Source organism: Furipterus horrens, unplaced genomic scaffold (assembly GCF_987537825.1).
Source record: "Furipterus horrens unplaced genomic scaffold, mFurHor1.1.pri manual_scaffold_6, whole genome shotgun sequence".
Taxonomy (NCBI): Eukaryota; Metazoa; Chordata; class Mammalia; order Chiroptera; family Furipteridae; genus Furipterus; species Furipterus horrens.
This window is the reverse complement of record NW_028327176.1, coordinates 4572980-4859550: the sequence shown is the minus strand read 5'-3', so window position 1 is coordinate 4859550 and position 286571 is coordinate 4572980. Positions and strand designations below refer to the sequence as shown.

At 52.7% G+C, this 286571-nt stretch overlaps 2 protein-coding genes across 7 annotated transcripts; both read right to left on the bottom strand.

Moving 5' to 3' along the window:
• Positions 1-74793: 74793 nt before the first annotated feature.
• LPIN1 (lipin 1) lies at positions 74794-176824 on the bottom strand. 5 transcript variants are annotated; one of them, XM_090280924.1, is made up of 21 exons: positions 176645-176824; positions 123784-123984; positions 122912-123007; positions 119500-119807; positions 117521-117646; positions 115403-115510; positions 111780-111909; positions 110268-110571; positions 109234-109327; positions 108385-108572; positions 106802-106895; positions 106058-106127; positions 102745-102837; positions 99075-99154; positions 93384-93510; positions 92074-92222; positions 91350-91436; positions 84365-84517; positions 79383-79497; positions 78013-78116; positions 74794-75175 (listed from the first exon to the last, which is right to left on the bottom strand). In XM_090280924.1, exons 1-21 carry the CDS (start codon positions 176723-176725, stop codon positions 75016-75018), a joined length of 2868 nt encoding a protein of 955 aa, XP_090137050.1. In that variant the 5' UTR covers positions 176726-176824; the 3' UTR covers positions 74794-75015. The 5 variants fall into 5 exon arrangements, with proteins under 5 accessions (XP_090137050.1, XP_090137052.1, XP_090137051.1 ...); XM_090280926.1 differs by lacking the exon at positions 176645-176824 and adding an exon at positions 140987-141045; XM_090280925.1 differs by lacking the exon at positions 176645-176824 and adding an exon at positions 140773-140918.
• An 8910-nt stretch (positions 176825-185734) lies between these two features.
• Positions 185735-249437, bottom strand: GREB1 (growth regulating estrogen receptor binding 1). Of its 2 annotated transcripts, none has more exons than XM_090280922.1 (32): positions 249281-249437; positions 243997-244116; positions 241408-241584; positions 234142-234324; positions 232640-232783; positions 231012-231140; positions 227507-227620; positions 226884-227027; positions 224154-224339; positions 222872-223222; positions 221925-222053; positions 221124-221249; positions 220311-220508; positions 219426-219606; positions 217668-217863; positions 216081-216217; positions 213225-213564; positions 211554-211669; positions 209559-209755; positions 207416-207559; positions 205578-206152; positions 203270-203372; positions 200799-200957; positions 199775-199917; positions 196433-196594; positions 193977-194181; positions 193361-193535; positions 191170-191388; positions 190183-190318; positions 187722-187922; positions 187159-187297; positions 185735-186028 (listed from the first exon to the last, which is right to left on the bottom strand). In XM_090280922.1, the coding sequence occupies exons 1-32, from the start codon at positions 249435-249437 to the stop codon at positions 185865-185867; spliced, it is 5850 nt and encodes a 1949-aa protein (XP_090137048.1). In that variant the 3' UTR covers positions 185735-185864. The 2 variants fall into 2 exon arrangements, with proteins under 2 accessions (XP_090137048.1, XP_090137049.1); XM_090280923.1 differs by having other exon boundaries at positions 207416-207523.
• Between the last annotated feature and the right edge of the window lie 37134 nt (positions 249438-286571).

Sequence of the window (286571 nt, the reverse complement as noted above, 5' to 3'; positions counted from 1 at the left end):
TCCTTCTGTGAACCTCCATTCACAGATCTATAAAAGTGGCTCAAAACATTAGACAATAGAGAGCAGGAGTGAGAATTCACAAGGGAATCTATGCAAAATTAACTACCCCGGGACCCGCTATGGAAAAATTCCTTTCTCGATACTTAGTGAGTCCAAGTCTTCTGGCCAGCAGCCCCCAGAAGTCTCCCTCATGCCCCTGCTAAAACACTGACCTCTTTGACTGTCAGCCTGTGGGCTGGGGCCCTCGGGCAGCACATCCTACCAGAGCTGACCAAGTAGGAACGAATTAGCAAGCTAGAGAATTCAATACGATCACTGTTTTAGTTTCTCTCGAACAAAACTTGGCCGATGTTTTCCTCTGCTATTAAACTACTTGATCTCGACTCAGAGATCAGCAGCTCCAGCCACTCTGGACTTCTGTGGTTTGCATGCGTTGGACGAGGATCTGATGCCGGAATCTGGCATTTCCTCGAGGCGGGCCTCTGAAGGCAGGGGTGGGATGGCGTTGGCTGGGGCTGAAGGTTCCTGCCGGCTTCAGGCGTCCTCCCAAAGAAGGTACAGCTCTTGCAAAAAGAGGCTAGCTGGGCAGAACAGATTGGCAGGAGTTTCAGACGGCTTCCTTCTTGCCTCATGATTTGAAACCAAACCAGCATAAACCAACAACATAATCAGAGCATTGAGAGGTCCTCAGAACTGAATCCAATCGATACAATAGCATGGAAGGAATGCTGGAATATCGGCGAGGGGGCGCAGAGTCAACATGACCTCGACATAACACCCAGCGGAGGTCCCCGAGCCCAGTCCCAGGTCACAGAGCTCCAGGGACACAAGCACCGGTCCTTCCATTCTGCTGTGCTCCTTCGCAGCAACGTGTGGGGACTGGCTACCTACCTGCTCTCCGAGGGAGTGTCCCCGTCGCTGAAGTGCAGATCAGAACAGTGCCTCCTTCAACCTGTTAATGTGAAAATCAGAGGAAAGAAAGCCTTGAAGCGCTTAAAACGTTCCTGGCCTTCAGCAGCTCTGCCAAGAAGGTACGTGTCCCTGTTGCTGTTATTTATCAGGAGTAGGATTAGGATTAATGTCACAGAAGGCGTCTCCACAGGTTGATGGACACTCTCATTAAAGACATAACTGTCCCAGGTCTGGGCCGAACCCTGGAGGTGGGGACATTGTTCCTACCCAGAAGCAGACCACAGTCAGCTCAGGGAACCACAACAGGACAGAAGATTCTATTTCGATCCACGGAGCCTGAGGTAGCAGCACAGCACAGAGGTAGCCCCCTACCCTCGCCTGGGGGTGCATCCCTGCCACGCTTTTTTAGCCTGCAGAGAACTGTGGTGGCTGGTGGGGGACACGCAGGAGCCCTGGGTCAAGTGTGAAAGGAGGCGGAGTCTGAATGGCTGTGTGACGGGAGGGGCAGTGATGGTTGTTACTATTGACGTGGATGCCAGTGTCCTCCTGGGGCCACACCCATCCTCTGAAGGGGGAACAAGAACACTAGATTCCCAAAACTAGAACCCAGAGAGGACATGTCCGGCCCTGATGGCTTTCAGAGAAGCATCTTTTGGTTTTTGAATCCAGGTTCTCCACGCACAAGCTATGGGGCTTTGGAAAGGCACCTAGCCCGCCTAAAACTCATTCTCTTGTAGAAGACACCTTAAGAAGCACATATATTATGGCGCTCTGCTCATGGTAGCGTTCAAATTCTTAACTAGCCTTTCCTATCACGCCATGTCTATGAGGACTGCACCAATGGCAACTGGACGGCTCCATAAATATTCCAAAGCGAACACACCTTCGTATCCAGCACCCAAATCGAAAAGTAAAATGTTCCCAGCCCCCAGAACTCTTCCTCATGCCCCTCTACCACACACCTTGGCTTCCCGCTGCATAGCTTAGCCTGGCCTGTTGATGAACTATACATAAACGGATTCACACAGTATGTGGGGCTTTGGGTCTGGCTTCTTTTACTCGGCGTTTACTGCACAAGACGTTATTTTACATAGGTGGCCTTTATGCTCAGTAGATTTCTGTTATTATTTTTCAGGCCAGTTTGTGAGTTGTCACCTTGAAACAACATGGCGATCAGACAAAACTTCCCAATGGCTCAGCCCCTGTGACGGCACCAAACAATGGCTGCAGTTCAGAAAACGCCCAGTTTCAGATTTTGAATCACAAGATGATTCACTCAGATGTCCTAGAGCATAATTCATAAAATGTGCACATTCTTTATAACAAATGAAATAACCCAAGCAGTTTCAGCCCACAGCTCAAATAAAAACAGGCGTGAATCACAATCTTAGGGGACTCCAAGAGAAAAAAATCGATCAGAATAAGAAGAATACACATTGCCCATGCAAATAGGCAAAGAAAGAACAGGAACGTTCTCTCACGTCACGAGCTGAGCGCTTAGCAACGGCCAGGTGGGCAACATGGCAGGAGGGACATAGACGTGGACATTGGACAGAACTGGGATCGGGCCTTTGGTCCGTTGTCCACCAAAGGCGTGACCTTGAACTTCTCTGAGCCTCAATTTCTCCATCTGCAAAACTTAAATAATAGTACCTACCTATTAGACATAGTTTGAAAAGAAAATCCAACTCAATTGTGGAAGACATAAAATAGGTGTTTCAATTATTAAGAAATTAAGAAAACACTGCCGCATATCCCTGTTTCTGAACAAACTTGATGTTTATGTTTTTAAGTAAATGGTACTCTGTGATTTTTGAGAGCAGAATATGAACCTTATTTATTCCCAGTTCCCAAGACTTAGTGTCTGAAATGAGAAATGCATCTTGGCTTGTGTGCTGATCACGAGGTACATATGTGGCTGTGTGTATGTATTGAGAAGGAAGACAGTGATGCTAATATTTATTAGTGCTCCTCTAGGTCAGCCACTATGCTGGCCACTTTGCAGATGGCGAGGGACCTGGATAGTCCTATCATTTAATCTTTATAGCAATTCTAAAAAGCAGAGTTTAACAGACCGGGAACCAAACCACAGCAATAGTAGGTCATATATCCAGTTAGTTTAGGATCAACATTGGGATCAGATCTGCGTACTTACAGACACTGGGTTCCTCCCACTTACAACCATTTCTCAGTATTTCTCACCATCTTCTCTGACCATTTATTAATCCAGTCAGTTACCCATTTATCCATTGAATGGAGTGATCAACAAATACGTATTTATGAAGCACTTCCCTGTCTCTTCTAGGCATTTGGAGTATAGTGATCAAAGACAAGTGAAGTCTCTGCCCTCATGAAGTTTACATCGTAGTTGGAGAGGACAGTAAATAAATAAGTGGGATTCAGATGGTTGATCAACGAAATAGACAAATATAATTCAGGGGCGAGGCGCCTGTCAGGTAAGGCCTTCCTGCAGAGGTGACCTGTAAGATGAGCCGTGAAGAGTGTGCCCTTCACTCGTGCCCACTGACATAGTCCCCTGCCCTTCCTTCCACAACCCTCTCTCGGGTTTTCCTGAAACCGACCCAGAAGGTACCCCCAGCCGTCTCCAGGCCTTCTGTGTGGGGCAGTTTTGAAAGCTGGGTTCACAGATCCGGGGGAACAGACCCCAACCTGCGTCCCTGCCAAAGGCCTGTCGGCACTTGCAAATGGTTTCTGCCCTCGGCTGCCTTCCTATCTGCCCAGGCTGGCCCGTCCCACCAAGGGGCAGGCTACTGGAGGTGGGTGATTAGGAAGACCTTTCTTTCTGAGCATCTCTGACACAGCACTGGCCCCTGTGGTCTTCACCCCTGCGGGAGCTCTTCACCTACATTCGCTTATCTTCCTGCGCTCCCATGTCCAGATGGGGAACAGAACTACCAGCAACAGGGGTCTACGGGACCCCAAGCCCTGCACCTTACATACTCATCTGAAAATGCCTCTAGCTCTGAGACCCTGCCCATGGCCTCCTTATGTTTGGTGGACACGGTCTTGCATGTGGCCGCAAAGACAGCAGTTGTCTTTCCTCTACAGCAGTATTTACTGGAAAAGATGGGGACTTTGGTCCATCACAAATTCATACAGAGACGGCACTGTCACTATGTACCACATCGTGCAAAATCTGGCCGGAGAAAGAGAAATACTGGGCTCAAACACGGAGATGACATGATCTGGCAAAGGAGAAGCAGAAGGTTTGCAGTATAAACCTGCTTCAGCACAGCAATGTGACGTTTGCTCTCTTCTTCAAATGGCAAATCGAAATCTTAACCATGAGCCTGAGCGTGCAACCTCAGCTGAACTTCCACAGGACTCAGCCCTACGGCAGCAGAGCCTGGCTCGCGGATGAAACACGTTACGAAAACCTGCCAAAGGGCATCTTCGGTAAATACTCATCCTTGTAAGGATGCTGAGCTGTCCTGTTCTGGGGTTTTAGACGTGCTCAGAGCATAGGGGTGGGTCACGTCCGTGGGGGGAGAGGACAGATATCCACTGAAAAAGGGAACTTCTGTCCTCTTGAGAAAAAGTGGATCCTTGAGCAAGAAACACAGGCTTAAAAAGTGGGAGGAGGGAGGTTCTTCCTGTCCTCTCTGTACCATAGAGGTCATGCCACCAACCTCCATGGATACTTGGCTGCTTTGCACACTGATATGCATAGGAATCTTGAAGAATTGGAGAAAGCAGAGTGAGAAAGAGAAAATATTCAGAGAGGCCCCTGCCAGGATTTCAGAAGCTGCTAAAGGCTGGATGAAGAGGTGCTGAACAGAACAGTCTGAAGGTCAAGTCTGAGCCCAGAGGGCCGACAAGATTATTCACATGAAAATATCTGTTTAGGGAGAGACGGGAGTTCTCAAAGTTTTTTTTTTTTTTTGCATCCCTCCAAATAGAGGCAGTCACTCTTCCGGGACTGGACGTCACACCGTGCACTGCAATACACAAATCCATAATCATAGTCAGAAACGCTGACCTCCTTACACAGTGAGAGACAGGACGCAGGATATCAGCAAGGCCACAGAACCGAACGCCATCGGCGACACACTGAATCCTGCTGGCATCCACAGAGCAGCCACCTAACAACAGCAGAATCCCTATTCCTTGTAAGTGTGCACAGAACATTCCCCGTGACGGACCCCATTAACCGTCATCAACCAAACCTCAGCAAATTTAAAAGCATTGAAGTCACACAATGTTCTCTGAGTACATGAAATTAAACTAGAAATCAATAACAAAAAGATAACAGAAAAATCTCCAACACTTGACAATTAAACACACACTTATGAGTTAAAGAGAAAGTCTCAGAGAAATGAGAAAATCTTGTTAACAAAGGAAAAATGTGACATATAATATGTGCATTGCAGTTAAAACATTAGACATTAGAAGGAAATTTATACTATTAAATGTCTATTTGAGAAGAAAGTTCTCAAATCAACAACATAGCTTTTGTTGAGGCAGTAGGCTCAGAGATGTTAGGGAACTTTTCCAAGGCCACACGACCAGGCAGAGATGGAGCTGGGATTTGATCTCAGGCCCATCAGTTGCCGAAGCTCTTCTCAGCCATCAGCAGCTCCCCCAATGATGACTCCTGCAGCTGCCCAGGGAGGGGCTCAGTGGGAGGATGGACAGGGTGCAGAGTCTGGACTTCTAATTGGGATCCAGGCTCCACTAGCCAACAGCTTCTCCAGACAGAAGACTGGTGTCCCCAGCCCACGCAGGAGTCAAGGTGTGGTGGGGAGGGGAGTGTGGATGATATCCAAACCCACGCCTTTTTCCGAGGTGCGAGCAGGAGAAGGCACAGGGGCCTCCCCCACTCACAATGCCCCAGCCCTTGAGATATAGCAGGCAGCCCCCTGACAGTGGCTGAGCCAGGGCCTCACCCCTGGAGCTGCATGGGGACAGGAGCAGCATGCTCCAGAAATCCAGCCACACCTTCAGCAAAGCGTCTCCAGAGTCTGAGATTGGAGACCCCTGTTTGCAGATACAAAGAACAAAACCACAGAGACTCGGCCGATGGGGGTCGTGGGGCCAGAGGAAATGGAGCAGAACTGCCGGCTGCCAGAGCAGGACGGAACCTTCCAGGTGAGCTGGGTCAGTGTTTTCAGACCAAGGAGTGTGACTCATTAGTGGGCCATTCGACAAGGTAGGGAACCTGATTGGCATTTTTAAACAATGTGCAATAAAACAGAAAATATCAGAGTAAACACGTGGAATAAAGTATTTTTTCATGAAGCTTTAAAAAAATAACATATTTCTGCCTTAGGAATTTAAAAAAAAAACATAATAAACCTAAGTCAAGAAGAAAGAAGGAAATAGTAAAGATAGCAGAAATCAGTAAAATTGTGAGCAGAAAATAATAGAAAACCAATAAACCTGGTTCTTTGAAAAGACAAATTAACCTAATAAACCTCTAGCAAGTCTCACAAAGAAAAGAAAGGAAGACACAAATTATTAACATCAGGCATAAACCAGAAAACTTTAAGAGACCCTGCCAATGTTAGAAGGATAATAAAACAACACCAAATAAAGAGATAGGAACATAAATTCAACAACTCCTGTGAAATGGACCAACTACTTGAAAATCAGAAATTGCTCAAAACTTACCCAAGATGCAATAGTCATATAATAAACAAATTAATCAAATTTGTAGCTTAAAACACTACATGAAAGAAAAGTTCAGGCCCAGAAGATGTCTCTTGTGTACCTCAGGAATCTTTTAAAGAAGTAGAACACCAATTCTGCACAATATTTTCCAGGAAAAGAAGAGAGACTATTTCACAACTCATTTTTGAGGCCAGCATTATCTGATACCAAAATCAGATAAAGACAGTATTTTAAAAAAGAAAATGGGACTTCCAGCCAAGATGGAGGCCTGGACAGACACGCTGCGCCTCCCTCCACAACTAAGAAGGAATACAACTACCTCAGAACTAGAGACAACCAGAGGTTCCAGAAAGTCTAACTGCATGGAAGTCCAGCAAACAAAGATATAAAGAAGAAATACTCACCCAGACAGGTAGGAGGGGCGGAGCTGGGGTGGAGAAGACGTGGTGTGCTGGCGGCGGCAGCAGCAGCAGTGGCAGCAAGCCAGCAGAAAGCCCAGTCATACAATTTACAAAGTCAGTAGGGACACCTGGGGAGCGCTCCCAGCCCCAGACCAGACCACGAAGCTCATGGTCCCAGCGCCGGGGAAAATCAAGCCTCATTGCTTCTGACTGTGCAAACCAGTGGGGGTTTGCATTGAGGAAGAAACTGCCAGTCTCTCATCAGAGTCCACTTGTTTAAAGGACCCCCATGGTCCTAGAATGTCCACAGACCCACCCACTCTGGAAACGACGGCCAGGGCAGCAGCTAGAGGGGTGTCAGTCCGGTGTGGAAGTGGAAGAGGTGCCTGGAAAAGGGGTGAGGGCTGGGCAGGCAGCATTGTTCCCGCTCAGACCCCTCCCACACACACACTGCCACAACATGGTGAAAAAGGTCACCCCATACTAAGGAATACCTAAGGCTCCGCCCTTTAAAACATAACAGGTGCAACAGCTCTACCTAAGACACAAAGGCAAACAAACACAGGAGCCTGTCAAGATGAGGAGACAGAGAAGTATGGCCCAAAAGAGGGAACAGATCAAGGTTCCAGTGGGAGAACTAAGTGACAAGGAGATAGCCAACATAACAGATGCAGAGTTCCAAACACTGGTGATAAAGATGCTCACAGGCTTGACAGATATGCTTAAGTATAACAAACGCATAAGGAAAGAAGTGAAGGCTATGCTAAGTGAAACGAAGGAAAATCCACACAAAACCAATAGTGAAAGGAAGGAAATTGGGGTTCAAATCAATTATTTGGAACATGAGGAAGAAAAGAACAGTCAACCAGTACAGAATGAGGAAACAAGAATTGAAAATAAATGAGGAGATGCTGAGGAACCTCTGGGACAACTTTAAATGTGCCAACATCCAAATCATAGGAGTGCCAGAAGGAGAAGAGGAAGAGCAAAAAATTGAAAGCTTATGTGAAAAAATAATGAAGGAAAACTTCCCAAATTTAGTGAAGGAAATAGACATAAAAGTCCAGGAAGCACAGAGAGTCCCAAACAATCTAGATCCAAAGAGGACCACACCAAGACAGATCATAATTAAAATGCCAAAGGTGGAAGTAAAGAGGGAATCTTAAAAGCAGCAAGAGGAAAGCAAAGAGTTACCTACAAAGGGGTGCCTATAAGACTCTCAGCTGATTTCTCAAAAGAAACTTTGCAGGCAAGAAGGGACTGGCAAGAAATATTCAGTGTGATGAAAAGCAAGGACCTACAACCAAGATTACTCTATCCAGCAAAGCTATCTTTTAGAATGGAAGGTCAGATAAAGTGCTTCCCAGACAAGGAAAAGCTAAAGGAGTTCATCTTCACCAAGCCATTATTATATGAAATGTCAAAGGGACTTATTTAAGAAAAGAAGATCAAAACTATGAACACTAAAATGACAACAAACTCACAACTATCAACAACAGAATCTAAAAAACAAAAACAAGGTCCACCTAAACAAACCAGAATAGGAACAGAATCATAGGTGGGGGGATCAACTGTAGGCTTATCAGCTGGGAGAGGGCAGGGGAAGAAATGGGGAAATGGTGCAGGGATTAAGAAGCATGATTGGTTGGTACAAAATAGACAGGGGGAATTTAAGAATAATATAGGGAAGGGTGGAGCCAAAGAACTTATATTCACAACCCATGGACATGAACTAAGGGGGATGGAATTGCTGGAGGAAAGGGGGGTACTGGGCAGAGGGGAGCAAAGGGAAAAAATTGGGACAATTGTAACAGCATAATCAATAAAATACACTTAAAAATGAAATAAATAAATAAATAAAAATAAAAAAGAAGATGATTGGCTAATAATTGTTTTAAACAATAATCCTTAACATAATATTAGCAAATCAAATCTTGGAATATATAAAAATAAAAATACAATAACTAACTGGAATTTATCTCTCATAAATGCAATGCTTGTTGCATATTCAAAAACCGAATTGATATAAACAACTATACTAACAGTCTAAAAAAGAAAAAATGACATAATTATATCAGTTACTGCAGAAAAAGCATTTGATAAAACTCAACATCCATACATGAGAGAAACTGTCAGCAAACTAGAAATAGAAGGGCATTTTCTCAACCTAAGAAAGACCACCTACAAGAAACCTAAAGTTAAAATCATACTTAATGCTATAAGCTGAATACTTTCTCCCTAAAATCACAAAGAAGGCAAAGATATCCACTCTTACTACCCCGATTCAACATCATACTGAAAACGCTATCCAGTGCAATGAGACAGGAAAAATAAAAGAAATATATATGGGAAATAAATAAATAAAACTGTGCCTATTTTCAGATAAAATAATTTTCTACATAGACAATCCCAAGTAATCTATGAAGAAGAAGAAAAAGAAGGAGGAGAAAAAGGAAAAAAGGAAGAAGGAGGAGGAGAAAAAGAGAGAAAAGAAATAAGCTACTGATTATGTAACACCAGCAAATGTTTATCCAGGCCCTAAGGCTGGCTGACAGCATCTCAGGGTGGTGGTCCAGATAAGACTGAATCTTGTTCTCTCATGACTTCTTTTAGAAGAGTGGGCCATTCAAACTAGAAAAACCTTAGCAACTGAGTGGTTTTCACCTTATGCTTCAGCAACATGAGAAACCTTTGTTTAAGGGACATCATCTAGAAATTGATTATATAGAAACAGGTAAAAATGTAACTGTGATGTGAGAAGACACGAGTTTCTTAAATAAGAAAGTTGATGACAGATGCCGGCAAGAGCTCAGGTCTCTCTCCTGGTCCACGTTCTTTCCGTCACATCAGCTCTTCACAAGACCGGACAAACCTTCCTGGAGTCATGTCTCGTCTCTCCAACGAGATCATAAGCTCTGAAGGCAAATTTCAAGTGTCCCGTACTTTTTACCCTCCACTGCCTAAGCCAGAGACTGACCCACACACCAAGACTCAACACACGTCTGTCAACAAACTTGGGGGACTTCTCAGTAATGCAAATAAGCACAGAACGAATATATAGCTCATAAAGAAGTTGAATTGAAGAGGGGGAAGGAAGGAATAAGAGAGATCTGCGAGTACAGAGAAGAAGGAATGAACACATTCTCAGTAGAAGGTGATTTTCAGAAAAATCATTTGATAAAAATGATAAGAAACACAAAGACAACTCATGGTACATCCCTGTGCATTACCAAAGTACGTTTGCATGAGACATCTCATTTCTACTCACAACAGCAAAAAAGAAAGTATAATATGATTCTCCCTCCATCTCCAGACAAGCCAATAAAGACGCAGCTGGCCAAGGCCCCCCAGCAGGTGGGAGGACGAGCTCGTACCCACACCCATGTATTTTTTACTTTAAAGTTTGTGTTTTCCAGAAGCTCCTGTTGCCACCAAGCATTCAAGTCTCTACCTGAAACTTGACCTTGAAGATGTGCTGAAGGGACGGTTTTCCAGCTGGCCCCTAAGGAGTCACTAAACTGAGAGAGGGTGGGGATCCAGACTTTCAAATCTGGGGGAGCCATCACCTTGGAAATGGTGGTTTATTTGCCTCTCAAGGCCCCCCCCCCCCGTGGCAAAAAGCAAAGCAATGGTAGCAATAAAATGATACACTTAATACAACAGCAGCCCATGCTTTTTAACAAAACTCATGAAATGAGCACAAAATAATCGTCAGTTATACCCACAAGAAGATATTTTTAGCAAAACAATAGCAGCATATACACACCCAAGTCTCAGGTACGGTTTCAGCATCGGTTTAGAGACATTAAACTCCTTCCTGCCGTGGCTCCGGGATGCTGAGCTCCCCGGCCTCCTTGCAGGTGAATGAGCGACCACCCAGGCTGGCAATGGGAACTCTGAATGGACAGGCAGTCCCGAAGCTGGATGCGGCGCTATATTTACATTTGTTTGGGTACCCGGTTAATTGTGGGGTCCTAACAACCGAACGGGCTGGGAAGTGAAAGGGACAGCAGATAAAACAGAACTGATCATCTCCTGCCCCTTTTCAAGTTCAGATTCGCCTGCGCACGGCAGCTCTGGGAGGTTTTCTCCCGGTTGTATATATCTTGTCGACTCTAAAAGCCTCGCTGCTCCTTGTGGGTAGAGGAAAGGGCTGAGGATCGAAGTGCACAGACGGAAGTCTGACTTGCCCTTGGAAGACCGCGCCGTGCCCTGCCCCCATCCGCAGCCTGCCAGCCAGCCAGAGAGGCCATGCTAACAGGCGTCCCCCTCCTGCCCCAGGATCTGCCTCTGGCCACCCCATCCGGCCACCGCGTCTTGTCACACAGCTAGCCCTCCCCTCCTCTCTAGCTCAGTACCGCAGCGCGGGTCAGGGCTCATGCCTCACCTGGACCCGGGAGGTCACCTACCTGGCTTCCCCATCTCCACCCTCCATCCCCCAGCTCTGAGCCTTCCTCTGAGCTACCAAGGTCCCCATGTAAATCATGAATCAGAGCGAGGCCTGGTCACACCAGCAACCGAAACCAACCCCCAACGCCCCAGGGAACTTCACCCACGAAAATTCAGGACCCTTTGCTCCTCCTCATTGATGCCTGTGTTATAAATAATGAAATGACAAGCACAGTGCAAACAACAGGTTTATGTGTTTGAAGTCAGGCTGTCTAATACTTATTATCTACAGACAATGGACTAGAAAAGTTTATTTTTCTCTGAAAAAAAAAATAATGTCATTATGAAATTGCTGATTTACTTGACAATCGCAGGAAAAGTTTTGCTTCAGCTATGGGGAAATAGAGGATATTTTAAAAGTGAATTGTCCACATAATGGCTTTGTTATTATTTCTTTTTAAAGAGCATGAATTTGAAGACAGAGAGAGAGGTCTGAGTTTCATTCCAATTTCTGATAACTTTCTAGATCTTTGACCTTGGGGAAGTCACTTAATGTTCTGAGCTTCATCTTTTTCCTTTGTGAACTGGGCATACACCTACCCTAGAGGTGCCTTTCCCAAGCACGTAACTACGTAAGGTGAGTTGCACAGTTAGTAGTACATTCAACAAGGGAAGACAGTATCATTTATTATAATGGGGATTGATACTGTCATTGTCATTTTACCTCCTGCCACAAAAGCGTTGCCTGAACCTCACAGTGTAGTATCTGTGCACTATGCCACTATCTGTGGCAGCTGCAAAAATAAAATATAGTTGAATGAAACACCAGCAGAATAAATGAATTTTTAAAATCCCAGTTGTAAAAGAAAATCTCTATGCCCTAGCCTAGCATCCGCATTTCACGTAATTGTGGAAACTCCAAACTTGCTCATGCAAATACAGTGTTTAGATGGCCCGTTGGCCATCAGCGGGATGAGATTGGGTCTGTGTTTCATAATGCTTGGACTCCAGATGAAGACTAGAACTGTTGCACATGAAATTTAATAGAAGTCAGGGTGAACGCTCATCCTTAAGTCCTCCATTTCCCCTCATGTTGGACAAAGAGCAGTTGAAACTCTTCCTAAACTTGCCCTCTTCCACTCCAGTTAATTCGGCAAGCAAGACAGAACTGGCTGTTTACGCGATCGGCCAGGGGTAGAGCGGAGTGTATCAGCATGATCTATGCAAGGAGTCCTGGAGCGTGGGCTGGTGCTCTTAGCCAATGAGGGCACTTCATGATTTTAAATTAATCAGTCCATTCTCCCCCCACACTACGAGAGCCCACCGTGATCGGAGGCAGAAGAACGGCTGCACGTTCAGCTGATCGGCTGCCCCATAAATGTGACCATCGCAATAGAGGTCTGAGCAGTGCCAGATGCTACCCATCCTTGGGACAGCAGGCAGGAGGGCAGAAGCAGGAAACCTAATTACAACCTGTCCAAGCAGCTCATGAGGCCGCCGGGGACGGAGACCTCATGGGTGTCAACGCAATTACAGATCTTCCCACACATGTGAAAATAACAGACTGTGACAGAGACACAATGGTCATGTTGTCATCTCATCTTCACAGTGATTTGACATCCTGGTTATCAACGCAGAATTGAATTAGAGGAAGGAATTGCATAGTAATTTCCCAGCCTGGCTTTCCAATTACTATCAGACACGGCAGTGCAAGCCCCGCGGTCACTCCGGCAGCCCAACAACCCTGCACCCCAACCCAACTCAGGTTCTACCCTCGAAAACTGACAAATCCGGGGTGGTTTCACATGAGCTCCTTCCTTGGCTGCCAACACTCGAGGTGCTGAAAAGAAATGCGGAAGCCGGAAAGAACGGAGTTCTTTCCCAAACACGCCTCAGACCCATCCTCCAGGATGACCTTGGTCTGTCCTATCACCCAATCCCTTAACACCACCCTCTGCTAGCCACGTGGCCTTGGCCAGCTCCTTCTCCAGTCCTGAGTGCTGACCTCTCCATTTCTAATTTGGGATTAGGAAAAGCAGATACACTAGATGAGAATTGCCTGAAAAATTCTTTTAAAATTTATATTCAGTTTCTCTACTGAATTGGAATCCTCAGGGATGAACCCGGGAATGCGTATTTTTAACCAGTTCTCCAGCTGCCGAGGCAATGAGCTCTGTATCAGTTACAGATTAGAAGCCTAGAAAGGACGGAAGGATCTATCAGGGGCCTTTTTAGGTCTGTGGCTTGTCAGGCTGTTCTTCTGGTCATAATAATACGCACGATCACTCACCAGTGACAGCCAACACTAGGTATTTTACACATATGCTATCTCGATCCTTACAATAACCCCTCTGAGAACCAGTTATACATCATCTACTTCCTGCCCCTCAGGTCTCACTTTAAACATCACTTCAGCAGGCCCACAGATGCCAGAGAGTATCCATCTCCTGCCGTACGTCCTAATGACTCTGACTTCTTCCACTCCCCTGATCTCCATAACAGCGCATTGTCTGCGGGTCCATCATCCCTGTGAAGCTGGGGGCCTTTCCTGCCTTGCTCACTGCCGTATCCCTGGACTGATACATAATAGACGCTCAATAAATATTGGCTGAATGAACATATTACAGATGGAGAAACTGATTCCAGAAAAGTTCAGTAACGAACTCAAGGTCATATGAACTTGACCTTAGGGCTGTCTAACTTGAGGTGCTGGGGTGGGTCATTATTTCAAGTTCATTAGAAAATTCCATCAGTTGTATGATTTAAGCCATACGCGTGCACAGGGGCCAATCTCAGCAGCAACAACAGAAAGGTGCGTTTGTTGTGATGGTGGTGTTGTGAAGTTCCACTTTCCCTTTTCATGTTGCTTGTGTAAAATGTACCCATCTCAAATAATTAGGGACTAAGAATTAAATGAACTCACACTTAGAAGCACCCTCACAAGTGCCTAGGATAGAGTAAGCACTCAGTAAACAGGAGATTTCATTTCTTTCCCTATTAAGAACCCCATAGTCAGTTCCATTCTTATTTCTCCACTAGACCTTTTCTCCAGCTTGCCTGACTTTGGTTGTTCTTCTTGGTCAAAAGACAGTTTTAAAAATCTTCACTAGGCAAAAGATGTATGCGAGGTCTGTCCAGAAAAAGTCCAGCCATTGTTAATACAATGAGGACAGTTGACACGACATCCATGTAACCCGGCAGCCAAGGGGAGTGGACTGGGATGCTCATGTGTGAACAATGACACCTTCCCTGTACTAGTCCATAGGGATGGTAGACACCATTGAGTGAGCGTGTGTACTGTGTGGTCTTCACATTCAAAATGACTAAGCGAGCAGAGCAACGAGTCTGCATTAAATTTTGCATTGAGCTTGAACATTCCTCTGCAGAAATTATTCAGATGATTCCGAAGTCTGCAGCTGTGGGCAGCTGGTGATTGGCAGCTTCATCACGACAATGTGCCCGCTCATACATCACGTCTTGCGCAGAGTTTTACGCCCAAACACCAAGTCACCCAGGTGACTCAGCCCCCCTACAGGCCTGATTTGGCGCCCTCTGACTTCTGGCCTTTCCCACAACTAAAATTACCTTTGAAAGGGAAGAGATTTCAGACCATCCATGAGATTCAGGAAAATACAACGGAGCAGCTGATGGCGACGGGGAGACCTGTGTGAGGTCCCAGGTGCCTGTGTACAATGTTTCTTGTATCTTGCATCTTCTTCAGTAAGTCTCCATTTGCCATAGTACATAGCTGGCTACCTTCTGCACGGACCTCAGAGTCACAGAGGAAGAAACACGAATGGCCAATAAACGTACTAAAAGATTCTCAACCTTTAGTAATTAGGGAAATATACATTTAAATCACAGTAAAATTCATTTCACACCTACAAGATTGGCAAACATGTAAAAGTCAGCTGAGAATAAGGGAAATGGGGGCTCTTACTCAGCACTGATCTGCCCTGGCTGGTTTGGCTCAGTGGATTGAGCGTCGGCCTGCGAGCTAAGTGTCGCTGGTTCGATCTTCCAGTCAGGGCACATCAGAGAAGGAAAACTCTGACTCCAAAAAACCTCCGCTGCCTTGCGGCATACCTCTTCAGGGGAAAGGCTAAGGGAGTAAACCCCGACAGAAAATCCGGAGCCGGAGTCCCTAAGGCGGTTTGACGTTGTAGTCAACACCGGCAACTCCTGCGGCGCACCTGAAGCCAAGCTGTATTGACTCCGTCTTTCCCTTGGACCCTTCAGCTGCGAAGAGAGGGGGGGTCTGCTGCATGGGCAACAGCAGACCCTCCATATCACCCTGCCCAGGCTCTGTAGCTTCAGCTTCACTGGAGAGGACACTCCAGCGTCATCGCAAGATGTCGATTCAACACGGGAGGAGACAGATACCGTGTCACTCCCGAGTCGGACTGCACAGCCATTCTCGGCGGTGCAGATAGACTCTTAAGAAGCTACACCATCGTCTCTCGAGACGGACAGCTGCCGACGACGACGACTGTAGGTAGGTAGTTAGATATTAATAGAGGAAGGAGAGCAAAGGGAATTAGTCATTGAGTTTAATAACCTGGGGGGCATGAGCCTGTTGGCTGCACCAGGAAGCCACAGTTCCACACCCCAGGGGACACAGCATTGTTCTACCAAAGGGATTAACCCTCCTCCCGTTCCCCCTCCAGCACAGGACGGCTAGGGGGAGCAGGGGGAGGTACTTGATTTATAAAGGCTGTCCGTCTGGCCTGTCATTCTAGCCTGGGGAAAGAAGGGATTGGTTGGGAGGTGGGCCTATCAAAAGCCTGCAAAAGCTTGGGAAGTTGATTGGCTATTTTGAAAAAGCCCCTGGTCTGTCTCAAACCCATAGAATCCCAGGGAAAACAAAGAAGAAGCTCGCTCACTCTCTCTCTCCCCCATCCAGTAACATACTCGCCCCCATTCATTTGCGGACTCTCTCCTCCAGGAGCACACGACCATGCGGACCTAGCAGCTACCAGGGGGGCCCCAGTCGATGGCACGGGCTCTGAAGGGCTGAGCTTAACATGAAGCAGACACGCAGGACACTGGCTTTTGCTTCGGCCTTGCCGAGGACACAGCTGGACTTTTCCGTGGCGGATGGAGGCAGATGGGACATGGGAAACCCAGGGGCAGATTTCCACCCAGATAAATCATCTCACCACACCGTCTCTTGTGCGGGGGTCCTTGGAACGCTTTCCTCGCAATCCCACGAGAGAGCCTGATTTCCACCCACAGCACTTCCACACGTCACAGCTGGGGAGCCCAGCTGGGTTAGAGCCCGGCTAAGCGGGATTCTAACCCGGGTCGTCTGAGTCCAGCGCGCGCCTCTTTTCCATCACTCGTGTGGCTCGTCATCGCGGTTTGTCATCGGTGGCCAGGCCACACCCAGAGGGCGGAGCAACCTGTCCCAAAACGCTCTGTTTCCAGGACGTTTCACTGACAGATCATGCTGACTAAAGAGGAAGCTCGGGATGATCGTTTCCTCGTGCCGACAGCCACTACGCTGTGGAAACAGCGCATCAGCTACCCACTGCGTCCGCTGCGTTCCCTCCGCGCACACCACTAAGGTTTTCTGTGCCCGGCCCCGTAGTGAAGGAACTGAAAATTATTTACACACTTACATACAAATGGAATCTAGAACACAGCATGCAAATAAATACCACCACGAAGATACCCTGTCTACCCAGTTGAATAATTTTTAATCAAATATTGATGGATTTAATCTGGTTGTGCTTAGCAGCCTTCTCCTGCATGCTTCCTAGCGTCACAGAGCTTCAGGCTGTCATCATGTTTTATAAGTTTTTCCAGGCCTGGACACAGGAGCGGGGGGAGCAGAGTAGCCTGGGGTCCTTCCCAGGAGAGCACACGGCCGCCCAGTCCCCCACCCCATGTCTGTCCCCGCATCACACTTCACTCGCCACCTGTTGCCTGACTCCCATGGGTCACTGGCTCTCAGTCACATCTGTGTTCGCTGCCCACACTCTGTGCTCCACGTGTGGGTCTGAAGAGCTCTGTGTGCGTGCCCTGTCCTGCTTTCCTGCCCTGTCTGGTTTGGGGTGAATCCTGAAGTCTACCAGTCTCTTAAAGAGCCCAATTCTTTTTTGTTCTGGCTGAATATTTCCAGATTCCCACTTCAAACAATGGAACACTAACTTGCTTCAGAACCATGCGCCTTCCAAAACAATGAGAAAAGCTAGGCAACTTTTTTTTTTCCCAAAATTCTATGTGAAGGTATTAGAGGGCCACTAAGGAAGCAAGAATTTTAGGGGCTTAACAGCCTCAAAACAGGGGAGCCAGGAGAGGTGATGCAGCATCAGGCACTCTTGTTTCTGATCCCAAAGCCGGAGGTGACCAGCTAAGAAGCGACACAGGAGGTCGGCAGCCTCTAAGAAAAGGGCCCTGGTAACCCCCGCTTCTGCTTGGCCCCCCAGGAAAGCAACATCCCAGGGACAAGAACAGACAAAACCCAACTACATGATAGTTACCCAAAAAAATGCTTTAAAAATAAGGATATAGAAGATTCAATAGTTTAAAAAAATAAAAGGACAAAATATTTCACACAAACACTAACCAAAAGAAGGATGGATTCCTTTCATGACTGTGAAACAACATAACTTTGTCTTTCAAGGAAAAAAAAAAAAATCTAGAAATCAAGAAAGCCATTTCATCATAATTGAGAGAGTGAATCCACCAGGAAAAAATAAAAATTCAACGTTTGCGATGACCTGTGTCAGGATTCCTACAGATGTGACAGACCACGGCAGAAAATGCAGCAGGGAAGATTTAATAGGCAGATGCGTCAATTGAGTCAAAAGGTGTTAACGACCAAAAGGTCTGACCAGGTGGGACCACGGAGAGGCACTTAGACGCTGAGAGGAAGGCCCTGCCAGGCTGAGGAGGAGCCCCTGTAAGGGCCACAGGGACGGACCCCAACGCGTGGTGACAGATGAACCAGACCCCCTCTCATTTCTGAGATTCACCGAGATGATGCAGACCCTACAGAAACGGTGATCAGAATCATTTTTCCTGACCATTGTCCAAGATCCCGTCATAAAAGATAGACCGTATTTCCCTTTTAATGTTGTCATATTTCCTCTGTAAGATTCCAGAGAAGATCCTCACACAACAGAAGTTCTCAGGGAGCTATTCCTCCCTAAGTTCATTTCCTTTTCCTTTTTGTTACCCCTGGCCACCAAGAACTGCCCCAGGCCTCCCTCATCTCACGCAGGACCGCGGGGAATGTCCCCGCAGTTCCCAGAAGCTGGTCCAAATGGAAGCGCCGGGCAAAGAGCTGGGGCCAGATGAAGCGTGAGCATAACTTAGTCAGAGAGAACACCCAGCCAGCACCGCCCCAGACTGCCGGCAGCTTGGGGACACTGCAGGAGACGCCTGCTCTGCAAGGGGACTCTGCCCGAGCTCACGCGCCAGCTGCTTCCTGGCAGCTGGGCTCGATCTGGCCTCCCTGCCTTTCTAGCAACGCTGCGGTCTCCCCGGGGGGTTCAGTTCGGTGCTTGGTGCTTTTGGGCAATTCTTCTCGGCTTTCACGCAACCAGGGAGAGTCCCCAGGGTTTGTGAAGAGCTTAAAAGGCTGACGGGACCTTCACCACCCAGAACCAGGGTCTTGAGCTCCACTGGGAAGGAGGAAGGGGGCCAGCCACTAGGAAAGGGGGACAAATGGGCTAAGTGGAGACTGTGTTTTGTTTTGTTTTGTTCTCTTTCCACAGGGGTTAACAAAAGACAGAGAAGAAGGTTCTCAGGTCTGTCCACCCCAGCGTACGTGGCTATCACAGCATCTGCGCGGAATGCTTTCCTGCCTCAAACATCACCCTTCACAGCCAGAGCCAACGCCAGAATCATCACAGACCCTCGACTTTGGCCTTGGAAATTATTGGTCTCCAGATTCTCTGTTAAAACCCAAAGAGCCTAACAGTTGGAGACGGTATTTCCCAAAGTGTGTTCCTAAGAATGTTCTCCAGAATCTTAGAAAAAGTCTCATGCTTTAAAAAGAGTTTTTAAAAGGTAAGAGCATATATAAATAATAATAAAGCCCTATTTTAAAACAAGGCTTTCTAGAGATTATAATCTAAGTCTAACTAAAGATACCGTTGAAGGTCAGAGGGAAGGGGGCCAATGAATACTGAAGCTATCAGGGAAGACTTCCTGAAGGAGCTGGGATAGGACTCCGGTTCCCATCCTTCCATGTTACAAGACCTCCAACCTTCTCACGCATTAAAGAGGGCACCGGCGTCTGTTTGATCTTCCTGCACTTTCTACTTACAATACTCGTTTTGCAAACCAGCACAGCAGCAAGGTAACAGTTTCTGCTTCCTAACACAGGCAGCCTTTTGGGTTGCCTTTATTAAGCTTCTCAGTGTCATCCAGGGATTGGCAAAAACGCGGGCAGTATTGAAAATGCATACACCTTTTATGCATAAATGAACTATTTGTTGAATTCACAACCATTTGTTGAGAGTTTTCTACGTGCCAAGCACTGCGCTGTGAGACAGAGCAAAATACAAGTCCCTGACTGTGGAACTCAAGAGAGAAGGAGGAACAGGAGAGAGAAAAGCGGGAAGCCAGAGGCCAAGCCTTCTGAGGTGGAAGCACAAGGCAGCAGTCGGCGGGAGGCAAGGCATTTCGTGTTGGCGGAACTCGATACTTAAGACCTAACCATGCTCACTGGAGTACAACTTTTAATAACTGAAAGCAATATATAAGTCCAATAATTTGAAACCATTAAACAATTTATGCAACATCTATTCAATAAAGAATTTTGCTTCCGTTTTTAAAAATGGGGCTGAAGGGGTTTTTCATAACCAGGAGGAAATGATTGTGTTGTTATGGTCAGTAAAAACTTAGTTACCCTATGCCTAAAAAGTAAGGAAAAAGACTAGAAGACAATAACCTAGGGAGCGACACTGATAGATGTTTAACAACAAACAAAGCCCGGGTTAGTAGCATGTGCTGATTCCCGTGATGTAAATACAGCCACCCTGACTGACGCCAAGCTGCCAATGTGACATCGCTACGTCTTTGAGCGTGGAATGGGGACTGCATGTGCGCAGTTGGCTTTCCCAAGCTGGTACCAGCCGCCATCGGCAAAATCCTCAAGATGGTGCCAGGGGTTTGGATGACGTCATTATCGGCCATGTTAGTTTTTTTTTGTACTTCCCAATTTTTCGGTAACGCAATGATGGGAAAGAACATCACATTTGCAGAGAGCACCGGGGCCCCGGGAAATAGCCTCTGAGTAAGCGTGACCATTAGCTGAGGATCCTGAGCAAAACTGCTGGACTTTCTCTTTGCACAGCAGACTAAGTAAATTCCTGTTATTCCGTTTCACGTGGTGTTCAGGGAATGTCAGAAGCTGGAGAGAGCCAGAGAAGACAGGCCATTCTGTGTCCTGACACCACCCACCCAGCGACCTTGGAGCGAGGCAGGCAAGGAGTAGCCGCCCCCTGAACGGGAAGAAAGACCGTCGGGAAATCAGGCTGCAGGCGCTCGGACCCTGATGAGCTGCCCAACGTACTCCGAGACCAACTCTTTCCCTCTGGTTGTGGGATGCTTTTTCTTAATGAAACTAGAACACAGCCTTAGCCTTTAAGGAGCATGAGGTCACAGACGTACGGCCTCAGGCAAGTGATTTATTCTCTCCAACATTTAGTTTTCTCATCAATAAAATGGGAACATTAGTACACATTGGAAACCACTCACAGGAGAAATGAATGAATGGAAAACGTGAAATGTTTGAGAGCACTTAATAGTAAAAGCTATGAGCTCTTCTCTGTCTCTGCTTGCTTACTCCACGGCCTTAGGAAGAAACAGAAAGGGCCAAAGTCACGTCAACCAAAACACAAAGAATGAAGGACCAACGAGAAGCTTGGGGTCCCCCATGGCCCCCAAACACAGTGGCCTGTTTCCTATCGGCCGTGGCATGCCGCACATTTGCGTTTTTATACGGACCTCGAACAGCTTTGATCTAAATATGCAGCTCCCCTAGAGCAAGGGAAAAAAGAAGGCTTCTGAGAGAGTCCGATTTGTTTTGCATTCAAACCCGCAGAGAAGAAAACACACAGGGTTTCTGCCTGTAATCATCAGAGCGGCTTCCAGACGCCGCCTTCCTGCCAAGAGAGAAAGAGTTTAATTGGAAGAGGTGGCACATTGCTAAGTGCCGTTCCATGCGGCCCACACTCAAAAATATGTACCTTGATTGAATTCGCAGAAACTACACGCCATTGTCAAAAAACGCAAGTGCTAAGCACTCGGGGCAAACAGATACCAGGGCCAAGAGCTTCGGATCCTCCAAAGGGCCGGCCAACCTGGCTGTGGCCTGCGCACTGGGGAGGCTGTACGCATCAGCGCGTCTGGCACCGCCAGGGGCAGGAAACGCGGCTTGCTCCCGAACAGAATGGGACGCAGACAGCCTCTGCCTCTGAGCTGATGCCAGTCCCGAACCATCAGGTGCTGCTCCGAAGCCAGGGCAGCCAGCCTCCCATGCGTGGGCTTTGCTCCTACCCTGACCCAAGTTGGGACAGCAAACTGATTTAATTTTTGAATTTTGGTTTTAAACTTTTTCCTATATATTTAGCAATTTTTTGTTCAACTCAGAGATTCGAAGGAACTGGGTATTTTAAAAAATGATTAAAAACAAACCAGCTGTGGTTAATTTTTATGTGCCAATTTAGCGACATTACGGCGTCCAGTGGCTTAGCCAAGCAGCAGACTGGATGGCGCAGTAGAGGAGCGTTTTAGCTGCGATTCACAGTCAGTGGGTAAAATTGGAGCAAAGCCAGTCACCCTCCCCGATGTGGGTGGGCCTCATCCAATCAGCTGAAGACGGTAGAGCAAAGACTGAGGTTTCTCAAAGGAGAAGACGTTTTGCCTCCAGTCGGCAGCATAGACATTCTGCCTGGTTTCCAGGCTTCAGACCCAAGGGAGCAACATCACCTTTTACTGGGACCCCCATCCAGCTGCTTACCCTACCGATTTGGGACTCTCCAGCCCCACAATCGCATGAATCAACTCCTTAAAAGCTCAATAGTGAAATACATAGATAGATAGATCTGATCTCTCAATATCCATGTCTGTAGAGATATCGGTCCTCTTGGCTCTATTTCTCTGGAGAAGCAGCTGGCACCTGTCTGTCCTCAAAGAGCAAGCAGTCCAGTGGGGATTGAGGACCTGCCCACCAACACAAGAAAGGTCTCAGAACGCAGGTCTGAGCTGCACAGGCGCAGAGAGGCAGCCGCGGCAACGTGGGCTGTCCCCGTGTCTCCCGCGAGCTCCATTTCCATGGCTGCCTCATGTAATAACCGCATGTCTGAGGCCTGACCCGTAGGGCTACAATGCCCCTAGGCTCCTCACAACCATGTCCCCAGGCAGCCAGGAAATGACGGCTGTCACCTTTATCCACACAAGGGAGGATGAGAGGGAAGGGCAGGAAACCTGCCCTAGTGGAAGGATTGGTGGGAATGCCAGACTGTGTGCTGGGACCCATGTTGTCACAAAGCCGCTTGGGGGCTCTGGGCCAGACCTGAGTGACAAGAAGGAAGCCACCTGGGAGGAAACTTGGGAGATGTGCCCAGAGCGATGGTTCTCAGCCTTGAACTAGAGCATCACTCTGGAGTTTGCTAAAAACTGCAGATCCCAGCGCTCCAAGGAAATAAAAGTTGGGTTCAGAAAGCGCAGGATGGGGCTGAGAAAAGGACTGTCAACACGCGTCCAGGTGATTCTGGCACAGACACTGTGTGGCTGCAAATGCAGGCCACTTCAGGGGCAAGGCCAATAGCTAGTTATCACCTGTGAGGAGGGAGCCATCCCGCGTGCCCTGCTCCTTGTCATGGTGGCGTCTCAGGCAGGAGCACCAGACGCAGAGCGGTCATGGGTGGGCAGAGGCAAAGGCCACCTCTGGGCCCCCCAGCTCCCCACTCTGACTCAGCCCAGTTGGGGCGAAGTCCGCTGGGGCCAGGACAGGAGACGGCCCCCCTGTTGGCCCTCGGGGGGGTGTTGGCTTAGTTTGAAACTCTGGGGAAGGGAAAAACTAATTTCAACTGGGGCCATTCGTCAAAGGTTAATTTGAGATGGAATCAGTATTGGGCTGACATTCATTTTTCCTTCTCAATTAGCGGAACTGTGTCTAATACAGAAATTCCCATTAGTCAGCGTGAGGAGCTTGAAAAGAGGAGCTCGATTCCCCCTCCCCCCACATATTCGAGCATAAGGATTGTGAATTACTGGGCGCCATGACCCTCTCGCCAGCCACAAGTGACGGGCTCCCTCTGCTCCTGCTCAGTCTCTCACCCCTTCCTTCATCTCCGTGTTAATGAGCCATCCCCAAGTCTTCCCCTTCCCTTTCCTGACTCCCAGCCCAGCAGACAGGCTTGCAGCCTGCAAGGCTCCAGAAGCACTGCCCAACCATCTTAATTACTCCTTCCTTTCTCCGCAGTGACTGGCCCGGGGCTGCGATGCCACCCGCACTTCCCCATCAGTCACTTTAACTGCTCCGCAGGTGCTCGTAAGTGTCCTCCGCTCCGTTCATCGCTGACGCGCCCGGGGCTTCCTGAATAGCACATACACCCCGCCGCCCTTGGGAAGGAAGAGGCCTAAGCACCCCACTTCATAACCTTTATCTGCAGTGAGAACGCTAAAGGTCGCCAAGGGCAGCGCTGGCGGTCAGACAGACAGGGAGACCGCGGGTTGCTCACGGCGTGGTTTTATGCGGTTCAGCTCTGGGAAAGGGGACGAGAGAGCACTTCGGGCGTTAGGAGGAGCTGGGAGTGGGAGTGGGGGGGGGGGGGACGTGAAACCAGGTCAGCGGCCCCGCAAAGCTCTGCCCTTGGGAGCACGGAGTCACCGTGGGCCACAAACAGGATTGTGCTGGGAAGAAGGGGCTTGGGGCGGTGCAGGGAGAGAATCAGAGGCTGAGTCTAGGGTTAGGGTTCCCCCCCACAGCGAAGCCACACTCTGAGTTAGGTTAGAACACGTTCTCCCTCTCCTCCGCAGCCGGCTCCTCTGTGGCTGCAGAGCCGTGAGCATCTGAAAGGCAATCCTCTGGGGAAACGGAGTGATCTCGCAGCTCCTGGACTCAAATATGCACAGACCCGTGGGCCTTTGTTAGAACCCAGAACTGAATGCTGCCTGTGGTCTGTTGCTGTATTAACGCCCACAGGGAATCCCACCTCCTGGTGTGCAAATTCTGGCACAGTCCCCGCTGGCAGCAGCCGTGTGACTTGCTTTGGCCAATAGGATATCAGCAAACAGAACACAGGCAGAGAGGTGACAAGCTCCTCAGGGCTTGCTGTCTCGGAACACTGCTGCCAGCCTGACAAACCTGGGCCATCCTCCTGAAGAGGACGCGTGGAAAGCAGGGAGATGCCTTGGCTGACAGCCTTTGCCCATGGCCAGAACTGGCAGTGAGGTCACCCTGAACCACGCGGTGCCCGGTGAGCGGCCCCAGACCAAACCAGCCAGCCCAGGCCAAATGGCAGCGAGGAGCAAATAATTATGGTGATTCAAAGCTACTGAATCTGAATGGATGGTTATGCAGTAAGAGATAACTGTTACGTTTCTAACTGAAAAAGCCTGCAACAATTTAGAGAAAATAAAACCCTGTAAAACCCAACAGGTTTTCATGATTGAAAACTCATCCTGAGCCAATAATAAAGACTCTCCACAGCCCAACAGAGTACCTGGCAAACACTCACAGCAAACATAAGTATAATGGAGAAATAGTGGAGGCATTGCTGTTACCGTAGGAGCAAATGTCCGCCATCACTGCTTCTACTCAACAAGGCATTAGAAATTCTGGATAATCCAGGAGGCAAGAAAGAGGAACACCAGGTTTAAGAACTGAAGATGGAGAAAGAGCAGAAAACTCTACCTATTGACAATGGGGCTGTAGAGAGCCAGCGGAACGTGCCTCCCCGAGATGGCCTGTGCTAATCCCCAAAACCTAAGAATGTTACTTTTGATGGAAAAAGGGACTTTGCCCATGGGTTAACTGAAGGATTTTGAGATGGAGAAATTATCCAGAATTATCTAGATGGACCCAGTGTAATCACAGGGCTCCATATGAGAGGGAGGCATGTTCAGAGGGACATGAACAACTTGGACAAATCCGTAAAAAAAAAAACTCAGAAAAGCCCAGCAAAGGATGGACAAGACTTTTACTAAAAAGATTATAAAATACTTCCAAGGACACAAAAGAAGACTTCGTATAAATGGAGATCTATACCCTGCTTATTATGAAGAAGATCATCATAAAGAAGACATTTAGCCCCAGATCAGCTTCTACATTCAATGCACGAATCCCTGCAAGGTGGTGTTTGTTTCTTTGTTTGTTTGTTGTTTTTATGAGACTTGATGAATGGATCCTAAAGTCCAAAGGGAAGCGTGGACAGGAAAGGGTTAACTCAGCAGGCCTGGGTTGTCCAGATCCTGCACGTTCCAAAGAAAGGCTCCTTCCAGGGAAATACACCCGGGAATACTCTGCCTGGTGAGGTTGTGTTTGCCTGCTTGAAGCCATGGGTCATGCTGCCCCACTTTGGGGACAATACGCTTATTCTGCAATTTATGGCCAATGCCTGTTTCTGCTCAGAGGAAGTGAAGGGATAGTTAGGAGGGGTCTGAAACCTGAGACACTGAGGTCAGTCCTGCAGGTTGCTGCCTGTCTCCAGGACTGACCCTGCGCAACAGGATTCAGGGGTGCTTCCCTGGTGGCCGCACTTCACAGGCATTGTCCCGCGTTGTCGCTGGGAGAGAGAGCTACAGGTCCCCTTGCAGCTCCACTGGGAAGCATGTGCCTCATTTCTCCTAGATTTCGTTTGCTGCCCCTTTGCCCTTTGTCGATCTGAATCAGTAGCCTTTGCCGCAATAAACTGTAACTGAGGGACTGACATTCTGAGACCTGCGAGTCCTCCTAGCAAATCCCCAAGCCTGAGGGCGCGCTAAGCACTGAGCAGTGGCTGAGCCTATTGTGAAGAAAATCAGCAAGGCTGGGGAGTGGGTGGCTCCCCTTCCCAGATCAAGGCTTGTTATAAACCTTCAACGATTAAGTTAGGTGGCATCTCAACAGCTGGACAAATGGAATGGGACAGAGACCCCAGACTCAGGCCTGTGTCTAGGAGTTCTTCAGAAGGAAAGCAATGGGGGGAGGAAGGGTCACCCCTCAATAAGCAGTGCTGATGGCAAAAGCAGCGCCCTGGATCACACTACATTTGAAAAAATATGGAGACTACATCTTAATCAGGATGGGGCGGACAGTAAACAATGAATGAGCAAAATAAACAAATGCATGGCAGGTTAAACAGCGATCAGTTCTATGAAGAATAAAGAAAAACAGCAGCGCAGGATTAGAGAGAGAGGTCAGAAATGATTGACTTGGGCAGTTTGCAATTTTAAAGAGGGCAACAGGCTAGCCCTCGCTGAGAAAGGAGTTGTCTCCATCTATTCCAGCCGCGATAATAAAATGCCACAGGCTGAGTAGCTTATAAAGAACAGAAATTTATTTCTCCCAGTTTTGGAGGCTGGAGGTCCATGTTCCAGGCTCCAGCACAGTCACATGTTCATGAGGGCCTCCTTCCTGGTTCCTAGTCTATACCTTCTCACTGCGTCCCCCCTGGCCAAGGAGCTAGAGAGCTCACCGGAGCCTCTTTATAAAGGCACTAATTCCGCTCCTGAGGGGACCACCCTCATGACCTAAGTATCGCCCAAAGGCCCCGCCTCCTGATACCATCCTCTTTGCGGGTTAAGCTGTCAACATATGAATTTGGGGAGACACAAACGTTCAGACCACACAGTGATATTTAAGGAGGTAAAAGCATCAGTCATGGAGATACGTGGAGAAGACACGCTCCGGGTAGAAGAAAGGCCACCGTCCATGAACGAGGAAACCACGGTTCAGCCACTAGCATCGTGGCTGTAAATGGATGAGAACAGATTCAGCCCCCGGTCTCTACCTCCAAAAGCCATGGCTCTCTGGTGGCATCACTTAAATGACCTGTCCTTAAAACCAATGGCAAAGACTTCATGTCTAACAGTCACAATCCTTGGACTTAATTAAGAGTCGTTTTCAGATTTGACTCTCACCGATTTTTCACCCTTATTTTCCACCCACTCCCTCCGAGGCCCTTGCACGGCTGCCCGGGCCCCGGCCACTCCTCTCTCCTCCCACACACCGCGCACATCCAAGCCTCAGTCCACATTTCTTGCACGTCGGTCCTTCATTTTCCAATGCCCAGCCCCAGCTGGTGACCTTGTACTCATTACCCAAGGTCTTTTCCAATGGCATTGCCATCAAGACACTTTTCCCAGCTTCCCAAGGAAAAGGATTAGCTCCCTTCTGGATGTTCCCATAGAAGTTCGTTCCCACTGAAGCTGCATCATGTGGCCAGTGTTTGCCCATCTCTCCCTCCAGACTGTGGGCCCCAGAGCACCCACTCATCTTTTTCCCCAGCACGCTCCATAAGACAGAGGGTCTCAGTGGGTGTTGAAATAAAATGCATGTCAAATGGAAAATTAATGGAAGATTAATAAGGATGAAAACCAAAACATCCTGAAGTAAGTCAATTGTAACGTTCACTGGGAACTATGGTAAAAGATAATAAAACCTAAGGTTTACATTTGGCATAAAATAATGTACCACCCAAAGAGTATGTTCGGGACTTACTGAATATTGTACAAATTTAGGCTAATAATTACAGCCACACTCCATGCGGAGCTTGGTAATTTGCTACATTTTTTGGCAGCGTGTCTCTATGTAAATACATTTTTCTATAAAGATGCTTCATGGAACTGGTGAACTACTAACATGCCTTGAAAGTTAAACCCTGAACATTGGGTGATATCATTGAGTTCCGACTTATATAAGACTTCCGCTTATGATGGAATTCATTCTTCTGCCTCTAGGAATATTTATTTACTTAATAATTCCAAAGACTCCTGCTTCAAATCTATGCCTTCTAAAATCACATTAATTCACACATACTAATTACCAAAAAGAAAGAGAGATTTAAAAATAATTTCCCTTTCGCAGTATTTATACATAAAATGTTTGTTAACCACATGATAAGGGTAATGCTAGTGCAGGAAGAACGTGAAACCTTTAAGCAGTCGCCCATTTCCTTGCTCGGCCGTTGTATGCACTTATAGTTTTGGTAACTTTTGATGGATGAACTCTAAGTCCCTCGCTATATCGCGACCTCACTGTATCGCGGGATTTTTTAAAATATTATATTTAATTATTTATTGTGGATTTTTTGCTATATCGCGGGATTTTGCGGTACTGTATACATATGTTGTTAAAGTTACGTAGGTTTAAGGGTGTGGAATAAATGGAAGGTTCCTACTTCGCGGGGAGCGGGGGTGTCTAGAACGTAATACCCGTGATAAGTGAGGGAATACTGTATGCCACATACAACTGATGATGATATGAAATGATTGATGATGGATGATGATCATGAAGCACGGCTAGAACAACTAAGGAATTCAAGTTCCCATTTTATTGCATTTCAATTAATTAAAAATTAAGTTTAAGTAGCCACGTTTCAATTCACGCCCTTATCGGTCCGTGCAAATAGAGAATATTTCCATCACCTCAGAACATTCTCCTGGGTAGCATGGCTGGTACTGCACTGTTCGATACATACCAATGAAATGAACTGACAATGACCAGTTCATCAAAATATAAACTCTGACACTGAGGCGCATAAGGAGGAAACATGGTCCTGTTTTCACGGAGACAGAGGTATAAATAGTAACATAGAGGGCTGTCTCCCACGCAGGGGTGCACAAAACTACGTGAAATTGCCATCGACTATTTTAGGAGATCGGGAAGTTTCAGCAGGAGACGTGGTATTTAAACCGATACACGTAGGAAAGAAAAATCTGAACAAGGGATGAGGGAGGAGTGGAGACCCTCAAGCCAGGGGAGCAGCCATGGAGAAGGCACAGAAGAGCTTCCTGGAGGAGGCCGACGTCTGGGAGGGAGCACACAGCTTGGCAAGGTTAGCAGATGCACTGTACGTAGAAACAGTTGCTCGGTGGGCAAAGACGACATCCTCGTAAACCATGTGGGAGAGTTTAGAATCGTCTCTGTGACGATGGGGAGTTGCATTCTGTTTTAAGTAGAAAGGCAACATGGCCAGATCTGTGTTCTTAAAAGGTCCTCTGGCCCTAGAGAGGAAACTGGACAGGATGCAGTCAGGTTAGAGATGGGGAGACCCAGGGGAAGGGTGTGGCCGCAAAGCCAAGGAGAGATAAGCAGGCTGAGCCAGAGCACAGAAGGAGAGGCTGGAAAGGGAGCAAGCGATTAAGAGCTGCTTATTTAAGATGAATGGATGTTTATAATATATAATTTAAAAAACAGCAAGTGACAGACGTGTGATCATTCCGACACCCCAAAAGCACACATTGCAAGACGAGGTGTTACTGCAGTTTTATTGTAGACCTTCAGGAGGGTTCAAGCACCCTCCCAGAAAGCTGAGCGTGCAGCCAACCCGACAGAGTCCACCTGCTGACATCAGTCACCTAGCATGCGACCCCAGCGTGAATGTAGAAAGCAGCCGTCACCGGAGAGGGAGACCTGGGGCACAGGCAGCTGGAGCGGAAGAAGGACACGCTGGCCCCTGAGACGGCACAAAGCCCTGGGAAGAGCCCAGGATTCAGAATCACGCAGGCCATGTTCTAGGGTCCGGCTCTGCAACGGGTTGGAGCCGGGCTCTGCACAGAAGTCTCAGAACTCTCGAAGCCCCAAGTCCCTGAGCTGTCACACAGGAGCAGGGCCACCGCCTGCGTAAGTTTTCTTGAACCTGACCAGTGCATGTAAGTGCCTTACATACTTTAATTCCCTTGCCTTTCCCAAAACACACTCGCTGGACTTCACCAGCCCCCAAAGCTCTGGTGGCAAGCGTTCATATTTACTACAGAGCCCGATGTCATTTCTATTCCTACGCCACGTTTTCAGGGCGTTCCCCTGCCCAAGATAAAACGTAAGTCCTCCCCCGGCTTGGCAGGGGCTCCTGTGGACACTGAGGAGCCCAGGCAACGAAGACAGGTAGAACCTGAGCAGTCCCATGTCCACCACTGGGGGTGCCCCTGGGGAGGGTGCAGCCCCCGCTGAGGCTCGGAGCCCAGGAGGTCTCCGGGAAGGAGGGTGTGCGTGGCTGATCTGGAGTGGGTGGCCCCAGGTGACCCAGGCTGAGGAACAGAACGGGTGTCCCTGCAGTCCATCCTCGTTCTCAAGGTCAGGCAGAGGCGCAGTCCATTCCCTAACACAGAGACGACATGCTGGGACACGGGGTCACACTTGACCAGAGTAGGGAGGCGACAGGAGGGAGTAAACAGATAATTGCATGGTTTTTTTTTAATCCACTTGTTTATATTACAGCTTCCTCATCTTCAGGAGGTAGCTCCTACCGGGGTCCCTCTCTCATATCCCCCCCACCCCAGAGAGCCAAACCATGGAGAATACCATCGTTAAGGGTTCATTGCCAAGAACAAATCAGTAGATTTCTTCATTCCTCAAAGTGCAAAGAAAGTCCTTGGATGTATTTGCACTCCTGGTTTCTTGTATGAAGACCACTTCTTCCTCAAGAAACTACCACTCTGCCCCGGCTGGGGTGGCTCAGTGGATTGAGCACCGGCCTGCAAACCAAAGGGTCGCTGGTTTGATTCCCAGTCAGGACACATGCCCGGGTTGCGGGCCAGGTCCCCAGCCAGGCGCATGCAAGAAGCAACCAATTGATGTACCTCTCGCACCCTGATGTTTCTCTCCTTCTCTTTCTCCCTCCCTCCTCCTCTCTCTAAAACATAAAGAAATAAATAAATTTTTTTAAAAAAGAAAAGAACTTGCCACTCTTTTTATCCTGTCTTTTTACCCTTCCCATGGTGCACTCGCCCTTTCCTCACAGGTCTCACTGGGATAGCTTTGTCAGGATAGTCACAAGTCCAAGTCCATTTGACAAATACAAAGCCAGAGTAACCGAGGACAGTCTCTCCATTCCCAGGAAACTTTGAAGAGCGTAACCAAAGCAAAGAGCCTGTTAGAAATGTCTCACTCACACTTATGATCCAAAGGCTCTAAACTGAACTTTCTAAAACTGGGTTCACGCCTGACATACCCTTAACAGGGTCTTCTGGGATTTTGATTAAGAAGCACAAAAATGCCTGTCACTTTCCTTTTTAAGTAATTTCTTCTATGTGGTCCTCTTCCCTGAGCTAATCCTTACGACAGTCCTATGGGGCAGGTTGTTATGGAAATTATAGTCTCTTAAAATTCCTATGTTGAACCTCTTGCTGCCAGTCGGTCAGGATTTGACTGCATTTGAAGACAGGGCTGTTAAAGAGGTGATTAAGTTGCTATGAGGCCTTTAGGGTGGGCCCTGATCCAATCTGACTGGTGTCCCTACACAAAGAGATTAGGACACACAGAGGGACCACCAGGGGTGGACGTGCACAGGGACGGCCAGTCCAAGAGCCAGCAAGAGGACAGCTGTCTGCTGGCCACGGACAGGGGCCTCAGAGGAAACCTGCCCTCCAGCACCTTGACTTTGGACTTTTCTCCTCTAAAACGATGGGCAAATAAACTCCTCTCAGTGAAGCCACCCAGGCTGTGGTATTTTGCTATGGCAGTCCGAGCAAATTCATCCCTAAAAATCAGCCTCTTTCCAATGAGAAAATGGGCCAAGTTTACACAGGGAACACTTGAACACGTAACTTGCTCTGGAAATGCATGCCTTAACATTTCCCTCTATGGTTTACTCTTTTTGCAACACAAGCTGTGGCTTAGGCATATTTATGAAATTATTAATTTTTAATGCGCGTTTACATGAAGATGTAATCTTTGAAGTGAGTGCCAGTCTCATCTGCCATCCCTGAGTGGCCCCCTAATCCCCGCTTTAGATCAGTGCTTGTTTCTAAGCACGATCGGCACCAGCCAGCCCCCGTTTGCTAACCAACATACGGACGCACAGAGAAGTTGGAAAACTTGTATCCACCACTCTCAAGCTACTGCATTCGTAATCACCACATTTTCCAGCTTATCCAGACAGACTCGGGGGGATGTATGAGGAACTGAATAGGACCAGAGCGGGATTAGGGTGGGAAGAACATAAAGAGGGACCAGGCCGAACTACGGAGAAGGAACCACTAAGCAACGATTCTGTGTTTAATATGTAGCTTAGGGGTGAGAAAGAGTTCCCCCAGTATGCTTGGCTGGTTGGTTGGTTGGATGCAATGTAGACAAAAGGCGACCTACTCTAAATGAAGTTGAAATGCCAGAACTTCCTCCATGTACTACAGAGGAGAGCCAAAGAGTGACATGTTAGAGCGGGTCTGTCACGTAAGACCTACTCATCCATTTAAGGAGGGTTCAGGGTTCAGAAGACACCTCTTCACCATGACTGTGAGACGTAAGTCTCTGAAGGGAGCCCCAGCAAATGTAAAGCAATAAAAATTACCTATCTTGCCCTGGGCATGCAGCTTAGTTTGGTTAGAGGGTCATCCCACTATGCCGAGGCTGTGGGTTTGGTCTCTAGTCAGGGCACAAACGAAAAGCTGCCAATGAATGCACCAGTGAGCAGAACAGCAAACTGATGTCTCTCTCTATCCTTTCCTCTCTCTAAAAAGTTGATTAAAATTTTTAATAATAAAAAATAAATTGAGATTACCAGTCTCCCCAGTCGTGTATGCCCGCAAACAAACAAACAAAAACATCATCTTGAATGACCCTTCTCCCTCTAAGACACAGCAGCCCATCAAATAAAGGCTTCTGAGGTGCGCTCTGCCTGGGACAAGGTACCAGGTGTCCTGTGGGGTCATCCTCACCCAGCCGCTCTTCGATGGCAGGTGGTGAAATTCGAGGCAGACGTGAAGTCAGAGAAGGCAGGTGGAGGGAGGGTCTGTGTGCTCTTCTCTGAGACAAACCGTACTATGGAAAGTTATTTTTAATCCGTTCCATATGAATTGTGAAAAATATGAAACATTCAGGGAGTTTATCGTAATCCTTGATGAGATAAATACAGTGCTCATGCAATTAAAAAAAAAAAAGTGGAAAATACGTATTTACTCCAAAAGCTTCATTTTAAAAAAGTTAACATAAGGAAATGATTTCCTAAAGAGCCTTTCCGTCTGAGAGGAACAATGGGCCCAACCATCTGAAGGGTACGGATCAGATTTATCTCTGTGGTTATGTCCCTTAACTAGGACAGACGCAAAGCATGACTTTTCCAAGAAGCAAGATTAAATTCTGCAGAACCCAAGCCTCTGCACGACTATGCTGGGCACCTGAAGCCTTGATCAAATCCAAGTCCTGCAGTCAGTCCCACCTGTGCGGCTTCAAAATGACCGTCTGTGCAGCCCTGGTGAGCCTAGAGTCTCTGAACCATGGTTCTCCTATCACCATAATAACTAACTCCCCTCATAAGTGAGAAAATTGAATGAAATAATAGAGCCTGTTTGGTAAAATGTCTCACTTAGTGACAGATGTGAGTTACTATTGCTTTTGTAGATTGCAGAGAAAACACAAAGGATTTCTAGGGCCTCGCATGAGCTCAGAAATGTGCTAGACACTAAGAAAAAAAAAACAAGAAAAGCTGATCATGTGGACCCCGCCTCCAAAGAGCTTGTAAGAAAGGTTTCAGGCATTTTTTAAAAAGGGGGGCAGGGGGACTCATGTAAGATAACAAATTAGCATTTGGTGGGACAAGTAACAAGTGTCTAGAAGATTCTGGGGAGAGTTATGCGCATGCACGTGGCTAAAGGAAACCTTATGGGAGGAAAAGCTGGTGCCCTCATGAGATAGCAGCAAGGCTGGCAGCTTCACATCTTAGACTTCAATTTGGCATCAATTTGGCAAAGGCAATGGGATATAATTTAAGATCTGGTCTCCACCCCCACACCCTCAGTCACGCAACATTTACCAAATGTGGCCGTGGCCCAGCCAGGCTGAGAAGTCAGGAGAAGACTTGGAGAAAGGCTGGTCTTCAAGCCGACTGGGGCAGAGGCAACTCCTGGGACCCCGGTTTCTCATCTACAAAATAGGCCACCAGTGTCCCTTGTCCTACCCCCACCCTCGCTGGCCCCGCAGGGGAGCACTAGACAAAGGGGGTGGCAGGAGACGAGCAGGAGGAGGCCTCCGCACCTGCTCTGGGTCAGCATGGTATCATGTCCTGTCTCACTCTCTCCCATTTCTTTCTCCCAGGTGGAGCTGAAAGAAGGATTCTCGTTTTATAAGTGAGGGAGCAACCTCAGAGCACTTGAGAGACTAGCCCAGGTTCCCCTACAAAGTAGCAGAAGAAAGATTTGAACCCAAGTCCTCAGACACCTAATGAAACCGAACTCGACAATCTGCACACAGTTTTAGAATGATACATGATTCCAAGGACGTTTCACACTCGAAGCGACCACTGGAGCTGCCCCCCAACACTTCCCAGCCCGTAGGCTTTGCAATGGAATTTTCCAAAGTGGAATCAGGGGAGACGAAGAGTCAGAACCAACAAAGGAAGGACAGCCGGGCCCTCCTCCAGGGAGGACTGGGCTGGAGCCTGGAGTCAGAGACCCGGGAGACCAGGGAGGGGCCCGGAAGCCAACAGGTGAGCCCTGGACCAGCCCCTCGGGGTCCATTTACACTGATTTGGAGGTGCTGTTGCCGTTGGTGTTTACTAGATACCAGGGAAAGAGAGCAAAGGGAACTAGACGTTGAGCTTAATAAATTGGGAAGCATAAGCCCGCTTGCTTCCTCGGCCAGGAAGCGGAAGCCCCCACAGCCCAGGGGATGACAGCACTGTGCTCTGCCGAGAGAGTCAACACCCCTCCCTCCAGTACCAGACTGCCAGGTGAGAGAGAGCAGGGCGAGGCAGACACGTGCGCAATAGAAGTCAGAATGGTGCGGGGGGGGGGGGGGGGGGGGGGTGCCTAACCAAAGAGGCCTGTCAGTCTAGCCTGGGAAAAGAAGGGATTGGTTGGAAGGTGGGCCCATCACAAGCCCACAGACGTCTAGGAGGTTGATTGGTCCTTTAGAAAAAGCACCTGGTCTGGCCCACACCCAAGCTAATATAATCTCTCTCTCTCTCTCCTCCCGCTTCTGTCTGCTCCGCACCTCAGCACCCCGTATTTCCCCCATAGACTACTGCCCGGTTGGAAATACCTCCGCCGTGCAAGCGATCCACCAGACACGACAGAAGGCAGGGGAACCCCCTTAATTGTACATCATCAATAAGCCACACCACAGAGCAGGTCTCAGGAAATCCTTTCCCTTTGGATACCGCAAGATCCCCACTTCCACCAGGAACAGTGTCATCCAGGCAAAAGACACGTCCTACCTGTCCGGGGTTTTCATGCCAAAAGGAATGTCCCAACTGGGGGTGTGTGCAAACTGCAAAAGGCTCCAAGACCCGAAGAATCATCGTTGCTATGACGTCCCAGCAACTCGGGCAGCCCTGCCTGGCTCCTGATTGGTCCACTCCTCCCTGCCCACGCCCCCTCCTCTGTAGCTCCACCCACCTCCCAAGCTCATGGCCCTGCCCCAAGCGCTTCCTCGCGCTCTGTCCCTCATCTCCTGGTCCGGGAGCTGCAGCTGCGAGCCTTGCTGATATTTGCTGCCTTTGGCTGCTGTTTCTTAGACACGCAGCCCAGACACATGGCTCTGACTGGGTCGTGTCTGCTGCTCAGGCCGCTGTGGCAGAGATGGGTCTGTAGCGTGAAGGGGCTAGAAGGGAAGGGAGCCCAGGAACATACACAGGGACCTGTTAGGAGTTGAATTGTGTCCCCACAAAATCCGTCTGTTGGAGGTTCTAATCTCCAGATCCTCCACTGTGACCTTAGTTGACGCAGAGTGGTAATTATTTAAGACGAGGCCATGCTGGAGTAGGGTGAGCCTCTCGTCCAATATGGCAGGAGACAGACGCACGCACACGGAGAATGCCCGTGAACATGAAATCAGATTGAGGGCGATGCTTCGACCAGCCAAGGAACGCCAAGGAGGCCGCGAACAGCAGAAGCCAGTCAAGAAGGTGGAACGGGTTCTCGCTTGCAGAAGGAGCCAAGCCTGCAGACCCTTTGATCTTGACCTTCCAGCCTCCAGAACTGAGGTCATTAACTTCTGTTGGTTAAGCCACTCTGGTTGTGATCCTTTGTTATGGCAGCCTGAGCAAACTCCCACAATCCCCAACCTTTCACCCCTGGGTCTCAGAAGGTTTATGAAAGCAGTGTGGCCTGAGCCGGGTCTTAGAGAACAACTAGAGGATTCCAGATAGATCAGGAAGGGAGTGGAAGTTGTTCTGGGCAGAGACAAGAAGACAGGCGGCACCGCGCAGACTTTCCCAATTAACCACAGCTCGTTTCCGGAGTCTCTGCGACAGAGAACGCGGGACCTGCCTGTTTCCCACGGTAACTGGCAAGACCTACCGTTGCAGAGGACCTTGGAGATGCAGCCCAGCTCTCTGGTTTTAGAAGTAGAGTGATTGAGGGGAAGGGAGGGGGAATACGCCACCCTGGGTCCCTCCGGCGTCAGAGCTCAGCCAGAACGAGAACCTGGACTCCAGAGACCCGCTGGGTGCTGTAAACACCACGCTGACTTCTGTTTACAACGAAACTAACGTGAAATGGGATCTGCGAAAAGCAGGTTTCTCTTTTCGAATGAGGCTCCTTTTTTAATTAAAAAGATATTTGTGCTTGTCTTCTGTTGCTATCTGTACAGAATACTTCGTTTTCCAATGTAATCGGTATAAGGTAACTTGGACTCTATCGGGATTTCCACAGGAGACGCTGCAGATCCGCGTGGCCTAGGGACAACTGTCGTCAGAGAAAAGTGATGCTCGTTCTCTCGGGGCTTCCCACCAGCAGGGCGGTTCGCACCGACTCAAGGACATCTGTCCTGGACCAGATGAGGAATGGCACCCAGTCCTCCCAGTCCTCCCAGTCTGGGCGCCTGGTCACTTGAACACAATGGTTCCTCTGCTCAGAGCACAGCCACCCAGGGCTCGCTCTCCCCTCAGTCTGAACTGCTGGCCAGACCGAAGGAGAAACTTCACTGTACAGTCATTGAGGTGGTCACGGGGGGGTGGGGCTGGGGCTCTAAACCCACTGAGGGTGCGCTGGGCTCCCTTCCCCAGAGGTGGTGAGCCGGGGCCAGGAGGGGTGGGCTCCAGCCAGTCAGGGAGCCTCCCCCCAAACACCAGGAGGAAGGACTGAATTCGCTGTGGCATCCCCATGTGTTTCCCCTCACAGGCTGGGTGACAGGACAAGCCCCAGCCTCTCCTGGCCTCAGTTATACCGTGAAATGCGGCTCAGCCAGCTCGCTTGGATGGAAGCAGACCACCTGTCAGGTGAACTTGAGATCCCTCGCCACTGTAAAACACTGTGCTGACTCAGCAATGCAAATATTAGGGGGCTTGGCTGTGGGCGCCACGGACAGAAAACTTCCTTGATTCCCTCCTGCTTCTCCCCTCTCCTCTGTGACCTCCTTCCTCTCTTTCCTTGCTTCCAAGTTCACCACCGCTCCAGGAAAGTGGGGGTGGGGGACAGAATCAGTGTGCACGACCCTCCTGCTCTGCCTCTGGCCCTGCATCATACCCTCAAAAAAATCCCCGTCTTGGGACACCTGAGGCTTTGTCTACCCGTGACTTTTCCCTGCCTTTCCGGTCACTTCTCTGTCTCTTTACCCTGTAAATGAATAGATTTAACGGTTCTGGGCTCATCCGCCATCAGCTACTTCCAAGCCGGAAGCTTTCTCTACTTCTGTCTCCTCCCTGCCTGAGCACCCCATTTTTCCCCCATAAACTACTGCCCTGTTGGAAATACCTCTGCGTGCAAGCGACCCCCCCAGACGCGACAGAAAGACACACTTGTTTTGTGGATTCATCACAACATGCTTACAAGGGAAAATAAAAATCAGGTCATGTTGCTTTCCTAAGGATGCTGATCTGAATGCAAAATTCAGATGCCACAGAATCACGCTGTTTACTCAGATGGATGCCAAGAGCGGAACTTAACCCTTCTGAATTCAGGATAAATTTCCCGTGGCTGGAAAAGTGGTTTCTTCCCCAGGGTCTGGAATATTCTCAATGTTTTACAAAGTTTAAATGAGCATCTTTGAGTGGGAGAGGTATGAGGGAGGGACTTCAACTCTAAACTTTGAAAGTTGCATTAGCACAAGAGTGTAACATTTCGAGTAGAGAAGAGTCTCTATTCCAAAGTGTTAAGGATGTTAAAAGAATCAGCTTTCCGTTCTGGCCACTCCAGACTTTAAAAATAACCCCCTCGTTAAAAGAATAAACATAAGGCCCTCTTTCTTCTCATGTTCTCCTAAATATCTTTTTTAATTTTTTAAATTGTGGCCAGCAATACTATTTGAACTTAGAATTTGTCATGACCAGAGTTCAAGTAGTTAACAACAGAGGATAGACAGACAGAACCATTCTAATCTCATATTGACAATTAAAGGACAAACCAAAGCAGAATATACAGAAAAATCAAGTCTAAATTAACAAAGGGAGAAACAAATAAAAAATTCACAGCTTTGACTATTTACCTCTAAAAATAGAGTTTTCACAAATAAGAGGTCTGCAGATATCGTCCAAAATTTGAAGAGTTCAAATCATTTCCTTAGCTTCTGTCTCATCGTTTCTAAGAGGAGGGTGATAATTACCTTACAGGGTTATTGAAAGAATGAAATGATGTCAGGTATTTAAGGGTCTGCCTTGGTCCTTGGAACCTAGGAAGCATTTCATCATTCTTTAATGCTTCTCAAAGTCAAGTTCAATAGGCCCTTTACAACTCTCGTTTTTGTTGTCCATCCAATTGGAGGAGCAGAGCTATTTACTGAGGGCCCGTCATGCGTTCATTGCCCTGCAAGGTGCTGTGTACGTGGCGTGTGTGGGCGCGACCACGCGTTACTTGGCCTGAAGTGGTTGAGAGCAACGCTCCTCAATTCCTTCTGTTGCAGCAGAGGCGGATTAAGGTTAGTTGAGGCTCCCGATGCAGAAGACAATATTGGGCCCCTTAAAAAAAAAGAGAGAGACAGGGAAAATAAAAATACACGGTCACCATATTTTATGCAGCGTAGTAATGAAACCAAACTTGGTGTCATTAGGAAAATGTGTAAAGCTGGGGTTTTGCGGGGCCCTTCAGAAGTCGGGGCCCAGGGCACGTGCCCAGGATGCCCCCCACTAAACCTGCCTCTGGGCTGCAGCAGGCTTAGTGTGAATGGCGCACGCAGAAAACGCCACGGTGTCTCCATCCCCGCCTGACTGCAGCACCTGTTTGCGGCTCAGATGCCGATAATGAAGTGAGTCTTATCACCAAAAGGCATTCCCAACACCCCTCGTCTCCACAGAGCAGTGGGGTTCAATGCTGGAAGAAAGGCGGGCAGGGCACAAGGAGGGAGCCATGGCAGCTTTCCCAAGGGATGGCAGCCAGCGCTTCCAGTTGGCTGTTGCAGGAAGCCACCCCTCAGAGTGACAGCAAAAGCGCACATGAAACACAGACCAGGCAGATACGGGTTCCTGCACTAGGAGCCGTCCCTGAGCCACAGTAGCGGTGTGTCACTCACCGATGACAGACAGGGAGGTCAGCCCGCCCACACCAGGCCATGCTGGTCACTCCAGATTCCTCATGAGGAGGTCCCAGTCCCGGGTGTGCAGAGCAATCATCTGAAAAACATGCTTGGCTTCACCCCAGTCTTACCTAGTTTGTCTCCGGAGGTGGTGCCTCCATTTCACAAATACTAACGCCAGTGTCCTGCTTCCTGACCATGACGTCCGGTTCTTCCCCAAGGGTCCTGCCGTCCTGCTCCTTACAGCTGTCTTTGACCTGGAAGCGGCCTTCACGTCCTGGACCCCTCCATTCTCCCACATCCCCCTGGTCTCTCTCCCTTTCTGGCCCAGTCTGAAGTCTGTATTAGTTTGGGGTCTTCAGAGAAACAGGAAGAGAGAGTGGGAGAGAGGGAGAGAGATTTATTATAAGGTGTAAATCGGCAAGCAGGAGGCAAGCTGGAGACTCAAGGCAGAGACAGTGGTTTAGCTCTAGTCCAAGTGCAGGAGACAGCTCCCTCTTACTCGGCCTTTCTGTTCCATTCAGGTCTTCACCTGATTGGACGAAGTCCACCCACCGTGGAGAGGGCCCGCTGCTTTACTCGGCCTCCCAGTACTAATCTCATCCAAAAACACCCCCTTGGGGACCAAAGTCAGAAACTCAGGGTTCACCCCCTCCTTTCTTCCCTCTCCGTCAGTCACCCAGATCCCATCCATCTTGCCAGACTTACACACGATCTCTTGAGTCCATACGTTTTTTCCTCATGCTCCATGATTGCTATTTTATTTAAGGACACTATTTTTTCTTGCCTGGAATTACCTCCTAATTTATCTACCTGCCTCCCTGTGTATTGACCTGCTCTCCCCACTGCAACCAGAGTGATTAATCTACAATGCAAATCTGACTGTTCCCTCCCTGCCTCCAACCCCCCAGTGGCCTCCTGGAGGAGACAGCGTGAGCGCTGGCTTCCCAGACCCCTCGGGACTTTCATGCCCCCCCCCCCACCTCTGCGACTCCGTCTAATGCAAGACCCTGCCCCAGGCTTCACGCACCGTCTGCTCCTTGCTTCTGTGCCTTTGCTCTTGTGGGTTCATAACCTTCCAACCCTCTTCTCACAATCATCATATCCTTCAAGACTCGATTCAGGCATCACCTTCTCAAGAAAACTTTTCTAGACTAAATTAGGGTCCCCTCCTCCGGGCTCCCAGAATGTGCTTGCCAACGCTTGGCACGGTGCCTAATGCATACTAGGCAGTTCCATCGATGTTTGTTGAGTGAATAACTGAATACATAAAGCGTCCATTATCGTCAATAGGTGCACTGATAGAGGGGAGAAAAGAAAGCTATAGAAGCACAATGGAGGTGCCTCACCCTCCTGGGTGTCAGGGATGGCTCTGTGAGAAGGATCAGCAGATCTGACCTTGGCAGGTGGCCTAGAGGAAGGAGGGGGTTTTGTGCTAGGAGCTTCAGTGACATGTCACCTACATCGTCACGCAGGGACCCTACTTGCTTTAATGCTCTGCTGCCACCGTTTTGAAATTCCTCATTTTAGAACAGGAGACCTGCGTTGTCACTTTGCATGGGGTCCACCACATAGGGACCTGGTCGTGCAGAGAAGACTAGCTTGTTCAACAGCACGGGGACAGGGGAGCTTTGGGAAGACCCCATCAGGAGACCTGAATGTAGACCAGCCTGGCTCTGCTCCTCCAAGGCAGACACTTAACCACAGGAACAATGACTGTTCCCTTCCCAGGCATCTTGACCTATTTATACATGCTTAGAATTTAGGAGGGAAACACCAAATCCACATTTCTAAGCTTTTCTCTGCTCAGTACTTAAGCGTGCGTATCAGGGGGCAAATCGAATCCATATGTCTGAGATTCATTTACACTTTGTTCATCAGAAGGGCCTCCTAGCCCCTCCCCTGGAGGCCATCTCATGGCCAAGAAGCCATCTAGGTTTTCTTGGAGCTTTTGAGTTTAAAAGAAAGGGGGTGGGGATGTTGAAAATCTGAATCTGAGTCAAAAAAACTGGATTTAAACCTCAAAAGATCCGATTACACTTTGCAACACTAAATCCCCCAGTTCCAGGGGGCAGTCGGCTCAGCTCAGTCCACTGAGTCACCCCAATATCCCTGTGGCAGGCACGAGCCCCAACAAGGGACATTCCCTCCCGAGGAAAAGCTCGCGGCTGGATTGCACATTAGGAACCGGAAGCCCGGAGGAAATGGTACTGAGAGCAGCTTGAGAGAAAATAAGCCTCTCGCTCGCTGCTGCGTCTGGCATCACAAATCTTGCGGACGGAAAGGGATAACGGGGATCATCGACAATAATAAGTACCATCTGTGCAGCACTTTGCACTTGATAAATCACTTTCACACTCACTTTCTTATCTAATCTCTGTAGCTGTTTTGTAGGAGGTACTGGTAACCATCGCCCTCAGTTCGGTAGCTATGAAAACGAGGCTCAGAGAGGTTATGCGGATTCCCCCAGCTCACACAGCCAACGGCAGCCATGCCGGGGCTCAGACTCCTGCCCCCACACTCCCCCCGGGTGCTTGTCCCCTACCCCATTCACCACTTCTCAGGGTGAAATGCGACCAGCAATAGCCAGACCCGCCCAGTCTTGCCCGAGGCCCTTGTGAGCAGAGAGGAGGTGACAGGGCCAGAACAGCCACCTCCCCGCCTGGCATCCTTTCTGCTTTGCTCAAGCCCTTTTCTCCCTTTATTGGAAGAAGTCAGCAAAAGGAGAAACTTATCTCTTCTTAACCCATTCAAAGAAATGGTTTCACTGTTCCTGACTTTGCAACACCCACGCCTTTGAAGTAATAGAGCGATTCACTGTAACATATGGTTTCTTTCCAGTTCTTCCAACAACCTGGTCAAGTAGCTACTCTGTAGCCCATCTTCCTCACAGAGGAAACTGGGGGTCAGAGAGGATGTGAAATAGCTGACCCTGCCGAGGCTTAAACCCAAGCTTCCTGGTGCCACGCCTAAAAGACCTTCCTCCTAGGCCACATTGAGAGCACGGACTTGGCTCTGATCTCGTGAGGACAACCAGCCGCAGAAAATGGAGCTGACGGAGGAGAGGAGGGAGAGGGGAAAGGTGTCTCTTAAGACCCGCAAAGGGAGAGATCACTATGTGACTTGCCTGGCTGGCCAGGACCATTAAAGCCCACAAGAAAGTCACAGGCTGGGAGGAGGGGCAGGGGCCGGCTTGGAGCAGAACCTGGGGAGGACATGCGTCCATGCATCCAGGAGACACACGGTTTCCTCTTTCAAGCACATGCAAATGAAACTATAAATCAGTACTAATCAGTACCCGTGAGGTAAATTAATTAAAAAGTTATAATTCACAAGAGGCCTACATTTCTTGATAATGTATCACCAAAGCTTATGAATATGAGAATTAATTACTTGGCCCAGATGTTGAGAGAATGCTTAATTCCTTGAGCTCTTGGTTTGAAGCATCCACTTTTTTTTTTAAACAGCCTTGAAATGAAGATAATGTTACTGTGTGTTTACTAAATTATTATCTTAACAAACAGCCACCACTTATTAATTTGTTAATATTTCATGCCTAGCTATGCTAGGTGTTTTATATGCATTATTTTATTTAACCTTTGAAGCAACTATGTAAGACAAACATAATTATCATTTTATGTGTCAAAAAAAAAAAAAGAAGGCTCTGCAATCTGAGAAGCCAAGGTCAAACAAATGAAGTGAAGAACCGAATATGCAAAACTTGTGTCTGCCCACATCTGCCCATGGGATGGCCCTCCTTTCAGATGAACCCTTTGACAGCTCTGGCTTGAAAACTCCGAACGACAGAGAATTTATTCCATTTGTAAACCACTTGTCTTTGCCTGTCTTTTATCCGAAGCTCATGGATACCCTTGAATCTCAAATCTGTAGGCACGCACAGGTCTGTTTATTTCCATTCTGCGTTCATTCCTAACTGGCTTCTCAATCCCACTATAACCAAGATCAAAACCAAATGTGTCTGCCTGGTGGGCAGTACAGAGAGTGAACCGTACTCCAGTCATCATGCGGGCTGGGGGGCGGAACCAGCACACGTCTGTCATTTCGACCCAGACCCGCAGCCTCCCTGTGTACCTGTAGAACCAAGGAAAAGCTGGAGGAATTGGAATTTTAAAAATCTGGATTCTGTATGGTTTTGAGTTCTTACGGTGTTTAAAAATGTTAATACTATACTTTTACATTCTACAATGAACATATTTTTGAAATAGGAAAATGCATTTTAATTCTTAAAATTATGAATGACAATTGGACTGGGTATAAAAGATTTGAGTCCCAATTCTTCTCCCAGATTTTATGAATGTTGCTCCATTGACTGCCTTCATCCAACATGGCCCAGAGAAGTTTGAGGTCTCCTTTTCTCCGCTGTACTTAGTGGGGTTTCTTTGTCTGTTGGTTTGTTTCTGTGTGAAGCTCTCTAATATTCCTTTTTTATCCATGGAATTCAATATTTTCACCAGGACACGTCAAGATGTTTGTAAGATTTTATTAAATATTTCTGAGAAAGTTGACATCGTAAGTTAACAACTTACTTGGGTTTCGGAAAAATGTTATTATGTACAATGTTTAGTATTGTTTCCGACTGGTTCTTTGCATAAGCTTCCCTTTGATCTTCCGTGGCTCTCACGCTTTTCTCCAGCCAAGTTTCACTCATGACTGTGTCCTCTCCCATTTAGTTCTAGACAACTCGGAGTTTCGACGCTGCCGTGATTTGTTTCCTTAGTTATTTCCTAGAGTCTCCATTATCCCAATGACGGTAATACAATTTCAGTCAAAATGCAATGATATATCCTGGGCAACTTCACATCCTAAAGTTTATCTAAAGGAATAAATCTTTAAAACTAAATGAGACGTCATAGGGGGAAGAATGGGTCACAGTGGAAATAAAAAGAGGTGAGCCATGCAATAAAAGACATTAAAATTAATTTAAAAACTACAGTTAATAGAAACAGAAAGGTGGTCTTCCACTGCCAATACAGGCCGGCAAATCAACGGGACACCATAATTGTGTTTATCCTTCAGACGGCACCTCAGCTAGGAAGGGAAGGATTTCACGTGGCAATGGCAATGAACCTCCTTGCTAACCATTTTTTTTTTTGGGGGGGGGGTACCACATTAGAACCCTGACTTATAACTTATAACCTAAGCTCTAGATGAACTGAAGATTTCATTTTTTAATATATAAAAATAGATTAAATTGATGAATATTTACATAATCTTTACATACAAAACTTTCAAAGTAGTTCACCAAAGATAAAAACAAGAAAGCAAAATCTGACAAATTTAACCCCATGACAATCAGTTCTAAAAATAAACACTCAATGCAACAGAAAGCGACACAGATGGGAAATACATCAAAATAAAAGACAAGTGGCCAAAAACTAAAGAAAACCATTTACTCCTCCTATAATCAAAGCATTAAAAATAGAAGGAATTTTAACATGTTCTCAAGTCTTATCTCTGTTTCATAGGCTCTATTTTTATACACTTACGAGATGCAGAAGAAAGACTTGATTGCAGAGCCTTGTAAGACCTGAAGTTGGCCACCTTGTTGCAGACTGGTTGAGGGGACAAACATGACATGGAGGAACAGAACTGTGACCCATAACACAAAACACAGCAGGTAGGACTAGGCTCAGAGAACAGGAAACTCGCCGTGTACAGACGTAGTCAGAGGAGACATTCAGGAAACCTGGACCCTTGATCTGCCCTTGGTCAAAGGGAAAACCAACACAGCGCACTTGGGTATACTCCAAACTCGGCAACCCGCTTCACGTGAGCAAGGTGGCGGTGAATTCCCAAGCGGTAACTGTGCAACAGGAAATTAATTCAGGCTGGACTGCAAGAAAGTGTGCTTGTGCATCACGGTTTACAGTTCAAAAAAGTCTTTTGACACATTATTTGTACATAATCTTTCCACAACCCTACTAAGAAGCAATGAAGAAGTCATTACCCTTTCTTAAGGAGAGGAAACGGAGGCTCAGAGAGGATAATTTTCCTGCAGTGGCACCGCTAGGTATAACTTAGGAGGTACTCGGCCATCTCAGAGGAGAACGCTGCCTTCATCACCACCCCCGTCCCCACGTGGAATGAAAAGAATCGGCCGCGTGCTCCTATGTGTCACAGCTGCACTGGCTTCAAAGAGCAGATTCTCATCCAAATTCCAAGGGGTTGTGCTGGGGAGCAGCAACTGGTGTTGGATGTAAAATGTTAGCAAACAACAATTTTCTTAGAGTCCAGATGCTCTTCTAACCAAGAAAGCGCTTTTGCTACATCTGGATCCTTTTCTAGAAGGAGTGGGGAGACATTGTGAGGGAAGTATACAAGTCGCAGCCACAAGGACATCATAAATCAGATTACACTTACTGGGGCATGCCGCTGGCCATGGCAGAATTTGCTATATTAATATTCTCCCCATTGGACTTCAGTTTCTCCAGGTACAAAACTAGAAGTGAGATGCCCTCTAAATTCCCTTCCAGCTCTGACCCTCGTGGGAACCACAGTTCAGGCAGGAGGTCAGCACACACGAAAAGAAGGATAAAGTGAGAAAGGGGGACTGGGAACCATGTGATGATAATGAGTCGCCAAAGGCATCAGGGACTAGAACTGAGAAGACAGTGCTGGAGACAAGAGTGATGTCTGCAGGGCTGTCTTTGTTGCCTCATCACAGATGAGAAAACTGAGCCTCAGAAAAGCAAATTATTTATAGAATGTCATCCAGCAAGTAAATGGTGGAGCTCAAGCTCAAATCCAGTTGTGTCTGACTCCGAAGCTGGAGCTATCTTCAGAATATTCCATTCTCTTCCTATTTTTTCCTGCTTGCTGCCCTGCCAGTATTGTTCCTGAGCGTAGACTATACCACTTTGGGAAGGAGAGAAGCGGGTGCTGGGGCTTAAGGAGGTGTTTTGTAAACTGTGCTCTCCTGCACGTGGCTATCACAATGGGTATTACTCCAGTGCTACGGCACTCCTTGAGACACATCAGGAACTTGATGGTATGATAAGAATCAGACCAGCTTGGCTGCTGTGGCTCAGTGGATTGAGTGTCAGCCTGCGAGCCAAGTGTCGCTGGTTCGATTCCCAGTCAGGGCACATGACTAGGTTGCACGTCAGGTCCCCAGTAGGGGGCGCGTGAGAGGCAACCACACATTGATATTTCTTTCCATCTCTTTCTCCTTTCCCCTCTCTCTAAAAATAGATAAATAAAATAAAATAAAGTAAACCACAGATCTCATAATAAAAGAAAAAAATTTTTAAGTGCCTATGTGATAATTAAAAAAAAAAAGAATCAGACTGGCTTCTCAGCTCACTGGGGCTCTGGCAGGCGGCTCTAAGACACTGGCCATGCCATCTTAAGCCCTACACACAGAACGTCAGGAAGGCAAGACGCTATCTTTCAGAATGGGACTCGTTGGAGAGACCCGCCCCCGCCCCCCTGCCAGAGCCATATTCCCCGCTCTGGGGGTGCTGATGTGGCTGCCTTCCTCGCAAGGTACGAAGGCCATCGGCACCTTTCCCCACGCTCAGCGCTTTTTCCAGTTCTCTGGCTCTTTCAGCTGAGGCTGCAATGTTGAACGTGTAATTTTGCAAATTAATTCGTTGAAGATCCGTTCTTGTCAGCTAACTTTTCGCGCTGCAATAAGTCAAGGAAGTCACTTGTGAGCAACGGAATTTTCTGCTTTCACGTCTTCTTGAGCCCTTTTCATTAAGACAGTTCTCCAAAACCTCTGTTCAGCACAACTCACCAGTGACATACAGGAATCTCAGAAACGTTCACTTAAAATGAATGGGGAAAGTGATCACCTCATCTTCGCCTTAGATTCTTTTAAAAATCGTCTGGGTGGATCATCTGGGGTGAGGAAGGACATAGAAAATGAGTAAGTTGCCATTCAACGAAAAACAAACTACTTTTCATTTTTTTCTCCTCTCTAGCTTCAAATCAGCGTTTTTTTAAATATCAGCAATAGACTGTCAGGCGCGAGGTAGGTGTCCCTACAGGTGGAAACTAAGGAGGAGCCACAGCTCTTCCCTCCAAGAGTTCACAGTTGAACGGGGCAAGGACTCGCCACTCATCCTGGGGACAGTCTCAGAAGTGCAGGGGACCTGGGAGCAGCTTGGGCTGGGAGGCCTGAGTCCTGCGTTTGGTGGGTTCTGGCCACATCCCTAATTTGCTCCATAAACTTGAATGTCACGTCCCCTCCCTAATTCTCTACTTACTCATCGATTAAAACAACATCCGAAGATCACTTTATTATCTCAAGACCTGCTCACAGAACTCTCATCCATAATTTCCCCACCATCCCTCTAAAATGGGGTAGCAAAGTACAAACAGGGAAGTAACTGACAGGTAATTTGCAAACTTTATTAACCTTTCAGTTTTTTCCCTCTTGTTTACCAAATAATAATAGTGATCTGTCCCCACACCCCCCCCCCCTCCGCCGCCCCTTGATTACCAAGAGTTACACTGTGATCCCTGTCGAGGTCAATTAAAACCTAGACTTGCTGATGCGTCCATTTCCTGCATTTCCCAACAAATGCTTGAGAGAAGTTGAGCAATTGCCCAACTACCCGTGATGTATTTTATATACTAGGGGCATCTCACATGGGCTTTGTATTAAGTGAATAATAGCAACATTGTTGAGTGAATAACAGTTCAGTTAATGCCATTGTTACGAGTAATTTACACTTAGGAAACCAAGAAGGTCATTTGAACTTGTGTGCATTGAAATGTACCATCTCTTGGTTACACAATGTGCTTTTCATTACTTCACACTGTCTTGAAGAATGGAAACAATAAAGCTGATATTTCATAGTGTAGGGTACAGACTAGCAGTTGGCTGTAAGGTTTCCGCTCGCAACTTTGCTTATACAAGGAACACGTTATTCTATTCAACGGGAGAGAAAGCCCACCCAGGGTCTACTGCACAGGTGAGGGATAAAAGACCTGCTCACAACGATTTGCTCCCACAATTGATGGAACCAATCGGTGTATCTCCCAAACAAACACGACAGAACCATCGGTCTGTGAACTCAATTCCTGTTCTGGGAAAACCGTGAGTTAATTCAGTTATGCTTAGTGAGGCAAAATATTGCAGCCATCCGGGAATCTTTTAGGAGTGATGGTTTTGATTTCTTTGTTACTACGTAGTCAGTAGTTAAGTGGGAGACTTGACCTTGAGATCAGCCCAGATCATGGCACGTTAGCAAAGAGCTGTTGAAGCACGGGCACCTCAAGAGGAAGGCAAAATGGACCCCAGGTGCCTGGGAAATCATCAAAATAGGGTCAATGCCAGAATTTCACCTAGTCACCAAGAAAATCTCATCATCTATCCTACCAGCACCCACGGAAAAGCTTTATAAGACTTTACTTGTGGAGGGGAGCAAAGTTTTGTTACCCCAGAATAGGTGTCTTTGGGATATTGGTTATTTTAAGCTGGTGGGGTTTTGTTTGTTTGTTTTTTGAGAAACAGAAGGCTCAGAAAGAACCTTTGACCTTTCCCCTAACTGCCTAAAGAAGTAAATAAAGGACCTGTTCCGGGACGGGAGCTGTCATCACAGGTAACTACAGCTTAATATGAACTAAGCATGGTAGGGAGGTGCATTTGATCAAAGTCCTCGCCATGCCTCACTGGGTAAAGATGGCCCCGCAAACGCTTATTTACCGAACACATGCTTTCCCGTCCCCATGAAAATCGACTCCCTGCCATTTAAGGTTCCAAACACAACCTCCCATTCCCCTAGCTCAGGATGGAATATAAGCCCAAACTGTCCTTGGGTCTCGTATTCTGATGGAACCCATACGTATATACAGAATTAAATCTGATTATTTTCTCCTGTTCGTCTGTCTTACGTCATTTTAATTATGTGACCAGCCAGAAGAAAAAGACAGGGTAAATTCTGTCTCTGCTCTGCATTCATTCAGCAGAACGCCCCTTCATTCATACGTGTGTTCAGACATCATTTACGGAAACTCACCAGCACATTGCCTGAACTGTGCGGGAGGGTTTTCCAGACCAAACCTCATCTCAGCCACATACGCCACCTGCCACGCAGGTGTGTCCTTCCTGTTTTCACCATTGTTTGGATTTTCACCCCTTTCCAGCACCGGGCGTGCTAATGCAGCACAGCACAATGGCAGGAGAAGGCAAGCTCAGGGCGGGTGACACTTTTGCCCGAGTCACCTGCGGCCTTCGTCAATGCTGCTGCTGTAGTGAGAACTCCAGAGACTCGGTGGCTCAGAAACGACAGCAATTTATTTCTCATGGTTCTGGAGGCTGGAAGTTCAAGATCAATATAACCTGAGAGCGTGGGATCTGGTGACAGCTTGCTTCCTCGTTCATAGTCAGCTACCTTCTCACACTGTGTCCTCCTGTGGAAGAGAGCAGGTGCCCTCTGGGGCCATCTTCATAAGGACACTAACCCCATTCATGAGGACGGCACCCTCATGACCCAATTACCTCCCGAAGGCCTCACCCCCCCGATACCATCACACTGAGGATTACGTTTCAACATATGAATTTGGGGGGACCCAAACTTTCAGTATTTCCCACCTGGTTACTAGTCCTAGAGCTGAGGAGGGATGCCAGGTCTGTCTGACTACAAATGCCATGACCCCTCGGTTACACCAAACTACCCCAGACAGTGCAGCCTCCCCAACACTGCAGCAGCGTCCCTCTCCTCGCGGGCTCTAACGAGGTCCCAGGAGACACCTCATGGTCACCGCCAGCCACTCGCACATACCAATGGCCAGGCCTCAGTGAGCACCGACTGCGGTCCAGGCGCCGTTCTCAATGCTTTGGCGGCTGTTTACACATCATCCTAACCTTAACGACCTTTGAGGCAAGTCACTAGTATGACCCTCACCCAACAGATAAGAAAAATAAGTCACAGAGGTGTTAAGTAACTTCCCCAAAGTCACACAGCTAGGAAGGAGCAAAGCTGGGATTCAAACCCACGTGGTCTGGCTTCAGAGTCTATGCTTTAACCCTCCACACGACTCTGCTTCAAGAGTTCCTCCATCCACCTAGGGGGGGTTTTATTGGCATAAGCAACCCTTCACTAAATGCCTCCTGCGTCCTAGCATTGACCAGGGCCTGAGCACACAAGAGTTAATGAGACAAGGCGGTCCTTTCTGTGCTAGAGTTTATAGGATAGCAGGAGAGGCAGATATTAAACAAGGAAAAGCTATGAAGGAAATCACACAGAAGAAGTGATGAGCAGAGGTTGGGGACAAGATCCTTTCCAGACTGAGTGGTCAGAAAATGGCTCCTTGGAGTAGAATAACATAGCAGTACTGGGCTCTGAGGACAGATCAAGTTCAGGTCTGCACCCCACAATATTCAAGCTGTGTGGTCTTGGGCAAGCGGCCTCAGCTCTCTGAGCCTCAGTTTGCTAGTCAACAAAATGGGTTGCTTGCTAATTAATTCACGTAAATGGATATAATGAAATGACTAGAAATGAAATAATTCACGTAGAACATGATTCCTTGGATCTAACTTGATGAGATTCAGCACTTCTGAGAACCAGGCCTGTGGAGAACGATGTGTCCCTCGGCATGAGTTTGCGTCTCAGCGCGGGTCCTTCCCAGCTTTGAGGCTTTGAATGAGTTTCTCCTTTGAGATGCCATAGTCTCATCTAAAAAAGGAAGTGATGGTGATAGTAACTTCCTTGGTCGGTTGCTGTGATCATTAGAGAGAAGGCAGAGAAAGCACCTAGCAGAGTCCTTGCTGCAGAGCAGATGCGTGTTTTCCTTGCCTTTCCTTCTCCTCATTACCTGGTCAGCCAAATCCATGCTGGGGCCCTGGGACCTGGGGAGCAGCTGCCACTGCCACAGCTCAGCAACCCTCACCCAAATCTTCTTGGCCAGGCAGGTGGCTTGCTCGTTAAGTCTCTGAAATAGAACCAATCCAACTGTCGGCTGTGAATCCAGCATTAGGTCAACCACGTGTGCAAAACTAAGCCATCTACCTTTCAGTGTCTACGTGGTCTAAGTCAGCACAAGCTCTGTTCAGCTGCAGTGACAGGGAAAAAAAATCCCAATCACTTAGAGACTCAAAACAACAGTGTTATTTCTCACTTGGGTTCATGTCACCATGACAGACTGGGAGACCCTGCTCTGGGTCATCCTCACTCAGGGACCCAGGCTGGGAGAGCTCCATTCCGCTGCCATGATGGCTGAGACTGGAATGAGCAAAGCAGCAAACCGAGTGTCAGTGCTTAAGGCTTCTGCTCAGGCGGGACACATCACTTCTGCCCATACTTTATTGCCATGATGAGTCACATGGCCACACCTCACTTCAAGGGGTGAGGAGAATGCAATCCAGCTGAGCCTGGAAGAACAAGAAAGGGTCTGTGTGCAGTGACAATGACTCCCACAGAGCTTTATAAAGAGGCCGTGCTTTGAGTCTACAGGTGCTGTCTCTCTTCCCAGAAGGCTCTGCTCCAGGAAGGCTGGGAGGGAACTGCTCCCATTTGTGCCCTGTCTGGGGGACCTTTTCAACATGATCCAGAGTGTCTCAAACATTTCCACTGAGAGAGCCCCACTGGCAAGGGTCGCAGAACTCATAACTCTGTGCTTCTCCTAGAAGTTCATGTAAATTTGCATCCTCCTCTGTCGCCTATCACTGTGTGTTTTGATATTGAATTCAACGCTTGCAGGACGTGTGCCGGGCTTCTCCTGTGCGTCTGCACCACCGCTCACCCAAGCCCATCGTGCTCCTAACAAGTTAAGAAACAGATCCTCAACATTCCAAAAAATTATTCTCATATTTCACAGATTGACAGACTCTCTAAATCATCACTTTCTTACTTAGATCGCTTTTCTTTTTCTGGATAAAAACCATACCCACCAGTTACCGAGAAACTATTTTGTGCCAACCACGTGGTCTGCATGATCTCATCCCACACTCGGAAGAGTTTTCTCTGAGAAAGGCATGGCTCTGGTTTCCACTGACAATAGGATAGAGAGGCTCAGGAAGGCCAGTGACTTGTCAGGGCCACATGTATGTGGCAGAGATGGAAGGTGAACCCAGCTGTGAATGGCTACACATCACCCCATCTCTTTTCACTATAATCATATTCCCTCTTTGCTTCAGCTGAGAAATCAGCCTCAAAGCTCAGTGAATGCAGAAGAGAACCAAGTAGCCCATCATCTTGGCTTGATCTCTTCGGGGGACAAACTTCATCAAGAACCGCTGAGATAGGGTGTGTGGCAAAAGGCTGATAAGGGTGACAGAGACTATCAAGGAGATAGTCAGACCCACCCCCAATGGATTTATGTCTTACAACTGGAAGAAGACCAGCTTGATCCAACATGGCAGCGAATTTCACCTTGCAGTGACCCCTGGCCTCATTACACACTCGTTGTAATACATTAGCACGCTGAACGGCACACTCCCATGCTGCCATGATCAAAAACCAGAAACCCCTTACAAGGCTGCTACATGGCCACCAGGGCTCTTCCCAGACGTCTCCACCCCCACCCCGGAAGGAGCCTTAATGTCCCTGAACAACTTGATATTGAATGCCTTGGCCTCAATAAAAGAAGCAAATCGCACCAGGGAGGGGCTTCTCTGTCTGTGGAGTAGCCACCCGCCAGCCTCACTGCTTCACTAATAAACCCGCTTTCGCGTTAGACTCTGTGCTGCCTTGAAATACGGGGCTGGACAGTGATGGATGGAGAGAGGGCTCATCAGCCCGCTAAGCAAGTCATTGTCATGCACCAGCCACACAGCCACTGGCTCGGAAACTCACACCCTGGCAGGGAGACACCAGCTACCGTGGAGCATGAACCTTTCGAGGGTCTGGTGATGTGTCCAAGCAGGATTATAAGAGACACAAAGAAGAGACGGCACCTGCTTCCGGTCGGGGTGATAGGGCCTACTGCCAATGGTCATAGGAAAAGCAGCAGGTGAAGGCAGTTTCCCTGACGGGCTCACAGGCCTCTGCTGACCAGCCCGGTGTCAGCTAAAGAGCCTCGGAGGCAGGTCACTCAGGCTCACCTGGAGGGGAACACATCACACGGAGGAGCAGCTCCACCCGTCACCTCTGGTTCCAAAGACAGGCAGCCTTTCTGCACACGGTTCTGCCACACGGCAAAGCCACTCCATCTCAGATCTTTAAAGAGATGGACTGGAAATAACATTGTAACCGTAAAAGCAATAGCTGTGATTTAAAAAGAGAGAAAAACGGTTACAACAGATTTTTTTACATCTGGACCTTCACAGAAGAACTCTAAATGGTCTAAGTAAGCATTTCTAAAATGTTTATTCTTGCTGGTAACCAGGAATACAAATTAAAATAAAGTAGCATTTTTTTTTGTCTAATTGATCTTTTTTCTCTTTGGAAGATAGTACTCAGTGCTCTTGCTAATGCCACAGCGCAGGCAGGCGCTTACCCACAGGCCCTTGGAGAGTCGCTTCCAAGAAAGCGATTCAGCGATACGTATCGAAAGCCCCATGAACGTTACCCTCTTTGATCCAGTAATTCACTTCTGGGAATCTGCCCCAGGGCAATCATCATAAATGTGGATAAAGATGTATATTCCGGAATTTTCAATAAAATATTTATATTCCAGAATTTTCAATAAAATATTATGTACAAGGACAAAAAAAATGGAAGCAAATTAAACAGCCAAAAATGAGTAAATAAAAGGCAGGGCAAGGTTAAATAAAATATGAAGGGGAGATATGATAGCATGTTAAAAATATCATATTTTTGAGAATCATTTCATGACATGGGGAAGTGTTCATAATGTCAATAAAAAAAGGCAGGCTCTGATATGATTCTTTCATTTCTTTTAAGAGAAAATATTCCACAAACCTATTCACAGTCAGTCACACGCTCACTTACATGCTCATAACACAGGTGGAAACACATTCAAATGTTAATAGGAATTTTCTCTGAATAGGACATTACAGATCTTTTTTGTTTCTTTAGATTTGTCCATTATTTCCCAAGTTTTCCAAATTAACATAATATATATACATACATATAAATATAGCAGACATATATACATTCTTATAATTTAAAAAGTCTTTCGAAGACAGAATGTGATAGATTTAGAACATTGCCACCAATTCGCCCTCCACGATCCACTCCCTTGGACCATGGCAGACCACACCGAGGCTCAGCTTCATCCCTGGCAGTGGGTGGTCAGCAGTAGTGATGCCAACAGAGGCTTCAAAGGCACCAACACACGGGAGCTTGTCTTAACTCACTGCCCTTGGACCCCAGGGCCACCGTAGTGCGAGAGAGCCTGAGCTGGTCTGTCTAGTCTGTTGGAGGATGAGTGACACGGGACCCAGGTAGCCCCATTGCCCCAACCGCAAGCCAGCGATCCCCTCCAGAAACAGTCTCCTAGCCAACCTGAGCCCAGCCAGCATCCAGCATCGGCAGAAAAGCCACCCGGCTGAGCCCAGCCCAAGCTGCCCACCTACGGAGTCACCGACCCAATACACTGAAGTTTCAGTTCGCTGAGATGTGGGGGCGTTTCTTATGGAACAACAACTAAAGAAACACCGAAAAAAGGTACTCTGGTAATAAAGCGGAAGAGTTCTGGGTTTCTCCAGTGGGTACATTACCTGACCTCTCTGAGACTCTGCTCTGTGGTCACTAAAGTGGGAATAATACCCCATGCTCACAGGGGAGTTGTAAGGACAGGGGGAGGTAAGGTACATGAAAGCAGCTGGCACATAGTAGGGCTAAACATATATAAGATGAATTTGAATTATTATTCATTGTTAGGAGTTAAGAAAAAAGAAGAATTTCAAAACACAAACCACAGATGAATCAGCTTACATCCATTTTCACAGTTTAGGAGTGGGCGAAAAACATTATTTTAGTAGTCCAAGGATTTCATTATTTTGAGCAATGCGTAAAGTCTTGGACTGAAATTGGGGGGCATGAGTTTTATATCCTAACTCTCCCATTGACTTGGAATACGACATAGGATGCTTTTCATACCACAGTTCCTAAATGGTGGTCCTGCAGGGCTTAGCCAATTAGAGCAGAACAAGGAAAAAGCTAGCTTCCACCAGGGTGATTTCAGATCTGAAGTCTGAAGTCCAGTCTCCTTGCCTGGATCTTTCCTACTTGGTCTCAACTTCTCCTGCCACTCACAGCCCAACTAACCCCATACGCTTAGCGCTCCAGCCAAATCAGACAGCTTGGTAGTCTGAAGGCCGAGTGCATGACTGTTATACCTGGCTTATGCCGCTCCTCTGCTTGGAATGTCTTTTCCAATAATCAAACTCCTACTCATCCTTCAAAATCTACCCCAGGAAGACTCCCCTGATCTGCCAGACAAAAGTACTTCTTCCCCTCGTGTTCCCACAGCTATTTACTGTAGGCCAGGTTCTCTAAAAGCAGAGGCTGAGACAGGGATCCCCGGGCACGTGGGTTATTAAGGAAGGGTCCTCAGGAGGACCCTGAAGGAGAGAGAAGCAGGAGCGGGCCATGGGAAAAGCTAAGCACAGATGTGAGCTCAGCTGAACTCTACATGGAGTATAAATGAAAGCACGGGGTCATCCCACCTGGAGGCACGGGATCTGTCTGGTCATATGTTTCCTCATATCAAGCAAACAACGGCTGGTGGCATCCTCAAGGGGAGGGCATCCCCTTCCCATTATCCAGGACAGCACCCATTACTCAGGGCAGCACCCATGACCCAGGACAGCACCCATTACCCAGGGCAGCACCCATTACCCAGGGCAGCACCCATGATCCAAGGCAGCACCCATTACCCAGGGCAGCACCCATGATCCAGGGCAGCACCCACGACCCAGGGCAGTGCCCATTACCCAGGGCGGCACGCACGATCCAGGGCAGCACCCATGATCCAGGGCAGCACCCATTACCCCGAGCAGCACCCACGATCCAGGGCAAGCTTCAAGGGAAGGAACATTCGTGGTCAAGGACAAACTATTGGGTGAAGGGACCTCGAAGGGCCGCGGTGTCGCCTACTGCAGCGCGCCCTGTGCACCGCTCACAGACCAGTGCCTCTCGCAGTAAGTTTACTCATCTAGGTACAGCTTCTTCAGGGTTCCCACCGGTCACAAGTCCTGGGGAGACTTACCAGAGCGGGCCCCAAGGTCACGTGTGAAACTCAGCTCCCTCCTCCACCGCCAGCACTAGCCAGCAGAGGGGTCGGTGGGACTTTCCAGAGGGAGCAGGGGAGCCAGGCCTTCCCCGGAGGAGCCTGAGGCCGGGGACCACGCCCTGAGCAGGTCCCAGCCGGGGGACTTGCCCATTTGCTGTGGAAATCCGGTGCGGGAGTGCGAGAGCCGAGCGCCCTAGGAGTCCGCTCCATGCCAAGCGTGTTCTCCCTGTCCCCATCGGGACACGGCCCCTTTCCTTGTGATGATAGTCATCAGCCCTCCCGAGAGAGAACACCTTGCTGTGCCTGATGATGGCTGATTGGCACGAAGAGCCCCAAACGACCCGCAGCTGCAGCAGCTTTAAGGTGACTGCGCTCTGGCCGGATTCCCCGGGTGGGGAGCACCGAGGCGCGGCCAGACCCCGCCCGGCCACCAGGGGCGATGGCGAGCAGCCGCGCCGCCTTCCCTCTCTCAGCACCTGGAGCACGTGTTCTGGCTGTTCTACGGTCTCCTTCCAGCCACGAGGCTTGTGACTGTCCTCTCCGTCCCCTTGCCCAAGGGCTCCTGGAAGACAAAGTCTGTTTTAATTTATCTCTGTACATCTAGTAAATCACATTGCTCAGTACTCAGTATGGGGGAGGAATAAAGAAGCGTGTTTGGTTGGAGCACACAGCGCGCGCTTCTCTGCATGGTCTGCGTCACGTTCCTCCAACAAAATATCGAGACTGTGTCCTAATACCTGATACAGGGACAAGGGGTCCACGTGTGAAATGGGGGCCACCCCAGGATACCTGCAAAACAAATGGCTACCCAGCTGGGGAGTTCCTTAAAGAGCGGGCAAAGGTTAAACTGCGGCTGGGGAAGGGGAGAGGGGCGCGTGCCACGGGCCGGGGTTCCCAGGTCCCCTGAACTTGGTGACAATCAGGCCCATTTCCCCACCAGGCAAGGCTCCCCTTACGTGGGAATTAGGGCTGAGAGACGGTCACCTGGGGTCACGGCATGTCGGGTGTCTGTCTCCAGGACCCCAGTCTGTTCGAGCTCTGGGGCTGGGGGATGGAACGGGCAGAGGGACGGGCTGTGGAAAGTGCTGGACAAGGACCAGCGCCCTGGCCACAGCCCCGAATATCCTGCCGTGGCCAGAAAGGGCCTGGAAAGGAAGCGGATGCAGAAGAATTGGGAAAGGTCTAAACACCACAGGAGTCTGATGAATAAAGCCAAGAGGCTGCCCAGTGATGCAATTCATGGGAGACAAAAAAAGAAAGAAAAGAAAAAAAGAAATAAGAAAAAAAAATAAAAAGAACCCTCCGATCCTACCCAGGAGCATTCATCATTCAGCGTGACCTTCCAGGAATCTGCTGACAGACACTGGGTGTTCTGTGTGACTTTCTGCCTGGGACCTGGAATGGCTGTGAAGGGGAGGGAGGCGGGGGAGGGGCTGACGTGGGGGGAGGGGGAGGGGGAGGGGCTGGCGTGGGGGGAGGGGGAGGGGGGGTGGACTTGTTCCAGGCGGGGGGTTCTCGGGCCCCATCTGCTGGTGGCTCCGGGAACCACACCCATCGCCTGGTCCAACGAAATCCAACCATGTTTCCGGGAAGGTATGTGCGTGGCGAGAAGAGCAAAAAACATTTCCACCCGGGATGAGCCAGATCGCCCACCGACCTTTCATCTCCTTTGGATGCTGCGTGCCTGTCAGGTGAGAACTGCTATGCTCGTCTCACCGACGGGGAACGCAGGTTCGGGGACATGATTGATTTCACCCAGGGAGAGAACGGATGTGTCTGTTGTCACTGTGGCGCCGTTCCTTTCTGAAGTCCTCGGGGCCTGGAGCGGAAACGCTCGCTGAGTGATCGGCTGGACAAGGCTGGAGCGTCCCCCCTTCTGGCCACGTGTCTGTATGAGCCCGTCTCAAGAGGAAAAGGTAAATGCAGGCGGGAGGAAGGTGCTGCGTTTACAGGTGGTGCTCAGGACACGCCAGTGCGTCTTCTGCCTCCACACCATGCTCCAAGGTGACAGACTACTTCAACGGCTGGGATGGGTCGTGCTCCCCTTTGACCTCTTCTAAGGAGAGCAAGCTGCATGGGCAGGCACCGATGTCAGAGCGACTGGGGCCGGACCACAGTGACAAGGGACGGGCCACCTCCACAGTGACAAGGGACGGGCCACCTCTGAGCGTTTTGAAAAAACCATCTGCTATTGTGACAGCTTCCTGTTCCAGGCGAGGACCCCTTTTTTTACTCAAATGTCTGGTGAGATTCAGGCCCATCAGGTGTCCTCGTGCCGGGCCCTGCCCACCCCTCCATCCATCCCCTGCTAGCCAGCCTCCCAGCCCCCACACATACCCGTACTCTGAACCCATAAACACACCTGCTATCCAAAACCCTCCACACAGGCAAAAACTGCACCAGCCAGGGACCCCAGCCTGGGAGACCTCCCCGTTCCCAGCCACACAGGCATCTGTCACATCCTTGAACCTGTGCAGTACTTTGATTCCCCTGTTTCTCTCTGGCTGGGAGGACGCTCCTGCTCAGGTGAACTCCTATTCAGCCTGCAAGACCCATCTCCAATGTAAACCTGCTCTCCAACCCCATTCACTAGTTAGCTGTTCCCTTCTCTGAATACCAGTGATTTTGTTTGTATTTTACTGCAGCACAGAAAGCTCTGTCTTCACCTGCCCATGCCCTGGATGTAAGTTATATACTCAGCAAACATTCATTAAGTGGGAAGGGAGTGAAGGAGCAGGAGCTTCTCATAAGCCCTCTAAGACAGAGAAAAGGAGTCAAAGCCAACTGGACAGACAGAATAATTAGAAACAGAAACCCATTATAGAATTAGTTTCTTATTTAGCTGCATAGCAAATACTCAGTAAATAAAATTGAACTTCGTATCTTGACTCTAGACTGACTCTTGTGTGTGACTTGGGTCAGGATATTTATTTTCTGGGCCCCAGAGTTTTCTTCTGGAAATTAGAGAACAGCCCCTACTAGCTAGCAGCCCTGTGGAGAGTATGACACAGTGCCCTACATGTGACACCAGCGAGCGTGCCACACGGCAAAACGTCACTTACTTCCGCCGCTCTGTGAGACAGGAGCTTGGGGGAGCAGGAGTCGGGCATAACCTGTCCCTCCCTATGGCACCAGGGAGCTAAGGATCTGTCCAGAATTGATTGTGGGCTCTCATTTGAATCCCAAAGCCATTCTAAGAAACGCCCCACCACGTGATGTTCACCACACCTACCACGTGCTAATCCCTGAGAGAACTGCTTCCTGGCTGGGTCCCAGGCCCCGGGCCAGCTCCAGAGAGCAGGACTGTCCGTGCGGGAATGACAAACCTGCCAACGGGAGCCGGGGGTGCGTCCTGCAGACACAGACCCGCCTTCTCGGGCTGCGGGCACGCGTCCAGGGAGCACGGGGTGCCCAGCTGCAGCTGTGGCCGCTGGCCGGGGCACACTGGCCCATTGTGTCAGGCCCAGCAGGAGACACAGGGGCCCCTCTGAGATGCACAGAGCGGCTCTCATCTTCCTCTCCAGGTGCTGCCTCGGGGAACCTTCTCCGGGCCTTTCAGGGACAGCCTTCCCACGGGTCTCCGTTCCGCTTTCGCATCAGTAAGTCAGAGAGCAGAATCCAAGTAAAGGCAGCCATAGGTGATGCTTTCAGAGGCGTGTAGACAGCCACCGATCTGAGGTCCATTTTTGTCATGCGAGGCCGCGTAATAGGTACGATCTGTCCTCTTCATAGATGAGAACAGAGAATCCTAAGCTATTAGAACCAAAGGAAACTTAACATTCACCTAAACCAGAGGTGCTCCAACTTTAGGTTGTATTAGAACCCCGTCCCCAGGACTCGGAGGTCCAATCGCTGCGCTCCGTGCCCTCAGGGTCTGATTCGTTAGGTCCGGGGTGGGGCCTGGGAACTTGCATTTCTAGTGCATCCCCCAGTGATGCTGACATCAGGTTGCTGACCCAGAGACCACCTCTGGGGAACTAGTGGTCCAGGCTAATCTGTTAACTTAATGGTGGAGGAACAGGGGCCCAGCGAGGGGGCGGGACTTTCCCGAGGTGCCACCAGGAGTAGGGAGGTCTCCTGACACGCAGGGCACTTCTGAGCCCAGCCACCCCGTGACCTTCCAGCTTGTTTCAGCTGCGCGTTTGCCAGGGGATGCTCATGCCCCTCCATGCTGCCACCAGGAAACAATGGCAGAAGTAAGGGGACGGATTGGTTGGTACCCGCCTAACGTGTCTTCGGAATGGTCCCCCGACTTCTCAGTGGAGGAAACAGCGTACAGGCAGCGCAGGGCCAGGGCTGGGGGGCTGGTCTGTCGGGGGACAGGGGGCCGTGACAGATGTGAAGGGCGGGATCCAAGCCTTGGGAGAAGTCCCTCATGCCCTCCCTTTCCCCTGTCCATCCGTCTCTCCATTTACCGCAGAAGCGCGGGTCTCAGGAAGCGGGCCCGGCAGCAGGTCAGAGCTGGGGGACAGAGCCTCACAACCTGGCAGCCGCCCTGGGTTCCTATCCCCGGTCTGTTCCATGTGCAGCCTTTACTCCCCTTCCCTCAAGGGCCGGGGGGAGCTTCAGGGGGCAGGGGGGAGCCCTGTAAAATCACCTTCTCACGGCGGCGTGGTTTACGGTTCAGTTTAGCAGTGAGGATGCGTGAATTTTGTTTTATGATTTTGTATTTCTCAAATGAGGTTTTGTGTAGAAACTACTTTCGGTTTAACCTATGCATCTGATCGTCATACAATAACTGCAAATGCTTAGAATATACTTTCTAGGGGCCAGGTTCCAAATGTTCATAAACATTCACTCATTTAAATCTGGACAACAACCAACAGGGACCAGCCCCACGCAAAAATGAAGCATCTGAGGCACAAAGAGTTTAAGTCACTTGCCCAGGGACACACTGACCGGTCCCCGCGGTCTGGCCCCCGACTCGCGGCATTTCACCGCCTCCCTCCCTCGCTGGCGGTAGCATGTGTGCCTGGTGTAGCAGGCCTTCAGCACAGGTTGAACAGACGAACGCACGAATGAGGCGATTGGGGGGAACAAATCCGCATGCCAGCTGGAAAAAGCCAAGACTGATTAAACGCATCCTCTGTGGCAGATCATTTACATGCATTCGTGTTTTTAGTATGCTGCCCTGCAGTGAAGAAATACCAGCCCCGTCTCACAGAAGCAGAGGCTGAGACCGTGGAAGTCTTTGCAGTGGGAAAATGCAGATTACCAGGCATTTTTCTAGAGCATTCTTCCAAGATATCTGTATCTTCTGCACATCCTTTGTCTATTTCACCACTCGGTACATTGCAGAAAACTGCTAAGAAGGCAAGCAATTCTTGTCCATAAAGATGGTCCTTGGAGAGGCAATTGACTATTGCCCTGTGGACACTGGACCGTTTGTGAATCCATCTGCAAGATCATTTCCGATTCCTGGCATGTATCTGTGTATCCTCTGAATTCTCCACTGAACCTCTTTTTACATGTTACTGGTCTCTTCATTAATTAATGAGTTAAATACAATCCTTGACAGGTATTCATTAAATAGTTCCACAAGAGTCATGATTTTACCTTTACTTTAGTTTTAGCACCAATTAGGATTCAAAGCCAAGTTTGTTGGTTTTAATTAATTACACACGCACGCACACACGCACACACACACACACGTTACTGCATTAAGCTGTCGAAGGCAAACTAAGCTTGGTTGAGATATAAAAGCAACATAACTTTAAATAGATCTTTCCAAATGTGTATTTTTTTGCCCTGGCCAGTGTGGTTCAGTTGGAGCATCATCCCGTGGCTGAAAGGCCGTGGGTTCAGTCCCCGGCCGGCGCACATGCCTGGGTTGCAGGTCTGAGGCCTGGCCCAGCCCCAGTGTGTATGGGAGGCAGCCAGTCTCCCTTCCTCTGTATCGAAAAGCAATGAATGCTGGGGGGAGGGGGCATAAGGGGACTAAGTGGTAATGGGGGAAAAAAACACAATAAAGATTACGTTTTTAAAAATTAAAGCAATGAAAAAAATTACATTTTCAGTATCGTCTATTAAGGACTAAAGGAGCAATGTTTGGCCTGAGTCCTGTGGCGGGTCATCCTCAAGAACAGCCCTGGATTCCCGCTGTGACCTGTGTCCCAGTCCTTTTGCTTCTGGGCTTGTCTGCCTCCACCTCCTCCAGAGCCACGGGACGCCCTGCTCCCAGACGGCGCTGCGGCCCCGAGCAAACTGGCCCATGGTAGGGACTAAAAGTGCCGGTGGGATTGAGTCCCATCACATGGAACCAGACCTGCGCTCAGCTTCCTACATCCACCCAGGAACCCCTGCCTTCCCACAATGCCAGGTCCTGGACAACCGTCCTCCAGAGAGGCTACGTGGGGACGCCTGGGAACACACCAGGTTTTCTCCCTGTCAGGGGGCCAGAAGCTTTCCCAGGCAGGAAGAGGGACTGCTGCCATCAGTAGTCCCTGCGCTAATAGTCCCAGTGCCCCCTACCCCACCCCACCCCAGCCCCTCCCCACACACACACAGATAGCGTGGCTTGATGGAACAGATGCCAGAGTCAGACAGCTCTCAGCTCAGGTCCCAGCTATGTCATCCGTGACTTCTTTAGCCTCTGTGATGGCTGGTTTTATGCATTAGCTTGGCTAGACGACCGTGCCCAGGTGTTCGGTCAAGCACCAGCCCAGCTGTCGCCGTGAAGGTACTTTTTAGATGTGGTTGGGATTGAAACCAGTAGGCTCTGAGCAAAGCAGACGGCTCTCAGCAACGCGAGTGGTCCCCGTCCAGTCAGCTGAAGACCGTAAGAGAAAGAGACGGGCGTCTGCGGAGGAAGGACTTCTGCGTCCAGACAGTCACCGGACTTGAGCGGCCACGTCATGTCGTCCCGCAGCCTGCCGGCCTGCCCTGCACATTTCAGATGTTCTGTACCCTCCCCCCAGCCGTGTGGACCAATTCCGTTCCCTCCCTCCGCTCCCTCTCTGTCTCTCGCCAGAGAGAAGACAGAGCATTAAATGACAGACCAGGGGTGAACGGGGCAGCTCTGGGCTTTCTGGGAAGTTGTGAAACAGTGGACCCAGCGAGAGCCTGCATTACCCGACGAGTGTCCGGCAAGTCAACGGAGCCTGAAGGACCCAAGGACGCATTCCTGCGTGTCTCCCGCGCTCTGCTCTGTGGTCCCCCCGCTCACCTTCTCTACGTGCCTGCACCTTGGACTAAACAGAACACATAAGCCACCCGTAGAGTGGGTGTTGCTATGGGGGCCGGGGGTGTCAAACCCAGACTCTACCGGGAATGTTGCACAACTAAAAAGAATGGAAGATGATTCGCTGCAATTTGATAGCTGTTGAGGATGACTTTTCCAACCCCAGGAAGGTCAGTGAATGAGTAGGTTGTTGGAACAGCGTCTGGATGTGTCATGGCACCCAGAGATCCCCGGGCCATTCCACCTGATCAAGTGCTCACCAAACCAAGAGGGTGGCCCTGTCACCAGACCCTGGGTTGTGTCTACTGGGCTTGATTCAGCTGAGCAAGCAAGTCTCTGAGGGCAGCTGTCTTCCCACGGGGACGTCACTCCCAAGCTAGGACCCCACTCCTTCACATCCTACTGCCACTCACCAAAGGCTCTGGAATAAGAACGAACAGAACATTAAGTGAATTATCCCCAAGGTCACATTTTCCCCTGTTCTGGAAATCCAGCCAATTCTATTTCAGACAAGGCCAGCGAAATTGACACCTAAAATAATTCTTTCCGGTTTCTCATTCCGCTCAGCGGTGGCACGAGGGGTTCCTAGTGGGAGTGGGTTTAGGATGGATTTCTTCCAAAGCTGCTGCTGCCCCGGCTCCTGCCCGTGGGAGGATGTAATTCTGGGACCACTTGCAAAGGAGCAGAGCTCCAAAGCCAAGTCTCTTGCATGTCCCATTTCTCCAAAAAGCCATTAAAAACCTCAAGATCATCTCAATACCACCCCCACACCCACAAAAGTTAGGAAACCCAAGCCATTTGCAGGCCCACAGGAAATTAAGGGGACAGGACCGGATCACGCAGCGGTTCGGGCCTCAGCCAATCCCACAACAGAGACTCCGGGCATTTCGGGGAGGGGAATGAAGGGAAAATATATGAAAACGTTACATATTCTTGGTTTCAGCCCCACCAGAATACCAGTGAGTCTGGCCAATGGTTGGACGTGTTTTTTATAAACACAAATTCAACCGGAAGGCTTCACCTTTGAGGAGGTTCATGGTGGGATCTGCAAATCGACCGCTCCCTGGTCAGTGACATTTGAGGCACTGTCATCTTCCTGCAAACTTGATCAATGTGAAGACTCTGTATCTTATTAGAGGCTCCTTCTGCCTCTTCAAATCTCTTTATTTCCGTCTCCCCAGATGTTCCTGGCACCCCAGTGCTGAACCACGGGTCAGACCCACCTCCACTCTGCCCATCCCCGGAGTTATTTTTAGCTTTTGGTTTCCCGATAATCCCATTCTGGTGTTTTCTCTGCGTTACTCCAGAGGATGGAATACCCCTCATAAAACAGCTCCTCCCTGCCCCCCCACCAGCTCAAAAGGTCTTTAACGTTTCCTAGATAAAATCCACCACCACACTGCTGTGGTCGCACCCGCAGTCTGGGTCTCTCCAATCGGCGACAACCAGAGTTTATAATGCAAACACGTCCTAGCCAAGCTGAGCCCGCTGGCAGCTGGAGACTCAGAGCCTCAGAGTCAGTGGGTCTGGGGAGGGACTTCTACCGTGGTGATTTTTTAAATCCTTCCTTCTCATTAATTCGAACGTACAAACAAGGTTGAGAATCCCAGTTACTGAGACCTAATACTTCTAGCATCAGCCACAGCTTAATTCTGGCGGGGACACCTCTGGGCATTCGTGTCCCTGTCTGACCCTTGGGAGTTGTCCTGGGTTCCTCCTGGCCTCTCCTCCGCCCCCATATCACGGCCTAGATTTGCGCCCTCAGCCTCTCCCACCGGAGCTGCCCTACCAGTCTCCAGCCTCCCCGGTCCTTCCACGCCACTACCTGAGTGATCTCTCTACAACACCACCCGCTCAGGCCCCCGTCCTCCACTCAGGTGGCCGCCAACTGCCATGCAGGTGAGACCAGACCATCTGGCCTGGCCACTCCTAGTGAAGCCGCCTCTCACCCATGTCTTGACCACATGGAGCTCGTCACTGCTTTCATTCACCACGCTGTCACTCCCTGGGCCTCTCCCTGCTCCCCAGCCATCACTCCAGATTGAGTCCAGGCACCACCCCCACCCTGAAGGCCCTCCTCTGCCCCTGATAACACCTGACCTCCCCTCCGTTCATGGTGCTCTCCCGGGACACTGACATTTCTGTCCCTGCACCTGCCCACCTTCAATGCGTGATTTTTTTAAACATCCCTTTCCTACAGGCCCTGAGCTCCTCGGATCCCCTGATCCTGCCATCATACCTGGTGCACGGGAGACCTCCAGTGTGTTTCTCCCTGCAAACGCTTACTTTCCTGCCAAGTACCAGTTCTAAGGCACAAGGCACCCCTCAGACAGACGGAATGGGGTTTCCTTCTGAAACACTCTCTCCAGGCATAAGGCAGCTTTAAAGAACCTGACTGCTACTCTCAAAATTGGCCGCTAGATGGAATGAAAGGGACCGTCCTTGGAGAGAGTGGCCAGTGAAGACTTGTCCCTTAGAGAACTGGAAAGTGTGCAGACACAGGCAGGCGAGATCAGCCGCTCTCCTCTTTCCTCTTCCCCTCCTCCTTGTTCTTCTGTTCCTTTTTACTTTATTTTGTTGACATTATATAATTCTCATCATACTAGTTTATTGAGACCAAAACAATATATTCACATAACTCTGAAAGTCACCCAAAGGCGAGCCCCGCCCGCCCCCACAGCCCTTCTGCCCACGCAGATCCCCCACCCCTCGAAGGTAACGCTTTTTCAGCTGTTTATCCTGGTATTTACTTTGTATTTCTAAATAATATAAATGCGCTACAATATTTTGATTACTAAAGTCAGATAGTACTTACTGACTTTTAATGACAGATGAAGCTTTTACCTTCCACGTGCCCTCTTTTTCCAGCCCAACCTTCCTGGTGTAACAACATGATTTTTTAGTTCTATCACTCCTGGTTTCTCCGGGGGTTGAGAGTCGCTCCTGTTTCTTTATTACTTGTTATTTTTTCAATATATGACCAACCCCTCCCTCCCGCCAAAAACATAACGGGAGGAAAGAAAAGCTTCTCAGAGGCATTTCCCACGTTGTCAAATATATCCTTTCTTTCCCTCTCCTTTTACAAGCAGAAAGGGAAGGCACAAAACTGAGGATGCGATCGCGCTTCTGCTAGAACGTGCTGACCCTGAACATCCCAGGAGGCCTCTCTCCGGAGGCTGCCCCTCCCTGATCTGGATCTTCCCGAATCTGCAGTCTGTATCAGTGAGATAATGCTACCTGCGGTCACCAATAACCTCAGAATCTCAGAGATTATCGCCATGGAAACGTGCCTCATTCCACAAAGCCCGTTTCAGTATTTGGCCAGTTGCCTGCCATCTAGCAACTCAGGGTCGCAGGCTCCTTCCATCTTGTGTCTCTGCCTTGGGTTCCTGTGCCCGTGGACAGGTAGAGACAGGGGATGTGGAAAGGGCGCAGCTGTGTTTGAACTGCTTTAGCCCAGCGGTGACCTGCCACCGCCACTCCTGTTCCCACTACCAAGACACAGAGGCACAGCGGCCCCTCGATGCGGGACTCCCGAAGGGCGGCTCTCACCTCTGCCCCTCCCAAGGCTCCGGGTCTCCACACAGCCCCATTTTCACAGGGAGCCCCCAACCCATCAACGTCGCCACCAGAGGTGCAACCTCAGGAGTCCCGCAGCAGAACAGGAGGGTCCCCTTGGCGTCATCACGCTGCTGTGGCGGAGCAGCAGTAAAGGCGAGCCAAGGACAGGCGGCGGGAGAGGAGCACACGTACTTACTCCTCCTGTCCCAGACGCTGCTTCATCAGCTCCTACTGGGGCCTCAGGCTGTGGGGCGGGCCTTCCAGCTCACACCCCGTGGCACATGTGCTCCGTTCCCGCACCCAGGCGTGCCTGGTCTGTGCGGACGTGTCTGCCTGGAAAGGTCACGCTCTGCTGGGGAGGAGAAACCAGGTCTCGTCTGCCTTTGTTCCTGCTCAGACAAGGAGGTGCGTACCCCACGGTTCAAAGTGCGTTCCCTTTTTAAAAGAGCAGAGGCCCTGTGCCACACACCAGGATGCAACCCTGGGGAACACGTGGGTGCTGTCGTGTCTGTCTGGCGGCCTGGTCGCTGCTCCGGGTCCTCTCGTCCCCATCAGCTGTCTCAGCGACAGGGCTCTGGGGGACGGCTCGTGCGAGGGGCCCACGGCACGGCCATGGCTCTGATCCTCACTCACTTCCCCTCTGTCGTCCCCGCCACCCATACGACTGCTACTCTTGTGACAGGAGAGCTTGAGGACACCTGGAAATACGCCGGATCTGGGGACCTGCGTTCCAGCTCTGCCTCTTCCTAGTCAGGGGGCCTTCAACTAGCCACGATCTCTCCCTCTCAACTTCAATTTTGCTCATAAAGAAGGAGCGGGTGACTGTGAAAAGGGATCTGGAACCGCAAGGAGAGTAACACTCGGAGCTGGGCCTTATCTACCGTTTCCAAGGTGCAGACACGCCCATTGGCTGAGGCCTCTTGGCTTTGCGACAACCGTGAGCAACCAGCCAGCAGACAATGTCTTCAGGACTCCAGCCTGTCGTCAGAATCTGCAGTAGCAGCCCGAGGAGGCGGAGGAACTTTTTCATTACTGGGTTTTGTAGGAGTGAGTGCTAATGACCAAAATGGTGGCGGTCCATCATGCTCAAAAAATCAAAACAATCAAGTCAACAAATGAAATGCCAAACGCGAAGGCCTCTGTGATCCACATCATTTCTCTAGCATCCATGGATCAACACTTTCCAACACACAGCACTCACGTGAAACCGCGTTTCATCAGCGCTCCAGGTATATCTGCGCTGGATTTTACATGCGTTTGGGCTCTCTAATGGTGTGAGGGCCATTGTTTTAAGTTTGCGTGCCTTTAAGTAAACTTGGATAAGAATAATTCAGTTCCACACAAGCATTTTGAAGAGGACGCTATCATTTGAATTGGAGAAAAACGTCTCCGTTGGTCCGCGTCACACACGCTGGCTAACCCTAAGAGATTCACCGATTCGGGCACCGTACGCTGAATTCTGGACATCCGGACGAAGACTCTTTCGCTGCACGGAGCGCGTCTCCGCCATCACTACCTCTTGTGTTGCCGCCTGGAAGGAAGAACACAAACTTTCGTCCAGGGCCACGTCTCTCTCAATAAATCAGAGGTGAACTGCCTCGCTCCACCGAGACGTGCTATTTATTTTCAGGGTATTTCTGAACTATGAATCAAGAAGACAAAGAACAAAAGCGAAGCTGTCCAGCCACTCCGCAAGGAAACATATAAAGTTCCCAAATGAATGTGTTCCGTGAAAATACAAACCGTTTCTTCTTCGCTTGGCTCTGTCCTCTCCCTCGGAAAAGGATGTTTTTGCAATCAGAGCAGAAACATGACTGGGCCGCCCGCGTTTACATTTCTTTGTTGCACAATGAATGTGACTTGTTCGGGTCCCAGCAGAGGAGAAAGCAACAAGAGTAGTGGTTACTTTCCAAAGTGAAACTTAAAACCACAGCCTCCGGTGCACAAAAGGCGGAATGAGTCACCGGAAAAGGCCACTTGCTTGCAAAACTCATTAAAAGCCATGCAGGGCTGAATGGACTTCCTGCACCAGCGAAAAGATCTCTGGCATCAGGACAGCCCCTCCAGGCCCCGACGATTTTGGGGAGGGAGGGAGCCATCAGAAATCTGGGCACAGCCCAGGTCTGCCGGTTCCCAAGCTGCCTGGCCTCGTCGCAGGCAGAATCCCCTCCTGCCCTGGACCAGCTCAGGCTGAGATGCTCGGGGAAGGTGGCCCGGGCCAGCAGCTGTGAGTCCAAGGCTCAGGACAGCTTGGGACTCACTCGAGTCCCAGTATTGGGTTTCCGGGGGCCTCCATCCTTCGACAGATCCCTTCTGTCGCTCTGGCCAGGCCAGATCCAAGTTCAATGTCAGCTGCTCTTCAGAACCAGGAAGCAGGCCTCGGAGCTTCTGGAACTTGAGTGTGCATCGGAATCAGGGAGGATTTATTAACACAGGTGGGCCCCCCACCCAGTTTGATTCAGAAGGTCAAGGGCGGGGCCCAAAAACTTGCATTTCTAACAAACCACCAGATGCTGGAGCAGCAGGACCCAGGCTGTACTTTGAGAGCCACAAAAGTAAACAATTCTTAGACTTGAACTACAAACAGCCGTAAACACCTCCCTCCTCCCAGCCAGTTAGTGATGTTTGACCTTGAGCTGTGCTAATTGGAGGCCCTTTGATACCCAGACAGTCCTGTAAGGAACTCCTCCCCCTCCCCCTGACCCCACAACACACCCGGCTGGGCTCCCAGGCACGCACTCACTGGAGGGGCCCCTGTCTAGTTGGACCAGGTTTCCAAAGGCTGTGCCTCCAAACCCAGATGGATTGTGCCCCCCGGTGGCCATTTGGGGTCATTGACTTCCAGGGCCAACTTCTATCTGATCACACTGGTTCCTTCAGGCAGCAGGCCTTCTGGTAATGGTAGTGACGCTTCAGCTCCTTCGATGGCAGCGGGAGCTGGAGAAGGGGTCAGAGGCCGGAGGGGGACCCTGGTGACATTTTAACTCCTGTCTCTCCATTTAGGGCAGAAGTGCTCTCTCGTAGGCCCCCGATCTGGAGACAAAACAGGGACAGAGCTGTCCTGGACAGCTGCCTAGGACACCCCTCCTGCTAGAAACGGGCAGATTCAGATTCCAGAGGAGTTATTCTGTTTGTTGGTTAGTTTTTAAATGAGGCCTGCTGAACGTTCCTCCACCCCGTTCTCCTGTCCAGGGAGCACACCAAGGCCCCACGCGCTGCCTTTGGTGGGGGAGGGCGCTCGGAGGATCAGAGCTGATGGTCGCTGCCCATTGTCAATGTCCCCTGGCCTCTGATGAAAGGGCTGGTGACAACCTGGCTGCTGTGGCTCAGTGGATTAAGCGTCGGCCTGCGAACCAAGTGTCGCTGGTTCGATTCCCAGTCAGGGCACATGACTAGCTTGCACGTCAGGTCCCCAGTTGGGGGCGCATGAGAGGCAACCACACAGTGAAAAAAGAAAGGGCTGGTGAGTCTGGTGGGGTGTGTCGATTTTGAAAACCAAGATGGGAAGTATTTTAAATATTCAGGTGCTTGCAGCTGAGACATGGAGAAATCCAAGCTACGGAAATAGCTTCCCCGCACACATGTGGGAGCTCCCTGCCCACAGGAATGGGAACATGTGCCTGGTGGTACCACTGGGAGGTCGCGGGGAAGGTCCAGCACAGGCCGGGGATGTCTGGGCCCAGGACCGCAGTCGATGCTAGTTTTTATTTTACAGATAAAAGAGCTTACCGTCCGAAATTGTACTGGAATAAATCTGTAGGGTTCAACCCCATGGGAGGGTTTGTTCTGTCTTCCATGGACACAGCATCCATTCTACAGACACCCCGAGATGAACGCTGGCCCTGGGCCCCACGAGCAGCTCAGCCTGGCACCGTGGGGCCATTTTTGAAGCACTGAGGGGCCCCTGCCCTTATTCCAAAAACACTAAGGCTGACACAGGTGAATCAATAGGGTGTCTCAGGCATGTTGACAATCCACAAAATCAAAAGGAAATACGAGTTTTCAAGTGATCTGGGTGAACGAGGCAAGGGTTTTAATTGATTTGTTCACAATGAGCCAGGAATCGGTCCACCACAGGGAAGAGCCCAAACCCTGAGGACAATGTATGTGTATGTGAGGTGAAGGGACCCGCCCTGTTTATACGCTTGTCTTCTGTATGTTGTTATGGTGTCTGAACACCTGAAAAACGGTGGGCAGCCATGACGGGCCCCACTGGAGCACACCTGGGCAACGCGTGACCTCCTGTCTGGTCCATACACCGCAGGAGGCAATGGTGCCCTGCCTTAACCATCCCAAGGCCAGGTGCCAGGCAACCAGGGACCAGCCCTACGGCTCAGAGGCCACTGAGTGAGTCACCCGAGCCAACCCTGACCCGTCCACTCCGGCCTGCCGCGTTTGCTGCAGGAAACCCAGTGGAGTCTAGGCTCCCCCTCACTCCTGCCCCCCCTCGCGGCCCCCCCACCTCCCGTTTCCTGGGCCTGTGAGTAGAATGCACTCGGTTTCCCCGAGCCTCTCTGGTACCCTCTCATGTGGCCGCACCTGACTGCCCCCCACATAAAAGGCCCCCCGACAAAGCCCGCTTAGGTAACAGCCACATGGGAAACACTGACTGACCATGGGCCAGGCCCTGGGTGGCTCTCCAGGGGCCCTCCCCGCTCCTGAGCCATTCCCATAGGTGGGCCGCACCCCGGGGGCCGCCCCCTGCTCTCCCTCTTCACCCTCCTACCCTCCCAAGTCCAGGAGGTCGGAATTTTACCAAAGGCACTGAGAAAGGCTGACTCCTTTATTCCAAATTTTGAATAGTTCACAGTCTTTTTTTTCCTTGAGAATAAAATGTTTGGTATCACACACTAGAAAATCAGCAATCTAGTCATTCACCAAAAACCGTGTAAAATTCACACACCTTATTTCCAGAAGTCTTTCGCAGATCTTTTATTACAACAGCTTCTCGCTTTGCGTCCAGCACAGCACAATGGCATGACAATGATGCTCGTCACGGCACCAGCGCACACACACAGGTCAGGAGTTGTAGATAGAACAGATTAAAGGAGTGATCCACACCTGAGATTCAACAGGGAATTCTCTTTGCAGGTGAAATCATTCCTCCGCTGTGCCAGGTGTATGTATATTTTCTCCATCACAGGTGACGAACATCTGTCACTCTGCGGCTTTGGAACGCGGGGTCCACATGCAGCATTCCAGCACGCGACTGTGGGGCTACTGAGTTACAGTTGTGTCAACACAGGTAAGCCAACGCACACATGCATGAGTGTCGCCCATGAGATCTGCAAATCTCATTTCCCAAAGCAACAAGGCAGGTGCAAATGCTGCAGTCTCTATGGGGACGGGTGAGGGGCGGTGTCACACTGAACTTGACCCAGATCCAAGAGCGCAACTTTCTGGAAGGTGTGCTCTGGTTCAGAAGGTCAGGCAAGGCTGTCAGGCGAGGCTAATCCGCGGGGTGGATTAGCGTGGCTTGTCTGACAAAGGGCACAGGGCAGGAGGGGTGCCCCACACCCCAACATGGCCACACTCCTCCAGCGAGGAGAAACGGCATAGGCCTCTGCGGGCCCCGAGCTTGTACTGAGGTCACAGCAGCTAGAATTCACCCCAAAACACCCTCGTGACAGAAAGTGAGTGTGGCCTCAAGGTCACTACTGAGCAAGCCCAGAGGAGTTAAGGCAGGACGATTCTAAATTACTTTCAATGCCCCCCAAAGGGAGTCTGCACATGCGTGTTTGCGCGTCTATGCCAATGGGGCCAACGGCCGGGCCCTGGCCTTTCTCTGCAGGGCCCCGCCAACCCTTCAGGAAAGGCCTCCTCGGCCGGCGAGCCCACAGCTGCGGCGAGGCCCCAGCCCTGCACTGTCTTTCACAGAAAGAGTAAAGTTCCGTTCAACTGCTCCGTGCCCTGGCCTCCCGTGACTCTAGCAATGCAATTTAAATAGGAAAGCATTTCAATCATTGGAGGAAAACGCCCTTTAGAAAAATAATACTTCAAAAAATAAAGCAAAATCTTTTACCAAAATAATTCTTTGACGTTTCAAATTGTTCTCTCTACAAGCCAGTTTAATAAACAAGTAAGAGAATCATCTTCTAGCGGCTTAAAGAATGTCACTCAGATCATTACTTATCCACTTGCCCTTAATTTGAGTGGAAAAAGCTAAGGAAAATAAAAAGTACTAGTCATAAATCCCAAAAGAAGGTCAGTGTTGTGAGATTTATAGGCTAAGGCTCTTTGGGTAGTCTAATGTATATCTTTTTAATGTATCAATGACAGCTCTAATAGAAAGAATATGGCTAAGTGCTTATAACAATAACCCAATCAGAGTAAAGTAATAAATAATATCTACAAAGAATATAATTTAACTTCTTGAAACTATTTTCTTAAAACCAAGCAGTTTCTTTTGAGAGGTTCCAATAGAAACGGACCTCGTTCCCCTTTGGCGTCCGCTCCGCTCGAGCCCACACTTTCAGCACCGCCTTGCTGGATGAAAGAAAGGCTGCAGGCGGGGCGCTCAACAGATCACAGCAACCGCCCCCGAAACACTTCCTAGGGTCTGAGCTTAGGCATCGCAGCGCTACAGAGAGCCAGCCAGAGCCAGCCACGGATGCGCTAAGGCCTAAGTATCCCAGCCTTGGGCCACAGAAAAGGGGGCGGAGGGGAGCAGCAGTTACAGAGCTTATCTTTAACCAAAGGAACTTAAAGAAGAGTTTACCACCTAAAAATCAGACGAGCTGGCGAATACTGCAGGGGAAGGACAGCCACAGGGCCGAGGCCCAGGACAGTGAGGGCTGGAGCTTCTCCAAAGACCCCAGATGAGGGTCGCATGACCCCACACATCCCCCCGCCAGGTGCAGAGGAGGGGTACCACCCGCCACAAGGGAGTGTGGCCCATACTCCACAGTCGTGCGCATCGGGTGTTCCTCAGTCACACTGCCACCAGCAGGGCCCGGCAGCCACCCCCGCTCGGGTTCATAGGCACACGCAACACAATGACTGAGGACACCCCACAGGCCGGAAGCACAGGGCTGGCTCTGGCTCTCAGCCATCCACCGGGAGTGCACCTGGGTCCCCACCTATAAAGCGCACCCTTCATGTCTGACTCACAAACATCAGCCCCCGGGGCAGCGGGGGTAGGGAGGGTGCATCTCCATTCTCTGCTCTCAGGCAAATGACTACACTCCAGGGTCCTGGGCTCCGCTCCTGGGCTCCCAAAACCTATCCTTTAATGGGGGGCAGGCCGGTCTTCACACGACGTAGGAGTTGCTTGGACTAGCTCATGCCGAGGCAGAACGGACGTCCTGGTTTTCAAACGGTGGCGGCGGCTCTCTCCAAAAGGTGAAGTTACTGAAAGTATCTGAGCAGGGGAAGTCCGAAGAATGGCTTCTTTTCAGCAACGGGAAAACGTGGTCAACCACTTCACAGAGCCTCACGTACCTGCAAGGAGACGGACAGTGTCATCGCCTCCGAGGGACCCCTGGGCCCGGGAAACACCTGCCACGCCCCCCACGCTGTTTGGAAATTAGGAGAAATCTACAACCCTGAGGGACGGGCCTCGCGGGTTAGCACACCAGAGGGGGGTCTAGAATAATGGCTCACTAATTAATCGGAAACTGAAGGGCATGCCAAGCCTGAGTCAGAGAGGGCCACACAGCGAGGCGACCGACGGGACCCGACGCGGCATGAAGGACCAAGGAGGAGGAGGGCAGAGCAGGACAGAGGAGGCCAGGAGGACGTCAGCACTGCAGGGGGACGGCCACCCGCCGCAGACCTCACACGGGGGCACCATGGGAACGGACCCCAGCTCCCTGGAGCATCAAGGGACCGCGTCTCTGTTCAGTGAAAAGACACTGGGCCCCGGGGTTAAGGAGACATGGACGTGCCTCCAGCTCTGCCACTGACTGGCTCTGGGATCTTGGGAAAACGGCCTGGTCTGCTAAGCCGCAACCTCCTCAGCTGTGAAGGGAAGGAAGTGAGCGCTGCCACACTATTCGTACGAGAATTAAAGGTCGTAGTGTAGGCCACAGTGAGACGGTGCGTGCTGGGTGTCCACTGCATCTACTCAACAACACGGCAGGAAGGAATTAGCGCTGGCTAATTAGCAGCCTTAGGAAGAAAAGCCGTCACCGGCACGCGGGTCGCACGCCCTGGGACCCACCCCCGCCCTACCGCTGTGCAAGCCGGGGCAAGGGTCTCGCCCTCTCTGGGCCACAGGCCCTTCGTCCTTCCCAAGTTCGGGCTGGAACTAGACCCGTGTCTGTCAACGCACTCTGCAATTCCCGCACTCCGTTTCCTGTATATTCCCGAGAAGTTGCCGCGTGTTAGTTTCTGTGGCCTCTGCTACAGAAAGCAAGTTGCTGTATTGAATATGCATTTTCAGACCTCTGGGCGCCTCCAACCAGAAACTGGGACAGGCCCAGGCCTCTCTGAACATCCCCGGTGTCCTCCCTCACAATCCCTGGGTCCCTCTCCAGCTCCAATTTGCTGGGAACCAAAGGGGGCTTTCCAAAAACCCAGCCTCTAGGAATTAGCGTGTTCTGAGGCACAAAGTAGCTTATTAAATAAGAATGAGTGTGTGTATTTAATAAAGGGACCTCCAAAGGGCTTCCGAGAAACATCATGCTTGCATAAAGCAAACAAACTCACAGTCTCTCTTAACGAGCAAGAGTTATGTCTTTCCTGGGGATTAACACAAATGTCTGAAATACCTCCTGGCTTTCAGACCTGATGGTTTGAGTTCTGTGGCTACAGGAGGCGGCCGTACCCGCGGGGAGCACTGCAGTGCTCACCCCCAGGGTGTGGGGTCCCAGCTCCAGGCCCGCCGCCCGGCGCTCGGTGCTGGGCCCCACTCCGTCTGTGTGCCTGTCCCCGGGCAGCCCTCTCTGCTGCACAGGGTTCCCCCGGGGCACGGGGCTCAGGGAGAAGGCACTGAAGCCCCCCTACCCGTCAAAGACCTTTGGATGGCTTCTCAGAGAGAGCGTCCCACTTGGCGTTGAAATGGTGGCACCCGGTTCAGTACCAAATGTGGGAAAGTGTGCTTTCCGGGGAAAAGGAGTCTCTCCCTCACGCGACCAGCCACATCCCCCAGTCCAGGCCGAAGACAGCTTCCTTCAGCGATACGTGTTCTCGCACGCGGAGGTCCACGCTAGACCAAGGCCCGGGCATGGTGTGCATTCCACCTGAGCCTCAGCGAGTGGGCTGAGCTCCGGGGCCTCCTGGGCAAAGCCCCGCAGACGCTGGAATCCCTCGCGGCAGGCGCCTTATAACAAGACCCGCCCCTGGCTGCTGCCTGGCAGAAACCTATGTCGTTTCTGGGCAGCGAGTTCTTTTTGACCCTAGCTCTAAGCCCACTAGATCTTCTCCAGCCTCACGTGGGAATGTCATGGGCTGGGGAGAGAGGGGGCCAAGGGAGCCGTGACATCCTCAGGGTGGCCTGGCGTCACAGGGTGGCCACGTAGCACTCAGGAGGGGAAGCCGCTGAGAGGACCGAGGGGAGCCGGTCCCCGCTACTCCTCCACAAGTGCAGCAGTGAAGCTGGGTTAGCCTCTGGCTGGGCTAAGGAGCTCTCAGGAGTGAAAATGTGCTCCAGGGAGACCCAGACCTACGGTCTCCCTAAATCCGTGAGAGGCGCCGGGAGAGCCCCAAAGGCGCCCATTCCAACTCCGCCACCCAGAGGGCTGCAGCAGGCCCCCCGCATCTGCCTGATGGCACCCGGTGGGCAAAGCTCCCAACACCGGGGATGAGGAAACAGCCCCCCACTCCGAGATGCGAGGAACCCAAAGTGAGAGGCGTCAGAGTCAGGAGGGGTTCCACAGCGGGGACGGGCACCCCGGGAGGGAGCCCAGCGTCACACAGCAGTGTTCCCGGGAGGACGCTGCCACAGGCCGGAATGCGAAGGGAGACGCAGTTCGTCACCTTTACAGATGACAGCCTGTGGCATTTCAACGCGGCGGCCCCTTTAAGTCGCATTCTAGGCTTGGAAGCCTAACTTGGGTGACTCACAAGCACCCGTTTTCAAATTCAGTCAGGTCCACTCTGGAGCAGAATGTAACCCCGAGGTCAAAGGTTCCGCCCTGAGGGGATCTGACTCAATCCGGGTGGTCCAAACGTGGAGTTCGGGACAGAACAGGAGGACTGACAATAAATCTTCCTTGTAGGAATGAGGGATTAAAGCAGAGGCAACAAAGGACCACAGGGCAGGCCGTCAATAGCAAGGGGCCACCCCAAAATCAGGACGGCGGGGACAGCGGGGCGGCGGCCGCGCGGGTACTCACGAGGAGATGTTGGTCTTGGCGTGCTCCTGCACGAGCTCCCCCTTGGGGTTCACAGTGAATATCCTATTCAAAGACACTCCCACTTGCTTGTACGAATACACGTCCTACGTTAGGTAAAGGGTGAGAGAAAAGGAGTTCGTGTAAATACAAGGACATGACGCTTCGGATCTGACGCAGCGTAATGCCCTTTTCACGCGCCGGATGTCCACTTCCCACGGGGGAACCTCTGGGTGTGAAACTGTCCAGTCGGCGTTGCCCTCTGGAGCCCAGTTCGCTCACCCACTCAGGAAGTGAGCCGAAGGGAGGACCACCCGGCACGCCCCTGGGTCCTCACGTCCCCAACGGCTCTTCTCTGACCCATTTTCTTGGGCGTGAGTTTCAAAAGTAGAGTTTTCTTACTCTATTTGCCAGAACATTGAACTTCTTCCGGCAAATTAGGGCAGAAGACCCCAAATCCCAGAGGGTTTCTTACACCACACGGACCAATACAGCCGCCCCCTTATCCACAGAGGGCGTGTTCCGAGACCCCCAGTGGATGCCTGGCACCGGGGACCGTCCCAAACCTTACAGAGACTATGTTTTCCCCTGTACACACATACCCTTAAAGTTTAATTATCAATCAGGCACAGGGAGAGATTAACAACAATAACCGATACTCTAAAGTAGAAGAATTATAACCACATATCGTAATAAAGGTCATGTGCATGTGGCGTTACTAAGTAACGCACAGGTGACGTGAACACTGGGAAACCACGAGAGGATCTGAGGACCGAGGCGGCTGCATGGTGCCTGACCGAACAGGCGGGGAGCATCTGCAGCGTGAACACACTGGACAAAGGAAGACTCCTGGGTGGGACAGAGTGGGACGCGTGAGACTTGACCACGCTACTCAGAGGGATGAGCAAGTGAAAACCTATGAATTGTTTATTTCTGGGCCGTTCCATTTAATATCTTCAGACTGCGGTGGGTCACGAGTAACTGAAACCGCGGATAAGCAGGGGGACTACTGTACCCATAAAACTTGCAACGCTGAATTCACCCCTGTGCTAGGACAGGCTCCCTGGTTCCCTTCGGGCGGAAAGCATCCAACCCTAGTCAGTGTTCTTGCTTTACTTGTTTAGCAGATAATTCCGAATTTAATGTTTCCGGTCCCACATTTCATGCCTCAGACGGAAACTCACCGGCCAAACCTCAAAGAAAGCTAGAGGCCGTGAAATCGTTGGCGGTCCCCTTGCCTCTAGCCGTAGGTAAATGGCTTTTTATCGCGCTTTCTAATCGGATGCGTCGGGCCTCACGTACAGCCCTTCAGATGCCTGCGCTCAGAACAGACAGGGGTCTCCGGAGCGCTCTCCGCCCCGGCTAGTACTCACAGCAGGTCGGTTTCCAAAAGCAGCATAGAAGGGTTCTGTATTCGGAAAAAACAGGTTCTTGATGTCTGTCAAACACTGGACTTTAAACTTTTCTGGCTTCTTCTCAATCACTTCCCTGGGGGAAACAAACAAGAAAAGAACGGAGCAGCAGGCGAGGGTAAGCTTCATTCGCGTCGCGCTATCGTGAGCCGTCAGAGATGCCGCGACCCCAGCCACCCTCTTATCTCCGGGGGCTGAGTGTGTGTGTCGGCCGGTTCAGCTGTCCCAGAAAAGCCCTGGGCGGAGAGGGAATCCCTACTTCCAAGTCCCCCACAGAGAGAAGGCGAAGGACCCGGGGTCCCCAGTCAGCCGAGGAACGAGAACCCCAGAGCCCAGGAGACAAGCGAGCATCCCCCAGCTCCCTTCATGAGGCGAGTGCAGCCCCGGAAACAACATCCACGGGAACAAAGTACAAGCAACGTGGGGGCCCATCTCCTTTGTCAACGTCCGTGAAAAACTCCTAAATAATCTTAAAACTTCATCAAAATATATCAGGGGAGACCTGAATAAATGAAGAAATGGACCGAATGACTTGACTGGAAGGTTCCTATTGTAGGAGGAGATGGTAATTCTCCCTAAAATGATCTCTGCAGATTCACTGTAATTTCTGTGTGTATGTTCCTGTAAAACCTGACTCCACTGGCTACACAGAAGTGCAAAGGCCAGAAGCAGAACACACGTTTATGGACACTTGGCCCATGACCACAGTGACAATTCAGAGCAGAAGGAAAGGACAGCTTTTCCAGGAAATGGTGCTAAGACAATACACTGTCCCTCTAAGGGGAGAAAGAAAGGGAAGAAAGAAAATGGACCCCACTGGACATTATACGGAAAAACCAGTTCCTGGTCAATTATAGACCGAAACGTGAAGGGCGACAGCTTTAGGTAAAATACACTCACTCTCTGCCCACAGGTGAGGGAAGGCTTTTTTAACATGCACAAAAAGCACAAACCAGCGTGGAAAGGGGATGACTGACTACGTGAAGCCAAGAATTGAGGTTCATCAAGAGCCGTGCACCAGGGAAAGACCTGGCAGCCCCCCGAACAAAGCCTCGGTGGACAGACCCTGAGACACACTCCTACAGCCAAAACCAGGACGGACGGAAGGCTTGAGCAGCCACTTGCTTACAGGAATGGAGACATTTCCTACCCAGCGGACTAGCAACGACGTAAGAGGCTGACGTGCTGGCAAGAAACAGGGGCGAATGGGACGCGTCCCCCTGCTGTCAGAAAAAAGTCTGGACACGCCAGGATGCCGAATGCACAAGCGCCCCAGGCCCAGCGACCTCACTCTCCGCGTGCACCGTGGATCGCCGACCACGCCTGCACCCCCCCCCCTCCAGGGCACCCAGGAAACACTGCTTCTAGTAGCAAAACACTGGAAGGGGCTCAAGGACCCCCATCAACAGCGCCATGGAAATCGCCCAACTAAGTAACGGCGCGGGGGGGGGGGGGGGTCACACGCCAGGACCCAACACGGACGTGAAAATGAACGGGCTACAGTGACCCTCCGCCATGTCGGGAACAAAGACGGGCCGCTCCTGGAGAACGTGACGCGCTGATGTAAGGTCCGCGGGGGTGCACAGCTGCACGCACTGGTGAGGATTACAGCAAGAAACACCAACACGAAACTCAGGGGTGACCGTTACCATGACTACCGAGCGGGCAGGGACGAGAGCAGCCGGGACCTGCTGGCACTGGGTCATGGGTGCGCTGCCACCCACTGTTTGGTGACCCCTTCTCCCCTGCACGTAATTTAGAAGTGCTCTCCATCCCTATGCAAACGTGACTGAAGTGATGATGGGAACAAGCCCCGAGCATGTCCAAGGGCCCGAGCGCTGCTCCGGGCTCTGCCCCGACGTCTGTGGACGCCCGGGCCCTCTTTTAACACGAACGGGACTCACGTCTTGGGACTCAGGGATACACGTATGAGTGATCGCGCAGCTGTTTCCACTGAGACGGAACTGTCATGGAATACTGCATTAGTGTTAGGTGCACAACAGAATAATTCCTTGCGAGATGATCGCCGCATTAAGTCCAGCTCACATCCATCACCGCACAGAGTGACACATTTTTCTCTTGTGATGAGAAGCTTTAAGATCCGCTCTTAGCAATGATCGTGGGATTTTAAGCCTCAAACTTCAATGCACTGGGGAAACCATCCAAACTCAGCCTCCTGCTTCAGCCTCGGTCTCTCCACACACACGGCGCTGGTGCCAAACCACGTCCAGAAGTTCCAATCTGCCCAGGAACCCAGAGCCACGGGGAACTAGCAAAGGCGGGTCTGTCCAACCCCGTCTGCCTGTCGGCCTGACTTACCGGTGACACCCATGAGGCTGCAGCCACACTTAGCAGGAGTGGACCTGCCCCAAGAAAGGGTTAATGAAGATGATCTGAACAGCTCCGCCAAGCTCCGCCACCACAGCAAAACGGGGCAGGTCACTGAAAAGAGTCACATGACTCAAAGCCACCTTCCACCTTCCCAGGGGAAACTCCTGACCCAAAAGGTCAGGTGTGTGAAACGGACTCTCACCTTCTTTGTTCCGACATAGCGGGTTGGCCAAAAAGTCTGTTTGGTTTTGTCAGAACATGGCTCTAGTAGCGCTTAGTTGTCTTGAGCTTCTTTGGAAACAGTTTTGTTAGATTGTCACATGTATTGACAGCTCTCATGTCCGAGTGCATTTTTTTAAAAACCTATACAAATTGGTGAATTTGTGTAGCCATTTTAACACTGAAGACAGACAATAAGCAATGTTTTCAGCACGTTCTGCTTTATTATTTCAAAAAAGGTAAAAATGCAGCTGAAACACAGGAAAGGACTTATGCAGGGTATGGACTTGTGCTGTGACTGATCGAATGTGTCAAAGGTGGTTTGGGGGGTTTCCTGCTGGAGATTTCTTCTCACTGGACGCTGCTCCACGCTCGGGGAGACCAGTTGAAGCTGATCGTGCTCAAACCAAGACATTGACTGAGAACAAGCAACGCTGTGCCCCGCGGGTGACAGCCAACACACTCAAAATATCCAAATGAAGCCAAGTGAAAAAAATGAGCCTTCTATTTTACTGGAAAAAAAAAAGTCACCTGCACTTTTTGGCCTACCCACTCCTTCCTCGACTGTAGCATTTGAGAGCTAAGAGGAATGCTGGAGAGCCTCTGGTCCCACCCTGTCACCTGGCAGTTGAGGACACAGACCCAGCAAAGTGGCAACACCATTCATTAGTCACCAAGCAGCGTCAGAGGATGGGGCTCCGGGCCCTACTCCAGACCCTCTGCACCCCACACCCAGAGCTTATTTCTGCCGACTGTGACACGCACACGCACACGCACACACACAAACACACACACGCATGCACACGCACACACTCTACACTGCAATTGGTACCCGGGCGGCACAATCACAACTGTACCCAATTCAAGAGCCTTGCTGGACAAGGTGACGGTGCTTATGGTAGACCCTCCCGTCAGTTCCGGGACATCTGCAGCCAGACCCGCAGCACGGCTCTGGCCGGGGCCGGGGCCAGGGGCCACGCCATCGGAGCGCCTCCAGCTCCCGAGAGGGGGCACGAGCTGCAAAGGTTGGGCCCCTCTCTTCAATACTTCCTCAAGAGGAAGAAGTCACATATCTTGGACAAGAACAACTAACTAAGGAAAAACTGAAAAGGATCACACTGAATTCATTTCGGTGGTAAGAGGTCAAGAATAGAAACGTCAGCTTCATACGTGGCCGAGCGAAGCCTTAGCGCCGACCAGACACTAGTGAGCAGCTTGCTGCAGACTGTCCAGATGACTCAGACGCAGGTCATTAAAATATCTGGATCAGGGACTCATTTCACTGAAACATCTGGATTTCTACTGAGGTCTGCATCGCGACCGCTCTCGGGGACTGAAATGCACTATGGCATCCAGAGGTTTTGCCTGCGTTTCCTCCCCAGGATGAGCTGGTTTATGAGCTGGTTTCAATGTACCATCTTTTCCTTCAAGAAAAAAAAAAAATACTACTTGCAGAACACAAAGCTGCGCCGGAAAACGTAGCTACAGAGCTGAAGAGAAGTTGTCAGGAGGAACCAGCGCGTCGCTGGGGCCATCTGGATTTCCCACTGCTGGCAGGGTTAAGAGCCGCACGCAGCAAATGTGGTCCCCAAATGAGGCACGATCGTGACAAAGCTTTTCATCGGACGTTCAAGACACGATTATAGGATTCGTCCACACAGCCCTCAGAGGGACTGAAGTCCCATTACGGCCACAGCAGGTCACACTATGAGAGCGTCCGGAAGCACAGAGGCCAGTGTTCCCCTCCCCCACCCCGGAGGCCAGAGCCTGGCTTGGCTGCCTTGAATACTGCCGAGGCGTGGATGGAGGAGGAGACTCAGAAACTGGCGCCATTAAAAGAAACAGCGACCATTACTCCCTGTGAGGACGAGTACTCTGGGCGTCCAAGGCCAGGTGAGCGGCGGCATCTAGCACAGGGGCCACTGAACCCAACCCGGGTCCCCGATTAGACAGACGGCAAGTTTATTTTCAAAGACTCGGCCGGGCGACGTGGGGAGGGGAAGGGGCAAGGGAGCAGGAGGGGTGGCCGCCACCAAAGGGGAGCAGCACATGCGCAGGCTCAAGGGGGGGACGGCACTCTGGGAAGTGGGGACAGTTCAGCACGACTGAGCTCTAGAAGCCAGAGAGGAGCGGGACTGGAGAGGAGGCCGGCAGCTCACGTGCAGGCACGTGACACCGAGCAGGGGAAACTGGACGGCCCTGAGCCGGGGGGAGCCCGTGAAGGGGACGAGCAGGGCTCCCCTGCACTTTGGGATGGTTTTTCCAGGGCCCCCTATGGAGCAGGGAGAGCGGCGGAAAGACCGTTCGGAGGCCATTCCTGCACAGCCTCCAGGGCTGGGGACAGGGCCTGCCCTGGGCGGGGCGGGGCGGCGGGGACAGGCCGAGGGCCCTACCTGTGCAGGGCGGAGAAGAGGCTGCTGGGGCTCAGCAGCAGGGGCCCCTGCGGCAGCACCGTGCCCCTCTCGTTGACCCAGTGCAGGTAGCCCCTCGTCATGTCCGCCATCCCGATGGCGCGCGCAGAGCAGTAGAGAAACTTGTATCCGTTTCTGGAAGAGACCAAACGGGCACACTCAGCGGGGTCACACAGCAGAGCTCCTGGGAGCCCACGGACCCTGACCCGCATCCATCCGTGCAGTCCCCTCACGAGTGACAGGCCACAGTCCATAAAACCCGGTTACGCATGCCACCCGCCTCCGCGCTGGCCGCTTCTTCCCAGACAAGTCGCCGTGGTGCCAAGTGTCCCGGCCTCGAAAGGCACAAGGGCTCTGGGGTCCTGGGGCCCATTTCTCCTCCCTGGGGGCTCACCCACCTCTGTGGCTCTGAATACCACCCCCAAACCGAAGCAGCGGTGAATACTGTGATGCCGTGACCCATTTGGTCTTTGTCCTGGGTCCCCGGCACAGAGCTGCCCAAACCCCTGACACGTCCTGAGTGGCTGGAATAAGAGTACCTTGCGCTGCCCCCAAGAAGCCCCTCCATCCCTGCCTGAGTTTCTGCTGAGGAGGTGACTCAAGGAGGGTGGGGCTGGTTTCCAGGGGAACAAACCACGCAGTGAGAGCTCAGTCACCACGTCTGAGGACTCGATCAAGCGTGTTCCGTGAAACCTGAGCAATGGGGCTCAGACGGCTTCCGGTTTGTGAACGTGTCCACATGCGGAGAAGGCGGCACACCCCAACTCCACAGCGGGGCAGGGGGACCCTTGCAGGCCTCCCTCTATGTACTTCATCGGCCGTTCATTTGCATCCTTGATAATTTACCAATAAACGTGCTTCCCTGAGCTCTGAGCCATCGCAGCAAAGCACCAAACCTGAGGAGGGGCTGCGGGAACCGCCGATCCGTAGCCGTGTTGGGCAGAAGTGTGGGTGATCTGGGGCCCAGCTACTGGCCCCGGCGTCTGGAACAGGGGCAGCCTGTAGGGACCCTCACCTGCCCTCCCGCCGCCGCCTGAACCATGTCCCTGCCCTGCGTCCAGTCTCCACACGGGAAGAAAACTGAAAACTTAACATTTAACCCCACTGTGCTCAGGAGCCGCCAGACCTCGCCATCTCTCTCAGACAGGGCCCACGTCTGCTGCCGTGACCTGCCTGCTCTCCAACCCCGTCTGCTCCCGGCCAGCACGCGGGGTTCTCGCCGCTCCTCCCTCTCATTGAGCTCGCTCCTGCGCTACACACGTGCCCACGCCACTCCCCTGCCTGCGACACCATCCCCCGAGATCACCAGGGCTGTGCTCAGACGTCGTGGCCTGAGAGGGCCCTCGCCCGCCCCCTCCATGTAACAGAGAACACACCTGCCCTTGCCCCCATGCCAGGCACTGGCCCCGGCTCTGCTGGTCTGTCCCCATGTCACCCCTCACTGACATGATATTGCAGTCCCTTGTTTGCTGTGTCTCATTAATCCGCACGCTCCCTGAGGGCGGCAACTCTGTCTCGGTCCTGGCTGGAATCGCGTGCCCAGAGCAGCGCTTGACATGTAGTAGACACGCAGTAGACACTTGCTGGGTGAGCAGGTATGCACCACCCACTTCCCACCGACTCCCCGTCCCCCCACGGATACCACACGCTGGCCGCAGGACCTGTCCCAGGCTGGGTTAACGACATGTCCTTTAAGAGAAAAAGCAGGCACGTCTTAAGGTGGAAGAGAATATAGAAATGTCAGCTTGTCTGGAATACGGGGTTGCATCTGAACATCAAGCAGTCTTTCTAATTAAACACCTCTGTACTTCAACCGTCTAATGCACGCAGCCTTTGAAGAGAAGCGAAGCCACTATTTCCATACACTGTTCTTCACATCCAAGTCCTAACTGCCACCTGCAGGCCTCTGAGAGGCTCATTCTATTCCAGCCTTGCTTTTCAAAGGCACTTCCCCGCTGCATCGGCCTCGGCGTGGTTGTCACCACCTGAGTGTTCTGCTCCCCAGGCCACCACTAAACTCAGGTGGAAATCAGCTCAAGGGGGCACACGCTTGTTGGTGGCAGCAGGGGCTGCCTTTCCAGAGCCTCTGCCCCCTGACAGCTGTCAGGAACACCAAGTGCTGCCACCCATGCTCAGGCGGCACCTGGTCCCCAAAGCGGACTCTGCACGGTGCCCCTCGGGGTAAGACCCCTTGCCCAGAAGGATGGCCAGCAGGACATGCTCCTCCCACCAGCTGGGCACCCCTGCGCCAGGCCCCCAGCGGGGACACGTGGCACAGAACACGTGGCAGAGCAAGGTGGGCGGAGCGGGCCCCGCCCGAGTGGCCAGTGAACAGTCAGCACACGGGCTCCGGGGAAACGCCACAGAGGAAGAGCCTGCCATGCCCAGGCTTAGGACAGGCAGTGTCTCCTTCTGTCCCAGCCTCTGTGTCCCTCTCAGCTGGGAAAGATGACCGCTGGGAATGCTTCCCAAGACCAGCTTCTAGACTGGAGTTTCTCAACTCCTGATACTTCGGACAGCCACATTTGTATCTGCTGGGGCGGAGGGGGGCCCCTACAATGCTGCAGCACTGCTGGTCTCCACCCCCTTGGTGCCAGCGACGCGCCCCAGTCCTGACAACAAAGAACGTGTCTGACGCTGCCCTGTGTCCCAGGGGGTGGGGGGGAGCCTGTCCTCAGCTGAGAGCCACTGCACACAGAGGGGGACCCCTGGAGCCCCAACACAGTCCTGCAGGAAGGGGCTCGCAGGCAGCCTCGGGAAGGAGTGCTCTGTGCCGGCCCAGGCTTGTCCTCGGCCAGGCATCGGGGCCTCTGCGACCTGGGTTCCCGGCAGGGCCCCGCCCTCTGAGCAGGCCGCCTTTCCTGACCCTCCCCCACCTCTCCCCCGACCCTTACACACCTGTGCACGCACGTCACAGCCCCTCCTCGCACTCCCACGGCACCCGTGATGAGCTGCCCTTCTCTGAAACCCTGCTCATCTGAGAAGGCTCAACTCGGGTGCACCTCTGACTCCTCGTCCCTCCGACCAGAACGAGTGTCTCCTTGTCACCTGCTCCTCACCCACGCCCACCGCAGGCCCACTGCCTGCTCTGACAAGGCCACAGCCCCCGAGGGAGGCGCTCAGCACCAGGGACAGCACCAGGGACAGCTCCGGGGCCCTGAGCTCAGGCTGTGGGGTTCCGGCCCAGCTTGGCGGGGAAAGCCACGCCCGGCTGTCCCCACACGCACTTGCGACTTCAACCCCACAACCCGGCAGCAGATCATTTTGGGCTAGCAGTGACCTAAGGGCCCGTCCAGCCTCATGTCCTCATTTTAGAGATGGGAAACCAGGCTGGGAGTGGGGAACGGGGTCCCAGCGTCCATGGTGAGCCGATGGCTGTCCCCCCGGGAATCCAGCGGGGCCCGACTGCGTCCTGTTCACCACACAAGCCTCCCTCCCCGGCAGAGAGCAATGACTCCAAGGACCTACGGGGCCTGAGGGGAGAGGAAGGAATGACGGTGCGTGCAGAACAGAGACCCCAACGAGCCTGTGGACGGCCGTTCCCACGCCCAGGCCGCAGGCGGCTCAGCTGTCTATGCACACAGAGCGTCCACTCCCACTCAAGTCTCGGCAACGCTCATTTCTGGTTACAGCAACATAAAAATACGCGTCGCGTCAGGGAGAAAACCAGAGCAATTATTGTCCAGATTTAGCCCCCCAAAGACCCACTGGCTCAAAGATCTCAATATTTCAGGAAACACCCTTTTAACTTCCTTTCTTCTTACAGAATACGTTTGAGTATGAGGGGGTTTCAGATGCCTTCCATCTGCATCTGATCTAGTTCTTTTTAATCAATAACCACACAAACCTTATGCACTCTCTGTGAACAAGGTACTAATCAGCCTGACAGATCACATCTCCCAGGCTGCCCACACTCCAGACAAGTAATTACACTCAGCACAAAAATAAATCAAATTGCCCTCACTTCCTGCTGTTTCCAGGCAAGTGGCTATCTGCAAGATGGCTTTCCCCACGAGACAGACCCTGCGGTGCATAAAATTTAAGAAGGACCCGAATTCAAGGAAAGCAATGTCTGGAAAGAGTGGCCAGTAAAATCCTGGTACCCCAACATGCTAAACCTTCCTCTACGTGTGCCTCCGGGAAGTCACAAGCCTGACGTTGAAAGAAATGATCTAGACTCAGAGTGAGTCACAGCCTTTATCACTTCTTCGTCCCTGGGCTTCTCCCCACGTTGGCTGCCTATGGCCTGGGAGGGCACACCCCACGAGCCACCGTCACATGAGCAAAGGTGGGAAGACAGGAACACGAGGCCTGACATAGGCGCACCAACGGCCCGCACTAGAGCAGGAAGGTCTGGGAAGAAGCAGCAGAAAGTAAGGACCTAGCCGAGGGCCGGGCCCCTGAACTGCCGGGTTTCCAACGCCACAGCACGGAGCCTGCGTGTCCTCCCCGAGCTGCGCCGTGAGGAGCCCCTGAAGGCGGTGGTAGGGCCGCCGCTCCGGGAGCCGTGGGCATCACTGGTCCGAATGTCTGGGAGCCACAGGGAACACGTGTCAAACTCAGCACTCAGACCAGTGCTGCTCCTTCCTCTCGGCCACCGCGGAAACGCAGGAAGCCCTGGGCACCGTCCTCAGACCCTCCCCAACACAGCTCCCTTGGGCTAACGACCAGAGAAAAGAAGGGCCGGGCGGGTCTGGGTGAGCTACACAACTTTGTTTTTCATAGATATCTTTTCTGGGAAAATCCAAATAGACACAAATCAAGACCCCACCCCCCATAAAAAAGGCAACTGTGCTGTTTTTAAATGTTTCAATAAATACAGGAATAGATTCATGTTCCAAAAACCACAATGAATCAAGCTGCGAACTGTGAATTACTCAGTATCCTGACCCAAGATGGTTTCTTTCCACCCACAATAGATGCCATTGCCGGAGTCATGGAAGTCACTGAAAAGCAGCCAGTTAATCCTTCTAAAAAAAGATCTGCCCGTGGCGAGCGAGGCTGTGGCGAGAGGGGCGGGCTCACGCAGGTCTGCGGGAGCGTGCGCGGGGGGAACCGCACGGGGGAACTCGGCAGCACGGACCAGCTCTCCTGCTGGGCCCGGCCTCTGACCAGCAACCGGCCTCCGGGGAGTCCCGGTCACAGCAGCCTCCCCAGGGAGTGCGCCTTCTTTGCTTTTTTACATGCTCATTACACAGGATACACGGCGTGTGTGAGCGCCTGTGCGTTTCTGTTGGAAGCGGTGTGGCAGCGGAGCCTGCCTACCACGTACTCCCACGGAGGACTGGACGCGGAGTGCTTTCTCCCTGGGGCGGAATTCTGCGCGGCATTGAGGAAGACGGAAACCTGACGTCGTGAAACCTAAGGACGTATTACTGAGCTGCTCACACTACTCCGCTTGTAGGGCGTGGATTAGCCTGGCACTGGAGCAGGAAAGAAGACACAGCCTTTGGACTTTTAAATTTCTTACCTTTTCTTAGCTCTCTCTCTTTCTCTCTCTTTTTTTTAAAGAAGCATGTATTACTTAGGTCATTTTTTGTTTCTTTTTTATTGTTGTTCTGTTACGGTTGTCCCAATTTTTACGCTGCTGCTCTCCATTGCCCTACTTAGGTAATTTTTTATATATGAGATCTAGAAAAGTCAGGTCAAGCCAAGGATCTGAGCAGCTAAGAAATCAGAAGTTTTTATGAGCGCCGGTTCGATTCCCAGTCAGGGCACATGCCTGGGTTGCGGGCCAGGTGCCCAGTTGGGGGGGCGAGTGAGGGGCAACCACACGGTGATGTTTCTCTCCCTCTTTTGCTCCCTCCCTTCTCCTCCCCTCTCTCAAAAAGTAAGTAAATAAAATCTTTTTTTTTTTTTTTTTAAAAGAAGTTTTCAATCCCACCAGAATATAAACCCCCTCCCAGCCACCCCTCCCCAACTAGAGCACAGGGTCTAGGAGACCAGAGGCTGTGTCTGCTTCATGGTCACTCCCAGCCCCTGTCACAGGGCCGCGCCCTCCACAGCACTCAGGAAACGCTGGATAAGTGAATGAAGGAGGAGCAGAAAGTCCACACTCCATTCGTCTGCTTGCGGAGGGCTGGAAATGGCACTGAGCACCCACTCCCCACCACCCCAGACCTGGGCCAGAGGGGAGCACCTCAGGCTCCGAGCCACGGGCCTGGGTCTCGATCCCGACATTCACCAACTGTGTAACTTCCTCACCTCCCCTGCCCCCCCGCCCCAGCACAGGTGGGACTGTCCTAAGTCAGCCACAGGCACCTCCCAGCTCCAAGTGGCTGGAGAACAGGGTGCAAGGAGGGGGGGGGGGCCTGGTGGGCTCTGAACCCTGGGGACAGACCAGAGCAGAAGCAATGGCCTTGGAGCTGGGCAGACCAGGGCTTTACTGAGTTCTGCCTGTTCGCGGCTCCGGGAATTTAGACAAAGTGCTTTAACTCTGAGTGTATTTCACTCACCCAAAAACAGAACTGATCTCACTAGTTTTCGAAATCACTGTAAGATGTCAGCGATGTGACAGGTGTGCCCAGTCAATGAACACGGCCAGATCGACCCTCCCCGCTGGTCGTCCCAGGCAGAGGCCCGCAGCGCGTGCTGCCCTGTGCTTTGCCCACTTGGCGCAGCGCTCCCCAGACCGCAGCTACACGCTGCGTGGAAGCTGCACCCTGGTAGCATGAAACCACCCTTGGCAAACCTCAGACTCCGCTTCGTCACCTGACTCCCTGACACTCCTCAGCACGACCTGAGCCCCAGTCCCTCCCCCAACACCGCCACCTTGTTCTCTCTCCGTCCGTTTAGATTCACTAACCACTTCCTCTCTTGACTCTGGGACCTGGACTCAGGACTCCCCAGCGCCACGCCGGCTGGCACCCCAGGCTGAGCAGTGAGTCACCCCGGCAGTCACCCTCCCGTGGGCAATGTGGGCGCCCCAGCGGGGCGTAGGGCGGGCATGCGCTCTGTCTGTACTTACTGGCTCACTTTATGGTATAGCTTCGCGATGCCCTGGTGGGTCCAGTCCTTCCCGAGGGTGGGCAAGATGTGGCCGAGAGTATCTGACCTAAACAAGAATAGAAACGAGAAAAACAACAGAGAGAGAGGGCATCACAAACGGGGGAAAACTTGTGTTCCAACCCACGGCACCATAGTGCCTCATACAAACGGCCAAAGGACCCACGACTTCCTTTCTGGACACAGAAGAACTAAAGTGCACACATGAGAAGGCCCACGAGAAGGAGGGGACATGCCTGGACGAGTAGCTCAGTTGGTTAGAGCACTGTCCTGATGTGCTAAGGTTGCAGGTTTGATCCTCAGTCGAGGCACATGCAAGAACCAACAAATGACTGCATAAGTAGGTGGAATATGAACTGATGTTTCTCTCCCTCTAAATAAAATAAGTAAAAATCTTTAAAAAAAAGGAGGGGATGCATGAGCACCCCGAGGGCACCTCCCATCCGATCGCAGGTCAAGTCCTTGAGAGGCTAACCTGACGTAAAAAGCCACCCAGCAAGGCGCTCCTCAGAGGCGTCCGCACAAACAAGAGGGGAGCCGGCACCCCAGCTGGAAACCGCCGAGCCCTCCGGGCAGCTGCTGGGCTGGGCCCCCCGCGCCGCAGGAAGACCGCGGGAGTGCGGGCCCCAGGCCCGGGGTCACTGTGAAGGTCAGCCCACCCAGGGGCCCAGGTCAGCCGGACCTACCTCGTGATTGTCCCGTCGATGTCAGAGATGATGACTTTGTCGTCCCAGTTCCACAGGTAGATGGTGCCCTCGCAGCGACACGTGCCCTGGTACTGCGTGGTGACGCTGAAGACGACGTCATTGGGGCCGTTCTTCAGCTTTAAGCTTTCCTGGAAAACACGACCTGTCTACCTGAGGGGAGGCCCACGCTGAGGGGCTGGCTTCTGTCCCGTGAGAGGCCGGATGAGGATGTTCTGGGAATCCCTGCCCTCGGCCCGAGCAGTTCTTTCTTCCCCTGTCCGGCTCCAGAGGAGAAGGGCTCCTTCCAGGATGTGGGCGGCCTGCAGCCCAGCTCTCCTCGCAGACCCACTCAGAATGCAGCTCACGTACCTCGCACACAGGCCCCCCCACTTCCAAGGACGACGCCAGCCTGACCCCATGTTTCAGGATCAGAATCCCCGGAGAGGGTTCTATCCTAGGCCACTGGGCTCAGCGAAATGAACCACCACTTCAGAAGCGGCCAGGCGTAGTCCTCCACGGCCACGCGTGCGGGCCGCGCCTGGGAGACCGCGGGAGCCGGGCGTGCAGCCCCGCTGCCCTGCAGAGCCATGGTTCCCACGGTTTCCGTACTGGCGCGAAGTGGAGGCAAGCGTCTGGTAGCAGGCACGGCTCACGCTCAGCAGCAGGCGCTCGGGACCCAGGAAACCACAGCAGAGGCCGCCCCCGCCAGGCCTCCCCGGGGTCGCGGGCCGCAGCCGCTCATGGTATTTCATGGGTGTCAGAGCCTGCCCATTACCGCTCCCCATTCAACACCATCATGACGAGGCCTGGGACACCTGCTCACTGACCGCTCACGGGGAGCGGGGCCCAGAGAAGGCAGGGCCTCATATGAGCAGCCGTGCGCCTGTGCAGAAGGGGGCACTGTGACCTGCCCCCTGGAATTCTCTAAACCCCACAAGGGCTCGATCCCCCCCCACCGTGCAGGAGACACATCTAAAAGCAGCAACGCCCCCAAGTCTGGTCTCTCGGTCATTCACGCCTCGGGGTAAATGAGCCGGGCCAGGCTGCCTTCCTCGGCAGCTAAGAAAGAGGTGCCCCCAGGGCTGTGTCAGAAGAGACAGGCGGGAAGTGACCCAGGAGCCTGCCTGGACAGCGCTGGTGAGAGGACAGCAATGCGGGGTTCCAAAGGGGCAGCAGGGACTCTGGGACACCCAGGTGCCGGGAAGCCCCACAGCACAGGGACGCAATGCCCAGACCATCGCCCACGCCGAGGCCGGTGGCCGTGCCGCAGCAGCGCCCACGGACAGGCCAGGGGAGACGCAGACGCTCACCAGCTGCTCCGAGGTGAGCCGGAGGGTCTTCTTGTAGCCCACGGTGGAGAGCACAGGGAGGTGGCTGGCGCTGGACGGCCTGGCGGCTGCGAGCTCCTCATCGCTGGACGACGACTCATGCTTTATTCTGGAACACACAGGGACGGCATCACCAACTCGGACACGCCTCTGGGGAGCCATTAAAAAGGCACGCGGCCGGAATCCATGACAGCCCGCTGGGTCTCTCCGGAGCACTGAGCCCCGAGGGGTCATTTACCGTGTGCCATACGTGTGTCACTGGGCCTCACTCAGCGGGGGCTGCCCGTCCCCAGTCACCTCCTGACTTACTAGCGACCACCATGCTGTGAGGAACCGGGTGGTCCTGGTAAGGAGGTGCCCGCCTGGCCTGCAAGGAGGCTCCCTTCTCCCCTATCGGAGGCCGCAGGACGGGTGCAAAGAGTCCAGATTTCTATGCGTCTATCAGTCAGCGCCCTGTATCCACCTCTCCGGGCCCACAATTCCAAAGAATCAGGACCCTCTGGGCCTCGCCAAGGGTACCAGGGGGGACAAGGAAGACTCGCCAGCCCTGCCCCAGGATCCCCAGCAGGCTGTCCGGTTGGCCTGTCCAGAATCCACAGGCCGAGCCTCTTCTCAACTTTCCTGTTTGGCGGGGGCTGGGAGGTGCAGGTGGGAAGCAGGTCTGTTGTCTTTAAATAGCTCATACAAAGCACATCAGTCATGCGTCCTTCCCTGGATTAAAGTCCTGCTGTGGGTGCTAAGCCCCAGCCCAGCCACGTTACCTCTGCTTCCCCGGTCCATTAGCTTTAAAAATGTGTTTTTTGTTTTTTGTCTGTAGTTGTAAGTTTTAAAAGAAAACTTCCTTTTTAATTAAAATATTTCATGCACAACATAAAATCAGCTTTAGGCAAGACACAGGCTGTGGAATTTTCTTGAGAAGTTTGGAACCCAGTGCATGAACCTGCACTGAAATAGTCGCCCTGTGACCTTCAGGAACAAGGCCGTCTGAGGCGGGCGCAGGCGTCTCAAACGTGGGTGTTCTCACCCTGCTGGGTCCCGATCCCCAAGGCCAGATCGCTGTGACCACTGCACCCCTCACGGGCACCCTCCCAACGCACTCGGGCTGTTACACACGGCTCGGTCCATGTCCCGCCATCCTGGGAATGACATTTACGGTCTCCAATCCCACGTCGTGGTTTTAGGGCTGTTGGCTGGTGGGTGGAACCTGCTCGGGAGCATCACCTCTCTGGTCCTTCGGTTTGCCTTCCACGTGGGCCAATCTTGCTCCCGTCTGGCTGAGTCTTTCTTCTTTATATCTTTGCTGCACTTCCATGCAGCTCAATTTTCTGGAACTTCTGGTTGTCTCTAACTTTGAGGTAGTTGTGTTCCTTCTTAGTTGTGGAGGGAGATGCAGCGTGTCTGTCTAGGCCTCCATCTCGGCCAGAAGTCCTTTAAAAATGTTTTAATGCTACACGAAGTGCTTAGAAAGTTCGGCTAAGTGGGACAGGTGAGTGCCCGACCCCAGCGGGCATGCCCACCTCCTGGTGTGCACCCTTCCTGCAAAGCTTCCTTCCTTCCGCCCCTCCCTGTAGGTAGGTAGGACTCAGCAACAGAGCAGCTCGTCTTAACTCTTAATCTCCATAAGCTCCTACCCTCAGTGCCAACGTCCCCTGTCCTCCGGCCTCCTGTCTCCCCGCTACTTCCCGGAAAATGATCCAATAGCTCCTGCACAGCCTGTTGCTTTGTTACCCACGTGTTCATTCCAGAAGCAGCACCCACAGCCTCTACTGCCTGACCGAGGGGGGAGACGTGAGGGAGGACAGGGCTACCCGGCGCCCCCGCTTCTGTTACTCTACCACCTCTCCTGTCCGCTGCCCCTGCCTAAGCACCTGCGCCCCGAGCCCCAGAAGAGGCGGGCTATGGGCCGGACAGCTGGAGCTTACTTGGTCAATACTCCCGTGCACTGTGCGGGGTTGTGGGGGGGCCTTGCCCAGACAGCAAACAACCCGGCCCTGCTCTCCTGGGGCTTTCATTCTGCACAGTCGCCAGCAGAGGTCACCACGGAGCAGCTGGGCTGGGGGCCCGGAGCTGCACAGAGAACCTGCTGCAGCGGCAGACGTGGCCTTCCCTGGGACACAGCCTGGGGAGTGGGCCACGGGCAGGGTCCTGGTTGGTCCGTGGCAGGGCTGAGCCAAGGTGGGTGAGCCCACACGGCAACCCTGTGGCTGGTCCTACGTACAGTGGAAGTGGCCCAGCTGGCAGGATCCGAGAAAGCCAGGTTTGGGCCCCACGGGGACTTCAGGCTGCATTACGCTGCACAGACCCTTTTCTTTCTGCCCCGATTTCTTTACCTTAAAATGCAGAAGGACAAACTGCATCCCAGTCACCAAAACAGTTCCGGATGCAGGCAGTTCAGTAAAGAACTGAACCGGGAGTCCCGGCAAAGGCCTCGCGACTCGAGGATTCCTCTCTGGGCCTCGGGGGCGCGTCTGTAAAATGACACGTTCCAACCAGAGCCCCCTCCTGCAGACCCTACGAGCAATGCTGGTCCCTGGGAACCAGCGGCCCCGCGGTTTCCAGACGGATGGAGAGGGCACGGTCCCAACGGGCCTGACAGGCGCCCGGCTAGGAGCAGAAGACAATGAGGCCAACATGGAGTCGGGAAAGGTTTACGTCCCATGCAAACAGCCTGGAGTGAGATGAGACCCAAGTGGGAACCGGGGCTCCCGGGACAGAAGACGGACGTGCGCCTCCGCGGGCCGTGCGCGCGGGAACAAGGCAGGACCGCTGTCATTCCCCTCTGCTGCTTTGAGAAAAGACCTGAACGTGTGCAGCGTGCCACGTGTGAGGGAACACAGAAGCAAGGAAAACAGACACGGGGACCTTTTAAAAGGGAAGCCGCGCAGGGGCTGCCAGCTCACGGTCACCTGTGGACATGCTCCCCTGGCCCCCCACGTGGGACAACGTGGCTCCCACCCAGCCCCCCGCCCACTCTCCTCACCACTCAGCTAACGTCGCTCACTTCACAGCACCTGCCAGAAGCAACCAGACCAAACCGAGCGCGCAGCCCGCCTGCAGGCTGTAGCTGTGACCAGCTGAGTTAGCACTTATCACAGGGAACGGATCTCCCACGGCGCTTTAATGATCTGTATGGGGACAGGCTGTTTGCTCAATTAGGGGACTTCAGGGACTGTTCTGTCGATCTAGGCCGTCAATTAGGAAAACACTCCGACACCGTTTTTTTTAGTCGACTGCAGAAGTCTAATTAGGAGACTAAAAGTCTAAGTAAGATGCCAGTAAAAATTAAAAGATTTGCATTTTCAAGAAAGAACTTTATAACTTCTCAAAATCTCGATTCCTTTTCACAAGCATCGTTCTTTGTGTTCTGGGTTTAACAGAGCGGTGTGGCGCAATTCCTTCAGAACGGGGACTCGTCGGACTATTCAACTGGGAAAAGCATGTTGACCAGCGTTGACCGGGGTTGTACCAGGCAGTGAGAAAATCTACACACTTCGGGTAAACCGCACCGGCTGAGCTCCAAGGTGGGGAGAGAGGCAGACTGTCCCGCTGCCAGCCCCCCGGGCCCTCCGGGGCTCCCTGGAACCGGGTCCTCCGCACGCAGGCCCTGCACCGGCGCTGGCATGCTCCGCCCCTTTTAAACCTCTGGGAGCCTCGGCGCCCGCGGTCGGCAGATCGTGGCTGAATACAGCAGGCGTCCGTGTTGGGCCACATCCCGGAACTGCACGGTTGGGATGAACGAACACGTGTCCCCTGCTGCTATGGGCACAGCCCTGGGGCCCAGTCGGGTTTGCGTTCCAGACCTCCCTTCTCGTGAAGCTGTCTGGGGATTAATGAGCCGGCATCTGCGGTGTTGGTGCCACTCTTGTCCCCATTTCACAGGTGGAGGAGGAGACACCGAGGGGCTGACAAGGTCCCCAGAGATCACACACAGAAGGTCGGCCAAGTCCCTGCTTGTGCCGTCACTCGTGCGTGGAAATTACTGCCAGGCCAGAGAGGGCTCTCAAAAGGGTCCCAGGAGACCAGCACGGTCCCAGTGCAGCCAAAGCGCAGGCCAACACCGCTCCGGACAGGCCGGCCAGCCGACGGGCTGCATCCCAGCCTGTGCCCCCTCGCGGCATCCCGCCGCCCTGCAGCCTCCCTCTGGCTGCTCCGGGCATGAGCATCGCGCTGTTCCTTTGCGGAGGCGTGGCGAGGAGTCTGCCGAGGACAGGATCCCGACAGGTGCGCGTGGTCCCAGGCCTGCTGCCGGCAGCCTGCTGCTTCCCTCCAGCAGGGGTCAATGCCAGTTCCTGGTGATCGCCGGCTACTCTGCCTCATGCTCACACGGCCCATCAGGGACCGCACGGGCTCAGCCTGCGTCCACCACGAACACACCTGCCGTCTCCCTCCCAACACTCCCAAAGCCACACTAGTAGCCAAATGATCATGCTTGGCAGCCCCTCCCAGACAAGGAGGCCAAGGTGGGGGGTTGGGGGGGCACCAGCTCTGCCATGTGGATCAACACGGGGTCAGGTGGGATGCGCAGGGCCAGGGCACCACCAAGGAGCACAGAAAGGGTGTCCCCCGGTAACATCCCCGCCGGGAGCTGGCTGGGTCACAGAGTCATCTCCACAGACAGTTTCACCGGGCCCTGCACACTCTTCTTCACAGAGAACAAGCGAGAAATCCGACTGTGGTCTACCCGCCACCTAGCTGGGTTTCTATTTCCAACAGTGAACTCTAGAAAGGCAATAGCTTCAGAGAAAGCTTCAGCCAGGAAGGGGTCTGAGGACTTGAACTCCGAGCCCACCCCGCTGCGCATCAACACCACACTGGGAACATCCCGTCAGCTCACTAATAGCTCAGCAACACCTATGAGATGCCTGCTACGTGTCAGGCACTGGCTTGGCCTCCAAGGTGCAAAAACGGTTCAGATAGGCCTCTTGCCTTCACTTAATTTGCCGGCATTTTCTGTCTGCCAAGTAAGAAATGCAACCCCACGTTTTAAAGCCCAGGAACACAGAAAAGGCCACGCAGGGTGCAAGAGGAGTGCCCCCAGCTCACTCAGTGCTGGTACGCAGCATCAACATCATCATTAGTGGGTGACGGCACTGCCCTCAGAGCAGCGTTACCCCAAGTCCCATACAAACAGATCAGCCTGAACACAACACCACCCACGCTGATCAGTATTATGGGAATCTAATGCCTCCTATGCCAAGTTCATATGAATCCCTACCAATAATTAGAAAAGTAGCAACATAAGTCCTGGTAAGTAGTTAAACTACAGAGAAAGGCAAGTTTCTTCAGAAGGGAAATTTACATCCAGGTCACTGTTAATGCCATTGCGAATCACCATCATCATCATCATCACTACTAGTATCTCATGTTCACGGAAGGCTACCACATGCTGAGGCCATGCGAAGTGATCTAGTTCCATTGTATCATCTTTAAGCCTCACGATTATTTGGAAATGAGATCTCTAAGGGAGCAACCGTCTCCCTCTGATTAATGGGAAACCACGTTAAGTGAACTGCTCCGGGTCACCGAGGAAGTGCCTGAGGCAGGGACGGACCCCAGGTCTGCCACCGGGGACCACCCGGGTGCCAGGCCTCTGGAGCCCGGGGCGCGCTGTGCTCTCAGCAGCCGCCAGGCCTGTGCCACGGCCTCGCACACCCCGGCGGACTTGCACCGTACCTGGTGGCCATGCCGAGCTGTGAGGGCTGCTCCCCGGTACTGTGGCTCTTGCCAGCCACACACTGCTCTGGCTTCGTTTCCTGGAGAAGCAGAGAAAGAGTCAGGGGCGTGGGCACCAAAGAGAGGCAGCCGTGTCACAGCTGGGATCCACCGGGGGCTCCCCCAAGCCCAGGGCCGGGCCCGAACGCCTTCCCCAAGAGCACACCCCCCGCCCCCGCCCCAAGGAAAGCCGGACCTGGTCACCCCTCAGCTTAGAAGTACACAGGGAAGCCGAGAAATGCTTCCAACAGAGACGGGTCTGTTTTCCACAAGAGTCTGCGGCACCAAAGCTACTGCGTCATCACTGCAGCTCTACGCGGGGGCTTTATCGACGGCTGCCTGGATACCGCAAGGGCTTTCAAAACATTTTCTTATACTTGCTGATAGAATTGCCGGAAAATACTTTCACACCATGGTCTGCTTGGGAAAATGTGGACACATTCTCTCTTTCTCAAACTGCGTTCTTTTCATAGAAAATGCTCCTCTGAGGGGCTGGAAAGAGCTCTGGAATTCTCAGAGATCGGGGCCAGTCCTGCTCTCGCCTGGGCTCCCGGGGCAAGTGACGGCACCTCCACCCGAAAAACGGGGTGAGGCCCTCCACCTCCTGCCATGGCTGGGAGGGCTACAGAGACGCTGCACAGCGCCCGGCCCACAGCAGGCGAGGCGGGGGGAGTGCACCCCTGACTGCCCCGTGGACTGCAGGCAGTTGTCAGACGCCAGACGGAAGTGTCGGCGGGCGGAGGGTGTCCAATTCAATGTCACCACTTTGGTCATTTGCTCCGGAGGTACATTAATGTGTTCCATGTTAATTTTTTTAAAAAGCAATATAAAAAATGTAACAACAGGGTGATCACCTTAACACAGAATGAGTACTAAGTATCTTTAAATACTCTTTAGCTTTTTATAAGTGCCCAGCTGATGTGACAGCATGCCCGGTGATTTTCACTCTGTTTATTGAGCAACTTAGCTACCACTGTTAACACCTCTTTGTTAGACTTACTCAAAAATAGACAGTCATCCCTCTCTATATCGCGATTCACTTATCGCGGCCTCACTGTGTCGTGGGATTTTTTTAAATATTGTATTTAATTGTTTATCACAGATTTTTTGCTATAAGGTTAATAAGGGACTGGGAACAGTTTTTAAGTGTGTGGGAAGGGTTTATAAAGCCTTAAAATATATATAAATGCTAAAATATAAGGTTCCTACTTCGTGGATTTTCACCTATCGCACGGGGTGGGGGGGTTCTAGAACTGTATAGTATTCCCTCACTTATCACAGGTATTACGTTCTAGACCCCCTGCGAAGTAGGAACCTTGCATTTATTCCACACTCTTAAACCTACGTAACTTTAACAACACATGTGTACAGTACCACAAAATCCTGCGATATAGCGAAAAGTCCGCGATAAAAAATTAAATATTTTTTAAAATCCCACAATACAGTGAGACCGTGATAAGTGAACCGCAATATAGAGAGGGACTGCTGTATATCTATCTGAAATAAATACATGTATTCTCTAGAAATATTTAATTTTATAACTATTCCTCATGCCAGCATTCCCCTCAATCCAAACTGGTGAGAAACTGTCTACTCTACAATAAATAGGTCTTTGACATGGCCTTCTGCTTAAATTCTAGAACATTGTGCCCTCTAGTAAGGGAGCTAAAATGGCCTTTTAGGCTTTAAGTCTCCTCAAGTTAAAGCATGTGTTTGTTCTCACATGTTTAGATCCCTTGGAAACAATGGGACAGTCAGTAAAACTCAAATATGCTCACAGAAAGTGTCAAAGAACAATTTTATCTTGATAAAATCCTTCCAACAGACTTTTTGCCTTTGAACTCATAAATAAATAAATAAATAATTCACTGGGGTTTCTTGTACTTTTTTTTCCTATCCTCACTCAAGGGCATGCTTATTAATTTTGAGGGCGAGGGGAAGGGAGGGAGAGACAGGGAGAGAACATCGATCCCCTGATGTCTCCCATACATGCCCCGACCAGGGACTGAACCTGCGACCCAAGCACGAGCCTGGCCAGGAATCGAACCTGCGACCTTTCTGCTTACAGGACAACGCTCCAACCAACCGAGCCACACCAGCCAGGGCTCCTTTACTATTATAATCACCAACTTGACTGTTGTCCCTGGGGTTTCTTCATGCTACACTGCAGAAGTAATCAGCACTCCCTCAACGAATATTCACCGAAGCCCTGCTCTGGGTCCAACACGGACACCAGGAATACCCAGGGTTCAAAGCCACACACGGTCTCCGTCTCCATGGAGCTTAGGGTCTGGAGGGCCAAAGACGTCGATCAAATAGTCACCCTAATCTGTGTATAATTACAAACTCTGACAAAGCTCACCAGGGAAAGTCGGCAGGCAGGGCTGTGAGAGCTGAGAGCCGCAGACCGGACTGACCCGCCAGCTGAGTGCGAAGGGCCCTAAGAGCCCTCGGCAGAGAAGGTGCCGCGTGCAAAGGTCCTGGGGTAGACGTACTCTCAGCCAGTGAAGCTCAAGCTCAGGGGCAGGGGAAATGGCAGAAGATGAGGCTAAGAGGGAGGTGGGGACGAGGCGATCCCACGTTGCAGCTACTGGTCCTCATTAAGAGAACCCTGGGAACCCACTAAAAGGTTAAGCAGGGAGTGTCATAAATTGGGCCAGTGTCCTAAACAGAGCAATGTACCACAGCACAGAGAATGAAGAGAGAGGCCAAGAATGGATACCAAGAGATCATGCGGAAGCAAGCCCGGGAGAGATCCTGGCAGCCTAGACGTGCGGGAGTGAAGGGAGAGAAACGGAAAATCTGAGAAAGATTTAGGACGGTGAGCTGGTAAGACCTGGTGTCGTGAGGCGTGAGAAAAAGGATGTGTCTAGCCTGTGGGCGGCCAGTGGTCCAGGGACAAATTCACAGGGAAACTGAGTTCAGTATCAGAAGTGACAGGTTTAGGGTGTCCGGAAGCAATCACGTGGAGATGCCTACCTGGGTCGGTGATTGCTCAGTGGACAGAGAATATCAAGGAATGTTTGGTCTGGAAATAACAACGGGGTCCTCCCTGGGGTGTGGGCGAGGTTGTCGTGGGCAAAGTGGGTGACCAAGCAGAAGAGAAGATCCCCAAGACCACCCCTGAGAAGCCCTGCTGAGGGCTGAGCCAGAGGAGACAAGCCAGGTGCACACAGAGGTGTGGGGACATGGGGAAGCCTCCGACAAATGGGCTGGGAGGTAAAAGACCCGAAAACAATGACAGGCATTTACAGAAATGCTGTCAGAGCAAAATGACTGACGAGAACCCGTCCACAGCCGAGTACATCTCACTGAGATCATCCTCACCAGCAGAAGGAAAATATTTAACATAAAAAATATATATATTCAGACTATCAGGAGGAGCCCCTTCCTTTCACAGAAGAAGAGACGCTCCGGAGGAAGTCACGTGACCGCGGTCCCCGAGCTGAGAGGCAGGAGCGCACGGTGGGGAGCCCAGCACCCTAGCCTCCTCTCCTCCACCTCCCGCACATCCTGGGGAACCATACCCGCCAATCACAGCGGAGCGGGCCCCCAAAACAGCTGATGCCCATTTCTCTGACGTAAGAGTGTGAGACACCCACCCCCACCCCCACCCCACCCCCGTGCTCACCTCCTTGGTCGAGCTGTTCCTTCCCCGCCACGAAAACCACCACCGTCCTCCCTTCTTGGGCATCTTGTCCCTCATGATAGACTCCACAGTGGCCTGTTTCAAACGGATGGCAACATAAATAACGGAACCAAAAAAAGGTCAACGGAGCACATTCAAACCAAAAGACGCACACGTGCAAATTAAAGAAAGATTAAAAAAAAAAAAAAAAAAAAAGACACGAGAGAAAACACAACATACGATTTGTGAATTAAAAATTTTTGAGAAGCAAAACCGAATGGCGTCCAAAATTACATGAAGGTAACTTAAGCATGAAGACTTAAGAAGATGTTAAAGGAATAAAGAAACAACAAAAAGATACAATAAAACAAACAAAAAAAAAAGAAAGCATTGAAAATCGTTAGTGATTCGTAAGACCGGAAGTTTTCAAATTAAAGTGGCTCTCTGGTTAGGATATTGTCACTCTCAAAATAAAATAAAAGATGAAGTGATTATTACGGGGTACAGGGCAAAAATGCACAAAATGTTGTTAGTGAGTGTAAATTTCTCAATTTTGACAAACTGAACATTCATAAACGCATTTAAAACATCAAGTGTTAAAAAAAAAATTCATACTCTTGCCCTAAATAAATGGAAGTTTAATGAGAGGAGATTCAATATTAACCAATCATTTTCTAAGTATTTCCAAAAAACAAAATATCCCCCGTGAGGCCAATTCCAGTCCCGGGGTCCATTTATCTAATCCCCCCTGTTGGTTCCTAGAACCGTCAGGTAGCCCGCACGTCAGCTAATAATGACTGAAAGATTGGTCCTTTCAAACCAAACAGGTTGCCGGAAGATGGAAAGGTAAGTAATTCCCATATTTAGCCTGAAGGATGCTTCTTTTTAGCATTTCAAACATCCCTGCCTGACAAGATTACAAAGGGTCTTAATATCTGAGAGGGAGGGATAGTTATTTTTCATGAACCATGGGTATGGACTTGGGGGGGGGATTGCTAGGGGAGGGAGATGCTGGGGGGAGGGGAGTAAAGGGGAGAAAATTGAAACTACTGTAACAATATAATCAATAAAATACAAAAAAAAAGAAAAGCCTGAAAACACTAAAATGCATAAAATGCAAACACACACAGCCTCTTCATGAACAGGACCGTCCACGAGGACGTCAGTTTCCTTACTCCTCCTGATTCATCTACAAACGTATAAAACCCCCATTTAAAAAAAAGAAAACAAAAAACCACTAACAGGATTATTGTCAGACCCAACAGGATTGTTGTCTAAAGTTCATAGGAAAAACAAAACAAACAAAAATAAACAAGAAAATTCCCGGGAGCCTACTAAGAAGACACAAGCCTCACTAAGTAGTAAAGTATATTTGAAACCACAGTCACTTTTTAAAATGCAGTTGGTACAGGAGTGAACACATTAAGGAAACGGAAGACAAAGCTCAGCAATAAATCTAAGTTCGCAGAGAAATGCAACAGATGATAGAGCCGTAACCGCCTGGGGGTGGGGGGCAGGACGTATCCAGCGGGAGGTGCCGGGGTAACGTGGTGGCCATGGTGACCCTGTCAGTGCCACCCTGGGCCCCAGCCCCGCTCCTGCCCGCTGGCCGGCGCAGCCACGGCTCTTCCAGAATCGGGCTACACCGCTCACAGTCATGCCACCGCTTTGCCGGCTCCAGATCGGGAGGTGGTCATGCGACCACGCGAGGCCAGTGAAATGCCTTCGTCCCCCCGTTTTGGATGAGGTTGTACAAGACGCTGCGGAGAACGGTCATCTTGTGATCAGGAAGGGAAAGCCGAGACAACCACAGACGCGCGAACCAACCCAAGTTCATCAAGTCTGGAACTCCCGGCCTCTGAGACCCTTATTATGCATGACAGTAACCCCTGCTCATTTGAGCCACTGCAGTCACGGCTCCCTGCAACCGAAGCGCCCTAACTCAACAACCAACTGCAAGCAAAACGGGTTGGTTCCCGAGACCTCACCCACTGCTCTCGAAATAAAACTAGATGGAGCCAAGATTTAAGAAAGTCCTAGAAGAAGAAAGAGACAGGGCACATTTTCACAAGATTTAGAAATGAGGAAGCAGGGCCATTCTAAGTATGATACAAAACCCAACAGTGGTAAAAGACTGACAAGTTCTACGTACAAATATAATTCTGTGTCGAGAAACACCATAAGCAGTCAAGAAAATTACTGAGACACTTGTGAAAAGATTTTGGACGGAGCTCACAAAGATTCCTTTCCTTAAGTTTAGAAGCCATGGGAATTTCCCTTGCTGTAAGCTAAATCCTTGAACAACAGTCCCACTGCACTGGTCTTTTCTCGTACTGAGGGGTAAGAGTTGAAACATGTAACACAGAAACGTGTCCCCAGCCGTGCACACCGTGAGGAACCTGGCAAGAACAGCAGAAACACCCAGGAAAGCGGGCCCTCTGCCCAGTGTGCAATACTCACAGATAACGTAAATAAGGTCCAGGCCCCAAACTCCCACACACACAACACACACACCCAAGGAGGAGCAGGTACACTCATCAAGGTCAGACAGACCTTCCAGAACCTCAGGCCTCGGGGTCATGGCAGAGAACGGCACCAACGCAGCACAAAGCGTGGGCTGAGTGTACAGAGGCGCAAGGGAAAGACTGGCCTCCGTGGCAGAAAGGGCGTGTGGTCTAGCAGGAAGGCACAGCGCTGGGAAAGTGAACCGTTCCGTCTGTGACTGGGGGGGGGGGGGGGGGGGAGGCAGGGCCCGGGGGAATAACGGCTGCTGCCCTGGGGCATCGCACCCCTCCCCCTGCCAGGGCCCCGCCTCTGCTCACCTGCTCTCACCTGCTCTCACCTGCAGCATGGGGCTGCCCCAGCGCCGCCCGGCTCCCCCTCAGCCCGTCAGCCCTGAGGCCACTTCCTGGCTGAGCGACACCCGAGCTAGGCTAGCACTGGCTCCTGCGGTCCGCTGTGCTGCCTCCCTGCGCCCCTCCTCATCATCCCCAGGCTCCGGCACCCCCACATCTGTCTGCTCTGCCCCCACCTGCGTCCCTAGCACGACAGGGGTTGGGGAAGGAGCCCTGGAGGGGGCAGGGCTTGGTCCGGCACCCCCACGATTGGGAGGTTTGCCTTGATAAGCAGAAGCGGGCAGGACAGTCCAGGTGCAAGAGAAACAGATTCACAACCCCTGACGCTGACGCTCAGGACCTCCCGAAGAGCACAGCGCAATTCACTGCGTGACTTTTTAAGTGAAATTTAAATTGCAGCCGCCCGGACAACCCGTCCATGGTGCTCAGCACCTGCTTTTCTTCCTCGTGTTAACGCTCACCTTTGGCAAAGGTTTCTGGAAAGCCTGCATGGCCAGGAGCAGAGGGGCTGCTGTGGTCCAGTTATAATACCTAACGGGGAACAGTGAAATGAGCGTCAGGCCCAGCGCGAACCGAGACGCGGTCACGGGAAGTCCTGGAACTGCAGCCGAGTCCGTGAAGAGCCCAAAGCTGCTGCCAACACCCCAGCCCCCTCCCGTGTGCCCCAGCCTGCCCGTGGCCACACAGAGGAGCCAAGCCGCCCCAGCGGAGGCGGCGGGAGAGCAGCCCGAGACTCGCTGGGCATCAGGTCACCAACGTGCTTGGGGCACTGCCTGCCACGCCCCTAGGAAAAGGCCCCCGGGTCCCCAACTTCACAGGTAAACGCCCACGACCTCCTCTCAGGGAGAAAAGCTCGGCAACAGTCGAGAAAATGCCTGCGCGCCCCTTGACCTCAGGCGAGGAAGCTGTCAGGGTGGAGACGCAGTCCCTTCTGTCTGTCACACCCGAGGACCACCTGGGCCCGAGCCCCACGGGCCTGTGACTGCTCACTGTCCACGGAAGACCTCGCCCAGGGGACCACGGAAACCCACGGGGCCAGTGCTGACATCAGCCCACCGAGTCCATACAACGCAACGGGGACACACAGAAAAGACAGAAGTGCGTGGAATAGCCTCTAAGGTTCACGGCCCAGGTCTCTGCACCTGACAAACTGACGCGGAAACGGAATCCCGCCACCGCGGACGCGAGTCTCGGGGGACACTTACTTATTCCCAATCTTCACCACGAGGTTGGGGTCGTCGATGAGGGCGGGGTTGTCCGCAAACTGCTGGTACGACACAGCGTGCTCCAAAAATGCCTCTGGGGAAGCGATCACAGGGGACGGGGGAGAAGGGGAGAGAAGCCTGGTCACAAAAAGGAGGCCTACTGTCACCGACTCATGTTCACAGGAAGGTTTTCTGAGAGTTGACACATTCCAACTGCGCAGGTAACTCCTCCCCGGGATGCGTAAAGGGCACTTTAGCTTGTTTGGGGGCAGCGTCCACGCAGAAGGAAGGGAGCCTGAGACAGACTGGGGGTTCGGGGCAAGTGTCCCCTTAGTTGGGGTGCAGATGCCTATGCAGTGGCAGGGGTGTGGAAAATACCGTCTGCGTACGTATCTAAGGAGGCAGGTGAATGGTGAGCGGGCCTCAGACACCAGGCGACCTGGGTTTAAGTCACATTCATTGCTGTGGCCTCAGGCAAGTGCCCAATGTCCCCAAGCCTCCGTGCCCTCATCTGTCCCATGGGGACACTTCCGTGGGAACTGTGGGACAGAAGAGGCCGTGAATGGAAGGCAGGGTCCTGCCTAAGCCGAGGGCCCCTCAGCGCCCGCAGCTGGGGCTCTGACCACTGTCCCCTGTGGGACGCGCAGAGGGCCGCGTGAGGCCCAGCCGCTGCGCCAGCCCCACTCACGCCCGGAGCGGGCGGGAGGGCCCAGGGTCAGAAGGCAACTTTGCTTCACCCTCATCGGGCTGGTGGATGAGCAGGTCCAGGGCCTGGGGTAAGGGGCCCCAGTCTTTGCGTAGGAAGGAATCCGCAAAGCCATCAAGGGGCCACAGGCTGGAGATAGGGTCTGGGGTGGCGTCCCAGGCAGGAAGGTGGCTCACGAGTGACAAGGGGAAGAGGTCCTGGACCCCACCCCATTCCCTGCCAGAGATTCACACCACGGTGGGAGTGCGGGGTGGCAGTGGGCGGGGACAGTGGAGGTGGGAGCTGGGAGAGGGATCCCGAGGCTTCCGCAGGGAATCTGTCAATGGTAATGGCTGGCTGCCCCGATGGGGGGTCTTGGACCACCTCACCACGTAACTGCCCCAAGGCACTGAGAGGTCACTTCATGAAACTGATGGGTGCTATGAACTCACTCAGCCCCTAATCCAACCCTAAGAGCACCCTTCAGATACAGCTGGAAAGTGTCCCCGGACTCACCCAGAGGTCCCTCCCTCCTCCAAGACCCCAGCGTGCTTTTGCACCCCTCCAGTGCCCTGTGTTTCCATAATGCCCCCATCCTACCGCCGGCTCCCACGCCTCCGCAGGGCTGGCATGGGCCAAGGACACACCCGTGACAACGAGCAGTCCCAGGAGCCTGCTCCCTGGAGCTGTGGGTGAACAGAACCCTGAGGCCAGACCCGCGCAAGCCAGCACACGTGGCTCACGGACAGCCAGGCATCATCGGTGCTGTCATTAAGCCAGTGAAGTCACAGCGACTCCCAACGTGACCGAGCACAGCGGCCCAAGCTCCAGGGCATCCGACCGACTGCCACCAGAGGGTGCCCGTGGCCTGAGGAGCGGCGCCCCAGCCCGGCGGTACCTGTGGTTATCTCCCTGTTGTCACTGAGGCCACCGCAGAGGGAGATGACAATGGACGGCAGGTCCCGCAGGCCGTCGGAGGTGCTCTCCACCCCGCTGTCAACGCCAGAGCTGCCCACGGACTGCGGGGACTGGCTGGCCGAGCGCGCTCCGTTGTCGGCAGGCTTGGGGAGCCCAGAAGGGTCTCCGCTGGAAGGAGGAAGAGGGGAGGGCGGTCTGAGGGTCGTCCTGGTCTGGGGTCTCACACAGACATTGAACGACCCTTGCCATCGGCGACCCTGCAGAACCAGCACGTGGGCTCATTCCGGGACAGACTTTTCAGGAAAGCATCGCGAGAAGCCAGTACACGTGAAATGACTTACCGCAGGAGAGAACACGATTTTGTGCCAACCACGTCCCCTCGAATCCCCTCCCAAACCCACGTGAAGAGGGCTGAGGAGACAGCACTGCCCTAATTGGCCACAGTTCTGCGCGGGCACCCTCCACGGAGCCGTGCCCGAGGCCAGGGCCACCCTCTCCTGGGGAGACAGAGGGCCACAGGGATGCCCAGTTTGGGTCACCGCTTTGGGTTGTGGGTCACTGACCACAGCAACACAACCTCGGTGTCACCGGGGGAGACAGCCTCGTGCCTGCATTCCTGTTACAAAGGGGCAAAGCCAGCCCCCCAGAGACATCCCACACGCTTTTGTCTGCAGAGAGCGCTCAGTGCTTACTGGTTGCTTTTTCCAGTAAAACGTGAGCCTCCTGCTGCCTTTTCTCCCTTTCTAATCAAACAGCAGGGAAAAGCAAACTCACACAGATTACTCTTCAGCTCACAGAAAATGACGTGAAGAACAGCGAGCAAGCTTACTTTTTGGGGAAGTACAGGGCAGCCACCTCGGGGTCCATATCTGTGAGGTCATCCAGGTAGACGCCATCGGCACCAAGGTGTCTGCTCCGCTTATCTGTGGAAGCACAGGAGTCGAGTCAGAACGCCGTTGTTCCGGAAACACACCCGCGGACCAGTGAGGGTCCCCAGGAAGCACGTCCCACACAGTGAGCAAACACGCGCAGACACGCCCGGCCCGGCCCGGCCCCGCTGCAGAGGTCTGCGGCAGGGCACTGCTGCAAAGGCAGGTGCCCGGGGCTGCACGCGACGCTGTCACTCGCTGACTGCGTGGCTGGGACCGAGTCACATAACTGCTGAGCCTCACTGCCCGTCTGTGAAGTGCGCTCCCTCTACTGAGGTGATCACCATCGTCATCAAGTGACAAGTTTTCATTGAGCCCGATACACTGGGGCACCGCACCAACACGGTGCACTGACCGCAGGCTCCTGCCACCTCCAGCAGAGAGTTACGTCACTGGTTCACAGGCACCCGGAACCCTGTGCAAAGCTGACTGGCTAACAGGTCGGGGCTGACGTCATCACTCAGACGTGCCACCGGGGGCGCACTAAGCTAGGGCTCATGGAGCGCCTACTACGTGCCCACCACACTGGAAGCACCGAGAGACAAAGGTGAGCCAGACCGAAGAGGCTGGATCTCCCAGGGCACTTGTGTTCACGCAGAGGGTCAGGCAAAACACACTGAGAAGTGAGCACCTGCAACGTGATGAGCAGAACTTCAAACAGTGACGCACCAGGGAGAGACAAGGGACCAGATCAGCCGAACAGGACGTTCTTCCTCTGGATCCCAGCCTCCCAGAGCTGGAAAACGAGGGGTTCACTACACAACCCCCAAGACCTCCTACAACTCCGTTCTCTTAACTAATACACTCGGCAGAGGGGCACAACTGAACGTGACAGACGTCACGGCCCAGCGCTCTGAACTCCTGACGCGGGGGCCACCACTAGCAGGGCGTCACGTCCGCACAGGGGGTCCCGGGCGTCCTGGCCAGGCCGCACCTTTTCTCCGGGAAGGCGAATCCGTCTTGCCCGCGGTGGTGGACAGGGCTTTGGGCTCCTCGGCGGCCGGCAGCGGCGGGGCCACAGCGCCCAAGGCCTCGGCGTCTTCCTCGTTCACAAACTGCATCTCTATCTGAGCCCCGCTCTGCTCCCCGAGCGCCCGCAGAGGCGGCGTCCCAGCCAGCGTCAGCGACGGGTCGCTAAACGTGTCGGAGGATTCACTGCGAATGGCCTGGAAGTGCACTTTCTCGCAGACCTTCCTGCTGCTCAGCGGGCTGGAATCCTTCATCTTGTGCGGCGACGTCTAGACCAAAGGGGCAGCGGGAGGGAGAGACAGAGGGGTCAGAGCACAGACAGACAGACAGGAAAATGCATTAACTGAAGAAGCACAGTTCACCAAAAAAGAGTCTGCTGAAGTGGCCGCAGGTCGCAGGGGGCACCTAAGCCTCAGGAGTCATGTTTTGTATAAAATATCCACGGGCAAGTAGACGTGAGTGAGGTTAGCAACGGCCGGCAGGTGGCCGCCACCCAAAGCTCCATCAGGAGAACAGGAAGTGTGTCCACCCAGCGGGGGATTTGCAGTCATGAGAATAAAGGAGTAATGCTCATATACAACATGATGGAGCTTGCAAAACTCCTCTCTGATATTAGAGCCAAGGTCACGTCTATCCCTGTGGAGGGTGAGTCTGAGCAGCCACTGCAAAGAGGGGGACTTCCCAGGTGGCCCCGCTTCTTGGTCTGGCTGCCAGGTCCCATGGGCATGTTCACAGTGGGAAAACGTACTGCCCTGTGTATGCACTGATGATCTGGGTATTTCCGTGTGTGTGTGGGTATTTCACCCCCAAAATGTAAGTGGAGATTTATTTGGTGGCTGGTTCACATGCGTGGGAAATTAGCATTTCTGATTCTGTCTCTCCAAGGAGTCTCCACTTAAGGAAAAGATTCATCCAAATAAAAACTCAAATGCAATTTGTGGGTCAGAAAGCAGGGCAGGGGAGTGGCGACCAGCCCGGCATCTGATCGCACGGCTCCCACCCAGACGAGCACAGCGCGTATCCACGTGCGGCAGGCCCGTGCGCGGTGGAGCTTTACCCAGAGGGGGTGGCTCTGCGCTTTCACGCCATTTCTCCAGCCACCGGGGGCATGGGTTCGTGACACGGATCAGTTCGACAGCTCATGGGCAGAGAGCCCAGCATTTCCCGTGAAAGCTAAATATAACCTGGAAAGGGCATAAACCCACAACCTCCAAAGAGCAGGCCGTCTTGAGTCTGAACAAGAATGCTCTCAGCCTTCACTCACTGGCTCACCCGTTCCGTCGCTGGGATCATAAACAGTCAGTGTGGATACAAGAGGCTGGGGCTCCTTCCAAGAGCCTTACAATAAGTAAATTCAAGACTCTTAAAATACATGAGAATGTAAAATAGCACTTCGTGAAAGAAAACCCTGTGTCCTGGCCACGGTTTCAGAAACTGCCTGCGGCCTGCGGCGGGAGCCGAGGAGAGCGGCGCTCACCTTGGCAGCGTGCGGCAGTTCTCCCCAGAGCCAGAGCATCTCCAGGTTATTCTTCTGCATCGTCCTGTCCGCGGACTTACTGACCAACTCGGAATCGCTTTTAGGCGTTGAAGGCCGGGACCCTGAAGGACTTAACAAAACACAAACCCCTGATCAAAGCGGGGAGAGAAGCTCTTTTCCTAATGTTTCTGGCCCACGATTACATGGTTCAATAGCCCAGAAGATGCACCCAAACCACCAGCCCCTTATGACAGCGATCTTCAACCTTTGTCCTCTCAGGTGACATCAACTCATCACTAAAATTCTGCAGCGCATCAAAAAATACATTTTTTTCCGATCTGACCAAAGAAACAGGTATAATTCTGATTCAGTCACACTGGGCAGCTATTGTTATGTTGTCTGTTGTCACTGGTTTTAGGTGACAGTCTGAGAGAAAAGAGGTCAATGCCCCTGACGAAATAAAGAGCCAGGGGCTGCATGTTTCAGAAGCCCCTGCGGCGTGTCAGATGAAAACCACTGCCTTATGAGCATGCCCTGTGGCACGCCCCTGCTGTGGCCGCCAGGGGTCCCCAGCACACCCGTCCAGGTGGAAGGTACTCCCAATACGGGCAACCTGGTCCCAACCTACTGCCAAATTCCAAGTAGAAAAGATGAGAGGTAGCATTAAAAAAGGGGAAAACTGAAAAATAAAAAAGACAAGAAAGAGACAACCAGCCCCGTTCCGCCCCTCACCCTGAGCGCGCCTCTCCTGCACCCCCGGTTTCTAATCAGTCCGACAGCTGCTGCAGGGCGCGCACCATCTCTGACATGTGCCCATTCTATCCTCCATTTAAAACATAGACTAGAACCTGCGCTGGCTTTGAGAAGAGGAAATGGCATCACGGGTCAACCTGACTACAAATGCCAGATGCCACAAACTCGCTACCGTGGCAGCGGCCTCCATGCTGGGGTTTCAGAAAATATGACACCTTCCAGGGACACTTCAAAGATCCCGACTTGCTAAGGCCCCTTCTCTAACAGCACATCCCAGCACTTCGTTCTCAAGCCCAGCTTTCAGGTGGCTGTGACCTGTGTTCTCACTTCTGTTCTCTCTACTTCTGCTTTCGAGACACGAACAAAGTCTCACTCCTGTCCAGCCAGTCACCTGCCAGGAGTGATCAACTGATCTACAAAACTCGCAGCACGCTAAACATGCCGACGGGAAAAACAGAATGCCCGTTTCGTTAGTTCTTGTCTTTATCCTCCTGCCGGATTCCCCCCAGAGGGAGACGGCAGTTTTCAGGCAGGGCGGGAAGCAGGCTGCCCCAGGTCCCCTCCTGCACGGGTCCCGCCTCTTGTTGCTGCGCGTGGCCCTCTGTGTCGGCTGGAATACAGCTTTCCCGTCGGGACCAGGGGCGCTCGTGGATCAAAGCGGGACCCTCGGTGGCTAAACTGATCCAGGACGTCCTTATTCAAGCCCTGGGGACCGAGAGGACTAAGCCCGCTCCTCTTCCTCCCACACTGAGGCGCACAAAGGCTGCTTCCTTCTCCCGAGGTGCCCGCCGCACACCATCCACCTACGGGACGGGTCGCTTTCACTGTGGGGTAGCCCCCGGGTCTGCTCCTCCCTCCTGCAGAGGGCCCTGAGGTGGCATGTCCTGAGGGCACGGAAACTGGGAGGCCTCCCCTAACACACGCTTCCCTGCCCCCTAGGAAGGACCCCGTGAGCAGGATGCTGGGACCTCTACACGTCTGAGTGGGGAAGTGTGATCACTCCCCAACCTCTCTGCTTCCTCGCGTTCTGTCATGATGCTTTTCTCCAAAGGGTCACTGCTTTTCTGACCCTGCAGTGTCCACGATTATATGTTCAATATTCACGAAATATGCACAGGAAACTGGAACCAGAGGCCACGCCTCCTCCAGGGTCATCACCAGTCACACCCAAACCTCAAATCATGTGTCTGAAAAGCCCCTACTATTCACTATATTGATCACATATAACAGAGAATCTGTATTACCTTTTGTTATTATAATTTGTTTTAAATTCTGTGAAATAAATTGTCTCACCTACTGCCACTAAATTAAGTAAAGCCCTTTAGGCTGAACTTGCTCTAGAGTTGGGGGGATGGGGGGGTCGGCAAAGTTCTTCTGTCAAAGGCCAGAATGCAAATATCTCAGGCGTTGTGGACTACGCGATCTTCATCACAACTACTCGACTCTGCCATCAGCGCGCGACAGCAGCCAGAGACAAGTGCGCAAACACGCTGGCGAAGCTCCAGGAAAGCTCCGGAGGAACAGGTGGCGGGCCAGATCTGGCCCCGGGCTGCACGGAGTTTGCCAGCCTCCGCGCCAGAAGAGTGTAAATGCTGAACAGTTCCAGAGCCGGCCCCAGCTCCAGGATCCCCCCCATTCTGATCCCTCCGGGGAAAGCCACAAGGTCTCCTGAGGCATTCGGGTTTGCAAGTTCATCCTCACAAAGAAGCCAACCCTGGGGAAAGGCATAAGGAAGCCGGAGGTGCCACCTCTCACCGTGGAAACGCTACAGACGCCGTCTGTGCCCTTAGGCCAGCCGACCTCTCTCCGAGGAGTCTACACCCAACACAAGCTCACCCGGGCTGCCTGCTGCGGGAATTCAGCTGCAGGTGACTTAGTCAAAGATTCCCAATACCAACATGACTGATGAGAGAGAGGCTTCCAGAGTTTTCCACTGTCACGCATTAGACTCTTGAGATCAAGGGTTGCTCCAGAAAATAAGCTTACAAGGTCACTGCCTGCTTCTCCTCAGTAATGCATTCACGAGCCTTCCAAGTTTTCAGTGTTTCTGTGAGTCCCAATTAGGCAACTTGGTTATAACTACTCAGTGTACCTCATTTTAAAAAGGCCTTTCTTCTGGACAGGTAACCTCTGAATGAAGTATAGCCTGAGATTTGGTTCTTCAATCAAAAAGAAAAAATTCCCCAATCTAGAAATTAATCACAGCTTTATTCACTACAGTTTTAAAGGAAACCCCAAAAGTCCACTAAGCGAGACAGTGTGGGCAACCCCAAGGGAACGGAGCAGAGATCTGAGACCGCTGCATGAACCAAGAACACAAACCTATGATCCTAAAGCCTTGGGATCGATCCAAGCCTATTCTCCAAAACGCTATTCTAGAATGCTGTGAAAACTGCCGATGCCATTATTCAGAAAGTCTAATGAGATATTTAAATAGTTACTATAGCTTCCATTACACTAACGTGATGTCCTAAAGAAAGAAAACCTTGTAAACTTACTTGCAGAACAACCCTAGACAGAGAACAAAAGACCACATTCCCAATACTTCTGTATTCTATTATCAAGCACTCCACAGAATTAGGAAGAATTAGATGCTCAACCATAATTCCCCCAGAGTCAAAGTCAGCACTTCAAAAAGGATCTACAAATGCTTGAAATGAAAGGAGAATAGTAATCGATACGTATTTTCATCACAAGTAATTTGATTAGTTAGCAAAATAGATTTGTAAGAGTTAGGTCAAAATTTTCACTTCACAGAATCTCTATGCATTTGTTGCGTAAGTAATGTTGGTCAACGGTAGAACAGATTTGTAAGAATTCAATGGAACGTTTCGTCATCGAAGGCAGCCGCGCGGGGCCATGGCCGCTACCTTTCCGAAGCGTGGAGGAGGGACGACTGCGGGGGGCAGGAGCTGGAGAGCCCTGCCTCGGCCACGTCTGCCAGGCAGGGGGGCGTCCTTTTGCCATCCAGCAGGCTCCTGGGCACCGCGGGACACACGGGAGAAGGAAAGAGATCACAGGTCAGTCAGAGGAGATGCCATTTCATAGGACCGCTCTCAACAGTCACGTTTGTAAGAGCATGCACATCACTTAGGCTAAGGATATGTTGAAATCACTAAGAAAGCCAACATGAACTTCCTTCACCTCAAAAACAGGAAACTGCCCAGAGGCCTGTGTCACTTTGTTTCATTCATATGCCCATAAAAGACTGTTTTCCTTGGGTCAGAATTTAGTGCTTTACCAAGTCTGTGGGGTGTGTGGTTTGATTATCTGGGCTATCAGCTGGCTCTTTAAAGAAAACGCATAATTCCAAGTACGGAAGTTATCTATTTATCCTAAGTTGTAATCGCATGTGACAGTGGTCAGATCCACATAGTCTGACGTGATCGTCCCTCTGGATTCACAGAGTAAAACGTGAAAGACTAAGAAATGCTCTTCAGGGCTATGTTGAAAATATTTATATTAAATTCTTTAAATTAATAAAGTGTTTGAACAGATTTTTCCACCTCTTAGTGGTTTCTGCCCATTCCACATATTTTCTTCCTGAAGTACTGTGGTGTTCTCTCCTGGGGTTTATCTGCACAGACCCCTAAGGTTCCAGAAGGGTATCCGCCTGCACTGCCCGACAGGACAGCCACTGGCTGCCTGTGACTGCTGAGCATGTGAAAAGTGACCAGGCCAGACTGACACGTTCTGTACACATGAGCTACACAGCGATTTCAAACAGTACGAAAACAGAATGGGAAACCTTTCGTCACTAATGTTTGTAAAAACTGACTCCTGGAAATGCTGTTTGGATACCCTGGGTCAGAGCTAATACACCATCAGAGTTAATATCATCAGTTTCTACTTTTCAAGGACGGCTGCTGGGAGGTTGGAATTTACCTACGGGACTCGCATTAAGCTTCTGCTGGACAGCGCTGGTCTTAGGCAGAGGGGCCTCAATGAGGGGACTTGGCAGGCCCCCAGCCCCACCCTGGCTGACAGTCACTGTCCCAGTCCTGGCTGGACCCAGGCAGACAACCCGTCTAGACTTCCCCGACCTCAGGCTCAGCACCCCTGAGGGCACCAGGACAGAGTGCAGGGGACGGGCTGCAGGCACAAGCCCCGGAGTGCGCGGGGGCTCCCGTACGTCCACGTTAAACCGGAAGTCGGTCTAACACGCTAAGAATAAGAATAACCCGAGGATGTTGTTCACCATCACTTAGATCCCTATTTTTCAGCCTCCTTTCATTATGCCCACACTCCTGAGCACTGTGAGACATTTTTTCCCTATAACATCCCACCCTCCCCTGTGAAAAGTCCACGCCGAGGACGGACTGGGGACCTGTTTACATGCTGGGGCTCATCACAAGCCACAGACCAGCAGAAAGCCTGATGGTTTTTGCCACCACGAACCAATTTTCATCCCGATGGGCGGGCGGCTATTGCCACTATTGAGATGGCATGGTTTAGATCTGTGCCCCCTGCACCGGTCTCCTGAGAACTGCCCAGGAGGGCTCACATACGTTCTCATGGGTTCACTGACTTAAAAGTCCCGGGAGTCTCAGCCAGGCGATCTGCACGCGGGGTGGCCTGCGCTGTCCAGCTTACACCGGAAGTCAAGGCCAACTTGAGAGCCCATTTCAGGGACGTCAGTGTCCTTGAATCCAGCAGAACGGACTGAGCTCGGGGAGAAGGCGTCCTTCTAACAGTCCCAAGGGAGCTCGGAGGCCCCTGAAGCAACCTCAGGGTTCGGATCTATAGTGAAGTATCAAGAAAGGCTGTCCTCCCGCTTTCTCCAGTTGACAATTCGCACTGCATAACCTTCTGTGTCCCCTCAGGGAGCCAGGAGCCACTCTGACCTTAGAAGCCCATGACCTGCACAGGTCGCGCTAACCCTCACCTGTGCCTCCTGCCCTGACGTGCACTTTGGCCCGGAACTGACCTCAAACGCTCTGGCCCGGGACCGGTGAGCTCGCTCACACCCACACAGCCCAGCCGCTCACCTCGTGCTGGGCGACCACTCTTGCTCCGAGCTAGGGTACGATGCTGACGGAGGGTAGGGCATGTCTGGGGCCAGGCTTTCCTTAGGGACGTCTTCTTGGAATGGAGGCATATCATGAGAAAGAGGTCTGGTTTAAAAACAATAATAATAGTTCCAGTCAAGGAGCTATTAGCAATGGATTCACAGCAAAGACACGTTTCCATTTTTTCATGATTACCTCTACGTGCTTTGAAGAGTCACATGACCTCTTCAAACCACTGGGCCTTATTCCTGGCGGTGCGAAGGGGAAAACCGGGATATAGACACATACAACTGTGCTTTGTGCTGTCCCTGCTGTGGCTGAGTTAGAAATGTGACATTATTTTTTTCAAGTACATGGACTCGCCTACAGGCATGATGACTGCCCTGCCTGTCACTTACAATGTAACACCCTACCCAGTCCCCTTTCCCGTGTCATCTCACAAAGCCTGAGAGGCAGACCGGACCCCAAACTGGACCCCAGGGTCATAAAGCTCTGGCCATGGACGGGAGGAGCTGCTGAAAAACTAAATGACCAAACACAATCTATGCTTCATCCAGCAGAATAAATAAACAAGATAAACCAAATGTATCTTAAAATTACAAAATGGTTGCCAAGCTACCTCATTTCAGGTATAACACACTCATTACAAAATACGATTCGCTGTTTTACTCACGCAGAGGTCATCTGTCTGCATTTTTTAAAAGATTTTATTTATTTTTAGGGAGGGAAAGGAGGGAGAGAAACAGCCTCTCTCATGCCCCCAACCGGGGACCTGGCCCGCAACCCAGGCCTGTGCCCTGACTGGGAATCGAACTGGCGACCCTTTGGTCCACAGGCCGGCGTTCAGTCCACTGAGCACAGCAGCCGGGGCCATCTGCTTCCTTTGTGTTACCTGAAATACTACCTATCGCTACATTCTGGAATTAAAGGCCCAACCACTGTTCCTGAGCCCACCGCAGACAAGAGGCCGTGGTTAGGAAAAGCAACATTGCCAATCTGCCTTTATTTTTAGCCAGGGGAAAAGACACTCTCTTCTGAATAACAAAGCAGGGAGATTTTCCTGATGTTCCTTAGCCCTTCTTTATGTGAACACGATACAAAAACAATGATCAAAAATGACACAAAAATTGGAAACATCAAATATTCTTTACAAACGCGTTCTCCTTCAAAACTGGCATTTTTCACCAAAATAGTGATGTACAGAAACAGAGTTTCACCACACTGTTAAAAGCAAAGACAAAGAAAACCAATGTCCGCTACACCTGGGGCCGAGTCAGCTCGGAAAAGGAAAAGCCGGCAGGTAGAGAACAGCGGTCCTGCTCAGCCGCACTGACCCGTACGGCTAAGTCTCTCACAGGTCCGCCCCGGGTGGCACGTCAGCCAAAGGCCGGGCACTGAGGGTGCTCAGACCACGCGGTGCTGAAGCAGTGGCTTCGGGCGGGCGGGATGAGTGCGCTCCGCTCCTGCTGCTCTGCTCTGCTCTGGGGCACGGAGGGGAGCAGCCACGGAGGTCTGGCGTCACCAGCTGCCTCTCAGTTATAAGCTACATTAAATCTTTGCTGCCTGCCCTGACCAGTTTGGCTCAGTGGGTTGGAGCGTTGTCCTGCAAACCAGAGGGCTGCAGGTTCGATTCCCAGCCAAGGCACATGCCTGGGATGCAGGTTCAGTCCCTGGTCTGAGCTCATGCAAAAGACAACGGATTGGAGTTCCTCTCTCACATCGATGATTCTCTCCCTCTCTCTCCCTCCCTCCCTTTCCCTCTCTCTAAAAATAATTTTTGTTTAATCTTTGCTACTTAAAGACTGGGTCCACAGGATTCCAAAATTCAGCCTAAAAGGCATTAACAGAAGAATAAGGAATTCTGGGGTGGGGGCGGGGGCAGGGAGGGATTATAAGAACCCCCTTAAAAAGTCACGTCGCCCAGTTCTAACGGGGTCCTGCCTCTGCCTGACACTCACCTGCCGCTGTCGGGTGGGTCCACCTCCTCGTCGGAGCTCATCTCTATGGGGAACATGTCTTCGTCCTCCGAAGTGTTCCCGTTGTCGTCTCTTTTCAGGCTGTCCAGCTGGGACTTCCTCCTCCTCTTTCTCCTCTTCTTCACCGAGGAGCCCCCGGAAGGGGACTCACTGGGAGCCAGGACCGGGGCAGGCGTGCCGGCATCCAGGCCTCTCCCCCGATCCACCGAGTTCCTCCTCAGCTGGCACTCCATTCGCGCGGCCCCTTCCGACAGGATCGGGGAGGTGGCCAGGTGCATGGGAATCACTTCCTGAGGGACAGAAGATGTTTTATAAAATAGCCTCGTTCACCTGGGTCTAAGGAGCAGGATCGTGCCCAGGGCATGCCGGCCAGTGTTCCTGCAGGAGCCCCAGCCCCGCTCAGGGAGGGCCACGCAGCAGCGGGAAGGGACCACCCAGCGACCTGGACAGAAGACCACACGTGGACAATTAATTCATTAAATGCCACCGTGCCCTGAATCCTCCTTTTCCTTATTATAACAAAGGCAGGCAAGTGTCAGTGATTTCAGGCACCAAAATTCAACTTTGTCTGAACGCTTCAGGCTAAAGAAGGAAAAGCGAACTTTGAGTCCTCACATTACCCTGCGAACTAGCCTCAGTTTTGCATTTCAGTGACAGTAAGGGACTGCGTGCACGTTTTTAATAGGCACTGAATTAAGATGTCCACAACAAGTTTTAGAAAAGCACTGGACAGAGCCCGTGCTGCGCCCAGGTGCCCGCCCATGCCAGGGGACATCCAGACATGTGATGTCCAGTAGTTAGACACTGACCCTTTTCTTAAAAACAAAAGGAAAAAAAATACACAGCCTGTCAATGTAATAGGTGGTTGGTGATTCACCAGCATTTTAAAAACTATAGGAATCATTTGTTAATGACTCATTTATTATGAGAAACCTGGTAACAGGAAGGGAAGAATACACGTAAAAGGGGAGACGGCAGAGAGCGGCTTAGAAGAGAACAGCAAGTGTGGAACGGACACAAAACCAGCATCTGAGAGGCACAGCCTTAGGCTGGGCGGGACGGGGAGGCCGGGCGGGACGGGGAGACCGGATGGGACAGGAGATGCCATCTCACCCAGCTGCTCAACTGGACCAAGGGAAGAAGGAACAGAGAGAGCACCGACACTGGGTCAAGAGCCCAAAGGAAGGTCCCACCACTGAGGAGCGGAGGGGTGGAGCCCTGCAGCGGAGGGGCGGGGGCATCCTGCCGCAGTCTGGTGAGGAAAAACACAGGGCTCCTCAGTTTCCAGAAGCTTCTTAGGGACAGAAAGGGCCATCCGATGGGACAGAACACACTCTGGCCACCTGACCCCGTCCCGGCCACCGGCATCCACCCTGGAAGGCCAGCCCAACAGGCCCTCTGCGGTTTGCAGCTTCTTCACCCAAAATGCTTCCTTCCCAGCTCTTACGACATAACATCTGTTGAAAGCCAAGTGCAGAGAGAAGTTAAAAAGGCAAGTGTGCGTTTGAGGTGGGAAGAGTTCCTGTCAAAGCACCATTAGGGACAAGTCGTAATCTCTCAGCCTTCCCTGTGAATAGAGAGATCAGAGCAGGCAGGCAGGGGCCCCTGACAGCCAGGGGGCAGTCGCAGAAGAAGCCAGGGGGCAGGCGGGGGACAAGGATGCTGGCCCCCTGGAGCCACACCTGTGGGCAGATCACAAGGAAGCCAAATGTGAGACGGGTCTGTCCTGAAACTGAGCACAGGGACGTCTGCTTCAGAGCCATTTCTTTCTAACCAGGCTGCCTTCCCATAAAGGAATTAGTTCAAGCAGATTTTTTTCAGTGATCACTACATCAGATCACTTTTATTCTCTTTCTCAGTGAGTCAAAGTTTTTAAAAAGTGGTTTATCTAGAAGAAAACACAGAGATACATCTTAGTGACCTTGGACTTGGCAAAGGATTCTCAGACATGACACCAAAAGCACAGGCAACAAGAGGAGAAGTGGATGCATCGGACGACATCCAAGTGTAAAACTCTGTGCTTCGAAGGACACCGTCAAGAAAGTGAAGACAGATAACAGAAGAACATATCTAGAAGTCACATATCTGACAAGGGACTTGTATCTAGAATATATGACAAATGCCTACAACCCAATAAGAAGAAGACAAATAACCCAATTAAGAAATGAGCGAAGGACCTGAATAAACGTTTCTCCAAAGAAGATACATCATTGGCCGATAAGCACTTGGAAAGAAGCTCAACATCCTTGGTCATCAGGGAAATGAAGGTAACTCAAAACCACAACGGGCCGCCACCTCCCACGCTCTGGGACGGCGACAGCCACCACGTCAGACCATGAGCGTCTGACCGTGACGTGCTGCTGCTGAGCACGTGAGCGGCGCAGCGTTCTGCACAACAGACTGGCAGCTCCTCCAGTGTTAAGCGCCGAGTGACCATCGGACCCAGCAACCCCGCCCCCAGGTGCACACCCAAGAGAGAGGAAAGCACCGCCCAGGTGGGGACCGGCACACAGGTGTTCTCGGCAGCACCCTCCGCAGCAGCCACAAGGCGAGAACAACCCTCGTGGCCCTCCGCACGTGAGAGGAGACATGAGCGCAGTGTCTGGACACAGGGGGCCACCGCCCACCAGACAAGCGAACGAAGTACCGACACCCGCTGGAACACAGATGGCCTTGTGCTGGGACGCGGATGGCCTTGAGGACGCGATGGTAAGTGACAGCAGACAGGCACACAGGACCGCGTATGACAGGAGCCCGTTTGTGGGAGATCTCAGAAGAGGGGAACCCACTGAGGCAGAAAGCGGGCCAGGGCTGCCCAGGGCTCCGGGAGGTGGGGTCAGGGGTGCAGATGGGGCGGTGACAGCTCCAGGGGACAACGTTTCTTCTTGAGGTGACGAATGACCGAAAATTAACAGTGGCAACAGCTGCACACATCAGTGAAAATACTAAGAACCACTGAATGGCACACTTGAAATGGATAAATTTAGGGTACGAGAATTATCTCAACGCTGTTAGAAAGTTTAACATTAAAAAAAAAAGTAATCTGGTCACTCACTAAATAAAAATTCCAACGCTCAGCCACCTGAGACCTGACAGCAGCAGAATCCGCATGCTCTGGACAAGGGCTCAGGCCACGGCGATTCGGTCCTTCTGTCTCCCCGCAAACAGGGAGCAAATGCCAGCAGCCAGGACGGCTGCGTCCCGTGCGCACCCAGCACCCGGCAGCCTGTCTGGCCAGGTCCCCAGGTCAGCCCGGCGCCCGCTCTCCCTGCAGCCATCGTCTGTCCGCACAGCCAGGCGTCAACGTCCTCCCCGCGACACGTCCGCTGTCCCCCAGATAAGCACTGCTCAAAGCTCAGAGCCAGGAAGGAACCCGACCGCCGGCCGGCCTTACCTGATCATTATCCGTCTCCTGAACAAAAAATGCTTCTCCATTATCTCCCAATTTCATGTGCAAATCCACAGATTCCCCGTTGATTTCTATGTCAACCTGAAAGGAAAACAGGTGTCTCCACGGCAGGAAACGAACCTCACGGGGACGGCCACACCCCCACAGGATACCCGCTCCTGAATCACATACGTGCTGCAAACATCCCACCGTTCCCAGTCCCGACCGGCCAGTCCAGTCCTACCTGCGCTTCCCCATCAGGAAATGGAGTCGAGCCCCCACCCCACCCCACCCCCACCTTGAGCCCGGACAGGCTTGTGACTAGCTGCACGAGCAGAACACAAGAGAATGACACGTGGGACTTCAGGGGCGAGGTCAGAAAAAACTGCAGCATCCGCTCAGCTGGTTCTCTCTCTCTCTCTCTGGAGGCGTCTGCCCTTGTGGCCAGCCACCATGTTGTGAGGATGCCCAGGCCACGTGGAGAGGCCCACAGCCTCCCGAGAGGCCAGCTACGGGCCACCGTCATGTGTGAGCGGGAACATACTCAGAGGGTTGCAGCCCCCGGCTCTGAGTCCTCCAGCTGAGGCCCAGGTGGCGACAGTGGAGGCAGACAGCCCTACCATGCTCGGCCTGGATTCCTGACCACAGGGCCCAGGAGCTTAATGAACAGCTGGTCCGTGTCAGGCAATCTGGGACTGATTTTCACAGCCGTGGTAACCAGAACCATTCGAATGAACTGTCGATTCGGTGAACAGCCCTTTCCAACAGAGAGCTAAACATCTGGGCCCACGACAAGCTCTGGAGACGTGAAGACACAGAGCTACAGTCACTTTCTCTGCGGAGAGAAGCCCCCCGGGACCCAGGTCCCGGGCTCTCACCACTTTCTCTCGGGAGCGCAGGACCCCCATCTTCCCGAAGCGGACGTGGAACGGGGAGCACTGCAGGCTCCCGTTGGGCTGGCGGACAACGATGATATCGATGCATCCCGACAGGGTGGCAGGGTTCAGTCCCTTATAGAGCTCCTTCACGGTGACAAACACCTGGCCCGCCAACTGCCCGACGTAGTTCATGGTGTCCGCCTAGAACAGAGACAGCAAAATGCACACAAGCGATCAGTTATTCGGGGCAGGCCAGCCACGCAGAGCCAGTCAAAATGGAATCCTCATTTCAAAGCATGGATCACATGTTCATTAGGTTCCCTGGCATGGTCTCTAATCGCCCCCCCCAGCCCACCTTCACCCCAAACAGCGAGACCACCAGCCCCCACTGTGGAGACGCAAGAGGCCTAACCGCCATCAGCACGAGGCCCTTCCTTGCGGAGGACAACACTCCTTGTCCAAGGCGCCCTCGCGGCCCTGCCGCCCGCACGTGCTCTGGGTCTACGTGCAGGTTTGGCCGACTAAATCTCAAGATTCTTGAGCAAGACTGTATCTGAGACCTCTTAGTATCCCCCACATGCCAAATCAGTTGGAAAAAAATTACTATGTTTACTGGACAAGAAAAAAAGGGATTATTATTTTGACCAATCCCACCCTGGTCCTTGCCTGCCCACGTGACTCTCTTCCACACTCCTGGGGCCATCTGGGCTCAGCTTTGGTTTCTCTGCCCAGATAATCGGCTGAAGTCCCCTTAGCCAATGTGCAAGGCACCTATTCTACAAAGGGCCTGGTGCTGGGGACCCTGATACGGGACAAAGGAGACACGGTCCCAACCCACTGAAAGGACTAGCAGGCTCATGCAGCAGGGAGTAGTGAAGCACGGGTCCCTAAAACACGGTCAGCGTCACTGTGGGTGTCCCTATAGTTTAAGTGCGCGCTGAGGGAGCCGGGACAGGACATTGGGGGGTGCACCACAGAGGCGGGTCATGGGGCTGGGAGGGGGCTGGCGCGCCCTCAGGTGGGACCGTGGACGAGGGTCCTGCAGGAGGAGAGGGGTGTGTGAAGACATGTGAAGACACAGGCATGGCTGTCTCTGCACCAGGGAACGGCGGGGGGAGTGTAGGAACCACGCCAGGAGATTCGGATGTTGCCAGGTAGCAACGTGAAGCCACAGGAGTTGCGGGAATAACACACGGGTGCTTCAGACCGCGATTTGGAAATAGCGCCATGGTAGAAGTACAGACAGCTGACAAGAAAAGAAACTGAAGGCAGCAAGACCAAGTGGCAGCTGTGTGTGACAGTGCAGACTGAAAGGTGAGTGACAGAAGAAATGGGAGCAAAGGGACAATGCAGGAGACACCCAGGCACAGAGCAGTGGGGGCGGGGCTGGCACTGTGCTCTGGCTCCGCCCACCACCCCGGTGCTGATCCACAGCCCCACCTCCAGTCCCATGGCAGTGCCCTGTCACCTGTCCTGATGGGCCCAGGGCACTGAGGTCTGACACGGCAACCTGTCTCTGTGCCCTCCTCCTCCTCACTCAGCTTCACTGGGCCACCGCACCCACCGCCTCCCAAGAATGGGGCTGCGCTGACCGGTCCTTCCGCTCTGGGTCCCATCCTCCCAGCTCCAGCAGCCTTACACCAGGGGCCTGGTCCACACCCTCGTCTCCCTGCCTCTCTGCACACACAGCTCTTTGGTGAACTTGTGGGACCATGTGGTTCAAATACCTGAGTAGGAACGGCTTACACAATGTGACTTTCAATCCATGGACCCCGAGACCTGGCCCTTTCTCCCAGTCCGTGGGCCTCGATTCTCCAAGGCGCTGACCTACCCATGGCGCAGGTGGGACACCCTGACCCCGTCCACCTCAGGTCCCTTACAATGATTCCTGCAGCCACCACCCCTGTGCCCGACTAGCCTCCAGTCCCAGTTTGGTTCTGCGAACTTCCTTGCTCTGATGCGTCTGTTTTGCCATGTGGGTTTCCTGTCCATTGGTGAAGCTGGATTCTCCTTGAAGCCAAGGATGAAGCCTCTGCACTCATCACTAAGTGGCATGTGACCCTTTCCCTAGCAGGGACGGCCTGAACCCACCCCAGTGCCACTGCTGCTGCTAACACCGCTCCCGAGAAGACCTCAGGACCTGCCAACAAACATTTTTCATTCACGAGAAAGAGCAAGCTCAGAACTGGACGGGAGGACCCCATCTCTGCCTCCCCGGCTTCTCATCTGTAAAACGAGGACGTTGGCCAGGATGACCTGGAGGTGCAATTCTAGCTCCAACCACCCGAAGATAAAGGCCGCACTCCTGAACTCTGAGCGACTGAACGGGCGTCTTCAATAATTTAAACTCAATGCTCCTCTGTTCTCTTGTCCCCAAGAACAAAGCATCCGTCCCCCTTGTCAATGAGCAAACGCAAGGTTATCATGCAGAATCCGAGAATTTGGAAGCTGGCAGAATCCTGACTGAGCTGATGGTCTGACACTCTGGTTTTAAAGAAATAAAGCCCAGAAATGAGAAGCGACTTAGGCAGACTTCCTCCACGGCAGAGGCGGACGGAGCCCAGACTCAGGTTTCCCGATTTCCACTCTTGCGATCTTTGCTTTGTGCATGACACGGGAGTTGGCCTGAATTATTTTCCTATCATAAATAATTAGATATTGCTATGACATCTTTACCTATCCCCTCCCTTGCATAACTTAGTTGCAAATCTGAAAATACTTCCATTTAGAAGCAGAAAATCTGTTCATAATTCCTAACAAATGACAGTGTCATGGCCCCAACGGCAATACTCTCGTGTCCCCAGCATCTACACCCTGAGGCTACCTTAGCTGAGCACTAAGAATTTGTTAAAAGGGAGAATACTACCACCTCCCACCTGTTAGAACAGCTACTATCAAAAAGCAGGAAAAAAAACATGCATTGGTGAAGATGTGGAGAAACCGGGGCCCACATGCACTGGTCATGGGAATGCAAAATCACGCAGCCACTAAAGAACAGTGTACTGATCCTTCAAAAAATTAAAAACAGAACTACTGTATGATCTAACAATTCTACTTCTAGGTATGTATCCAAAAAAGTTGAATTGACAGCAAGGTCTTGAAGAGATATCCACACACCCAGGCTCACAGCAGCATTATTCCCATCGAAAAAAGAATGAATAAAACATGGTATACGCACACAATGGAATATTAGTCAGCCTTACAAAGGAAGGAGGACTTCCAGTCAAGATGGAGGTGTAGGCAGACACGCGTCACCTCCTCATACAACCACAAAAAAAATGACAACTAAATCTCAAAACCAGTAACACCCAGAACTGTCAGAAAACTGAACTGTATGGAAGTCCAACAACCAAGGATTTAAGGAAGCCACATTCATCCAGACGGGTAGGAGGGGCAGAGACACAGAGACAAGCAGAGGTGGTGTGTGGTGCAGACAGGGGCTGGTAGAACGGACTGTCCCCCATTCATGTGCGGTGGACAAAAATTGGGAGGGATACCCTGGTAGGGAGTGATCCCAGCTCCAGGCCAGACCACACAGCCCAGGGTCCCAGCACCAGGAAGATAAGTCCCCATAACTTCTGATTGTAAAAACAAGTGGGGGTTGGGGCTGTGGAAGAAGCTGCCAAATTATCAGGAAACTCAGTTTAAAGGGCCCACATGGTCTTAAAACATACGCAAACCCAACCACTCTGGGATTCAGCACCAGGGCTACAACTGGATAGTGCCAGTTGCATACGGGGAGTGGGTGAGATGACTGGAAATGGGGCAAGTAACCCCACCCTAGAGATTACCTAAGGCTCCAACCCCCAAAATTTACAGGTGCCTTTTCAACAATAGGCCATGCTACTAAGACAGGGAGTCAAAGCAGCTCTACCTAATACACAGAAACAAACACAGGGAGGCTGCCAGATTGAGGAAACAAAGTAATATGGCCCAAATGAAGAAACAGGAAAAAACCCCAGAAATAGAACTAAACAAAATGGAGATAGCCAACCTATCAGATGCAGAGTTCAAAACACTGGTGATCAGGATGCTCAGAGAACTCACTGAGTACAGCAACAACATAAAGGAAGAAACAAAAGTTACAATAAGTGAAACTAAAAAAAAAAAAAAACTACAGGGAAGGGAGCTGGGATTCAAATCAACAATTTGGAACACAAGCAAGAAATAAACATTCAACCAGAACAGGGAAAAGGAACAAGAATGCAAAAAAACAACGAGACAACTTTAAATGTACCAGCATATGAATCATAGGGGTGCCAGAGGAAAAGAGAAAGAGCAAGAAATTGAAAATTCCTTTGAAAAAATAATGGAAGAAAACTTCCCTAATCTGGTGAAGAAAATAGACATACAAGTCCAGGAAGCACAGAGTCCCAAACAAGTTGGACTCAGAGAGGACCACACCAAGACACATCATAATTAAAATGCTGAAGGTTAAAGATAAAGAGATAACCTTAAAAGCAGCAAGTGAAAAACAGAGTTACCTACAAAGGTGGTCCCATGAGACTGTCAGCTGATTTCTCAAAAGAAACTTTGCAGGCAAGAAGAGACTGGCAAGAAGCATTCACAGTGATGGAAGGCAAGGCCCTACAACCAGTATTACTCTCTCCAGCAAAGCTATCCTTTAGAATGGAAGGGCAGATAAAGTGCTTCCCAGACAAGGTAAAGCTAAAGGAGTTCATCATCATCAAGCCATTATTACATGAAATGCTAAAGGGACTCATGTATAAAAAGAAGAAGATCAAAACCATGAGCATTAAAAAGGCAACAAATTCACAACTAGCAATAACTGAATCTAAAAAAAGAAAGAAAGAAAAAAAAAATAAGCAAACAACCAGAGCAGGAACAGAATCATAGGTATGGGGATCATTTGGAGGGTTATCAGCTGGGAGGGGGAGGGGGAGAAATGGGGAAATGGTGCGGGGACTAAGAAGCATAATTGGTAGGAACACAAGAGACAGGGGGAAGTTAAAAATATAGGAAAGGGTGAAGCCGAGGAACTTATATGCACAACTCATGGACATGAACTAAGGGGGTGGGGGTTGCTGAAGGGAAGGCGGGGTACCAGGCAGGGGGATAAAGGAGAAAAAATTGAGACAACTGTAATAGCATAATCAATAAAATATATTTTTTTAAAAAATCAAGGAAATTCTGGCACATGCTACAATGTGGATGGACCTCGAGGACATCATACTAAGTGAAATAAGCCAGTCACAGGAAAAAAAACACAAAATACGTTACGGTCTCACTTAGACAAGGCAGCTGGAGCAAACTCACAGAAACAGGGCCGCGGGGAGGGGGTGGGGGAGGGAGGCGGTGTGTGAGGGGCACCGAGCTCCTTCCCGCGGACGAGCACCGGTCTGCAGCTGGGGGGCAGCGGCGGGCATCCCAACGCCCATGTGTGCATGGTAAGTGCCCTGAACTGTACACTTAAAAATGGTTGTGAAGACAGTAAATTTTACATTATGCGTATTTCACTGCAATTTCAAAAAATGTTTAAGGGGGAGAGGAAGACCGCTGTATTAACCAGAACTCGTTTCAAGAAGATGAATCTTGTCTGGTTAAAAGTTTTCTTTGGAAGCCCCTGGGCCTTGGAGGCACGGGCGAGGGTGGCCAGTTTTAGCCGGGGCACCTGTGTGGTTGAGGGGCGCTGGCCAGCTGGGGGCAGAACGGCTCTTCTTCATCTGCCCCTGCTCCAGAGCCCCCCAAAATAAAAGTGGGGTAAACACGCACACAGCAGAGGAATACGCCGGCCGGGCGCCGGTTCCCAGTTCCAGGCCTGCAGCTCCCTTGGAAGTAAAAGGGTCGAGAAAGAAGCCAATTCAATTTGCCTGAAGAAGCCGGACAAACCAGCCCGACACCCTCACCGCCCCGCACAAGCTGGCGGTCACTGTCCCACTGAGACCCGTGACCAGGCCTGGGGGCAGTATCTGCTTTGAAGGAGAGATATCTAACTGCCCCAAGAGTAACAGAAGTAAACCCTAGAGAACAAAACAAAACGCTTAAATTTCCAGTTGGACAGCCTGGAGACATGCCCCCCACCCCCATCCCGTACCAAATTACTTTAAATCCGTTGATTTTAATCTCAAAATCTGGCCCGAAGGAGCTGCTTCGCCCGTCAGGGCTCCGTGTCCCACCTGAAACAGGGTTCCGCGACCCCAGTTCGAAAGGTTTCCAAAGCGAGCTAGGCCCAACCTCACAAAACCCTCTGGCCAAGCTGGGGTTCCCCGCGCTGCGGGGTGGATTTTCAGAGTAACGCGGAGGTTAAGAAACGAGTACATGTATTTTCTTAACGTGACATTTTGCTTGTGCCAGGAACTAACTGTCAGTCCCGAGGCAGCCGGATTGAAAAATGACTGACCCCGTGACCAGGAAAACAAACGCGGGGCTCACAGCTCCCTAAGCAGGAACTTCCCCAGAGCCTCAGGCGCCACGGCGGTCAGAGTTGCCGGGTTTAAGAGGTGCAGCCCAGCAGAGGCCGGGGGGTCTCCTACGGGCCCTCAAGGAGGGCTGGGCGTCCCCAGCAGCCCCTACTCCTGCGAGCCCCCAAGGTGGCCCGGGGATAGGCTCCATCCCACTCGGTCCCCACCTGCTCTGTATACGGCTTGTCCCTGACACCCGGTCTCCAGACTCTCTCCTGCGACCACCCTTGACAGCTTGACTTTTTGGATTAATGCTAACCATCTGAGGCTCTAATATCCCACTGGACTACCGTTTTCCCAGCTATTCCTCCCTCAATGAAAAACTCCTACAACACTTACATTAGACACACATAGATAACACCCCAGGAACTTAAAAATCCAGAAGCTTATGTCCACCTGGGACTCTTCTTACCACTTTAATAATAGCATGTTCAACTTGCAATGGGTCAACTATTAAAACTAAATGTGGAAATTTGAAATATTTTAGGCCAAGCTCCTTAATCATCAATTCAGGAATCAATAGTCCCACTTGTTTATTACACGAGTGGGTAGGAGTGATTCCCACTCTCTTTCCAGTTCTCCCAACTGTGATGTTATCAGTGGCACGTTATCTAGGAAATAACTGTGTCTCCATTTTAATATCACGGGTTTGCTCCTTGGAAGCGCATCGGGGACGGGGTGCCGCACCCAGCCTGCCCCACGCTGCCCCTCTTCTCCGGGAAGGCTGCAGACCAGGAGGGCTCGGGCATGAACCTCGCCTCGGCCAAGGGCAAAAATGAATGCATAACACTCAGCAAATACAGTTCTCAGCATCGCCATCACCGTTAAATCCTCCTCACTTCCACTCTTCGTTCTGCTTTCTTCTGAGACTTTGGTGCCCTACAAGAGGCCCACGGTCCCTCCTTCATTCGTGCTTCCCGTTGCCTCCTCCTCGTCCTTCCTTGGCGGCTGCCCAGCCTCTTCCGCGGCCCTCCGGCTCAGTGTGTGACCTGACCTCCCCTCCAGGACAGGGGCTTGATAAACGGGGGCTGGCATTTGTCAAGGGGCTGGACAGACCTCGTCCCCCAAACTGGTCTGCTCTCCTGAGGAAAGCACCTCTGGGAGGATTGGATTAAATCTATACGGTGACTGTCTTCCAAAAGTGAAAGTGTGTCACACCAAAAAATATATATTTTTTACTGATCTGACCAAAAAATAGATATAATTTTGATTGATTTATTAAAAAAAATAATAGTAGTAGTAATTACCTACCCTTTTTGCTCCAGAGTGACTTTTTTAAAAATCAGGTGCCTATTGTTGTACGTAAGGACTTCTGGTACGAAGAAGTAACCAATCAGACGCAGCCTTATTATGCAACATGACTGATAAGATGCAGCTCTGTTACATGACCTGTATATTTATAGTTCAAGACAGGGCATTCACACCAGACAGCTACGTGTCGGCTGCTGTCATGCTTTTCTTCGCCAATCTAAGGAAAAAGCGGTCGGTGCCCCTGACTCAACAGTCAGGTGTGGAGTGTTTCAAACACTCCTGTGGCCCCGGGTTTAGAACGCGTTTCAGTCGGCACAACGGAGACAGGATGCGGGGTCGGAGCTGCCTCCTTCCCCCTCTTAGCACCTGAAACCAAAGGCGTGCCCGGCACACGGACCAGCGGGGAACCGTATGCATTTCTGGTGACACCATGGCGGCCAGGAAGGGGGCGTGAAGGCAGGACCGGCACCTGCGCTGCAGAGGGCCCCGCCGCTGCAGGGCCCCCGACAGCCTCTCGCGCTGGAGGGAGGAACGAGCCGGCACACGGGCAGAAACGGGGCAACGCGCTAGAAGCCATGGGGCAGACAACGGAAAACAGGTTCCCCACCTGCACTGGGGCTTCGGCAGAGGCTAACCTTCGATTCCTCTTTGAAAGGACATCCTGAAGGAGACGGGCTTCCAGGCTCTGGGAGGACACAAATCCTGCTGCCCCGACGATGTTCACTGCTGGGCTGCCCGCTGCACAGCCCCGGCCCCCGGCCCCCGGCCCCCGGCACTCAGCTCTCAAGGGTGGCAGACGCAGCCCCGGTACCCAGCCTGACACACAGCCAGCAGCTCCCGGGATCATCACTGTGGGCCACGCCGATAAAATGCTGGTTAGGAGACAGACTTGAGTGGACGTGGAAAACCACGCAGGGACGCTACCAACTTCGGAGAGAAAGTAATACGCAAAGCCATCAGGCCTGACCCCCATTTATGCTCCAAAGCCTTAACGTATCACTCACTGAACCCCAAGAAGAAGCGGCGCGAACCTCCCCACTACCTCTGTAGAGCATCTCACAACATGCAAAACCCCTTTGCCCAGGTGAGCGCACCTGAGGCAAGTCTAAGCAACCCTGCGCAGCAGCCAGGACCAGCGTTATCACCCCATTTGGGACGAGGAACCGGGGCGCTAAGTTTGCACGACGTTCGTTCAGAGCAGCGCGGCCAGGGAGGGGCGGAGGGGAGAGAGGAGCCTGACTCTCCGGAGTGCTCCTCGGACACCCTGTTCTCCTGGGCACAGCGCTGCCTCCCCCGTCTCACCAGATACAACGGGGATCAACGTGTGAGGCCCAGTTATAGAAAAAGCCCTCGTGTGGCTTGAACAAAACGGATGGCAGTCACCAAGTTCTAAGTGACAAACGCTGTTCAGCACGTGTCTACAGGGTACCCGGTGCCGTACCCAAGGTCACAGACTGTCATGAAGTCGGCATTACCGAGAGGCCAATCCGGGACCAGAGTAGAAAGCATCGTCTCCGAGACAAAGGCTTCTGCTTTCTGCTCAGAGCTAAGCCCCCGCTTGGCAAAGAGGTTATGGAGGGAACCCAGGAACGCAACGGGGCCCTAAGCTTATGTTCTATGGCCCGGTCATAACAGCACCAAGAAATCAAGTCTTCAACCCAAGCAAGAAGCCAGGGGAGGGGGGGGCTCTTGGTGGGGGGAGAGGAGTAAAAGATGAGCAGATACCAAGGTGCACTCTCCACCCCCGAAGTCATCCGGCTAGTCAGGATATGAGGGGAAAGTGCCAGAATTTAAAAATGAGAAGAAATTAAGAAAACGGGAAATGTTTCTGCCGTTAAAACTGGTAAAGATGATCCCCCCAAACAAAATTCACTGCAGTTTAAATTCCAGGCTCGTGAGGCACCTTTGCCAACAAACAGGCCATGGGATACAAAGGACAAGGGGCTGAGAAGCAGGAACAGCACAGAATTTGGGGTCAGAAGGCTTGGAGGTGACGGTCCTCCCCCAACACGGAGGAGCCAGATGCTAACACGCCCTCTCTGCAGGGACCTTCGCTGAGTGAGTGACAGGACGGCTCACTCACTATGGCTCTGACGAGCCATCTCCAGGGTATTCACAGCTCCTCGGGGCTTCTTAGAAGGTAAATTCAAAACACCCCGTCCCAGGGAGGATGAAGGTCAAAGCGCCCTTGTCTGTTCAGTCTGCGTCTGAAGAGTCTTCGTTTGGCAGTTGTCCTCAGAGTGAGTCATCACTTCCTGGAGAGCGCTCTGCTGCTGCTCTGCCGCTGCGCTCAGAAAAACACACGTTCTGTGTGGCACCTCCACCCCCACGGCAGGTGCTGAGCGACACCTGCCGAGTCTGGGTCTCAGGCACAACCAGGGAGCTTCGGGACGGGAAAACCCACTCAACCTCTGCTCACTCACGGCAAGGCCTGCCCCGGTTCCTGGGATCAGCAGCACGATCACACACCTGGGCACAGAACCAGCTGCCGCGCCGCGGCCAACACACACGGGTGGGTCCGTCATGCCCCAGCCTGCTGGCTGCTTTGGTGACACGGCACATCAGAGACTTTGATCTAATCACCGAGTTAACAAACACCACCAGGCAAAGGTCAGTTTGGCAGTCGGCCAGAGTGATACAAACCTTTAAATCGGCTGTCCATTTTCACGTGCCGTTAAGGTCGGTACGCTGTCCAGATGATGATAATCGGTTAAAATTGTTTCCCGTTCATCACAATGAAGCGAGCGATAGGAGATACGATTTTCCTATTCTGCAGAGCGGGACGCCAAGCTCTAGGCTATGGCACGTCCTTCCGATGCAGGCACGTCTGTATCCAGTCGTGACAATCACGCAAACATCCCGAATGACTCCTCCGCCCAAGCTGCGGGCGTGGCTGTACCCACAGACTCTGAGTTACGCGCTGCAGGAGCGCAGAACATGTACTGTGTGAAAGCGTATTTCCTTCTCCAATGGTAAGGCCAAGAGTATCCACCGTGGTACAGTTAACCGTTTTATTTCCTCTTCCTAAGCTAGCGTGTGGTTGGAAATGGGGGCGCTTGCTCTGAGGCACGCCCGTGGGTGCTGGTCGGTAGGCAGCCGCGACAGCCTCGCCCTCGTCGTGTCCGGATGGCACACGCAGGCGCGGCGGGTGTTGGCTTAGGCGCACCGGCAAGGCTGGGCCTGCCGCAGGCTCTCGGAGTCAGGAGAAATCCCTGGGCGCCTTGCGGTGCTGAAAAGGGGTCTCGTCACCTTTGTGTTCACGAAGAAAATGGGGAAAAGATTTTACTAGGAAACTAACTACTCGTGGCTGAAATCTCTCCACTCCTCCTCCTTTCCATCCGGATCTACCTCGTCTGTGTAAAAGCTGTCTTTGAGACGGGTGAGCGCCTGGCCAGTACCCACCCTTTCGGCTCACACCCCTCCTCCCCTCGAGCAGCCGAGGTGACCGGGCGTCACCCTGCGCCTGGCCCAGCACTCGGCACCAGGGAAGGCGGATCCCTGCTCTCCGGAGATGGGAAGCCTTACACCTTACCTGGCTCAGTTACTGAACACCTGGATACCCATGGCCACCTACAACCCTCCTGAAAACTGAACTGGATTCCAGAGAGCGAGCACCCACACAGGCAGTGCTGAAGGCCTCGGGCTCTCATTCAGGATGGTCCTTCCTCAACAGCCTGATGAAGCCTGCCTCTCTGGGGCCCCCACAGGTCCCCGAAGCCCAGAAAGAGTTCAGTTTTCATTCTCCTGGCCGTCCCTGGGCCATCTGAGGAGAGCTCTGGGGCTGTCCCTTGGGCCCTAGCACTGGAGCAAGGCCCTGTCAGCCCCCCAGCCTGGCTGAGTAAGTTTGGAGCGTGGGGGCTACACTGACTACCCCCGGTTGCTCTCTGATCACTTTCCAGTCTGTGTCTCTGTGTCTGGGATCCAAATCTGACTTTGAGCAACCCTGAGGAAAAACAGAAAACACCATACTGCTACTGGGCTGGCCCAGATCACGTTCATCTGAGAGATTATAAAATAAATGTTGGTTTTCATCCAAAGCATTAAAGAAAAAAAAGACAATGTCTAAGAAATCCCTGAAATGACGTAATAACTAATAAGACTTGCAATGAAAGGAAACTGGCTTACACACAGTGTATCTACCTCTTGAGATTTATGTTAATGGCAAAGAAGTCTTTTTTTAGAGCATTGTGGGTATTTATCAGCTGATTAGGATGATAAATTATGTTTACATGACAACAAAGGGAAGTATGCCTTAGAGGTAACATAATGCAGGAGAGAGAACACCAGACGGAAAGTCAAGACCCCTGGTCTCACCCCTACACCTGGCAGCACACCTGGTCTCACCCCTACACCTGGCAGCACACCTGGTCTCACCCCTACACCTGGCAGCACACCTGGTCTCATCCCTACACCTGGCAGCACACCTGGTCTCATCCCTACACCTGGCAGCACACCTGGTCTCACCCCTACACCTGGCAGCACACCTGGTCTCACCCCTACACCTGGCAGCACACCTGGTCTCACCCCTACACCTGGCAGCACACCTGGTCTCACTCCTACACCTGGCAGCACACCTGGTCTCACCCCTACACCTGGCAGCACACCTGGTCTCACCCCTACACCTGGCAGCACACCTGGTCTCACCCCTACACCTGGCAGCACACCTGGTCTCACCCCTACACCTGGCAGCACACCTGGTCTCACCCCTACACCTGGCAGCACACCTGGTCTCACCCCTACACCTGGCAGCACACCTGTGGGCAAGTCCCTTCCCTCCTGGCCAATCCTGGACTGTGTGAGTCCATCAGTGGTTCCACCCACTGAGCTCAGCCATCCTGCAGAGTGCTTAGAGAAGCTTCTTCAACAAAACAGCAAAGCCATCAATACCCTTCGGGATATGGGACCCCAAAATAAGAGAATTCAGGAGAAATCCTTGAGGTACTTTTAAAAAGCAGGCAAGTCAGACTAACACTTCCTGACAAAAGCCATGAAGCGGCAAAAACAGCCGGCCCCAGAGTCGCCCCCGCCAAGCCCTGTCTGAATTAAGCAGGCCGGATAAATCCAGAGTCCTGCTCACGCCAGCTCGGCTTCAGGACCAGGAGGGGCAGCCGGATCCACGCGATCCTGCAGGAAGGAGGGGAGGCGGGAGGCGAGTGCGTCCAGGAGGCAGGGCGCCATCACCCTGCAGAAGTGGCTCGAGAGAGTAGGCCCCAAGAACGATCGGGCACGCAGGGAGCAGACAGAGCAGGCCTGGGCCCCCACCCGGGCGGGGGCGCCCCTCACTGGAGCTAGTCCGTACAACCGCCGGCACAGAGCAGACGAGCCAGAGCATTCGCTGCCCGCATTTCACAGCGCTCAGGAGGGTATTGCTGCTAACACGCTGTCAAGATTAGGAAATGGAGATCTCGTGACTCCTCACCTACTTGTTATGTCAGGAAAAAAGAAAAGAAAAAAACACAGCATTTTGTCCCCAACTTGGCACAACCCTTCTCAGGGTTCGCTAACTGCCAAGAAACACTGGTTTCTTGGAACTAATGCAAGATTCAAAACTCCAGCCATAGCTTTCATAACCCAGGAGTTTTTGCCAACACCATCCACCTCTACAATGTTAAGGTCAGTTTAAGACGGCCTCAGACCAATGAAAAATGGGCAAAATGTAGAAAGGCAGAGTTCGCAGAAGAAGGAAGGAAGAAAAGAACGGAAAGGAGGAAGGATTCCATCTGGTCAATGATACATGAGAAGATCGTCTACCCTATTCATAATTTAACCCATGCAGATCAAAGGAGGCCCTTCAGGTGGTCCAAAATCAGAGCATTTCGTAAAAACCCAGGGTTGGTGAAAGTGGGGGGAGCACACCCATCACTCACTGAGGGGCGGGTGACAAAGAGGTAAGCACTTGGCAACATCTGTCACTTTTTGCAGGTACTAGCCAACGCCAGCAACTCTCTACCGTATTAATTACAACAGGGAAGACAGGAAACGGCTTAAGTATCTGTAGGACTCCGGGTAAGTAAAGTATGGACCAGCCACACCGGATGATGCAATATTATGAGTCGGCTGAAAAAAAATGGAGGAGTGAAAAAAAAGCACATAGTTACACCATGAACCCATTTGTTAAGAATTACATTTACAGCCCTGACCGGTGTGGCTCAGTTAGGTGGGTGCCATCCAGGAAACCAAAACATCGCCAGTTCGATTCCTGGTCAGGGCACATGCCTCGGATGCGGGTTTGGTCCCCAGTCAGGGTATGACATCCTAGAGGCAACCGATGGATGTTTCTCTCACATCAATGTTTCTCTCCATCTTTTTCTGCCTCTCTTCCCTGCTCTCTAACAAATAAATAATTTTTTTTTTAAAGAATTTCATTTACATATATTCTGATATGCACAAGAAGTTCTGGGCTGATTTCCATGCTGCACAAGGTTCATTCACAGGCTCACCCAGGGCCAGGCCTGGCTGGGGACGGGAGACCCTCACTTCTCATATGTATTTCCAGTGCTGGGTTCTGAGTGAGATTTTTACAGGTGCGTGTATTACTTTAACACTAATTGGTGAGGACCTCGGAGAACTGGATGAGGAACAGAAAACTCTGACTGGCTCAATGTCAGGCTCTCCCCGTCACTGAAACTGCTGAGGCAAGAGGGGGTACAGGGGGGTCCTGCTTTGGACAGGAAGGTCAGACGCGTGACGGCTCAGATCCTCCAGCGTTTTGCAATGCTCGGATCTTACCACCTCATGTGATGTGTGTTCTCTGGTCCCTGCCAAGGACACAAAATGCCTGGACCCGGGGGGTGGGGGGGGTGGGGATGCCTTAACTACATACAGATGGTCAGATTTAGGTCCTGATCCTCTGGCTGTTAACTATCTGACTCACTAATTGAGCACAAGGCTTTGCTTCTGCTCTTCACGTGCTGGCAAGAACCCTTTGTCCAAGCTTTGTCTTGGTCCAAAAGAATGCACAGCTTTTGTGACTTCCTGTGTGACTCCCACCCACTCCACCCAGCAGCGCACGGAGGGGGGAATACCAGCTGGATGATGGTCAAGAGTGCTCAGTGGGTAAGAGCGCAGCCTGGTGTTCTGGCCCCAGCTCCCCTACCGGCTAATCTTGGACCACAAGCAAGTTACTGACCTCTCGGCACCTCAGTTTCAAATCTACAAAATGGGATGATGCTTGCAGAGTCCGACCTCGCTGGACTGTTTATGAGGCGGTGCCTGCAAAGTGCTTTTCCAAGGGCATGTACAAATGACAGCCAGGTGCTAAGGCCACGGTCACAGGTGCTCCGGGCACCTGCTGGACTTTTAGTGAAGGCGCTTGCCTGACAGCTATTTTAAATGCACCTTCCCCAGAACACAGGGGCAAAGAATACGACTGGTTAAAATGAATACAGAAATATTACAAGGGTATGTTTATATTCCAATGGGGTGACAATACACTTCCATTTGTCCAAAAACCTGAGCCCAAAGGCAACCCCAAATTGGGCAGCATGCTACCATTAGGCAGGTTGACCGGCAGGAAATTCTCTTGCCAAAGCAGCTGCTGGGGAGGGTGCCTTATTGAGGGAGGGTGCCTTATTGGGCGATGGTGCCTTCTTGCCCCATGACCTTTGTGGCTTGCATCTTTGGTAAAGCAAAGGTGTCTGCCTACCTAATGAGACCCACGAATGCAAAAAGAAAGAGCACAGCACGTGTCTGCAAGGAAACAGAGGGACTTTCTGGAAACAAGGTACCTGGTGTAAATGTGCTCATCCTGTCCCTGAAGCAGCTGGCAAACAGGTGCGTCCGATGGGTCACAGTCTGTGGTCCGCTTTGTGAGCAATGCAAAGGGCCTCGCACTCAGGAGCACAGCCTATATAGAGCCATGACTCTGGTCTAACAGCCTGCAGCTTTTTTTTTCAGGAAAGCCCCAGCATTCAGCATCAGCAGAGAACTTTAAGTTGTTGCAAGAATCACAAAACTCGGTCATGGGGTTGAGAGACGCGGCCACGATCACCAGCGTGGGAAAGCTCCCTGCTCCTCGCCAGACTGAGCCCTGCCACTCGCCTCCACCCAACTTCTCAGCTGGTCAGTCAGTGGGCATCTTTCCATCTGAAGGACCAAGAGACCCTCCGGGCCCCTCACCTGACCCCGCAAGTTCTCCCCCGTGCACAGAGACCCAGCAGGTCTGCCCCTGCAGCCCGTTCTTTTCTAGAAGGATGAGGTTTTTTGGGAACTGAGACGTGGGGTCCCCCAGCCGGCCGAAGCAGAGCTAAGACCAGAGCCCAGGCCTCAGACCCACGGGCCTGGTCGGGCCCAGGGCCCAGGCCTGCTCCACAGCACCACACTGCCCTACGCGCAACCAGGAATAAAAGCTCCCAGCAAACACCCACACACAAAAACGCGTGATCATCAAACAATGTTGGCAAATACGAAGCGTTATCAAAATACAGAACCCAAAAACAAATGCTTAGATCTTCCATTTCCGGGAAGGAAAGAAGCATGTGTTTATTTCTCGATTATTATACGTTTTCCTCAATTGCTTACTTTAATTCATAAGGCCCAAATTATGGGACACAAGAGTAACAGTTAAGTTCACTGTCACACCCCCAATTACAAAGAAAAAAAGGAAAAGAACTTTTTCAAGCTCATCGTTTCCAAAACACTCCTACTATCCTGGGGAAACTATTGGGTTCTAAAACCTCCCCGAATTAATACCTCCAGCTGTTTTAGTTCCCGCGTCCTGTGTGGCGGTCAAAAACAGGGTTGACATCTGCTTTCTCCAGCATGACCCCCCACTCAAATTACCCGCCCGTCACCTCCCCTCTAGCGCCATGGCAATTAAAGTTATTTCCTAACGCTCCCTGCTTTCCATCTACAGTTTCCTGGCTTTGGCAGGAGCGTTTGATGGAACCAACCAGGCTGAGCACCCAGGGGCTGCAGGATCGGTGCACAGAGGCCTGGAAGTCCTGGGACCCTGTCATCTGAGAACCCAGATTCCAACCCCGGTTCTCGGCTGCCCAGCAGCTGCGTGACCTTGGGCCGTAGGTCAACCTCCCAGTGCCTCAGTTTCCAAAACGGCACAACAGGAATTTTAACCCCCCCAGGGCATGTTTTCATTAAAGTCCCGGCAAACGTCGGGGCTGCTCGCTGCCCAGAGAGAACCCCCCGCCCAGGGATCAGGGCGAACGTCAGCACAGCCCCCCCCCCAACCCCGCCTCGCCGGTCCCACAGCCCGCTCAAGGTCAGCCCCGCGGGGGCTCCGAAAGCAAAAGCCCGAGGATGCCGGTGGGGCCGCCGCACCCCGGGCCTGTTTCTCCGCCTCCCTGCCGGAACTACTTACCCCGAACGGGCCGCGGGGACAAAGCCGGATCCCCCGGCGTCAAGTCCGCTCGGGGCTCGGGCCTCGCCGCGCGCGCTCCCCAGTCCCGGGCCGCCCCTGCTCCGCCCAGCCCGGCTCTGCCCAGGCTGTAGCCCCTCCCTCGCCCAAGGCCGGGCTCTGCAGGCTCTGCAGGCTCTGCCCGGGGCCCCAATGCGGCGTGGAGGTTGCCACTCACCCGGAGGCGCCACGCGCGCAGCCGCCTTTGTATGGAAACACCCAGCCCAGCGCGCCCGCTGTCAGGGAGGCCTGGGCCGGGGGCGGAGCTAAAGGGGGCGGGGCGACGGGGCGGGGGCGGGATCGGAAGGCGGGTTGGCGCCAGGGGGCCTCGGGAAGAACGCGCGCGGGGCTGCTTTCACAGCCCACCCGGCCCAAGGCAGCGGACGGAGCCTGCCTCGGAGGAAGGCCCAAGTCCGCCGGCCCTCCGCCATCGCTCACCTTACCTTTCCTGTGGCTGCCGGACTTTCGGCCATGTTTCTGGTTTTTCTCCCCCAAGCCAAAGTCATACATTTAATTCAGCTGGATAGACTGATTTTTAGGAATGCTCAGGTGTGCAGCCAGGTAGACGGCGGGGAAGCCCCCAGGGCTTGGTTTCCTGGGCTCTGCTCTTCCTGAGCAGGGGGTTCTGGGCCTGACCCTTAACCTTTCCGACTCCGGCCCTCATTTCTTCAACCACCACGTGGCAGCTGCATTGATCCCACGGGTGTTTACACTTAGCTTCTTATGGCGGGTCAACGTTTGCGCTTTGTCTGAACGACCAATCACTTCTGCTTCAGTCATTCATTTAGCAAGTACTCCTCAATGAACAGGATGACCAGGTCCCTGCCCCTTTGCAGCTTCCAATCAGCAGCAGGAGACAAGGTAAGGGGCAAATAAATGAAAAACACAGTAATCTGCGGTAGTGAAATGATTTAGATCGTGTGGATGAAAGGGGGGCTCTGTGATAATACTGAGAAGTGTACAGACCACAAGTAACCTCACAGGGCGATCTGATCATAAACTTCTAAACGGGCAGATCATGGTAAAAGGTTTATCTTTGCCTTAAGCAAGCCTTTCTTTTTTTTTTTTTTTTTTTTTTGTACATTTATTAAAGCCCAGGACAGTGAAACAAGGAACAAGGGGCTCCCCACAGGAGATACCACAGGAGCACCCAAGCGGGGCTGCTCTGACCCCCCGCAAAGTCGGAGGGAAGAGCCCCTGGAGACGGGGTCAGGGGTCAGCCCAGGGTGACCTGCTGCTGCCCACTAACCCCCTGGGGGCAAGTCTTGTGGGGACCTCTAGAGTTTGGGGTGCATGCCTGTGGGAGAGGAAAGGCTTACATTCTCCCACCTTAATTATAAAAGAAACTGCATACCTGCTGTTCTAGGAGGCATTTTTCTCAATCTATTGAGATCTTTCTTCCAGGCATATATACTGATTGGCTCAGATAAATTCATAAAAATTCTCTGCAGGTTTGGATGCTCTTACACTGACAATCAGATGATCCAAAATCCTAAATGACAAGAAACACTCAAGTCCTACAAAGATGGACGGAAGAGGCAGAGCTTTCTGGAAAGCAAGCTGAAGGCCCCGAGGTGGCTCTCTGTGGGTTCCTGGAGCCATGGGGTAGTGGGAAGGAAGGGTAGCAGGGACCAAACCTTTAGGGTCTTGTGGCCCATTTCAAGAAGCTTTGCTATTCTAGGAGGGTTGTAAACATGGGAATTATAGAATCTAATTTACACTTTTTTGTGTAGGGGGCAGGAGTGGAAACTCAGACAGGCAGCTACTACAGGAAACCAGGGGAGATCATGGGGGCTCAGACAGTTGGGGCGGGGGGTTCATGAGAAGTGGAGACTTCAGGCATGTTTTGGAGGAAAACCCCCTGGACTGGCAGACATATGGGTGAGGTCGGGGTGGCGCAGGATGAGAGAAGGAAAAATCAGGGGTGCCAGCTCCATATGGGGCTTGAGCCGCTGAGGGACTGCGGTGCCTTTCACTGAGCGACAGAAGGAAGAGGGAAGGGGAAGGAACTTCAGCAATCACCTCAGACGCGAGGTCAGGGAGACCTCCAGGGCTGGGCGGAGAAGGAGGGCTGGCTGGAGTTTGGGGTCTCCTGCCTGGGAGCTTTGCCCAGGTGGTGCATCTTCCCTCCAGCTGGCCATGTGTCGATGCCCTCTGGCTGGTCTTGGGCTAACTGACACCTAGACACCCCTGTCCCCAGGAAACCAGGCGCCCCCCTCCCATGCTGTATTGCAGAGGAGGGTGCTACACGGGGGATCAGCATTTACAGGGGAGACCCTTCCTCAGCATATCTCAAAGACCAGAGTGGAGGGTACAAATGCAGGGCCCCAGAAGGAAGCGGTCTTATGCTCTCCTCTCCCCCTCCCTCGAAGATGTGTCCGGAAGCAAGTCTACCCGAAACAAAAAGGCTTTTTGGAAGCAAAGTCCAACTTCGGGCTTTTTAAGGGAAGCCTTTGTTTAGGTTAAATCTTGCAGTATTAAAATTTGAAGTCTGGAGGTCCCAAAACAGAAAATCCAGGCCAAAGCACTTATTCTACAAATGATGAACTTGGGGGCAGAGTGGGGTTGGGTTTCATCCAAAGTCGGTGCCAATTAGCAGGGTCCACCTGGACCCTGAGCCAGTAAGGTCTGGTGGCTTCCCAGTTTAGCCTGCCACCCCGAGAAGGCACTTTCCCTGCTGTCCCTGTTATTGCCATAACTTCTAAACAGGGCCAGCCTCAAAGGGGCGGAGCAGGAGGGGATGTCAATCAAGCAATTAGTAGAAAACACTCATCAGAACACAGTTCACTATAAGCTGAATTGGATTTGCCAAAGCCCCAGGACTTCTAATCCGGCCCTGTCTGGAGTCCCCCTAGGAGAGCCCTTCCTGGGTTGTCTGCAACTGGGGAGTAAAAGCAGGTGACTCAGCCTGGATGGCTGAGGTGATCCCCTTTGGCCAATTCCAGGACCTGCCGCTTTCAGCCCAGCTCAGACTAGAAGGAACATCAGATGAGTTCAACTTGCTCCCGCTGCGCTGGCGGAAGAAGGGCGGGTGATGCCAGCCTAAAGTGACGCAAGCATCCTGGGTTCTACAGACTCAGGTGTTACCATATGGAAAGTGGCGGCACATGCTCCACCCACAGACCCACTCTGAGGATGGCAAAGGCCATCATGTAAACCATGTGGCCCGACTGCCGACCTGACAGGTTTTTAACTTCTAGAACCGCATACACTGAGGACTGGCGGTTCCCGGAAGGATCTGCTGAGCACTTAGCCCGGCTCGCCCTGATGATCCAGGAGGGACCCCCAGAGAGGACCACATTGCTGAGGATGTGCCAGGCTAGGCAATGACAACCAGAGTGATGTTAGCCGTCCTAGTCTGGCTGGAAACCTCCCTGCTTTTAGCCAGAGACAACAGCTTTATTCCCCTGGGAGTTCTGAAGTTTGCCAGATGAACTACCTCTACAGCAGACAGGGCTCTGCACGGGGAAGGGGTGGGTGACCATCCCATGAGACAGGGCGGGCAGGTGTACAATGAACCGGTCTCCTGACTGCTCTGGGGGTGGCATCAGTGGTCAGCTCTGCAAATGTCCTAAACAAAAAAAGATGCCCAAGAAAAAACAGTAAATTACCCCCCTCCAGAGGCCCAGGATGGCCCGGGTTCACAGGAAGGGAGGGGCTCTCCTTGGTGTCCGAGGCCAGTCCCTGTCTGGAGCCCCTGATGAGGTGACTTCAGCCGGGCCACTCCCTTGCTGGGGCCTCACCTCCTCGGTGTACAGGGGAGAGAGCAGCCTGGAGTCCACCAGAGGTGGAGTGGGTCCCCTGGGTGCCCGGGGGCTGGCTGACCAAAGCAAGTTTCACGGGGGGAAGAGGCAGGAATAAGAGTCCCTGGGTTCTACTGGGAGAGAAAGGTGGGGGGGGAGGGTAAACCAGGGAGAGTAAATGTCTGGAAGGGCCCACCCCCAAATTAGGGTGAGGATCATAGATTCGGGCTGAGGTGTCCAAGAGGGAAAGAAGTCATGGGGAGATAAAGGGGAGAGGCTGCCAGTGGCCGCAGCGAATACGGAGGCCACACCACCCCGACTCACCCTAACAGACACGTTAACTGGGCAGCACCGTGCGCCAGCACACAGAGCCACAGAGAAGCAAGGAAACTCCCTGGCGCAGGGCAGAGAGAGCCGCGCCCCAGGGACCCCCACTGTGTCTCTCGCTCAGAAAGCGGTCACCATCCTGCCTTTCTCCATCACTCGCCCGCGTCTTCATTCCTCCCTGATTTGTTGAGTGTCTACCCTGTGCCGGGCCTTCTGGGGAGCAGAGCAGACAGGGTGTCTGCCCTCAGTGGGTGTATGGCTGGGGTAGTAAGCACGGCCAGTCACACCAATACACATCAAAACCATCACTCTGCTCAGCACCTAAGGGTTACCCATATCTGCCAGATCTCCCCGGCTCGACCCTGAAGAAGAAGAGGACTCGGCTGAACAGGGTGGCTGGGGCCCGGAACAGCATGTGCAGAGCGGCCTGGTGCGTGCAAGGCTGGAGGAAAACCAGGCTAGCCTCTGATGGGGGACTCGGGGAGCACAGCCAGCCCCCTGCCTGCCCGGCTGGTAGGTCCCAGCCTGTGTTCCCTGTCATCGAGACAGGCTGGGACACCCTTTCCCCTCTGGCTGGAGAGGGAAGATTCCTAACGGGCCAGGCTAGGACAAGACAGACATTTTTGCTCCACTATTAGCTGTCCCTGCTTCCTGGTCCACTTCCCAGCCCCAGTCTCTAGAAACCAGCCCACATGCCTGGGAAATTATGGCCTTTGGTGTGTATTTCAGATCAGTGCGGCCAAGTTCAGCTTCACGGCCTTCATCCCTCCCAGCATTTCTCCCCAAACATCAGAGTGAGCACTGGTCTCTTCTTTGCCAGTCCCGGGACTGATGCATGCACTACTTGGTGTGGCATGAGCTTGTGCCAATCAGCATAGATGCCAGGGACACAGAGCGCAGGATGGGAGGGGAAAGGGAAGAGCTGAGGGGGGATGGCAGGAATGAAACTTTCTACCATGTCAGTCATTGGCAAGGCTATATCCACTTATACGAGATGAATCTACCCAAGAAGAACACAGAGCTGAACTTAACAGAAATCCATCTGCTACGGACTGAAAGCTTGTGCCCTGCCCTGCACTGCCACGCTCCTATGTTGAAGCCTTACTTTCCGACAGGATGGCATTTCGAGGTGGGGAGGGGATTAGACTCAGATGAGGTCTTGAAGGTGGAGAGGGCCCCCCCACCCCCAGAAGCCTGGACCACAGAGCTAAGCATAGCGACCCAGTCTCTGACCTCAGTGAGAGAAGCTGGCTCTGGAATAAAATCAGGTTCCCACCGAGAAGACCCTGTGCAACCTGTCACGGTGCTGTGAGCTCTGAGCCAGCCCCAGGGTAATTGTTCAATTGAACAGTTGAACACTTGTTACTAGACTTTTCAGCTTGTAGACTTCTACCCCCAGTGAAGATCAAATCTAAGATATTAAGTTATATAATGCTTCGTCAGCTCAAAACAAATAGGAAAGCAGAAAAGGATTGGATTTGCCAACAAATTGTATCTGCTAACTACAGAGTGCCAATGCTGCTTCCTCCCAGGTGCCCCGCTCTCAGTCTGGCCACACACAGCTCATCGCGCACCTCTCCCCTTCACATGACCTTCACAGGACCTTGCACTTCAGGCCCCCAACTCTAAGATTTCGAGAGACAAAGCAGATTGACCCAGGACATCGTCTAAACCTACAAGTAATGGGTCACTGACGTATCCGAGGAATGGTCACCTCTGGGTCACACTCCATCCTTGGTCCAGCGCTCCCCCATTCTGCGCGCGGGCCCTTTTGCTTCACCTGCTGTAGCCCAGACACCGTGCCAAACGGCAGGAGATGGAGCCAGAGCCACACGCACGCCTCCCTGCAAGGCCTCCTGACCTCTGTCACACATGGACAGACTTGGTAGAAAGAGCAAGAGCGGCACACAGACGCTATGGAAGGGCCCGGAAGACAGGACGGACCTGAGGGGAGCACCCAGGGGGTGCCTATGAGATGGAACCCATTTGGCCCCCGCCTCACTTCTTGCTGGTCATGATGTGACCTAAGGGAGGAGACAGCTGACCTCTCTGACACCCAGTTTCCTTTCCCACAAACTTGGGGTGACAATATCTGTTTCACGGGGCTACAGTAGTCCCTCACTTATTGTGGGTATTACATTCTAGGCCCCCCGCGATAGGTGAAAAACTGCGAAGTAGGAACCTTACATTTATCTTAGTATTTATATATATTTTAAGGCTTTATAAACCCCACACACTTATAAACTGTTCCCAGTCCCTTATTAACCTTTGCCACTCCCTTATTAACCCTTTCCACACTTTTATAAACACTACTTATGTTCTTAAACATATTCTACACTCTTAAACCTACATCACTTTAACAACATACATATACAGTACCGCAAAATCCTGTGATACAGTGAAAAATCCGCGATAAGTAATTAAATATAATATTTTTAAAATCCCGCGATACAATGAGGCCGCGATAAGTGACCCGCGATATAGAGGGGACCGCTGTGCTTGAAGGAATAAATGCTTTCAGGCACTTAGTGCGATGTGTGGCGCAGCACACACGGCCCACTCTGGGAAGTCCTATCATAATACCAATTATTATTGTTATCTACTACGAACACCTAGGAGCCTGACAACAGACCCAGGATCGGGTTCGGGCTTTCAGGCAGGGGGGAGTCTCGGCAAGTGAAGGGTCTGCGGGAGGAGCCGTTTCAGACAAGAACCAGCACCTGGAAAGGCAGGATAACGGCCCATGGGGAAGGCTGAGCGGCCGGTGCTCTGTGGCTCCAACGCGGACACCCGGTTTGAATGCAGAAGTGAATGCATACTCTTCTTCTCTCACCCACAGGGCCCCGCGTGTGTGGGGCCCAAGGGAGGTCTCGGAAGTCCCCGAATGACTGATGACTTGATTGGCGAAGCTAAGTGAGCACTGGAAGGAGTTAACCACTTAGGAGAGAGAGTGAGAGTCCATTTCCTGGATTAAAGCACATGTTCCCTTGTACTCGGGAGGGAGAAACTGAGTTTCCTTTGGCCCAGAGCAGAACGTTAATACCACACAAGTAAAGCACCTACAGGGACCATCAAAGGTGACAGAGCAGCAGCGCCCCACTGCTCCTTTGGCGTCATGGGGACACGTCTCGGTGACCTTCAGACCTCTCTCTCTCCATCCCTCCTCCCTCCGTCTTGTGAAAGGAACTGGACAGTTGTCACTCAACTGCCCCTTTCTGACATAAGGGTCAATGCCAACCCAGAAGAAAGCCAATCTTTCCTGGTGCAAAAAGGGAAAGGGATCACCTGCCCCTCCTTTCTTAGAACATTTACTAGAGAACACTTACCACGAATAAATCCTTTCTCTGCCCCCCTGAGACATCAGTAAATTTTTTTTAAAGCTAAATAAGCCTCTGGACACCTGTGCAACTCAGAAATGTTTTGAGGACCTAGAAGCCATGGGTGTGACATGCAAGCATTAAGGAAGGGGGCGCGCTGTCTCCTCATTTCCGGGAGGGTGGGCACCAAACCTGGCCAGGTGCCGCGCCTCGTTCCCAGGTGCAAACTATCTCCTGTCATAAAGATACCAGGAGTTGTACTTTTCCTTTAGATAAAAGCAATAAGCTAACACAGAGGGCCACCCCCCTACCAGGTGAAGCAGGCAGGGCGAGCCATATGTGACACACGGTGGTGTCGAGCCCTCTGACTTGAGGAGCGGTTGTCATTGAACTTGAGAGCCTGTACTGAAAGGGCTGCATCATCCTGGCTGCATAAGGGGGTGACGTATCTGTCTGTCATCGCAATCCGGCCGTGGTGGGCAGACCGTGCGGGATGGCAGGGCGGCTTCTGCAGGGGTCTAGGCATCCAGTTACAGGGTCAAGCAATGGTCAGGGGTGGACCGATGAAGGGAAGACCCACTTACGGATGTACCCGATCTCGAGTGGGTGAAAACAGAGTATGAGCAGTAACGCCGCCCGTCACCACGCAGGCAGCACCTGTGGGCATGGTCCTGACCCCACGCTGGGAAACGGGAGCCCGTTCTAAGTTCCCCACGTTGAAGTCCTTCTCGGACGGAGGAAAACTGGTTCCCCTTTTGTTTCCACAGCCAAGAGATCCAGGGAGAAAAAAAGCACTTTGGTAACCCGGTGCCCAGGTGTCCTGGCCGGGGCCCAGGGTCGGTGGCTGTCTGCACGAGCTGGCTGTTCTGAGAAGTCTCAGGCAACTACTCGTTCCCAAGTCAGAAATAAAACAAAGCAAAGAAAAACACAGCAAAGAAAAAACCCACTATCTCAAAACCCCAATGAAATTGCACTTCCTATAAACACTCGTTTGCTGATTACTATGATATGACAAATTGCTCGCAGCATTACAAATACCTCAGCTGTGTGGAATATACGAAGGGAGAGGGCCAGGAGGGGCGAGGGGAGCCAAAGGCAAACCTCACCTACGTCACCAAGGTGCTCTGGGCTCCTGGGTCCCGGTCTGGGAATCGAAGCTCCTGCTCCTCCTGCCTCTCGTCCTTTTAATGGGAATTAGACTCTGGAGATTCCTGCCAAGACGCCAACTTGGAGAACTCCCTGAAAATATACTGTGTCATGTGCTGCTGCACACAGGTCAGGGGTGTTGCCTTTGTTATTTCCCACATTAATAGGATAAAATGGTGGGGGGGGAAGTATTTGTATAAATTAGAAATTTACTGTTAATACAGACCACAGTTTATCATTCTTAAAAGAACTCCATAAGGAGACCATCGGTTACTTTTAACAGATGAAGAGAGCGAACCAGATAACAGAAAGTAGAATCCACATTCCGAGAGTTACACAGTCCAGGGCTCTAGTGTCCCCAGCTTTCGGTCCCGGGTGCCATTCTTCAGTGAGTTCTGTGCCCGAGAAGCCAGCACGTGGGGAAGCTACTGAGACCTAATAATGAGGCTCCATCCTCCCTGCCTGGCATTTATCTTCACTGCTGGAAGAAGCCTGGTCTCCCCCATCGCGAAGGCTCCACAGGACTTGTGTTAACTTCAGATGGAGGTCCCTGCTCCTGGGAACTTTGGCTCCCTGGTCAGTTTCCCTCTTCCTCCTAGTTTTCTAGTTCTCAGCAGCCCAGTCCCCCACTTACTGGCTGTTGCTCACAGAGGCATGGTTGGCTTTCCCCAACCTCACGGTCTGGCCTTGCTCTCTCTTGCCTCCTGATCTCGACTCTCAACCCACCCTCCTCCCCTCCCATTTTCCAGCCTCCATCATCCTTCCATTGCGCTCTCCGCAAAGGGTCCAGCAGACACTCATTGTTGGGTGGCAGGATTCTGGTGATTCCACTGGGGTTATGACGTCAGCGCTGGGTGGTGCCCAGAGGAGGACAGAGAGAGGAGAGGTGAGTGTGGGCCGCTGTGTGGAGCTGGTCTGAGACCAGCACTGGGTTCAGGACAGAGCCTGGTCAACAGCCGGGCGGTACAAAGCTTGGAGCATGGCATGACCAAATCCTTTCGTGAAGGTGGGTTTTGCCTTCCTGATTTCTGAATGCACAACAAGCTAACTAGAAGGCACTTTTAATTCAGAAAGCTACAGTCCAACAAACTGAAGAAATGTTGAAGGAGGAAATTACCTTATCTATTTCTTTACAAAGCATGGGAATTTGGTGTTATCAGTTAAGTCTATTAAGAGATTCCTTTAAGAGATATTGTTGCAGAAAAGCATCAATTCCAAGAAAGGTGTGCGTTGTAGGAGCTCTTTAAAAAGCCCAAGTCACAGGCAAAAATGATGAATAAGTACAGGATACAATTGTTGAATTATTGGTCAGTCAACTAAAACTAGTTTTAAACAGCGATAGAAGTGAAATGTTACAGCATCAGAACAAAGTCCTATAAAATATGACAATACTGCTATAGGACCATCAGAGAAGTCTCTGCTCAAGTGTGACCCCGGGAGCCCACACTTTTGGCTGAATATCAAGGAATGCCCAGTGCCTGTCTGAGCCCGGACTTTATAGAGCTGCTCAGATTAGAGTGAGGGTCTCTTCTCACCAGCAATTTTCTTGGCATGGCCAGAATGCCTACACTCAAATGTTACACAGCAGAATGGAAGGGAAAAGTTGGTAATATCATTTAACGAACCTTGGGCCTTCTCATTCTTTGGGAAGATGCACAGTGGGGGGCGGGGGGCAGCTCTCCTGGTCTTCCAGGTGTACAAAACCTGCTTATCCCATCCCACATCATCTTTGGCTGGTGCTTTTGAATCTTGGTGAAAAGTCACATACGAGAGACATTCCTTCAAGGAAGACAACCTTTTTTTTCTTCTCCAGTTCGTGGTACTTCAAGATAGATTTGCGGTTACTGCAGAGTCTGAAAGAAGATGTTCTGGTGGCGAAAGGCTGGCCAGCAGGTTCTAGTAACTGCCCAGCATTTATACGTTGCTTTGCTGACTGGTCATCATGCAACAGAGCACCTTTCAGTAAATCAGGTGCAAATCTAGCGTGTTCAGCCGCCTAAGCAAATGCAGCCAGAAGCCGCAATACCTACCATATCAACAGGTAAACACTAGGCTCTTCTGTAGTCTCCCCAGATTGTGGCAACCCCTCCTTACTTTTGAGGCAGGGGGTAGCTGAAAATATTCACTTGCTTCTTAAACCCTGATTCTCACTGAGCCACCATGCTCAGTGGGCCACAGGATTCCAGCTGCCGGCATCAGTAGAATAAGAGCCCAGACATCTGCATTTTCCCAGCTCTGTGGCATTGGGTTGCACAGAATGGGCTCATTCACGCAGCAAGCCATTTCTGAGCACTTAACTGTGTGCAAGGTACAGTGGGGGCAACTGATTAATAGATGCCTCTGTCCTCAAAGAGGTCAAGGTCTAGTAGATAGACAGTGTCTTCAGCAAGAGAAAACAAGGACAGGCAATTCATACCAAGATGCTCTCTGGGTGGAAGGAGAGGTCAGTACATGGGAGGACTGAAATACAAGGTCTGTCCAGAAGGTATCCGGCCACGTAATATGAAAAATAGACATTTATTGAAGAAGATACAAAATACCAGAGACATTGTACATAGGACAATGACACCTCAGTCCCCTTCAAAGTAGGCTCCTTGGGACCTCACACAATTCTCCCAATAGCCATCAACTGCCCCGTTGTATTTTCCTGAATCTCATCAACCAACTGAAATCTCTTCCCTTTCAAAGGTGATTTTAGTTTTGGGAAAAGCCAGAAGTTTCTGAGACATCTGGGTAAGTTGATGTTTCACCAAAAATCTCTGTACGAGACATGATGCATGAGTGGACACATTTGTCCTGATGAAGCTGCCAATCACCAGTGCCACAGCTGTGGCCTTCTGAATCATACAACAGTTTCCATGGAGGAATGTTCAAGCTTAACACAAAATTTGGTGCAGATTCATTGCTCTACCTGCTCAGTCATTTTGAATGCGACAGCTGCACAGTACACAGGCTCAGTCAATGGCATCCATCGCCCCCACTGACTAGCACAGTGAAGTCGCCATTGTTCATGCATGTGCATTCCAGTCCCCTCTCCTTGGCTGCCGGGTTACAGCAATGTTGCATAAACCATTCTCGTTGTATTAACAATGGCTGGACGTTTTCCAGACAGACCTCGTATATGCTAAAACGAGACATTCATGTGATGTTTCTTTTGTTTGTTCATGTTAAATACATAACACTTTATTTCTTTGTGTTGTTTTCACATCAATAAGTACTGAACTCTGATAAAGGAAGTTTCAGGGACGAGGATAACATGGAAAAACAGGAGATCAGTTATCGGAGTCTGAGCCTGGACCATCCATATCTTCTCAGGCCCAGTGGAGAAGGCGTTTCAACCTCCATCCAGACTCAACCATGGCTCTGTGCACTGCCATCTGCAGCTGTAGAAACAGCGCTTCCTGGCCTTCCTGCAACCTTTATTGTGCCAGCACAGAGGTACCATGGTGAGAGGGCAGGGAAGTAAAATCTCCAGACAGTATCCGGGTTTGTCCTCAGCCTTCATGGGTCTGGGCTGTGTCACATGGAGGTAGCGGGGAGCAGACCATGGTGAGGGCAGGGAGCCCGCTCAGCTCCGTACTGCAGACGTGTGTCCGTGCAACGTGTCTGCACAAATGACAAGGGGACCCTGGGATACCTCTGTAAAACCTGAGAATCCACTGACCAGGAAACAACCACTCTGTACACAATCTAATTAAATACACTATTGTTGTATTGCCTATCCCTAACCTATGCCAGACAAGGGTTGCAGAGCGAGGTTATAACGATTCGTGTTTCAGAGGAGAGAAATTGGCTAGAAGAGACGCCACAGTGCAGTGGCAGGTAGGAACCCAGGGACTGTCATCAGACACTTGCACATCAGTCCTGTTAACAATTCTGGACAGAAAAGAAAACCTTGGGGCAGACGGCAGGTGAAGCGGAACAGACAAACACGCGTTTATTTTCCCTTTACTTCCGGATAGCTTACTGCATTTCAAGGAAACTTCTGAACTTAAAAACTCGCAACAGAAGGGGCGTCTTCAGTGGAGCAGGTGTTTGAGGACACGTGGAAGGTGAAGGCACAGGGAAGGATTGACTGAAGAAGTCATACCATGCAGGCTAGAACCTGGAATACCTGCACGGGGTCTGGGGCTGTGTGTGTGTGTGTGTGTGTGTGTGTGTGTGTGTATGTGTGTGTGTGTGTGTGTGTGTGTGTGTTTACACAGGCAAAGAATGGGAAACTGTTTCTCCTAGCACTGAAAATGAAAGGCAAGCATACCTTCCGGGAAACACACGCCTCCCCCCGAGGAAAGCTCCATCTATGAGAAAGGTGAGGTCGGACACCCTAAAGCAGGGTAGAGTGCTCATAAGTGGCAGAGCGTGAGGAAGGACTAGGTGTCTGCAGAGGACGCCCCGTGCGAATCGGCTAGATTCCCTTCTATCAGTTTAAGTCTACAGGATACTGTGCCACGCAGACACACACCCAGACTGGGGGCAGGAGGAGGCAGCAGGCATTTACAGGGACCCAGTGCTTCCTGGTTGGTTTTCTAGAAACCAGACACATGACTCACTTTGATAAAAACTTTCAAAAATAAATTTAAAACTAGACAAACTTTTCACTTCCTCCCCCTTCAAAAATGTGCTCCCTCCAAGAAGACAACATTCTAAATCCAGCCCTCTGTCAAACCTAATGACAAGAAAAAATAAAAGAAATAAGCAAAGTATGGTTTCAAGTGACTGGGCCAGGGTAACCCAGGATTCTGGGAATTGTCGCTCTTATTAGAAACGCTGTGACTGAAGCAGAGGGTGGCCAAGGGGGGGCCGTTTTCAAGCACACGCTGCTCTGAAGGCAACAAGAAGATGGCCCAGGCTTGATGTGACACACTGCCCCTGTTCTAGCAAGCAAGATTGGCTAAGCGGTTTTGGTGAGCGTTTCATGGCTCACCTGTCCCTCCAGAAGCCAGGGCCTTTGCCTTGAATGAGTCTGTGTGGTGCGCAGAAAGGTGGGGTAGGGGCAGGGGTGAGAGTGTACGTCTTTGGGTTCTGCATCCCATGGCCAGGTTTGACCCAAAGGTCAGACCTCTGAGAGAAGCCTGTCCTACAACATTCCTCAGGCACGCGAAGAATCAATCATTGGCTTCTCTGTACTAATGAGCCCACGTGTGACTCCTCTGTGGCACACTGCACAAAGCGTTGTCACTGTGTCGTGTATACTGTCTCTTCTACTGTTCGGTGAACGCTTGAAGAGAGAGGCCAACTGTGGCACACTCATTCCAGTGCTTAGCAATGGGCACACTCATCCCTGCATCCCCGTGTCTAGCAACGGGCACACTCATCCCTGAACCCTGGTGCCTAGCAATGGGCACACTCATCCCTGCATCCCGGTGCCTAGCAATGGGCACACTCATCCCTGCATCCCCGTGCCTAGTAACAGGCACACTCATACCTGAATCCTGGTGCCTAGCAACAGGCACACTCATCCCCGAATCCTGGTGCCTAGCAACAGGCACACTCATCCCCGAACCCTGGTGCCTAGCAACGGGCACTCTCATCCCTGAACCCTGGTGCCTAGCAACGGGCACACTCATCCCTGCATCCCCGTGCCTAGTAACAGGCACACTCATACCTGAATCCTGGTGCCTAGCAACAGGCACACTCATCCCCGAATCCTGGTGCCTAGCAACAGGCACACTCATCCCCGAACCCTGGTGCCTAGCAACAGGCACACTCATCCCCGAACCCTGGTGCCTAGCAACGGGCACTCTCATCCCCGAACCCTGGTGCCTAGCAACGGGCACACTCATCCCTGCATCCCCGTGCCTAGTAACAGGCACACTCATCCCCGAACCCTGGTGCCTAGCAACAGGCACACTCATCCCCGAACCCTGGTGCCTAGCAACGGGCACTCTCATCCCTGAACCCTGGTGCCTAGCAACGGGCACACTCATCCCTGCATCCCCGTGCCTAGTAACAGGCACACTCATACCTGAATCCTGGTGCCTAGCAACAGGCACACTCATCCCCGAATCCTGGTGCCTAGCAACAGGCACACTCATCCCCGAACCCTGGTGCCTAGCAACAGGCACACTCATCCCCGAACCCTGGTGCCTAGCAACGGGCACTCTCATCCCCGAACCCTGGTGCCTAGCAACGGGCACACTCATCCCTGCATCCTGGTGCCTAGCACATTTTCAGAGTAGCTAGGAGGGAGACTGGGACAAAGAGGCAGAGGCAGAGGGAGATTCTGAGTCTTACTTCTGCTCTGGTTTACCTTCCCATCATTTTTGGTTTTCTCATCATTAAGCATTTTTGGAATTTATGAACCTCCCTTGTAAGGATAATAGCAAAAAAAATTACCAAATACCACGATTCTGATGGGAAGCCCACCTCTACGCCCTTGTCCACCTCCCAGTGCCACACGCTCTCCCTATGTGACTCTGGCTCCCTTCAGAGACGCTGCTCCCCTGCTGACCCACACAGGTCAGGATTTCCAGGCCAGACCCTGCCCCTCAGCTGCAGACCATCCAGGTACCTGCTGGACACCTCCACGCGGATGGGCCACGGGCACTTCAAACTCAACAGGCCCACAATGAACTTGGGTGTCCAGGCACCGCCCCCACCACCCATGACTACGCTCTAACAAGGCTGCTGATATCATGTGGCATCACCTGCTTAACACCCTCCCATGCCACCCGCTCTGCTACCTGTAGAATAGCGTCCAAGGTCCTCAGAAAGGTGGACAGGCCCTCTGGTCATCAGCACCTGGCTTCCTCGGCCTCCTCCATGCCGACCCCCACCTCCCAAGCTCCAGGACTTAGGCCCTTTCAGGACTGAGTGACGCTCACCTGTTAGAGGCATTTTTCTGAGATTGCAGCTAAGCCTTCCACCCCCCAAGCTGAGTAGCAAGCCCACTTGTCTTCCACACAGAGCCTGTGGTGACCAGCAAGCCCTTCCTGCTTAGGGCGGAAAGAACTAACTCCCTGTGTATACAGAGATGAAACAAAGCTCGGAGCACTCGGCTAACTTGTCCAGTGTCAGACTTACTCTAAGTGGCAGAGCTGTGACCAGGACTTTGGACTCCTAACCCAATTCTCCTGCTCAGACGGTAACGACTTTCTGTCATTTCGCCTCTTTTCTCCACGGCTCCCTGTCTGGTCACTAGATGACCTTTGAGAAGGGCCCAGTTCAGGGCCCGCAGTAGAGACCTCATGGTCTGCCTTTCTCCACCTGCCTCTCTTTGTCCCATGGCCCCTGGGCCAGAGGCTGCAGCAGGAAACTGGTGGCCGAGGGCTCCAGTCCCAGCTGCCGCCGTGTCTGGAGAATGCGGGCTTGGCCATGGGAAGCAGCCCTAGACCACCCATGCTCCCCTGCTCTCCTACCCACAGGAGAGGGGCTCCCTTACCAGGCCCTCCTACCCCATCTCTCCTCTGTGGCAGCAGCTCCCCGACTCCAGGCCTAACAGCCACTAACTACTGGCTGGCCAGCGTTCCTGGCCTCTGATTGGGCCCCGTCCCTGCCAATCTTCACAGAGCCCCCCAGCCAACACTGTGCTAGGCTTCATGAGTCCCCTGAAAACCCCCTTGGTCCCCACTCTGTTCTCTCCCAGACCATGAGCTCTTCAAAAGTGAAGACATAGTATTACTCCTGTCCTACATCCTCAAGGCTTAGAACAGGCAACAGGGGAACAAATAAGGGTCCAGGCTTTCCCACTTCATCCCTGGACCATCCATCCCCCAAGTCTGTCCCTGAACCTCTGCGCCCCCAAGCTTATCACCTGACATCTATTCTTCACAGGCAAGGATCTCAGGGGGAAGGTGTATGGGGCACAGCAAGTCGTATGATGTCACTGAAGCTAAACGTGCACTCCAGGGCCAGGGGCACGCCCTAGGGGAGTGAGCGGGGCCACCATCGGGGGTTGGTGTGAATACTGCTCCCAAGGGATGAAGGCTCAGACGGACAGACCCATGAGGACAGTCTAGAAGCTGAAACTGGCGTGAGGGGAGGGTGTGGCCCTCAGGCTGCAGAACCTGGGGTGCAGGGAGATCCCAAAAGGCAGCGCCTATGGGCAAAGCTGAGATCAAAGCACTGAGCACAATCCCAGACAATCGAAGGGCCCGGCTAAGGCTTGGGGACCAGGCACAGGGCAGTAAGACGAGGCAGGAGGAGCCGGGGGGTACAGGAGGAGGAGGCAGAACCTACTAAAGGACCCTGAGGGGCTGCAGGCAGCTGCCTGTATCTTGTCAAATACATGTGACCGTACGTGGCGAGGCAGCAAGTGTCACAGGTGCCGACAGGAAACATTCCCGTTGGCACCAGGCAGCTGCTGAGTCCTTTTTAATCACGGAGGCAACAAAATCATACCCACGCCTGAGGGAGGATGGATCGCAGCAAGAGGAGATCAGAAACTAACCAAAGCGTTCTGAGCTCCGGCAAACTTGAGGGAGGTGCTGCCGGCCAGCTCTGCAGCGTCGGCCGGATGGCGGGGTGCCAGCGTGGGGCCTGCACCTGCCCGCAGCAATGAACCGCAGTCTGACCAAGAGTCTTCCCTCTCATCTTGAAATGTAAAAGCATGATTAGGACAGTCACAGCGCCTTCACTCACATTAATGTTTGAACACCACACATTTCAAATCCATCCAGGGTCTCTCAGTATTGGAATCTGGGAAAATCAAAAACATTAGAAGTGAATTAATGAAACTGTCCGGGAATTAGATAGTGGTGGTGATGGGTCAGCATTGTGAATATACTAAATGCCACAGAACTGGACGCTTGCACACGGTGGATCCTGTGGTCTGCGACTGATAAGAAAGGAAATTAAATAAAAGCGCCGTGGTGGCTTTTCTCAGAGCACGTTCCATCAGTGGGAGGTCTCCGTCACACGGAGTTCCATAAAGTCTCCTCCTCCTTCCCGTCTTCATCTTGACCTTCCCAAAGCACACCTGACCTGCTGGCGGAACGTCAGGAGATGAGGCACTGGGGAAAAGCGACGGGATCTGAAGTCACAAGACGTGTCTTCAAGGGCAGCCTGCACGGCCCCTGAGCTGGGTGCCTGCTCAGGGCTTGTTCTCTGGTGGGTCAGGCAGGCACACCGCCCCCGGAGCAGACAGGCGTGCTCTGAGCCGTAACTGAGTCCATTCAGGTGACACAGCAAAGCCTAGCGTGGGAATGTGAGCTATGACCATTGGGGCGGCATTAGCCAAGCACACGGGACCTGCAGAGTCTGCTTCCCCTACCAGCACCCCAGTTAGACCTGGCAGGGAGCTGCCGCCACACTGCTGAGGCCCCGCCTGGCTGTCTCCCTGGACCTTTGATGACACTTAAGTTACGCTCAGAGACACGTACGCTCTGAGTTCAGCTCAGCGGCCCAGCGTCAACAACCCGCGAGGCCTCTGACTCCCACGTCCCTCGCCCTGTCAGCCAACCTGCTGGCACACGGAGCTGTCCCAGCCCGTCACGTTCACTGGCTGGTAGCTCATGATATCGCTTTATGCCACCACTTATCGCGTTTCTCTCAGAGGCCACGGACTCCGCTAGGTGGTGGGACCACAGAGATGAGTACAATGCAAATCCTGTCCTTGAGTCACTCATAATCTAGTCAGGGGGACAAGCAGGAAGACGATATCAGAAAAGTCTGTCATTGTCCCCCCAGTAAATTTAATAAAAACTTAAAAAATACTTATATTATGGTATAAGTTAACAACTAATCTCTTTACAAGGATTCTGCAGCTATCCAGTGGCACAGTCAAAAAGAGGAGAGACAGAAAAGGAAGGAAGGAAGGAAGGTGGGGGCGGGGGGGAAGAGCAACCCTGAGACTCCTGCCCAGTTGCCTTTGGCTCAAGAACATTTATCATCTCCCCCGTGATCCAAGCTAAACTTGCTCTTCTGTAATATTTTAATGATTATGTCACATGCGACCCTTTATTAAATCACGTCCTTTGCTTCTTAAGAAAGGGTCACCATCACGACAGTGGGAGCACGGGAGGGGGCCAAAGTCCTGCCAGCAGGGACCCCAGGGAGGGCTCCCATCCACAGAAGGTGACGTCTCAGAGGCGTCTGAGGGTTGAGTCAGGCGCTTGGAGAGGAGAGGAGGGAGAAAGGCCATCCCGAGCAGAGAAGGCAGCGTGTTCAAAGACACAGTGACATCCCGCGTACGTTGGTACGTGTGTACGTTTAGGGAACAGTGAGGAGGACCCGTGGCTGCAAGCGGACACACAGGGGCCCTGGGACGGGTCCGTGGTTGGGAGACGTGGGTCAAGTGGGGCCATTTCCTTCCTTGATTTCTTTTAATGCCCTTCTCACACACCATCTTTCGCAGGAGCTTGTGTGTAAAGAGACGGGGAACTGTATGGTCATATCCAGGAAGCGGCCCGGAGTCCCCAGCCTGGGCTGCGGAGCCCTGAGAGTCCAGACAACGTGGTCGGAGAGCGATCCCTGTGCGTGACGGGGGGGCTACCGACGAGCAGGACGACAGGCCTGAGTTCCGCAGGGTCGGTTTGGGGAGGACGACTGCAGTAACCGGGAATCACTTCGGGAATAAAACGGTCAGGTCTGCTATGAGCCAGAGCCTGGGAAAGAAGGCAGATGTGAGTTAACAGACGCTACGCAGGTCTGGAGCCTCGCTGGGAAAGTGGGGTAAAGGCCATCGGTTTCTTCATCCATACATTGCTTCACAGGGCAGTTAGCTCAGTCCTGGTTTCAGCTGAGCGGCGCGTTTCACACACCCCTGGAGTCCATTTCAGCGCCTGTGGAATAGCACGGCCTGCTGCAAAAAACCATGCCAGTTGGATACAGATGCTCTGAACCATCCAACTCAAACTCCACAGGGGGCACAAGCAGTCACGTGCCCGCCAGCACTCGCTGGGGACAAGGTTTGCACTGACTTCCCACTAACGAGGTGGGCCAGGAAGGCTGGCAGCAGTCCACCCTCACGAGGCCTGGGTTAGGTCCTGATTACAAATAAAGTTTCAAATCAAATACCAAACATATACAGGGTGGAGCCAATGTGGGTTGACAGTTGTGAGTGCGCGAAAGCTGATTCTTGTTATTATTTATTAATTATTGTGCTCTTCTCCAAACGAACAACGGCCAACCTGCTTCTGTCCCAGCCCGTGTATGTTTTACTGCCATAGGGGCAATGACTCTGATGCCTCCAAGGGTTTGGGTGGATTTCAGAGATCAAATATAAACATAAGAACACCCCCAGTGAGGAGCCCATGGGCTTCAACCATAGTTACTCTCAGAGCTAAGAAGGAAATAACCTCATTCCACCCATAGTTATTGGCTGTCATTCAAAATTCTGACACAGAATTGGGGCCCTGGGCAACAAGCAGCTGTCAATCTCAGCGGAAGCAAAAAGTGAACTTGGGTTTGAATCCCAGTTCTCTCACTGAGAGCCGTGTGGCCTTTCAAGAATTTAACCTTTCTAAGTCTCAAAGGCACCCCCCCCCCAAATATCATCACATTGGCTATCACGGCTTCAACATACGAATTGGGGGGGCACACAAACATTCAGTCCATCACAGTCATATATGTTAATATTTAAGTGAGGAATAAAAGGAAAAAAGTAGAGACAGAAAACAGAGTCATGAATGAGGCCAACGCAAACGTGCCCTTCAGTGGGTCCTATTTATTTGCAAAAAGTGGAGAGAAAGGTGGCCTTGGCTGCTGATGGCTAGAGAAAGCCCCGAATAATTACACAGGTCGTAGTGTAACGGCAGCGAGAGCAAGCCCATCCGGAAGGTGCTCACCTGCTCCTGACACTGAGCTTCCCTTTTCTGATCGGCACCCAGGACGCGTGACTAACATCCGTACGGTGCGTTATTGTTCTGTCCGGTAATGTCTCTTCCGATTCTTATGTTGGCTCTGCAAGGTAACTACTTTCTTTACAGATGAGAAGATTGAGTTTTTGCTGTTCTTCATTTGTTTTGTTTTGTTTTAAGATGTTCCTTACTTATTTTTAGAGAGAGGGGAAGGGAAGGAGAAAGAGCCCACGGGGAAGGCGGACAGGCCCAGACGAAAGCCAGTGGTGTGCTCACTAGGGAAGGTGTGAGCTTCGCGTGGGCCACATCGGCTGTGTGTGTCTGCGCGCGCGCGCGCGTGTGTGTGTTAGATTACAGGGAACCTCAGATTTTTTGCTGTTCCTCTCACTGGCAGGTAGAGTCTCATAGCCCTCCCCTTCAATCTGAGCCCGCCCTATGTGGGTTGCTGGCTCAATAACAGGCAGGACAAGCGGTGTTCTCCGAGTCCTACGTTGTTAGAGACCTTCTAGCACCCCCACAACCTCCTGCCAACGCTCTCTCTGGGGATGCCAGCAGAGGTGTCCAAAGTTTGACTCCCATGAGGCCCACATCTGTGAGCGCCTCTGTAGGTCCTCCTGTCAACTGTGCCAGCTAGGCGGCCTTCCAGCCACCCCCACCTTGCCACCAGACACACAAAGGAAGTCATTGTCATCCTTCTAGACCAGCCCACCCAGCAGTCAGGTTCCACTGAGTCATCTCGGGAACACACGAGGAGCAGAACCATCCCCCAGGCAAGCCCTGCCCACATCCTGACCTGTGAAATCACGAGGTAGAAAACAGTCATCGTGTTAAGGAGCCAAGTTTCAAAGCCGTTTGTTTTGGGGGAATAAACAGCCAGCACAGAGCACACATGTGTGGGGAGAAGGTCTGGACTGTATTTCTCTGTGTGATTGTGTATAAAATTGTACCTATCTGTTCCATGGTGGAGTGTGATCTTGTAAGATGTCCCTATGTTGCTCTTAACTATACAGTTGGTGCTTCTGAGTGCTGGACATGTGTGTTGTTCATTTTCTGTGTGTCTGTGTGTGCGTTTATGGCCCGACAGGCTGATGAAGAGAACCCACACAGACCGCAAACATACACACACGTGTGGATGTGTCTGCGCGAGAAGGTTTGATCGGAAAATGAGGACGTAGCCTCAGATGGGTGGGTTCTAACGCGGAACTCAGTACAGGCCATCGATGAGCACCCCCTGTTCTCACACGCTGCGCCAGGAGCCAGGAGAAGAAACCCTGGGGCAGTCCCTGGGCAAGGCCAGCGGCATCGCAGAGGCCCCGTGAGAACGCGGCCAGGAGTAGACCCCGGAGAGCTGGGGCGGCCCCAGGGCTTCCTCGGTACCCTGAAGCCCCAGCCACCACGCCTGGAAGACTGGTCCCTCCGAGCCCGTGCGTGGGCAGCTCAGAGACAAGCCACCTCCACGCCAGCCCACCAAGCAATCCCTGAGCATGTGCCAGGGGATGTCACATAAAAGCCAGTTTGGTGGTGGGCCCGATACATTCAGAAACAGAGAGAAAGATTTTTTTCCCGCCCGGCTCCTCAGTGCCCTTACGACACCGCTGCACAGTGTCAGTTTCCAAGGGGGGGAACAGAATGTAGCATTTCCCAGACCACATAAGCCTGAAACTCCCTTCGTTCACTGAGCACATGGTGGTGTTTGCATCCGGGTAACTCCTTTGGGAGAAGTTCTGCTGCAGAAATAACAGGTGACCCGGGGGCCAGTCATTCACACGCCCTGCCTCCTCCTCTTCCCCTCACCCCTCGGCAAGATAAGGTCGTAGATTCAAGAAGATCAGGTCTGAATGGGGGGACTCATGGAATCAGCCAAAGGAGGGCAGGGAGGGCTGAGGAGGAGTGGTTCTTTGTGCCACAGTGGTGAAGGACAGGCAGAGAGAGACACCAACCAACCAAAAAGGACCCGTCAGCCCTGGACACACCAGCAAGTAAAACAAGGCCCTTCATCTGTAAAGTGGGCATAAGAATACATTGCTCTCATTAGGATTAGACGTGAATGAATTTAAAACACTACGCACAGAAACCAGTGCATGTTATGCATTAAATAAGTGCTCTATTTTGTCATTATCATTATTATTACTTCTACCGTCAACACACGTCACTAAAAGGCAACAGTGTGGTGCGATGACTCATTCTGAGTGTGCCTCCCGGGCCAGGTGCTGGGGACGAACCCGCAAGCTGTTGTAATTCAGAGAGAGACCAGTGAGCACGAGATGAGCCAAATTAAGTCATACATCAGGTAAGCGTCTACGACTCGTCATGCTCTGCGCTAAGTACTGAGTTCACCACTGGGGCAATCACAAAGCCTGACTAAGACATGATCACTGGAGTTACTCAGAGTCTAGCAAGAAAAACTGGTGCAGAAACGGACCTCTCAAATCCAACCCGATGTGCGTGCTATCGTGGAGCATGAACAAAGCGCTGGGGTCGCCCAGCGGGAGGAAAACCCCCTGGGGAGGACGAGGGGGGGTCAGGAAAGACATCGCAGAAGAACTGGGTATTGATGATCAAGGAGGAGTTTGCTGGGCCCACAAGGGAGGACGTGGCCCGCAGAAGCCAAGCCACGACACATGCTGCAAGGACGCAGGAGTCATCGTGTACACGAGTGAGGGGACAAGAACCCAGAGTGGCTGTGGGACGCAGAGCTAAGAAAGAGAGACAACGCTGCGGATTAGGAAGAGGAGCTGAGGTCTGAGATGCGAAGAATCGGGTGCCTCCAGGGCATTAGTCCAGGGGAGCGATAATGTGATACACGCCATGGTCACGGGGGCGGCCTGGAAGCCCAGGTGTGCACCGCGGCTCTGGGGAGGGGTGGTCTTAGCCGCCACTGAGTGGGTACCCACCAGGTGCTGAGACCCGTGCTGGTCAGTTATACCCACGTCTCCTGAAGCCTCCCTGCCTCCCAGGGAGTTAGTCACATCAGCATCAACTTAGAAATGAAGAAACTGAGGCTCGGAGCCGCTTCACGTGACCTGCCCAAGGTCACATGCTGTGGAAGGGGCCAAGCAGACACCCGACCCAGGTCTGTCCAACCCTAAAGCCTTCGCTCTTCTCTCTCTGCTGTGCCTTCAGAGGGGCAGGGAGGAGGCACTGAGATTGCTGCTACAGCCCACGAGGAGGGCACGAAGTGGTGGCACTGGGCCGGGACAGAGAGAGCACGGTGGGGCAGAGGTCAGGAGGACAGAGGCTGTGATGGCCACACAAGCTAGAATTCTGGGCAGCCTTGATCTCAGCCCACCCACAATGCCCCAAGCCTTGTGCACCGGACTGAGCTTGGTCCAGCTCTGGACACAGGGCTGTGCTTCTGCACTTGAGTAGACTCTTGGGGCTACACTTGGGGCAGACTGAATCCTTGACTGCAGGCGACCATGAACTGTGGATACCATGCCCAGCAGTCCAGTCACTCCTGAGACATGGTGACCATTAGAAGCTGCACTTAAAGGGATTTTGACCTGTGGAGCAAGGCAGGCGGATGGCCATGCAGGCACCCCCCTCAGTGTGGAATAATAACTACAAGCCAGGTACATAGTTCATTCCTAGCCTTCTTCTCTAAGCACTGTGGGTATTGCCATCCCGTTTTTCACCAGAGAAGCCGAAATTCAGAGAGCCTAAGTACTTCTCCCAAGGCCACACAGCTGACACACTCTGTCTGCTCTAAATGGCCCTGCCTGCCTTTGTCCAGCTGGCCAGTGCTCCCAAGTTTGCAGACACGGCATCAGGCTATTTAAAAGCCCAGCTTTTAAAGATCAGGTCCTGACCCACCTGACCCGTGAACTCAGAAGGAGGTGCATTTCCCCAACCCAGAATGTGAAGAAACGGCTGCCTCTGAAGACATTAGATCCACGTGACACTGTTCCTGCATTTCTCAGAAGAGGCAGATCCCTCGGGAGCCAGTCAGCAGCCCTGATTCCGGGGAGGACTTTTAAATTAAGAGCTCCGAGAAAGCCCCTTGACCTTGGGTACAGCCAGTCCCTTCTACGAAAGCTGGTCAGTCTCCCGGGACGGCTGCCGTGAAGCTGGGCCCCGGCCAGGCTGCAGAGCCAGCAGCAGGCAAGAGGGGTGGTGGCCTAAGAAGCGGGACACTGCAGGACACAGTGTGCCTCTGCTCCTCCGGCTCGGGCTGAGCTGGCCGAAACAACACACCCACGTCCCTGGGGGTTCGGGGCCTGCAGAGAGGAGCACTGAAGGGAACGTCTGTCAATACTGAGCACAGTGACACTGTCTGGCCACCCACCCCTGGCCCACTCACAGCCCCAGGCAAGACCATAAGCAAAGCTGGACTCCGGGCTGGGGAATTCCCCGAAGCTGAGGCAGGCGTGACAAGCTGAGCCTGTCCCCTCCTGCCCCGTGGCATTGCTGCAGGGACCCGAGGCTGGGGCTCACTCCTGGCTAGATGGGAGTGGGAGGGGCGACATGGGAGATGGGGAGGGACACTGGGGGCTTGGTGCCAGGCTCTGCAGGTGCCCACAGCCGGCAAGGTCGGCCGATCAGGTGTGAGTCGGGCCTTCAGCCACAAAGGCAGCCAGCCAAGGTCTTCTCCACTCAGCCCTCCATGAACGGAGGCCTTTCCTTGTCCCAGGCCCGGCCAGGCCAGGCCGAGTCACTACCAGTGGCAGGCAAGGAAGGAGCAAGCAAGTCACCAAGGTTCAGCAAACACTGAGCACCCTCGTGCCGGGATGACACACCAAATTCCTGAGTCATGATACACAGAGTCCCGCAGGCTCCGGGCCTTCGGGCCAAAGCAGGGAGAGGCAGGAGCCAAAGCCTGACTCCTGGTTCAGCCCGTCGTGGCCAGAGGGGCTCCTTTCTGTGCCCCTGCATCGGGCCGAGGCCACCAGGAGGGCAGCTCCAGCCGGGAAGGAGACAGACTCGGGGCTGCTGCCAGAGCGCGAGCTGGGCTCGGCTTCCCAGCGGGCCGTTCTCTCAGAAGCAGCCAGGAGCCAGCCCCGGGGAGCACACGGGCCTGGGGCAGCCAGGGGCCTCTGGGTAAGAACGCAGGTTCTGTGACCCATGGACATGGACCAGGAGCACGGGAACTGCCTGAGAGAGGGGGGCGGGGGGTTGGGCAGAGGGGGGCAGAGGGGGACAACTGTAATACCCTAAACAATAAAATATTTTCAGTATCAACTAAAAATTTTTTTTAAAGAATGCAGGTTCCGGGGTGGGGCCTGAGCCCCTGCATGTCTGAGCAGCTCCCAGGGGATCCTGCCGCTGCTCCTCGTCTGAGGCCCACACTCTGAGCAGCACAGGGCTCCGAGCTCAGACCAGCTCCCACTGCCGACCAGATCACTCCGTGGAGAGCCGGGGTCCCGTTTAGATCACTCTAGCGTCACTCGATCAGTGTGTCCCAAGCCTGGCTGCACATCAGAGTCACACTGGCAGCTTGTGAAACTCACCCACGGCTCAGAGCCAGAAACTGGATTCCGGGGGCATAGGGTCTGGGATTCCATAGTTTGTTTGTTTGTTCGTTTGCTTTTGTTTGTTTGTTTTAAGTTGCTCAGGGATTCTGGTGCAGAGCCCTTTGCAAAGGCCGGCCTTCCTGCGCCCCAGGCCCAGCTGCCTTTCCATCCCTGACTCTCTAGCCCCACCTGCCGTATTTACCTTGCCAGGCCCAACCACCGCCCGGCTTCCATTCCCAACGGGATGGGATGCAAGTACCCAGAAAGCCCCTGGGGTGTGATTTGAAGGACCGGGGGAAGGCTGGCCCTTGACCCCAAATAGGGTTTCTCTGTCCCTGTAGCTGGTCTCAGTGCCTTCCATTCCTCAGCTGCAATATCACCCCAAGATCTCAGGGGCGGGGACAGACGCCTGGTTCTCTCCTGTCCTGGGGTAAACACCGGAAGAGAGTATTAGCCTCTGTGACAATGACCGTAAAATTTAAGTGAAAACTTTGAGCTCCGCATTCCATTTTCATCACAGGAAAACCTCTGGGGAAGAGCAATTAAAATGAGTTGCATCCTGCGGTTCCTCCTTGTGGACCCAAACTGAGCCTCAGGGGGGGCCGGAGGGATGGAAACGCAGAGAAGGGAAGGGAGGTGGCTGCTCCGTGGAGCACCTGCTGGGCTTCCAGCGCTATTTCCTAAGCACTTCACAGACACGGCCGCTCAGAATGGAAACCTGCTCGCTTCTCAGGATCGACGGGAGAATTCACCAACACATCCCTTCTCAGGCCCCACCCCAGCCTGCGGAGTCAGCCCTCCGGCGGCAGCTCCCACGGGAGGCTCTATATGACCTCGTCGAACCCTCACAGCAGCCCGTTGTACAGACGAGGTCACTCGCGTGAGCCCACACGGTGCCATATTCAAAGCATGGACAAGAGAGTGGGACCAGCCTGTCTACTGGCACTTTCACAGGAAGTAACAATGTTCAGAATCCTGGGGTGCGTAATGGCTCTTTGCCTTGAGCATGCCAGCATCTCCTGAGGATACACAGCAAGGCAAGGTTCCATTTGGGGCACAGTCACCATGTGAACTTGACCCTGGAAGCCCCCAAGTGAGCTGTTCTTAGTGTTGGAAAGCCACAGACATTGGCAACTGTAAGGAAGGGGCACACACCAGAATTCAGACAGAACAACTCTGCCAAAACAAGCCCACCTGTTTTTCATAAAATAATCAGGCTCCCCGGTGGGGAACGATCATCTGCACCAACATGCAGAGGCACGCGTCCACATACGTGCCGGCATGGGCACACAATGGTTTCAACAAGGCATTTGATAAAATCTTTCAAGATGCCCCAAAGAATCAGGTGGATAACCTGGGTTGGGTAATATTTTAATAAGTACAGATAGCTAAACTAACATTCCTGAAGAATGTGGAACTCGGCTTGGACGGATGATTGCATGCCACTGGCTCTATTCTACCTCTTTCCTCCTTAAACATTCTATCAACATTGAGGTGAAATAGAAAGCCTGTTGTGAATCACGGTCAAAGATGGTATAGTGAATTTATACTTCGAATCATGCCTCCTCATAGTATATAAAAGATAAAACAAAATGACATTGTGAGTCTCAGAAACAATGTAAGTGTGGTCATGAACCAAAGACAGATTAGAAACGTAAAGCCACTGGTCTCGAGGCTCTAATCCAGAAGCCGACGGTGTGGCCGGCACCTGGGCACGGACACATGAGACTGGGCACAGGAACCACGCTCCACACTGGAGCCTGACTTGGGAAGTGGCTCCCGCTGCTGGCAGAAGAAACTTAAAAATGCAGCCCCGCCGCTTAGGGCCAAGGCTCTCGGGGCAGGGGCGGGATGATGACACAGTCTTCCCAGCAGGAATCCCACGGAGTGGCTGTCTCACTTGGAGTCTGTGTGTCCAATTTCCCCACTCTCACTACAAGAAAGGAAGTCTGCACGGTGGACCTTGGCTCTGAGCTGCACCCCTCGGGCCTGGGGGGCAACTAGCCTGCAGTGTGTCTCAGATCACCCAGCCTCAGCGACGGAGAGCAAAGTACCGGGGCATGGGGAAGGGGGCTGTCAGAAAAGGGGAACAACACCACCAAATAAAATATCCATTCACAATGAGCCCCAAAGCAAAGCTCCTCACACTTATGAAGAAATACGACGCTGGGAAATGCAGCCAAGTTCAGATGGATCCACACCAAAGTCATTTCATTGCACAGCCTGACAGTGACTCTAAGCAGGTATAATTAGGGCACTTAAGGATAGAGATTAAGGAACAATTTCCACTAAAAGTGGAAATTATGTACCAGAAAGAAACAAAAGTCGAACACTGCCCAGTATCGAGGGAAAAGAACCCATTAGATGCCTTGGAAATGAACACTATAGTCCCTTAAAGTAAAACAAAAATATCAATGCGGTGGAAACATCTAAGAAGCAGCAGGAAAAGAGAGAATTCACAAAGCGGAGTGTAGTAAGAAAGGCCTCAACCGCACAGCAAGTCAAAGAGATGACGAGATCGTTGGAGTCTGGTAAGTGTTCTAGAAAAGAGAAGGAATGGCCTCACAGAGGAGCAGAGCTTGAAAAGAGGTCTGACTGCCGTCTAAAACTGAGACAGGACAGGACAGACGAATGATAGTCGGCTCTGAGCGTCGAGGAGAGCAAACGAAGACACATCGACACGCATTGTAGGGACGGTAGGACATACAAGGTGAAGGAGAAAGCTTAAAAGTCTCACGAGAGACTAATTTCTTTTTTTAAATACTGAGGGGAAACAATGGCAACCCAGAGGGAGCTGGGTTTAAAGACGTTTAAGCTAAATTAGGCATCAAGTGGATATGTTTGAAAATCAGGGAGAAGCATTAACAGAGTAGGGATTCAGTCTATCGTTACAAAATCTGCTGAAAGGAAAACAGAAGATGGGATGGAGAACTGTATTTTTTCAATCGCCAGTTCGATAGAACTCAGAAAAGGGGAGCATGTCAGTCGGATTTTCAGAGGTCACAGAAAGAACACATCAGATAACAGAATTTCAGGATCAGAGGACTTGGACAGGTCTAAAGCCAGGGAAATGACATTTCATACAGATACACTAAGACTCCAACAGTGAATTGTAGAACTCCTCGTAAGGTCACGAAGGCTGTCTGCACCTCTGGGATCAACTGGCAACTCCGTGAGTGATTCGGACGTCCAGGCCTGAGAGCGACTGTTAGGACCCCCACGCGGCCAGCTCTGAGTGCAGCCAGAGGAGAGGACCAGCCCCAAGGCCCCTCCCACCCAGCACTGAGGATCCCATATATCAGTAAGTGGTGTTTCATTCAAAAAGTTTGCAAGGGTGGGACCCATGGAGGACAGTGTCTCTCCTGCTGTCCCCACCCCACCCCCACCATCACCCTATGAAGAGGCACCAGGACCCGTTGGAAGTGACCACAGTCCCTGCTGGAGAACCAGATCTCTGCCCCTAACCACCAGGGCTAAGCAGACATGCACAGGCGGGGAGCAGTGGCTCCCGGGAAAGTTGGGGGTCGTTCCTACAAATGCTCTACAGAGAAAAGTAAAAAAGGGAGCATCCACGGTGGAGAGAGCCCGTGGTCTTTCAAAGCAGGAGGGCTGCGCTGGAATTTGGATTTCCCTGCGAGTCGTTAGCCCTCGGGCCAGTGAAGGAGCTGGCTAGTGACCCACTCCCACGGTTCTCAGGAAGGCCAATCAGAAAAAAAGGGAACACGCCTCCCAGGGCCCCCAGCATGGAGAAAGCACTCTGTAAACAACAAAAAGCGATAATAAACCTGGACAGTTATCATTTCGGAAAGCACTTCAGATGATCCATAAACTGGGAATAACTCATATGTTTTCAAAATCCCGTGAAACAAGATGGCCACTCGCTGTTCAGCGTGGAAGACTGGCCTTTCTCTTTCCAGCTGGTGACCTCTCGCCCACTGGGCGTCTCTCATTGGATAACACCCAGAAACCTGATCCCATTCAGCTTCACCATGAACTGCGAAGTGTCTATCAAATGGCTATTAATAACCTCGGTTTCTGCCTAGATCAAATCAGGGAAGACCCCAACTAGCCAAGTCCCCTTTTCCTTTATTTTGAACAACCTGGAAGTTCAGATCACCTTGTCGTTAGAATAAGAGAATTCACTCGAGAATGTATTATGTATTAGTTCATTTTTCATGGGTCCTCCACTTGCATGGGGCTGGGCAGGGGGGCATCCTCCTATATGCCTGTGGGACAGCGCTCTCTAGGTGGCATTTCCGAGCCAGGACACTGGGCCCATGACCGCAGTTCAAGGCTTGCTGCCCTTCTCTGGGGTCAGCGAGGAACAGACAGGGCCTGCAGGATGTAACTGTGTGGAAACAGGGTCCTCCCAGCCCTGGCCAAACAGAAAGGCTCAGTCCCCCAATTGGAGGCCTGAAGACTCTGGGATGCTCCAAAAAGGATTCCAGCCCGCGATTCCAGAGTCCAATGGCCTGCAGGAAGCTACCTCCCACTACGCGCTGCCTTTGCAGAGGGAGAGTGGGGGCTGGCAAGGAAGTGCCTGACTTGGGAAAAGGAAAGGAGGCTTGAGAAGAGAGGACACCAAGCTCGCCATCTTTGCGTCTTCAGAAGTTGCCCAGAGTCTGCAAGGAGGGATCTGGATAATTTCACTGGCAGCAAGCATCCCCTGTTGGGAGGGCAGGTGCTGAGAACCATGGTCAGGACACTCCCGGATGCCCCTCTGTGCATCCTGCATCTGGATGAACAGATTTCAGAAAGGTGCCCCACCCGACTTCCCAGCCAGCCTGCGCCCATCCAGAGCCCAGCTGGCAGGGGCAGGGTGAGCGGAGCACAGGCTGGATTTCAGCTCCCAGGGGCCTTGGGCCAGCGCTCTGTGCTGACCACAAACTACAGGGCCCTTCGCAGCCACCCTGCCACACCTCCTCTCACCAAAGTGACCAATCAGGCTCGTCCCCCATGCCCCCTCCCCGGGAGTAATGACGAGCTTAGCTACCTCCAGTGGCACCCTGCGCCTGCAGCTGCACACACAGAGGCTCACGGTGACTGCAGACAGTCCTAGGGGAGGAGTGGCACCTCTCCGAAGTCACTGCAGGCCAGCCCAGAGCCACGCCAGGAGCCCAGAACCCACCCCCCACCCCCCGACTACTCCAATTCCCGTGTTCCTCTGTGGAATACAAGTCTCCTCAGAGAGTCTTGTTCTCTTCATCCCAGCGACAATAAGCTCTTCAGAGGTTCAGAGGCAAGCCCTTCCTGCCCCTGCCTTGCTGTCTCTGCTGTAGGAGATGTCACTCTGAGTCCCGGCCACAGACCGGCTGACTAGGAATGTCAACGGTCACATTCCTGCCATTTCTGATGATATATCCGACTGCCTTCTCACAGTGCATGTCTGCTCCACACAAACCCCCGACATCCGGCCCAACCCTTGCAGACAGCTCTGTAGTCCATCGCTCAGGGCTGACCCCTCTTCTCTCCGTTGTCACGTCCAGTCCATTAGCTTTGCCTTCAGAAAAGCTCCAGAAACATCTCACGCCCTCCACTGAACCCACCGTGGTCCGAACCACCTTCACCTCTCACTGGGATTATTGCAACAGGCTCCGGACCCAGGATACTGGTCCCCAAAATGCACACACCCTCCCCCTAAGGCAGTGCCCGCCTCCAAATGCCCCCACAACTTCCTGTCTCACTCAGAGTCAAGGCCAAGGCCCTGGGGCGCTGGGCTAGCCCCGCCCCCTTGCTCTCGGACATGATCTTCCACCCCCTTGTTCCCTCAGCTGCAGCCACATGGCCTCAAACCTGCCACCATGGGCCACCCTCAGGCCTCGACCACAATGGAGCCCTCCGCCTGCTCCCTCGCGGCCTCCAACCTCTGCTCCAATGTCTCCTTCTCAACGAGACCTGCCCTGACCACTCCCTTTATAACAGCATCCCACTTCCACGCGGAGCTCCTATAACCCGTCCCCAGCCGGCACTGATCTTACTTAATTCATTCGCTCGCCCTTCCCTCCGCACCTGGAGCGCATGTGCCAGCAGGGTGGACTTGTCCGCTCTATTTGCTGCCCGGTCTCCTGCTGCGTATAGGAGCCCAGTGGACACTTAGCACTGGAATGAATTCGGGAGCGAAGAAACAATAGTCTTTTATTCTTCTTGTTTGGGGGAGCATGGGGGGTGAGTGCCGCAGGGTTTTTCTTTGAAAAAGGAAAAGGGAATAAGGTGGGGAGGGAGGGAAGTGCCGCCTATGTTACAATCATTTCGTAAAAGCCCGATGCGCTCACCTGCTCCAGATGGGCCGTGCGTTCTCTCCGAATAAGCCACAACCTTGCCCCGGAAAGCTGAGCGGGCGAAGCCGCTTCGGCGCATACACCACAGACCTCGGTCCTGGTCTCTTCCCCACTGCGCACTGGTGACATCGGCACTGACACCAGCCCCGCCCTCCAGCTCTACGTCACTGTGGCTCTTCCTCCGGGGAGAAAAGACGAGAGGGCCACGTGCTCCTGGTGGGCCCTGCTCCAGCTGACGGCGGCCACGTCAGACTCGTTCTGCCGGCCCCCAGCTTCAGAAGCCAGTTCAGATCCAGGGCTCTGGCTGGGGCCAGGAAGGGCCAGGACACCAGCCTGCGGGTCACAGACGTTCCAGTTTGCATTACGTCTCAGTGAACTCATACCCACAGCGCCTTTGTTACAGCGCCAAGCAGCCGCTAAGCAAAAGATAATCAGACTTACAAATTCACCTGACTTATCTTCCCAAAGCTGGAAGAGCAGGTTCTCAGCCCCAAGGGTACAAACTCGAGGCTCAGAGGCACTTTGAAGAGGTGGAAATGGGAGGGCACGGGGCAGGTGTGGGGCACCCCTGCAGGGGCCGCCCTGCCCGCCCCTCTCGCATCAGCACAGCCGCAGGTGAGCCTTCTCGAGGGCGCGCACCTGTGGCTTCACCTCGGAGGCCAACGCAGGCCTCGTCTCTCTTTTCCTCTCTTCGCAGCCCCCCTCCCCATCAGGCCCACCTGCCACAGAAGGCTCACCTCCTGCCCTGCCTCACTCCAGCAGCTCCGGCCCGAACGCAGCCGAGCTCCAGGGTCTGGATGAAGATGACCCCCAAGTCCTGCTCTGTATTAGCAGAGAAAGGGGTCTGGTTGGGGCATTTCCTCCGCAGGTGCTAAGACCAATGGGCCACGAGGAAATGCTCTGCCAACCTGTAACAGCAGGTGGCGTCTTTCACGTTTTGTGCTATGATTAATAACAGCTGCCACTGACTAAGCACCTGCGAGTATTACGTTATCAGGTACTGTAAGCCCCGTTTTACAGGTGAGGCGGCAGCGGCTCCAGGAAATCAACGTGTGTAAGTGGCAAAGCCGGGACTTGAGCCCAGGCCTGAAGCTCCTACCGCCTATCCGCACGCCCCGCCCCCTTGACGCTGGGTCCTGTGTCTTTATTTGGCCCGGAGTGTTTGCTTTCTGTCACAGCGCAGTGTCTGACCAGGGTGGATGTCACCGTGCATGCCCCAGCTAAGGAGGAATGAAATCCCAAGTGGCCAAGGCACAAGCTCCGTGGACTTAGCTTGAGGCAACAGCCTGTCGTCTCAAAGTCAGTACCTGCCAGGCTGAGCGGCTCCACCTGCCCTGGGCGCTGGTTACCGAAATGGAAATCCTGCTCTTTCCTGAGGCGGGACCCCACCCGCCGCGTCTCAGAGACCCCTTCCCTGGCCCGGTCAGGGGGAACTCCTCCGGATCGCGGCCCCCGTGACATGGGCAGCTGGCTGCGGGCAGGTCCCCTCACTCACATCCTGCTTTGACCTCCCAACTGCGGGGACCAGGTCTCCCCGTCTCTACACCCCACGGGGCTCTGCACACACTCAGGGCCTGGAAACCAAGCCCACAGACTCCCAGAATGGCTGTGGCCAATGTCGCAGGTGAAGGGTGCCAACGTGACGCGTGTCTCCGGGGGTGCCCAGTGCGGCCAGCGCCCCGTCCCTGCCCTTGGATGAAAGCACCCACAAAGGCTGAGCCGCAGCAGCGGCAGCCTCCTCTTCAGCTCTCCCGCATTACTGACAGCCCCTCTGGGCATCTGCCTCCGTTTCCTGCTTCCTGTTCCCGTTCTGCTTTGCTGAAGACCCCCCTGGGCCAGGCCCTCCTCTGTCCTGGAGCACCAGCTCTCCCACGGGACCGGCCGCTTGGGCTCCCCGTGTCCCCGCTCTGAAGCCGCCCTGCCCCACAACAGGTCAGCCTCTCCCAGGCACGCGCACAAGTCCGAGCCAAGCCCAAGTTCCCAGGCCCCTGCGGACCCGGTGCCCGGGGTTCATGCTCAGAGCCTACCTCCCAGCACCCTCCCCGCCACAGCGCGTCCCACTGGGGAAGAAAGTCACAGTGTCACAGGGCGGCTGGTGGGACAGCACAAGGGCCACTGGCGGTTTTAACCGGGGCCTTTAGAACCAACCCCACAGGGCGCTGGGTGGAGTTGGAAGGGTTATGGAATAAAAGCGGCCACGAGGTGGCCCTGAAGTCCTTTCTGTGGCGCCATTATAATAAGCCTCCAGGGAACGAAGCCAACTCTGTGCGCCCAGGCTCCGTGAGCGGCGGGCTGACTGGAATCGCGTTATTTACACTTTGCTGTATAGTCCAGGTCTTCTATAACGAGCGCACTTGTATATTCAGGAAAAATAAGGAATAATAAAAAAGAAAATGAGCAAAACCCAGATATTGCCCTGAATCACAGAGTCTGGAGGCTGCCCGAGCTGACAGTACCAGGGCTGGGCCGGCTTCCTGCCCCCCTCCTACCAGCCCCCCGAGCTGCTGGGGGCAAGTCCCACCTTCACAGCCTCGGGTGCCTCAGCTGTCAAATGGGAATGACAGTGTGGGCCAGGCTGTCCGAGTTACTTCCCATGCTGAGACCCGGGCGGAGAGACTGGGAGGCGTGGGGGCTTTGCGGGAGACCCACACGGCCCCGGGGTGGGGGGAGGCGGGTGTGCTTCTCAGCCAGCACGGGGCTGCTGCGTGTCGGGGCACTTCCAGGAATGGAAACAAGGCCCAGTCGTGTGAACCCCACTCACCACACAACCAGCCTCTTTACTCAGCAGGTGGGGCCTTTGACCTCACAGGAATCCTGGGGGCGGGGGTGGGGGAGGCCCCAACCCCGTCCTCAGCCTGTAGAGGCTGAGGATCAGCCTGGGGAACTTCTGCATGCATCCATCCACTCAGCAGCACTCGCCCAATGGGAAAGAGGAGGGAGCAGAATCTGGGTCCCCTTTCCTCCTCGCGCCCCACCCCCAAATTTCAGCCTGTGTACCATCAGGAAGCTTCCCTTAGAATGAAGCTGGCTGAAGCGACAGGTGACCATCAGCCACCCCCCATGCCACACCCCTTACAGAGAGCCCTAGGTTCTCTCTGCTTCCAGGCACGCAGAACCCCTCAGAACCCGGGAGGGCCAGCCCAGCCGTCCGCAGGTGAGGACCAGAGGTGGAGGGTCACGGTGACCCAGGTGCCATGTGTCAAGCCCCTGGCCTTTGGAAGAAACAGCAGGGCCCAAATTCTGGCCCAGGTGTTACCCTTAGTACCACTTCCGCTGGGTGCTACCTGAGCACCCTCTGCTCCTGCTTCGGGGCTTTCTGTGAAAAAACCACCATGAGCAGCCTTCTCCCCGCCCCCCCACCACGCCCCCCCCCCGCCCCCCAGCACAAAGTCCTGGCATTGGGGACGAGATCTAAACAGGCAGGACAGAATCCAGTGGAGCCCCCAGCACACACCCTACACTCAGACACGGGGTTAAATGACCACATGGGGTGGGGGGAGCCCCTCCTCCCCCGCACAGAAAGCTGGAGGTCCCAGCACAGTGCCTGGGAGCAGGAAGCCCTCAGAACACACCCCGTGTCCCTGTCTCGAGCATCCAAACCCTCACTACTTATTTTCTATCAAAGCAAAGAAAAACGTCTTTAACTCTTGAACAAGCTCTAAAACCTCTATAAGTGCAGCCTCTGTAACAGTAGCCCCTGGGAACCAGCGGTCCCACCACCTATCTGAGGAAACACGGATGCTCAAGCCCGAAACGGCACCCCCTCGGCACAAAGGACCCCACAGGTCCCACCAGGCTGCTCTGCCGGGGACGGTCACTGTCACGCACGGCCCTTACCCATGACCAGGGGGAATCCGGGAGGCTCTTGTCCTTCGGGGGCTCCCACGTGGGGCTGCAGGTCTGGTCCTGCTCCTCCATGGTCCCGCCCGCGGGAGGCTGGCTGCCTCCTCGCCGCCGCCACCGAGCCCTGGGAGAAAAATGTCACCAGTGCTCATTTCATGCTCTCAGGAGCAGGGAGGCTGGGCTGGGACACTGAACCCCAGGCAGGTGGCTTCCCTTTACACCCCAGGAGCCCAGCCAAGTCACAAGGTTCAGATAGAGAGCAGAGTGTTGAATTGCAAATCTTCTCCCACCTGGGGACTGGCTGACACCCGGAGCCGCCTCCCGCCCCTAAAGGCCACAGTGTCCCACAGGTTCCAGATTCAGTGGCCTGGGTGAGGGGCGCGGGAGCGGGCCGGGGGCAGGACCCCCGCTGGCCGGCAGCCAGCACCTTTCATTTTCTCCTCGCCAGCTCTTGGAGCAAGACTCAGAAATTGGCCAACTTCCTGAAGGTCACACAGCTGCACAGGACAGAGTCAGGATTCGGACCAGAGGGGACTGGACAGGAGGAGGTGAGAGGGAGAGACCACCTTGTACACCAGGGCAGGAAGCCTCACCAAAGACTGTGCCGATCGTGCGCAAGCGCTTTGGGGAACCCTTTCTCTCTGTTCCTCTGAGCTGCATCCACACCCCTCGGGAAGTCAGGAAAGCTGGGGTCAGTGGGCCAGCCCCATCACCTCCATCACACTCAGCAGCATCAGTCATCACGACAGCTCCCCGGGTTGGAACACCCCCGACACACACCAGGAGCTAAGCACTTAAGCTGCATACTGGCATTCAACTTGCCTAGAAACCCTGCAAGGTCACAGGTCAAAAACAGGAGCCTGAAGAACTGGCCCCGGGTCCCCAAGGAGGAAGAGGCACAGCAAGGCCAGGTTGACTTCAGGAGCCCGGGACTCACGGTGATTAGCCTGGGGGTTAGACGGACCTGCCGCGGGGTGGGAGGGACACACAGAACCAGGGCAGTTTCCGGAGAGGCTGAGGGCCGAGGGTGCACCTCAAGACGGGTGTCAGATGCTTCAATCTAGTGTGACAGGGAGAGTGGGGGGCACTTTGCAATCTCACCCAGAGAGAGGAAGGACGGTACCCTGAGCACCCGGCAGGGTAAGGCAGAGGCTTTAGAATATGGGCACCTGAGCATGTGGGCGGGAAAGGAAGAAGGGTCAGAGAGAGGACAGCTGGAGCCAACGTGCTGTGCCAAGTGATAAGTCAGGCCCCATGACAGCTCTCACCTCGGAGACCCACCCCCCCACTTGAGTCCCTGCAAACTGTGACTCTGTGACGGCCCCCTGAAGTCTTCCAGCCCTACCCAGGCCTCCAAATCCCTCCCCCCAAGGCCTTCTCTGGTTTCAGGGCAGGTTCCTCCTTCCCTCCCTCCGGGGTACCCCTGACCCCGGGCTGCAGTGAGAGAGAAGTATGGGAGCACGTGAAAGGTGCCAGGTGCCTGCAAGGGGTCTAACCACCCTCCCAATACAGGTTCAGGGGCCAGACGCTTCCCCAGTGCTGCATCTGGTCAGGCACAGAGAAGGACTGGGTCCTGGGTCTCCATTCCCAGGCCACTGTGCCATGGCCCCGGCCACACAGGGGTCCCCGCCTTCCTCACCCTGGAAAGCATGGAGTGCACTGGGGAGGGACCCATGTGCACGGCCTCACAGCTGGGTGCCCCCACCTCACGCCGGCACAGTTCCTGCAGCCCAAACGGAGGAAATATCACCACTTTCAGGCGCTTCTGCTGAGCTGCTCACCAGCACTCCTGCTTTTATTCACCCTGTCAGCGTATCTCATTAGCAGCCAGCGGTGGCTGCGAGTGATTGCCTGGCCCGTCTGGCATGGAGCCAGGAGTCCCACGGAGCCACAGCATGCACACAGCAGGTAGGGGGTCTGAGGGCGGCAGCCCGGTGTCACTGCTGCCATTAGGAAGGTGCAGGCGTGTGCCACCGCTGATAAGAAGGACAGGGGCACAGTGCTCGGTGCTCTGGGCCCAGACGGCGGCGTGTGCCAGGGACAGGGTGGCCAAGCTGACATGCATCCCGCTCTGTGCAGGCTGCTGAGAGCCAGCCCTGGTTTGGCTGGTACAGCTCGAAACGGGAGGTGGCCAATGGCAGGGCTCCCAGAAGCTCCGTGCGTCGGTCAAATCGCAGACTCTGAGTCACGCCGATCTGGGTGCTGACCTTTAGAAGCAGTTCTGACTCAGGGCAAGTCGCTCAGCCTCTAGGAGCCCATGTTCCTTATCTGGGGAACACAGGGACAAAAATAGAGGCTCTCTCTCAGAGGACTGTTGTGTGGATACTTGAGGCCACGCACCGAGAGTCCTTGACACACAGTCTGGCGTGCACAGACCTTCCCAACGCAGCCGCAGCTATGAATCCTCACAGGAGCGGTGCATGTGGCAGGTGTGAACAGCTCCATTCACGGGCAAAGAAACTGAGCCTCTGTCTTACTTTGCACTTCCATCAGCTGCAGACTCCCCAGCTTTTCCTGCAGAAGAACTCCCGGGGAGTCCATCTGTGTCCCCAGGGGCTGCAGCCAGGACCAGGCGGAACACCCCCTGAGACACTCCTGCTGTGTGTCACCAGCTGTGACAAACCCACAGGCTGTCCCTTCCCCTGGGCCTGCCAGCACTGTCTGGGAGTCAGTGGTGAACCCCCAAGAGCACTTTCAGTTTTTCCCTTTCTAAGCCTTAGTTCATGCTATGACCACCACCCCCCCTTCCCCAGAAGGCCTTTCCCTTCCCTCTTCCTTCTCAAATCTGCCCACTTTCTAGGCCCAGGTCAAACCTCCTTCTTCCACGAAGCCTTCCCTGATTTCCCCACCCCACAATGACTTTTCCATCCTTTGACCTTTCAGGGAGAGGATGGGGCTGGGACTGACGTTGCTGAGTTCGCTCCACATGCCAAGTGTTTTTCTTACACTTACCCTCTCTAATTCTCACGGTTAGGCACGATCATGTCCCAGAAGAGGAAACGAGCTCAGAGAGGTTCACCTGGCCAGGAGGAGGAGCTCAGAGTCCCCACCGTCCACTCCCCTTAGCGTGTGCCAGGGAGTAACCTGAGTTTACGCCTCATCATCCCAGCTGTCCTTACTCATCCTTAGCCCCCACAGTACCTCACACAGTGGGAAGGACACAGCATGAACAAAAGTCACATCTGTTTGTTTGTTTTTTCATTAATAAACTAGTGGGCTTTTTTAGAACAGTTTAGGAAAAATCAAGCTGGAAGTACGGAGTTTCCATATACGCCCTGTTCCCACATCAAGACAGCCTCTGCCACGGTCCGCATCCCACCCCAGAGTGGTCCACCTGCTACCACAGACGAGCCTCCCCTGACACATCACTGCCACCCGAAGCCCAGTTTACAGTCAGGCTCGCTCCCGGTGCACACTCTATAGTTGGGACACCTGTACGATGACGTAGCCATCGCGGGAGTGTCACACAGAGTAATTCCAGCGCCCTGAACATCACTACACTCACCCCGTCACCCACTCATCCTTCTGTGGGTTTACAGGGCTCGATAGCGCGTTTCCTTTCAGCACTGACCCACATCCATCGCCTGACGGACACAGCTTGTTAACCCACTCCCCCGCCGACGGCCATGTGGGCTGCTTCCCAGTTTGGGTCATTGGGACTAAACTTGCTCCAAGCACCTGCATGCAGGTTGCTGGGCGGACATAAGGTTTCAGCTCCTTCGGGTGAGCACCACGGAGCGCAATAGCTGGATCTTGTCATGAGAGTGTGTTAAGTTTTGTAAGAAACCGCCGGACTGTGCTCCCAAGCGGCTGGACCACATTTCGTTCCCATGGGCACTGAGTGACAGCTCCTGGGGCGTCGTCCACATTTCAGATGTTGGTCCTTCTAGTCGGCGTGTACCACGATCTCATTGTTTTAATGTGCATTTCTCTGACGACATGCGATGAGGAGCATCTTTTCCTATGTTTATTTGCCATCTGTGGATCTTCTTTAGGGAAGTGTTTATGAAGGTCTTCGGCCCGTTTGTATTTTTCCTAATTGAATTGTTGGTTTTCTTCCTGTCAAGCTTTCCGAGTTGTGGGTGTATTTTGGATAACGGTCCCTTATCACACACTCAGATTAGTCGAGGTCCCAGCAGAAAGCAGGTAGGACGCCTCCCACTGCTCCATGAGAATGACCCCTCAAAGGACTGGGAAAGCGGGATGCCATGAGGACACATCAGTCAGTGACAAAGGACTTCCTTGAGGACATCAGGGCGGCACTGAAACAGCCCTGAGAATAACAGCTGCAGAAACGGGGGCGTGCGGGCAAGGCCCTGACCAGCCGTGTCTGGGGCAGCACAGAGCAGCGCAGCCCACAGCGCCTGCTACACCGCCAGGCCCGGGCTTCCGCAGCTTCACTCATTTATTCTTGGCAGATCCTCCGCAGTGTAGGTAATATTTTTTAATGCAAAAATGGGTCACGAGAGGTTTGAAAACCTTGCCCAAGGCCACACAGGAAGCGGCAGCGTTTGGCCCACGCGTGTCTTTCAGGTCCCGCAGGAAGCCCCTTTCCAGCCAGCACGTGCTCCTCTGGGTGGGACTGAGGGGAGAAATGTGAACATGGCAACAGGCTTACTCTCGTGGTCTTGCATTTGCTCAGGGGCACCCTTGGGCTGGGGGGGGGGCGGCTCTCATCGTGGAAGTTCTCAGAGAGGAGGGGCCGTTTGCTAACTGGGAGCTTGCCCGGTCTCCAGGCGCTGAGAGCGAGCTTAGACTGGAAGGGGGATGGAGACCCGCAGCCTAGGCCCCCTCGGCCCCGCCCCCCAGACACAGACCCAGCCCAGCCCAGCACTGACCCAAGGTGCCCTTCACCAGTGCGCATTCCCGCACCTTGGCGCCGGCGCCCGGAGCAATTCGCTGTCCACGCCCGCGGTGCTGAAGGTGCGCGCGGGACCCCGGGGCGCCTGCGCTCCCGTGCGCTCAGCCTGGTTCTCTCCACCCCATCGCTGCTGCTGCTGCTGGTTGGCGTGCCAGGGGCCGCCACAGCTTCGTGTGGCCCTACTACCTCTGGTCTACGGAGACCTGGGCTGCCGCGCCCACTGCTTGGTGCCCACGGGACCCGCACCCTGCCGTCGCTTGTCTGGGGGCCTCGCCCGGCCGGCCCCGCCCACAGCCGTCATCGTGCTGCCGAAGCAGGAGCTGAAGGCTGTGACCTGGAAGCCAGAGCCCGCCTTGCGCACGCATCCCGAGCTAGTGACCCGTAATTGCTCCAGATTGTCACTCAGATAACGGGGAGGGAGGACCAGACCGCCTACGTTTTCACCTCTAATACTCAGGACCACCCAGAAAATTGGGTCTCCTTGCCCCATTTTATAGCCAAGGTGAGGCATTAAGAGAAGTCCAGAATTTAAAATTAACTCTGAAAGTCTATGCTCTTCCCACTCCTGCAGGTGGGGGTGTAAGAATTACCGGGGAGCCTGTAAAGGCAGGGATTTTGTATCCCACCCCAGGCTTCTGCTCTTTTATTATCAGCAAAACTAGCCATATTCAGCCCCAGGACCAGCTGGACAGAACAACCAGGATGATGGAATTTTGTGCAGATAAAAAAGAGAGGCCTGAACATCAAACATTAATGAAGATTTCAAAAGAAATGCATATACCAACCGCAGCCTTAACAAGAACATGGGAAAATATAAAGTTAAACCCAATAAGAAAACATTCCATTTGCTTCAGAATTGCTAACCATGGTCCCTATAAAGAGAATTACTCAGAAACAGCTAGGAAGAAACCTTTATTTTTAAAAATCTACTTTTTATATCAGGCATGTTTGCAGGCTATCAAATTCCTAACCCAAATCTGGACCCAATAATAAAGACCAAAAAAATCCCCAACAAAATCCCAACCCCACCAGCAGCAGAACAATAACCATATGAATGGAACTGGTCACGCAGGGACTCCAGCAGGAGTCAGAACAGTGGGAGCTGCTCCTCCTATCATGACATCAAGTGGACCGATAATGACCTCAGACCTCAGCAGCCCCGTCCGAATACTGCCTGCCCCATGCTGGCCCAAGGACATCAGGGCCACAGAGCAGCATGGGACACTCATGCATCTCCCAGCAGCCTCCATAGGGGTTCCGAGCTGCAGCAGCGTTTTCTAGTGGGCAAGCCAGCAGGCCGCTGCACCCGATCCGGCCTTGCCCATGAACCTGCAACCGCATGCTCACGAAGCCGAGACACAAATTTCACCCACGCCTCACAGACCGGTGGCATCTAGGCTGTGCATATTTCGGAGTTAGGATTTGGGGGGAAAGTATCAAGCAAGCCCTGTGTTCAATCTGTGCTACTTGCAGAGTTCATGAGGTGCAGACTGACCGACGCAAGGAAGACCGTGAAATGTACCAGAGGCAAGCTTCTGATGCTATGTCTATGAATTCTTTCAGTGTGGCAGCATTATTCAACACACAGTACAGTAAAAAATGTTTAACTTAGACATCCAGTCTGCGTTAACCCAACGAAATAACCAAACTCAAATTAGGATTATGCCATTTTGGTCCACCTTTCTTTTTACTGTCTTATCAGTGAGTGGATTCACTGTCTACATTAATCGGAGCTTTTAACCAACAAAATTGCTCATAGTTTTTGAAAGTACAAAAGCTGTAGGGTTTTTCCAGAAATATTTTAAAACTCCAAAGATTAATTACTAACTTGAAACATATTTTAACCTTCTATTTCTGTCTTGACTAGGATCAAAGTTACAATTTGGTAGCAAGCATGCCACGGTCAATAAAAACCTGTTTGGTTCCCCAACGAACCAAAATAACTCAGGAACAGTGTTTTATATTTCTCTTGGGGTTTACCTGTGAACACGCATGGCTGATCACTTCTTAAAAGGGTGCAGCACCCAATTCAGATATTTTGTACTGATCTTAAAGTGCTATTACAATGTTGTTTTTATTTGTTTTTGTTTTGTTTTTTTAATGTTTGCAAAGGAAAGGAACTTGGGAGAAAACCCCTAAACACATATATTTTGAATTTTGAAAGTTAAACATTCAAAACACAAGGTATATAAACTTGTTTTTTGTAAGTCAGACAATATTACTACAAGGCTTGTAATGGAAAACAGCTCTTACCCACTCGGATTTATATTCTGTGGCCCAGACACGACTTGCACCCGCTCTTAACTCCAGCTACTCTGCGTAGGTCCACGGAGTACAGGGCGCATGGCAGGGACAGCTGGGAGAAGCCAAAGGGCCTCGCTGCTCCAACTACTCCCCATCAACCCCCCGAACAAAAGCCCAGGCCCCCTTCCAGCTTTTCCAGCCACAGTGGAGCTCAGAGCGCCCTGAAAAACCACCTTCCTGAGTGGCAGGCTCCCTCATGCATGTTCAGCTGCAGCTCCATTTCCAACGGTCCCCTTTTTCTCTGTCAGCGATTCTTCCCCATGTTAACATGCCCCTACATGTATGGATTAATTCTTATTTCCTTTCCAAAACTGTCTTTTCTGTCAGACCGTCGAAATTTTAAGCAGGCAGCCCTGGAAATCACAGGCCACACAACTTCCTCTCAAAATGATGTCATTAATACCCACCAAAGAAACAATGTATGCATTATAAGTTTTATTTATAATGCTGGAACAAACAAGAATAGTTTGTTTTTCTGAGTTTAAATTAACCAATAAAATGGAGAACAGCACAAAGCTATTTACAAAAGACACATAAAACGAAAGAAGATAAGTTTTTATTCCAAAAGAGGAATAATGATAGGTACAGAGTGATGATTTTAGAAACACTGAATCTAAATCTTTTATACCCACAGGCTTTTCTTCTTAGGGGAGAAAAGATTGACATTAATTCTTTGGCATCATCTTTCAAAATAGTTTCTTCTCGAACTGTTATCCAGGAGAGTGCTTATAAACGTCTAAGATGAAGACACAAAAATGTATCTGATGATTCGTTTTTGAGGGTTGTTCAACTTCTCCTTCCGTTACAGGCCACTTCAAAGGCAGGGTTGTGTGTGAGGGGAAGGCGGACTCAGGGGCCCAGAGTCCAGCGGCTGGACGTGTGCTTCTGTGCCTTCCCAGCTCTGCCATCATGGGGAGGGGCTCTCTGCATCTCAACCTTCTCCTCTTTCAAACGGAACGGGAGAAGGCCACCCACGCCAGCGGTGGGAAGGATCTGGCACATGCCCGACGCCTGGCCTGTAGGTAGTGCTCCCAATGCTGCCTGAAAAAACCTTCTGGTGGGCCAGTGGGCGTACGGTATGGTGGGACATCCCTGCGGCCACCTCTGGTCTGACTGTCCCCTTCCTCTACGGTCAGAGACCAGGCGTTCACAAGAAAAGGCAAGCTGTTTAAGAAACTGAAAACTGAGCTTCAATAAATTACAGTCAGAAGTCCAGTTCTTATCGAGTTGCTTATGCATCATTTTGTTTTCACTGGTTATTTGTTTCAAGTAAGCCATTTGGTCCTCTTTCCTTTGTAAGGCAAATTCTGTTTCTTAAGGTGAACTTCTCTGTAACCAAATAACCTTCCTGGAACCTTTTAGTTTTAAAGAAAGTTTCTTTTCTCTTTTGCCCTTTCTAAGAGGTAGGGTGTTTACCCTATACTATTTTAATAGAATCGCATTTGCTATGAAGTAAAACCATTTGTTTTACGTTATTAAAGTTGATACCTTTGGGCTAGCTTTTTAAAAAGCAAACTTCTAGGCAATTACATAATTCTTATTCAGTGGCCCACTTCGGTTTTTCTTCTTGTTTCCAGCCTTTACAGTTAAAATGTTCTTTTGGAATATTGCTTTGCAGTCGATGATAAGGAAACTATGTAGCTCAAATCATGCCTGAAATATTGGCACCTCTAAGATCATCGAAGAGGTTTAGAATGGAGAGAAAAGTCAAGTTTGTCCATGGAAGCATCTGGATAACACGAGAGTAGGCAAAACTGTGTTCTCGGTAAAACGGACTCTGACCAAGCCCAGGGCAATGTGCTGGCCCAGCCCTCGGGGGGTTGGGTCCAAGCTCCTGCTTGCCCCCCACGGATGCTCCTCGCTCTCATTGAGTCTCCATCACCCCCTGGGCCTTGGTGCCCCCCCGCCCCCGCCCCCCCAGCTTGCACAGAATAGTCTCTGGGCCCATTTCCATTCAAACCCATCATGCTTCTGATTCTTCCTTTGCCCTCAGCAGCATGGGGTTCCGAAGGCTCCACCCTCCCCGAAACCTGCTGGCGCGTCTGTCCCTCAGATGTGTCGCCCCGTCAGAAGGAAGAGCGGCCGGTCTTCCTTGGCGTTGGCGGTCTGGAACTCGTCACGCAGCCGGAACTGCCACTGGTCCTCCAGCTCCAGGCGGACCACGGTCTGGCGGAGCGAGTTCCGGTCCTGACAGATCACACACAAGGTCGCACCTGCACGGACAACGGCAGAGGCGTGGGAAGAAAACAGGTGAGGAGCTTATCCAACCAACACCCGCTGCCTGGGTTCTGCTTGCAGAAAAGGAAATGAACACAATGCTGGGGGGAAGGGAAGGACCAGACGTCCAAGGGACTCCTCTTTTCTTTGTAATGCTTCACAATCTTAGCAAGACAGACACAGCCAGCGGCTGGCAGGTCTGGCAGGTGAGATAGCATGGAGGCAGAAGAAGCGCTGACAAAGGAGGAAACAGAGAAGGGGAACTGGAAAGAGACACCGGGCAGGTCACAGACCAGCGCTCTCAGCCACAGCCCTGGGTGTGAGCCGGCCCCCTCAAGGCCCAACCCCACCTTCTTCCCCCACCTAAGGTGACCACCCATCCAGGCCGATGCAGCTCCCACCTCTCCCCACCTGCTCAAGCACGTGAATTCTCCCTCCTCTAGAATGCTAGTATAATCTAGACATCATTGCTGCCCATTCACTCACTCACTCACTCACTCATTCATTCACTCAGCTGGTCAGTCTCTACTCCCTTCCTACTTTCCTCCCATTAGACAAAATGATTCCCAAGGGCAGAGACTGCTGCAGATGTCTCTTTCTTCTTCCCAAGGCCTTAGCTCTGAATACCTGCTAGACAAGAAGGTCAGAGTGAGGACCGACCAAGAAAACGTGCACATCAGAAACGGACCCCAGCCAGACAGGACACTTTGCTTTGTCACACAGAATGGATGTTTGTCACTCTGAACCACTCTAGCAAGAAAACTACAGAAGGAGAAAGATCCGAGTACAAGTCCGGAAGCGTGCAGTGTCCCCAGACCAGGAAGAGGAACTCAGCCACCAGGAGGAAGCGGCATTTGTAAGAATTTGGACTGGAAAGAACACAACAGGGGCCTAAAAGGGGGAGGGGCTGTGACTCATCTCTGCCCAAACGGGTTTGGGGGGAAAGAGAGTCGCCCCGGAATCCCATCCCCACCTTCCTGTACTTTCCTGGAGGTTGCGTTCCCCCTCTGAGCCTCAGTTTACCCACTGGCAAATGAGGACTACAACCAGAGGTCACCCCCCCGGAGACACCAGGGGACGACAAGCATTCAAGTCAAGGTCTGAGGTTAAGAGTACGGGAAGTCACCTTTCAGAAAATGAAACTTCTTCAAGAAGCCAGCTCCCACGAAGGAGTCACAGAGGTAGAGAAGCAGCCCACTGAACTTGAAGTCGGAGCAGCTGACGTTTAAGGAGTGGGGCCTGGAGCTCACGTAGCACACAGAAATCTGGGGAAAGTGGGGAGCAGAGAGAAAACACCGCTTTCCGTGAAGTACTCCGCAACACTGTGCTAGGGCTCTGTATCTAAAGTGCTAACTGCTGGGCCAAGTTCAAGGGCTTGGGGAGCCGGAAACAGTACTTTGGTGTCACTTCCAAATCTCTGTCCTAAAAATCAATTCCAAGAGATTTATCCAGATTTATCTATTCATTCATTTGAGGCTCAGAACTGCTCTGGCCTGAGACTCAGGTTTGATCCCTGACTTCTGATACCGGAGCAAACCATCTGAATTCTCTCAGCCTTTATCAGCTGTAACGGGGGGTCGACACCTGAGACGAAGCCGTTGGGGACGCCTCCGAGGCCTGGGGTCTCGCGCCCCTGTTTGAGACGTCTTTCGGGGCCAGGGCTCCGACGGGGCCCCTTCGGGCAGTTACCTGAGATCCCAGGTTCAGGTAGCAGTCGACCAAGAGCACGGGGTGGCCGTAGCTCTGCAGGGACAGCGGGAAGAAGCGGTGGCTGTGCTGCTGCAGGAATCTCTCCAGCAGCAGCTGCGCAGGGGCCGCCAGGGACGCGTGCTTGCTGTCCGGGGCGCAGATGTACTGGGCGGGCACGACGGCCGCGGGGCTGGCGGGCACCTGCGAGGGCAAGGGCGGGCGTCAGCAGGGCGCCCAGGCTGGGGGCCCCGTCCCGGGAGACTGTGTGTCAGGCGGCGCTGTGAGCGCAGACCACACACTTCAACAGCAAAGGTCTCTGTTACGGAAAATCAGGCTTTACCGAAGGGGGACACGTAAAAACCGATCAACAGGATCAGTAAAAATTGTAGACACTGGTCTTTCCACATAGAAAATTGGCTTCCCCAAATCCTGGGGTGCAAACCTCAGGGCGCAGCCCACCTCCCTGACCACCAGGTCCCACCCACCCCCATGGCCCCCATCGGACCCACATGGATCCGACATCACCAACGCATTTTCCCCGCTGGCGAGACCGCGGACATGAAGGGAACCAATCCAGTCCTCGGCTGGACACCCTTCAGGGATCTGTCATTACTCCTGGAGAGAAGTCTAGAACGTTCCCACGGCCAACAAGGTCCCGCCCACTTCTCCAGCTCCTCCCAGCTCCTCTCCCCTCTGACCTTGACCTTCCTCCACACCAACCGGCTTGCTCCCACCCCTCAGCACGGCCTCCCAGGGTTTCCCCCGTGCCTGGACACAGCGCTCCTCCTCATTCTCCAGGTCTCTGCCTTAATGTCACTTCCTCAGGGAGACCCACAGACCCCTCCCCCACTGCTGGTGCGGTTAGGTCTCCCTGTGACACACACGTCGCCCTTGGCTGCTTGTCACAGAGGCACCGCACGACGTCTTTACTTAACATCTGTCTCAGCTGCCAGGCCAAACGGGCAAAGGGGCTGGGGGCCCGGTCAACGGTTATTGAGTAAATAAAGGAAAATGAGTGATTTCACTCAAAGTAGTACAAAACCTTACCAGCTGCCCTCTAGAGCGGTGGTTCTCACCCTTCCTAACGCCGCGACCCTGTAATACAGCTCCTCATGGTGTGGGGACCCCCAACCGTAAACTGATTTTCGTTGCTACTTCATAACTGTCATTTTGCTACTGTTATGAATCGTAATGCAAATATCTGATATGCAGGATGGATTTTCATGGTTACAAATTGAACATAATTAAAGCCTAGTGATGAATCACAAAAACAATATGTAATTATATATGTGTTTTCCGATGGTCTTAGGCGACCCCTGTGAATGGGTCGTTCAACCCCCAAAGGGGTCGCGACCCACAGGTTGAGAACCGCTGCTCTAGAGAGTCAACTGTGCCATTGAATCCAAAGAAAAAATAAGATTATCTCAACATAGGAATAAAGATAAAATACCTGAGAGTTAAAAACCGACGCTGAGGGAACTAAAAGAAAAATTGGTTTTCAAAGCACATTGAGCTTTTATGTGGGAAGACTTAACATGGTGAAGATCTGGAACCTCCCCAAATTCAGCTGTAATCTACTGTGGCTCCAGTGAGGGGTCTCCACAGTCGGGGCGGTGGCGGGGTCGGGTGGGGGGGTCGACTTTCAATGACTCCTAAGTCTGGAGGTGCAGGCCTTTTAAGTGTCTTGGTCGTTAGTACAAGATGTGAGGGGGACTCTCAGCGCTGCTGGTCAGAAAGCGGGGAGGGGATGGAACTGATACCTGAATTCAGACCTGGCCCAGGCCAGGGAGGGTGGCCACGGAGGAGTTAGTGGAGACCAGGAAGGGCAGAGGCTGGAAGAGGCAGCTGGTGTTAGAACTGGCTGATGTCATCAGGGCATATTAAGGTGGACGGAGGTGAAAAACAGAGAACAGGGCTCTGGCCCACGGATGTGAGACACCTTCAGGCAGGGAGATGCCAGCTCTACGTGCCTTCCTGAAGACACGGGGCTCTGGGCTTGCTGTGATGCCACACTGAAGCTCCAGGCCTGCTCTGCCAGCACCGACCCAAGTGGGTCCTGTCTCTCCCCACCCAGAGGCCGGCCTGAGCCAGCTCTCAAGCTAGCTGGTCGGTGCGTTCAGACAGTACCTGGCCAGGCACTGCTCCAGGGGCCCAGAGAAGACCATGCACCACACCGGCAGCCCAGAGCTCCGTCCAGCAGAGAAACCAGCCACGTGAGCGCAGAGCGCAGTGACGCAGACGTGTGCAGGACCTTCCTGGGAGCACTGGGGTGTACGGGAGTCCACTGGGGGGACTCGGCTGAAAGCCTTCACTAACACCAGGCAGCGGCCAAGCCTACCCCACTGGCTCGAAGGCGACCACGCAGCCCCCTGCCAGCTCCCACCCTCCGTCTGCACACCATGCACGGCAGCCGGGGCAGACCCAGCAGGGCGCCCGCCCGCCCGGCACCCGGCCTGCCCACCTTGGAGGTGATGTGGAAGGACCGGTGCCCGCCCACCGAGATCTGCTTCTTCATCACGCTGAAGTGGTTGAAGCGGCAGAGCAGGAGGCCGGCGCTGTGCACCCGCAGGTTGAAGTCCACATCGTCGCACAGGAAGCTGCTCAGAACCAGAGGAGGGGACGGGTCAGACGGGGTGCTGCTCACGCCCAGGCACACCCCAACCTGCCCCAGACACAGGGGCGGGGAGCAGGCTCGGTGCCGCCCCACCGGCCTTCCTCTGGGTGCGCACAGAGGCAAAGCAAACGAGGGAAACAGGACAGGCCGTCACGCTCCTGCACCAGGAAGGGCACGGTATCCCCAAGGCGTCAACCCCCCAAGGACTGTTGTCTGCTGACCACACAGGCACGTGAAGACATTACAAACACCCTTTTCGTCTCTTTGTTCAAAAAGAAAAATATCGTCCCAGGGTTTAAAAAAATTAGCCACTTTTTATAGCTGAGGACAAGGCTCACTGCCATGCCGGTGAGTCACAGCACCCAGATTCCTAGCAGGTCGACACCCCTACACGGGCCATCCCTGGCGTGTGCCGCTGCCAGCCGCAGGGACGCTCGGGAAGCGTCAGGGTTGGAGCCACGCTCAGGCTGTGAGCACCTCTGCAGCTCCACGTGTGCAAAGCACCACACGGAAACCACTTTACGGTCGTCTTCGTGCTCACGCTCCTGACCAGCTACGTGCTCGGAATGGAAGCCAAAAAGCAAAGCACGTAAACACAGAGTAAACACTGAATAAAGTATCATGTGAACCCATGAAGGAAGCGGAATAATCTTATGCTGATCTCCCCTCCCCAAAATTATACAACAAAACTACAGAAAGAAGCGAAGGGAGGGAGGGAGGGGGTGAGGGAGGGAGGGGGGGAGTTAAAGCTGAAATCGGGGGCCAGGCCAGAGCCAGGGCAGGGCCGGGGCGGCTGTGGGCTGTGCTGGCGTCCCCACAGGGCGGGAGGCTCACCGGTTCTGGTTGTACTGGACGTTCTGGGTCAGGTCCACGTTCAGGATGACGAAGTCGTGCACGTGGCAGCGGGAGAAGGGCTCGCGCACCTCCCGGCTCCCGGCCTTGCTGGACCACTTCCGCAGGCCGACCAGGGCGTAGTGGGTGATGTTGGGGGCCGCCTCTATGTGCTGCATGACGTCCTTCAGAGACACGTTCCTTTCCGCCCAGGACAGCTCTCTGCGCGAAGGAGGGAGAGTGGCGTCCCTAGGGTGGCGTGCAAGGAAGAGCGAGGCCCTCCGGGCCAGGCCGCCAGGACGCTGCTCTCCGGCTGACCCTCAAGGGCCGGGTGGGGCTGGCGCGGGGGGAACCCATCCCAGCCACGGCCGAGGGCCGGGCGCCAGGCTGAGCCCCTCACATTTGCCATCATCGGTCCTCGCGACAGTCCCGTGACGTAGGCGGCCACCCCCGCCCACGTCACCGATGAGGGACAGAGGCTGCGAGTAACCTGCGCGGTGTCCCCGAACAGAGCCTGGGTGTGAACAGCTGTCTCCAACGCCCTCACTCTCCCCCTCGGGCCACACCACCCCGCCTCCGTGGCTTGCGACTCGAAGGTAAAACGGTGGGAAAGCGCGAGGCTTCCTGCTGTGAATTCCACGTGGGAGCATGGGGAGGCGGCCGTGGCCCGTGAATGCCTGAGACCGCCCAGGATGGTGTCTGAGGTCTGGCAGGACAGAGAGGGACACCTGATGACCAGGGAGGGTGACAGCCTCCAGGGATTCACACGGTACTTTAGTTAGTGGCTTACATCGTACTGTGTGATTATGTGTTTTGCTTCTTTGGCTTCCCTTCTGAGCACGTGGCTTTTTAGGAGCGTTAACACAGAAGAAGACTGTAAAGTCATTTCTGTACGTTGTTTTCTATGCATCGAGCTGCAGAGGTGCTAACATCCCAAGCATAACCCCATCTCGTCAGGGACGAGAATGGGGTCCAGATGAGGGCCTAGGCAAGCTGCTCAACTTTTCTGGACCCCAGCTTTCTTTTCTTTAACTTAAGCTAATTCCCACCCCCCCCCCCCACTTGATGTGACGCTCTGGGACTTCCAATGCTGTTTCGGAATGAAACTCAGGAAGGCAGAAGGAAAGCTCAGCCCTCTTCCCGGCCCGGCCCTCGGCCAAGCTCCCGCCCTCGCAGGGTCACAGCAAGAACATTGCAAGCAAAGAAGATCACATCCTCCTCAGTCCTGGGCCGCTCAGTGCCCCAGAGAACTTTCTTTTCTAGAAGACCAGGGACTGCAGGACTTGTTACATTAGGTTCTCACCAACACCTGGGAGGTGAGCTAGCGTACTGAGGTCTCTCCCAGGAACAAGCCAAAACCATCCAAGTCATCAGGCAGCCCTGAGCGGGAACACTCAGAGCAAAATCGCAAACTCACAAGGAAATGTTTGGTGAGGGATGTTGAGGTGCAGCTGGATCTACCGAGCCCTTTCCCCGTGGCGCTCCTCATTGTCCCCCAGACTCGTTAACCCCCACGACAAACCTGTAGCACAGGTATTAATGCCCCTTTGAAACTAGAAGCTAAAGAGTTGATGTCACACAGCAAGTAAAAATAGAAGCGGGCGTGAGGAATTGGCCTGGGGGAGGGGGTAGGGGCTGGGAGGCAACAGGAGGGAGTCCTGGGGGTGGTGAGGGTCTCTTTCTTCACATGGGAGTTCGTTAAATGGGCGTGTTCTGTCTGTGACACTCTGCACGTCTATATTTTTCTCTTGTATATATTTATGTTGAATATCTATGATGTGATTTCCTATATATACTTCAATAAAATTTTTAAAAATTTAATTCCAGCCCTGGCTGGTGTGGCTCAGTGGGTTGGGTGTTGTCCCACAAAGGTCTCCAATCGATTTTGGTCAGGGCACCTGCCTGGGTTGTGGGTTCAGGCCCTGGTCAGAGTGTGTATGAGACGCAACCAATTGATGTTTCTCTTCCTTTCTCCCACCTCTCCCCTCTCTCTAAAATAAAAGTTTTAAAACAATTTTTTAACTCCTAAGTGAAGCTTGGAATGTGAGCCCGCCACATCTGAGTCTCTGTCCGCTATGTGCTGCGCTTTCTAATGAGAGTGCCCTCCACGGTCCTCGCGGGGTGGTGGAGAAATCCCCCCTGGAAAGAGCGCATGCGCCCCCGTCTTGCTCGCAGGCCTGGGGCGGCACCTCACCTGCTCCTCTCCCCGCCCCCGTTGATGTCCACCACATTCCACATCACGCAGGAGTCGTCGGAAATCACGATGAAGGGCCAGATGTCCTGCGGCCTGATCCCCAGCTCCTCCTGCCGGGTCCGCTCCAGCTCCAGGTTGTGGTAGGACAGCTCCTTGATCAGGAAGTGGGCGGCACCTGCAAGAGGCACAGCCACCGCTGACTCAGGCCTGTCCCGCTGGACGTCCCACAGAGCAGAGGCCCCAGGTGGGAACAGCGCTGCCCACTGAGGTCCCACCCCAGGGCCAGAAGCCCCCAACGGTCGGTCCTTGTCCGCCATTGCTCGTCCACTCGCCCTTAGCTGTTGACTTGGGAGGGAGAATTCTAGGGGACAAAGCCCACCTCTCGGATGGGCACATACACTTGTCTGCTTATCCTTGCTTCTCTAACAAAAATCAAGAACGTGAATGAACTCAGTAACCCAACATCAAAGAGAAAAGAATATTCAAACAGATTAACATGCTTTAAAAGTCTCAAGGCTGGATGAAAGGAACACGTTTAACTCTGTCGACTCTAGGACATTCTCTCATGTCTCCATCATCAGAAACCTGGCCGAGCAGGACAGTGCAAGGTGCCTACCAATGCCGGCATTGTTGAAGATACTGGGGAGCACCAGCATGATGTGGTTGGGCCAGTACTTCTTGTAAATAGGCATCTCGTACTCCTTGACCACCAGCACGTGCAGGTGGCTCGCTCCGTCCATCGCGTGGTACAGGTTAAAGAGCCCGTGTTCGTGGCGGCCAGTGGTCGGGGTGAATGTCGGGCTTTTTATACATTCAAAGCTCTGGAAAGTAGAGGCATAAGGAGGGAAAGTGTTTCTAAGTGTGGTCACAATGATTCCCCTCTCTCTGAAATGTCTGTCTCTAGACTCCTTGAATCCAACTTAGCCTTGGCCTTTTCCGGGTAAAATGCAGTAAAAATGATGGTGCACCAGTTCTGAGCCGGCTGCCCCTCTCTCTGAGCCCTCCCAGGAACCGGCCTGAGCAAGCCTGCTGGAGGAGGGAGACCGCGTGGAGCAGAGCCGGGCGTCCCACGGAGACCACCCTAGCCCAGCCAGCCTCAGCCGGCCCGGGGCCAACTGCAGACATGAGGGAGCTCAGCCCAGCCCAGGATGACCACCCAGCAGAACCGAGCCCAGCCTCCTAGCCCCCAGAATCAGAAGCTAAGTAAATGCTTGGGATGTGCATCTTTATTTTATTTTATTTATTTGTTTTTAGAGAGAGGGAAAAGGAGAGAGAGAGGGAGAGAAACATCACTGTGTGGTTGCCTCTCACTCGCGCCCCCAACTGGGGACCTGATGTGCAACCCAGGCATGTGCCCTGACTGGGAATCGAACCAGCGACCCATTGCTTCATAGACAGATGCTTAGTCCACTGAGCCACAGCAGCCAGGTGGGATGTGCATCTTTTATATAAGGAATTACGTGGCCCTGACCAGTGTGGCTCAGTTGGCTGGGTGTTGTCCTGCAAATCGAAAGGTTGCCAGTTCAATTCCCAGTCAGGGCAAGTGCCTGGGTTGTGGGTCTGGTCCCCAGTTGGGGTGCGTACAAGAGGCAAGCCATTGATGTTTCCCTTTCACATGGATGTTCCTCTCCCTCTCTTTCTCCTCCCCGTCCCTTCTCTCTAAAGATAAAATAAAAATCATAGAAAATAAAATGTTCTGCTCTTTCTAAAAAAGAAAGGAAGGAAGGAAGGAAGGAAGGAAGGAAGGAAGGAAGGAAGGAAAAGAAAGTAAGAAAGAAAGAGAAAGAAAGAAAGAAAGAAAGAAAGAAAGAAAGAAAGAAAGAAAGAAAGAGAAAGAAAGAAAAAAAGAAAGGAAAAGAAAGACACTATGTGGTCTACACCCTTCCCTCAACGTAAGTCCCTGGGGCTGAGCTGGGTCTCCCCACTTGGTGTGGATTCCTCTAAGCACCCCCAAAGCCGCCATGATGCTGCTGGTGCTCACAGCCTGTTCTGGTCAAACTGGGTGGGGCTGGGAGTATAAATAACTCCTTGACCTCAGCTCCACCCAGCCCAGCCCACGGGGCAGGAGACCAGGTAAAGGTCTCTCTGGGACTTTACAAATGTTTTCAGGGCCTTATAATGGCCTAAAAGGCCAGGTTCAACCCTAGACGTCTTGCTCCTCAGGAGAAGCAAAGCGGCACCTTCGAGGCTCGTGGTGGCGGGGCTGGTTAAGGACAGCAAGCTGGCTAAGACTGTCAGGGCAGGGCCACACACCCCTCCCATGCCCCTGCGAGGGGCGTCTCCACAATGGTGGTCACAGAGGCGACAGAGAGCAGGATGACAGCTAAGGGATTGAGCAGAAAGGCAAAAAGACTCACGGACAGAGACAACCATGTGGGGATTCTGGGGGTGGGGATATAAGGGGGATAAATGGTAATGGGAAAAATACAAAAGAAAAAAAACTTAAAAAAAAAAAATAAAGAGAACAACATCTTCAAAAGAGGAAGATTCTCCCATAGAGATAAACACTGCAACATTTCAGTGACAATGACAAGGTGTCTGGGATTTGCTTCCCTGTAACACAGGAAGGCAGAAGGACAGACGACGGGACAGGACGGGCCATGAGCTAGCCATTGCGGGAGCCGGTAACGGGTCCCGTGGGCGTCCCACTGTCCTACCCCCATGGCCCGTCTGCACGGTCCCTGACAGAGCGCATGGCAGCGACGAGAGCGGATGGAGGAACATCTGCTCAGCGCTTAGCTGCCAGGGCTGCGCTGGCGCCTCACAGCGGTTACGCCAACAAGTCTCCCCCCAGCTTACCACCCAGGTGTGCAGATGAGGAAACTGAGGCTCGAGACCTGACATGGAAAGTTTGAATACCACAGCTAGTAACTGGTGGAGCAAATCTCAAACGTGGCTCTGGGTGACCCCAAAGTCTCCTGCTCCCCAGCCTCCTCCAGGTTGCCCCCACATGGGTCTCTCCGGCCCACCCCACTGGCCCCGGACTTGCTGGGCAATGACAGTCTCTAGGTCCCCAGCTCAGTGGTCCCCTGCAGCCACTCTGATCTGACCCACCAGGCTCAGAGCCAGTACCTTGTCCGTGACGAGGGGCAGCCGCATGCTCTCCAGCTGGCCTCCCGGTTGGCTGAAGACAAAGTGGTGCTCCTTGGACTTGGGGATGATGAAATGGAGTTGGATCTCCTCTCCTAGCATGGAGTAAGAGAAGGCAAAGGCGTGCAGGGTGGACTCATAGAGCTGAGGTGTGAGGGGGAAAGGACAGAGCTTGTCATCAGCGTGCGGCGTAACTTCTCAGAAGACCCCAGGCCCATCCTGGCCGTGGCCACACACGGCAGGGGACACCCACAGGGCAGCAACCGTAGGAGGGGTGGGCACCTGGGTCTGCTCCTGGGGGCCACACCCACTAGGCCGAAGCCTGATCCTGTCCCTTCTCCCGATCGCGCTTCACCCAGGGACGCCCCTGGAGGTGCCAAGCGCTCTGGACACTGGATTAGACCCCAAGGGCCAGGTTAACTAGATCACATGTTCAGTTCTAATGAACGTACCATCCCATCCTGCATAATCACACATGTTGCAGCACATTAATGAAAAGAACTGAACACCCCTGTATACTTCTCCCATCTGCCCAGCGCCCTCTGTCCCTTTTGTGCTGTCATTAACCATCCTACGAAGCGGGTACTGTCAATAGCCCCCCGTTACGGGGGTAGAAACGGACATTCAGAGGCCTGGGGCTCCCTCCTGTGTCCAGGTCCAGCCTGGCCTCTGGTCACTTTGTCCGAAGAGGCCTCCCCACTCACACTGAAGCTGCTCTCTGGCAACGCCTCCTGCAGGCCTCGGCTCAGGCCCCACAGAGGGGCCTTCCCCGCCCCCTCTCCCCACCAACCAGTGTGGCCTGTGCACTCGCCGGAACGACAGGCCCGGAGACGCATGAGCTCTAGACTCTTCCTGTGGCTCCTCCCAAACCACTAAGCCCTCGGGGCGCAGAGAGGAGGGAGAGATGGAGTTGGACTTGGGGAGGAAATCTCACAGAAGGGTCCAGAGGGTCTTGAGAGATGAGGGAAAGAGCAGAGCGAGCAGAGGGAACTAGTGTGCGGCCCGCGGCGCTCCTGGGAGCTCGGTGCCAAGTCCCCTCAGCTCTGGCCCCCAGGTCTGAGCACAGACCAGGTGCCACGGGCCAGCTGGCCGCGCGCTCACCTCCTCCCTCTGCCACGCTCCCTCCCTCTGTGCAGTCCCTGGGGACACTTTCTGAAGGGACAGTGACCAAAACCCTCACATCTCTTTCAGTTCTTTAAATTTCAAAATCGAGAACACATTTTTGCCTATATTCTTCTCTGCCCAAAAGCAAAACTCCCCAAGGGGGAAAGAAAATGTCAGGAGAGTTTATCTGGAGCAAGTGGGATTTCTGATTATTTGCAATTCTTTTAAAAGTCATTCCTACGTGCTTTCTAATTACACCTAGAGCAAAACTACGTAGTCTTTAAACATCAGTGTTAAAGGAGGACAAGTGCTCCTTCACTGACAGCTAAGCCCACGACCGGATGACCCGGGAAAACTAGAACCACTGTCTGCTGCTCCCTCTGTGAAAGGGACGGACAGACAGGCCGGCCACGGCCGCCCCGGGCCTTTCTGGAGGCAACCAAGAGCTGGAGCTGTCCTGTACACCTGCTTCCTGCCCAAGTGGGTGACTGGCTCCCACCCGCTCCTTCCTCCCCTTGCCCTTGCTTGGTTCTGAAAAGAAATGCTAAGTGTAAAATCCCACCCTCTCTCCACTTCTAAATAACCAGCCTCGCAGACCCTCTGAAAACCTCCACGGGGCTATGAAGAGACTTCCAAATGCAGCTTTGCCTGCATCAGGCCCTCCCTTGAAGTTCTCGCTGAGAAAGTGCACATCCATCCCCACAGCGTGGAGGCCTCTGTGGTCTGGTCTCTGCCCCAGCTTTGCAGCTTCCTCTCCTGGGACCACCCAGCCTGGCACGTCCACAGCACCCGATTACAGTCACTGCCAATCCCCCCGGAGCCCCCAGGTCTGCCCTCCACTGCACACGCAGTCCCCTCTCCTTCTAACTGCCTTGACCCCTTGGCACTGCTTCATTCTTCAAAGCCTTCTCCTGTGCTCCCGCCCAAGACAGTCTCTTCGTTTATAAAATGGGGATAACACTAACGCCTCATGGGGTTTTAGTGAGGATTAAATAAGGAACGAGGCAGGACAGTTCCTAACCAGTGCTCCTGGAATGGATGACAGGTGCAGCTTGAACAAAGACTGGTTCAGGGGACGCGCCAGGGCCTGGGACAGCCCGAGCCCTGGGCCAGTGTCTGGAGCCAATGACATTTCCTACCACATACACAGGTGGGGAAGTACTGAGATATACAAGTGCCTAGCAGATTGCCTGGTGCATAGTAGGTGCTCAGTAAATGTGCATCCCTTTCTACCTACATCACTTCCATGCTGCAACCACGCCGCTCTTCTGGCGGGCTTCACAGGACCCTCAAGTTTTGCTCATGCACATCACTCTGTGGCTACACTGAGTCACAAGACCAGACACAAAGCTGATCCACCTGTGTGCGCGCATCCGGTACATGATGGGTTGGCCCAAAAAGCCCATTTAGTTTTTTCCATAGGATGGCTCTAGCAGTGCTTAGTGGTCTTTAACTCCATAAAAAACAATACTGTTAGATTGTATTGTGACAGCTGTCATATCTGCATGCATTTTTTAAACTTATCAAAACTGGTGAACTCTTGTGCAGCCATTTTAATATTGAAGATGGAAGAAAACACGCAACATTTCCAGCATATTATGCTTTGTTATTCCGAGAAAGGTAAAGATGTAACTGAAATGAAGAAGAAGATACGTGCAGTGTATGGGGAAGGTGCTGTGACTGATGGAACGTGTCAAAGGTGGTTTCTGACATTTCTTGGTACTGCTGACATTTTGGCCAAATCATTCTGTGCTGTGGGGCTGCCTTACGCATTGGAAGGTGTTTAGCAGCCCCCTGACTTCTGCCCACTAGAAGCCAATAGCGGGAGACAGCTGATGTACTCAAAATATCCAAATCAGTAATGTTATTGGTAAACATGAAAAATGTGTCTTTTATTTTATGGAAAACAGTAAACAGACTTTTTGGCCAGCCCACTACTGAGCACTCGGGGGGTGTCTGCTGCGCGGCCTGTTGGAATTGCTAGGGCATAAATAAACCTAACACGCCTGCCGTCAGTTCACCTTGCTGCTCATGAACCTGTAACCCTGGAGAATCCGTGCTCGGTAGTGTTGGCAGTGATTCCACAGATTATTGAAGGGAAGGGAGGGTGCAAGTAGTCCAGGAAGCAAGGGCTTCCAGAACTTTCCATCTCGCACTCCAGAACGAACACACAGACAGCGAAACCACAGCACAGGCCAAGGTGCAACCCAGGCGGCCTACCTGGTGGCGGGGGTGGAAGCCCATGTACTGGTGGCACTGCCCGCAGTGGTGGTACGTGTTGTACGCCGCGTACTTGGACAGCCGCATGCGCGTCGTCTGGCGCCGCATGTAGGGGTCCTCCAGCTTCCTGGGCGTCCCTCTGTCTGCAGGACACCCCAGCATTACAGAGCAGCAGAGGAGAGCGGACATTCCCCCACCCTGTCCGCTCCAACGCTGCCACGAGATCTGCGGGGGTCGCCTGGGACAGCCCTCGCCCACCTGGGCCCTGAGGGACCCCGCGGGTCAGAAACGGGATAAACGGCTACTGTTCACGTGTCCTCTTCCTCGTGAGCCTGGGAAGGTTAAGGGCTCACTACGTGACAGAGGACACGGATGGCCAAGGCAACACACAGATGCTCGGAATGCAGGAGTAAGATTCCAGCACGGAACTGTCATTAGAGACAAGTCCACGCAAAGGACCCCGCAGAGACGGTGCTCTGTTCGGTGAGCCACGGAGGTAAAATTATTGGTGTGGAAGAGACACTGGCGATAGTCTCCTCTCACACTGCGCCCACCGAACTTCCCTATCAGTGTTGATAATCACACCGGCCACTGGTATTCTACGCTCGCTGATGGTGACCCTGGAACACCGCAGGGCCATAAACAGTGACAGTCAATGGCCCCTGAAGGAGGAGGGAGAAACAACAGACGGGGGAAGGAGAGGGCACGACGACCATTTTGTTACCACAAGCCAAATTCATAAACAAAGATCCGTGTCTTGTATCCTCTGTTAACCAGGACCTTCAGAATATTCTGCCCGTGACAAACAGCCAGCGTTCCTCATCGTCCTCAGCACTCGCTGGGCAGTGAGGCCTCCTTCCTGGGTTTCAGGAAGAGCCCTTCCTCGTCGGGGAGGTGCTGGCCTCAGCTCTGGGCACCGCTGATGAATTCATCACCTCTAGATAACCACGTTCATTGCTAACAAAACTCGGCTCGTTCCTCTAAGCAGCCGCTCCCATGTTCTCTGGGGGCCCTGAAGTCTGACCTTCGCGCTTTATGCTGTGACGCCGAGAACAGATCAGGCTGGCGTCCTCGTACTTGGGGTCGTGGATGACGTAATCGAAGGGCAGCTTCTTGAAGAGCTCCAGGTCCGGCCAGAGGTCACTGAGCTGCAGGTAGCGCCAATCGGACTCCTCTCTGAGGTCTACAAGTTGGGAGAGACACAGAAATGGGACCGAAGAAGAGGAGGGAACGGCTTTAGATGTGCACAAGGATGATGCGCAGGGTGGAATTGTTACTGAGTCTGGGGGGGGTGGTCCCTGGGGGGACGCCAGTGTCTCTGGCTCATATCCCACTCCCAGGACTGTTCTGTGAAGGCAAGAAGGCACACACAAGTCACTCTCTATCCAGGAGAACAGCCTTAGACTGCATTCGCTATGAGGTGCCTTTGTTCTTCCGACCCCCACAGCAACTCCAGCTCCTCCCAGCACATCTGCCCCTCCCTGTGCTCTGGGCTTCTCCCCGTCCCCACCCCCCAAATACACCACACTGGTTCCCAGAGCCTGTGGAACTTCATGGGGGTTCTTGTTCTTACAGCTAAACACTACCCAGCCAACATGGCCCAGCTCCAACCCTGGCATCCCTGGAAAGCCTCTTCTAAGAGCTCAAGTTCATTGCTTTCTTCCCGTGAATGCCAGCACCACTCATGGGCCACGCCTCTCCTTTCCATTTGACGTACCAGCTTCCATTATGATTGGTGTAGTCTATGGGGCTCACTAAATGCTTGTTGGTCAGAAGGTTAAAGGAGGTCCGGTTGGTCCAAGTTAAATTACGTAACATACTGATTCTGTATGGATCACATACATCTCTCTCTCCTTCTCCACCGCAAACACGGGCAGAGGGCATGTCCACCGGGAGGAGGAAGAGGGAAGAAGAGGGAGAGGAATGTCTATTGTGCATTTGTAGGAGCTCAGCATGTCACGTGTGTAATGTCATTTAATGGTCACCGCACCCTGCAGAACAGGAATTACCCAGGTCTTCCCGAAGAGAAAACCAGGATGATAACAGTATTTAACAAAATGGGCTTCGAAGTTTAACCAACTGGGTTCAAAGCCTGCCTTCATTACTGGTATCTCCAAGAAAGGAGGAGACAGAAACTCGACAGGCCTGTTCTCATCTGACACACAGTAGATTTCCACCTGAAATACAGTTCCAAACCGTGGGGGACCGCGGAGACTCAGAGCCGGAAGGGCCTCTTTCCTTCAAAGGCAAGACCGGGGCTGGGCGGGCTTCCCGGCTCTCAGCGTTCTCCCAAACTGAAGCAATGCTGAGCGTGAACACGGCAGGACCGCGCTCTTTTTCAAGGCTCCATAACAGTCGGTCTGCCTTTCCCTGACCCGCTCATCTGCAGACGGCCATTAACCCCTCCGTGGGCAGCACACGATTTTCTGCGCACCCTGACTACTGTGAATAAGGCTGCAGTGAACCCGGCAACCATGTGAGGGTGTGGTTCTATTAATTAGCTTGATTGTGGTGATGATGCCATAGCAGGTACATATATCAAATCGTACACCTGAAATATATATAATTTTTAAATTTTTTTAATCCCCACCTGAGGACATCTTTCCATTGCTTTTAGAGAGAGAGAGAAATATCCACGCACAAGAGAAGCATCGATTGGTTGCCTCCCGTACGCGCTGGGACCGGGCATCGCACCTGCCCGGACCAGGGATTGAACTCACAACTTTTCGTTTACAGGATGACGCTCCAACCAACTGAGCCACGCCGGCCAGAGCTATGAGCTTGCAGAAGTTCTGTTCAGATGCCAGTGCAGCTTACTGGTTCCCTTGAGAATGCCTTAACAAATTTTAATTCCCCAAACAGCAACTTGTTCACCAGACCAAGTTCATGAGCCACTGGAAGACTCCTGGGGGAAGGCCCTGGAGGCCACGTTCTGTGACAGCATAAGCAGCTGACCGAGGGCCACCCCGCCATCAGGGTAAACCCTGTTCCGTAAACGAGGAGGAAGGGCCATTCCCACTTTGCCCCACGATACTGACCTACGTGCTCCGCTGCCGAGGGGGAAACCTCCCTGATGGTCATTCCCACTTTCTAGAGGCAGCAATCAGACCCAGGTTTGTTCCAGCTCTGCCACCCCTGCTGGGCTGCGGGGCAGGTTACTTCCAGGAAAATGGATCAAGCTCATCACTCACCAGGAACAACCAATGGCGTTCCAGAGAAAGTTAAATGTGGCAACTTCTGCAGGGTGCCTAGCATAGCGCCTGACACTGGGACCTAACTCAGTCAACAGTGGTTGTTTTTAGCATAGTAACTTTATCCCACCGAGGCCTCCCAGGCGCTACCCTGATATTGAGCAAAATGAGCACCAGGAAAGATCCAAGCATCCCCCAGGCCCTCGGGGGCAGCCTGCCCATGAACCTGAGAACAGACACAAAGTCACCTGAGGAACTGATTAAGGACGACTCCAAGCCCCAGTGCCGCCAAAGGGGAACTCACTGATATTGATCTCTTCTTCATCATAAACATCCACCTCCGTCAGCCGAACGAGCATCCTGGACAGCATGCTGAGGAACTGCAGGTAGGCGCCCGTCTTCCCGACCTGCGAGCACAGGGAAATTGGCACCGGTTTTCGTCTCCCTCTTTTAAAGCCCTCGCCTAATTTAAACGAGAGCCGGGGGAGGCTTCGACCTTGGAGGGGAAACGCGGCCTAACGAAGCGTGGCGGGCGGACAGGTGAACTTCCCGGATCATGGGACGCTGCTGCTTATAAATCACCACACAGGCGTCTCTGGCTTTGACCGGCCACATTTCTCAAGCTGTTAGAAACGGGACTTTATCACAAGGAAAAGAAAGTTTGCTTCGGAGAAAATAAACTGCCGATATAAGACATAATCTCTTAAGAGTCTTGCGCATTGCAAATTGCTATTCTTGTCTTAATCCATACATCGCAGTGAGGAAACAAAATTCATTGGACAAGACATAAAAAGTTAGCATCTCCTGCTAAGTCCAGGAAAAAAAAAGAAAATGGTTTTCCTCTTCTTTCTCTTTCTCATCACATCGAGTCCCCTGCTCCCTGGGCAGAGTTCTAGGAGAGTCTACTGCTGGTTGTAGGTTTATTTTGGTCACAAGCGGTTAAATGAGCACCAGCTGGGTACCCTAGAAGGTTCCCCTCCCTCCCCGCCCCCTTTGCTCGAGGACTGCGCCTTCCAACTTCTCAGTGCAATGCCCGGGTCACTGTAAGTACTCAGCAAATGCTGATGAATGCGGGTAACTTAAAAAGGAAATAGGAAACACGACCAGGGGGAGCGTCAGAGAAAATCTCTACAGCACCTATATGACAAAGGGCTAAAATCTATCATCTCCAAAGCGCATCTACAACAGGAAAAAGTCAAATGGCCTCACGGAAAAAGAGACCAGAAAAACCACCGTACAAAATGCACCGATGACCAATAAATAAAAATACTCAACCTTACTAACAGAACAAAATACGATTTTCCCCTTCGCAGTGACGCAAACGTCGTCAAGACGGATGACACCAAGTAATATGAGGGGAGGGAGGAGCTGTCATTTCATTTTTTAAAACATTTTTTTCCTGTTTTAAAAATAATTACAACAATAAATGCTCGTTGAAAAGTTCAAGCAATACAGATCAATAACGAAGAAGAATATTTGCAAATCCCACTCCCCTCCCCCGGATAATGATTTACTGGCTGTTCTGTCAGAGGCTGCTTCAGGCTGTTCACTCACAGACCGTGCACACACGCTGATTTCTTCCTCATTGATATTACACTATATATAGATATATTATTCTGCGACGTTTTAAAACGTTAACTAGCTTAGGGAGAATTCAGTGCTCGTCGACGGAAATCCACCTCCAATTTTCTAGGGCTCCCTGTCATGACTGGGCCGAATTTATTCAGCCAACCTTGACCCACGGAATCGTTCCCAGGTGTTTTTCACGACCGGAAACCATACTGAAAGGAGCATTCTTAGACCTCGTTGTGTGCGTTTCTAGTTCTTGGAATAGGTTCCTGAAGATGAACACGTTCAGGCAGGAGGCGGCCCCTCGTGAACTGTGACAGTGACGATGTTGGTGAGGCCAACGGGGGACGCCGAGCGTCAGGCCACGTCTAGGTGTCCTGCGGTGGGCCTCTCATGGATGCTCTCATTTCTGCGATTTAGGGATGACTGTTGTCCCCGTTCTCAGCTGAGGACACAGAGGCACCGGCACGGCTGGGACCCACCGAGGGCATCAGGGGACGTTTAAGTCAGAATCTGACCCCAGGGAGCCCATTCCAGGGCCCACCTTCCACCTCTGCACTGCGCGGGCAAAGCCCCTTCCAAGACCAGATACCCCCCTACAATCCTCTTCACGGTACTTGACATTCCTAACGTGAATATTTTTGCCATCTGACAGGTTTGAAACGGTCTTCCGTTGTCGGGGAAATAGGGCTGGGACGCTGACCACCCTCCGGCCTCCCTGTCACGCTGCACCCAGGTCTTCAAGGGTTCACGTCAGCAAAGCACACGGACTGGCCCCACGGGGGCCGAATGAAACAGGTGGGAACCACAGAGTCACACTTTGCAGGAGCAAAAGCACCCTGGAGCGTCCCCCCACCCCCAGCCCACATCGTGTAAGAGGAAACTAAGGTGAGAGGGCGGGAGCCACCCAGGCCCTGCGCTCCGTCCCCCTGCCCACGGGGTGGCCATCCCAGCAGCTGCTGCCACGGGAACGACAGCCCCTCGGCCTGAGCATAAGAACCCCGCCCCCCCAGTCCAGGCCGCGGCAGGCGGCGCGCACCCACCTGCGGGGGCCCGCTGAGCAGCAGCCGGCGCGGGTGGAAGCTGTCGGGGTGGCCCTCGGCGCGGAGGCCGTAGTCCATGTGGCTGGGCCGGGGCACCGTCCACTGCCGGTAGTACAGGGACTGCTCCGTGCACGTCATCGTCTTGCTGAGCAGCGGGCGGAAGGAGCTGGCCCACGTGACCGACTGGCAGGGCAGCAGCGAGGTGACCTTGGGCAGGCCGGCGCTGTCCGTGGCCGTGACCACGTCGTACACCAGCTTGGGCAGGAAGACCACGGGCGGGTGCTGGCAGGCCGCGCTCAGGGCGCACTGGGGGGCCTGCGGGGCCGGGGCCGCGGAGGAGGACGACGGGCCCGGGGCGGCGGCCGGCGCCTGCGCGCCCCTCTGGCTGGTCCTGAGGCCGGGATCGGGCGGCACGGCCAGCCCGGGGCTGTGTCTGCTCGTGACTGACGGTGGCCCCCGGCTGTCACCAGGGGCCCTGCCCTCCTCTGACGAGCCGCAGGGCTGTGGGGACGGGGCCCGCTCCCCCTGCCAGGGCCCCCCAGGCTGGGCCGAGGTCTCGCCACCGAGCGCGGAGCCTGGGGAGAGATGAACCTGTCGGTCACAGGCCAGGAAGGGCCCGTCCTGAACCCTGCCGGCCGCCTGCTCCTGCGGCACAAACTACCTTCCCGGGGCCATCGCTGGGCCTTTCTGGCAACGAAATCGCACCACGGGGGAGGTAGTATAGCCTCTCTTGTCCTGTGACAAACCCAGACCCACTGAGGGGAGGGCAGTGACACCCACATGGTATGACGTGGCCCACGGCCGCCCTGCCCCCCCCTGAGCACCACCTCAGAGGCCTCTCCTTTCCAATCCCTGCCCTGATCTGCGGGAGGAGGGGGCCAACCCCAGGGCCTGCTCTGCACTAACACACCTTCACCTCACAACCCCCAGGCCCCCACCCCCACCCTGAGCCCCCTCGGGGCCCCTCGCTGCCCCCAAGCACCACTGCACCTCTATGCTCTGAGCACCCTTATCCTGTGAAGTTTCCTCTACCTGGAATACCTTCTCCATCCACCAGACCTCCTCCTCCACCTGCGACACCTCCTCCTCCAAGGCCCAGTCAAAGGTCAGCAGATGTCTGAGATCTGCAGTGACTGCCCCCCCACTCTTTCAGTACCCCCACCCGAGACAAGATTACTTCCTACATGCAACCGTCACGCTCTCTGTGTGAGTATCTGTGCAGAGAAAGCACTGCAACACAGCATGGTTCACGAGGGACCGTGCAGGCTCTGGGAGCCGGTCCGTGTCTAGTCTCCCTTTAACACCTGGATTCAGACACAGGTAGGTTCTCAATAAATGCTTCTGATACTATGTGCGGGTCCTAGCTGCTCCTGGAGACCCAGGTGTCCCTGAGGGCAGAGACCTGGGGCATTTTATCCACATCCCCTCTCCCGCACCCTGGTCTGTGAACCCCGGGCGCAGGCTGCTTCCCCCAGGGAAGCCTTGCGTCCACCCTTCCACGCCTGCAGCCTCTACGAGACGCTGCACCTAGCTCCTCTCCTCTGATTATCCACACCTGGGGGCCCCAAGGAGATGGCTCTCTGCTTCCGCCCCACACAGGCCACTGAACAGGACGGTCCCCAATCTTCCCCCAGGAAAGGGGCCACAGAACCCCATGGTGCTGCCAAACCTCAGGTCCCTGCACCCCAGTCCAGAAAAACGTTTATTTTCTAGGAAGTCCACTTCCTCTCAATTCCCCTCTCTTTCCAGTTCTAGGCAAAAATAAAGGCTCTCTTTATCAACCTCTGAACTCTCACAAAACCAGCGCAACTGGGGGCCCTTCCCACTGGGACACTTACCGGACACCTTTGAGGACACCGAGTGGTGGGAGGACAGGCCTGAGGATGCAGAGTCGTGGGAGCGGGACCTCTGTCTCTGCCCAGGGCTCCTCTTCTCCGAGGTGGAGCCTGCCTCAAAACACACACCCCTGTGAAAACACCTGCCTCGAAACACACACCCCTGTGAAAATGTCGGCCTCAAAACACACACCCCTGTGAAAACACCTGCCTCAACACACACCCCTGTGAAAACACCTGCCTCAACACACACACCTGTGAAACACATGCCTCAAAACACACACGCCTGTGAAAATGTTGGCCTCAACACACACCCCTGTGGAAACGTCAGCCTCAAAACACACACCCCTGTGAAAACACCTGCCTCGAAACACACACCCCTGTGAAAATGTCGGCCTCAAAACACACACCCCTGTGAAAACGTCTGCCTCGAAACACGCACCCCTGTGAAAATGTCGGCCTCAAAACACACACCCCTGTGAAAACACCTGCCTCAACACACACACCTGTGAAACACATGCCTCAAAACACACACGCCTGTGAAAATGTTGGCCTCAACACACACCCCTGTGGAAACGTCAGCCTCAAAACACACACCCCTGTGAAAATGTCAGCCTAAAAACACACACACCTGTGAAAACACTGCCTCAACAAACACACTTATGAAAACACCTGCCTCAACACACATCTGTGAAAATGTCGGCCTAAAAACACACACCCCTGTGAAAACACCTGCCTCGACACACACCTGTGAAAACACTGCCTCAACACACACACTTATGAAAACACCTGCCTCAACACACATCTGTGAAAACACTGCCTCAACACACTTATGAAAACACCTGCCTCGACACACATCTGTGAAAATACCTGCCTCAACACACACTCCTGTGAAAACACCTGCTTCAACACACACACCTGTGAAAACACCTGCCTCAACACACACGCCTGTGAAAATGCCTGCTAATCATCGTCCCGTACGTTCACCCAGCACTCACCAAGCGCATTCACACCTATCACCGCTCCCCATCCATGCTCTCATCCTTCCATTTCTCATCTTCCAGGCGCCCACATCTGACAGCACTGAGAGGACAGGAGGAGTGGGGGGCAGGGCAGGCCAGCGAGGCACCTGTGTCTCAGTGCGGGCTCTCACCCAAGGGTCACAGCTACAAGGTGATGTTAAGGAGGGGAGAGGTGGGGGCCAGGCTCCCATGCAGCAGAGACGCAGAAGCAGGAAACGTGAGGAAGGGAGAGGACCCCGACCTGGGTCCTAAAGGGCTGGCAGGGGTTTCCAGGTGAAGCACGCAGGAGAGGGGACTCGGAGCAGCAGGCAGAGCACCTGTGTGGTCCCGAGGGGATGAGAGCAGAGCACAGCCAGGGAGCCACTACAGCTGGCTGTGGCTGAGAGCAGCGGGTGTGGCGTCGGGGGCTGGGGAGTTGAGAGGAGGGAACAGCGAAGTGAAAAAGGCGGGTCGTGGAAGGTCAGCAGCGAGGGTTCGCCCCACGGGCAGGGTCACAAGCACGTTCATGAAAGACTGCCACAGCCCCAGGGATGTCTGCCAGGCAGGGGTTTCCACCCCCATTTTGCAGGGCAGCCCTCGGAGGCTAGGACAGGTGACAGGTCGCACAGGCAGCAGGCGGAAGAGGAAGAGGAAAAACGGCACTCTGACCCTATACGCATCTCACCACACCAAAGGGCTCTGCGTTTTGTATTCAGAGCTTTTGGTTTTTTTCTGACTACAGCCAAACGCCCCGCACCGCAGACTGCGTGTTCCCTAAAAGCACGGTGGCACCTCCAGGTCTGCCGATGCCACTGGCCCGTTGCCATCAGTCTCAATGATGGGCACACGCAGTGGGGCTGGTTCCCACAGAGGGAGCGAGAGCATGAATCTCGTACCAGGCCGTCGCTGCACCAACAATTCAGACAAAGCATGAACTTGTACCCTAAGACATTTCCATGTTTCTGCCTCGTCACTAGGACTTCCAGGGCCAGGAAGAACCAATCAGGATTTCCATTTTCTTACAGCACCAGAAAAGGAAACACGGCCAGCCCCGAATTCAGTGAGAGCGACATGGCTCTCCTGCAGCAGGCCGGCCCCAGGGCCCGCGCCGGGGGCACAGCGTCTGGAGAGCGCAGGCAGCCCACCTTCGGTCCCCAGCTCCTCGTCCTCGTTGTCTGTGCCGCTCAGCTTCTCCGCCTCGCTCTCCAAGCCCTCGCTCCGAGGCCCCTTCTCCGGCACCCTGTCCGCGCGCACAAAGTACGCGGCCAGGCCCAGCTCCTGCTCCAGCGCCGTCCTCACCAGGCAGGAGTTGATCAGACGCAGGTCACAGTACCTCAGGGACCTGCGAGGGAACAGAGCGGGTGTCCTTGCGCGGAGGGAGACGCTGAGCGGCACCGACTTCCTGGGGCCCAGGGCAGCGCCCACGGAAAAGCCAACGGCACTGCTGCGCGCCCTTCGCCAGCGTCCGTGGAGCTTCGAGTCTCTCGGGGCACCTGCGGTATCAGCCTGTGCTGCATGCAGTCAGCAAAGCCCTGACTTGGAACAAAAATAAGACTCCAAGTTCAACTCTGCCAACTCCCAGCGGCAGACCCTCCCACGGTGGGCAACTTCTCGGAGGCTCAGAACGCTTTCTTCTCAAACATGGGAATGAATGTTAATAACCACCTAAGTGCCCTCCTGTGAAGAGCATATGTACTAACCGGACATTCAATTATTCAATCGACAATTAAAACGTGCCAGGTACGGCCTAGATGTTAGGAACATAATGACAGGTCATCCCTGTATTGAAAACGAGAGTACCTGGCAGGCCGGACGCCAACAAGGAATGGGGTCTCAGCGGAAGTGGGCACAGAGGACAGGCCAGGGCTCGGGTGCAGAGAGGGGACAGCACAGGGCTTGGGGAGAGGCTCTGTGACCTCGGGCAGATGGCCTTTCATTTGCTCATGGAGAAAGCAGGACAGAAATGCTGTCGCGAGGAGCAGGCCCTACATTAAAAGTCTAGCGCAGTGCCTCGCACAGAGAAGATACGCCGTAAACACCCAAACTTAAGAGAGATCAGGACGCTGCCTTAGTCCCTACGGAGCTGAGGAGTAGAAGAGCTAACCCTTGTGAAATAGCAATAGCCAAGGTCAAAGGTTTGGAGTCCCCTTTTCTGGGCTCGTGCACACGCAGTGCATACTGACCCTTGCATAAGTGGGGTGCAGACCAGTGGAGGGCAGCCAGGCAGCCCTGGTGTCCAAGGTCCACCACACTGCTTAACCTCTGTCCGCCCCGGTGCCTTATCAGTCCCTCGGGACTCCTGGAACAATCCCTCCCCCAGGGTTATGAGAGTCAAGTGACCTAAAGCACATAAAGACAGTCCAGCAGAGCGGCCAGCATGCAGCAGGAACTTAGTGACGGTCAGCTCCTCCTATTTTGTTACGTAAGCAGAGACATGCAAAGGACCCGAGCGTGGCTGCCTGCTCGTCTCTGTGGGTGTGAAGTCAATCTTTAAAGGCCAAATTGTGACAACCAGTCCCAGCAATTGCCAGACTGAAGGCCCAGGGACCTCTGTCCTGAGTGTCTGCCAGTCTGTGTGGAGACCCCAAGACATGCCACATGGGCTTGCAGCTGCCACGTGCTTGGCTGTGACAGCCGGGGAACGCGGCCTTTGAGACAGTCAGCCCTGTGAGCCAGAAGAACGAATTCTCCCCAAGGGGCAAGAGCCACCTGCCCCTTTCCAGAACACGTCCTAAACCCTGAGGGACCAGCTATCCCAGCAGCCTAGACCAGCGGGACAGGCAGCCCTGACCCCTCCCCGCCACCGCCTCCCCAGGTGATCCAACACTTTCCTAAGCGGACCAGCCAATGCCTAACACACAGGGTAGCTTCCTTCCCCCTCACCCCACCCCGGGAAACACTGTAGGGCCTCCACCCCACCCCCACAAGCACAAATGGTGTCCCTCAGAGAACTAGGTAAAGGGTCCCCCGTCTCAGACCCATTTCACCTCTATCAGCTAGAAATCCGTCCTTATCAAGATACAAACCTATGATGACCATGACGGGGAATGCGCCTCCTAGAGTCGGGAAGTGGAAGCCCAGCCTGGCCAACGCGCCCCCCTCTCCCCCCCCCCACCCCGTGCACAGCCCCGCCCACTCACCTTGGTAAGGATTCCCCCAGCGGGTCCATCCCGCTGAAGATTAGGATGCAAGGCAGGCCCTCCAACTCCAAGTACGTCTGAGGTCTCCACTCCGCATCCTCAATTTTCTGCCACGTCTGCAGATAACAAAGGAGAAACAGAACCTAAGACTCCCGACGGAAGTCCCAGCTAGCCCAGCTCCCGCCCCAGCTCCAGGGGAGCCTTGACGGCCTCCTGCTGACTCAAGGCGGTACATGTGACCCCTGAAAGAATGGAAGTTCTCTGTATGCAAATAAGTAGGGCACCTTCCTCCCCACGGCGTTCAGTTCCCCGCTGTGCAGATTGGCTGCTGGTGACACACCTGCTCCCTGACTCTTGGGGCAGCAGCGCCTGTCCTCAGTGTGTCTGCTGGATTGTTTCTCAATAATGGTGCTGTGCTTTCACTCCTAGTTCCCCCTCACCCACTGTTTCAACCTTCTGAAGCTTCTGCCTTTTCCGTCACCAGTGGGTTTAGTGAGAAGCTGCGAGGAGCCAGGCGCTGTGCTAAGTGTGGGGGACTGAGACCTTTGGGGGTGGTTCCTGCCCTCCACCCACCGCCTGGGGGGCGAAGAGCCAGAGAACACCAGCGCAGCCCCCCCTGGGGGGGGCACGTGTGGGGGAGGAGCAGCTTTCTGAAAGAAGAGAAGACCCTGAGTTGAGTCCCATCGGCTGACAGGCAGCAGCTAAGCAGAGGAAAAGAAATGCGCCCCCCCAGGAGGACAGAAAGCCCACTACAACTCAGATGGAAAGAGCAGGATGGTGAGTTTGGGGGGGCGGGGCAGGGGGGTAGCATTGATCATTTGGTGCCTCCGGACTGAAAGATGCAGGTGGAGACCTGGCGATAGCGGCAGCGGAAGAGGTGGCAGCGAGAGGCTGACCTGCCTCCAACGCCCCGGCTCGGTGGGGAACTCCCTGTCCAGCAGAGGTTTTAGGACCACGGCGGAAAAATGAATTTATCCAGGACACTGGATTTTGTCTGGAGGGATGGGAGGTGGCTACTCTCTCTAGGGGAGAAGAACGTAGACCTTCCACCTCCTGTGCCTTTTATTGAGAAGGGGATTCGGGAGATACAAGGTCATGATTTATGAATCATCAATAAGCTTTCAGACACTTGGGTTACAGCTGACAGTTACTGATTACAGATTGTCAATATAGAGAACACTGTGACCGGTCTCCGTCAGGGTCTGCTAAACACCCCGACGGGGCACCGGCATCAGGTGCAAGGCTTCATGCATCCTTAGCTACACACTGTTTATAGCTAGCTGAGAGAGAAGAAAAGCGGAGCAAGCTCTAAAGCATCATGTGTTCTTTACACCCAAGTCCCATGGGAGCCCTCCAAGTGGCCTTTGGTCCTGTCTGCCACACAGCCTTCCGGTTTTCTGCGGAGACTTAGAGGCCTCCCCAAGGTGGGGTGCCTGGCGCACGGCTTGGGCTGCAATTCCCAAAACCACAAGGAGCGGTCCCCCTCACAGACTGCTGACTCGGGCTCGGCCATCCGCTGATCAGGAGACCGGCCCTCCCAGCAAGGTGTGGAGAGGCCAGGGTGGACACGTTAAAGAGTTTGTCACCAGCCGGCCTCCCCGCCCCTTGGCCGCCACGCCCCACCTGCATCCCAGGCCCGTCAGCCCTCCGGCCCCCGACCACAGCGCCCACCTTGAGCTGCTTCACAAAGTGCTTCCCGACGGTGATGCCGGAGCTGGGGTTGCCCAGGATGATCTCGAAGTGCTGCTCCAGCGCCAGCCGCGCCCGCACGTGGACCAGGCGCTCGTAGGCCGCAGCCGCCAGTGGCACGCAGGGCACCCGCAGCAGGACCATGAGCCCGTGGCCGCAGGGACACTGCCTGGGTGAGCTGATGAGGTTCTGGGCGATCTCCAGCGTCTCCACGGACGTGTAGTTCTTCATCTGCGAGACGCCGCTCACGGCCATCATGGCGGCCGCGTAGTGCTGCACCAGGACAAAGGTCCTGATCACGGCGCTGTGCAGGCGCGGGAACCTGCAGCAGAGACCGGCGTGAGCCCGCCCTGCCAGCCCAGGGCCCAGAGCCATCCAGGTGGCTCTGGACGAAGGGGGGCCTGTGCACAGCAAGAAAGTCACCCACGATGCCCACAATTCCCAGGTTACAAACAAGTCCCACATCCCTTTGATGCCGGCTGTTGGGAACCTGAGAGAGAAGCCTCCCTGCTTTGGTGGGTCCAGCTAGGAAACACAAGGACGGGTTTGTCATTGCTGGTGCTTCAATAAATATTTGTTCAATGAATGAACCAAATAAATGCCTAGTCTATCGTCGGCTATTTGTAGTTTCCCAGATAAGGCCATCGGCCCCAGTTCCCGCTAGAAATAGAACCTCGAGCTATGAGTCTGTGAGTGAGGCTACCACATACCCCGATTTGGGGGGACCATCCTAAAGGCACATCAGTGCAATTCACGTACAGTCAGTTAACAATTAAGAGAAATACAACGCAGTGTGATTTACTTTGAGAGTGAATTATACAAATCAGAACACACCCCGTCAAGCCAGGAGTCCCAGTGCTCTGCCTTAGAAGCCACGGCCACTATACACGTCTCCAGGTGAAGGTGGTGACCCTCCGCCCATGGCATGTGCGCAGCTAGGGCAGCTCTGACCCCCACGTCAGAAACAGACTCCGGAACACTAGGGCACTGTGTTTCTCTGCAGGAACACAGTGACATCCAGTTTATACACGATGCTCATCTGTGTTCATTTCGCTGGAACGAGGCCCCGCTCTGAGCCCCTCTTGGACCAAAGCTGAAGTAACTTCTTGACCTACAAGGCCAGGAACTTCCCGTGGCCACGGCCGATGAGTGCCCACGGCAGCCAGCTCACCTTCCAGCCACAGCTCTGACGCCGCCTCCTGCCATTAACGTTTCCCCTTTTCCTCATTCCTTCTCCCGAGCACTTCTGCTACCTTTCGGATCCTACAGACTGGGGTAAGCTCAGCAAGCCGCCGTTACCAAAGCTACCCAGGAAGGCTGAACTGGCCCGTAGGCTCCAGTGCAAAGGGACTCCGTGGGCCAACGACTGCTTTGCGCCGCGGTGCCCAGGAAGGAAGAAGGCAGTGTGGAGAATACAGTCTCCCCTGCCTACATTACTGCCCCAGCTGTGGCGGCCCCTGGTCACCTTGAGCAAGGTCAGAAGGGCGGGATGTCACATAGGCAGAAGCGCCCTCTTCTCCCCACCTCTGACGGGGCGGGAAGTGCCTGAACTCGACTCTGCTCTAAGGACAGTGGTTCACTGGGCACTCCAGAGGCTTACTGCAAAGCAAGCCGGGAGCAGGCCGAGCACACAGCAGGGCCAAGGCCAGCTCTGGCCACCTCGGGCACAACTAGCCTCTTCCCTCAGCAAGTTCATCAGCGGTCAGCCGCCCATCCCCATCATCGGGAGCTGGAGGAGTGGCCTGACTCAATTCCTCAGCATCCAAGTGCTCAGAGGGGTCAGGTTTCTCATCCCAGGAGATACTGGGGGTGCCACACACGCTAGCTGTCTCGAGATTTACAGCCTCCCTGGCTCATGGATGCTCGAGAATGAGCAGGAAAAAGAAATCCTTTAGTTAAATGCACGGTCCCTCGAACACGTCCGACCATGGAAGCCCCTTTGGCGAGGGGCTATCAGTGTCCAGCCAAAGCAGCACACCTTGGAACACAGTTTGAGAAGCACGCATCTAATTTAATTCCTCCACGAGCAAGCAAGAAAAAAGAGGTGCCATGAGGGCAGGGGGCAGCGCCCAGCTCAACACCCTCCATCGGGGGGAGCGCCCACTCCTCATGAGGCGCGTCAGTCTGTCAACCTCAGCCTGGCTCTGCGACTTACAAACTGCGCGACGGCAGCAGTCGCTCAGCCTCCCTGGGCCGGTCTCCTCGTCTGCAGAACGGCAGCATGGACCCCTGCCTCCCAGATGCACTGGGATGGGGTTCAAGGGCAAGCTGTCACGTCACACCCCATTCCGCCCCTCGTGAGACACGTGGCCTGAGAAAGTCATGGCAGGTCACGGCGCCTCTCTGGGCCTCTGTGCATTTGCCCGATGGGGACAAGACCAGCAGCGGGCTCAGAGAGGTGGCAAGGACTGAGTAGGACCATGACAGTTAAGGCTCTCAGAACAGTGAAGAGCACGAAGCAGGCACTCGACAGATGATGCGCAAAGGAAATTTAAAATGAAGGGGACCGCGACTGTCACTGTCGCCCCCGTGAGACCTTCCGGTATCTTTCTACCCACTGGGCGGTGCTCCCTTGAGCCTCAAACACGCGATCCCACAGTCCAGCATGTTGCCGCCCATCCTTGTCTCTCAAATGTTCTAGAGCCACAGCATGACAGAGCTCGCTGGCCCAACACACAGGACAAGAAATAAACAAGGCCCCTTCGCCGGAGGGACCGGTCGGTCACCCAGGAAGGGAGGGGGGCGGGTCCTGTCCCGGAACTCCCTGGCTGCACCCACCTCAGCTCGCACTTGGCAGGTGGGCACTGGTAGGAGCTGCGACCAGAGACACATACGCACCTTTTCCCCAATGCGGTGACCATGGCCTCGAAGGAGCTGTCGTATCTGAGCAGGGGAAGGCTGTGCCCTGAAAGGGTCGAGTCAATGAACTCTGACAGCCCAAAGTACTTTCTGTCCTCGGGAAACAAATCCACACCCTGGAACAGAGAGGAGCCTCGGTCATGCAAACATCACGTGTGCGGAGCCCCAGAGGGTCATGTGCTGGGAGCACAGACGCCCTAGACGGGCATCCAGACCAAACTGTGCCGACTCTGCAGTCCCTTGGGTGCCATTTCATTGATTTCTTTCTTCTGCAGGCCCGAGCACAGCGCACTCCCTATTTAAAGGATGGCACTTCCCCATCTGTCACGACTTTTCCATTCCTTTGACCCCAGTGTATTTGCCAAGAAGAGAACCAGCTTTATCTTTTTTTATAACAAGCAACTTTGGTTGTTAAAGCTGCTCCTTTCCACGCTCTATGCTGGTTCTATGAACAGTCAAATCAACTCTCTTGTGTTCCACTGTTGAGACCAACAGAAAAGAATGTATCGAACCCATTTTACTCACATGGACGTAAAATTCCTCCCACACTAAGCGTCAGAGCGTAGCCGGGTTGGGGAGGTCGCTAAAATTACAAAGACACAGACCTTCCCCTCAAACAGCGCACGGTTACGTACGTGCAAGGGCCATGGAGCCGCAGGCCTGGGTCACATCCCACCGCCCCTTTCCAGCTAAATGGCTTTAGGTGAGTGGCTCAACCCCACCCCCACCCCTCTCCGTCCCATCGTCCCCACTGGTAAATCAGAAATCCTGGCACCTGCATCTTAAGTATGTTCTTGTGATGAAGCCCTTGGGACAGTGCCGACCTGGCTCACGGGGACGCAAATGTCACATAAACAAGTGCCGTCGCTGCCACTCAGTCCAAACCTGTGGGACTGTAGCCAGGCTTGGGAGCCTTAAAAGCTCCTCAGGTGGCCCCGGCTGCTGTGGCTCAGTGGATTGAGCACCAGCCTGTGAACCAAGTGTCACAGGTTCGATTCCCAGTCAGGGCACATGCTGGGGTTGTGGGCCAGGTCCCCAGTTGGGGGCGCACGAGAGGCAACTAATCTCTCTCTCTCATCGATGTTTCTCTCCCTCTTTCTCCCTCCCTTCCCCTCTAATAATTGTAAATAAATAAAAACAAAAGCTGCTCAGATGACCCTGAGACACTCCAAACAAGTCCAGAAACCACTTTCTGCTTATTCCTTGTGCCATTAACTAGAACGTCACCCCCCAGAATCCTCCGGTCACCAGAACTGCCGTGACCGTCTGTTCTGATGAGAAAGGGCACGTGAGAGACGACAGCTCGCCCGGTCTCGTGGGTGTGCGTCCCGTCTGAGGAAGGAGCCTAACCTTGTGGATGCGGCCACAGCACCAACGGGGACATTTCTAAGGCTTCTGGACAAAACCTTTTCTGCTCTAAAGTGGAGAAGCCAACGGATATATTTCAGGAATGTTTCCAACGACCAAGAAGGATTAAAATCTACCCCTGGGTCAAATGAAAGATCGCAGGAGCTGGGATCCACGGGACCCCCACGTATGCCAGTTCATCAAGATCGGGGCACTCACGTCTCTGTGGGAGGCGGGCCAGTGGATCTCGTTGTAGGGGCTGATGAGGGTGTGTTGCGTCTGCAGCGCGTACGGGAAGGAAGTCACGTGCAGGGTCACGATGTTGGGGGCCTCCTTCGCCTCCCTGCAGTTGAGGAGTCTGTCCACCCATCCCACAGACGGGTCACTTTGCGAGTAGAGATTATGAACAGCGCTACTGAGGGAGGAAAAGGGGGAGACAGGACCGTGCGTGGAATGACTGATCCTGATCGATAATTGTCCAAGGATCAAGCAATGAGTGAGTTTATAACTAGCCCCCCTGACGCTGCCAACAATCGGAGCGTGTGGGTCTGCCGCTGACAAGGAAAATAAACATTTCTTAAAAGTCTGTACCACAGGTGCCTGTCAGGGACGCCCCTGCGGCTCGTTACTTATTAAAAACTCGGCCAGGACACGGTATTTGTAGAGGATTACCTGCAGGAAACACACCCATCCCCTCCCCCAGAACAGGGACTCTCCCCTTGGCCCAAGCTGTCTCCTTAAATTCTTCTCCCTAAAGGCCTACTGACTCTGCAATAATCCAAAGCAGTTATAAAACGATGGAGTCCGTATTCAGTTTTAAAATATAGGAATGGAGCCCTGGCTACTGTGGCTCAGCTGGTTGGAGCATCGTCCTGTAAACTGAAAGGCTGTAGGTTCGATCCCCGGTCGGGGCCTACATGAGGGGCAACTAATGGATGTTTCTCTCCCTCCGTTCCCCATTCTCTAACGTCAGTATGCATGTCCTTGGGGGGGGATTTTTTTTAAGTATAGAAACGGAATGGCATCATTTTGAACAGAGGGCCAAAGAGACCAGTGCCACTGAGCCCGTCTCTAAGGGACCATAACCTCAGCATCCTCATCTGGAAATCCAGGGCAATAAGAAGCATCAGTGATTCGCCTTTTGGGTGGCAGGCAGGGGGCCACTCGGAGAAACCTACCCTCAAAATAAATATTCAGAACATACCTTTTTATATAATTCAGGGTGATCAGATTCCCCCAAGCCCACACAGGGGCCCTAGGCTGGAAGCCCTTTATCTGGGTGCTCTCTGAGGCTCTGGCCAGCCCTAGTCTTCTGAATCTGTGCTGAACCGAAGCCTTCCGCCACGATCTGACTCGGGACCTCCCTTCCCTCCTCAGCCACGTCAGTGGCAGGGTCTAAATGCACACCCCTGGGCCAGTCTCCTGGAGGTGACCAATCCCGACAGACACCGGAGTCTTGCCAGGCTCCCAGCTTCACACTCTGAAGCTCATCTAGATGTACATTTATTTGAATTAACGCCCCTCCTGAAGAAGGATCGCACCAGCTGGGACCCACAGGCCCGGAGCCAATGGGGCCTCCCTCAGGAAGGGGCCTGGGCTGAGCTCCCCCTGAAGAACCACGCCCGCCCCATACTGGTCTGGGGCTTTGTTGCTGAGTGGGGTGCAGAAAATGTGCCCCCGTGTGAAAATCGGGCCTTCATGCGAGGCGGGCCATGCTGCCAGCACCATCCCACGGCGCCCAGCCCTGTGACGACTGCATTCCCTCCTCCAGCCTCAGTTTACACAACAGTGCCATTCAGAGGCTGCGCTGGACACCCGCGATGACGCCCAGCTGGAAGGTCTGAAGCGCGGCTCGGCGCCTGCTGACTGATGCCAGCACTCACCCTCCGAGGGCCGTGCCGCGTCCCCGGCATCATCACAACTACCATTTGGAAGAAGGAATGTGCTAGCCCTGCCCCGCGCCCACGTCACGCTAACCTCACGAGATCCCAGTGGGCGTGGTCGTGGATGAGGACGAAGAGCGTATGCGGATTCTGGAAGGAGTTCTGCAGGAAGGACTTAAACCTTGTCGGGGCCTCGGCATCCAGCTTCAGAACATACTGTTCCACCCTCTGCTTGGTCATGTGCTCCTCTTCCAAGCCGAGCTCCAGTAAAACCCCTGCGTCACAGTGAAGACACGTCACACACACTGTCGCAGCTTCCGCTCACTCCGCGGACGCCTGATGAGCATGGCTGGCACTGTGCACGGCCCGGCTACAGGACTGCGTGAGACGCGGGTGAGTCGGGGACAGGTCCTACACGAGTGACAGGGGCGAAACTGCCTGTCCAGGGGCTGGGCCCAGAGACAGACAACTAATGGCCGGGAGGTGCACAGCAGCGCGCCCAGGGGACACAGCAGAGCTGGCTTCATGCAGTGGCCGATCCCAGCACGGAAGCAGAAGGAAGGAAAGGGGAGGGGAGGGAAGGTCCCACGCTCCGGCAAGGTCATCTCCCAGCCTGGAGGCCACCGGGCCACTGGGTGGGCCAGAGTGACTCCTCTAAGATATCGACTCTCTGTGCAGTTCACATTTAGTCCCTTGAAAGAGGAAGGAAAACGCGTTCACGCAGGACATCCACACACAGGTCATTGGCCTGAGCGGGACAGAGTGAGAATTCAAGCTGCCTCTCCCTTAAACAGACGACAAAGTCTTGGGTGAGTCACTATCTCTCAGCATCAGTTTCAAGATCTACAAAATGGGGGTGATAATTCTTGCCCTGCCTACTTCAGAAGCAAAGACTGCCGGCCAAATCCTGGAGTGAATTTAAGCAGACAGAAACGCCCCCCCTGCCGATATCCCAGCTCACCCCCCGGAGGGCCCATACCCGAATGCCAGATGTGGAACAGGGTCTGCTGGTAGGCCACTTCTGAGGGGGGAATACAAATCAGAAAGTCCACCTTCTCAAAGGACCCCAAGTCCAGATTCTGGGTGCTGGAATCCGCGATTGAACACACGTGGGAGAGGACCTTCTGGGCCACGGCCAGCTGGAAGGGCCGGATGTGGAGGGGCTCCCGGCTGTAACCTGGAACCAGAGCTCGTGAAGATGAGGCGCCCAGGAGCAGAGGGCCACGGCCATGGACCTCTGCCAGGGAAGATCTGTGTGTCCCCCATCTTACGCATGAGGTCACCGGGAAGGGGAACACACGCCAATATTTCTTGGGTGCCTGCTCTGGGCTGTTGACCACGAGAGGCATCTCCCACACCTGCCCCCATTTAATCATCAAAGGATGAACAGTGCTCAGAGGGCACGGAAGCTGTGACCTGTCCTTCTTGGAGAGGACAAGGACAGCACCCTAGGGAAGTGGACTCTGAGCTTGGACTTTGGAAGAGGTTGCAAGTTGTCAAAAAGACAACTTCAAAGACTTCGTATGAATAAACATTTCAACAACGCATTGATGAGATGGACTCCCACACAGAAATGTGCCTCTCAGGAAAACTATAGAGGGTCTGTTTCCGGGTAAACTATCTCTCTCGTTAGGAACTGGAATTAAAATTAGACATTAGGTCTAGTCTGATCCTAAGGAGGAGCCCTGCCCTCTGGATGTGCTTCTAACATTGCTTCCTTGTAGGCCCAGGGGTCCCTGGACGCTGCCTCAGCTGCCCAGACCGCGGCCACCAGCTCCTCCACTCTACTCACCTGTGCAAGCCGGGACCCCACCGACATCCGGGGATGCTGATATGGTGGCAGAGGCAGCAGGGAGTGAAGGAATGTGGCCTTGGTGTTCCTGATGAAATTTGTCCAGCAAAATGTCAATGTCAGCCTCTGTCCAAAACAGAGTAACAGAAATGGGTTTTCCATCTCGTGACGCCGAGCAAACGTCTGGGAACACCTACAATGTATCAGGCACTGTGCTGGGCCTGGGTAACAGAGATAAAAAGAGGACCTGACCTGGCCTATCCAGGGGTCCAACCCTGGTAAGGAAATTACACTGGGACGAATAGGTGCTAGGACGGAAGGAACAATGACTGAAGGACAGAGGAAGGTGTCTAAGCCCATCCTGGAGAAGGTTTCTGGGACTACGCGTGAGTCTGCGGGGCCGGGGGAGGTGGGGTGAGTAGCCAGGCGAAGAGCAGAGAAGGGCACACTCAGCCCCCACGGAACGAGGCCCAGAGAGCACACCGCTCCGTAAGAAGCTTCGAGTAGTTCAAAGGGGGAGGCAGGAGGGTGTGGAGGGACACACAAAGGAACAGGCTCAAGACCCTCAGGTCTCCCAAGGAGACGGAAACCACAGAGAGCCTAGGAGAAGCCACAGCCAGCGCCCACGCCAGCCAGGGCCAGAACCGCTGACGCAAAGACCAGAGGGGACCCCTGCGCATGCGCGTCAGGGCAGCCTCAGCAGGTCACGAGGGACGGGCTCCACCACGACCTCCCTCTCCGGGTCTGTTTACTTCTGCCTGATCCACGTGTGAATTTGCACCTGTCTCACTACAAGCCCACCTGGACAGAGGGTGCTGAAAAAGGCCCCAAAGGAATCCACCTTCCCCGTAAGCAGCTCGTAACTGACTTCTTTCTGGTACTCCGCTGGGGTGAGAAGGCTCTCGGAAAGAATCCGGGCTTGGTATTTCCCTGGAAAACAAACAGCACGCTCTCCATAGGCCCCTCCTTGATGGCAGGTGTGCCTGGATCTCTCTCCCCCTCCACCCCCAGTCCCGGCGCCAGGCCTGGCTAAGAGCAGGTGTTCGTGGTGGTTAAATGAACAGGCGGCAAACACCGTCCCGGCCCCGTGTCACAGGAGGGGAACCCAGGGTACTGGCCTTGGAACCTGCCTCTCCCCTGACTCAGGAGCTGCGTGGCCTGGGTGAGTTACTGGCACCCAGTCTCCCGTCGGGAATGGGAGGTTGACCACAGCCGTCCGCCTCGTGGGACTGTGGCGAGGATTAACAAGACCATGTTTACAAGACGCTTAGCCCAACGCCTGATGCACAGCAGGGGCCCCGGGTTTATGACCGGATAGACTACTAAAATCAATGTAAAGTAATCCTTTTAAAAATACAGAATACGGTTTGCATCGAAGAATGGTGAAAGACAACTCAGACGTTGCACAGTAACAATGTGAGTTTTTTCAAGTAAATTTTAAAAGATACAAACACTTCAGGGTTAAAACTGACAACACCTGTTCCCATCTCAATGGACGGTTCCTGTTCGAGTCCAGTGGCCCTGGCTCAACTCCACAGGGTGGTCCCTGAGTCCCTGCTTTCCCCCGACCCCCCACTCAACACAGGACTCCCCCTCACACCCTGAAGGTGCCAAGCTCCAAATGCACCTTGAATCCGGCCACTTCCCTCCACGTCCGGCAGCCCAGTCCCAGACGCAGCCCCGCCGGCCGACCCCAGCAGCCTCGGGGGCGGAAGCGCAAAGGACGGGGGGCGCGCAGAGAGCCTCACCGGTGACAGCGATGCAGGAGTCGATGGCCGCGTTCCGGCAGGCGCAGATGATCACCACGTAGTTGGTCTTGGCCAGCTTGCCCTCGACGAGCAGCCGGAACATCTCGGCGAGGCCCTCGGCCAGGGAGTAGGTGCACTCGATGATGTGCACGCTGTCGTTGCAGGAGCTGGCGGCCAGGCCGGCCAGCCAGGGCAGCTGCGCGGGGGTGACCGGCGCCACGGCGCTGGGCGCGGCCGGGAAGGGCGGCGGCGGCGCCTGCTGGTACTGCCGGATCTCCGTCACGTGCGACTCGCGCCACGAGCGCAGGAAGATCTGCTCCAGGTCCTCCATCAGGGGCACCTGGTCGGCCGCTGGCAACACAGGGGCGCGGCGGACGCTTCAGCGCGCGCCCACGTGCCCCCACGCGCTGCGCGTCCCCCTCCCGCCCCACGCGCAGGCTTCATACAAATAGAACGCGCAATTCCGGGGAAATGTGCGTAAGCTAATGTAAAAACAACGTAAACTGAGTTACTTACATTAAATCGTATTATAGACCGCTGGGAAACCCAGGGAGGACAGGACGCAACCCTAATGTCGCCTTCTTAACGGAAAGAACTACGTCTATTTCTCAGTCGTCCCCACCCCCACCCCCACGGGCAGGTTTTAAGTCGCTGAAAGGACTGCAGCCTACACTCCAGGGCTGGTCTGCTTCCCTGCGCGTCACACCCTAGCCACACGCCCAGCTGTGTCAGGTCTTCACAAACAGCACTAACAACGGGCACATGAGGTTGCAGCACCTCCGGGTACTCAGCAAGGCCTCTGCTGTGAGTCCTTGCCTTGCTTCCGCGGCGTCAGCGGTATAAACAATTCTGCAGGATGCAGCTCTCTGTACAGAGCATCATGTCCTCGCCTCAGTTCGCACAGGTGCCCGCCAGTGCCTACCGTCAGACTTTTCCTAGGTGGTCTACTGTGCCGACCTCGATGGCGCTAATGGCATGTGACACGTGCTGCCAATCACTGCCTTGTGCTCAAACCCAACGGGCAATCAGTCCTCACTCAGCTCTCAGCAGGTGAATCAGTTTTGAATCATCTTACATTTTGACCTGTTGCAAGTCCTCCCCAGCCCCTCGGTGGTGGCCACTGTGGTCCCTAACAACATCTGTCAGCCTGTGCCCTGGCTTTCATTTCCACCAGCCGGAGCAGGTCTTCACAGTGATGGTCAGTAAGGAGGGCTCGGGCACGTCCCACCTCTAGCGATTATGCCACCAGAGGGTCCCAGGAAGCGGGCGGAGGGAGACTCACCCAGCTGGACCAGGTAGTAGACAGTGAGCAGCAGCTGCATCTCCTCCGAGATGGGCTGTATCGCGGAGGTCCCGTACTGCTCGTACACCCGGGAGACGGCCTGGGAGTTCTGGTAGCACGCGTACAGAAGCGGACTCACCACGACATCCTTCAGGTTTCCACACAGGTAAGGGAAGTTCCCGTGGCCTGCGGAGGAAGAAGAGCATTCGCTCATCACCCAGCCTCGGGCCCAGCCCGGGGCCCCACGAGCGTGCATCTCGAAACGGGATGGAGTGAAGGCAGGCAGGCGGGCCGCTCTGGAGTGACCTAGTGCCGCTTCCGGGGACATCTTTGCTTTCCCACCAGTGCTGATCTGGGGCCTCGGCTCTCCTCACTGATGGGGCAATAACAGCATCTGCTTGTTCACTTAGGCCTTGCGTTATACGTGAGCCAGTGGAGGCCCAGAGGGTGGTGCCCGAGGTTGAACGGCCACCGTGGCGGGTGCTGCCTTCTGGATCTTTGCCAGGCTTTACACCAGCCTGAGCCTTCCGCCTGACCCCATGTTGGTTTCCGCTTCAATTCTCCCAGAACTCTCCAAGAAGCGGAACCTGGGAAATAAATTTCTGTGCAGACCAGAGACGCTGCATCCTGACAGACTCAACAAAGGCTTTAGCAAAGGTGACAAGATGAACCTGGTGATGATTCTCAGAGATGGAAGAGCCAAGGCCAGGTTCAAATCTCTCCTGTACCACCCATTAGCTCTGTGATCCCCGTTTCTAAAACGGGGTAAAGCTATGAAGTCCACATGGGGTTCCTGAGATGAACAAATGTAGCAGAGGTGCATGAGGGTCCCCTGAAAGGCCGGGCCTTTCCGCAGCATTTCCGATTCAGGAATGGGGCCTGATCCTAATTCCAGGGCAGGCTTGGGCACTCACACCTCTAATAAGGTTCTGGTGATGCCGGTTCCGCTGGCCCACAGTTTGGGCAGCGCTGCTTAGGGACATTACGGCTCCTACGAGGCAGCGTAAAGAGTCCCTTTGAAGGGAAGGATGTGATATTTGTCATAAAAGAGGCGGAGAAGCTGCGACGAGGCCCAGAGACAAGGACGCTGCGGTGGCTTCACGGGGAAGGTGCAGGGTTGGATCTGAAGTCCCAGGCAGGGCTGAGCAGGTGGTAGTGGGGGAAGGAGCCGGGAAGCAAGGTAGTGACCAAGAGGGTTTCCGCTGAACCAGAGGGGCCATGGCAGGAAGCGCAGTGAACTCGGGCACAGGGAGGGCGGTCCGTGGCTGAGATCAGTGGCGGTTAGACGTGGGCCTGCCGGGCACCCGCCCCAAAGGCTCTGAGGTTCCCGGCTCAGCGTGGGAGCAGTGCGCCCTGCCCAGCCCCCACGCCCTGGGTCCAGCCCCGCTGTACTCCCTTGCCAGTGTGTTCTCAGCGTCCACCACAGACACACATGGCCATGCCAAGAACACATGGGGCGTGACTAAAGGCTGACCTTCATTTGCGTTCGTTAGCCGGCGGGGCCCAACGGATGGCTGGCCCTGCCTCATGCCCAGTTTAAAACCCAGAGTTGTGCCCTTCTTCCTGAACACCCTCTACATGTTTAGTTTTAAGAAATGAGAAAGGAGTGGCCTTTCTTATTTCTTAATTAACAGTAAGATCTCTCTCCCACTTTCCTACCGCCCCTCTCCTCTATTCCTATAAACATGATGCCAAATACAGTATCAACGTATTTAAGAAGGACCTGACTGCATGTGTGTGCACATGTGTGCATGTGCGTCTGTATGCTTGTGTGTGTGTTACTAGATGCCAGCACATGGTACCGGTGGGTGCTATCACCTAACAGGTCCTGCCGCGTCCTCACATTGCAAGGCCTCCCACTTCCTGAGAAAAAGGGATTTCTTTCACTGAGCCCCAAATCGACCTCCACATCGTGTGCATGTGCCCACTGACCTACACAGAGATCAAACCTAATTTGTGTCCTGACTCCCCAGGGTGACCGTGGCTATCTTTGCCCAACCAAAGTCAGAGTCCACAGTCAAGAGGACAGGTGGCCGGGGGTGAGAGCAAGACCATCCCCAGACCAGGGCTCCTGGTCCCATCATCAGCAAGCGGCCGAGGCTGCACCTCTAAGCCCTGGTTCTCAGCACCGAGCCTGTCAGCGAGGCTGAGCGAGTGAAGGAAGGAAAGAGCAAATGGACAAGCAAATGAACAGCCAGGAATGGAATCGTTTCCCTCGGGCCTGTTGTGCAAAACTGACAAGCTCCCTGACTGCTGGCATCTGATCGGGGGCTCCCCCATGACGGGCAAGTCTGCTTGGGTCTTTTTATTTTTTATTTTTATTTATTTATTTATTTATTTTTAGAGAGAGGGGAAAGGAGGAAGAGAGGAAGAGAAACATCACTGTGTGGTTGCCTCTCACTTGCACCCCCAACTGGGGACCTGACATGCAACCTAGTCATGTGCCCTGACTGGGAATCGAACCAGCGACACTTGGCTCGCAGGCCAGCACTCAATCCACTGAGCCACAGCAGCCAGGGCTTTCTGCTTGGGTCTTTCACTGCCCTGGAAGGAGTCTCGGTGTGTGTCTCGGGGACACCCTTGGAGTCAGACTGGAAGGATGTCTGCATGTTGTCCATTTCTCATGCATCCCTCCAGCCCCCCACCCCTTCCGCCTCCACCTCCACCTCCACCTCCGCCTCCGCCTCCGCCTCCACCTCCACCTCCACCACGCTGCCCGGCTCTACTTGCCTTTAAAGATCACCGGCCTGGCCTTGCATATTTTCAGCAGGTTGTCTGGAACAGCTACCGGCTCTCCAGCGGCCATAACAGGAAAGGTGACCGGAGCTGGTCCCACGAAGCCAACCTGGGGCATGTAGGACATGGCCGCGCTCTCTGGAAACACACCAAGCGTGTTAGGGAGACGCAAAGACAAGGCAGCCCCCCAGCAGACCAGACGTGAGGCCATCAATGCATCTGCTGCAATGTGACCCTCCCCTGCCCCCCACTGAGTCTTAGAATCACAAATTTCTGAGATCGAAAGCATCTTTAAAGTCATGGGGTCCAACCATCCCCACCCAAGGGTCCAGTCTCCTCTTTGTGACCCCAGAAAAGTGACAGGCAAGATCCTTTTCAAATTCCTTTGCGGATCAGGGAACTCCCTGCCATGCAGGGAGCCTGGGCTTCGTGAAGCGGCGCTAACACGCTAACACGCTAACATGCTAACACGGGGGAGAGCGAGCCTTCAGTGGTACCGAAGTCAGCCTCCCTGCCATCGCTCGCCACACACGAAAGTGCGCGCACACACGCCCACCCTGCAGCCCGCCGCCACTCACACCCGCGCCTCGGATCTGCAGCCAGCCCCGGTCACTTACCGTACTTGGCCCTGCTCCCACCACCCTGGAGGTAGCCGCCGTCTGCAGCTGATGGGGATCCTGGAGACCACCCTTTGTGCCGCTTTTTGGGGGGCCCGGAGTTTGATAAGATACCTAGACAACATTCAGAAGGTAGATTAAGCTGTCTCTAGCCGTGAGCTTCAAGAAAACATTCCCCGGACTTGGAGACCACGTACTTATTACACTTTTTAAAATCACAGTTTACAGTGGGTGTTAGCATCTAGGGAAGTATCTAGGCATAAGGAAGCACCCTGTCCGCCTCTGTAAATGTTTCATTCCAAGGCTGCGCAGGTGAATGAAATTCAGTCCGTTGCCTGCGCTCCGTCACCTTGAACATGGGATAGTAAACGTGCTCTGAAAGGTGCCTCGATCAGGACTAAAAGGAATCCGTGTAAAGCGCAGTCAGGGCCCGATAAGTGATTGCCACCAAGACCCCCACATCATCATCATCACCATCTCACATTCCAATGTATTAATCACGCACGCCTCCTGCAGACAAGGCGCAGCACATTCAAGCCACCACCGCAGTCCCACCACTGGGGGGCAGTACTGCCCCACCGGTGCTCCTCTCCCCACCCCAGGCGTGAAAGCTAATTTCAGACGGAAAAAAATCAACGGGAACAGAAGCTGGGACCCACTGCTGTTCATGAGTCACCCTGCCCACACTAGATGACAACATGCCCATGACTCACCTACGTCGTGGGTTATTCTAGATATCAAGAACTGGTTACCATATTTTTGGGACCAGTTTTTTGGTGCAGAATTTCCCCTCCGTTTAGAGCTCCGTGGTCAACCCTGAATGCACATGACACTCACCTGAAATGCGTTTAGAATCCTCGATGCCCAAGGAAGCCCCATCCCACCAGGGCCCCAGCACCTGCCGTGGGGGAGGGGAGCAGGCGGGCTGATAACCCCCAGGCCCCGCGTAAGTCTAAGGCAGCATGGAGGTTGAGAACCACCACGTGAGCAACATTTCTCTGATTTCGGCCCGAGGAGGAGCTGGACAGAACCGGCAGGACCTGTTAAAACTGCCCGCTCTCGGCCCCGCCTAGGCCTTTAGAATCAGATCTCAGGAAAGATCTCTGGAGAGGGAGAAAATGCCTTCTTCACAAGCACACACTTCCGCTCAAACTCACTGCCATTTCAGAGTCATTGCTTCACAGTCTCAGAAAAGGGATCCAAAATTCCTTTCTCCTCTTCTTTAGACGGACAGAAAATTAATTTAAAAAGGGAGTAAAGAGTGAAAACCATAAAGTACTTTGTCTACAAAGAGCTTTCAAACAGGAGCCTCCTTCGCCCCCGCAGCCTCTGAGGCAGCTACCGTTCTTGCTGTTCTGTTCAGACCCCAGCTCCGCGCCCCCCCACCTGTCCTCAGGGGTCCACAGAAGAGCTCCCACAAAGCCCCAGATGCCGCCGCCTCTCGAAACCACATTGAACTGCCAATCGGGGGACTGGGCCTCGGTGCTAAGGGTGGAGGATCCACAGATACTTTCTCCCTTGGAGACGCTGGCCCTAACTGCCTCTAAGTGGACTCTAAGCCGTGAACTCTCCCCAAATGATGACACCAGGAGCTGCCCCTGTCGTACCAAATGGCATTTGGGGTGACTCAGTCCTTCCTGATGCAGAGCACTCCCTGCAGACCTGGAGCTCCCTGACCCTCCAGGACAACAAAAAAGGTCCCTGCTCTGCCACCCTGCAGAGACAGCCCTTTCCCACTGAGGCAGCCTTCAGCCCTCACTCAACACCCCTCGCAGCTTCAGAGGCAGTTTCTTAAACCTGATCTCGGCTCTCCACAGAGCGGACAGGAAGGCAGGGACCCCAGGTCCTCCGCGGGGCTCTTGAACAACGCAAAGCCGTTCGGCCAGCATCCGCTGACCCCTCTGTGCCAGGCTCCAGGACAGCTGGGTGCCCGGGGCTCTGAGCTGCATGTGACTGTGGCCCTGCTCCTCACCGGCCCGACAGACACCAATGGGGAGGAGGTGACACCTGAAACGCAGGTGAAGGCAGGTGTTCTTGCAGGGCACAGATGTGTGAGTGGGGGGGGGGGGGGCACTGAACCATCCGGTACAGCGGGACACGTGACTCTAGAGCAGGAACAGCAGGTTGGCTGGGGCTGGACTCCAGCGGGCCTGATGCCACACTAGGGAATTGGGGGCTCCCTGCTTCCCCTCCAAGGAAAGTGTGTTCCCTCACAACAGGAGGAAGCTCCTGGAGCCTGGCTTGTAGGGCCCAGGCAAAGGGGTGCCCCCTCACTCCCTGCCCTGCCATTTGGGGTAAGGGCTGCCCAGACCTCCATGTGGGGAGGGGCAGCAGCAAGCACCTAGGCCTCCACCCTCACTGTCCCCGGGCCCAATCCTCAGCCACACAGCTGCCCTAAAACCAGCACCTGCCAAAGGAGAAAGAGACACAAGAAGAAAAGTGGGGGCCGGCCTGGGGCTCCTCCCACCGGGGAAGTCAGAGGCCTGACCTCAGACCTTTGAAAAGCCCGCAGGTTCAGGCTGGGGTTCTCAGATCCAACTCCAAATGGACAGGGCTCCCTCGGTGCAGAGGGAGATTCCGCCAGGGGGGCCCTCGCCACCGTGTGATAGAAGCAGGGGGCCCGGCCCCGCCCCCGCCCCCGCCTCCCCTTCCTCCTCCCCAAAACAGTGTGGCACCAGATGGCTTCTAAGGGGTCTCCCAGCATGAGGGTGACAACTGAGGATCCCAAGGTTCTGTTAGGTAGTGCACGTGAAGGAGGGAGCAGAGAGAAGCCTGGCTTATGGAAAGGCTCCTGGCAAGCACTGATTCCTGCTCTGCCTCCAACCCTGCCTCAGCCCACGGCCTCTGCTCCATCAGGGGGCCTGCTTAACCCCCTACTCACCCCCTTCTCACCCAGGTCCTCGCCTCCTCACCCCTCCTCCTCACTTCCCCCCAAATCATCTCTAATGAATGCTTTTCCAACTGTCAGTTGCAGCTCAGTTGTCACCTCCTCCAGGAAGCCCTCCCTGAGCAGACCAGCTCAATGATGATGCTGATGATGGGTGGCAGTAAGTTGCCCTTAGTGAGCTGTCAGATGTTCTCTGACTCTCCATACAGCCCTCAGAGCAGAACTCTTACCTCCAGATGAGGGAACATTTAGCCAGAAGTCTTATCCAAGATCCCCCGACTAATAAGAGATAGAGTCGAGTTTTGGATCCATATTTATCTAATGTTGTTCCCACGATACCATGTTGTCCCCTGCTTCTCCAGACGTGAAAGCCCTCCTGAGAGGTGGCTCACAATGAGACAAGTCGCCCGCCTCGTGACAGGCTCCCACGGCTTCTTGGTCTAACCCAGCACCTAGCACCAGGGCCTGGGCGCAGCCCCGCAGACTCGGGAGGCACCTGCCAACCTGGCCAGACTCTCCTTCCGAGCAACACCAATTCCAGGAGGCTCCCACGCCCCCCCCCCCCCCCCCAAAGCCTTGACCCGAGCAGGGCAGGACCCCCAGGAGAGGCCACGCTACCTAGTGCTGAGGGCTGCGTCACCACCGACAGCTTGTTCCTCACCGGGGGCTGGTGCTTCGGGGAGCCTTTGCCATTGAACACAGCCAGGCCCGTTGCTGCGGTTGGTGGGGGGTGATCAGGGGCTGGTCCTGCGCAGAGAGAACGAGACAGGGCGGGTCAGCTCACAGCACAGCGATTCCTCCCCACTGAGAAAACGCACACAAATGCACACGCACACACACGCATGTGCACACGCATTCCCTGGTGGAGGAAGGACCAGAGGGACAGGAGCGGCCAGTGGGGCTCCGTGAACTCAGGACTGCCCCGACACTGCTCCAGCCCTCTCCCACCTTCTCCTTCACCCTCCAGGGTCAGGTTTGTATCGGACACGCTCAGGACAGCGATCGAGTTTGCTGTCGCCAAGGCCAAGGCAGCTCCTGGAGGCTGGGCCTCCCCGGGTCTGAGGATGATGCTGGGGGCAGCCGTGGGTCCTGGCTTTCGGAGGCTCACTGCGCTAGCTCTGGGACCCTCCTCCACCTCCCTCTGCTCCGACTTCCTCACCCACAAAACAGGGGCCGCACAGAGCTGCTCTGCGGAGGACGAGTCCAGTCCGTGGAAAAGTGTCCGGCAGGCAGTAAGACTAAGCATTTGCTCTCACCGCAATCCTACTTAATTCTCACAGCCCACCTGCCAATGAGACAGAACGGAGCTTCTCCAGCCTTACAGGTGAGGAAAGGGACGACTCAAAGAGGTCACGTATTTGCCCTAAGTGGCCAGTGAGAAGGCAGCAGTGCTGGAACTTACGCCCCGGCATTCTGATGCCAAAGCCCTGGCCTCTCAGCTGCCTGGTGGCAGAGGTCCCAGGTGGCCCCGGCACAACGAGGACAACAGCAGACACCACGTGGGAGGGAGGCGTGGTATCCGGGGGAGCGCGTGTTTCAGCCCAGGTGCAACCTCTTCGGGATGGACGGGACAGGCCAGGTGGGGCACGGGCTCCGGCCCCCTCTCAGGGCAGGTCTACCGACCCTCTGGGCAAGGGGAATGAAAGCCACCAGCCTTCCCGCATCCCTAGGAAGGCCGCCCCCTACTGTGCTGACATCCTTCACATTTGAACGCTTCCACCGGAAATAGCTGCCCTCCAGACTTCCCTGTGCCTGCCTGTAGGACCCCGGCCCGCACCGGGGAGCCCCCACCTCCCAGGCCGTACCATGGAGACACGAGAACCTGCGCTCAGGGGGCTCGTCAGGGTTCAGTGAGACAGGCCCAGCGCGGGGACCCACTGGGCCCTGGCCAAAGGGCACGTCCAGGCTCACCTGCCCCTCCCAGGAGTCCAGTCCCGACACTGACTTGGTGCCCGTCACCCAGCGAGCTCTGTGCTGCAGACCAGGGGTGCAGACAGATCCCACCAGCCCACCACCCAGAGGATCACATGACACAGCAAAGAGGAATGCAGAACACGTTTCCGAAGTGAAAACAAAGCATTCTGTGTGGCAAACCATTCCAAATTCAAGACGAAATGCAAAGCTGTTGCAGAAAGAGCAGAAGCGCGCCCGTTTCTTGGGACGGGTCCACAGCCAAGCAGCCCCACTGGGGGGCGTGCCAGGCCATGGGTGTGGCTCCTCGGGCCGCTCCGTCACCGTCACCTCACCTGCCAGCTGGGCCCCCGTGGGGATGCTGGGGTTCGTGCCAGGAGTGGGCTCGCTGGAGAAGGCAGCCAGGGCTCCGGAGCTGTCCAGCAGCGGGAGGACGGAACTGGAGCAAGGACCGGCGGTGGCCTGCCGGCCTCTGAACTCTAGGGGACAAGACATGGCCATGAAACCCAGCTCAGTGCTGCCCCCACCACGAGACGGTCTCCTAGGCTGGGATGTGTCCTGCAGGGGAGCCAGGAACTCAGACACCATAACGGCGCCCTCGCCTCCCTGGTCTTCGCTCCATTCAGCGCAGCAGGGGCGGCGTGGGGGCGGGGAGGGGTGATGACCCCCACAGCTCTAAGCCAAACGTAGGGGTCCACCTGAGGGACACACAGACTGTCAGGAGAGGACAACAGTGAGCATTTGGGGAAAAAAGAAAAGCAGATGATACAGATGTGTCATTCATCTCTGCCCTTCAAGTCCAAGGAAGGAACAGAGCACCTCTCAGAGGTAAAGGCAAAGCCGGTCCCCTCCTCCAGCCTGTGCGTGGCCTGCTGCCCCAGTGACGCACATAACCTGCGAGGCGTCTGGTCACAGCCAGTGATCAAAACCCTTCCACTGCCCACCCCCCCCGGGACCCCAAAAGTGACTGGCACCGGCACATAGTGGCATCTCAAAAGGTATCAGTCTTTACTGAGTGATGGAAGAGGAGAGGGAAAGGGGAAAGTGGTGGGAACAGTTGGGGGGAGGAGGCAGCCCCTCCTGAAGCCCCCATTGTGCTCATGGGAGCTGGCTGGGAGATCCCAGGGGGCCGGAAGCGAACCGATGTGGACAAGTGAGGGGCCGCCCCAAGGCTGGTGCTCCTGGTCATCTCCCTGAGAGCGCTTCTGGAACATGCCCCTCCACACTGGCTAACGGGGGGCATCTCGGGGAGCCGCTAAGGCTGGGCCCCTGAAATCCACCCCCTGCCTCTCCACGCCGCCCCCCCCCCTCCAGAGGTGACTGCAGCGAAGCGCCCCTGTCCCCCACAGGGGAGGCAGATGCGGGGAGTGAGGCCCAGCAACTTCTTCCAGGGCCCGGGCCCTGGGGAGCTGGTCTTTCTGTTCGGGGGCCAGACACCATTATTCAAGCCAAGTTTCTCTAAATGGATGTTTCACCGCCTCACGGCATGGACATTTTAGCGTGGGTAATTCGCTGGGGGGTGGGGGTGCGTCCTGTGAGTTGCAGGGTGCTCAGCAGCACCCCTGGCCTTTACTCAACACAGGCCGGCAGCACTTCCCAGGCACGACCCCCGAAAACGTCTCCACACGATGGCAGTGTTCCTTGGGGACAAACCACCCCACGTGAGAACCTTCCAAACACTCGCAGTGGGAAAGAACAGCGTGGGGTGGCCCTCTGGCAACTTTTAAGCGGCCCACACAAGTAGGCGGGCACTACAAACTGCACACCCGTGATGCTGAGTGGCACCTCGGTCCCACACGCCGTCACCCACCCCGTCCCACGGAGCGGAGCCGCTCACCTGAGCCCTTCCAGCAGATGAGAGGCCCTTTGGTCAGAGCGCCCTGTGCGTTGCGGACCAGGTAATACTTCAAGTGCTTCTGCTTCTTGGGCTGAGTGCTCAACTTAAGATTTATGTGCTGGGAGAATTCTGTGAAGTAACAGAAGCCTTTCTTTCCGCAGCCGACACAGTTCCCGGAGAATCCTAGAGGAGGAAGCAAACCATCACTGTCTCCAACTCAGCCCCGAAGTCCTCTTCAAACAACACACGTTTCATCAAAACTCTGACCGTTCGCATCCTCCACCACCAACTGCAGAATTCTGCAGGGCGCGGGATGGCCTGGGCTCCAACAGAAGAAGGATCAAGGAAAGACTTGGTCCCGAGATGGACCCAGGCAAGCTGGGAGGGGTGGGCTTGCTTCGGGGCACCTCTGAAAGCCTGGAGAGCAAACTTCACAGGACGAGAACGTCTCGTTCAGGGGTCGGCGCTGCTCCAGTACCTGCCGTGACCTGGCCCGCCCCGATTTCCTCCGGCGCTGGCCAGGTGCAGACCCTCAGCATTTGCTCACCAACACTAGATACACCAGGAGACCCCTTGAGAGTCCAAATTCCCATCCTGGAGTCAAGAAATTGGATTCAGTGGATTGCTGAAAAGAAATGAACGCCCCACAGTGCATGGCCAGGGCAGTGGGGAGGGGTTTCTGGGGGCTCCCTTGCTGGAGCAGTGGGGACACGATGCTAGGAGGTGGCTGTCACAGGGCCAGCGTCCTGCTACCCGAGGCCAGAACGGACCTTTCTGGGAGTTGCCATCAGCTGTGAGGCTCTGGCAAGGCTGTCTACACAGTGGTGACGGCAAATGCACTGCCTACAAAGTATTAAAACCCAGAGAACAAGCTTGGGAAGACCTTAGGAACCGTGACGTCTATCCAAATGGCACCTGTCAGAACCAACGGAACCTGCAGAGAGACGGGACAGTTCGGCATTGGTCCCTGATTGTCGCACTGACCCCGCCTGAGAAGGTTGATCTGAATTAAGCCCTTGCCTGGCCCCTGGTGCATCTGGTTTCTATGGTACAAAGCCCTTTGGGAGGGGCACCCTGAGGCTGAGACTAACTTGCTTTATCATATTCTCTGGCTGACAAGTTACAGAGCCACGTGGCTCTGGGCATGAGGTCTGCCTTTAAACACATTCCTGAGGCCTCTGACCAGTGTTCAAAATAACAGCAGTGGGTGACGCTTCAGAACATCCCTACAGAGAGATGAGACATCTACAATACAGAAACCTAGTGGGTTCTCAGACCTGCTTTATTTTAAGCAAATTGAATATTCCTTGAAAGCCCTTAGAAGTACGACGAACCTCTTGGTCTAGACATATAACAAGTACGGGTTAGTTTAATCTTCCAGAATCCTGCTGCCTCGACACCAGAGCAAACAAGGGAGGCACCAAGCAAGTGTCCAGCACTGTGCTCTGTATTTCCTTGTCTTTTGAAGGGGCAGGAAGGGCACCCACATGCACAGAGAAGCAGTGGCGTCCTTGCCCAGGCCCTGTCCCCTAGACCAGTCACTCGGCTGGACAATAACCAGTCAGTCAGGACAGCAAAGCCTTCTCTGGGGCAACGCGAGAACCAGAGAGGCTGAGTAACAGTCTAAAGCAGATGCAGGAAGTGAGGCATGCGAGCCTAGCATGAGGATGAAGTCTAGACCCACAGCATGGCATCCAAGGCTGCCCCCGACCCCCCAACCCTCATCTGCAGCTTTATCTCTGGCCCACGTTCTGCTGTGTCTAATTCCAAAGGACCCCCCCCCACCCCCCTGCTTCCACCTCCAGGCATGTCCTCTACTTCCCTGAGCCATGTCTGCGTGCACTCCACCCCTCACTCAGCTCCAGCACACGCTCCTCCAGAGACGTCCTTGTCCCAAAGGGCCGGGCTCCCTGTTCTCCAGACCCCCGCAGCCTCCGTGTGCTGCCCAGAGGGCCTGGTAACTTCTTCCTTAGTGTTACAGTTACTGCAACTCGTGTCTTTGCTCCCAGAACTATCCCGTGCTTCCCAAGTGCCAGGGTCATGGTGTAACTGTAGGGCTGTGTGTTGTTCTGTACACACGCATGTTCGTGCTTGGCACGTGGCAGATCGTCAGTAAGTATCGGGAGGGAAGGAAGGAGACAGGAAACAAGGGAACTGAAAGAGTGAACAGTGGGAAATTTTTGGTGCATGTTGAAGCAGAAATCTAACATTTTTATTAGTCCCTTTGTCCCCAACATGGGAACCTTGAGATACACAGCTCCATGGCCATCTAAGGGAAACCTCCCAAGCTCCCTGGAAGGGATTCTGACCCCGAGTGTGGAAAAGATGGAGGAACAAGAACCGGAGCTGCAAGACCAAGGACCCTGAGAGCAACCTGCTAAGGCCCGCCCTGCCAGCCCTGGCCACAAATGTGCACTGTGGGGCCATTTCAGAAGCAGGGTGGGAACCACAGACCACAAGAGCTCCTCTTTGTGGTTCCGAAAAGGAAATGGAAACCGGGCTCTTCCTGGTACAGCAGGTAGTTAGGGAGCCAGCCAGCTAACTGCCCTCCTGAGTTGGCACAGACTTTCTGGTCGGGAGACTCCGCGGCTCTCCAGAGAGACGGCTGAAAGCCAAGCAGAAAACTGCAGGGCTGCTTACCAACCGGGCCCAGGGGACTGGGAAGTGGTTTAAGCCACCCCAGCTGAACATCTGTCAAGAAACTGTCTGAAAGGCAACAGAAATTTTCATGAGGAGGAAGATAATATGTCATTCTCTTTGGAAGTCGATAATAATCTCTGTAGGAGCCAGGCCTAGAAAGCGTGCCATAGAGCCAAATCCTCAAATTCCTGCCAGGCCCAAATATCCAGACTGGAGAGAAATCATTCCTCTGATGAACTATCCCCGGGGAAATAGCCCATAAGAATGTATCGCGCTCGACCACACACAGAGACGCCGTGTGATTTCCCTGCGGGTTTGGTTTTGCCGTGTTTAGCGGCTGTGGGTGGCATTTGTTTAAGCCGTGTATCTTGAACGTGTGCTGACCACCAAGCCAGGCTCTCCCTTCTGTCGGGAAGGAAGTTCCTATCCTCCTCCCGACTCCATCAGAGCTTTGTGTTTCTCATCTGTAAACATGGTAACAGCAAACATGTATTATACACAGACCAGGTGCCAGGCACTGAGCCAAACACTTTAGATAAGTGTTCTCATTTAAACCTCCAGGAGCCCTACAAAACAACGCATAGGCTCCCCAGTTCACAGACGAGGGCACAGAGCGGGAGCAGCTCACCCACAGGGGGCAGGGTGGGAAGTCTGGGGGTTGGGACTGAACTATTCTGCTATGGTATGTCCTCATAAAAATCCATCTTGAAGGTGCATGAGGAGGGCAAAGTGCCCACTATGTGCTCAGCACATAGTAGGTGCTCGTAATGTATCATTTCTTCTTCCTCTCCCTTGAACAGGCACAGCTGTATTAGAGAGTAGAGTTTGGGGTGGGGGGCGGCCAGGAGAGACATGGGGGAAGTAGCTCCATCTTTCCGGGTTCCAGTTTCCCAACCATAAAAGGGAAGGGGGGGCTCCAAATGAACCCTATGCTTCCTCCCAGAACCAAAGTTACATGATTCTTCTTTGAAGCATCCACAGTGGCTTCCTTCAGACATGGCAGCTGGTGGTGAGCACAGCTAATGGCAGGCTGCAGGAGGCCCATCTGGGAAAAACTCCAGGGGGGGTGGGTGGTATCACACTCGGAGGCTCCAACTGTCAGGAATTATCTGGAATCCTGCCACGTGCTCATCACTAGTTGCCCTGCCTCAGTTTTTCTTTTAATGAAAATCAGTTATTCATGTGACCTCTAAGAGACCTTTCTAAAACGCAAACTAATACATAGTAATCGCCTTACTTGAATCCTTCCAATGTTTCTTTAAAATAGAAACTGTAAAGGAAAAGCTAGGAAGGAAGGACGTATACATGAAGAGAGACTTAATAAGAGACATTTAAGAGGCCTAGTGACAAAATGCTTTCGGAGAACCTCATTCTGATTTAATCTAAAAAACCAACTGTGAGAAAAATTTATAACAAAATTTGAACACACTGGAGATTTGAGAATATTAAGGAATTAATGTTCAATTTTTTAGGCATGACATTATCGGATTTCCAGCAAAAAGCCCTTATCTTTTAGAGACACATGTCAATCATTTACAGATGAAATGATATGATGTCCGGGATTTGCCTCGAAACAATGTGGAAGGTGCAGAGGAAGGAAGAGCTACACGTGACACAGGGCGGCCATGTGTGGTGGCCGTCACAGACGGAAGACAGAGACAGTAGATTCTACCTCTTCTGTCTAACCCTCTCATTTGAAAATGGCTCCCTGGACACTGTAACCTTTTCCGAGCAGAACCCAAATGAGCCCCGTTCTGTAGCCCCTGCTGCGGCCACAGAAGTTCTCACCATTCCCCATCCTTCAGGCACGAGGCCCCTCTACCTGACATGCCCTTTGTCCTCTAGGACACGAGCACCAGGGCCGCATCACCTGGGTTCAAATCCAGGGGCTGCCACTTACTATCTGGGTGACCTGAGCAAGTCGGTTCGCCTCTCTGGGCCTTTGCTTCTCCGTTTCTAAAGGCTAGATAATAACACGCCCACCTCACGGGGTTCTGCCGACTGAGCAGGGTTTCTGGCATGTGATAAGTCTCTGTAAAGTAGCTGCCATTCATGTTCTCCAGCTGGCAAAATGTCACCCTGTTTTCAGGGCCCCACTGGGGCCCCACGTGCCCCACGGCGGGTCTCCCATCACTAGGAGTTGTGCGCCCTTTGCAATCCCGCAGCGATCACGTCGCACGCCGGGCGACAGCGTGCTGCAGAGACCTGTCCCAGCTTTGTTGCCACGGCCACTTGGTGTGGATCTGAGTCTCGCTTTGCCTGTGTTCTCCCACCAGACGCGGAACTCCCAAAGAGGGGCCTGGTCTGACTTGGCTGTGGGGCTGCAGGCTGAACTTAGGGCGTCCCTTCAGTTTGGGGTTATACACGCCAAAAACGCTTAATTTGTTGCTGCCTGAATGAACAAAAGCATGCTAGCTCCCATCTGAAAAATGAACATTCTGCTTACATGTTTTCTTCTCCTGCGTTTCTGCCATCAGCCAGCTTAAGAGAAATTACCATCCAAAAACAAAAACACAAAACCAAAACCAAAATGAAACACACGCCTAGATTTTAATCTCTCAGCTTTCTCAGACAAAATCCCTTAGTTGATTCAAAGTCGCTAAAACAAAATTCTCTTCGTTATCAGTTATTGGGGGGGGGGGGGCGGGGGGGCGGCTAGCCACTGCTTCCCCCAAGATTATCCACAGCTTTCATTTTATAGATCACTAAAAAGCCCTGAGCCCGGTCCCCGGAGGGCTGCGGGGCCACCCTGTCCTGTGCAGACATCACAGTTAATTGCAGGAAGCCTAAAGAGTGTTAACTGTGCAAGCTGAGAGCATAAAGTTATTTTGAAAGAAGAAAGCGTGGGTTATTACCAACCGGCCCTCATTACCCACCTCCGATGGCTTTTTGGTGAGCAATTAACAAGGCCACCACTTCCTCTGCACTCCGCCTGAGGAGCTAAAGCTGTTGGGGGCTGCTGGGGGGCGCACTGAGAGATTCTTGTCTCCACGTTTCAAGACCCAGAACCTCCTCGATTTACTACTCTTGCCATTCATTTACAGTCACAAAGCAGTGGAAGTCAGGCAAACCCCGGCCACCGCCGCCACATCAAACGCCACCAAGCCACCAGGCCGTCTTCCCAACACGGGTCACCCCGAGTGGCCTTAGAAGCGAATTAAATCTGAGAGCCAATCAACGACTGGGATTTTTCTTGTTTTCAAGAACTAGTTACAATAAGCCCATGAACCTGCCCCAAAAGAGAGCTGGCTTAAACTTTTTTTCTCTCCCTGGTCACTGTCCCCAAGCAATGTCTGTCCCCCTAGTCAGCACATATCTGCCTTGTTTCAGAGTTTACAAGTGCCGATGCCCCCCGCCCCCCCTGCCACCCTCACGGCAGGAAATATTCCTTCTTTTCTGAGTCAGCCCTCGCTCCCTCCTGACCCCACCCCTCAGCCCCGAACACAGCACTTCAGGCGTAAAATGTGCTCAATAAATCCCCGCTGAAGCACGCTTACCTGCCCAGCATAAACCTGGAAGAGAACGGGCAGTTTCAGGGTTTGTACACATGCAAAGTACAGAAGAAAGGGGGAGAGGTGTTAACCTAGACGCTTTTCCCATAAACGCTCACAATCAAACCAGCTTCTCCACGTGAAACAGACAGATCTTCACCAGCCCTCCTGCGCCCACAAAACGTGTGGCCGGGTGAAGGGGCCAGACTGCGGAGGGGCAGGGCACTGTAGGCATCGCCGCCCCATCTGCCGGATGAGGACCCTGAGGCCTCACCGCCATGCGCAGCTTGTGGTCACATGCAGGGCTGGAACCCAGCCCTCTGGGCTCTCGGTCCAAACCTCACAACTCCCTGGTTTTTGCTCCATTAATGGGGCGATGCGCTGGGCACAGGGCCTGGCACAGAGTAAGGGCGCAATAAATGACACAGCCGGGCTTGGCAAGCTTGGCCTCAACTCTGCACCAACCCCAGGGCTTCCGTGAGGTTGTCTGAAAGACCAAAGCCACGATTTCCCCCAGGCTGACCTTGACCAGGACACGGGCCCCAGGGAAATGGTCGTTAATGGAAGGGTAGAATGTGGAGCCAGAAAGAACTGGGTTTGCATCCTGGCCCTGTTTCTTTTCTCATGCACCCTTGGGCAAGTTCATTCACAGGTCCAAGCCCACCTATAAAACCAGGACAAGAATTACCCCTCTTGAGAGGTGAGAGGTAAGCCAAAGCAGATAATGGACGGAGGGTGCTCAGGATATGTACGTTCTGGAAGCAGGAACACACACTACGCCTTACTCTCCTTCTGCCTCATGTCTGATCCCCTCGAGGAGGGCCTAGGACATGGTTTGGGTACCATTTCTGACCCGGTGAGCACCCAGGGAAGGCTGGGTGAACACAGGTACAAAGCAATGAATACTAAGCGATGGGCTTTCTGCAGGAAGGGAGTCATGTTTTAAAATCAATCCCATTTCCATGCCATTCCTCTTATAAAGTCTACTGAGGACATAAATAGGGTGTGTGACATGCTGATGAAGAGGCCCCAAAGGTGGCCTACCCACCACCACCCAAGGCCTCCCTTGTCCCCACCCACCACGCAGATGGAGCCGTGGAGAAGGGCAAAGGAGGAGGGCAAAGGGGGAGCTTACCAAGAAGAGCGTTGTGCCCGCTGTCATCCGGCAAGAACCTCTGGTCCACGGCACACACCAGGAGATGGCCGGGCAGGCTGGGGGCCTTGGCCCCCACGAGGAGGAAGCCTGCAGGCACGTCGATGGGCTCACTGCAGATGGAGGCCAGACGCAGGTCCTTCCCCGCTTGGCAGAACCCTGGGGAGAACGAACAGGGCTCACGCGCACCGCTGAGGGGCTCCCGGAACCAGGTCCACACGGGCAAAGGGGCGAGGACAGTCTGGGTTTGTTAGGACCAGCCCTACCTCTGGAGGCAGTTGACTTCAGAACTGATTGTGAGAGAGAAAATTATAACCCTGGGTATTAATGACCCCTGTTTGTATGACTGTAGAGTCACCACAGAATGACTACAAACCAAGTGCAACAGGAAAAATCACAGGAAAACGGTGGTAAGTGAAAATGCATACAAGATAAACCTGCAAGAAATTGCGAGTGACTTGATATTTTTCACACTCTGCATTTTATATGCATGAGGACAGGAGAGTGGCAGGGATAAGGGGTGAGGACCAGGTGACACTGGCTGCCTCTGCAGAGGGGCACAGAGGAGACTCCCAGCATAGACGGCTGTCACTCTATTCCCTTTGAACCTTTTATCCTGAAGAACCTTTAAACACGGGGTGGGCAAAAGTAGGTTTACAACTGTAATACAAATAAATAATACAAGAATAAACTGTTTCCCACACTCACATCAGCAAACCTACCTATGCCCACCCCTGTACTTTTCCTACTTGAAAAAACAGGTGTCCAAAATTTTCTGGAAAAAGAAGGAAACAGCTGAATTTGGGGGGACAGGCCCTTTCCAGGGTTTTCTCGATGAGGCATACTCAGCCTGATCCCCGATGAGCCTTTAGTTTCCAACCGAGACAAAGAGTTAGCGGGAACCTGGATGCTCCCGAGGCCTGCCCTGCAAACTACGGCCCTTCCGAACGACTCTCCTCCACCGGCACCTGCTTCACCATTGACAACGCAGTCTCCAAGGGCGCCCCTCTGCCCCTGGGGCAAGGCAGGGGCCCGGGCACCTGTGTGCCCACGGTGTGTGGCACCAGGCCAGGTACGCTCTGCGAAGCTCCCCTCAGTCACCTACGGGGAAGTGTTTCTGCCCCCAGCGTGAAGGTACGGAAATCACGGCTCCAAGAGGTTAAATCTTGGCTCAAAACTGCTGAGCAGCGGGCCAGGTGGGGCCCAGTCTGACTCGCAGGCTTGGGCGGTTCCCCTTCATTCTCCTGGGGAAGTTCAGCACACTCTCTGAGCTCCAGGCCTGCAGCCTCCGTGACCTGGGCGCCTCCCAGTCTCCGAGGGGCCCCTGCCTCAGGAAGAGCTAGTGGGGAGTAGGCTGTGCGCAGTCAGAGCGGTTACACACTTCCTTGGAAATTCTTTGAAAATCACTCTAACGGCCACTGGAGAATCCACCATCTTATTTCATTAGGTGGCCTTTTAACACTTGGGCACTGGAAACCCTACTTCTTGAAGAGCCAATGTATTGGCTTCCCTTTCCCTGGAATAGCAGCCCCAGTGAGGGCTGGTTCCCTCTCCTGCCGACCATCCTGCACAAGGTCAAGTCCAGGCCCACGGGCAGGGCACGCGGCCTACACAGCCCATCCGATCACTTCTCCATGCCCTGCCCTGCCACGTCAGGCCCCGATCTAAATGAACTGCTAGCAGTTTCCTGAATGAGCTATATGCTCACCCTGCTAAGCCTTTGCACACGCTGCTCCTCTGTGCAGAAGGTCCCAGCTCCCCCAGCCCTCCTAGCGTCTCCCGGCTAACTCCTGCTCAGTCTTCAAAACCCAGCTAAAGGACCACCTCCTCCAGGAAGCCTTCCCCTAGCTGGGTTAGGAACCTTTCCTGCATGGACCCCTATTGACCCCACCCCCTTACTAGCACTTTCTACAGCACGAGTGAAGTGTCTGCTTGCCTTTTATTTTCATCTCAGGGGCTCCGTTATTTTAACTGACTAAATCACTACCTAGTGACCCCTCTTGACTGGTCTGGTGACAGGGTACGTGAACTCAGAGGTGGTCTGGCCAGTGAGCGACAGAGCCAGGAGTCTATCCAAGTGTCCCTGGGTGTCAGGCACAAGGTTTGTCACCGGACCAAGCTGTCACCACGCTCTGCATGTCCGAGACTCATTTCCTCAACAGCAACATGGGATTAACATGCTGACTTTACAGGGTTCCTGAAATAACATATATCTGCTTTTTCAACGGTAAAATACCAACATACGTGAAAGATTATTCCTACCAATCAGTTCTGAGTTCAACAGTCGCACGGTGGAGCCACGCCTGAGCTGCGAAAATATATTTTAGTTTTCAAGTCCCTAAGGTAGAAAGATGAACGTGGGGATCCGAATCCACTCATAAAGTGGAGGCTGTGCACAGAGCAGCTGAGGGGCTGTGAGCCTGACTGAGTCCCCACAGCGCAGTGCAGCCAAGGCTGTAGGTACGGGAGGGCCCCGGCCACTGCTCACTGGGGACTGCGGGCACAGGGGCCACCCACGGCGCACAGCCACTGCTGGGCCGCGGGCACCGGCCAGCAGGGTGGCAGGCTCACCATCCGTGGTGCAGCATCCTTCAGGCGGAGGGTGGATCTGGTAGGAGTTTGGAACACAGCTCGGCTCCAGCCCCACTTCCCCCTCTTCTTCCTCTTCCTCATTGTCGGCTCGGCTACTGCCTAGAGCGGGGGAAAGGGGAGAGGGGAGGAAGGCAGAGGTAAGTTCTCAGCAAGTCCCAGCTACTGAGTCATTATCAGTCCTTCCCCCACACTGTGGGCCGGGCATTCCCGCCGTCTTCACTAGCGGGAAAGTGGAGGCTTGCTCGGGTCCATGACTCTCCAAGGCCAGGCTCAGAGTCTCGTGACTCCAAATTCAGGGTCACGCCCCTTCCCAGTCACCAGAGTTGCACATGTCTGCGCACGCACTGGGGGTCAGTCTGTACATAGTGGGGTGGCCAAAAAGTCCGTTCGGTTTTTCTGTACGATGGCTCTAGTAGCGCTTAGTTGTCTTTAACGTCATTCGAAACAGTTTAGTTAGATTGTATTGTGACAGCTGTCATAGCAGCGTGCATCTAAAACTACTGATCAGAATGGATGAAATTTGAACAGTCATTTTAATATTGAAGATGGATGAAAATACTCAACATTTTCAATGTCTTCTGCTTTATTATTTCAAGAAAGGTAAAGGTACGACTGAAATGCAAGAAAAGATTTGTGCCGTGAATGGAAAAAGTGCTGTGACTGATGGAGTGTGTCAGAAGTGATCTGCGAAGTTTGTTGGTACTGTTGACATTTTGGCCAAAAAATCTTTTGCTGTGTCTTACACATTGGAAGGTGTTTAGCAGCCCCCTGGCCTCTGCCCACTAGAAGCCGGTAGAGGGAAGGAGCCAACATACTCAAAATAGCCACATCAATAAAGTTGTTCGTGAAAATAAAAAATGTGTTCGCTTTTATTTTACGGGAAAATGTAACAGACTTCTTGGCCAGCCTAGTAATTGGTTGACAAGGCTGGAGCATGACACCTGTACATGGCAGGCTCTCCAAGACTATCTGTGTGGGAAGTACGGTGGTGTTAAAATAGACCATTTTACAGACAAGGACACAGAGGCTCAGAGAGACCAATGACTGGCGCACAGCTGCTCAAGGAAGAGCTGAGGAACACCTGTCCCCATGTGTGTCTGATGCCCACGCAGATGTCCTGGCCACCAGCTGCCCGCTCAGTCTTTACGTATATCACAGAGTGGTTATTATTCACCCCCAGGGAGGAAGGCAGGTATCACCCCTAGAAATACAAACACACCCACCCACAAAAAGCCATTTCAGCACAGAACAAGGCAGGTTATAAGCTCAGGAAACTCGTCTTAAGTGAAACAGTATTTTAGGAATACTGTCCAATGTAGAACTGACCGGGAGAGCCAGGAATTAGCCACAGGGACCCCACTGCTCCCCACAGACTCTCGGCTCCTGGAGAGCGGGACCCACCCCTCCTCCTGTCCGTCACCCAGGCACCCAGCAAAATGCCTCCTACAGAAGCTCAGCTCACACCTGTCCAGCTGCCCCAAGCGGTTCAGTGACACCTCATGTACCCAGTGTCACTAGAGAAAGGTCAGGGGGGAGGGGGGTTCAAGTCAATGAATTTTCAAGACCACTGAAGTGTAGTCCTTTCGACTCCTTCTAACAGACATTTTGGGTTTAAAAATAAGTCTCTTTTAACTTGTCTTTAAATATCATTTAATAAACAGCACACGGATTTCTTCATGGAACAGGGTCACTATGAACACCCTTGAATACACGAGGCTAGGAGACTGGTTTCTTCTTTCCCCCGTCCCCTCTCTGAGTGCTGGCTTCTTGGCGGCCATTTCTCCTGCTCTCCCATGACTTGGCTCTCACACCCCCCACCGGCCCAGGGGGTTAAGTCGTTTTAGGTTAATGTTGAAATTGTGTGCAGTAGAAAGAGATGGGACTGGGAATCAGGGAACTTGGGTCTGCCACTGACTGTGTGGTCGCAGTGAAGTTCCTTAGCCTCTCTGTGCATGGAGAAATCGAGCCCTCAGCACATTCCAGGGGTAATTACTCAGTGCAGGTGCCGACAACAGAGCCTCGCAGCGACCGCCATTTTACACATGCCTGAGGGCCAAGAGGCAGAAGAAACTGGACATGTCAAGCCAGCTCAGACCCACGACCTTGCGAAGGTCACAGCAGGAGCGCAGCAAGGGTCCTGGTGTCTCGGTCCTGGGCATAGGGGACACAGAGGTGCCGGGAAGAGTGTGAAAGATTATCCCGGGAGAACACAAGGGGTGGGAGGTGACTACCCTTCCTGCCCTTAACTGCAGGTAAGGGGCCTTTCAGCAGAAGGGACAGCCACCCAGACCCTGGGCACCAGCACACAGCACAGCGCACCGTGGGCACGGAAACTGTCCTTGGCCACCTGTGGTGTGGGTGGCTTAGACGGCTCCTCTGCAAAACCCAGCCTACATGCAGCCACAACTCCAGGCTCAGAGCAGACAGCGAGGACACAAGAAGCAGAGGGAGAAGTGGGGAGAAAGTCTGGGGAGCGCCGAGGGCGCACCCAGGAAGGTCTACACACTGTTCTGCTAAGCCAAGAAGAACAGGAATGCAGGCTCTCAGAGAGCATGAAAGAAGAGGGTCTTAAGCCTCAGAAAGTCAAAGAAAGAGCTCAAAATCCAGTCTTGAAGAAAGCAGGATTAAAGGTCAAAGGTCTCCGGGAGACATTCCAGGGCCTTGGCAGGGATGAGTCAGCCAGGGATAGCCTGAGGAGGCTTCCTAACCTGGAGGGACGAAACTGGACTGATTACCAAGGTCCCCTGGGAGCGGGAGGGTTCTGGATGGCGCCAGACACGGCCAGCGGGGTGGGGGCCCGAGGCCCGCGAACTACAACAGGGACCCAGAGCTTCTGCAGCAACACTTTGCTCCTGGGGTTTGGGGCTGCTCATCCCGACGTGCACATAAAGCAACTGTGTGATATTCGGGGAGAGGGGGTTATAGACATTTACCTGTGTCTTCTTTAACAAATACCTCAAAATGCTGGACTGGTCTATTTTCAGTCTGGCGGGTCTTTCTTTTTAAAAAATAAATGACACATAAAGGGTTTTCCCCTCCAAGGAGGTGATAAAACCCCTAACTCGAGAACAGAGTAGCCAGGACCCTGCTGAGTGACCCTCCCAAATACAGAAACGTCACTGAGCAAGGGCTGCTTTGTACACCTGCACCCCGGTCACCCAGGCCATCTTTAAGGCTCCTGTCCGAGCAAGGGCGGCGATAAGATAGGAGAGACCCTGACGGGGAGGCAGGCGGACATCACAACAGGAGGCGCGTCCCATGCCAGCCGTCAGCGCCAGGGTTTAGGCAGCGGGCACCAGGGGCCAGAGCAGCGTGCTCAGGTGGGCACTGAGCAACCCGAAATGAGGCTCCCGCCTGCTGGAAAAACAAAATCTCAAGGGGCTGTCTCCATCCTGTCTGCTGGATGGGAAAAGCATCCAGAGGGCCACCCTGGCTTTCATACCAACAGGAGGGCAGAACAAAGGGGGGGGGCAACAGCCGGTAGGGGGCCTTCAGCCCCCAAGAGGGGTACACGAGAGAATGCCTCAAAACTGTCCCTGGAGAGTGTCACTTGCCCAGCATGCTATCGGCAGAGGGGGGCATCCCAAGATGCAGGTAGAGGTCACAAAGCATTGTCTATGGAGACCCTTAGACCAGCGGTTCTCAACCTGTGGGTCGCAACCCCTTTGGGGGTCGAACGACCCTTTCACAGGGGTCACCTAAGACCATCGGAAAACACATATATAATTACATATTGTTTTTGTGATTCATCACTATGCTTTAATTATGTTCAATTTGTAACCATGAAAATACATCCTGCATATTAGACATTTACATTACGATTCCTAACAGTAGCAAAATTACAGTTACGAAGTAGCAATGAAAATTATGGTTGGGGGTCCCCACAACATGAGGAACTGTATGAAAGGGTCACAGCATTAGGAAGGGACCCTCCAACAGTGTCCTCTCTCCCTCCCCAGGGGAGCATCCTTCAAGCTTCAAGCAAACCAGGGTTCCCTCTTCCCAAGCACTTTGTAGACGTTAAGGTGCCATTCACATGCACTAAATTATTTATCATTAATTGATCATTAGCAACCACGCCTTTCAATGCAGTCAGAAGTTAAGGATGCCCAGTTAAGAGGTCTTTCCCAAGGCTTTCTGCTATAAAATAGTCTTCTGTTATTCCTCACCTCCCCGCAACGTCACAGAAACGTTTCCTAGGCCAGAAACGGCAGCGTGGAGAAGCGAGAACTCTTGGTTTTCCTAATTCATGCTTTGAGTCCTTAGCTGCTGCTATCTACAAGGTGAATTCAGTAAGGACGAGCTCGAGGGGCACACAGGAACGCCTCGCCGCTAGGATAAGGGGTTCTTGGGTATCACACAAGCAGGTCCCTGCCTCCTTTCTCCTCGTAGGCAGCCCTGCGCCTGCCCACCCCCACGCACTCATTCTCACACAGGTCCACGTACACACTGACACACGCTCACGCGCCGTGACCACCCAGCACAGGACCGGGCATACTGCCCGCTCTCGTCTTAGTGAACTAAGGTCTGTTTTAAATAAACCCCAGCCCCGGGCCACGTCAACTGCTCAGCGAAGTCTGCAGGTAACTTCCAGGGAAAGGCAAAAAGAATTCTCACTACAGGAACAAGCCTTGTACTATGGATGGCTGGGGGGGCAGGGGGGTGTCACTCTCGACAGGACAATTCCCGGCTATAAAAATGCAAACGAAAGACAGAAAAATACAGCCCTTTTATTCTCTGGATAATTAAGTCAACTCTAAAGTGGTCCCCAGGCCTGAAGATAATTGATCTAAGCCTGGCACACGCGAAAATTCATAAAGGTTGGCTCTCGGCTTTTTAACACTTTCCAGAGGCTTCTTGTCCCTGCTACGACAAGAGAAACCACCTAGACTAGTTTGCAGAGACATGGCCGTGCGTCACAGCAGAAAGAGAAAGTAGCTGAGTTGTTAAAGGCGCGTTAAAATTTCTCGCTGATCCCAGTGAAAACATCAAACCTTTTAATAAGTCACCACCAACTCAGAACAGCCTCGCTCGGCCCGCGTCCTTTCCCCTATCCGGCCCACGAATCACTTTATTCTTCGCGGCCTTAGATCCGAAACGTAACTTTAACTTCAGACGGGGATGAGTTTATGGGCCACTTCCTTTTCCTAACGATTCTATTCTGCCAGACTCGACGTTTTCTGCACCCACCGAGCAGACGGGGAAAGAGGGGCGCGTTCCGCGGCTCGCGCGGCGCAGAACGAACCCCACGCGCGCCGCGTACCTTCCAGCGCCGAGAGCCGCCGCTCGGCCTCCAGGTAGAGCTGCGAGAAGACGGGCCGGGGCACCAGGCTGTGCGAGCGCAGCGAGGCCTCGATGGAGCTGTGCAGGACCTCCTCGAACCGCGTCGTCTTCAGCTGCCCCGCGTACGCGTTGCCCATCTTCAGCAGGCGCGATGGGGTCGGCTGTTCAAAACGGCAATGCAGGCTCGGTTAGAAAGGCGGCCCCGCGCGCGCGGGAGGCCCAGCGGCGGGACGCGAGCCCCGGCTCCGCGGAGAGGAGGCGGCCCGCGCTGGGCGAGTGCAGGAAGTTACGTAAGTCACAGCTTTCTCGAGTTTAGCCCTCGGACACCTCCGAGAATACTGAGCTAGAAATGCGCTCGCACTTCTCCGCAGGTTTCACCAACTGCCCGCCCCAACACGCCCGCCCAGCTTTTCCCTGCGTTGCGATCCTGCCCCCAGATACCCCGGACCAATGAGGTTTTCTTTTCCTGGCCTCGCAGAAGAATAGCCCTGGGCCACTGTGGGTGTGTGACGGCAGCGGACAACCCCATCCCCGTGATCCACTCAGCCTCCCCTGGCTTCTCGGGAGGTAGGCTCCAGACTTCCCCATCATTGTCTCTGCTGCGAAAAGGCCAATTATTAACGTTCTTCCTTTAAAATGGCTTTTCGTTTATTATGCTCTCATTAGACAAGGGACGCAGAACTACATCTGAAAATTACAGAAGAGGGTGGAAAGTGAAGAAAATCACAGACGTTTCCATTCCCCGAGATCAGCGACGCGATTTTTTTTGTTTGTTTTTCTTGAAGCAGATATAATCCACATACCATGCCATTCGCCCACTGCCAGTGCCCAGTTCAAAGGTACGGAGTATATTCTCCGCGTTGCGCGCGCATCACAGGTCCGATTTTAGAACATTTCAGAGCTCTGAAAAGAAACCCGTATTTGTCACTCCCAACTCCCCCTGCCCCAAGCCTCCAGCCCCGGGCGCCTAATCTACTTTCTGTCTCTGTAGATGTGCCTACTCTGGAAATTTCACATGAGCGGAATCATAGAGTGTGGGGTCCCCTGTGACGGGCTCCCCTCAGCACGACGTTCGAGGTCCCCCTGCCTGTAGCGTGCCTCATACTTCATTCCGACAGTGATATTGTAATGGCTTCTTTCCAGACTTCATTCCCTGCAGAACTTGGCGGTGGGAGGCAGATGGGCGATTGTGTCCACAAGCCTAGAATCATTCTGTGACATGAGTTTTTATTCTGCTTTTTAAACGTGATGTAAGCCTTCCACCCAACCCTCTTACAACTGCTTTGAAAACTATATTAAAGGTTGCATCCTTCCATTGCAAGAAGGAGCGGATGTTCGCTCAAGCATTTCTCCCAGGTGATACATATGATTAAACGTCTCATGTTTAGTCCTTCCCAAGAACCGCCACTAAAGTCTATATTCTGTCTTAATGTTTTCCATGTATTTTCTATATCATTAAGTTTAGCTTTTGTGTATGGTACCCTCTTTCCATTTCCTTTTGGTTTAATTTCTTGTACTTTCTCCAAACTTCTTAAAATCGTTACTTTATCATTTTTATTTTCAATCTGACTTCTTTAATAATGAAGACACGACTATCCATTTTTTCTGGGCACCTCTTTTATTACAGCACGTAGGTTTAGTAGAAAGTATTCTCCTTTCCCTTTCTCTTTAGACACTTTATGATCTCCGTTCTGATTTCCTTTTTGACTTGATAATGATAATTATCCAGTGAGGAGGAGGGGGTCAACCTTATATTATTTCTCTCTAATTTGTATTGGACTATAATAATGACTGCAGTGTTAGAAACTTTTTAAATTGGTCAAGGATTTCTTCTGGGGGGACACCTAATGGATTTTTATAAATATACTATAAATATTACTGGAGAGGACACTCCAGCGTCATCGTAAGATGTCGATTCAACACAGAAGGAGACAGATACCGTGTCACTCCCGAATCGGACTGCACAGCCATTCTCGGCGGTGCAGATAGACTCTTAAGAAGCTACACCATCGTCTCTCGAGACGGACGGCTGCCGACGACGACTATCAATATGAGAAGAGAGATGTAAAAACCCTCTTCAAGGCATGAATGTGATTGTGAAATAAGACAATCCTGTCTACTATACTGTTGATTTTCTTTTTTTTAATACATTTTTTAATCTTCACCTGAACTTTTTATTATTATTGTTATTCATTTGGGAGAGAGAAACATCAATCTGCCACCTCCCATTTGCACCCCGACCGGGGATCAAACCTGCAACCTAGACATGTGCCCTGACTGGGAATCAAAACTGCAATCTTTTGATGCTGCAACCAACTGAACCACCAGCCAGGGCTATAACTGTTGATTTTTCAAAGTAGCATTTGACTTAAAACACAGCACAGGATTGAGCGTCGGCCTGAGAGCCAAGTGTTGTTGGTTCGATTCCCAGTCAGGGCACATGACTAGGTTGCACGTCAGGTCCCCAGTTGGGGGCGCGAATGAGAGTCAACTACAACAGTGATGTTTCTCTCCCTCTCTTTCTCCTTTCCCCTCTCTCTAAAAATAAATAAACAAACAAATAAATAAATTATTTAAAAATAAATAAATAAAATCTTTAAAATAAAACACACACACAGCCCAGGAGGCCAGCTCCAAGGTGCTCACAGGACAGCAGCGTCCTGGTAGGTTTACAGTGACACACACCGGCCACACAGGTGGCGAGCCTGGCTTTGCCAGCCAGGCACTGCCTCACACACCGCTGAGAGTCAAGATGCACGTAAGACATTCCCCTGGTCCTTATTCTGTGGGTGGCAGAGCCAGCTGGTGCCCTTGGGGGGCTCTGGTTCTCTCTGGAAGGTAAAAAGGGCTGGTGTCTCCTTATTGATTTTCTGCCTCTATTGTAAGGAAGCCTTTCCTCTTCCAACTAAAAGAAAATGGAAACCATTAGACACTTCCTGCTAGCGGCAATAATTCCTGAGCTCGGCCCCTGGGTCAGCCTCCGCTTTCAGCCTGCGAACAGAGCCCTTGGGAACCTTGCTTCAGGAATGAGCCCCAACAAAAAGGAAGGGCTCCTGAGAGAGAGAGGCCAGCTGCTGGAGCGGCTAACGGACCAGGCAGAAGAGGCCCCGGGCCCCCTTGTCTGCCTTTCTGCTTGACCTGCTGCATACTTCAATACATGAATGAGGGCTTACTGGTCACATGTGGGGACCCTTGCATTATATTCCATGCAGGGTGGACTATTTAAAGCCACTGTCAATTAATAAGATCAGAAATGTCCCCTCTTTCTATAGAGCTTTGTCTGAGGAGTTGAACACACACAGAAAGCTTGACGTCCAGCCCATTTGACATTGAGCTCCTGTAGAATCACAGTCAAAGATTGATCAGGACATCCAGACACTAGGTTCCCAAGGTCCTGTTCAGCTCATCTGACAGCTGATTGGCACCTGGAGCCCAGAGGACTTCACCCTTTAAAGCAGATCAATGCCTAATATGGATGGAACCAAAAAGAGGAAAAAACACATACAACGTTCATGGGCCAGCCTCTGTGTGCAAAGCACTGGGCACGCTCCCTCGCTTCACACACACAGTGACTAGGAGAGGATATTGTGAAGCTCGTTCTAAAGATGACAAGTTCAAGTCCTGCAGATGATAAGTAACCTGAAGGAACTCCTATGGAAAGAAAAGAAGTAGAATCGGGAGTGAGTGTGGAAGGAGATGTGGGGAGGGGACAAACAAAAGAACAGGGGCGCAGGAGCCTAAACTCACTCAAACAAAGGGGAAGTTTTATTTTACAACCCTGAGCAAGCATCAGAGCTTTCCTGGGTCTAAGCATACAGCAACAGAGAAAATGTGCCCTGCTCCCTATCAAATGATGACCTGAAATCACATTAAGTAAATGCTGGTGGTCAGGATGGGGAGCGCTGAGGACCACAGGAAATGGTGTGGCCCTTTCAGTCAGTCCCCACTGGACCACAATCGAAGGGCCAGCCATCTCGATCTTACAGACAAGACACCAGCCAGGTGAGGGGGGTTGGGGACCAGAGGGCAGAGCAGGCTGAAGTGGAGGCATAGCTGGAGCCCTTGGCTGCGTTAGAGTCCCCCACTTGTCAGACGGGGAACCACAGGGCTAGTTCAAGCTCAAACACAGACGCCTAATCCCTCCCAACGCCTCATGGAACGAAAGGCCTCCATCCTGTGTGGCTCTGGCACTCCCTCCCTGGGCACCATCCCTGTGCCAGACCCTGCTGGCCTTGCACTTGGTTTGGGGACCGCAGGTGTCTTCCACACCCCAACACATCAGGCAGAAGACAGGGGAACAGACGTGACTCTCGGAAGTGTTCAGCTCTGTTGAAAGTTGCCGTACAGGTTCTACCAGACTAGGGGGACGAATTCCTGACAGATTGATAAAACTTAGGTAAACAAGAAAAGCGACAATTAGTACTGCAGGAAAAACACGAGGCTGTCCGGGAATTGAAGGTTCCATTAGAGCACCCGGCAAGTCTGTGCTCAGTGCTGTCCGACCAGAGCTCGCGACCACCGCTCTGGAAGCGGGGGGATGGACAGCGCTGTGTGCAGTGAGGCTGTGTTTTGAGGCAGGAAGAAAGAGGTGTAAAAAAGCTAAATTCTCCTATTCCACGGGGAGAATTAAAGGATGAGCCAGAAATGAATAAGGAATTGCAGCGCTAGTTATTATTTGTAAATAATGAGGTAAATTCCAGAAAAGAATAAAAGCTAGAGAGTTAGAAGGTGGGTGCCTCTAGGGAGCAGGAAGTGGAGTGGAAATAGGCTAGGAGACTTGTTTTTCATTTAAAGCTCAGAATAGACTCTTTAGACCACGCACATTTAAATTTATTAAAAACTGGGGGTTACGTTTAAAAATAAGTGAGACGCAGGCATAAGAATGAACAAGGGACAAACAATCTCAGGAGCACGGCAGCTGAAGGTCATGGTGAACTACAGAGAGAGCCAAAGAAGGCCGCCCTGCTGGGCATTTGCACCAGCACTAGCTAATTTAATCCTAGCACCAATCCTGTTGGTGTTATTTCTCCCCCTACTTTTATCCCTAGGAAGAAACCAAGGCTCAGAGAGGTAGTGAGACCTGCCTAATGGCACACAGCTAGTGCCTGGTCTGCAATTGAAAGCCCGTCTCCCAAGAATCTCTTCTATGAAAAGTAGTGTTAAGAAGCTTCAACTAGCAGAATGTAACAGCTCAGACATCCTCCGTTGAAGGGTTGTAAATCTGAATTACCATTACCTTCTCAAGGACAAGACATGGCCCGTCTTACAGAAAGCCACGTCATGCTGCTAAACTTCTGAGGGACAGCGCCAGGAGGCTGGCCTCTGAGACTAAGCAGAAACTCTTAGGCGCCACTAGACTTCCCCCTGAGCCAAGTTGTTCCCGTCATTGCCCCAGGAGCCCATAAAACCCTGCAATTATCATGGAAGTTCCTGCCTGTACGCACAGAGCCACATCACGTGCCAGAGCGATTCCAGCGCTTACACACCACGGCAGATAGTCAAGGGGAGCGCAAAAAAGAAAATATCAGAACCTCTCCCTACCTATTTTATCCAATCTCCCTTAATTATTTTTGTGTATCCTTTATAATGGAAAGATATGTCATATACCACAGTCCCTGCATACAATTCATTAATCAAGAAACATACGTAGAGAGAGAGAGAGAAAAGACTCGAGTTTGATTCAAAAAATAGGAAAACCAGTATTTGCTTAGGATCTACCACGTGCCAACCGCTCGGTGACAACAGTATGATCTTCCTTTTGCAGATAAACAGACTTCAGTGTAAAAGCATCTGCTGTCTCCCCATCTTTATTACTTCCTTTAGCCCCATAAAGCCCGAGAACATTTTATGTGATAATCAAAATAATAGCTGCCGTTAATTAGGGCCACTTGTGCGCACGCTGCTCGTGGGTTCCTCTGCAGCTGGGCTTCGTCTTCTTCACGGCTCTGAGGCCCAGTCTCGTGGGTCTCCTTTCACACACTAGGAAACAGAGAGACTGGGGCGCCTGCCTGGGGTCCCACATTTGGGTCCAATTTTAGAAGGTCCAGTAATGCCCCTGAGCATGAGAATCTTTGCTTCCAATGAAGCTGCTGACTTCAGAAAAGGAGCATTTTTTACAGTTGTTGTTGTTTTCATGCCGTCCCCTTGCCCAGCCAAGCTAAAACTTCTGGTTAGAAAAAGGGTTGCCTTAGCTTCGTTCTCAGTGGTGCTTTTCCTAAAGCGGGGGGCTGCCGGGGCAAGAAAATGAAGCCTCCTTAAATGAAAAGCCCGTTTAAAAAGACATTTCCAGACAGACAAAGAAAACCAAGAGCATCTGAAGAATGTCGCCTGCAGACCAGTCTGTCAGAGAGGGAGGAGAGGGGGCAGGCAAAACAAACAAGCAGGGCCCGGGGCCCTGGGGCCTGGGCAGTGTCACCTCTCTGTCCATCAGCCCGGAGGGCCCCTCCCTGGAGATTAAAGCAGAAGACTTGGGACTCTGGCCCAGCCAAAGAAAAATACTCTGGCTCCCGCCTCTCCTTGAAGTGACTCCCCCTGCTTTTTTCTCTTTCTTTCTTTCTTTTTTTTAAGACTAGAATATCAAAAGGTTTGCCAAAGAAGCAGAAAATCCACTTATCTGAAAAGGCTCACGGAGACCGGCTGAGTTATGGGTCTGGATCCCACGATTATTTTCCTGTCTCTCTTATCAGTCAAGCAAGGAGGCACCTGTCTACACCCGAAGCCTGAGCTCTCAACAGCCACTGCGGTCCCGATGGGCTGGAACTCGCTTCCTGGGACAGCGCAGCTCTGCATCCCCCTCCCCCTTCCCCTCCTTGGTGCTGCACACCCCTCATTCTGCTCAGCAAAATAAAGCAGTCACCTCCTCCTGTGCTCCCTTCGACCCAGCACCACCTTCCCCGGGGCCCGCAGAGGTCTCAGTTAACCCACGGACGTCCCCAACCTCCCATCTCCTCCATAATCTGCCTACTAGGTGGTAAAAAGCATGAGGAAGACCAACAGAGGCTTAATTCACGGCTATGCTTCTTTCCGGCTGTGTGGCCTTGAGCAAGTTACCTAACCTCTCTGTGCTTCCAGCATCTCATGTGTAAACCGAGGATAACAAGGACCACCTTCCAGAGTTGGGGTGAGGCTAAAGGAGCAAACATACGGAGCGCAGTTGGCATACAGTAGATCTGAATAAATTCTAATTTCCTCTCTAAAGTTGGAATTAATCGCTTGTAATTCTAAATTCTAATTTAGCCAGAGATCTTGACCTAATTGGGCTCATTGTACTCCGGTGGAAATGAACCCCTGGCTTCCTTTAGGAGGATACCAGAGAGCACTTGGCCCGTGCCGGCTCTGTCCCAGGTATCACCCGCACTCTCCCCCCCCCATGGTTTCCATCCCAAGGCAGGTCAGAGGGGAGCCCTTCCCATGAGCTTCACGTACAAGATGTGTCCTTTCATTCCTTCCTCAAGGACGCACTGCTGCTCCTGGGCCTGCTGGTTGGTGCTCGGTGTTCCTTCTGCGTGTCCTGAAGGAAAAGTCATCGCTCCCTCGTCTCCCCCCTACGCCACCCCGCCCAGTACTTGGCTGGCACCTCACTGGGCTCTGCATTATCCCCCTTAAGGCCACAGAGACTGTCTGTGTCTCCGCCTCCTCAGGGGCTTGAACAGCTGGATGCAGCGACCAAGCCCACTCATGTTCTCATTCCCCACGGAGCCCAGGACGGTGTCTTATAGACGGCAGATCCAGCAAGGGATGGCCGAAGTCTCCGCCAATGACCCCCGACTGCCTGAGATCCTGCCACCTGGGCCACCCCAGGCAGGAAGAGAAGACGCAGCTGGGGGCCTTCAGGGTCTCAGGGTCAACTCCAGACAGCTGGGTCTGTCCTAAGCCACACATCGACAGCTTCTGGCTGGTTCTGTGCCTCCTCTGTGAAGAACAGAGAGAGCTTTCCTCTTCCAGATTCATGGTGTTGCCTTAAACAGTTAAAGAATCTCGTTTGGATACATGGGAGAAATATTTCAATCCTGCTTGGAGCTGATGGTGAAAGTGTAATAGGCAGGGTCCGTGACCTGAAGTCACAGGTAGGTAGGAACGCAGGTAAGCAGGTAAAGGACCCTGTGCAGTCAAGAAGGTAGCTTCACACAGAGACAGGAGTGGAAAGAGGGGCTCAGAGGGCCTCTGGGAAGAGCTGAGTCTGGAAGGATGAGTTTGCCGGCTGAAAAGAAGGAATGGCCTTGCGGGCAGAAGGCGGACCGTGCGCCCAGGCTTGACCCCAGGGCGACACCCATTGTGTGATTAGGAAGACAGGTCCCTGGGGTGCAGGAGCATAGGTGGATGTGAGGGAGCAGGGGCAGCACAGTGACAAGGGGACAGTCCAGACTCGGCCCTGTGGAGCCAGGAGAGGCCTTGAAGCCTGCGGAGATGGTACATGACCACATTACTTAGCTTCCAAAGGAAGGCCTGTGGGTTTCACTGCCGTACATGCAACAGAAGAGGACCCCCGCCCCGCACAGGAAGGGGAGCCGGGGCACCAGAAAGTGGAGGAAGTGGGCAGTGTCATCATGGCGGTGTGGGACCAAGGCGTGCTGGGACGGCAGAGGAGCTCAGTACGCCAGGGATCGGGACCCCCCAGCACCCCCCGCCCCGTTCTGGCTGAGCCCTCGTAGATGTGACGCTGTGCTCAGTCCGGTCCCCCCTTGTCTTTGTCCTCTGTCTCTTTTCACCCCCGCCTGGAGAAGGGACCACTGCAGAGAAAAATGGGGGCGGGCCCAGGAGTCAAGGGCCAGAGTTCAAGTCCAGGAGAGAGAAAACCCTGTAGCGGCCTGCCGGCCTCTTCTGCCCTCCTTTGCCATCTGCCCCTCTTCTGAGTCGCATCCAAAACACACTGTCCTCCCAGGCCCTCCCACCTGGGGCTCCCTCTCTTTCTAGAATTGGCCTTCCTCGAGAATCCCTGCTCACCTTTCAGGGCCCCACAGGAAGACACCTCCAAACTCCAGCTCAGATCAGAGCTGCCACCGGGCCCTACCCCTTCCTCCTTCAACGTCCCTGCAGCCAGCATGTGAGTGCAGTGACTTATTTCTGACGAGGAGCCCACAGTTTCGGAAAACAAAAGCAAAGCCTCTCAGGACTGCGTTTCGGCCTCATTTTGTCATTTCAGCAGCACGGTGGCCCTCTGGTCCCGCGAGAGAGGCCAGCCCTGAATATATGATATGGCCATAAACGCATTCAGACTGCAGAAGGGTCTCCCATAAACTCTTTGACAACCCCCCTGGCAGGAAGCGGCATTCTAATGCAGATCTCCCCAGTGTCTTTACAGGAACTCGTAAACGCCACAGGCCTCTCTGGAGGAAGAAAAGCCAGGCCGAGGGCTGGACTTCTGTCTAATCCGCTGTCTCTCCAACGGGGACAGTCCCGCTCACAGCCACCGCCTAGACATCTGTCCGCAGAACGGAGACTGAGCCCTCCACCGCCACCTCACCCGCGTCTTCCCACAGGGCAAAATGTCCGGGGAGGGAAGCACCTTCGGAAGAAAGCCAGGGGAGATTTGCAGGAAAGAAAATAACTGGGGAAAAACTTCTCTCCAGAACCAACCAGGCGGGATCCAAAACGTTTTGTCTGTCTCCTTAGCAAATCACTTTATAATTATATCACCACCGCCTTTAGGTACCACGGCAAACAAGAGAAATGAGAAAACCCACTCATTCAGGGGAGTCACCCGGCTTCCTCCCCTCCTGCCCCTTACTAAAAGCGCATGCTTTACCATTATTCTGCTCAACACAGGCTGATGCCACCCTTACAATTAAGCAAAAGGCCAACCCAACCTCTCCACCCACCCAACCCAGCCGGTGCCCTGCTCCCAAGTCAAATGCTCAAAGTACCTGGTCATCTCAGGCAGCCCTGTCCCAGCCAGCCCGGGGCAGGCACAGGGGGAGTGTTTGCAGAGGCTGCCTCCATCCACGTGGCAGCCCTTATGCCCCTGAGGCGGCGGCCCCGTGCTCAGCTGGCCTGACACCTGGGCTCCCCAGCCCCTGCCCGGGAAGCAGAGGCAGCCAGCCTGCCAGGGGGAAGGTTTCCAAGCCAGTATCTGCTCCCGAGGCTACACCAACCAGGAAAAACAGCAGCAGCAGACCTTCTAAATTGAGCTCCATCCGTCTTAGGCTCCCGCTGGGTCAGATGGCAAGTGCCCCCGTTTTCTGCCTTTTGAGCACTGAAGTGTTTTGCTGGGTCAGAACGCTCTCCCCGCAGGTACATACTGATCTGTCGGTCTAACCACCAGCAATTAAAGCAAGTCTTTTTAAACAACATGAAAGTTCTGTTCTTGGAGTGGAACGTACTTCTGCGCAGAGAACAAAGGGTCAGGGGAGCGCAGGGCTTTGACACAGGAAACAGGCAGCGGGGTTTGCAGACAGGGGACCGCAGGTGTGGTGCCGGACTGGGGGCAGGGGGTGGCGTGTGCCCCTGAAGCTGACCCCCTCCGTGTATGCCGGGGAAACACCCGAGGGTCACGGACGCACGTTCCTGCACTTCCTCCATTTGAACCACTTGTACCGCTGTGGAATCAAGCCAACAGCAGCGCTGGGCCCGAGCTCCCTACACATTCCTGTTGCGGCTAACTCATAAATCACGGATCCTGCTCAAACCCGAGTTGGGGAAGGAAAGAAAATAATGGGAGACCACTCCATTGATCTTAAAGATCTTTCACTTTGATTTTTATCTTCTCGCCAGGGTCTTTTATTTGCCTGCACAGATGACTTGGCTAGGACCCAGGGGTTTCCATGCCATCTACCCTTGGTGACAAAAGTCAAGGAGTTGGATTATTCTTGTTGGTGTCCCCATCTCAGCTGTTTCTAGGCCCAGTGCCCAAAAGCACCAAGTGCTAAAGTGGGGGGATGTGCCCCCATTGCTGACCTATTTATTCCTTCCTGGGCTGAGGGTTCTCTCCCCAGAAAGAGCCACTGGGGACATCACCTGTCACCATCCCGTCACAGCAAGGGCAGGGGAGCGCCCCCTGGTGGTTCTGCTGGGAAAAGGCAAGGGGCGTCAGAGCGAACCCGGGACGACCTGCCCCGGCTTCACTCACCTGTAGTGACAAATCAGGTGTGAGGAGGACCCCGGAGCTGGTGAGGAAGTGACCATGCTCGGAGTGCCTGCCGCCTTCTCAGGACACTACAGAAATGCCCACGTGAAAGCAATGTTAATGCCGTCACCACTATCCAGGTTGCTGAAAGCTGTATGCGCAAAGAGCTTTTAAATGACGCGGATGGGCTTAGGATGCAACATTCAGCAAGAAGAAGATTTTAAACTGTTATGGAAATAAAGAACTGAAAATACGCGCATGTATGTATGTGTAATGTAACATGTGACATTTTATTATATAGAGATAGGTATATAAAGAGGGAGGGAGAGAAAGCGGCAGGGGCGGGCTCTGGGCCCAGGCTTGGGTTTGAACTCCGCCTTACTAGGTGTCAGACCTTGAGCAACTTATTTCCTCTCGATTTGCCTCAGTTTCCCCAATCTGACAAAGGGGATAAGACGACTTGTGTCTTAGGGTTGCTCTGTGGACTGCATGAATTACTACATATATGATGCTTAGCCCAACGGCTCATATGTGGTATTTACTATAGAGGCCATAATAATAGTAACAACTATCATTACTAAGCTTTCAACCTGGAAGTAAATGAATAAATTGCCTCAAAGAGATTGAAAAAATGTCTACGGCGGCTGCCTCTAAGTGAAAGAATTCAAGATTGTGTTCATGCTTCCTTAATTCTTCCTGTACTTTGCTAACTTTTTAAATTGGCCTGAGTTATCATCAGGAGGAGAACATGAGGAAGGAAGAATTTGTATTCATTTGGCCTATAACAGACAGCTTTGGGCTGACCGCCCTCCCGTGACTGTGCACACAGCCGTGTGGCGTGAACTGACAGGGGGAACTGCCCAGTGTCAGCGCTGACCGGCGTCGCTGCTGGGGGGCTTCCGTCGGAATTTAGGTCTGCAATTCTACGGTCAAGGTCAACATCTCTCCTGGCCGTAAACCCTTCTCTTCTGTCCCGTATCGCCTGGCTGTCCTCCTCTGGCCAGTCCCTCCCAACTAAATAGGAGAGGCATGGACATGGTCACCTTGCCAGCGGTCGACTCCGGCATTGGAGGCTGTGACGTGACCACAAAAGCTAGCAGTGCTGACCTCTAAGGAGCAGACAAGCCACTACCTGTCCAGCCAAGTGCCCTGGAGACCATGATAGCCACCCCTTCCAAAGAACTGGGTGCTAGAGTTTACAAAATGCTGCCCGGAGAGTTCTTCAGGTCCCTGAGGCCTGGTCAGGCTGATCTCCTGGGAGGTTCAAGTGACACCAGGACCCGAGAGCCCCTTTGACACTGCCTGGCACAGGGCAGGCATGCCTCATGACAATGACTAAGCCCCGACCCCGAGAAGGTGAAGGTCCCTTCCCCGGCACGGGCACAGCCAAGCAAGTGGACGCTGACCCCTCCCCTGGCCCCAACCCCCGCGTGCTGGGGCACACGTCTCCCTGGCCGGCACGGGGAGTCTGATCACGAACACTTCGGAGGGAAAGGCGGCAGGCTTGCTTCAGCGTGATTCATCTCTGTCAGCTGGAGTAATTAGAAGTATTTTGGCTGATTCTGGGTCAGAATGACCCAGTTACTGCCCGTTTTTTTTTTTTCCTGCTAAAGTTTGCGGTGAACCTTAAAACAAAAACAAAAAGCCTAGGAAAAGATAACGACTTCGCACTGGGGCTTCAGCTCAGGGGAAAGACGTTATCAGCTCTGCTCTTCAGAAGCAGGCCAGTCCCGGAAGCCATTAACGCTCGGTCTCTTACTTTACGAGACACAAGCGTCATTTTTTGCCCACCCCCACGACTGAACTCCCAGAAACCTGCCTTGGCCATCTGTTTCCCCAGGACCTGGTACAGAATAAGGCCTCTGAGACTGTTTATCAATGAAGTGCTCCTAGAAGCAGGTTCATCTTCAAGAAGTAAGAAAACGAGACTTAATGACCCCAAATAATGGACCTTTGCTAAATTCTCCAGGAATAAATGAACAGTTCCCACTTTACTCCTACCAATGTGGACTCCTTAGCAAGGATAGTGTCTACCTATTTGATATGATATATCCAAATAACGAAAAGCATGGCAGTAATCATGGTCAGCGGAGAAAGCATGTCCGAGTGTGGAAAGTTCTTTCCCACACGTGCTTAGCACCTGATATAACTGAAATTGTTTAACTGCCCTGGAATAAGACGGGGAAGAAATACACTAACATGTTAACAGGGGGAAATGGAAGTATGGACAATTATTTTTTCTTTCTAATTTTCTGTGTTTTTCTACATTTTTTTTTAAAAAATGATCACGTGCTCTTTGCATGGATAACTTCGGGGGGAAGCGGTTATTATCATGACATTCCATCAAGTGTGATTCCGTTTTGGGGCAGCATGACATGGAACAGATGAAAGAACCTGAGTGCCGGGGTCACACAGCCTCGACTCTGCCACTCCCTGGCAGGCGCGTCATTTCACATGGGTCAGGGCTCAATCGGCTCTTTAGAGCCAACAGCTCCAACTCGACAGCTGCCTCAGGTGACAACATGGGGAGCAAGTGTCCCCAGAGCTAGGCTCCAGCTGCGGGCCTGAGTCCCTGTCTGGAAGCGGGGAGGCAGCCCACCGCCTATGTACCCCCTTCTGCCTGGAACCGGGCTGGCTTCAGCACCCAATAGTTATGGGCTGGGGTGGGCAGGCTTGTCCACAGCTTCTCGGACCCAAGAGAGACTCAGGTGACCTCTCCTCCACAAAGGCCAAAGCCCCCCAGCCTCCCAGCAACACACCAACACATTGGTCCAACCCTCACTCTGATCCCCTTTCCTTTCTCAAATGTGCTTATTAAATTAGAGCAGATACAAAAGGATATTTGTCAAATGTGTATGTGATAAAGACCCATGACACGATGGAAAGTCACATGTCCACTTCCAGTTTAAGAACAAGAGCGCCCCACGGTCCCTGCCACCTCCCGTGTGTGCCTCATTTGGCCCCCCGTCTCCACACCCAGGGAGCTGGTGTCCTGAATTTTATGTTTATCGTTCCCTTACTTTCCTTTACAATTTTAACAAAATTCTTAATTTAAATTTAACTTAGTTTTAACCTAAGATTTAACATAGACTTACTTAACTTTTTTTTTTTCCTTCTCGGCAAAGATCAACTTTGGTGTGCATACAAATCACAGGGGTTGGGGGTGGGGTGTCTTTTTAAAATGCAGTTCTGTTTCAGTAGGTCTGGCTTAGCGTCCGAAATCCAGCATTTCTGACAAGCTAATCTAACTTACTTATTAATTTTTTATTTTTTAGAGAGAGGGGAAGGGAGGGAAAAAGAGAGGGAGAGAAACATTGATGTAAGAGAGAAACATCAATCAGCTGCCCAACCGGGGACCAAACCTGCAAGCCAGGCATGTGTCCTGACCGGGAATCGAACCGGTAACTTTTCAGTTTGCAGGATAATGCCCAACCCACTGAGCCACGTGGGTCCAGGCCTAACTATTTTAATTTAAGCTTCAACCTAAGCAACGCATTGTCCAGTTTTACATTGATAAAACTCTGTCTGGCACCGCATGATTTTTCTATGACCTGCTTTTTGGCCCAATGCAATGTTTCCGAGATTCACCCATGACCTGGCCTGTGTCCTCGGGTTCTTACCTTCACTCTCAGCAGCACTGGACGGTATAAATAGACCGCCGTTTCTTTTTCCACTCTATAGCTGACGGCTATCGGGGTTACTTCTAGATTCTGTTTCTTGTGTGTTATTACAAATAACACTAGCATAAGCATTGTCACATATGTCCCCAGCGACACACACAGGTCTCGAGGGTGCCCCGTAACTGCCGGGCACCGTGCATCTTGGAGGCTACTAAACAGCGCCCCCTGGAGCAAAAAGGCGGTACCAGTTTAGCTTCTGCCCAGACTTACCGCGGATTTTTCACTCCATAAGACGCACTTTTTTCCCCAAAAAGTGAGGGGGAAATGTCTGTGCATCTTATGGAGAGAATATTGCGTCACAGACCGTGATGTGCATTACCTGACCTGTCAGCGGTGGTAACAGCTGTTAGAAGAGGAAGCGGTGGCCCCACGCGTAACCCCTGGGGACGCTTAAATGTCCCACTTTACTGCTGAGTCTCAGGGCGTCTGGTCAGTGTGAAGACAGCAAAGAAAGTGATATCAGTGATCGTGAGCACCTGAGCTTCACAAATTCTGACACTAGCGATGATGAGTTCTTGGGGTTCCCAGAAAACTGGAAGAGTACTTGAACCTTAAAGTCTCTCCTCATCTGTTAATGACAGTGATGATGGTTCTTAATACCACTGTTGACTGCTCTCCACTTTACATGGTTGCAATATTATTCTGTTATATTTTATTAAATATTTTAGTACACCACTTGGTTCAGTTTTTTTTTTCTTCTTCTTGTTTTCCTCCTCTAAACTTAGGTGTGTCTTATGGTCAGGTGCATCTTATAGTGCCAAAAATACAGTAAATATTTGCTAATGTAGTGTGTATGAAATGGTATCTTGTGATTTTAATCTTCATTTCCTTCTTTACTAGTGAGGGAGCATCTTTTCATATGTTTTTTAGCTGTCTGTTTCCCTCGCCCCTTTATAAATTCCTAAATTGTCCCTTCAGCTCATCTTACCAAACCAAAAAGAAACTTCTGTGAATGTTAATACCTCACTTTTACTTTAAAGTTTTAGTCCCTGCCCTGAAATATATTCTAGTTTCTCTTTTTACTGTTTTACAAAGTTTTTCTTTCCCCTGATAGGGACAAGGAGAACGCCTCCATCTTCACAGGTTTAATACAGATTTGGCAATTTCATTATTTTCAATCTTTTAAAAATATCTTCCCATTATTTTCGAAGGAGGAAGACCCTCTGAACCCTGGTAAATGGGCATTTTCAAGGTCATTGTGGGAAATAAACATGTAAACCAGGTGAAAATAAACATAAAGTCTTCTGGTTATTTTTTGAAGGTAGTAAATACTGTAATACAATTCTGTACTTCTAGTGACCAAAGTCACATCTTAATAATGTTGAGAATTGCCTGAGCCAGTTGGAAAAAGATTGCCAAGAGCTAATTCTTCATCCAAACTAATTACTGGATGACTTTCAATCTAAAAAAGTTATCTGGTCATTCTTTTAGGACAAGAATGTATAGCTAGCAACAACAACAGAAAAGAAACTTGACAAACATGTCATTTCATAAGAGTATTATTAGTATTAAGGATTTTTCCCAGGAAATTCACACTTGGGACCACTTAATGCATACAGACAGAGCATAGCTCGGCAAAGACTTTCTAAAATATTCTGTAACCATAGGTTTTACAGCTGAAAGGGGACTCAAAACTAACCCCAGGTCCTACAGTCATCCTTGTAATAAGAAACTGTTATATCACTTAAAGGCAAGAAATAGAACAATCACTCCAAGTCCATAATTCTGCTACTTTCAACTAGAGTGTTTGCACTTCATAAATTCTGGCATTTTATAGATGAAGAAGATGTAAATGTGAATTTTGAGTAGATCTAAAATGACAGAAAGACCTCCATCCTACAAAAGTCATTGTTCTTCTGGTCTACCAGAAGAGTGGCCCTGGGTTTTCATGACTTGTTCCTTAGACACATGCCCTTTCCCAGTGTGGAGAGCCAGGGACAAGGCTGTCCACCCTAATTTCTGGTGCACTGTTCCACAAGCAAGGGTCATAGGTGACGGAATTTGATTGTATCGCCTGAAAAAGACAGATCTGAGCTCTTGTGTATTTATTCAACTGCTGTTTGAGTATCAATGCAAAAAGGCCATATGGGCTCAAAAAAAGTTCAAGGAAAGGCAATTTATGGGACCTAGGGATAGCCACAGATCCTAAAATATTTTGGAAATCCACGTCAGCAGGGCAACGAAGGTGGCAGATTTTGTTAGACCACAGCAAAATCAGGACGAGATGGCACACCCTCCCAGGCCAACCTGCCTCCCTCCTTCACGTGAGGTGCTTGTCACTCCAGCAAGCCACACTTCAACGTGCGTCTTCCCACAAGACCATGAACTCCGTGAGGGCAGAGAGCACATCTGTTCTGCTGATTACAGACTCTCCAGAGCCCAGGCCACGCTGTCTGTCTTCCTCAGCACTTCCTAATTGAATGAAGGAGTCCTGCGATTTAGAGAGGCTGAGCCACAGGAAGGACCGGGCCAGAGACAGGCCGTCCAATCAATCCACCAGGTTCCCAAGTTTCCTCGAGGGTCCAGTTTCGCCACACGGCGTCTCAAACCCCACCGGCTTGGTCCCGCATGGAATCACCTTCCCGGAGTTGCACTGCAGTGGTAAATATAACCTTGACTTTTTTCCAACACCGTCATGGAAAACAGCCACGTGGAACTGGTGTGGGCATTTGCTAACAAATGAATCCACTGCATCACAACGTCATTTACCCAGGAGAAATTACTTTAACGTGAGGCAGCGGGGGTGGGCGGTGTCCTTTCTCCTGAAGGATGGTCACGCTTCTCCCTGTCTGATAACTCACCTATAGCACTGATTACCTGCCCACTTCATTCTGACCACCAGAGTAAGAGTGAAAAATGCATACAAAACACAGTAATTACTAATTTCGGGGGGCGGGGGGAGCTGTGCAGGAGAAAGAAAAACTAATAGTGGGTACATGTCTGGCTCAGCTGTCAAGTGTTTACACGGCCATAATCATGTATACATTGAACTGAGCTATCAAAAACTATAAAAGACTATATTGGAACGATTGCAAGCAGCATATATGCATCCATGTGGGGAGAACAGGGCAGATGTCAGAGAGAAAATTCTCACCTTGTACCTTAGGGAGTTAATGAACATTCCCTAAAATTAAAAAACCAAGGAGCAGCAAACTGTGTTCTTTAGGAATGTCAAGATCATTACCAGAAGAACCATTTGAAAGGACTGAAAGTTGTTCCCTCCCAAGAACAACAAAAGAGAGCAAGGGGTAGATAGGTAGCGACTGAGACTAAGACTGCAAATACTATTTAAGATATAATATCTTATTTAATCTTCATTAAAATTCATATCTTACTAATGAGAAAACTAAGGCTCATAGACATTATGTACCCAGATCACATACTAGCAAGTAAAGCTGAGATTTTAATGCAGGTTTACTGACATCCCAAGCTCATGGCCTTTCCCCTACATTATGCTCCCTCTCTTGTCCTTATTCTGCCATATTAAGAGAACTAGTGACAAAAAGGAAGAAAGACTAGAGCCATGTGATACCATCAAATGCCACATGACATGAAGACATTTTTCTGTGACAAAAATGAAGAGTAAAGGGCAACCTTTAAGGCCATTCATAAAGCCAGGGTTAGAGTAGAAATTAATGCACATGAAGTCAAGCTCTCAAATTTTGCCAGAACAAACTAAGTTGGCGTTTATAAAAGTAAGCCTTTGATAAAAGCCTGCCAAGCGTCTGATCCTTCTGTGCAAAGCTGGGACAAGCCTTTGGAAGCACTGCCCACCCCCCGGAGCGGTCACCGGTCCTCGGGCCAGCTAAGCACAGAAGGGCCCTGAGCCCCCTGCAGTGAGAAGCGTCACAGCCTTGGATGGCCAAGGAGGACCTCAGAGATGGTGGGAGGAAGGATGCTGACTGTCAGGGCGGAAGGGAAGCCATGCAGCAAGGCAGAGTCAGGAGAGGGGGACATCCAGGAGAAGGGATCAGAACCAAGTCTGCGACTTGAGCCTGGGTGCCAACCTCCAACTCATGACACGTTCTTCAGGGCTGGTCTGTCCCTGGAAGGCTGTACCCCCCTGCAAGTACTTCCCTCCTACCCCTAGAGGCCCAGTTTCTGTAAGAACACGGTCTCCCGGGTGTTGGCCGAACGCCCAATGAAAGAAGCCCTAGTAAATCTACAGAGCGTGTCACTCTGAAAGAAAAGAGGCACAAGAAAGAGGATGTGGCCAAGGCACCATTTAAAAGGCCACATTAAACACATTTAAATTGACGGAGCCGTGTGGGTGTGGGCTCAGGAAAGCACCTCATACATCAATAATCATATCTGGTTGCATGTTACAGAAACCCCACCACAGAGGTTCAACCCAACAGGGACTCATTCTTCCCATGTAACAAGCCTGCAGGGAGGAGGCCAGAGCCAGGGAGGCATCTTGACCTTGACATCCAAGCCCAAAGCTCCTTCTGCTTCGGACGGTGGCGAGTGTTGTCCCTATTCCAGACTGAAAGAGGAGAGAAAGGCCAGGGGCAAAGGAACATGGCTCCCTCACCAGGAGGCCACGTGTCATTGGGCAATTGTTCTCCCAGAAGTCCCACCCAAATGATCTCTGCTTATGAAACGCTGGCCAGGACTTGGCCTGACGGCCACCCACCCTCCGGAAGGGACCCCGGATGTTGAGTTTTTAGCCTGGGCCTTTGCTCTGCTGAACAAAAGCAGGGTTCCGTCAGTCGGGGAGGACAGGGATGGCCAGAGCTGTCTGCCCTGCGCTGCACGGAGTCCCACGTCGGCTCAGCCAGGGCCAGGATGAGTGATATGTTTTGGAAAGTACAGGATGAAAAGTGATGATGAGACCCAAACAAGCCAAGGCCAAATCCGTCCCAGACAATGAGGTCGCGCTGACCTTCTGGGGAGAAGAGGATGTTCAGACGGACATGGTACACTGTGAGGCAGAAGGAAAAATATCAAAGTGCTATTTTACAGTCCTGCAGAGGATTTATTATCCCCCGGGGAAAGCTGGCACATGAACATCCCCAGGGGCTCCTTCTGTGAGACACTCTGCCCGTCTCTTCATTTTACCCTCATGCAGTTGTAGGAGCTCAACAGAAGGGGAAATGGGAGGGCCAGAGAGACGGTGTCTTCTTGCCCAAGGACACACAACTAGGAAGAAGCAGGGGTGGGATTTGAACACAAATCTATCAAGGGCCCAAGCCTAGGACCGCTCCACCTCTCTTCTTGTGCAGTTTAGTCTTCTGGACACAGGACACTAGCCTGAGGACATGGGCAAGATGGCCTCTGTTCTGCTCAACCCAGACCTCTGGCTCCTGAGCCAGGCCGGAGCCACCTCCCACAGAGAGGTCTGCCAGTGCCACATTCTAACCTTGGCTTTGTCCTCCAGAGTCAGACCTTCCCCTCTGCCCGTCCTGCCACCCGGCCTCCTGGCTGTGATCCCTGGTTGATGCTGCTCACGCTGTTGCGCTGTGAAGCCTGCCTCTAGTCCTGGCTGGTCTGGTCTGGCCTGGAGCGGCCCAGCCCTTACTAACCCTGCAACAAGCTCTTTCCTTTCTGGGTCCTCACCAAGCCTTGACAATAACGCCCACACTGTCTTCTGCAACGAACACCTTCTACTGAGAGCAAGGAGAAAAGGGTGAACTCGATATTTGGGCATTTGTGTATTAGGAATACAAATTTCCACCGGCAAATTTAAATGCCATGTTATCAGTGTGGGTGGGAGGGTTGTTTCTTCAGATACACTAAATTGTTATCCTCTTCTGTGAACAGAGAGTTCTTGGGCTGAGCCTGTATGAACCCCAAGAAAAGACTGTCCACATATGTACTCAGAGAGCCTCCTATCTGTGCCAGGCAGTTTGTACCAAACGAGGTGGGAAAGACAGTGGCAACTGACAGAGATCCCCAAACTGTGAGCTACAGAAGTTGCCTGGCACAGCCTGCCAGGGGCACAGCAGCAGGTAGCGCCTCCTGTGACCGGTCTGAGGGGCAATGCTCCCCATGAGCCACCTGGAATAAGAAGCAGGAAAGACACTGACCAGAGACTGACAACACCAGGGCTATTCCAGGCCCCCTTGTCTTTCTGGTTTGAGTTTGAATCACAACACACTTGCCCAACATCTCTCCCAAGGAATGTCCCTTAGGGCCTGAGGATGGTAAGATCTCTGCAGATCTCCCTCAGGGCCAAGACGCCCACTTGCTGTGTCCAATGAAAGACGCGCATTCCAGAAGCCTGCGTTTGTGTGAAGGTTCCAATCAACACATTCTTGTGGCGTGCCTACTAAGGCATCCCAAGGCCAAACAGCGACTTGTTTTCAAATACAACATGGAAAAATTGTACAGATGACACACACTGATGAACGAGACATGGTACGTGTTATCTGCATTTTATACGATTTTCAAATACATTTACAAGTAGACTTGTTTACAGGTGAACATCGATATTGAAAATGAACAGTTTCAGGAAGACAATGACAGTAGAGGCTGTCAGTCCTCAGTATTGTAAGGAGAACCCCGACTGGGGTTAAGGGACGTGAGATGAACAGGAGGGAAATCGCTGGGTTTATAGCAAGGCAGCGTTTCACACCCAGGTAAATGTGCAAAGACAGATGTCTGCGCAGGGCATATGTGGCTTTATCGTTCACAATTGTAGGGACTCTCGTATTCCAAACTCTTCTTCACCTTGAGTATCAGTCAGTTCTCTTCTAAGAAGAGTCCAGCAGGAATTCACCCCTCATCGGTAAGTGTCGGGTCTGCAACGCGAACCCAGCACTCGGCTGAGCTGCCGAACAAGGAGATGACGGCTGAATTCTTAAGAACGCTGGCGCCGGACTCCAACTGCCACACCGGAAACACAGGTCCCCCACCTGCTCACTGTGTGACCTTACCAAGTTACTTAAGCTTTCTGCATTTCTGTTTCCTTGTCTGTAAAATAAAGGTTATAATAGTACCTGCCTGTGGCAGGCAGGATAATGCTCCCTCCCCAACAAGGATGTTCACACCCCCATCCCTGGACCCTGTGACTATTACCAATGGGACTTTGCAGATGAGATCAAGGTTATAGACTCTGAGACTGGGACATCATCCTGGCTTATCTGGTGGGTCCAATCTAATCACATGTGTCCTTCAAGGAGAGCCTGTGTGTCTGTAGACGTCAGAGAGAGATAAGACAGGAGGAGGTAGAGGAGGGCGGAAGGGGGGAAAATGCAGAGGGGATGGGGAGGGGGAAGACAGATTCCAAATTGTCGCTGCCTTTGAAGATGGAGGAAGGCACAGCCAGGAAGTGCAGCAGCTTCTAGAAATGGGAGTCGCCCTCAGGGGACAGCCCGACGGGAGTTAGGCCAGCAACCCCAATGAGCAGGAGACAGACTCCTCCTTGAGCTGCCAGAAAAAAAAAAAAAGACAGCGTTGCAGACCCCTCGATGTTAACCCAGAATGCCCAGTGTCGACCTGCTGGTCCCCAGAACTGGGAGAGAACAGGCCTATGTGTCTGAAGCCACAACAGTCGATAGTCGAGGGTCGTGGTGACTTGTTGCATCAGCAACAGGAAGTTCATGCTCCATCTCAAGGGGTCGTTGGGGGGTGGGAAATAAGCTTCATCTATCAGAAGCGCTTGGAACAGGACTTGGCCTATAAGAAGTAATGAAGTTATCATTTCATTTTTCAAATGGTGGAAGAGATAAATACAGTTCGGGCCCTCACAGAACTCCAGTCGTGGGGGGTGGGGGACAATTAAACAAATGATCATAATAGAACGTGAAAGGGCTAAGACAGGGACAGAGGACGTCAGGAGACAGCTGGGGGGGCTTCCTGACTTCAGGCAGACCCGGTAAAGACCTTCAGAAACAGTCACCTCCCAAGTTCAAACTGTCTTCCTGTAACAAGCCAACAAACGGTGACATCTAAGTAGTCACTATTTCCGACAGTATAGGTAACTGGATCTGCCTACACTATTCCAAATCATATTGACCTACTGCCCTGATTAAAATAGAAAACAAACAATAGAAGCCTTTCAGTCAAGACTTTCTGGAAGAGATCTTTCAATGAGAAAGATAACTTGTTAGGGTATTTTTCCTTTAAAAAAATCACATTTAGCCCTGGCTGGGGTAGCTCAGTTAGCTGGAACATCATCCCATGCACCAAAAGGTTGTGAGTTCGATTCCCAGTCAGGGCAAACACCTGGGTTGCAGGTTCGGTCCCCGGTTGGAAAGCCTACAAGAGGCAGCCAATCAATGTTTCTCTGTCACATCAACTCTCAATCTACCCCCCTTCTCTCTCTCTAAAATCAATTTTTCAAAAATGTCCTCGGGTGAACATTAAAAAAACAAAAATCACATTTATATTTCATGCATACACCTTTTCCCCCATTTCACTCTATTAACTTCACAGACATGGATGAGTTGCCCAAGTCCTTTTCAGATTGTCACCAAAGTGTCATCAGAGCCTGAAGCAAGTTGTCTTTGCAGGTTTTAGCCTTGGCGGGGACTGGATACAAAGACCACAGTCAGGGAATACTAACCCCCTGCCCCTCCCTGACCGTGTGGTGCAGCAATGTGTTCCTTTTCAACATTCAGTGATTTCTAAGTCATAAGTGCCCACCTAAACGTGACCTTGACCTTAAACACCTATGTGGAAAGCAGCCCCCGGTTTCCCATCAGGCTGCCCACCCCTGATGGCAGGGCAGACAGAGCTCCTGAGAAGTCAGGCATGCATGTTTCATTGTGTTAGAGCGCGCTCCCTTTTCTCCTTTGCTCCTGCAAAGCGGCACGAAATCACGTTCTCTAGTGAAATGTCCACAGGCAACGGGGGGGGGGGGGGGGACCAGCCTCTCTAAGACAACTTTCAGAGTCCTGTGACTTAACAGAACCTGAATTATATTAGCCCATTAAAACAAGAGACGCACAGACACCAGAATCAGACCAGCATACAAAAGAAGATGAGTAGGTGGGAAGGTCCCTTCGAACAATGACTGGAGGGGCAAGAGGTCAACTTGTACTGGGAGATAATAATAAACCAATAAATAAACCAAGCACACCCATCTTCAATAACTGACGGGGTAGGGTGGCTCTTATTGTCACCATTTTTTATGGATAGAGACACCGAGGCTGATCACACAGGAAAGGACAGTAGACCCAAACGTTTGATTGCCTTCAAATGCCGGCATATCTGCCCCACGATCAGTGTAGGGAAAGAATTCCCAAAGCGGGAAGGAAGGTCAAGGCACATTCATTTAAAGCAGCATATTTTCCAAGTGCCTGAAACTTTCCAGTGAAATGCTACAACAAATATTTTAGGAGAGCGTCAGGGAACCATAACCTCCTGAGACTTCCAAAACAAGAAGCAAATGGAAAAATATTTGCAAACATGATCAAGACATGCTGGAAAAGTCACTCACCCACTGAACAAAGTCAGTCATAAGTTATACCAGAAAAAAAGTATCAATGCACACATTCTTATTAATAGGTTAACTCTTGCAGACAGAACAGACTTTTAAACAAGGGCTAGGAAATATGCCATCATCCCTTACAGCTCCTTGCTCTTCCGAGGTGACTTTTATAGTCATTCCCATGAAACCCACCACGACGGGCCGTCGTCACATTCCCACTTTCCAGGCCCGGGCTATGGATTTGCCCACCAGGTCATCTTGTGTTTCTAGGTCACCGCGAAGTAGCTCCACGCTGGCCTCTCCATCGCGAAGGCTGGCAAAGATGAATGAATGAGCGCTGCCCCTCAGGCGTCTGGAGTGTGTCCCAAGACGCCAGCAGACTGAATCAAGACTAAGGCCGAAGGGATTAGCCCCTGCCCTCAAATAAATGTGCTGTCACCTCCTGTCCCCAGAGGAGGGGCTGATGAATGACCACTCTGCCCAGAGAACATCTGCTCTGTCCTTTTAGGCAGCGTTCCCCCTGGGGAGACACAGGAGGGGACAGGGATGTGGCCACCTGGAAGCCACCAGGTCAGTGCCCCCTCCCCCACCCCCTCCGCACGCAGCCTCCTATGGAGAGCGTCACGTCTCAAAGGGCTTCCCGCGGAGGAAGGCGCCAGATGGGGCAGGGGACTCACTCTCAGAGGGGCCCAGACACAAGGGAAATAGCATAGACAGAGGTCGCCTCGTTCATATCTACTTCATTTAAGGTAAAAGAAACAACTAAGATCTTCTTGGAGAGTCACAGGCGTGGGGACAATCATGTCCGCCTTTGGTTATGCTTTTCTGTTTGCCACATTTTCCTCTCAGTGCTCCTGGACGCTGAGCTCTTTGAGAGCTTGGTTTGTACCTGCCTCTGTGACCTCAGCGTTGGCCTTAATACCAGGCGCACCGTGCTGTTTGGAGCACGTCCGATGGAGGACTGAGTGAGCGCAGGGGGAGAAGGACGGCTGTCGGGACGGGGTGGTGGACAGGTGGATGTGTGGGTGGGTAAGTGGGGGGGTGGGTCAGTGGGGGGGTGGGTCAGTGGGTGGATGGATGTGTGGGTGGGTAAGTGGGGGGGTGGGTCAGTGGGGGGGTGGGTCAGTGGGTGGATGGATGTGTGGGTGGGTAAGTGGGGGGGTGGGTCAGTGGGGGGGTGGGTCAGTGGGTGGATGGATGTGTGGGTGGGTAAGTGGGGGGGTGGGTCAGTGGGGGGGTGGGTCAGTGGGTGGATGGATGTGTGGGTGGTGGATGTGTGGGTGGGTAAGTGGGGGGGTGGGTCAGTGGGTGGATGGATGTGTGGGTGGTGGATGTGTGGGTGGGTAAGTGGGGGGGTGGGTCAGTGGGGGGGTGGGTCAGTGGGTGGATGGATGTGTGGGTGGTTGGTGGAATGGATGGATGTGTGGGTGGGTAGCTGAGTGGGTGGCAGACCAATGGGTGGTTGGGTAGATAAATGGCTGGATGGATAGACGGGTGGATGGCGGATGAACAGCTTGGTGGATGCTGAGTGGGCAGATGGATGGATTCAGCAAACAGCTGCCAAGTGCCTACGCTGTGCCAAGCACAGAGCTAGGTCCTGGGCGTACAGAGATGGAGGGCGCCTGCCCTCAACTTCAGAGGAACTCAGAATCAGACAGGGCAAAATGCCACAACACTAAGTCAGTACATGGTAAGTGCTGTACCCAAGGCAGGCGACAAGGGTCTCAGCACAAAGAGAGGTTGTACCAATTAAGTCAGGAAAGACTCCCAAGTGTCCCTTGTCGCCAGGCTCAGCCTGTGATCTCCCACACCTTCGGCGGCGTTCCTTTACCCCGGCGACATCTCCAGAGTTCATCCTAGTCCCTTCCCTCCGACGGCCCCTGCAATCAACACCGCTTCCCCTTTTCCGTGACAAGCTGTGCTGTGGGCCAAACCCCTCCCCCACGGAGCAGTGGAATGGCACCTGTATCCGAAGACACAACACTACCCTTTGACGACAGGGGTACGGAGGGGGTGTGGCAGTGCCCGTTTGCGAAGGGGCATGGTGAATTCCAAGTTCAACCATGCAGTAGCCAACTTGGGAAAAGGACTTGTTTTCCCTACTCCCCAGGCTTTCCCGTATGTAAAATGATGACGTGTACTATCTGCACAAGAGGGCCGTTTACAGGACTAAGTGAGAACCACACATGAACCAACCTCATACAGCCTCCGGCACACTGACATCTGGCCCTCAGTGGTGACCGCTTACCTTCATTTCCCAACATCTTCTGTCATAAAATCCAACTCTCTAGCATCTGGCCCATGCTCCCCATCAAAAATATCCCTTTCTCCACCCATCTGCACCCATCCCACACAGATCCGGCTCCTATTCTGTTGGAGTGAGTAGGAGATCCCTCCTCCCCTCTCCAGTCTGAGCTCTGGCAGTGACCGGGAGCTGGCAGCACTACAGCCCCTGAGCCCAGTTCAGGACCTGGCACTGACTGTTACTCAGGACATGTCAGCTGAAGGCCACCCGAAATGATGCTGCCACCGCCCATCCCACTAAAGCCGACGTAAGTGCTGCTGGACACGTGGAGCCGGGGCTCCCAGTCAACACGTCACTCTCAGTATCAAGACAGGCCAGGCCTGGAGAAGCACTTCCTCAACACTAGGTCCTGAGGAAGTGTGAATTATTATAAGGAAGCCACAGTTCTTGGTTTCGTTTTTGTTTTTTTAAGCAAGACCAAGAACCCTCGATGAACTAGAATGATCAGGAAATGGGATGATCCTGTCCATTTAAGTTTCTGGTGGGTCAGAATAAAATTCCCACGCAGGGTTATAGATGTTCAGAAAATGGAGGAAATTCTATCAGCTAAGGAGATCTGGGAAGGCTTCCTGAAGGTAGTGGGTCTTGAAGAATGACAAAGAGGTTCCCTAGGAACCGAGGACAGTGCTAGAGACTCAGAGAGTGGCCAGTTCATTTCAAAGACCATGAGCAAATTAATTACAATGATCCTGGATAAATTAATTATAACGACTGGGCTACTTAAAACTGCCTACCCTGAGAACCCGTCCTTCAACTCTTGGACTGAAACCCCCCGAGGATAACAGAGGGCTTGCCCTCCCCACACTGGGACCATGTTCAAGACACCCACTCCCTCTGTCAGGTAGGTGAGCCACACTCATCCCTATCAGAGCCTGGGACAGGTAAAAACATGACCGTCCTTGGGAACATAAAGAGAACAGATCTGATAAATCTGCCGAGTTTTGTCCACATACACAGTCCTGTTTATAAATAACACACAGGAAAACAATCAGATCCAGTTGAGCCTATGTTTTTAAACTTCTCTTTAAGCTCTAGAAGAGAGAAGCTCTGACTTCATCGGACTCTCCGTCCCAGGCCGAAGGTGGCAGCAGAATCCAGAGCCATGTCCCCACCGTCCCTGGGTCCCTTTGCGCAAGCCGCTCCAGCAGCGGAGGGAGGGTCACTGTGACCCGATATTCTTTGTCTATAAATCATAAATCATATTCACTGAAGCAAAACTTAGAACTCGCTCAGCTGCTCAAAATGCCTCCTGCATTGTTGGGAGGGGGCACTTTGCTCACTCCTCCCTCAAGAGGACCCATCAGGGCCAGCAGCAGGCCCCTACCTGGGCCAGGCACGGCCTGCTTTCCAGGAGCCGTCCGACCGCCTTGTGAGAATAGAGGTCTGAGCGCATCTGTCCTATGGAGAAAAAGAGGCTCCGGGTGGGGGACCTGGCTCCTGTGAGAGCTGATGGGACAGACATGGCAATCCAGGTACCGCCGGCCACCTAGCCCACTGTGCCTCCCACCCAGACGGGGTGCTGCTCAGCAATCCTCAGCCCGGGAGGCTCAGGATTAATTTTTTTCTTCCCAAAGCAAATTTCTCTTTGCCCCACTGTTGCCAAGAAGACCCTGGCCAAAATCACATCTGTTTAGGGCATTACTAAGGACCCAGGGTGTGGCACGGAGTAAGCATTCGATAAATACTATGAGTGATTAATTTTTATCTATAGCAAAAGAGTCGCTCCTCTAATTTTCAAACATGTCCTACATCAGCCCCATAAAAATGATAATGCTGTCAAGGTTTACAAAATGAAATGCTGGTTCCCGGAAAAGGAGGTCTTCCGTGGGAACCAGTGGGGCAGCAGGCCTCGTGGGGGCGGGGTGCGGATTGAAACTTTGTAACACGGCCAGAATGTTCTTTGGCACAGGGGTGGCAAAGTAGTGCCTGCTCAGCCCGCTCTGGGAGAACAAGCCAGGGAGGAGAACAAATACAAAATGGAGAGTTGCTACTTTTGACTTCTCATCCGTGGAAAGTTAATACACGTGCCCCGCCCAAACTTTTCAAAACAAAAATAAAAGAATTTAAAGACCGCTTTGGCACAAAATTGCCAATGCACTAAATGCCACTACATTTTTCACTTTAAAATGGGTAATTTTATATTATGAAAATTTCACAAAAATAAAAATAAAAAACGCTTTCAGCACCGTTTCCCAAATGGAACGCCATTGCCTGGTGCTGTGGAAATTCCACCAGCTGCAGCCTGAAAATCAGCTGGCAACAAAGCAAGGCCGACGGGACCAAGATTTTGTTTCTCTAGGCAGGGAAATGGTCTTAGAGCAGCGACAGTGGCCGCACGGGCGGCCGTCCTCACTATGACCCAAGGACGGAATCTCAGGTGTTTTGCAGCCACCCTAAGGCACGGGACCTACTACCACAGCTTACTCAGCTAAGACACTCGGTGCATCTGTGCCCCGGGTCTGTTGTGAGCCAGACGAGGGCCCCCTGCTGAACGAGGAAGGGGCCCTGCTCCCAGAAGCCCCGCCTGCACGTGGAAGGGAGCAGACAGGTCGCGGGTAAGGAGGACGCACCCCACAGTGGAGACCGTAAGGAACTGGGCGGCACCAAGAGCGAGCAGCTGAGTGGCACCTCCAGCCGCCCCTCACCCCAACCTAGTCGCCTCCAGATTTCACCTGATTCCTCATCGGGGAGGCATCCAAGATATGATGCCTCTTCCTTCTCCTCTCGGCCCCGAAGTCACCCTGGTTCTGGCCAACTCCTACTCAGCCACAGGCCTCGGGTCAAGCCTTTTCTTCCTCCAGCTGGTTCTGCTCATTGATTCCCGGGGTGTGGAGCCCTGGTGCCTGGCTTGGCCCCCCAGTTCTGCTCTGACTGGCTGTGTCGTCTCGAGGGACATGGAACTTCTCGGGCCCTCAGCACACATGGGGATGATGACATCACACCAAAGCAGCTATGGCCCCTGGGAAAACGTGTGACGGAGGGTGGAGGGAATGACCCTCACTGCCCTTCCGTCAAAGTCTGGCTCCCAAGGCCACTTAGCAGGAAGGAGCTTTGTTTCCAAAGAAAAACTACTTCACCGAATTGAGCACAGTGAATATATTTAAAATTCACATGTTGGTTATAAACAAAAACAGAAAAACACACGCTGGTCAGCCTTGGAGGAAGCTAGGGAAGGAGCCCCTCGCGCCCCTAAGAACTGGTGGATTAAGGGAGAGGGCCCAGCCCAGTGCCTGCCTTGCCCGTGTGGGCTGCACTTAAGGGTCACCAAGGAGTCGAGGATGCAAAGTGCTTTCTAGAAGGATTCCAGCAAATAAATGAAGACCTTCTGTACTAGAACATCATCACTTGGCTGGCACCACCTAAGAAATCCGGGATCCTGGCAGACTGTCAGTCACGGCTAAACCCAACGCCGGAAGGCTAACGGGGGACTTTTAAGTAAATGGATGGCGCTGATAAGCCCTGACCCCACTGGCCGTTCCTCAGGGGGCCAACCTGCAACAGAAGGTCCCCATCCTCCCAACGCTGAACCTGAATCTGACCAAGCCTCTGCACCAAACTACCGATCTACTGACCACACAGGGGCAGAGGCACCCAGTGATGCAATCCGCAGACTCCAGACGGCAGGAGACCAACGACCTGGCGTTTCCAACAAATAAATGGCCCAGGAAAAAAACTGCTGTGGATCCGAAGAGCCGTAAGAGACGTATCAATAAAATGCAACACACAGACCTGGTTTGGATCCCGAGTCCAACAAACAAACCAACTGCAACACCACGTTAATGAGACATCAGGGGAAATCGAACACCAACTGGATGTTTGGGATAAAAAGGAATCGTTATTATTTTTTTATTTCGATGTGATGTGCCTTAAAAAGGGAATACTTGTGGAGGTGCACACAAAGGTATTTGTTTGAAACAATATATCAGGGACTTGTTTTAAAATGAGAGGGGGTAATAGAGAAAACAAAATTGTCCACATATTGCTGACTTTTTTAAAGCTTTGTTATAATAGTCTCTCTTGTCTTGTTGTATAGGCTTCAATTTTTTCATAATGAAAGTTTGAAAAGGAGAAAAAGCAGATCCGGCCCTGGAACCTTTTTTCACTTGGGAAAAAATGGCAATTTCTGGGGAAAACTTTGGATTCACCTTTTGGGCGGAGAGACCACCTGTGCTCCCGGAGACAACCTCGGGTGGGTGGGGGTGGGCGGAGATCCGTCCTGGCAAACCGTCGTTGGAAATGCTGCGCATCCAGAATGAAAACCATGTCCCACGTGGTTGAAGCCAAATCTCCATCGCTGACACCGGCTTTAAAGGAATGTTTTGTTTTACCTGCTTTCTTTCTAAATAAGGGCTTAGACGACACTGTCCTAGAAAATGACTGTCCCTGGACCCCGAGTGTTCTCATTCAGGCAGCTGCCCACAGAAAAGCGGGCATGGCAACCCAAAGCCAGGTGAGGGGCTGAGGGGACCACACTCGTTCCGTGGAAGAGCCGTGGGGTGCCGCTGCACGTTGGGAAGAGAACATTCTGGAACACCCCAGGCCCACTCCTGTGCTCTGGGTGCATGGGGTGAGGGCGGCCACAGGACAAGGCCAACCTTGGCTGTAAGGAACGGGGTTTTCTCCTGAAGGAAATAGAAATCCCAGCTGCCAAGAGTCTCCGGAGAAGGACGATCTGGGGGTGGAAGGTGGGCCAGGACAGCAGGCCGGGGGCCCGGGACTGGGCCGCAGTGGGGACAGCCTGGGGACCCTGCCGCTCCTGCTTTCCCCCTCCTGCCCCATCTCGCTGGCGGACAAGCCAGCAGACCTCCGCCTCCGAGAAAGGGGTGCGAAGCTGTCCAGGAGCCTCTGAAAGCCACCACGGCTCAAATGCGGTTTTGCATTTTCCGGGCTGTAAGTCCTCCTGGGATCGTAGCTTCGATACATTGTTGTAAAAATAAAGCAGCACAGTGGAGACTTAGATGAGTTAATGGAAGGAATGAGGGCAGGGCCAGAGTCCCCCCACCCCTCGGAGTAATCCAGGAAAGAAAGCATACGGCCTTTTTCCCCACCCACACCAAGGCCAGCATGGTGACGGCAGCAACAGCTGCCGAGTTCATGGTCAGGGGACTCCGGCCTGCAGCCTGGCAGGGTCCCCAGCTGCTGCAGGTGCCACCTGACCGTCACAGGGCAGAGGGACCCTGGGGAGCAGGAGGCTAGTCCTGTACAGGTGAGAGCCCGGGCCAGGGACCCCTTATCAGTAATAACAATACCCAGTGCACAGATTGGCAAGTTCTGGGCAAGGTCTTTGAAACTGCAAAAGGCAGCATGCGCATCCACTATTATCACCTCTTGATATCGAATATAAAGCCCCTGATCTAGTACCTAGAACAGAGTGGACCGTCACCTGAGGGTCAGTTTTACTGCTATGATTGCTATTGCTTTATTGTTGTTATGATGGACTCATCACGAGGAAGTAATGGTTGTTCTATTGCCTACTCAGCAAAACTGGTATATCGAAAAAAGGGATGATTTTTAATTAATTTTCCTGGTTAAATGAGTTATTAATTATTGTGTAATTTTTATTAAAATCAGCCTACTTGTTTATTGATTCGTGCAAAATATATCAAATGACATAGGTACTTTGCATTTAAGACTGTCGCTGCAGTAGACGAATCTCTGGCCCTGAACGTTCTGAACCCCAGAGAGCTCATCTCCATGCCTTCTGCCAGAGCGCACAGGGGTGTCTGCAGTACTCGGGGGTCCACATCTATAGAACGGGGCTGAGTCAGACCCTGGATTCGAACCTGCTGCAGGTACTCTGTGTTCTTGACCCTGTGACCTAACCTTCCAGCCTCTCAGGACCTCATCTGTAAAACAGGGAGGGCACAGTCCTGCCGAGATTGCTGTAAAGAGGAGCAACAACATGTATGCCCGGCACACACAGCTCAAGACCAGACGCTGGGCAGCTGGAGGCGACAGCGGCAGCGGGGGCAGGGCTGGCCTCCTCTCTGTTCTACCTGCTCGGAGGGTCTCATCTGTCACCTGAGACCAGACACCTGCCCTGAGGTGACATCTTCATAATCACCAAGCCAGCCCCCTCAGCTCTGTGGGAAGCGTGAGCCCAGGAAGCTCCATCCCCGTGAACGCCACGCTGTCTCTAAGGCGATGCTGCAGAGAGTTGGCTGAGCGACCGTATCGTTTCAGAACATTTTGACCTTCAAATTTGTGCTCCCTCCTTCGGGAATGGCCTTTCTGCTTCCCATGTGCCAATACCATGTCCCTTTAAAGTATGACCTTCCTCCATGAAGCTCTCTGTGACATCGCCACCCAGAGGGGCTCCTTGTCACCCCTGCGCTTGTGTCCTTTCTTTATGGTGCACGTAGCCCCTCTACAACCGACCAAACTACAAGCCCCAGGTTTCAGTCCCGTCTCCTCCCCAGCACATAGGACCACATTCAGGCTCAGCAAACTTTTAATAAATGAACAAAGGAGAGAAATGGGGGACTTTGGGAAGAGCCACCTCCACTTCCACACCAATGGCACAGGCATCTGGCCTAACGAAAAGTAATCAACACCCCAACGAAACCGCTAATGTTCTCCACTGGCCCCGGGAGGCTTCTCATCACCTGGTTCACAGGACACCGCTGGTCGGGGAGGTTTGCACAAAGGCCTGCCGGGGAGGGCCATGGTGGGGAGAGAAGCTGGGCCACAGGGGCCTCGGGGGCTCCCCCCCTTGGCCTTTCTGGTGAGAAAGTCGCCGGCTCCCCTTCAGCCATGGACACAAGCTGAGGCCCCAGAGGAACCTCTGTGCCCAGCACGGCCGGTTCCGCCCTGGCTAGCCTGCAGTTAGCCGCCCGCTCACACACCCGCCTGCCTTCCCGAACCGCGCCCCTCAAGGACAGGAAGGCCCAGCATCCCCACCCAGGTAAGGACGGGGGCAAGCATGTTCTGGGTGGCCCACTGCGGCTGCAGACAGGACTGCAGGGCTCCAGAGAATGAATCGCTGAGTGGGGACCTGTCTCATCCTCTCCTTCCCCAGGTGAGGAAATCCCACCCAAGGAGGCTCCTGGGGCAGCCCAGGGAAGTCGGGGACCAAATCCTGCCCAGCCCCTGATTCCACCATGCTGCCACCTGAAGGAACCAAATCTCTAAGAAAATCCATGGCACACGCATTCACGCTACACTTTCTGAAAACATCTCCTTACGTGAAAAGGATGTACATTGCACACATTCATGTCCACATGGGTTACTTCTATTTATTTTTAAAGTCGTGGAGAAACCAGGGCCCTTACATGTGGCAAACATGCCTCTCCTACTTGACTTTTCAGGATTAAATGAATTTCATCTCCCCAGTGATGCCAAAGGTGAGGACAGACTAATTATGCATCTACCCAGCAGCCTTGGGAAGATGTCTGTGCCCCAAGATCAAGTGTCTGTCCCTCACCTGGGAACAGGACTCAGGTCCTGATGATACGGACCCTGAGCTCCGCTCCCTCTGCACTCTCTCAGGTACCGAGAAGATGTCCCCCTACCTCCCCTACTCCCTCCCTACCCCCATCACACACAGACACAGCCTACAGATGCAGGAAGGAGCCAGGGATGAAGGTTGTGCTCCCTCTTCAGCAGCTGGGGGCTGGTAGCGAACCGAGTGCAGAATCAGGAAATCTGAATCGAGTTGCAGCATCTATGAATGTCTGACCCTCTGACTTGGTTCCGTCACTCGTCAAAGAAGCTGGAGTCAGGCGCGCTGGCATTCAGGCAAGTGAAGGGATGAGGAGAGCTGGCGTCTCTCCACCTGGGCATGTCACGTGGCAGACGCTTGCCAGGTGCTCTGGGTCACTAGTGTGCGTCGGGGAGTGGGGCGGACCCTCCCTACTCAGCCATCGAGGGCCTGCCTGCATCCATGTCATTAATACTTAATACTCCCTTTCCCCCAGATTTTGTAGTGTGGACAACGAGCTTCAAACAGAGGAGTGAGGAGTGATCAGAGAGCATCTGTGAACAGAGAAGGCTGCTTAGCAGACGAGGACTCTGCCGGCATCTCTGCCCTCTGCTCTCCGCTATCCAGGCACCTCTGTCCCCATCCGAGGACCTGCCTGCTTGTTCATTCAGGGATTGTTAGAGGAAGCCTGTCTTTCCCACTCAAGCGAACGTCCACTCCCAGGGCCTCGTGCATTTGGCTCCAGTCTGCTCCTGCTGCCTGACCCGCTCTAGGGGCTCCCTGTATAAATACATAGTAATAAGCAAACACGAAGGCTTTGACACCAGCCGTCATTTCTGTCCTTAGAGAACAGTCCGTAAATCACTCAGTCTCTCTGCACCCCTGCACCACCCCTGGAGGTGTGCCAACACCAAACATTGTCATTGTCCCTAATTTAATAGTGATGACAGCACACCTCAGTACTGCTTTCCTTCCGACGTCTGTTTACAAGGAGTTTCAACACTTCCATCATGCGTGGACATGTATTGATTTGTTATTATTGAATTTCTTCAAGGACAAAATCAATCTTCTGGTGCTTTGTCTATTATCGATCATGAGCAGGCTGTATGTGTACCTTTCTCTACACTCATTAAATATAATACAGAGATTCGGTAATTAATAGCGTGATGGCGTTCTGTTTTTGATTAATCATCACAAAGATAATACTGTAACAAAACTAAAACTGAGTCTCAACTCAGTGAGACCATTTTAACTGACAAAGTAACGATCTGTTACTTAAATGATACTTTTGAAAAATTCCTGTTAGCACAGCAGGTAATTTTTTTTTTCAGTAGGAATAAGCTTTTATTCTTTCCTTTTATTTTCCCAGGGAAAAGAGGAGAAGGAAAAAGTTAGCATGTGTTTTACAAAATCATAGATAGCAAGTGGAAATACCCGGCACAGCAAAACCAACCATCAAATAAACAGTCCCCAGTAACGGAGCTCACCGAAGCCCAAGGGGCTCAGCCTTCTATAGTTCAGAAATGAGAAGGAATCAGGGAAAGAACACAGGTACATGCTTTCCTACCCTCCCTCCCTCCCACCCATAAATTCAAAATTTCACACAAAGCTTTGGTTTCTAGCAGTAAACATGAGTTACATTCGTCCGTCTCCTGTTAAACAATCTTGTAGCTACTTCGACATCAGTTTTTTGCACCTGCATCAGAGTTCCTGAGTGACTTGGATATACATTCATCTTCCCTTTCTTGGTCTCCCAACCCCACTTACAAAATGAAAGGCCCCCTCACTGCTTCTCTCTACTCTAGGATTACAGATTAAAATACAGCAATCTTAAGTGTTTGCCATGAATCACACACATATCAAGGAACAGTCTGGACTCAGGATATTGGGAAGGGATGGAATATTCTTAGCTTCTTCAGAATTTTTGCACAAATCACTAAAGAGATAGGGTGACACCCCACACATTTAATGTGTATGTTTGGGCATGTGGGCTTTGGGGGGGATGCACACAGAAGAGGAGATAGGGTAGGAGTCCAGTTTTTAAGACAGAAGATCTGATCCAAAATAGAAAATAGGGGATGAGGAAACAAAAGAAAGGATGATTCATGACCCCCACTTCAAGAAGAGGGGTCCCCCAGGTTATGTTTCAGATCTTTTTTTGGCTGGTGCAGAATCTTTTGTCAAAGATGCTTTGGCTCTTTTTCGCAATACAAAAAGAAGTTTGTAAACAACCCCAAAAGCACATGGAGAAAGACCAACACATTTACACAAACTAGGTCACCTAGCAATCACCAAATCAGCTACCGTGAAGTCCCTCAAAGCCCAAATACAATAACTAGAGGGGGCAGCAACTGGGGGAGGCAAGAACCCAGGATCAGACATCCATAACCCAATGCATTCTATTGCATTTGCCCTGTTTCAACACAGTGAGGTAGGTTTCCGGTGCTTTCACAGCACATAAACGAAACCTGCTTTTCTCCTTCAGCTACTATGACACCAGTCACTGCTGCAGCAGGGCAGGACACCGGCGCTGGGCATCGCAAAGAAGCCATCACTTATGGTCTCTCTGGAAGCCAAGAGGAAAAGCAGATAATTGCTAAAGGTTAAGGAGTTTAGTTGTGGCCTCACATATCCATCCCTGGACTGCTCCAGGTGGGTAGAGAGATGTTGTTTTTAAAACCTATCTTTATCAATGTTTTTTTTACAAACACAAACACACACACGCATACACCTTGTTGTGCACGGTAAGCCTAGCCCAGTCTCGTGAGGGATGGATTTGGTGTGTAATGTGACTCCCAATCCCTGGAACAGTCACCCTTGGTTATGCATATATAGACAACCCTCACCTGATCTTGGCTTCCCCTCTGCACCTTTCACCTAGCCCAGCCTCTCCTAACCTCTGCACCAACCACTTATTCCTGTTCAGACCAATTTCTAATCTTCCAGCAGGAGATCAAGTAATGGGGCTACCCGGTTAAAATCTAGTCTTCCACAAAACATAGAAGGTGGAGGGGTTTCAAACGGACACTGTGGCAGAAAACCCAGCTCTAGTTGGCAAAAATGAGGTAGTTCAATAGGCTATACACTCCAAATAGTTGTTCTCCCTGATGATAAAAACATCAAAAGTATTCCTGCCAGCACAGCAGGTAATTTGATTTATAATGTTTTTACTTGTTGCAAAAAGAATTACTGACCAGAAAATGCAACAATATCATTTCAATTTTTTACAAAGCAACAATTCTAGCCCTCATTAGTGTGGCCCAGTGGGTTGGGTATCATCCCGAAAACCAGAAGGTCACCAGTTTGATTCCTGGTCAGGACACACGCCTGGGTTTAAGGCCTGGTCCCAGGTTGGGGGCAACCAACCAATGTTTCTCTCCCTCACTTTCTCCCTCCTTTCCCTTCTCTTAAAAATAAATAAAATAAAA

Bases quoted from the DNA above. Each gene is read 5' to 3' on its own strand.
- GREB1 (XM_090280922.1), bottom strand. From the start codon at position 249,437: ATGGGCAACGCGTACGCGGGGCAGCTGAAGACGACGCGGTTCGAGGAG. The intron at 207,560-209,558 runs GTGGGCTGCCTG...GTGTGTTTCGAG, and splicing joins CGAGGAGCTGGGGACCGAAG to GCAGGTGTTTTCACAGGGGT. The intron at 193,536-193,976 runs GTAGGCACCTTG...TGCCTCTTGCAG, and splicing joins CTTCAACAATGCCGGCATTG to GTGCCGCCCACTTCCTGATC.
- LPIN1 (XM_090280924.1), bottom strand. From the start codon at position 176,725: ATGGAGGAGCAGGACCAGACCTGCAGCCCCACGTGGGAGCCCCCGAAG. The intron at 110,572-111,779 runs GTGAGCGCCGCT...CCTTTGGTCTAG, and splicing joins AACTGCCGCACGCTGCCAAG to ACGTCGCCGCACAAGATGAA. The intron at 92,223-93,383 runs GTGAGCGTCTGC...CGTGTTTTCCAG, and splicing joins GGCTCACCTCGGAGCAGCTG to GAAAGCTTAAAGCTGAAGAA.